Below are 264,344 nucleotides of genomic sequence, written 5' to 3'. Positions count from 1 at the left end.
TGTCAACTGTCAAGACATAAATAACCACCTCCCTAGGAGAGGAGGTCCTTGCTAGGGAACAACGTAAGGTGGGCTCTTACTTGTCTGTGTTAATGAAGCCCTAGGCCAGAAAGTTTGGAGCCAGTGCATTCAGCTAGTGTCTTGGGGATGGTGTAGTTAAATTCATAGCAGAAATAGCCTACAAAAAAAAAGTCATTTTATTGTTCTTAGTGTTTTTTACAACCAGGATTTACCGTAACTTCTCTTGAAAATGATTTAGTGAGAGGAATACAGCTTTAGCATTTGACAGGGCAGTTCTGCTGTGGTGTGTTGTTCCGATGTTTCACTTGTATCTCATGCTGGAGTCTAGAGTTAATAGTATGTGATATGTGAAGTATCAGAGTCCCTCTTACGAGAAGAATATATTACTGATACTGTTCTCTGCCGTGATCTCTTTTATTTAGCGAGATGCACTGGATGCAGATATCCACATTGACACAGAGGACCAAGGAATGTATAAACACATGTCTTCACATCACCTCTTCAAGTTACTAGATTGTTTGCAGGAGTCCCATTCTTTTTCAAAAGCCTTTAATTCAAATTATGAACAAAGAACTGTGTTGTGGAGAGCAGGTGAGGCTTTTGTGTAGTTTGGCTTTAAAAAAAAGGCACTGCAGTCTGTTTAGGACCTCAACCATTGAAATGCAAAAGTATACGATTGTAACAATTTCTGTAGTTCATCTGGCACTGTATACTTTTTCTACTTTTCTCTTTGCCAACGAGTTGAGATATTTCTATTTCCTGTACGTATTTTTCGTTGAAGTAGAGCAGCATACTTAGTACTGCTGCACTCAAATGCATTTGTAAAAATAAGTTAGATGTCAGTCAAAGTCGAGGAGAAGGAAATGCTGTCTGTGAAAGAAATCAGATACCTACTGTTGTTCATTAATGGAGAGGTACTTGGCTGGTTCTTGGCTGGTATCTAAAACTGAGTATTTCCTCTGATTTCCAGGGTTCAAGGGTAAATCAAAACCTAATCTCTTAAAACAAGAGACCAGCAGCCTGGCTTGTTGCTTGAGAATACTTTTTCGAATGTATGTGGATGAAAGCCGCCGAGACGCCTGGGATGCCATACAACAACGTCTGCTCAGGTAAGAGAATGAAGTTGGTTCAGGTGTGTTCTGTGTGCAGAAACATATGGACGACACATCTTTGGATAGAATGTTCCATTTGTAAGTTGCTGAGCAAAACATGCAGAGCATACCAAGACGTAATAGTCTGCTCTTTACTAAAAGCAAATTTAGCAATAAGCAAGCAATCCAAGTGAAATAAATGAAACGCTTTCTTGCTTGACCCACTTTTCTTTGCAAAAGTGGTGGTACAAAATACAAAGATACAATGTGATAAGAAATTTAAACAGAGTGCAGTGCAAGCTACTGTATAGCTGGAACTTAAAGCATTAAAAAAAATAGTAAGTAAATCAAAAAGGCACTTAGCCCCTTTATCTGAGGAGTGAGTCGTTGGTACAGAAAAGTGCTAGGTACTAATCTCTGTCAAACGTGAAGAAATCTCAAACTCACTGTTGGTACTAATTCAGTGCATTTCAGTGGTGTTCCAATTTTTCAGTGTCTGTGGACACGCTCATCTTTTCAGTGCATGAAAGGGGAGGTCCCATTCCCTCTTCAGAAAGTACTAAGAAAATCTGTTGTAATTTGTACAGATTGTCTACGAAATTCAGTTTACAGCAAGGACCAAAAATGTATGTACACAAGTCCTCCTTTGATCTAAGTGCTACAGATCTTTAATATAGCAGTGTAGACTTGAGGAAAGAGAGGAGAATTTTTTTTTCATGGTACCATTGCCTAAATTGTCCCCATGTAAGGATCAGGAAGTAATGTTTGCAGGTTGAAGGTGAAGACACTTCAATTACAGAAAATGCTTTACTTAGAATGCTCACAAGGAAAATAGTTGTTCTCTACTTTTCACTCCATAGTTGTTTATTAACAGCATAAAAACTATTTCAGTTCAATTATCTGTAACAACTGTAACAAAATATAGACAAATGTGTGTACTATAAAATTATTGCATGTGATTGAACACTTTCCCATGGAAATGCATCTTGTGTAACCAGGATACACTGTGAGAGGACTAATAGGGCATGTAACAAAAACTTATTGTGGGTTTTCCTTGTGGTTTGTTTGAGCTTGGCATCTTTTCAGTGTATGCAGTGAAGCCCTGGCGTATTTTATTACCGTGAACTCAGAAAGCCACAGAGAAGCTTGGACCAATCTCCTGTTGCTGCTTTTAACAAAAACACTGAAAATCAGTGATGAAAAGGTAAGAGCAGGCTAGAAGCCATGTCTGTTTGCATTCAGGTGTTTTCATCTCTGCTTTCATTGAATTCATTCTTTGTCATACATACTGCAAGATGGCTCATTTGCTTACTCATATAATGTGTGGTCTCCTTGGAGTGTAGGAATTGTTATGCTTCCTTTCTTTTGGCAAGCACTTCACATTGTAAAAATGGGACTACATCCATGAAATCCAGTTTGTGGAAATATTACTGCAGATCTTTGATATAAAGCACTGTGAGTGTGCAGTAAAGGATGTGCTTTATAGCAGCACAGAATGGTAGAGGTAAATTTCATCATTCTAGAACTGTAATTTTAGCTCCTCAACAGTGATGGCAAAAAAATAACCTTTGGAATCTTAGCTTTTCTGAGGAAAATGTGAGCGTATATATTCCCTAGAATATCTCACACAGAGAAACTTCTAGAGGTTGCTTAGGTTTGTGGGCATTTCTTTGTTGTTCATTAATTGTAAAAAGGATGAATATAGTTTAAAAGTGTGGGTTTTTGTGTTGGTGTTTTTTCTATGTTTCTTGTATTGCAAAATATGTAATTCCACATTGTCTTTTACGTTTTATTGCAACTCATCAGTGTTTGAAGAAGAGAGTGTTAGCAGTGATTTGGTTTCTCCACACAGCAGCAATTCAGAGATGTCCATGTGGTTGTGGTGTGTTAGGAAAATAGTTCTAACTATGTAGATAAAATGGCAAGCCTGCGATTCCTTGGTACCCAAGCTGGATGTAGCTCTGGGCAGCCTGGTCTGATGGTTGGTGATCCTGCACATAGCACATAACTAGATAATCAGTGTAGTCCTTTTCAACCCAGGCCATTCTATGATTCAGTGCTGCAAGATTTTGCAGTAAAAGTGTCCCCTCAGTTTTCTCTGCAGAATCATAGTACGCCTTGGATGGGAATGGACCATAAGGATCATCTGACATGGACTGGTTGCCACCAACAGCTCAGGCTGCCCAGGGCTTCCTCCACCCTAGTCCTGATCAGCTCCAGCGATGGGGCAGCCACGGCTTCTCTTGCAGCAGTGCCAGGGCCTCGCTACCCTCTCAGTAAAAGAACTCCTTCCTAATATCTAATCTATATCTCCCCTCTCTCAGTTTAAAACAATTTTGCCTTGTCCTACTGTGTGCCAAATAGAAACTCAAAAACTAACACTCAGCATTATTAGGAAAGGAAAGGAAGATAAAACAAGCTTTGATTTGTTTGATTTGTTAAGACCTTGCATTCTAACATTTGGTGTAGCCATGTATGTGGAAAAACTCAGCACTTTCCTGTAGGAATAGAGAATAATTTTCTTTTTTCATATCTTTCCTGATAGTTTAAGGCACATGCTTCAACATATTATCCATACTTGTGTGAAATCATGCAATTTGACCTGATTCCTGAGCTTCGAGCTGTGCTACGGAAGTTCTTCCTGCGTATAGGTGTTGTGTTCAAAATCTGCATAACAGAGGAGCAAATACGGACAACTGGGACAAATTTACCCTCATGGTAGCCCTAAGTAGAATTGGTTACTTCTGCTCCTTCATAAAGCTGCTCCAGAGATGGACTGAAGTGGATAGGGGAAGAAATGGGACGCTGGTATAGCAAAAGAACAGCAAGTTACTCTTAACACAATGGTATTTGAGGAGGAATGGGGAGGGAAGGAAAGGGGGGGAGGGGGAATTCCTGACCATCCTATGAGAGTATCACCAATTCTTATTTAAATTATTGCTAACAGAATTAGTGCTGTAGATATAAAGTCTATTTGTTTCCATGCTCATTATCCTTATGATCAAGTTTCTCTCTTCTAGTCTTCTATCAGTTGTTCAGTTTTGCAGCCCAACCAAATCTTATAAATAACTGGATTCCTCAGTGGAAGTTATTCCCCATGGAAGTAATAAATATAGTTGTATAGCCTTGTGATGTCAGCATGTGCTCATAATAAACTATATTGCAGTGGCTGATGACCACCTCAGATCATTCTGGGTTTTTCTTTGTGTGCACATGGCTAGACCAGGCAGTGCGTTATAGGTTTTCATGTAGACAGCCTGTAGGATATTTGGGGAAGGGATTTTCCTTTTGTTCATAGGTGATTTTAGAAGAATTTTTTTGATATCAGTGCTTCATCCTCCAAGATCCCTCGTTTTTACGGAAGAAGTACATAGTATTGTCAACTCCATTGAGCTCCTTAGTCTTGAGTTCAAAACATTAAAAAAGAAAAAGGTAATTTTTAAACTTCCCATTGACTTTGATATATGTCCAAATCATGGACGCAGCATCTACATTAATATTAAAAACAGGGTTCAAAGAAAAAAAAAACAAAACACCCTCTTTATCCTTGAAAACAGTGTATTTAGTGTATCTAGTGGTAGTGATCTGTTTAGGAAGTCTTATTCTTAATACCTCTGAAATTCTCTTTTTTTCTTTTACTGTATACTTTCAACTTCATTTTTTTTTCATGCAAATAACTAATAGTTGAGAATAAATGTCACTACTGTGAAATCTGAATTCCTTGACTGCTTTAGCAAAATTGAACTTAAGATCAGTCGTGCACTATAACAATTACCAGGACATTTATGTGATTTCAAAAACATGTGAAGCAAACATGATTTAACACAATCTTTGTTTGCTTACCCTGGAGATTTTCCTTTCCTCAGCATGCCTAAGTTTTTTCTGACACTGCTTCCATCACATAATACCAGTTTATAACAGAAGTCCAGCACAGTGGAGTTATGTCCTTCGAACTAACCTTAATTTAATTTCAAGACTTTTTTTCAAAAATGGAAAAGCATGGCAGGATGGGAGAAATTCCACTTCCTGAAATGTGTAAACAAAAGTGTTACCCACTGTGCTATCTGTATCAGCAAACCTCAGAAACAACAGTATTCAACAACAGCGACAACAGAACGGTACTGTGCTCAACTTGTTTTGCTTTTGAGTTTCCTAATAAGGCAGTCATAGTTGATGTAGTGTTGAGATATTCTACTCTCAGAGTTATTGGTGTGTGTATATATACTTTTTTTTTCTTGTGAGCTATTTCCAAAGGGCTCATGGGCATTCTTCAGTAAATCAGCTTGTTCTATGTAAGCATTGTTTGGCAATTGTTTGGCAGTCAGTAGTATTGGTAAGGCTTTCAAGTTTTTATTTGTAACCAAAGAAAAGCCACAGCCAGGCTAAGTTTTAAACACCCTATAGATTAAGTCTGTATGCTGATATTTAATATGAGGAAATATATGGCTATATTTTAGCATAAGAAAAAGACTGAAAAATAAGCGTTGCCAATATTGAACTTGCTGCATTTGAAATGTCACTTTATGTTGCATTTAGTATATTTGCTTGTTCCCTGGTAATGTCACTTAATTACAATAAAATGAAGTATTTATTTTAATTCTATTTAAATTTTTAATAAATTTGAAAGAATAAGCCATTATTTTTCTTTCCTGTCCTAGATAGTTCTTAAGCATATGTATATTATTTTCAGGTTTTGAATGTGACACTGCCTCATTGAATGTATACCTATATCTCCTTTCAAAACACAAACTTTAGAAGAAGCATGCAACTTCACAGTTTTGAAAGCCTTACATCTCAAGTCTTGGAAGAGGTCTCCTAATGTTCAGATCTCAAATTTGGAGTTGCATCGTGGGTTTTCATTACTGTAATGTGCAATGTACTATCTCTGCACATTAATTAATCAGTCCCTTCTTTCAGCCTTAGTTCTGGGAGATTCTTCTTTTACTCAAGCTTTTATTGTATTTGTACCATTTATAAACTGCTGAAATTAGGCATGTGACATTAGAAACATTCTAGACTTACTGTAGTGCATGGAGGAGAAGGGGACTGGAATGCAGTGGGATTGTAACAGCCTTAATCCTGTCATGATTTTCTGGAATTGATTGTACATCCTAAAGCAATAAGAGTAGTATGCAGAGCGTATACCGGAATACCTGAAACAGCTGTGTATTCACATCAGCTTTTTGTTCTCCTTCATGCAATCAGAAAGATCCTAACCCACAGGCATCTTAATGGAGCATAAAATGCTGGGCCAAAATGCCTGCAGGCACTGCTGGTTCTGGCCTTGTTCTGGCTCTGCTGCTGTGGGATCTGACCTGCCTGGGTAGTTCTTTAGTGGAAGGATGAATGAAACAGGGTTCTGTGTCAGCATATCCCAGTAGAGATCTCTGCGATACACAGAGTAATAACAAAAAACCAACACGGTTCTTGGACTGCTGAAGTACCGTTCTGCAACCGACGACAGACAGATTTTTACCTATAAGGGTACAAATACGGAGACTGCATGGTATTTACTGCTACTTATTGTAGACCCCTCTAGGCAGCAGGCTGGGGATGCTGTGAGGAGAGCCCTGTGCCCTGCCTGCCATCTCACTCCGGGGCTCCTTCCCCTTTCCTGCCCCGCTCCCCGAGCTGCCAGCAGAGCCGTGCAGAGCAGCTCTGCCTGAGAGGAGCCAACAGCCCCGACTTCAGCTATTGGCAATTAAATGTAGTATCTTTTAGCCTGAAGTAAAATTATGCTTCTCCTGTCCAAAGTGCGGCTCTCTTTAATCTGTAAATTGTTTGTTCAGCACCTTTAATGTTGTTTGTGGAAAATGTAAGTTTTCACGTATTTAAGATGCCTACGTTTCTGAGGACTGCCATATGAAGTGCATTTAATACCGATAAAGAGCAGTCCTTGTCCTCTGGTTGTACACATTTTTGAGAGAATAGCAGAATTATAAAATATGAAAACCTATGTAAAGTTTTCTACATGAAAATACTATGTATAATACTGTTATAATACTCCATGCTTTACTGAAGTGGTAAATCAATAAAGTTTTAAGAAGTGGAGCTTGGCTTTAGCAGTGCTTATTGGAACGTGGGAGGGAGCAGAGAAACCCTCCTTCCCCCCTTCGTTTCCTCAGGGACGATTACGGACGCTAATGAGGAGCCGCCCCGCTGGCCTCGCTCCCGCGCAACGCCGCAGGCGCCGCCTGACGGGCACTGCGGCGCGCGGCGCGCAGCGGAGCCTTCTGGGAAGAGCTCGGTCATTGGCTGCCGTCTCCACGTGAGACGGAAGGCACGGATTGGCTCGAAGCGCGGCGCGTCGAGGCAGAGGGGCCCGCTGATTGGCTCGGCGGCCTGACGGTGTCGCCGCCCTGCGTGATGCGGTCACCGTGCCGCCGCCGCGCCCTCTCACCACAGTTTGAATGTGAAGCGCAGCCGGAGCTCTCTGAGCCGCCGCCGCCGCTTGGAGGAGGCCGACAGGTGAGGTTGAGCCGCGCCGGCCAGCGATGCCGAGGGTGGGGCGGCCCCGCAGTCCGGCCTCCCGCACGGCCCGCGGCCGCCGCCGCACCGTTCCGCTGCGGGCTCGGGCGCTTGGGCCCGCGGCGCAGCGAGAGGCGCAGCGCACCGTGATGGAGCGCCTTGACCCGCCTCCCGCGGATCCGGATTGGCCGGCAGCCTTTCGGGGGCTCTTCTCATTGGCTCCCGCGGCTGCCAGTCGGGAGGCGGCGGGGGGGGAGAGGGCGGCAAGTTAGGCTGCGGCCGGCCGTTGCTGCGCGGGGATCTCGGGCAGCTCCGAGCCGTCTCGCGCAGCGCGGGCGGCCCCCAGCCTGAGGTGAAGCGCTGGGATGGCGCCGCCGGGAGCAGCAGGGCCGCGCAGGGCAGGCCCTATCCGAGGGGCTTTCCCGGAAGGCCCCTGAGCCGAGCGGCCGCCTCCTCGGGACAGCCGCGTGTCTCGGGCGGGCCGTGGGGTGGGCAGCCTGCAGTGACGGGCTGTGGCGCGGCGGGACGAGGAGCCGCCTGCACACCGGCGCCATCAGTAGGTGCTGTACGAGCAGCTGCCGCGCGTTGTGGTGGTAGGAAATAGGAAAAAAGGGGAGGGGGGAGCGGGAGGGAGGCGGTGGCGGAGGAGTGGCTCGTGCTGAGCCGGGCGCTGCGGTGCTGTTTTCTTCATGCTGCCCTCCGTAAGGGTGCTGCTGGCTGGGGACGGCAGGCAGGAACTCCTAGAAGGGAGGCGGGCGGGGCAGGGGAGGCACAATGTTTCAGGTGAACTTTTTTGGATTTTTTGCACTGTGTCTTGGGATCTCAGTTGTTCGTTAACATTGATTTAAACCAAGGGGGTATTGTTGCTGATAGATATAGAAGAAAAACTCACTTGTTAAAACTCACAGCTTTTGCAGAAGTGCTTAAATAGGAACCATACTTACTGCTCTGATGGTCAACAAAGAATAAATCTAAAGTGGGGTGGGAAAATTCCAGCCTGTCTTAATAAGGAGAAACTCCAGGGGATAAAAGAGCATTTGGCTTCTCATTATTTCTGTAGTAAAGGTGTTGTGGTACTGTTGGGAGAACGATGGGCAGCATGCAGTGCTTTGGCTGTCAGGTGATGGTTGGACTTTGAGGCCTTATGGGTCCTTTCCAACCCAAATAATCCCATGGTTCTGGTGATACCCTAAGCCATGTGCCTGCTGAAGCGTGTCTTAATGCTGTTCTGGTGTTACTGTAATTTTAATTATTCCAGTTAAAGCTGTGAAGTTAATGAACCACTGTGGTAAGTATGAGAGTACATGTGGGAAGTAAAATCTGACTTATTTGCACAGTTATTCTGTAATAAGTACTGCAGGTGAAATGATTGCCTGCCCTGATCTGGGTTCGTTTTGCAGGGTGGACAAACTCTTTGGCTTTCTGCAGTCTTTCATCACTTCATTACAAATTATTTTCAGTTGAGAATTTTCTAGAGATAGCATTTATTTGTAAATGGGCCTTGGCTCTTCAGTGCACTTCAGGTCATTCTTTTGTCCATCATTTGGATCAAATATGCCATTTTTTCAACAAGGAATAGATTTCTGTGGGTGGCAATAGTTTTAAAAGGAAGCTCATCCTCTCATGGAAGGGTGAGAGATCACCTTTTGGCTTTACCTGAGTGGTGGTTCATTGGATGTGCGATCTAGTTTTAGGGGTTTGCTTTCAGGAACCTGGACAACAACAGTTACATGAGGCATGTTTTAGAGTTTGTATTTAGCTAGCTGTTTTATTGGATAGATGTATGAGTCCCTGCTTTAAGAAGTGTAGTCTAAAAAAAGCGGATGTGTGTCTTCTGTGGAATCACATTTTGTGTACGTGGAGCTTATAGGGTGGATTTTCTGATCTGCATTAACAAAACTGCTTCTGTGTCGTAGTTTCTGCCAAAATGGAGCTGAGCGATGCCAATTTACAGACCTTAACTGAGTATCTAAAGAAAACACTGGATCCAGATCCTGCAATAAGGCGTCCTGGTAAGTGATTGTCAGGGATTCCTCTCAGCTCTGCGGTCTGTGTGTAACAAACTTTAGTAGAAATATATGCAAAACTTTGCAGAAGTTCTGTACCTCCTTCTAAAAAAAAAAAAAAAAACAACAAAAAATCCCAGAACTTAATGAAGAACACATTTACATATCAATTCATTTTCTATTTGCTTTACATAATTTTCTTCTTGAAGCTTGTACTGTGTTTTTTTTTTTAAACAGGGATGTTGTTTACACCAAAGCTGGACTGGCTTCTCTTAGGTCGTGGCTTTTAAAAGTGTCAAGGAGGCAATATTTCCACAGCCTGCTTTGAATTGAGAGCTTTTGTTAACAGCAGAAGCATTAAAGAGCTTATAGTAGTAAAGAAGTTACAGTACAGTTTGCTACTTGCCCAGTGCTTCTGTTCCTGTGAAACTCTGCAGAGGTGTTTGTGTTATTTTAAATGGACGTTTGAGGAATCGTAGATCTCTAGTTAGGAAAATCAGCTCCGCTTCCTGTTAACCTTACTGCGTTCTCTTGCAGCGGAGAAGTTTCTTGAGACAGTTGAAGGAAGCCAGAATTATCCATTGCTGCTCTTAACGTTGCTGGAGAAATCGCAGGAAAATGTCATCAAAGTCTGCGCGTCGGTAACTTTCAAGAATTACATCAAAAGGAACTGGAGAATTGTAGGTATTCCAGGCAGTATTTCTGCTAAGATTTAATCATCCTTTTAAGGTCCAATAATGTTTAATAACCTTGCAGAATATGTATGTGTCTGTACTTCGGAAGAGAAGATAGATGATACAGAGAATGAACACAATTTACTGATAAGGGACTAAAACCTCCACTCTTGTTATCTGTTCTGTTGGAAAGAAATAAATCTGGGTGATAAAATGGAGAGGTAGAATTCTTCCTACTGTTGTGTGTATCTTTCTGAAGAAGTACAGTATTCACTGCCCATTTAACTAAGTGTAATATTATTCATGTTAAAATGACTGGAGAACGTTCATATATGTGAGCTGACCTACTCGGCTGCTCTCAGTTGACACAGTACTGCAACCATTTCTAGCCAGCTCTGCAGCTGGAGGTGAAGGTACTGATTTATTTTTCACATAGGTGCCTCTTAGACGTAGAACCTTTGTAAGTTCAACACATGTAGGCATAAGATAGAAATATTGTCATTTAATCTCATTTTATCCTTTGTTTTGAAAGTATCAGAGGCATTTTTTATTCAGAGCTTTCAGTGTGCATGAAATGTAACTCATGGTGTCAAGTATTACATGTAAGAGCTCAGCTCCTTTGTGATGAGAGGTTTCAACTGATCTTGTTTAGGCTTTGTGTCCTTGAAAGCACAGTTTGTGTATCTGAAAGTCTCAAATGTATGATCTTGTTATATATCTCAGCTTGTGACTATTCAAGAGTTTGCATGTGATTCCCGCTGTACAAATATTGAAAACCTACAGCAGTCCTTGCTGGTTATGTTTGGTAAAACCAGCACATTCACACTGGTGTGAAATTTCTAGGCCTTGGTGTTGCTAATACTGCCTTTTCAGTCATTTCTCAAAAATTGCATCTCTGTATGTTGTGTGTTTTAAGCAGAAACACCACTCACAGAGAAGTGTGTGTCTTCCTTGCTATAGGTGACTGAAGTGATTCAGGATGTGACATGTTGGAGTAGGTGAAGATGCTATGCAGTGAATGCATCCAGAGGACAGTTTGCATTGCCCCAAGTTTGCTTGAAGCCACACGCACTATTTTGTCCAAGATTGAAGCTTTTAGAAGCAGTTTTATGAATGTAACCTTAAGGCTAGCTTATGTAGATCACATGGTATAATTTAGCAGTGTTGGATTAGGACTGATACAAAGCACAGAGGAAGGAAAATGGTTTTGCCTACTCAGGCAATTTGATTCTTTGTAAGTTTGTGGAAAGATGATCAAAAAGAACGTGAGGAGGAGGAGGGCAATGCTGTCTGGCTCCAGGCATGTTGAGATCATCAGATTACTTTCTGAATTGCTGGGTAACTTCTATGTTTCTAAACATTGCTACTGTCATCACTGTGAATGTGACCATCCCTGCTGCCGGTGGTTGCTGACAAGCATTGGTATTTTGCTTCTTTGATACAGATACCATAATTTACTACCTACCACTCAGCACTGTTCACTTGGCAGGATGATTGGCTGACTCTGAAAGGCAACGTGAGGTTTGTGTGCATCACCTGCACTCACCTTCCTGTCCAGTTGCACAAAATAAATCTTTGAAGTTGGCAGAAACGAGGACAGACGTGGTTTGGAGCATTGAAATAGAGGACTGATGGTTAAACTTGTTTGTAACTGGCATATGTGCCCACCCTTACTGCTCCTGAATTGCTGTTTGAAAAGATCACTGTTAGAGGAGAATATTAGTTAGAAAATTAGCAGAAAGGTGTAATTTCTTTCAGCTTTAATCAGTTACTGCTGTGAAAGAGTCATTGTAGGCATTAACAGATCTTTTAATTTCCTCACTGATGCAGTGGTTTCAGACATTTGTACGTTTGACTTCTGAAACACTGGGATTTGCTCAGTGCCCAGTGTACTAATGTGCCAGTGACTGAATTGTTGGCTTTGTTGTAGGTGGAGGATGAACCGAACAAAATATTTGAGTCGGACAGGATAGCCATTAAAGCCAACATAGTGCCCTTGATGCTTAGCAGCCCGGAACAAATTCAAAAGCAGGTAATGAGGCCATTTCTGGTTGTGTCCATGAGATTTTTAGAATGATGTAATGTGTCTGGTGGCTCTGGTTACTGTCAGAGCTGAGTTAGCCTTCCAGTGATGTCACCCCTATGCAAATAATTTGGAGTAAATTGTTTAAGTTACTTCTGCCCACTTTAAAGTTAATTTTAAAAAAAAACAACAACATATTGTCAAATTTCACCATTAGACAGTTGAATACAGTGAGACTGCATGCACACATTGGTTTTGAAGTGAGCTTTGTTGTGATGAAAAAGAGGAGATAGTTAACCCAATGATTTTTGAATCTGGCAAGAACAACAAGCATTCTTAGATAATTGTAACATTTGTCTTGGCTGCTGTGTTTTTTGTAGTAAGTAGTGTGCTGCTGGATCATGCAGTGCTTACATTTCCTTTCCAGTTAAGTGATGCCATCAGTATTATTGGTCGGGAAGACTTTCCTCAGAAGTGGCCAGACTTGCTGACAGAAATGGTGAACCGCTTTCAGAGTGGAGACTTCCATGTCATCAATGGCGTCCTTCGTACTGCTCACTCCTTGTTTAAGAGGTATTGGAGATCAGGGAATTGCTGCGTGGGTGTTAGGAAAGAAAAAATTGTTTAAATCTGAGTTTATACTCACCTCTGTGGCTTTCGCTTAGGCTTATTGACTTCTTAGTGAGACTTTAAGTGGTTGTCAAATTTTGCACCTTCTATGGCCTTGAACTACACTGTTCAGTCCTTATGTTTATTTGATAGGATTTGTTTCAAGGTTCGTCATTAGAGATCAATTGCATGCAGGGTAATTGGGGAATAAATGCAAAGACTGTATTCCATTGTTTGTGTATTTCTCCCACTCCTCAGGTACCGCCATGAATTTAAGTCAAATGAATTATGGACAGAGATCAAACTTGTCCTTGATGCCTTTGCATTGCCCTTGACAAATCTCTTTAAGGTACTGCTGAACGATTTCTGAAACAACTGTGGTGTTCTGAATTGCTGGTTGTGAATGCCTGTAAAATGAGAACTTAGCAACTCTTGAAACTGTTCATGAAGTTCAAGCTAAAATCAGGAAATGAGACCTGACAGAATCAGTAAGAGGAAGAAAAGGAACTGTATTAACTGGCTGAAAAAATAAATAATACTTCTCAGTGTATCTTGTTGATACAGTTTGTGTGGGTTTCTTGGCTAAATTTTCTCTCTTTTTTTTTTAGGCAACTATTGACCTTTGCAGCACGCATGCAAACGATGCCAGTGCTTTGAAGGTTCTCTTTTCTTCTCTCATTCTAATTGCGAAGCTGTTCTACAGTTTAAATTTTCAGGTGACTCTCTTGTTTTTCTCATATTCTTGCTTTGGTCACGTAAAGCTGTTATGCTGTTGTGTATAGGATCCATTTGAGGCAGCCTTTAGGGCCATGCTTTATGGCCAAACTAAAGTAAAGATGGGGTTGACAGTAAGGATGGGGTTAATTAACACATTGGCTTGACTCTATCTTAACAAAAGCTGGAGAAGAGAATCTTAAGTTCTCCTGATAGCAAGGTGTTGTGTGGGTAACGCTGTTGAGTATGAGCTGTGAGAGACAGGAGTCCTTTGCCTGCATTCATACTCAGTTTGTTGTTTACTACGTGTGTCTGTACTCATACGAGTTCAGTCATGTGGATAAAAGTCAGCTCAGTAACTGTAGTGCTGTGGTAGCAAGCAATCCTGGTATTGTGTAAAGTTTTTTTTTCTTTCTTTCTTTCTTTTTTGAAATGAGATCTTACATTCTAGCAGTAAGTGAGCAGACTGTATGAAAAACAGTAAAACCAGACACTGCTGAGGTGGTGTATATTTAGAGTTTCAGCATGAGCCTGAGTCAGGTGTGATGGTCTCAATTGTTCCAACATCTCGTTCTGTACTGGGCAAAAGAGAAAGCTGGAGCTAAAGGGGAGGCTTGTGCTATCTGATTCTTATCATACTCTGAGAGATGGAGATTAGTCTTTAGGCTGTATAGGGTGTATCAACATGTACATTTGGAAATGTGTTCCCAAGTCTCCATCTGTAGGACTTTTTACTGGTTGGTTGTTCTGGGGGTGTGAAAAGGGGGTAGTTTTTATTTTGAAGGTTTGTTTTCCACTCTTCATTGTACCTCTGTAAATTAGAAGGTGGACACTCACTCAGAGTGTGCAGTCAGATATTAAAATGTAGATTTATGCTTTTCCTTCACAGGATTTGCCTGAGTTTTTTGAAGATAACATGGAAACATGGATGACAAATTTTCATAGTCTCTTAACTTTAGATAATAAACTTCTGCAGACTGATGTAAGTACTGCATAAACCTCCTGCTTTGCCTCTGCAAAGAGGAGCTGACTGACAGGAGAGTTGTGTTCTAGCTCTGAGCAGTGCAATGTTTCCTTTGTTGGGTAAATAAAGAAATAGAATGACTGAAAGGAAATGGGATTTGAGAGAACTGGCTCCATTGTCTAAGAAATGTGGAGCCTGGTTTTTGAGGTCGTGTATTAGTTACAGGTTACAGTTGTGCACAGAGATCAGCTTACAGGTACACATCAATGAAGAGCTTCTTTTGAGGCCATCTGCTGAAGTAACCTGATTGATTATTAGAATCACAGGGCTCAGGTTGTCTGTACCTCTCAGCTGGTTCATGTACTGTATTTTAGAAAACAGTATCTCAAAGAACTTGAAACATTGGAACATATAGGGCATGACTTCTAAGTAGTTTAGCTTACCATCTGCTGGCTAATTATAAGAATTAGTAGTTTCATGTTAATCAAAGCTCTCTCAATCATTCGTTCTGTACCTGCTTTCTGCATTTGAGGTGCAGTACAGAAGTTTACCAGCTGGTGGAACCAAAGAAACTATAAATTCCTTCCTTTACAATGTATGGGGGGCATGATAAGCACATTCTGTGTGATAGTTTCATGGTGGTTTCAAGCTAACGCTGCTGCTAAAAAAGAAAAAGAAGCCTTGCTCATCTTTTCTCCTGCTCTTTTATTTTCCTGTGGGCTGTCACTGAGCACAAACATCCATGCAGTTGCACACTGAGCTGACTCAGAGAAGTGATATGCATTAAAACTGGGGGGTGGGCATTTGGGAAGGGGGGAAAAAAAATGTGTTGATGGATTTTGGTGTTTTCCAATTCACTTCACTTTGTGGCTCTATGAACATCTGTGCTGCTATGGGGAAGGAGAAAAAAGCATACTTCTGCAACTCTCTATCAGTTTTAAGTAGGCTTCTAAGCTACTTTACTTTACTAATACAATGCCTCCTAAGCATATGTTTTCCAAGCCTTGTATTATGTTTTTGCTATTGTATTTGTCAATTCATTCTGTTCTAAACTTCATCAGGTCTAAATCTCTTCAGGGGAGTAGTACTGTTTGAAATGTGGATGTAATAGCATGAATGTATAATCTGTGGTACAGTTCCAGTACACACGGGCAAAATGCAGTAGTTCCAGGCAAGTAGGAGGGGTTTCTGAGACCTGTTTAGAACATCACAAAATAATAGTGTATTTTCTTCAAATAATTTTAATTTTGAAGCAGCCTTGAAGTTTGGGTGTTTAAGTACCTACTTTTGTTTTATGTGAGGATGAAGAAGAAGCTGGGTTGCTGGAGCTCTTGAAATCTCAAATTTGTGATAATGCTGCTTTGTATGCTCAAAAATATGATGAAGAATTCCAGCCCTACTTGCCACGTTTTGTGACAGCAATCTGGAATCTGTTAGTCACAACAGGTCAGGAAGTGAAATATGATTTGGTAAGTCATTATGGACTAATCTTATCAAGGTTAATAATGATTTATAAGTTGGTCAGTCAGCTAAAGCTATATGTGTTTATTGTGTGTTGTTCTAGTTGGTTAGTAATGCAATCCAGTTTCTGGCCTCGGTTTGTGAAAGACCACATTACAAGCATCTGTTTGAAGACCAGAATACATTGACAAGCATCTGTGAAAAAGTTATTGTTCCCAATATGGAATTCAGAGGTAACTTTTTGGGGTTTAAGTTTTCAAAGACACAATAAAATGTATCTAATTATGATGATAGTTTGCTTTACAACGTTGAGAATTTATTTTCTGTGTACTTCAGTACAAGATTCAAAACCAGTTTTCTGCAGCAAATTGTTATCTTGTGGGCTTTGTAGAGTTGTTGTATGAATTTCTGTCTTACTGTGATCTCAAATTGAAAAATACAGAAAGTCTAAGTCATGTGCCATCAGTCATTTTTTTTCATGCTGGAAGTGAGTACCAGGCATGGATATATGGCCTTTGAATTGTAGTGTCTTTTTCTCCAAGCTTTGATAGACTGACTTTGATCTTAGTATCTGAAAAGCACTGAAGTTGTCTTACAGTGTTAAGAGGCTTCTCTCTAGATCTGTGACCGAGGAAGCCTCTTTTAAATACACTCAGTATAGAGTATGGTTTTGGTTTTGTTTTTTAAGTCAGGAATTGCATCAGCTTGTGAGTATGAAAGACTGCAGTTTGTGGGCCTGCAGGCTGAACAGGATAGTCTGTCTGGGTAGTTGTGATGAATTTCTATGAATGCTATGCTTCTATGAAAGATTAGCAACTTGATAAAAAGGGTGTTGTTATCATTTAAAAAAAAGACTTCAGTATTGAAACTCCTCTGTACTGTATATTTTCAGCTGCTGATGAAGAAGCATTTGAAGATAATTCTGAAGAATATATAAGAAGGGATTTGGAAGGATCTGGTAATCCACAGATTTATACTAAGAATACTTTGTCTTTAAATATAGCTCTGAAGAGTATTTTACTGAGGCTTCTAAAACATATTTTAGAACTCTGGAAGGTGATGGGTTTTCCCCTAAGATATTTAATCCAGTTTTTGATCAAGTTTACTGTCATGATGCACCCACTGCAGCATCTTTTTGCTTTTGTAGTTTCTTTTCTGAACTAGATCGATGTCTCCTGCACTGCATGTATTCTTGTTTCAGCAAACATAGCCTCTATATCAACACTGGGTAGTAGCCATGGCTGTGTATTTAGTTCCTACGTGTGTAAATGACGTGAGGACACTGTCTACATTTGGTAGTCTGTTATGTTTAAACTGGAAACTCTGACCAGTTTTGCATACAGCTCCATGATAAAGCCAGCTAGGCAGCAGCCTTTGTGTGCTGGCACTGTTCAGACCAACACAATAACTGTGCTAAAAACACAGTGCTGTGCTAACAGCTTGATTTTCTGATAATCTGTCTTCAGCCAGGTCAGTGCACAATGGACTAAATCTAGTTCTGTGTGACTGTTCTGTGCCACTGAGCTGCTGACGTGGTGCTGACTGACATTTTTAGATGATTGAAGCCTTTTAATAGGTCTGAGAACTTGCTCTGTGTTGGAAGTAGGGGAAAATTATGTTTGAACTTTCTTTTGAGCAGACGTTATGATGCTTATCCAGGATTGGCTGCCTTACTGGTATTTGTGAAGCTTTTCTATGTTTGCTATTTCTGTTTTTAAGAGAATTTAGGCAAGAACTATCTGTGTTCTTCTGCAGCTCTTTTAGAAACATACTCTGTTGCATTCTGTTGTTTTGTGATCTGTGTGTCCCTCTGTTAATGTATTGTGTTTTTTCCAGCCTTCTTTTTTTTTCCCTCTTTGGGAAAGGGGTTTTTTTACAGATGTATTACAGAAATGTACTGTTCTGTTGCAGTGGGCCAGCAGCTAAGCACCACACAACAATTGGCTCAGTTCCCACGCTGCCAAGGTGGGATGGGAGGAGAGTAGGAAGACCATGAGTGAGAAGATGAGACAGTTTAATTAGTGAAAGAAGGTGGAAGAAAAAGGAGGAAAAAGTCAGTCTGCTTGTGGAAAGTGGGATGTGATAGATGCCCAATGTGTCCCCAGGCAATGGCTGCCTCTTCCAGATCCCCCTCCCCAAAGCTTTTGTTGCCAAGCACAGTGTTACGTGGCATGGGGAAAATCCCTTGGCCCTTTAGATCAGCAGTGCAGCTTCTGTCCATTCCCAACTTGTTGCCCACTCAGCCAATTTGCTGGGAAGGCACAACAGGAAGAAAAGGAAACATTGGCACTGCGAGTACTGCTCAGCAATAACCAAACTGCTGCTGGTGCCTTTAGTCACCAGCCCAGAGCACATCACCATACAGACTGCTGTAAAGAAAATAAAACCTGTAACCACCAGACGCAGTGCATTTGGGCACGTAATTACCAAGGCAGGAAAAAGCCTCCCTCCTTGTGCTTACTGAAACCTTCAGAGAGCAGTGGGACCTGTGAATACACACGCAGTACGGGTCAATGTCCGTTCCTCCTTGTGTTGTACCAATGATTTTTACTGTTACAATGAGTGAAAAAACTTACATGTGTTGTTGTGCACTAATGTGAACGTTGCAGTAATTAATATGAGCTGTGGCTGTAACTTGAGAAGCTGTAATTACTGATACATTTTAAAATTATGTTTATTATATGAAAAGCTATGCAATTTGTCATATCTAAAGAACCTTTTGTTCTTATGCAGATATTGACACAAGGCGCAGAGCAGCTTGTGATCTAGTCAGAGGCTTGTGCAAGTTCTTTGAAGGGCCTGTGACTGGAATTTTTTCTGGATATGTTAATTCCATGCTTCAGGAATATGCAAAGAATCCATCTGTTAACTGGAAGCACAAAGATGCAGCTATATACCTTGTTACATCGTTGGCATCCAAGGCTCAGACACAGAAGGTACTTGGACGTTGTGTTCATTTCAATCCACGTGCATTCTAATATTATAGTGCGTGTGAGGACTGGGAAATGTATGCATTTTTAAAAATTCTGCTTTAAAATGAGAATAATTGGATCTGTAATAGTTTGATGTTGATGAGATGGAAAATTGTCCATAATATATGGGCACGATGTATGGAAGTCTGATGGTCTCTGATCTTCAGATAGGTTGGATGAAGTCAACAACCACGTGTGATCATTTGACAAGTCTTAATAGTATGTATGAAACAGTAATTGAAAAACTGGCCTAGAATCTCTGGGCTTTCACATGGTATTGAGGCAGAGTGTGCCTCAGTAATTGGTAAGGCCAAATTACAGAAGGTGACTGGTGGTGTTGAGCAGACAGGAAGGAATCCAAGTGATGCTTAACAATTCTTGCCATTATATTACATGATATTTCTTGTTGGTTGAATGTTCGTTGCCTTGAAAATAGCACGTGAACACAGCTACTTGGCTGGAAATGGTTCTCAGGACTTGTCTGGGAGAAGGTAACTAAAAGGCCAAATGTGTGGGAAAGCACACCTCAGCTAGGCTGCATTTATTGTGAAGCAGCAGCATTGTACCAACAGCACATCATCCTGTACAGCAGGTTTAATTACTGATAGGTACTACTTGTGTTACAGGGCAGGCCTCAGTGGCTTTGCAAAACAGGTCTGAAGCAAACAGTGTAAAACATGTTTTATAATCTTTATGAAGTTCTGATAAAAGTTCTCAGTCCTTTTGTAATGCTGCAGTTGTGTATTGCACAGCAATGGCTGATGATTGTGGTGGATAAAGTGAGCCAATCTTCTAGCCATTAGAATGCTGCTACGTCGTACCTCTTATTGCTGTTCTATTTAGTGCCAAATTGGGATAGCATCATTTAGAACACTTGATTGGTACACATACATCCATCTGGAAAGTCTCTTTTACATTTTTGCCTTTTTTGTGTGATAAAATGGAAGCATTTCTTTTAATTTTGTTGTTCTAATTCAGAATCAGAGTTTGAGTCCTAAACTCTTCCTTCTGAAAATGCAATCATGTGGTGGTGGGAGAAGGATCAACTGAATGAGTTGCTGGTATTTTCTGCCTAAAACTTTGGTTCATTATTACTGTTACACACTATTAGCAATTAACTCAGGGCTTTGAATGTGAAGCTCAGTAGTGTTATTGCTAAAACCTGATGTGGGAAATGTATCTGAATGACAACATCTATAAAAAAGAGTGTGTGTGTTTTCTCTTGTTTTTGTTTGCTTTGTTTTTTCTAGCATGGAATAACACAAGCCAATGAACTTGTTAATCTGACAGAATTCTTTGTGAATCACATTCAGCCTGACTTAAAGTCAGCCAGTGGTAAGTTTACTGTTAATTTCATACGTTATTTTGGGGATGTTTAGAGAAGCTTGGCAGTGACTCCTGTTTCTTGAGGCTCAAGCACAAATTAGAACATGGTCCTGTATCAGCACCGTCTCTGAGACACAGGGCTTGTTTTCACCTGGCACACGGGAGGTGATTCACGTTGGTTTGGTCAACAGGGAGTGAACTTTTAAACAAAGGTGGATTACCACGTGCTGTTGGCAGGGTCAGGGCATGTATGTGCATGGCTGCTATCAGCTGGTGTGTTGTAACTTGATGAATCAAAGTAACTTCATTTCTGTATTTGAGACTGTGTGCAAACTTCTTTGCTGTACAAAACTCTTTAGAAGTTAAAATACTGAAGTCTAGATTGTGGCTTGCATCAGCATGTGTCAGTGTGACTACAGATCTCCAGGGTTAGGCAACATGATTCTATACTTGAGCGATTATCTTACGGTGTTTGGAGGGTTTTGGGATATGCAGTTGGAGTCTGTTATCATCAGAACAAAAAAGGGAAATGTTATGTGAAAGGGTTGGACTCTATGTTTAGTGTAACAGGGCTGTGCCCACACAGAGATGGATAAGCAAACAAACATACAACTTTGTCTTACCCTGGGGGTGGGGAATTCATGACTTAATATCACCTTTATATGTAGAATGTGCTCAGAAATTGTACATATATGAAAAATTACATATTTTCTCTATTGCAGTGAATGAATTCCCAGTGCTAAAAGCTGATGGTATCAAATATATCATGATTTTTAGAAATCAAGTAAGTTTTTCTTCTGTGGTAAAAAATAGGAAAATAAAAATACATAGAGTGGCTAGTTACTTTATTTATACTTGCCAAGCCTCATGTATCTTACTTGGCTGTGTGGTAACTCAACAGGTGTTTGGAATTTTTAGTTTTGAAAGTAGCTCTGCAGCTATAAATATCAGAGGGGCATGTAGTCTGTATGCTGTCCATATGCTACCAGGGCACCAGATACTCAGAACTGTGACCTACTCAGATGTTCTTGTATCTAGAGTATTAGTTTCCATGCACTGGATTGTAGTAGTTGCTAGACTTTGTCTTTTACTTTTTTGGATTTGTGGGTGACTGTAAGAAAACACATTCAGTATTATTTATAAATGCTGTATTTATGCATCTATCATTTTGCTTTTTAATCTTGATGGTTATCCATTAAGACAAAGTAAAGTGCAATATAAGCTTTTACAAATCTAACACTGATGTTCTGGGGGAAAATATACAGATCTGGTGTGATTTAGCAACCAGAGCCTTCTAAGATTTCTTCCTCTGCCAGGTTTTCAGTTTGTAATTGATGAGTTCAGTGATTATACTCTGGTATTGAATGATCTGCATTTCTATGTGAAGTATGTAATTTATTGCTGTAATTTTTTAGGTACCTAAAGAGCAACTGTTGTTATCTATTCCTCTTTTAATCAATCATCTTCAAGCAGAAAGCATTGTGGTCCATACTTACGCAGCACACGCTCTTGAAAGGCTGTTTACCATGAGAGGAACAAACAATACCACGCTGTAAGTTTTCAAACAGAAGTAAATTCATTCCTATGTAGTTTTTAAGCATTGCAGATGAAATGCTGGTAGAGGATCTTTCATTTTGTGGTATTATGATCTTGTGAAGAGCTTGAATTTTGTGAATGTACTTCATAATTAAAGCCCTGTGTTCTTCTTACAGCATTACAGCTGCAGAAATGGCACCGTTTGTAGAAGTGCTGTTAACAAACCTTTTCAAAGCATTAACGCTTCCTGGCTCATCAGAAAATGAATACATAATGAAAGGTAAATGCTGAATGAGTCTCACGCTGTAAGAGTTACTTTGATACTTGAGGTAAAGGCTTATAGCCATGGGCTACTGAAACTTCAGCAGTGTCATTTACTCAAACTTGCTGAAACAGTATGAACAGCCTGCAGTTGTGTACCAGGCAGTGTTAAGTTATCTTTGAATAAATGCATGAAACAAAGGAGAAACACAAAACGTAGTGGCATTGTGTCAAATGGCAGTAGTGTGCTCAGGATGGCCACCTGAGTGGTGTCAGCATGAGGTTTGGGTGCTGTGTGGCTAACAGCCACAGTGTGAGAATTTGCAGACTTATCTTTTTACCTTGGACAAGTTGCTCAGTCTTCTGTGCCCAGTCTGTAGAATGGGAATAGTGAGACTCTGTTGAGATTATGGATTGATTGCCCTTGTATACGTTTAGCTCCAAAAGATTCTAACTTTCTTTTTATTTCCAGCAATCATGAGGAGTTTTTCTCTGCTACAGGAATCCATAATTCCATACATCCCTTCTGTCATCACACAGCTTACACAGAAGCTACTGGCTGTCAGTAAGGTAAAGAATGGGCCATGTGAGCAAAATGTTCACGTTTTTTCCTTCTTAAAACAATCTTTATAAAGTTTCATATAAACTTTGTTTCTGTGCTGTTAAAATACTGCATGTGGTTCAATGCTTTGACCAAAATATATAAAAGTAGCCTTCCAGTGAAATTCATGTTCTTGAAGATAGACCTAAGGAATACTTTAGAATACCTTCATCAGCTATCCCAAAAACTTCTTCTACATACAGTGTAAACTTGGCTGCTAAGTATAAAAATTTTGCTTTGAACAACTGGCTGTTACACAAACAAGGTATTTCTTATTTCCAGTTTTTGTTACATCACAGAACTGTTGGTTCATGTAGAGCTTCAGAAAGAACTTGTTTGCTTTGAGATATTTAGGAAAATTCGTGTAGGCTTTTAAATTTTGATGTTTGCTTTTATCTGCGGAATCAACTTCATCAGCATATTAATAAGGCATAGAGTCCTTTTGTTCAGTTGCTCCTTTAGGCTTCGGTTGAAGCCATAAATACATTTTGCAAAGTGATTCACTTGGCATCGAGTTCAGGTTGTTCATAACTTGTTTTATAGAATCCAAGCAAACCTCACTTCAACCATTACATGTTCGAGTCGATATGCTTGTCGATAAGGATAACGTGCAAAGCAAACCCTGATGCTGTTGGAAGCTTTGAGGAGGCTTTGTTCATGGTGTTCACTGAGATACTACAGAATGATGTGCAAGGTAAGTAAAAACCAGTAATTCTTGTGCTCTCTGCTGTAATTGGTTGCCATTGTTTACATCCTGGCAGTTTTCTTCTATAGCACTGGAAACTCAGGTGAGAAGGCAAGGTTTGCACAGTCCTCACCAGCGCTTCTAGGAAACATCTGTGTTGTTTCATAGGGCACATAAACTGTATCATCACTGATCATTTTGTTTAAAAAAACAAATGGTGTTTTGAAAGTATCTTAATTGCTACCTCCAAATCTTATTTTTGCCTTGTTTCTAATGGTTTATATTCCATGTTCTGAAAAAAACAATAGAGAAGATAAAATGCATAGATACATACATATAGTGGTTGCAAATGTTTGCAGTCATGAAATTTATTTATTCCAAGTTTTATTTATCAGAATCTTTGCATTAATATCCTGCAGTTGTAGGCTCAGCCATTAGATACATGGTTCTTATGAATGAGCAAGTGACCGTTATTGCTGAATTTCTAAGTGTCGTGACTTCTTTTGCAGAGTTCATTCCATATGTGTTTCAAGTGATGTCCCTGCTTCTGGAAATGCACAAAAATGAAATCCCATCATCCTATATGGCATTGTTCCCTCATCTACTTCAGCCAGTGTTATGGGAAAGGACAGGAAATATTCCTCCTCTGGTCCGACTCCTGCAGGCTTATTTAGAGCGAGGTGCCAACACAATAGCAAGTGCTGCTGCTGACAAAATTGTGAGTTGGGTTGATGGAGCAGCTCTGTATGCCTCCAGACGTGCTGATTTAAGATGGGACGTTAGAAACAGTTTTTTCCTCAAGTGGAAAGCTGAATTTGTGCAGCATATGTTTGTATTTAAAATTAAAAACAAAGCAACAACAACAACAAACCTTTTGGGATGGATTTGGGAGCAGGGTCCACAGTAATATGCTTTTATACTTTAGGATGAACTGCACTTAGTTTGTTCAGGCAGGTAAACTTCTCTGTTTTTCTTGTCTTGCCTTGCATCATATGGAACACAGTGGATCAGGAAAGCTCAGGGATTCTGTTTGGAAGGGTCACCAGAAGTGTGACTGAGGAGAAGTCAAAATGTTGGGAGATCTGAGGATCAGTGAATTCTGCTGCGTGATCTGCTGTAGTCAAACCTGATTACACACTACCAATGATAAAGCAAACGTGCATTTTCAAATTAGCTTTTTTGTTCATTTGATTAAGACTATTTGTAATACTTAATGGAATATCATTTGGTCCCAAGAGAAATCGGTCTTCCTGCAGAAAGAGAATACTGGTTTAGGTTGTGAAGGCTTTTGCCACAGTGTATGTTTTAGGTAAGATCCCACCTTCTGGTAGGTCATATATGAAGAACTGTTATGTAGAGTTTTATGTTTGCTTTACTTGCAGCCTGGGCTATTAGGTGTGTTCCAGAAGTTGATTGCCTCTAAAGCTAACGACCATCAAGGATTCTATCTTCTAAACAGTATTATAGAGCACATGCCCCCGTGAGTATGAGTTGACATTATTATATTCAAAACTAATCTCTATAGACTTTAATACTTGGTACACTTCAAAGTTAATTATTAACAATGAAAAATGTTGCATTTGCCAGTAAAATAAATTTGAGTAATTTTGTGCGTGTTTTTGTAGTCTGACTTCTGGTAAATGCTGCTGTGGCTTGAATAACCAATGTTTTAAATTTCTAGTGAATCAGTTGACCAATACAGGAAACAGATCTTCATTCTACTGTTCCAAAGACTTCAAAATTCCAAAACAACAAAATTTATTAAAAGTAAGTTTATTGCTTTATGAAGAGCTTCAGTGATACCAACAGTTTAGAACGTGTAGCAGTACCAAATAAATATCCGGTCATGTCCTTTGATTATGCAGACAGAGAACAGTGAGCTCATAACATCAGTGGCTTGCTTTGAGTTATTTGTGCAATTGGGGTGGCATATGGGGCAGTTCCCCCTCAGGGCACATCCATTTTATTAAAAGCAAAAGACTGAAATTAAAAATGAGGGGAAAGACTTCCATATTCCCATCCACTTCTGTGTGGTGTGTATAGTTGTGTTGTTACTGTTAAATATTCCATGCAGTTGTGTCATCGATGTGATGTAAGTTTGAAAACAGCTTTTCTAACACTTCATAGTTGCTGTAAGGGGCAAAGGGGCTGAACCTTGTCCTAGCTGTCTTACCACTAAGTTTTAGTGTATTAGGGAACAAGAAAAAAGGTCAGCAGCTTTCGACAAGCTTCACAGTAGCTAGTTAATGTGCTTCACTAAAAGTGAACGTTTACCAAGATTACCATTTTTGTCTCCTTGAAAAACTTGTTACGTGTCTTTCTGCTAACTCTAACCTTCTTCTCCTTTCAGGTTTCCTAGTCTTCATTAACTTGTACTGTGTAAAATACGGAGCATTAGCTCTTCAAGAAATATTTGACAGCATACAGCCAAAGTTAGTATGATTTTTATTTCAAACTGCTGTGTAGCTTTTATCTTTCAAAGCAGAAATGGCTGTCTCCATTAGCTAAAGATGCAAACCATGTTTGTCACTAAACTGACTAGCCAGACTTTTCTTCTGCTGTAGTTCACTTCTTTCTTGAGCCATTTTTCTTTTTCTGATCTGCTGCTCACAGTTCCTCCCTCATAGTTCCAGATCAATAATCTCCTGAGCAGGTCATAAAAAGGGAAGAGTGATGTTTTTATTCTTCTCTCTTTGAGAAAAATTTGTGCTATCAAATTTCTACCAGGCATCCACTATGACAGGGCAATATCATAACAGATTCTGTTTTTCTTTTTCCTAGTGACTCTTATTGTGTCTTTTTTTATTGTCACTGTGAAGCTGACAAGGCTTTCTAACACTTCTTTTTATGTCATGATAGGATGTTTGGAATGGTTCTGGAGAAAATTATAATTCCTGAAATACAGAAAGTGTCTGGACAAGTTGAAAAGAAAATCTGTGCAGTTGGCATTACAAAAATATTAACAGAATGTCCTCCTATGATGGACACTGAGTACACCAAGCTGTGGTATGTAGAACACTTCTTCAAGTGAAGCTGCTTGGTTTTGAAAATGTGAGCTACTCAGTTCTGTTGTGATTTCTTCAGGCCTGCTGCCATCTCAGGCTTTTCTCATCACTTCTTCTCAACAAATCATGGTCAAAGCAGATGCCAGAACTGGTTTGAGATTTTTATGATAGCACTGACTGGGCTAGCTAGAATTGCTTTTAAGAGAATAGACTACTTGTTTTTAGCTTGTATTGCTTCTGAAAAGCTAGGAACAGTTTTAGTTTGTAGCTGTTCTGTTAGTCAGGAGAACCAAGCATATAACTTGAGATAGATGCTGTAAGATCTTTGTGCGACATGGAATTCTGTGGAAAACTGTCTGGGAAGACTGTCCAGCAGTCTAGGTTGTCAGGTAGGCTGAATTCTGAATTTAGAAGGGGGGGAAAAATGTTGTTAGAGAAAAGGTGTGATCTACAAAACAATTGCTTTTTCTTGGGTATGCTATGTGAGAATTTGACCTGATAAAAAATAAAGACATTGTTTGTGCTTTTAATATGAGCATCTACATTATGCTTCTAAGCTACATACATCCATGGCTCTTCAAGTTCAGCACATATTAGGCTTGTACTCTCAATAGCTGATTGCAATAGTAGCTTCTTCTCTTCTTCAAAGAGAAGATTGTTGAAAAAGTTTTAAATAACTTGAACTTTCCTTTAAATTCTGTCCTTCCTGGCATGTTTTCTGCATTCTGATTTTCTCCTTGCGTCTTTCCATGTAGGACTCCTTTGCTGCAGGCACTCATTGGCCTCTTTGAGCTGCCTGAGGATGACACTATTCCTGATGAAGAACACTTCATTGACATAGAAGATACTCCAGGATATCAGACTGCGTTCTCTCAGCTAGCCTTTGCAGGAAAGAAGGAACATGATCCTGTAGGTCAGATGGTGAACAATCCTAGAATTCATCTGGCACAGTCTCTTCACAAACTGTCTACTGCGTGTCCAGGCAGGGTAAGTGGCTTTCATACATGGCATGCTGATTCCAAATTGCACAGAGAAGAAATGCTTATTTGACAGTGACTCTTTTCTGCCAGTGTATGATAACAAGCAGACTGGAGTATGTCCTAATCAGAATGCTAAGTATTGTTTTATCTTATTCTGTCATTGAATATAGCTTTAGTGTGATTTTTCCTAGCAGCCTAAGAAAGGCTAATATTTTCACACTACTGACTTCAATGATAATCTTAGTATGTCATTTCTCAAACAAAAATTTCTCCACACGGAGGTATATAGCTTAACACTTGCCAGCAATTCAATTGTTTGTATTCAGGAAACTTCAGGCAACTTATGTGAAGTTAAAGTTGATTATTTTCAATCAACTATTTCAAAGTGTATTTGTTTTCAATATTTTTGATAAGTAACTGCCTGGGAGATTTGGAGTTCACTGCATCCAAATCTCTGCTTTCATGACAGATGGTTTGCTAACCTTCTTTCATATTTAATTCAGGTAAGCAGTATATAAAACTAAATGCTGTCAGCATCAAGAATTTTAATTCCAGCAACTGTCTTCAGAAAAAAACTTGCTGACAAGATGTCGCTTGACTTCGCACTGCATGTTGGCACAGCAATTAACAGGGTGTAGCAGCACTGTAAGTTATACACAGATTGATGCTTCTGCTCTGTCATATTTCAAGGTTCCATCCATGCTGAGCACTAGTCTGAATGCAGAAGCGTTGCAGTATCTCCAGGGATACCTCCAAGCTGCAAGCGTGACGCTGCTCTGAGCTGCGTGTCTTTCACAAGCAAGATCAAAAGCTGTTTTGTTACACAGAAAGTTGACACTGACTTTTTCTTATAGCAGCGCTCAGACAAAATGAAAAATGCTACTTGAAAATGTATAGCAGAATCCATCTTGTAAAAGATAAATGTGGCTTTAAGCAGGAAGAATTTGGTGGTGTGCGTAATCGTAGGTAAAAGGTGGTTGACTTCCATTTGCAGTTTAATTTCCAAGGGAGGAGGCACAGCGGTTTGTTTATTTGAAATCTGCAGCGTTTGGATAAGTGTGACATGAATGGAGAGCACTGGCTGTAGAAACTCACTTCGGTCTCTAAAATTCCTTTTTATTTTGATGTTGTCCTTTGTAATTCTTTTGTCTTTCCTTAAACTTTATCTAAATTGTGAATAAATAAGAAGTACTTGTTTAAAATGCCTGTCACTGTGCACTTACTGTTTTAGAAGAGTGTAGCTGGCTTAAAAAAAAAAAAATAGTGTTTTAGACATAGAATAGATTATAAAATAGTGAAAATGTGAGGATTTTTCTTTACCCTACGTAATAGCTTAAATATATTGTATGTTCACACAGAGCAAATGTGAAACTTTGGCAGAAGATCCAAAGCTGCTATTACTCTTGATATTCATCAACAGGTGCACCCTTTCTCCTCAGATGTGGCACTGTAAAGCAGCAGAAGCAAGTAATGTACCCTGCCACAGTGGATGTTGGTCTCCCAAGTGGATTTTTAGTAATGTATCAAAACAGAAGCATTGATCTTGTTTAGCTAGGGTGTTCTCCATGTCTCCTCCTGAATACACTGATCAGATGTGGTAGCCCTGAGTTCTAAGTGCATTCATATAGCCTTGTAGTTCTGGTTGATGAAAGGAGACAAGTTCAATGCCTGATCCTTACTGTGTTCTCAGATGGTCTGGGCACCAAACTGCTATGCTGTAGGCTGTTAGAGCACCAATACTGCAGGGATGTACGTACATTTAATTACAGAGACTGCAAGACTCCTGAAGAAGCGTGAAGTCAAACAGATACATATATATATATATATATATATATTTTTTTTTTTTTTTTAAAGTTACCTGACCGTGTAGATCTGCAGTTGACTTGAATCAGTACTGGGGTTTTAAAGTTACAATGCCAGATAAAGCTGGGCATTGTATCAGGGAAATTACTGAATTTACAGAAGGTAAAACATAAGTCACAATCATATATTTTTTTTTTCATTTCTTCTTTAATATCTGTGGCTGCCATGTGGGAATGCATGTTGGCCATCTCTCTTAATGCGTAAAGAGTTGCTTGTCAGACAATTAATTTAAACTGCTTAAGTGCCTAAAAATGCATTAAATGAATCGACGTCAACAAGTTTTCTTTAATCTAGTCTGTAATTCAGTGTCAGACTGTCTTTGTTTATAGGTATGAAGTGAAAGCAAATCTCTAGAATGAAATAATGAGACCATGAGAAGCATTTGCCTTAATGCTGGTGAGACTGTGATGAGCACTGCAAGTTTGCAGAAGTTCTATGCAGAATAAAAATTTCAATAGGTTGAAACCATCTGGGAGAGGTGTGTGATGTTTGCAAGGAACTGAATGCCTACCTCGACTGTCAGTGTTAATTGAGCTGGGGATGTTCATAACCTGCAAGCTGAGAAGGATTCTCAGGTTGCTGCCTGCTCCACAGTTTGGCCTTTCCTTTGGATGACAGGGAGAACAATTCTTCATGTCAACCTCAAAGAATCAAAACTCAGTCAGTACTGGTTGTCATGTATCCATAATTTGACATGCCACCTTGGCACCTAGTCTAGGCAGCCTCTGTGTGTATGCTAGAATGGGATTCTTGAGTGCAGTGCAGTATTAAGGGGCTGATTGTGTTAGATCTCCTCGTTCTGCAGTTAAAGTGTGATTTCTTTGAGGGACACGCTGCTGAGTATTTAGAGTGAATGCATTTTTCTTACTTTACTGGTAAGGAAGGGATCTGGTCAAGATGTACTGCAGCAAGCCAGAACCCTTCTGCGAGGCAGCCAGGGAAAAACTCTATCTTCACATTCATGGTATTGCATTTCCAGCAAGGTGTGGCTTTTTCATGTTGGACAGACATCTTGTGTGATTAAGTGACTTCAGATCAACAAACACTAGTGGCATAACTGTCCTTCAGAAGATTCAGAGTTGACTATCTTAGACTATGTGGCCATGGCACTGTTAATGTTCTGTTATTTAGTCCTGATGTATTCTGCAGATTGCAGAAGGCGTATGAGTGTTTATTTACAACGCTTAGCCTTTCAGGGAAATGACATTTTCTAGTGTAGTGCAGGCACAAAGATCATCTCTTCTTCAGCATACAAGGAAATGTTGATAGCAGCACCCTCACCTTTATTCAGGTGGAAGCCTTATTGCTACTTCTGACATCTCCTATCCTTAAGATTTAGGAGGCAACACAATGTTCCACACAGATTTATCTGTTGATTTTAATGGAAACTGACAAGCAAGGCAATAACAGTTTTCAGAAGACTGATGAACTTCTCTCAGCCGCCCTTCAGTGTGTTCTTTATTACACTGCTGGACAAATATCAGTTCCTTCAGAAAGCTCAGACTGGGAACACCTGCTGTCAGTGGATCTTCTGAGGACCTGTAAGCATCTGCTTTGATTTCAGACAAAACTGCACATCCTGGAACTGTGTCACCAGTTCTCCCTTGTAACTGATAGTGGTAGTATATGTATTCAAGGGAAAGATGATTACTTCTTTTTGAATACAAAATTGATAAAAGGACATCTGTTTTGCATCCCTTGACACCATGGAACTAATCTACTGTCCTAGATTATTTGGTTCCTACTGATTTGCAGTTCTCAGCTTCTAAATACTGTGTCTTCTGCTACAGAAGAAAACAACTGAACACCTTATTCTTCAAAACAACAAAAACCCCACAACCCTCAAGACCACTAGATGTTCTTTTTCATTGGTTCTGAATGGACCAAAATGATTCCAGCATTCCTGCAGTGGCAGCAGCACCTACTGCTACAAAGTTATGTTTCTTTTTTTCTTCATTTAAATGTGTGCTGAAGTAAAAGTCATCCAGTGAGCCAGAGCATTCACTCTAAGAATTACCTGATGAGGCCAGAGCACGTTCTTTCTCACACTCAGCTGACTCTTTCTCAGCTGACTTCTGCTTTCAGAAAAGTCTGTTTTCTTTAGGCTTTCAGCAGCTTATTTGAAGGTACCTTCCACCCAGCTGTACTTTGATTGCTGAATGTACTTCTGCACTTGTTCGTGGCCTTTCAATGAGAACAGCCTTCCTCTACTGCTGTCAAGGATAGGTCAGACTCGAGCTGTCAGAGCAGTATTTCACACGAACAAAATAACCAGAGGGCACTTGGTGAGATTTCAGAGCTGCTCACAGCAATCTGTTCACATTCTTTGCCTTCCCCCCAGGTTCACTCGTTCCCATAGAAGACAAGCGATTTTCCCTTTGTCCTGAGACTGCACGCCTCATGCAGTCACAAGTGCAGCTGAGATGCTGGTAAAGGCACCTAAAAGCAGTTCGACAAAACTTTGGAAGAATCAAAGGTGTGTTCCCTGCAGTACAGCAGAAACCTGCAGCTTGGTAACGAAGTCTGGCTGTAGCAGTGTGGAGGTTTGGGCACCGTGCTGTAAGCAGTGGAGGTGGTTCACCCCATGCCCAGTGCTGTCTTCCCCTTGGGATATGGCTACACACTGCTCCAAAGTAGATTGTTGGTTTTCATGTCCCAAAGCTCCCGACGTCATACATGATTACTGCCTTAAAATAGTTATTAAAAAAATATCATGATGTGTTTTGCTGATCCATCAACCAAAAAAAAAAAAAAAGCTGAGAGGAAAAAAGTGAAACAATAAATGCTTTATTTTCCCTTGCATTCCTACCCCTACTTATTTAAGTGAACAAATTACTGCCTTACTGTAACTTAGAGGAGACATGATGTGGTTATAAGGATAGGCAATAGCAGATACAATTGGTTCAACCCAGTTTCAAATCACCCACGAAAGGTAAAGGTCACAGTCAGGTAATGAAGGAATTGCTCACCCAGCACTGAGGAGCGGGGCTCATCAAACACTCTAAAGGAGGCGATTTCTGAGTAGGGATGTTTCCCTTGCTGCCAGCCCTGAAATGAGGTTAGGGATGCCCAGGTCATGGAGGTGAGTTGCTTCCACCTGGGCTCTCAGGGCTGGCCACTGCCCTTCTCCAGGTGCTCGTATGCTGGCTCAGGCCATGACCTAATGCTTCCCGTGCTGAGGTGTTCCCAGGAGCTACCAGCCAGTATGTGACAAACTCAGTGATGCTGGTAGATAGTTCAAAGTGCCTAGAGATGGGCCTAAAACTTTTCTCTCCGAGTAATGATCTTTGAATTCACACGAGGTCAAAGCTTATATTGGACTAAATGTTTTGTATTCAAGATGCGGTTAGAAGTAAACACATTATTACTGTGAAGTAATTACCAGGAACTGAAGAAAAATATTTGGTTACAAATGAGTCAGAAAAGCAGAATGAAAGGGGTTTAGCACAGCTCGTTGGTGTATTCAGCTTTCCTGAGTTTTAATTTCCAAAAGCTGTGAAGAGAAATTCATGCTCCTTTTTTTGTGCCTGATATAAGGGATATTGTGAAATAAGTAACAAAATACATTAATATCAGATTTCATCTGAAAACACTGAAATCATAGCATTGCGTCTTTCATAGAAGAAATGAAAGTTTCAACTATCTCACACTTGTTAGCTGGAAATGGGCCTCTGTCCTGTTTTGTTCCAGCTGTTGCAGTAAGAGTGGACATTAAGAGTAACATTTTTCAGTAAGTAATAATAATAATGCAGTATTAGAGGGGTAAATACCCTTCAAATAGAAGGACAAACAGTGGATATTGGAGGTGCTGTGCCAAGCAGTCCTCAGACTACACGTGCATTTGATTAAAACTGTATTCAACTTTATAACGTGGCTGCAGATGCTTTCTGTCTCAACCAAGTGCAGACCTTACACTCACACAGAACCTCCACCATTTGCCAGGAGGAAAAAAGAAAAATAAAACTGAACTTGTAGCAAAACCCAATGCAGCAGAGAAGATACCTTCGTATTTCTCTCTCTTCCCCTAACTTGCTCCAAAAATCTGCACAAAAAGCTGTTTCTGTTATAGATAACATTCAGCCTTTACAGTAACAATTACACAACACTGGAATTTCACTTCCTTCTTGAAGTTTAACTGTTGCTGGAATAGGATCTAACAGCACAGACTGTGGTGCAACAGACCACAAGAACATACAAAGAGGTGTTTCAACGTGATATGGGATATACGTCTATATGCTTGTATACCACAGAATGTTTTTTCAATGCTACGTTGTCGATGGATTTGATATGTCTCACGTATCTCCTTTATGGTATCTTTGGAATCCATACCAGTATTAAATACAGCCGTGGACATGGAGCTTTAGATATGTTTTTTATTTCTCCTTTGTTTCTGCTGGAATGGTGTGGCTGTGATTCTCGTCACTGGACATGAAGGCTTTTGCACTTACAGTAGAATTAAGTTCCATGTATTAGGTCAGTGAATGCTGTGGGCTGAATGGCACTCTTATTTTTGTGAAAATGGCATAAATTACTGGCATGCAATTTAATGATGCCACGGGGTATAACTGCAACCCTGTAAGTTAAAATGTATTTTTCATTATTAAGAAAGATAAAATGTTTCTAAAGCAACAAGTTCTCACATCTTTTCCTCACAAATAGGCCTGACGTCACACGAGTGAGACTGCTTCGCTCTGCGAGTTTGCTCGTGTGGATTGGTTATGAAAAGCGATTGTATCGCTTAGGAAATCACGCAGGCAAGGAAAGCGTTGCCTTTAGAATATTTACGCCCAAGAACAGCACGCACCAGAACCTGAGCAGCACTTGGGGTGCCGCAGTGAGGAGGAAGAGCCTCCACCGCCTCGCAGCCCGAGCGCTCAGACAGCGGCAGGCGCTGCTGTTCTCACTCTGCTTTGGAGAGCTCTGCGATCCGCAGTGACGTTATCGGGACTTCAAAGCGCCATGATACATCTGAAAGCGCAGATCTCAGTGGCAGCAAGTTGGAATTTTTGCTTTCTTAGCGTAGAATCGGTACATTCACAGCTCGGTTCCGCCTCGGCTGCCGTGCGGGGCCTCGCTCCGGGCTGCGATGCCGGGAGCGGCGAGTAACCGAGCCCGTTAGCTCGGGGCTGCAGGGCTGAAGGCACGGCTGCCAGCGGCTCAGCGAGGAGGGGGGCGGGCAGGCAGAGCGAGCTCGCAGCGCTCGCAGCTCCGTCGGCTGACGTTTCCTATTAACTCCCGGCTTACAGCGGCGCCGCTCGGCCGGCACTCAGCCGCGCCTCTCCTCACCCAACGGAACGGAACGGAGCGCGCCGCGCCTCGCACCGTTCGCGCCCGCAAAGCACCGCTTTAAGCGGCTCTGCGCTGCCGCAGCCCAGACAGCGCAACGGCGAGCGGAGCTCCCGCAGCTCTCTCGATGCCTCGGCCGCCGCCCCCCCGGATGTGGCCGCTCGCAGCCGAGCCGCGGGCCGGACCCCGGGGACGCATTTTACCGCGGTCGGGGCTCCCGGCCCTCGAAACACAAGGACGCGGGCACGGAAAGCACCGAGCCCCAGGAAAAGCGGGAGAGGCGGCGCCCAGCCCGCAGCTTCCCCCGGGCGCCTGCATCCCGGCCGGGCACAGAGAGCGTGGCGCGCGCGGCGCACGCCGGGAGCTGTAGTCCGAGCCGTACTCAGACTGCGCGGAGCCGGCCCGCAGCGGCGGTGCGAGGCACGCCGGGACTTGTAGTCGCCGCGAAGGAGGCGGTGCTCCCGCCGGCCCTCGCTCCCGTTGGCCGAAAGCGCGGAGCGGGGCGTTTCCCGAGGAGGCTCGAGCGCTTCCGATTGGCTGCCCGCCTCCCCCGCCTCCCGCCGCGGTGGCGTCACTTCCTCCCCGGCCGGAGCTGGCCCCGCTCATTCTCTTTAGTGTTTGCCCTGTGCCCGCCGCCTCCCTCCGCCGCCGCGGTCGCCCCCCGGCCCCCTCGGGACCCGGCCCATGGACTGAGCCGCCCGCTGGCCCGCCCCCGCAGCCGGCCCGGGAGCCGCAGCCCAGGCAGCCAGGTGAGGGGGAGGCGGCCCGGGCTCCCCCGGTAGCGGGGCGGGGGGTGGCGGTGGGGCCTAGCGAGGCCCCGGGGAGGGGCCCGGCTCCGCTCCCCCCGCCCCGCTCTCGGCCCTGCCCGGCCGCTCGGAGGGGCGGCCCTGCCGCGGGGGGAGCGGGCGGGTGGCGGGGGCGCGCCGCGGGGCCGCCCCTCCGAGCCTAGCCGGGTCCCTGCCGGGAGCGGCTCCGGCCCCCGGCCGCCCCTAACGCCGGGATGGAGCCGGCGGCGCCCACCGGGAGGTGACGGCGGACGGAACGGAGGCTGACCTCGGCGCGCCCCCGTCCCGCTTCGGCGCGGTGGGAGCGATGGCGGCCGCCCTTGGAGCGGGGCCGTGTGAGCCGGGGGCTCTCGGCGCGCCCGCTGCCCGGAGCTGGACGGCGGCTGCGGCTGTCGGGTTGCCGCCCGGCCCCTCCGCTGACTGTAAGGACGGCGCGGCGGCCCGCGGTTTTCTCCCCGCGCACGTCGCGGCGCGCAACCCGAGGCTGCGGCGGGCAGCGCTGCTTCCCGGCCCCGTGCCGTCCTCTCGCCGCAGCAGAGCTCTTTCCCCGTTTCTCGCTCGCATCACGGAGTTTCTCAGGGGCTGTGGCAGCAACAAGTTCCTGTCGCATCCTTGCTGCTGTCTGCTCCCAGCTACACGGCTCGGGTCCGTTTGTGTTCTCTGCGGGGTGGTGCTGTGCTGGGAGCGGTGACAGTCGTTCCTATTGATCCGTGGGTTGGGGATTTTCTGTCCTTTTTCTACCAGGTTAGAGGGAAACCTGGGAGGAACGTCATAGGGAATTGATAGGCAGCGAGGTGTATCAATAGCAGTGAAATGAGACACCTGCATAGAAGGCCCTTGCCTGCTTTTAGAATGGCATATTTAAGGAAGTTCTGAAATTCTACCAATGATGTACAACTGTGCTGCACGGTTTCTCTGTCCGTGCTGACAGATCATTGTTTTTTATAAATCTTTTCAAAGTGAGTTTTAATAATACAGCCGTGGCTGTGATGAAGCAAAGCATTCCCTGATTTGTCCATTTATCATCTTATGATGAGATATCCTGATATTAAGCAACAAATCTGTGTGTTCAGACTGCTCTGGAGGTGATAGCTGTCGTAACTTAGCCAGGCGAGCATCGCATCCTGAGGAAAGTTTTGGGAGTAAGTGGGTCCAGTTTTTTCTGCACGTATCATTTTCTGATATTGGCTCAGAATTTCATTTCAGAACTGCTCTGAAGTGTATATCCTAGAATCATAGAATGGCCTGGGTTGAAAAGGACCACGATGTTCAGTTAGTTTCAACCCCCTGCTATTTGCAGGGGTTGCCAACCACCAGACCAAGCGAGATAACAATTCTTTGTGATTACTTTAAGTAATTCTTTGCAATTTTTCCTAACATGTATCATCAGTCATGATTTTGCTGTCAGGCAACATCTGAGGTAGTTGGTGGCAAAATTAAAAGTATTCATAGGTTGAAATTAATTTGGGGTGTGATAACCATAACTGTGCAGAGTCAGAGCAAAATAGAAATCTGTGCTTTGTATTCCATGGCTCACCAAAAAGCAGTGATTTGTTCTGAGGGCATGCAAAGCTTTTAAAAAATTTTTAACACTATGTTGTCCAGAATCCATGTTGGGGTTCCTTATTCTTGAGAGTTCTTGGAGATGTGGCTGGAACCATAGAGCAGATCTGTATGTTGGTTACCGTGTGAGCTGAAATTGGTATCTGTGGCTTTATGGCCTGTTGTACTTCTGGGTGCAGCAACCAAGTTCTGTGCAGCACCTCTTGACAGCAGCACGCAGCTGGAAGCAGCCATCCGAGTGAGCGTTCATCTTCGTTGGTGATCGCCTCGTCACTTTCTGGTTTATTCTCTTGCATTGTATTTGGAGCTGTAAGGTTTATGTGCACATCTGTTAGCTCCCTCTATTCCTTCAGATTTTACTTTCAAATGTTAGTCTTTCATCAACTTTCTCTAATTAATGACCCGTGCCATTGCTTCCGAGGTGTTCTGTCTAACACAGTTTTCTCTCCTTGGAGATTTCTCTTACCTGTTTTTAGAAATAACAGCACCTTTTCCTTTGCTGAGAGCTGGTTTTGAGATGCATCTTGTCCTGCCCAGATGCTATAGAAGAAGATTTGTTGAAGAAGAAGGCACTGCTCAGCTGTGCTTTACATGCTGTGTAAATAGCCTCAGGTCTATAAAGTTTGAAGTGTTGTTTATCTTTATTGGTGGAGTGTATTTATTTACAGTTCAGTTGTGAATAGTCAGGTATTGTTGTTAGTGCTGTTGCAGAAGCCAAGTGCTTTAGGATTTTGTGCTATATATACACAGAGCTACTGATGTGCATTTTTCAAATCTGTGTTAGGAAATGAACCGTCTCAGTAAACCTGATGGAATTTGTGGAGACGTGTTTTTGGTGCTCCCAAATGAATATGCAATAAAAGAAGGAGGCTCTGCCACCACATCCGAGTTATTTAGAGTTCCTTTAGAAAAGGATGGAGCTTTTCTGAAGGGTGTTTTGCCCGGCTGCGATGGGTGCACAGCTCTCTTCCTCAGCAGCAACAGGAGGGAGCGTGGCTGCACCGGCGGCTGCTCTGCCCTGCCTGCATGCTGTAGGTGACTGTAGGTGTGCGCTGGGCTGGCTGCCCCAGTGAGAGAGCAGTGACAGAGAGGACAGTCAGTGAGTGCTGTGTGTCCCACGGGTTGTTCTGGTTCTGTTTGGTCCCACCTTGGGTACTTGCATCCTTTGGTAGAGGTTGGGCTTGGGCTTTTTTTGGTCCCTGTCGAATGCATGCAAATGTTGCAATGCAGGCAACCGTCCTGCTTTGTGAACAATTTGTCACTAATGGGGAAAATTAGTCACCTTTGCTATGCAACTGAAGGGGCAGCAGCTGTTGAGGTGCCTTGTGTTGTGAAGAATCCTGTTTCAGAAAGAATTTTTTAGTTTAGATTCTTGTTTTCTGTAGTAAAACTCCTAGAATATTGTCTATGACACAATCTTTAGCTGCTCATCTCAACCTGTAGTTTGTATCCTGTTGGCTTTGTCTGGTGTCTGTTTCTCATTCTCCTCTGCTCTTGTATCTAAAAAGCCCTTTTCTGCTGCTGGCAGTTCATGAATGGGTGCACAAAAGGGTTTAATGAGACATGCCTGCAAGCTGTGATAGGCAGCTAAATGGCATGTGGTTATGTGGCTCTCTAGATGTGCATGTCCTAGAGAACAGAGCACCTTCCCATATTCTGCTACTGACAATGAATAAAATGTATTTCTTTGAGAACTTGGTCTCTGTTGTGTTTTCAGCGGGCCACTCAGTGCTTGGAGGACATCTGTGCTAGATGTCTGCGAGATCCCCTTTTTCCAAACCTGATCTTTGAGCTCCAGGTGCTGCCCTTCAGTGATGGGAAGGACTGGTTTTGGTAGAGCTGGGCTGTGTGGTCCCTGGGACACAGGGCAACAGCAAGGTGTTGCATTTGTCTGCAGCTGCAGCTCTGAGGCCTCATTCCAACTGTGTGATTATCAATTACTTAAATTTTGCCAACAGGTCGTCTCCATCACCCACAGTGGTGTGGTGCATTGCAGTCCTTACTATTAGAAAGCTCTATTCCATGCATTTTGAAGCCTGCCACATCTTGTTCTGTCACTTTACGTGTGGAGAAAGATTATTCTTTTCCACTCCAAGAACTGTGCTGTGCTCGTGGACTGCTGTTGTCAGCTCCAGCTTGTCAGCCCCTCTTCTTCAGCATACATGAGCCCAAATCCATCCGTGTTTCTTAGAGGATATACTTTTCTGAAGCAAAATGTTAACTCTCTCTTTTTCCTTCTAGGGATTCTCCATCATAAGTACCCTATTCACAACTAAATCCAAATCTCCACTGTCTGGATCTCCTAAAGGTACAGGAAACTTACTTAAAACGTTCAAGTTTCTTACCTTTTACTTGCATTATATTGAAGAAAGCACATGTTGTGGTGAAGTCTGATTAACCCCAGGAGGTGTCTGTTTTGTGGCCCTCTGTGCAACACTTTGGCAATTGTGATAAAGGAAAAAAAAACCATGAAAATTTGAGGATTATCATGAGGATAATATTGAGACAGCACTGTCTCAATAAAATTTAAAATACTGATGTCTGATTTAGCACAAATAAATACACAAAGGTGGGAAAGGAGCAAGTTATGTGATTTACTGCTGCCTGTGATGGTATGTGCAACATGTGAGTGTTCATCTGTCTGTCAGTCGTAGTCAGCTTGTAAGTCCTAGCAGTGTCACAAGTGTTGTGCAGGGCTTGGGTGATTTGTTGTAATAGTTGTCTTGAAACGTTTGAAATAGTTGTTAACTTCTGATTACATGGAGAAATCACCTGAGATAGCAGCATCTGCATTTCTCCATTCAGTGAGCCGGCTTATATAAGTTGTTTTTTCTTGAATGTGTTGGGGTTTGTAGAGCCATTGCAGAGTAGAGAGCGTGTTATGCTGGGAAAGCATTGTAAACTCTTTTGTTATCCACAAAAAACCTGTAATTGAACATTCAATTAAGTGCAGTAAGTTCTTTTATCCTAGTGAAGTATTTCACACAAACCAACATCAGTTCCATAAGCTACATGAGTAACTGAGAAATTAGACACAGAGTCCTAATTTATCAGAGTGTGCTTTGACATTGCTTGTAGGAAGGAGCTAAATGTTTTTTAAAAGCAAACAATATAGGATCATAGAATGGCCTGGGTTGAAAAGGACCACACTGATCATCCAGTTTCAACCCCCCTGCACATAGTGCAGGGTCGCCAGCCACCAGACCAGGCTGCCCAGAGCCACATCCATCCTGGCCTTATATATTGGTATATGCCAACTTGTAGCATGTGATCCTGTAAATTACTGCACAGGGTCTGAAATTGTGAGAAATCCGTAAAGTGAAGCTTTACAAATCACCAGATGTGTTAACAGCCAAGCAGCAAAGGTGAATTTATGAAACGCTGCCTAAATTCAATCTAATCAACTCTGAAATAGTTGTGAATGGCTGATAACGTGCTGGAAGTTGATTGAATTTTTTGGTTAGAATATAAAAGCTTGAGATTGGTGAGTGAAGGGGAAATCAGAGGATCACAGTGTGACGACGATGTACCAGTTGATCTAGGAAGAAGCATTAAGTGTACTTAATGCTGACAGGTTAAAATATGCATCAATTGGAAGAGTTTCATTGTGGTAGCATTTTAGCTGTCTCCCTGGTAATAAATTTCTGTTCAGCTGTGGAAAACGCCCGGCATGCCCAGCTCTCCAGCTACTTGAATGTCGTGGGGATAAACCCTGAACTGTGGGGTGTTCTGCAGGTTTAAGATGTCTGCTCCAAGTAAAGATTCAGTTATTGATTCCTTAAAATTTCGGTTCTGTTAGATATTGCTGCTGCTACTTCCTCCACCTTTAGAAGGAGTCATGGAAAGGAACACTCACGTGATCTTGTTGAGCACCTTTTTTTCTTTCTTGTTATATTAATAGTTCCAGAGGCCAAATATTTGTACAGTAGTTTTGGTCATCAAACCCTGGTTACACGTGTAATTGCAGAGTATTTTGCAAAGAGTGGGTGGGTCTACTGGAGTGTTAGAGATGCTTAAAGCAAGCTGTGCTGAAACTTGCGATAGCTGACTCCTCTGGAAGTCTTTGGATTCCCAGAAGGAGGGCAGAACTCATCCTGTTTTTGACTTGTCAGGCTGGAGGAGGTTGTGTGGTGAGTTCTGGGAGGTGTGCTTCAAAGCCGTGTTTAAACATGGCTGGGCAGCTGGGCTGTCAGAGCAGCTGGGCAATGGTTCCCACGCTGAGAACAAGCGTGCTGTGAGCGATGGATGTGTCTGCAGTGACTTTTTTTTGTCTGGTTGTGGAATGTGAACAGCTGAAGCCTATTCTCAGTTGGGTTGGTTTCCAAAACTTTGTTGTTTTAAGCACTAGGATGTGAGCTTAAGTCTCCAAAGATTTTGTGAATAATGCCTGAATTGTTTATCCTGAATGTTATTCTAATTAGAGGTGTTCAGAAAGAAGCTTTTTTGGACTGCATGCAGATGACTTTCTCTCTTGACAGAGTGAGATCTGGATAGAAAATAGTCCAGACTGTCCTGGTGTGAGGTTCTTGAGTATTCTGCAGTAAATACAGCAAGTGAACTAATAATATCCTTGTTGGGGACTTACTTTCTTGGAATAAAAAATATGAGGGACCAGCATTAAGGTTTGCTTAATATCCTGAGAGTGAAACAGCATGAAGGGAAGAATAAGTTGTAGAAGTTAGTAACGTTTTTACAGCTGAGCTACTGAATGCAGTGTTCTCTCTTTACATAGAATGATGTTGGATTTTGCTCTAAAGCACATACTGACATCCTTGAAACAGTTGCTGTGAGTAGATGTCTGTGGTTGTGGAATATCTGTGCTGTTCTGTGGATATGCTGATAGATTTCAGTTTGTGTCCTGCAGTAGTAGCAGGTTGTTTTTGCTTCCAGGAGCCTGAGACATCCAGTAGAACAGTGATTTAGAGTATCCTCTGCTAAGCTGTTTCTGGAATGAGGAGTGATGCTTTTATACCATTTTTAATGGCCATCCACAGTTTATACAATTGCTTTATGAGCTTACGAGGTGAGTTTTGAGAAAAAGAAATGTAAGAGGTGGACTTCAGTACACCACAAAAATGATGGAAAAATCGAATACAATATACAACAGAACTCATCAGTGGAAGCTGAAATGTCTTTATGTGCCAATTTTACATAAGAAAATGCAGAATTGCTATAGAATTAAAATATCCACTGTTAGATTGTACTTCTTACAAGAGACTTTTGCAGATTTCTAGCCAGATATGTATTTGATGAGATGCTTATTTAGCAGAGCTTTGCTACTGAAAGTATATGATTCTTCTCTGCATTGTGTGATAGTTGACTAGAAAACTATTTCAGTATACATATTTTTGGTGTTGAAATTCCACATTCCCAATAAACATATGATTGCAAGTAAGTGAAGAATAATGTCTTGCTTTGGAAATGAAGCACTTCTAGGCAGAGCTCTGAGAAAAATGTTTCAGGCTTCCTTTCCAGCATGATCTGAAAAGATCCTGGTGTTACTGATTTCTAAACCAAAAACTTTGGTGTTCTCAAAATGTGGGGATCACAAATTTCTGAGCTTTGGTTAATTGGAGGGATGGTGCACTTCAGCAGTAAATGATCATTCACTTCTTATAGGACTACAAGATCACTTATTCGTTTGTGGCAGTTGTTGTATTATATTTGAATATGTTCAGGGTTTCTGGTAATGCTTCTGGGAATGAAGCTATTATAAAATGATTACCCCAGAGTCTTAGTCTACATACTTTTGATCTTTGTCTTTCAATTTCTCTGAGCTCCTTCAGATAGGACTCCCCAGTGCCCTTCCACAGTTAGATGCACCTTGTGCACTCTTTGATAGTCAAATACAGCATTTACTTCGAGTATAGGGAGCACGTATAGATGTTGTGGACTAACAAGTTCTTTGAATTAATTTCCCAGTCTAGTGAAAAACAAAGCTATGCAGCCAGCAGTGCGGTAAGCCTGATGTGTGTATGGTAGCTCTTCAAAGCTAAAATGTTCCAGATGGCAGATTGGTTTGTATGTGTTGTTTTCTGTAGCTTTTTTTCTTACCAGATAAAATCTTTGTATGACTGTATTACCCTGAGTTCTCGCCTCAAAATTGTCTTCCAGTACCAAACTAAAAGCTTCACTCTGATTCACTGCTGCTCCTCTTACACTGGAAGCCCATTCACAGGTTCAGAATTGGAGGCTTACTGAGCACTGGTGGAGTTGTGTTGCTACTAATAGCTCCCCAGTGGTGTCTGGAGCAGTGATTTCACTTGTACCCTTCATCTGTAATTATGTCAGGGGGAAAAAAAAACACCAAAAACCTTTGTTTGATGCCCTAATAAAGTCTGTGGCAGATGAGTGTGTGCATCCATGTGTGTGCATTTGTGTGTAAAGTGTATTTACTTGGCTGTGAAATTTATTTTGAACAAATTGATATGTGGATAGTAAGTGGATATGGACAGCTGAGCTCTGGCAGCAATGATAGCCTCAAACTGGCAACCTCCTAGTGTATATTTAGGTTTAACTGTCTGAGCATGAAGATAATGTTGCATCCATGTGTAACAGAAATCTAACAGTAATTTGTCAGTGGAGGAAGGACCTATCACAGTATTTCACTATGCCTGCTGCAAGTGCATTGCTTGGAGGTGTCTTTTTCTTACATGAACATTGCCTATGAACACACTCAACCCTTATTTACAGGATTGTAAGGCTGAGTAACTCTAAACTGATAGCTTGGAACTGTGACTGACACTTCATGACACGAGTAGAAGTATCCTTCAAAATGTATGCCACTTACAATGTTTATAAGCTCTTACATCATCTTTTTTGCACTAGTAGCTACTTCAGCATTTTTCTGCTGGACATCAGTAGTGTTCCCTTGTGAATGATCAGGTTCTCAATGATCCTGGAAAAAAAGCAAAAATACATGTTTTTTTTTTTTTTTAAAAAAAGGACGTGTTCTGAAGAATTTCTCCATAAAGAATACATTTGTTGCCTGCCCTTCCAAGCTAAAAAATAAAAAATAACAATTGAAATAGTAAGAAGTGTAATCTGCTCATGCGAGTTGCTCTATGCTTACGGTATAAGCAGTGGTTATCAGTTTAAGTAACAGGATTTGTTTTGTAAGGTGACTCAGTGTTGTAGCAGTCAGGAAGTTAAATAAGCAAACATAAATAAGACTTTTATACTCCTTTTAGAGTTTAGAGATTGAAATGTGCTATTAAAACTGATGTCTGAGAGACTTACTGCATACCAAATGGAAACAATGACTGCCTGATTTAATGCTTTTTTTCCCCTTTTCCCTTTTTGCTAATTGAGAAATAATTTCAGCAGCTCATTATTTAGAGAATGCTAAACATTCAGTATTAACTTTTCTCCTTCCATCTTTATGTTTTAGGTCAGCAATTTGGTTCCATTGCTGAATTTGCCTGCATTCAAAGCTCTTTGCCTACAGTAACTTGCTCTGGTTGGAAGTGAACATGTCTCAAGTTCAAATTCAGAATCCTTCTACTGCCCTTGCAGGGAGCCAAATATTGAATAAGAACCCATCTCTTTCACAGCCACTGAGTATTCCTTCTACTACTAGTTCTTTGCCCTCTGAAAATGCAGGTAGACCTATCCAAAATTCTGCTTTACCTTCTGCATCTGTTACATCTACCAATGCAGCTGCAGGTGAGATTGAGTATCTATTAGCAGATGTATGTATTTTTGATGTCTTGGACCTCTGAATGTTGTGGAAGTAATACTTACCCAATCACAGCAGCTTGTAATGCTTTCTCCACACTGAACGGAGTCTGTCTGAGACAGACAGAGGCACTCTTTTGCACAGAGGCCTGTTTGTAGTACTGAAAAGTACTTAACATTTTCGTACACTGCTTGGAGGTCTCAAGGTTCTTCAGGGAACATGCTGTTGCTGTTTTGGCTAATGACCAGAACTATCTAATCCAGTGAACGTATTTCTGGGGGGTATTGATGCTAAGAAAATGTAGGATTTTTATTTAAAATGTTTGTAGATTTTTTTGCTACCTGCTCATTTATCTGTTTTTATGTAATCTCTCAGCTCCTTCTAACATGGCAAACCCCAAAGAGAAAACCCCAATGTGTCTTGTGAATGAGTTAGCCCGTTTCAACAAGATTCAGCCTGAATATAAGCTTCTGAGTGAGCAAGGTCCAGCTCATTCAAAGGTACCTATTCATATAAGTTTCTTGTTTCTCTTCTTCATGCTCTTGTACTTTTTTAGTGGAAAGGCAAAGCACATGCCTTTATGAACCTGACTGTCCTAATTGTCAGGTATTTGCAAAACAAGGATCTTAGTATGTGTTTTTTGATGCCTGAAGTACAATGCAGTTAAACAGTGCCGAACGTTCATCTGGTCCAAAACAGTTAGATTAGCAAAAGAATCTTTGGTCTGTAATGGTGGGGATCTGAAAATGCTTAGGACAAGCCAGCACGTGGCGTTCATCCGACGTCACTGCAATCTTGTACAGTATGTTAAAAGCCCAGTGATATGCAGTTTGTTTGGTGTTCTGTTTACCCATAGAGAGAGAATTTCTAAGGAATGCAGTAAGTATAGAAGCAATTGGTGTTACTTCAAAGAACAGTGAGGATGTGAGTTTTAACATTATTAAGCTTTTTAATTCTCGTTGGAGGTCTCTATTGAAAGGTCTGCTGAGGTCAAGGCATACAAGGAAAATCAGCCTGGGCTACATCTATTTAATCTGACACCATCTCCTTAAGGTGTTGTCTAGAACAGTGCTAGTGCTGTACGCAGGAGGAATTGCCTTTGATGTGGGTAATGCTGAGAATTAAAGTCTTTCAACCCAAACATGCATAATGTCAGCTTCAATGTGCAAAGCAGGCAGGGCTTGCCTTTGCAAAAAGTAATGGAGTAACATTCAGAGCATCTGTTCACTTGTTTTCATTCTGACTGAAATTAAATTTCATTTAATTACCAGAGAGACTTTGGCTTTCTGTTGTCTGAATAATTTGTGAAACTTTAGGGCAATATGTATCCTTCCTTATCTCATATAAAAAGAAGTATCACAGTGTTGCTCTATGATCAGACAGCTTTGTAATCCCTTGGGGACATGCAGGAGGCTTTTTGGTGCAACGTGAACTTACTGTTCCTCAGACTACTGGTAAATACAGTTTATTTAAAAAAAAACCAAGGTGTTAAAACAGCAAGTTGTTGGGGGATAAAGTGATTTCCAAGGCAGCTGTTCTGATGGGTGTTGACATACCATCTATCCCTGTTGTGGTCACCTCTGTATGCATTGCCTCTTCTGTTTTACAGCCTGTATCATCTCATGCAGTATGCAGGATAGTGCTAGCTGCAGTTCTGTGAAATTCATAGTTAAGTAATCAGGGATATCCTGTAGATGTCCCAGAAGTTTAAAATGTGGAGTTGGCATTAGTAAAGGAAAGCATTGCATGCTGTCTTCTCGACTTCTGCATCAGTAGAAGACTCACAGTTCCATGGAAGGCAGTCTAATAAATGTTGTAAATGAACCCACTCATAACATGTTTTCTGTTTCTCAGGTGTTCACTGTGCAGCTGACTCTCGGGGACCAGCACTGGGAAGCTGAAGGAACTAGTATTAAAAAAGCGCAACATGCAGCAGCTGCCAAAGCCTTGGAAGGGACGAAGTTCCCTAAGCCTACAGCTCGTCCATCTCGTAGCGAAGGCAAGAATCCAGGTATGTACCTCACCAAACAAAACCAGTGTGGAATTTAGCTTCCTGGTTTTAACGTGTGTGTGAAGTTGCATAAGGATAAAAAAAAAAAGAAAAGGGTGATACTGACATTATGTTCTGTGTGTTTAATGATAGCAATAGTTGGGCTTTTTGAGAAAGTCATTTTGATATTTAACCTTTGATCGTGGCAGGCAGCATAAAAATTCAACAAAAATTAACAAGTTAAAAATACAGATTTTTTTTTTTTTTTTTTTTTTGGTCGTGTCACTCAGGCTTTTGAAGAACCTACTGCTTAACTTGCTGCTTTCTGTTGTATTGCTTGGTGGAATCTTTGAAAATTTTTATCATAATCTTAAAAAAAAAAAAAAAAAAAAAACAAAAAAACCCCCAAAGCTATCAAGAATTCAATCACAGCAAAGAATAATATTTTTCATAGGTGGGTGAATTTGGCATTTTTTACAGGATAGTTCAGGAGCTTGATGATGAAGATTTCCTTAAAAGTTTAAGTGAACTATGAAATTTGTGTCCAGCAGTTGATTCAGAACTTTGGAAGGTGCTTCATTTGCATTTCCTTAAAGAGAAGTAGAAGTGGAGTTGTAGAAGAGCATTTAATTTGTTGCTGTGTTAAATCAACTTCTTATTTTCTAAGATTGCTTTGAGGATGTGTCTAGAAGGGGAAGTAGCTTCTCATCTCAGCTGCACGTGTGATAACTTTGCATGTCACTTGAGTTGAAAGCTCTCTAAGGATGCCATTATTCCATTCAGCAAAGGGTAAAAGTCTAATCTTTAACACCAGCTGTATTCTGATACCACCTACATTCTTTCTTTAGAAACACTTGGTAGAGCAAACAGGAAAAATACTTTTTTCCTGTTATCCTGTAAATAATCAATTACTTTTTTTTCCTATGAATCTGTTCTGTAATTTTTTTTTTTTGCAATTGCTTTAAAGTTTTCCTTTACATTTATGTCACTGTTCTTTATCAGATGAGAATAGTCAGTCCATTACTCATCCACATGAAAAAATTTCAGAGCCACCAGCAGCAATATACCTTCCTTGTCAAAAGGCAAATTGCAATTTGAAAGGGAAGAGTCATAAAAACCTTTGTTAGTTGTTGAGTACAAGAAGAAATACTCAGTTGTTCTCAGTAAACAACAGAAGCCAAAGATATATGCAGCATGTCTGTTAATTTCAAAGGTCAAAAGATATTTTAGAAAAAGAAATTGCTGCTCTGCACAACATATTAGCTGTGCTGTAGAAATCAATCTGTAGCTTAACAAAGCTTCACCAAATCAAAGAAAAAAGTGTATAGGAGAATTGGCACAGTTGATCTAGGCTTGTAATTTAATGTGCATCACACATGTATTTCTTTGAGTTCTGAATATGAAATGGCAAAGTCCAGTCATCTTTTTCTCTGTTTGGAGGCAGGGCAGAGTTTGTATTGCTGCAGTCTCTGGTGACAGCTGGACAACTCTTTATTCCTTTTTATTTAGACAGTGTAACCCCCACAGTGGAGTTGAATGCGCTTTGCATGAAGCTGGGAAAGAAACCCATGTATAAACCTATTGATCCTTACACGGGGATGAGATCCACTTACAACTATACAATGAGAGGTGGTACTTACCCTCCACGGTATGTATTGTATGATTTTGGGGTTTTGCAGGCTATTGTTTTAACTTCTGCTCTCTTCATCTGATGTCACCTGAGAACTACTGAAAAATGCAAGTCTGAGGCAAAAAGGTCTTGATCAATACACTCCATGTGGAACTGCAATTTGTCTTAACTGTGTGGCTCCTGGGGGAAGGGGAATGTGAAGGAACTGAACTAGATGATGAAGTGTTTTGAAGGACACTTGGATATATTTGGCTTCATGAAGGGAATACCTTGTATTTCTTGCATTTCCTTTCTGTGTATAAACAATTAGATGCTTTTTCTTTTTTTTTTTTTTAATTAACTATTTAAGTTGCAGATTCAGTTTAAAGAATGTTCTGAGCATTGAAATGAAGAATTCAAAGCTTGCAGGACTAATAACTTTGTCAAAGCGTAGTTATATTGTCCTTTGCTATTTTAGTTTGTTATAGAATATTGTAAAATAAGAAATATCAATAGTCTCCTTTACATATATCTCCCTAAAATCTTTTAGACTGAAAATTTGGCTTTTTAGTACTTGTGCTTATGTGCTGAGAAGTGGTTACTGATACCCAAGGGATTCTTCCACATACATTTTATGTTTCTGTAGGTTTGCTTTGTAGGCCAAACTGTTTACTTATGTATGTTTATCTCTTTATAGGTACTTTTACCCATTTCCTGTTGGGCCTTTACTTTATCAAGTTGAGCTTTCAATTGGGGGGCAACAGTTTCATGGGAAAGGAAGAACAAGACAAGCTGCTAAACATGATGCAGCTGCTAAAGCACTGAAAGTTCTACAGAATGAGCCCTTGCCTGAGAAACCAGAGGTGGGAATGGATCAAGTGTTTTAAGTATAAATTGTTAAGATCATTGGAGTTATTGTAGATGTTTTCTCCAAACTGAGAGGAAGACTGTAGTTATGAAATTTAATTCCATTAGGAATGTTTCTGTACTTGTATCACTAGAAACAATTTGATTGGAATAGTAATAATTTTCTATAGAACTAGAAGTTTCCAAAATTAAATCATTTTATTAATTCTTCTGCTGCAGTATATTTCCACAGCAATGCTATAGGCCTCTGTCAGATGTAATAAGCACTAGAGCTTTTATATAGGAAGCAATGTCTTACCAGTTACAGATCATATGCAAACTTCTGAAGCCATCTAAGCAGGGCACTTAGGTTCCAGTACAGGCAACACAGAGGTCAGACACAGGTTTCCTTCCTGGGCAAAATTTCTGTGTGATTGTGGAATGAACAACAGAACATGAAGAAGAACTTAAAGGAAGTTCATGGACATAGTAAAGTTGTGCACAATTTTTGATAGAAATAGTAAGAAGCAACATCGTATCCCTTCGGATGTTTACGGTGGCTTGGCACTTCTCATTCCAAGATCCTGCTTTTTGTTTTAATTTATTTAACGTTCTTAGGTGGGAAGTCTCATTGTGTGCACGTGAGTTTCTGGAGCTGAGGTGACTGTGTGCAACCTCTCCATGTGTGCTGAGTATGTCTGGTATCTCTACCAAAGCTCTCAGTGTAGGAAGCATGTTGGTTACAGTCTGAGTGTGCTGGGAAAAAAAAAAAAGTAAAATAGGCAATTAGGCAAGAATGTAATTGGGGAGCTTCAGACTGAGATTGGAAAAAAAGTGCGAATGACAGAAATTAGTGAGGGAACTCAGAGAATCTGTTGTGAAGGCAACAGATATTGAGTTAAAAATGTTAAGTGTTTATGGGAGAGACCACTGCCCAGATAAAGGAAAAATTGTCAGATCTGATGTTTTTAGAAGAGCCCTAGGAGGCACTGCAGTATGGAACAGGTTGGAGTGTAGGTGGTCAGGGACAAGCTGGGGGTCTTCAGCAGGTGGGATCAAGCCTGAGGGAGATATTTTCCTTCAGTGCAGGAGGACCCCAAATTTCAAACTGTTGTCATTCTGTGTCACTGATCCACAATGATCAGTATTTGCACTTGTTGTCTTAAAAGATGACCTACTGTCCTTGGCAGTTTGTGTACTGGGCCCAAGGAGTCCTACTGCAGAAAATCGTGGGATCACAACTGAATTCACTTCTGTTCACTTCTTTAGAAAATCTTACGTGCAAGTGATTTCTTGACTATTTGTGAAGTTGTTTAAAGCTGAGTAACATGGGCTTCAGAACACACGCTGTACTTCCATGTGATCACATATTCTTTATTATAGGTTGTCTCTTCCAGTGTAAATGGTGTGAATTGAGAGATGAGGGAAGTAAACCTAGAGAGTTTCTTTTGTTTGCTCATTTTAGAGACACGACTGGGACATTGCTATTGTGAATTATACCTGGCAAGATCAGAGAATTATTTTATGAATGGAACAGTTGCAGGCTCCCTGAATTCTGTTTTGACTCTGTTCTACATGCTGGGCAGGTCACTTTAAGTACACTTTCACAAGAAACATGTCCTTTTATTTTCATTTATTTATGCTTGGCTTCTACTGAGTGAACATTAAGAAATAGAGCTGTGCTCTTTGAACAGAATACTGTTTTATAAAAAGCACTCAAACCAGATCTTAAATTTGGTACTTCAGTAACAAGTTCAATAATATTTGTGATTCTGGAATGGCTTTGGGTACGTCTGAGGGAGTTACTATCTTTGTAACAGCTTTTTTGCACTAGACAAGATGAAGAGAAAATAAGCAATGTTTTACCACTAAGCGAACGCTGTTCAGCGAGGCAAGATCACTGAAGGATGCAACAGTGTAAGATCCAAAGAGATTCCATTACATGTGCATTCAGTGAAGGCAAATTAAGATTTTTTACAAGCAGACATAGTCCTGATACTTCTACTTGTCACTTGATGTTGCCAGTAATTATCCTTTTAAACATACTTATTTTCATGGATCCCATTAGTGTGTGTCTGTATATAAAATGTGTAACCTTGAGCTCCCCTAATTTTAGCCAGAAAATATTCAGGGCTGAAGAATGAATCATTGAGTAAAACGAGTAGACTTAAAGCATAAGAATAACCATTTACCATGCCTTCTTAGAGCACAAATTTGGAAGCTATGGCAGGAGAAAGATTTTAATAAAATTTGCTCTCAGTTGGGCAGAGCACTGCCTGAGCAGCTGATCTAATTTTAAGTTGTCTGTGCTTTGAGCAGGAGTCTGTAGTAGGAAACCTCCAAAGGATCGTTCCAACCTAAATTAGTCTGACTGGAGTTCAGGCATGCTGACAAGGAGGCAGAGCAGAGTTAGTTGCATATTCAGAGACAGAAGTAATAAAGCCCAGATTTAAAGCTTGGAAAGCAGTGTTTTGCAGCACAGTGCTCCGACAGAAATTCTAACGTTGGCCTGAAAACACTAAACCCAGAATTGCTTCTATGTATTTTTTTCCATTTATCTGTTAAATATCAGCTGTTCTTTATAATTTTAACATGGAAGAAAATACTGATAGCTCTGTTGAAATCAATGTAGTTCGCATCAGCAATTTTCATAATTTGCTTATAAGCAGTCCTTGAGGAAGTACGTGTTGAAAGACTTCCTAGAAAAGGGGGGAATCCCTTTTGAAGGAGTATATTGCTTTTGCAGTTTGTTTAGGAGCTTTGTAATCTATAATTTTTTTTTGCTTCACTGCATGACTTTTTCAATTGATAGAGGGGGCATCTAAAAACTTGTTAAAAGCGAAGTGGAGGTTTGTTTGTGGTCTCATTCTGATTTAGAGGCGTAATAGATTGCTTGGAGGGGAGTGCGCGTGTGCAAGCTACTTTAAAAGCAGATTCTGTAGGCTATGTGCCTCCACGCTGCTGGGAAGGAGGAAGAAGGTGGGGGTGTGATTATCTTTGATTTATTAAATAAACTGCTCCAGAACAGAAGTGGAGGCAAAATAATTGGTGAAAGAGCCATAGTCTGTCAATGTTTTGACATTAATTTACTCTATTAAAATAAGGACACTGAGAAAAATACCTCTTTTAAAGCATTTGAACAGACTTGAAATATGTAAAGAATATACAAACGTAATATAGCAGATAATTTTATGCTATATCTTTGTTTTGTTTTGGAAGTATTTTAAATGGAAAAATAATCCAATGAAGAGAGGCTCTGGTCATCTTGGCAAGGAAAAATGTGGGAATTTCATAAGAATGAATATATCTGGGATTGCAAGGAAGGGAAGAATATTTGTAATGAAAGTGATTGTGCAAATGTTTTTATAGTAAAGTCAGTGACAGGTCATTCTTATCGATGCTGGCAATAATGTGCTGTAACACACCCTGATAAAATAAGGCCTTAAGAGTTCAAATACTTTTTCTGGGATTATGATGCTATTCATTTTTAACCTGCCACTTGCATTTGAAATGGATTTTAGAATACGATGATGGAGATTTTTGGCACCAACAGTCAATCTTTTACCTGCACTGTGCCTCCTGCTGAGATGTCGTGTGTGATTCTTGGAACTTAGGTACTGCCTGCATATTTCTTGTGTGCTGCAGTGTGCTTTACTCCTATGGGAGTGGTGCCATCATGTGGTCTTGGTTTTCACAGACCTGAAGGTTGCTCCATGTATTAGAAGATCAGAAATATTAGATGTTATCATAGGAACAACCTAAAGTCTGCTGGGATGCCAGGAAGGAGTGTATGTATTTTATTTAGTTTGGAAAAGGCTTCCTTAAATGATGGGAATTGAACATAAATGTCTTCGCGTCCTGATCTAACTTGTTAGTAACAGATATTGAGGATGCTTGCTACCATCAAAACTAGATTTAATCACTCAAGCTCTCTAGCATATTTCTGCTGCTTCAATAAAATATTTAAATCATTTTTGTTAGCTGGTTGCACAACCAGTATTGCAGTATAATATAATTGGTGTAATTGTTGCTATTCATCTTTATCGTTATCTTTCCTATATCACTGCTGAACACTTAGTGTTGACATTTCTCTGTTGCTGTTACCATGCCTATTAGTTCACGTTGATACCAACATCAGTGAAGACATTTATGGAATCACAATCAAAATTTTATTGGGAGATGCATAGAAGTGCCTGTAGGTGAAATCCACCTGGCACTGCTCTCCTTACAGCAAGCAGTATCTAGCTGCATCTAAGCTGTATTCTAGCTGCGTCTAGAGAGGAATAATTGCATGCACTGGTACAGGTTGGGGGATGAGCTGCTGGAGAGGAGCTCTGCGGAGAGGACCTGGGTGTCCTGGTGGATGACAGGTCGGCCATGAGCCAGCAGTGTGCCCTCGTGGCCAAAATGGCCAATGGCTTACTGGGGTGCATTAAAAAGAGCGTGTCCAGCAGGTCGAGGGAGGTGATCCTCCCCCTCTACTCTGCCCTGGTAAGGCCTCATCTGGAGTGCTGTGTCCAGTTCTGGACTCCCCAGTACAAAAAAGACAGGGATCACTTGGAAAGAGTCCAGCGGAGGGCCACAAAGATGGTGAGGGGCCTGGAGCATCTCTCCTACGAGGAAAGGCTGAGTGAACTGGGTCTGTTCAGCCTTGAGAAAAGGAGACTGAGAGGGGACCTGATCCAGGTCTATAAATATCTAAGGTGTGGGGGGCAGAATGGTGAGGCCAGATTCTTCTCCAGCAGTGTGTGGAGACAGGACAAGGGGAAACAGCCAGAAACTGCAGCATAGGAAGTTCCACACAAATCTGCACAAGAACTTCTTTAGGTGAGGTGACGGAGCACTGGAACAGGCTGCCCAGGGAGGTGGTGGAGTCTCCTTCTCTGGAGATGTTCAAGACCCGTCTGGACACCTACCTGTGCGACCTGCTGTAGGGAACCTGCTTTGGCAGGGAGGTTGGACTCGATCTCTAGAGGTCTCTTCCAACCCCTATGATTCTGTGATTCCGTAAGATATCAGAAATGTATTTGATTTAAGGCAAGTTTCTGATGGCATGCTCCTCAGATGATTAGAAAAATTCATAGATGAAGAACTGGCAAGAGAACATGTTGAATGACAGGTCTGTGCCGGGGTCTGATAAGTCATCCTTTATTCACATTGGTCCCATTCTCAGAATCTTCATTTTTTTTCTTCTGGCCTTTCTCTTATCTGATACTGTCTTAGTACTTTTGGTACAAATGTCCAATCAGCATTTGAAAACTGTATTTCATAAAGGTACTTCCATTTGGAAAGCAGTTCATTTAACACTTCAATTTCTTGTTCTGTAGATAGATTTTAAATCTATTGGCCCATATTCCATTTATAGTTTTTCTCCTATCGTGAGCACATGAAAATAAGGAGGTATGCTAGCTTTTACCCATCACCTTAAAAGAGCTTCCTAAATTTCAGGTCTGTAGTACGTGTGCTGCATTTTTGCACATTCATGTAAAATGGCAGTAAAAGTTAAACAATTTGAGAGTTCAATAAACTGGTTGGATTAATCAAATTCAATTTAATAGGATCTTTATTTTAAATAGAGTATGCTTCTTTTAGGTTAACGGAAAAGAACCAGATGATGAAAATCTCAATAAATCTGAAATAAGCCAAGTTTTTGAGATTGCACTTAAAAGGAACTTGCCTGTGAATTTTGAGGTATGTTTATTTTACAAGCTCTAGATCTGTTTTCATTAGAAAATTAAGGCTACACATTAAGTAGAGTCTTTTCTAGGTAACCCAAACAACTGACTTTAACGTGCCTTGTTAGTTGTGAGTACTTGTTCATTTTTTGACAGTCACCCCAGTTGTCTCAGAGTTCGTAAGGTTAAGTGACCAAAGAAATCCAGCTGTTCACCACGTCATGCACTAAAATCATAGCGTGAGTGAACAGCTATGCTGTGGTTGTCTGTGCAATCTTTTCCAAGTTTTTTTTTTTAAAAAAAACAACAGTATTATAGTGTAAAAACAAAACAACAACAACAAAAAAAGAAAAACAACCCCATACTAAAGATTAGAACACTGAAGCACAAAGTCAAGGCAGAAGAGTTGTAACTTGCTCTGAAGGAGCTTATTTATGGAAGTATTTTCTTAACTGAGCACTGATGTGGACTACCCGCAAGTTGCAGAATCTCAGATAGGTTTCTTTTCTTGCCATGAGGTACCTCATGTGCATCTTACTTTCCTTTCCCTTTGGCCTGGCTGCTTGCTGCCTCTTTGCCCCTCCTTGATCATTTAATTACCTTAAATCAGTAGCTTTGATAGGAGCGTCTTAATTGCACCAAAATATTAATTTATTGTGTTGCCTTCCTGAGCTGGCAGAATAACGTTTCAATCAATTATATGAATGCTTACTGTAAGAAAATGTAATTGTGTGTAACTAAATTGCTTTTTAAACTGTACTATGAAATTTCATATGAGTCTTCCAGTTATTACAGATTGGCATGAACATCACCAGTAAAAATATACTGTCACAAAAAGCCAGTTGTGGGTGGAAGCTCTCAATTCGTTTTTATTTTTTGACTCTGAGTGTCTTGAAGTATGATTTGTTGGGAATGGAGTTAAGACTAACTCTGTAGTAAGCAACTAGCACTTAAATGTTTCCAGAATTACTGATTTCTAAGTCAAATTACTGGATCCCAAATAATGGCTTTCTCAGTGATGTTCTGTTACTGTAACCTAATGTATGAGGTGTTGTTATCTGCATGGAAGTTGACAATGAAATAGAACAGTCATTCTGAAGGAGTAAATAAGTAAGATGGGTTAATGACTGGAATATGTAAATAATGTTCATGGGTTACTGCATCTGGTCTTTTAAAACATGTATTTATTTGGGTGGGATTATGTTATTAGAGGATGATTTACATAGGCACTTCATGAATTTTATCAAAATTTGAAATCTCTTTATCCATAGTGCTTGAGAGAATTTTGCTATAAACAATGTGCTGTACCATTTTTAATAAGTGTTTATCACGCTTTCACTCAGTTTTTCCCTCTGAAACAGGTGACCAAGGAAAGTGGTCCTCCCCATATGAAGAGCTTTGTAACCAAGGTGTCGGTTGGAGAATTCATGGGTGAAGGTGAAGGAAAGAGCAAGAAGATCTCAAAGAAAAATGCTGCAATAGCAGTCCTAGAAGAACTGAAAAAATTGCCACCCCTTCCTACGGTTGAGAAAATGAAGCCACGAATCAAAAAGAAAACAAAATCAATAGTGAAGGTAAGAGACAATGTAACTGCTGTAAATCATCATGTGAGAGACGTTTCCTAGTCAGTTACAAACACACTTAGATTGCGTAACATTCATCATCATTTTGGTGCTGGAAAAGAATATTTTGCTCTCACTGGGAGCAAATGGAGTTCCATCAATATTTTTACAACAGATTGTAATAAATTCAGAATGAAGGAGAATCCATGTGAAAGCATGAATGATACCAGAAAAACAAGCTCGGACTTTCAGTCATTAGTGTGGGGTTTTGCATGATTTTTACCTTCTACAAATTCTCCTGCAAGCCTGTCCTTTCCACCATATGATTTGAATCTCTGAAAGTATTTCCAGTGGTAGGTTCTATACGGTCAGCTATGACAGCAGAGCCAAATAAATTGGGTGTTTCTCCATGGCTGCAATGGTATTTCATTAAGAAATTTTGGTTTTAGTTTGTTTCTATTTCAGGAAATGAATTCAGTGGCTCAGTTTTCTTGACTCAAATGTTCTCTAATTTTGGCTTATTTCCTGAACGTTTTTTTTTTGTATAGCTGCAAACAAGTCCAGAATATGGTCAAGGCATGAATCCCATTAGCAGACTTGCCCAGATACAGCAGGCCAAGAAAGAGAAGGAACCAGAGTACATGCTCATCACAGAACGCGGTCTTCCGAGACGCAGGGAATTCGTCATGCAGGTTTGTTTGCTGAATTGAGAAATTTAATTGTTTGGCTGTGATGTTTCTTTTTTTTTTTTTTCTTTTTTTTGTTGTTGGCTTATTGTATTCAGAGCGTGATGATGGGTAGGATTACAGCCAAATTTGCACTGAATTTATTACAGAAATATTAGTAGATTCCACCCAAGGGAGGCAGTGGTTCAAGAAAAGTGATCTGAATCATGTTTAAAAAAAAAAAAAAAAAAGCATAGGACAGCAGAAGTCTGCCTGTGCCTTCCTACTGTATTTAAAGCTTTTTATAGTTTTACAGCGTAGGATTCATTACACATGAACTAAATAATTCTTCATTTCTTCCTTCCCAAGATTTCTTGTGTGTTGCCTTGGAGTACAATGATTTCTGCATTCTTTATTGCAAATTCCAATAGTGCAGTAGTGTTTTGATGTTGACTGTCTGCTAGGCTCTAATAATTATGTCTTCCAGCCCTCTCTTATATTCTGGAAAAAGCAGAAAAATCAGTTCCTTTCCAGTATGTCAGGAAAAATTGCTGAACGGTTAACTTCAGCTTGAAAAATTGTATCCACTGTGATGCCAGTTTTGAGCATTTAGGCTGGTGCCAACATGTGATGATGAAATACGACTGATTATGCTATTTCTGTTTGTTATTTTTTGCTTGGAGGGCAGTGATTGAAGATGATAAATAACAGATTAATTGTTGCTTAGAATAATAATTTGAACTATCTTGTGACTCTTGCTGTATTGAAGATACAAGTGAACAGTGAGTGAACCCTAAGATTCAATCCTAAGCTTAGGATTTTACTTCTCTTTCTTCCTCTTCTGTCCAGGTGAAAGTTGGTGTACACACAGCTGAAGGAATGGGCACAAACAAAAAGGTTGCTAAACGCAATGCAGCCGAAAATATGTTGGAAATTTTAGGTTTCAAAATCCCTCAACCTCAGCCTCCAAAACCAGCATTAAAGACAGAAGAGAAGGTAATATTCTTTGAATACTGAACGCAGAGTGTAAACAGTAGCAGCTTTGCAAGACAGTAGAGATATAGTAAAGCCATGCCTTCTCCAGTGGTCAGGAAGCCATTCTATTGAGGTGACTTCTCTAAATAATTGTGTTTTGGATACATCAAGGATTCAATTTTGCAAACAAATCAAAGTCTCGTTAGAAGACTGAATGAATGTATTTTCCAGGGAGTGGTTCAGTATGCGAATATTTGATTGATGCATTTGGTCTTAGAAACTGGCAAACATGTAGGGTACATTGTATATTGGGAGCTGTGAGTAGCTTTATCAGTAATTTCAGTCACAAGTTAGCAATAGTTTTTTATTCTCTTTAGTCTCCTGGCATGGAAAGAGCCTTGCATTCTTGCCTATTGATTCAGCAGATGTGAAGTTAAAATAGCAAGTCTTGTTTTCTCTTTTTCATGTATGTGTCCACTTGTTTCCAATGCATTCATATTGTTACCAGCAATATGAATGTCGTTTTAAATGACTGATTATGGGATCTAGTTCTCAATAGCTGTGTTCCTAATAGCACTTCAGTAACCTGCAGATGGCTTTATTCATTCAATAAGAATCACTGAACTTGTCTTTTCTTTATAAGTATATGAGAGTAGAGTTATTTGAATAATAATTCTTCAGTAACATTTTGACAAGTCAGACTCTATACATTTTGAAAACTTTAACACTGGAGGGGAAAAAAGCTTTTACCTTTAAAATTGTTTGAGCTCGTTTCTTTATTTTTAAGACACCAGTGAAGAAACCAGGTGATGGAAGAAAAGTAACTTTCTTTGAGCCGGGCTCTGAAGAGACTTCAACTAGTAAGTAACATTACTGAAAGAAGCACGGCCTCCATGCACTTCTCAGTCCCTTCAAAAGCATTATTTAACATGCTATAATAAATAGAAGTGTTGGGACAATTTCTGTGTGAGGAAAAGGTAGGGAGAGGAGAGATCAGTCTCCTTGACTTAGGAGAAAGTTTCTCTGGTATAGAGCCCTCACTTGATGGGAGCAGATTCCCTGGGAAAGTAATGCGATTTCTGTCAGCCGGGGTTAATGTTCCAGGTTTGGAGGAAGAGTTGCAATAAGCAAGCTCTGCATTGGTGGTACCTTTCTTCTCCTCAGGTAATAAAGAAGACGAGTTTAGGATGCCTTATCTCAGTCATCAGCAGCTTCCCGCTGGAATTCTTCCCATGGTCCCTGAGGTTGCACAGGCTGTAGGAGCCAGTCAAGGACACCACACCAAAGAATTCAATAGGGCAGCCCCAAATCCTGCCAAGGCTACTGTAACAGCAATGATTGCTAGAGAGCTATTGTATGGTGGTACTTCTCCTACTGCTGAGACCATATTAAAAAATAACAACTCATCAGGCCATGTGCCCCACGGACCACTTACCAGGCCCTCTGAACAGCTGGACTATCTTTCCAATGTTCAAGGAATCCAGGTAAATGTTCAGTTTCCAAGAGTTCTTCCAGGGCTATCAAAACTGACCTAAGTTGTTTTAAAGCATTTTAGTTCTGCTGTTGACTGATGTTCATGTAAACACTTCATCTACAAAATATACTGAGTTTTACTTTTTTTTTTTTAATTTTGTGGTTAAATATGCATTATATACTAATTCTGAGGCTCAATTCGGTGCTGGTGTGTAGGCCTCTGAGAAGAACAAAAATGAAAGTAGTGTTTTCTGAAAACTGTCATGATGTGGGAACATAATGTGGATTAGTACTTGGCTGGTCTGAAATCAGTTTTTCTGAAAAATTGATGCTGCCATAAACTGTGCATTTACTTAGGGTTAGTCCCTTTCATTAGAATCGCATTTAATTTCCTACATTGATGCTTTATTGATATTTTTCTTAATAATAAGAGCTCCATCGAAAAGTGTAACAGGAAAAAATTCAGGTCGCAGTGAGCAGAATAAAAATCCTAGAAATAATCATTATGTAGTAATTGTAATTCAGAAGGCTTGCAGAGTTCTTGTGACTACTCAAAATTGTTATTACAACGGAAGTAAAACTCAGAAGTAAATGGTTCTGCTGGCTGGCAGATAATGAGTAGAGTTTGGCTTCATATGTTTAGGCATATAATCTTTAGCAGTTGTAATGTATTATTGCTCATACTCGGTTAACTGAGAAGAACTAAATAATTCTCTTTTCTTTAGGTTGAATATAAAGACTTTCCAAAAAATAACAAGAATGAGTTTGTGTCTCTTATAAACTGTTCCTCTCAGCCACCACTGATCAGCCATGGAATTGGGAAGGATGTAGAATCTTGTCACGATATGGTATGATGAATCTTACTGAAACGCTTTCTTTTTTGTCTTCAATGAGCTGTGGGATGCAGCAGATAGAACAGGATTTTGTTGCTTCTGGATAATAATTAAATGCTGTACAATTCCTGGACTATTTTTGTCAAATACATCACAAGTTGCTAAAATAACTGATGAATAATATCAGCATCTAATTTAAGTAACCTTTGACATGCTTAATATATGCTAATAATTTTGTTTTACAGGAAGTACATTTTTTATCTCGGTATTATGGGCCCTGAACACATTTTGAAGAAAATGTATAAAAAGGAACTTCTAAAACACAAAAGCACATAACTTTTTTTTAAATTTTTCTTAATGGAATGGGCTGATATCTTATTTGAAATGATAATTCTTAGATTTATATTATTACCAAATTTTCTGCTGGAGTGGAACCCAAAAGGGAACGAAATGCAGTAAGCCATTAAATAGCAGAAGACACTCTAAATCTGCTAAAATCCATTTATAAATAAGGTTGTCTTATTCACAGTAGCTGAAATACGTTTTGTGAAAGAATAAGTCTTCTAGAGATTGAATTTTAAGTGATCTGCTATAAAAGACATTACATATTGTTAGCCATATGTACACAGACTACTGTAACTTGGAAGATTATTATTTCCTTTGGTGTCTAGTGGTGACAGACTAAGGTAAGAGTTTGTAATATGTAAATACATGTAAGAAAACTGATTTGACTGATTTTTTTTAGACTCAATGTTTTTTCCAGTAATTTTATAATAGCTGTATTTTGTTAGAGATCTCTTTGAGCTTTGTCACTGAGATTTGATGCCTGTCTCTATATCCTGCTGTAAAAGAGCTCCTGGAAGACTAAGCATGCAAGTCAGTGTAGTAGGTGAAGGCAAAAGGACAGCAGCATTCAGGCTTAACCACTGTGATCTGGTAGATGTCAGAGCATTCCCATGTTCAGATGTTCAGCTTTCGCTAAAGCATGGGCCATAACTAATAGGGTGTTTTGAAGAGGTGTACCTGAAATTGAACAACACTGAAAAATCTTTTCAATTCTTAAAGGAAGTAACTTCTGCATAAGCTGTGCCACATTAACAAAATGTACTTCTGTTGTGTGCCCTGTTTGTCTGTCTTTGATATTTTTGTCTTCTTTTTCTTATTCTGTGGAGGACTTTTTGATTCTGTGTATTTTAAGGTCCTTACCCAAGTCCTGTACAGTTGGAGCCATTATTAATTTTGTCTTTTGCCATGATATTAATAGTACTGCTGAACTGATGTTTCCCTGTTGCTAAAACAAATGCTATGGGAATCCTCTAGCCACTGTACCATTCTCTTGTTTATTGTAGTAAGATGAAATTCTACACCATTTAATATTTTCTGCTGTAATTCTGATCCTTAAAAAATATACTGCCAAAATTAGAATGCTTACTTTGAATCCCAGTCCCCACTTCACTAACAAATGAAATGAACTCGAGTTGTTGAATGTTACTTACTTTCTTTAGGCTGCATTGAACATTTTGAAGTTGCTGTCTGAGCTGGACCAACAAACTACAGAGATGCCAAGAACAGGAAATGGACCAATGTCTGTGTGAGTGTGACCCATTGACTTTCCCTTGTATTATTGGAAACATGTAACCCTAAGATAAACAAATAAAACATGAGGGTTTTTTTCTTTGCCAGAGAAGTTAAAATACCAAGGGCTGTTACCTTGCTGAGAAGGACGAGAGGGTAGGTTTTATGATCCAGCTTGTAATTTTCACGTGTCAAATGCAAGTTATTAAGCTTCATGTTACAGCAAGTGGATAAAATGTGATGGCTGTGATACACAGGAATTTTGACTGTGATATCTCTGCTTGTTACATAGTTACATGTATTTGTAAATAGTGTGATGTTTTTCTGTGGATTTAAGTATTAGAGCAGCCTCTAGAAATTTCCTGTGTGTAAATTGTAATCTCTGTTTAGATTTCACAGCTTGCTCACAGAAGAAATGGTGGGTGAGGGGAAGAGGGAGGGTGATTTGTAAATTTGTCTTTTAGCAGAAAAAAAGTGGCTTTTTGTTCTGTAATTTAGATAATAAGCTACCAAAATAGTTGAATCAGCAAAGTACTGATTGATTAAAAATTGAGGCCAGTTGCACGTAAGCAGATTGTCATCTGCACCTCAAATCCTTTGTATCAGATTTAGAAGTGTTTTGTTAGTGGAAGTGGTGTTTTATCTCATAAGTAACAGATGTTTCCTCATTCGTAGATGTGTGAAACAAGAAATGGAAAGTGATCCTCTTCTCAAACCGGCTAACTCAAACACTTTGGGACAAACACTGGACAGCACTGCCTAAAAAGGCTTTTGACTGGACCCAAACATGAAAGCACCAGAGAAAATCAAATGCTTCCTATTAATGTAACCTGTTTTAGAGTGCTACAGTCTTTACAACCTACTGTAGTGTCTAAATCATAACTGTTGCTTTTTCTTCAAACAGTGATAAATTTTTAGTTTCATTATGTTGTTTTGATTGAAATGACACTATAAATTTTTCATTTAAAAGTTTCTTAATTGTATCTAGAACAATAGCACAGTTTAGAAACTTTGTCTTCTGAGACTGACATGTTATCTGTGAACTAACTTGGGAAGATCATATCCATGTATGTGGTTATTTTGTTTTTATTGAAATAGCAAGTTTCTCTGCAAACCAATTGTGTGCCCACCATTTTTAAGAAGTCCAGAATTTTCTCAAACCTGGTGTAATTATCCAACGGTTGAATGAATTATTACACTTCAGGAATTTTAAACTTCGATCATATTTGGTTAATTTCTAGTTTTGTTGAGTAGGGGTATGGGAGCTTGAATGCAACGTGACTTCAAGTGATCTCTGATCTGTGTTTTAAGGACTGTGTGTGTAGATGGCACACAGCTCACTGCATTACAGGATATGATCTCAATGTATAAAAACCGCAGATTGATTTTCCTTGAGTGCTTTATACTGTTTAATTACATCTCCATGTAGGGCTGAAAAAAATTACCTATGTTTATATATAAACTGTGTTGCTTTTGATGTTGTGTTATTGCGCACTGAACTGTGTGCAATAAAGTATTTGCATATGGTCCAGGTAAAGCACGATAGCCTTGCAAGTTAAGTACTGCTTCAGTTCATTGTTTACGCTGGAATTTTTTCTCCCCATGGAATGTAAGTAAAACGTAGTGTTTGTCACCAATAAATGGTAATACTAAATTTTTTGGGGGTTAATTTATTCTTGTATGCCACTACAGGGGCTGCTTTTCTATAGGATTTGTAATGCTTGTGATATAGTCCGGGCGGTATTGTAAAGCTATGGCGTAACTGTACAATGATTATCAACAACATATAAATAACTACTATTTAGTGATGTGGAGAATGTGAAAAATGGGCAAGGTCGAGGAGATTCAAAAGTAACGTAGGTACATCTTGTAATTTGTGCCACAGTGTATTAGTGCAACTGTATTCATGGGAGCTTAAACTAACCTTGTGATTATGACAGGAAGCCTGGTGCAACAGGTTGGAATGATTTTTCTCTAGTTTCAAGTTTCCTTGTTTGCTTGTAATTTGAGTCATAACTTTGCCTTGCACTTAGTAATTCTGGGGAAGTAGTGCTTTAAAAAATGAAACGAAACTTTCCCTCTAGCAACAGAAATTGGCACTGTGGGCTGACCCATGGCAGTGTGTCATTTGGATGTGAACTATGTTCATGTGTACTTAACTGGTAATCTGTAGCAACACTTCTTATATGCAGTGTGTATAGTAACTCGTCGTAGAAAGCAGTTACTGCACATGTAACTCTGAGCTAAATGTCTCAGCCTTTTTTATTTGCATTATCAGAAGCAATTGGGCTACATTAACTGCATACCAAATTTGATGGAATCAAGTTGGTTTTGATCATTATAAGCGCAAAAACATTGTAAAGGTTTTGTTTTTTTTAACATTTGTAGAACTAAATGATGTACATTGAAAAATTAAAAGAAACTTGCTAGGCTGAGGCTTTGTATTGCAAATTCTTACAACTTATAAGCTATTTATCAAACAAAACTGGGAAACAAATATCACATCGATAGCAATGTAGATGGTCTCCCTGCACCCATCTGCTGCAACTTAGTTTTCTCTTTGAATGGATCTTCTGGCTTTTTGTAAGTCATTTGTTGATAATGCTGTTTCCTGTGAATTTTAAGGTACTTTGCCACAGGTGTCTCTATTTCAGTGCTCGTAAATGCATCAATGATCATAGAGGTGCTGTCTAAGAGAAGGTTCTTTTTGTGAAAGACCTTATAGTAAGAGCCACGTGATGGAAGAATTCATGGCCATGTGTGGATTCTAGGTAACACAAGTGAGTTCTAAATCAGTGTGGGGTTTTTTCTAGAGCACTATGGTCACTTTTTTTTTCTGTTGACTCCTCTGTGCTCCAAGCAGCAAGTGCTGATAAGAATGATTGCTTACCATACGTAATGGAAAGGCTTTATATTACACTTTAGTTCAGCTGACACTATAGAATGTTCCACAAAGGAGAGAAATATAAAAAATAAGAACAGAAACTGAGGTAAATAAGAAATACCCTGACTGCAGTAATTTAACAGGCTAGTGTTGGTATAAACTATACATTTCTGAGTACTAGCAAAGTGCTGTTTGAAAAGACACATCTTTGGATTCTTTCTTTAAAATAATAATCTTTGAAATAATAAATCTTACTACGTTCACTTTCCAGTCTTTATAAAATTTTTTGACTGCAACAGAGTGAGCTGGAGCTTCAGAATGTGATCATCAGTCTACATTAGCTTGGGCTCAGTGCCACACTTGCAGTCTTACCTTTCATTAATGATCCCATTACAAAACAAAAAATGTACAAGGTCTGTTCTAAAACAACCTTGTCATATTCAGATCTTAATTGGCTAATATTGTTTTCCCTCCATCCGATTTCCTCCCTGGTATCTTATTTGACTCTACTTAAATTACGACCAACTTTTTTCGTAAATGAATGCATGTTTCCCCGTGTTTCTCCCAAAATATTTGGCAGTATCACACTACTGTTCTTGCTGTCCCAGAATCTGCTGTATATTTAGTAAACTGTGAAATTCTGCACTCCTTTAGTTGTATAGAGAACTTCCCTTTAAAATTACCATTTCTAAAGGGGAATAAAGAAAACAAAGTACGTAGTATGGTACATCACTCTTGTAACTATGATGCTAACAATTGATACAGTGACCTTGTTTCTTTTCAGAATTTATGACATTATTATTCCAGCCTTTCATAGAGCTGGTGTTCTGCAAGTAGAGCTGCTTTGAAGCTGCTGCTTTGAGGTGGAAGAAGGTGTTTCAAGCCTGATTCCCAAAGGGACAGGTCATTGAATGATAGGAGTATGATGTGGCAGAAAAAGCCACTGAATTTCAGTCCACTTAAGTCTTTTTAGATCTTTTTAATGCCTATCCATCCTACTTTCAAAAGGAAATACAGAGCACACAAACTGTAAAGTAGCAGCTTGGGATTTTCAAAAAGATTCTGCAAGTATTTTTATGTTAATTTTCTAGTTGTTCAGGTTATAAATAATAGCAGCAGAGACTAGAGAGAGGTAGGCAGTACATTTTCTTTCACCAAAGGAAATATCCTATCTGCCAGTACTCCTTGGCTTGGATGGACTCTAGTCTTCAAGTTGTTATTTTCTGGTATTGGAAGGAAAGCACTTATTGCTGCTTTCAAAAATGTCAAATCCTTAAGTCAGTTCTAATGTCTAGCAGCTTTTACGTTGCTTTTCTTAAAGTGCTTCTCTGCTTTTGTCAAGTGCTGCACTTATTAGTGGATCTTGTCAAGAGTGATACCATGCCACTGTTTGTTGGAGAAATGCAGTCAAATGTCCCATTCAATGCCCTGTATAAGAACCTGAGAATTGGCTCTGTAAATGTGCTGCCTATGAAACTTAACAAAGTGAAGCCTTTTCCATTGCTGTGTTACTGGGCTTAATGATTGCTGTCTAAGTTTCCTATTTTAATAACAACTTGGACTCTAAACATGGTGTATAAGGTGGGTAATTGGATAGCCAAAGTTCATTCAGGAAGTATTATTTGCTTTCTTCAATGGGTCAGTTTGTTATTCATGAGCTGAAAAAGTGCAACGCGTAAAGGAGAATAACTAAATTCATTTCAGGGAATTATTTTAAAGCAAATTATTTTATCTGTTATTAGGAAACCCTCACTTCCCAAAGGAAGAGAAACAATTTTTCATGACTTCCACCCTGAAACTGATGGTGATGGATCTTGCAAAAAAGAAGAATCTGCAAAATTTATTTTGGAGAATGCTGACCTGTAGGTAGCCACAGTGTGCCTACATAATGAGCAGCAGTGTGGATTTACTGGGATACATGTTTTTTTCCATGATATTAAAATGCATTCCCATATTTCAAATAGTGTTTAGAATGGCATTTTGTTTCACACTTAGTTCTAGTTGCAGTGACAGCGCGATCACTGAAGCTCTTATACTGGTTCACCTTGTCTCAATTGGACTTCAATTGGAAGGCTGGTGTTTTCTTAGGATAAATCCTGCCTGAATGGACTCAGCCAGGAGATCTGCCACTAGTAGGGCAGTTATTTGCCCAGAGGATTGAGAGCATTCATTTTATTAATGTACATTGGAGTTAAATTTAGATGTACTTGGGATTCTGTTGCAATTACTGTATTATTTAAGGATCAAACCAAAATTCTGTTCTAACTTGTTTGTCAAAGTTTAAAGTAGGATTTTTGTTCTCATGTAATAATGTATAAAGACAAATGGTGAAGGCTGCAGAAGTGCCTAACTTCAGGAAGGGGCAGGATGTTTGCGTACCATTTGATGCAATCTTGTTTTGTGAAGCAGCCACATAATTGTTTGGTGCTTTTATTTTGAATCTGCAGGTAAACAGAACAAGTGTGTATCAGTGTAAAAGCTTCCTTAAGGGCTTCTAATATACGTTTCAAAGTTCAGATTAAGAAGTATGGTCCAGAGGTAGTTACCAGTCTGAAAATACTCAGCTTAATCTCTTGACTGCAACATGCTGTATTGCTTTCCATTACCTCCTGCTTGGATTTATACACTTATTTTAATACTCAAGAACTTCTGAACAAGAACCTAAACGTCCTGTGAAAGGAGGTTAGGGAACAGAAGTTGTTAAAGCAAAATCTCTAGGATGTTCATTTGATCTCTCTGGATTAGAACTGAATTAAGAGCATACAAATGGTGAATTTTACTTATCCAAGAGTTTATTTTATTCTCAGACAAAATAAATTATTTTTTGTACTGCTAGCAGCATCCTAATGAAACAAAGCGTATTCAACTAGAAATGAAAACAGCACTTTTAAACTGTATTTCCTCTCCTACTTCTAATTTCACAGTATTTTAGCAATCTGCTAAGAGACAGTGTTTCAGATTTTGAATGTCTTGATTTATTTATGCCAAAAATATCCTTGACAGAATGTGCTATTAATACTGTCATCCTAAACTACCATTGTTTCATTACTTTTTTTATTGTTATTTTTATTTTTTAGAGAAGATATGCTCCTTAAGAAGGCAAACTGGATTCTGTGCTAAAGGGACAAAACCTCTGACATTTTTCATGGCTAAGTCTAAATGCAAAAGCTGTTTGGGTACAACTGAGCATCTCTATAGATGCAATCTCCTATTCCCCATTTTAACATGGGTACAATCTCTTAAGTTGCTGTTCTTGAAGTTTTAAAATTGTTACAAAGTACATCACAGTAAAGATATATCTTGTGGCCTGACTGCTAAGTATTGCTTTCATTGTAGTTTTTACACAGCAGATTGGTTTTTATGGAGAGAAGGCTGTTTAGCTCTTGCCAAGAAAAAACAATTGGGAAATGAAAGTATCACTGAAAAAGTAAATCCATCAGTAGTTTGTTGTAAAAGAGATTCAGTATAACTTCCCTACAAACTGCCACTGTATTTGCATAAAACGTTTGTCTAGTCCCTTTTCAAGATTGCTGAGTGCATACTGAAGTGCTTATATGCTAAAATGTTGAGCCACTGAGTTACTTTGATTCCTAAAGGGGATAGAAACTTGAAGAAAATGTGCTGCATCAAATTCACAGAAGTTAAATACATTTAAATAATTGTCTCTTCTAAGCATTCTTAGCTGGCTGTGTTGTGCTTTCTCTCGTACTGTGTGAGTTGGAAAGTATTGTAACGTATTCCTGCACAGTCTTTCAACATTGCAGTTGAAGTTTGTCCCATGTAAATGGACCAACACTCAGTTACTTTTGCATGATAAAAATGTTCACACCCTTCTCTAAAGTTACTTTCAAGTTGATACTATATTGGTCCATTGCTCCATCTTGTTACTACAGAGCAGTGTCTTATCAATGCCTATGTAAAATTAATTTGCTAATAATAAAAGAGAGTAATCTGTAAGCCATCAAAGCTACCTTTTTCCTCAAAAAATATTTTCTTTAGAATTTAGCCAAAAATTTTGCAAAATGTTACTGGTATCATACATCAATAGAAATTATGTCCTCAGTGCACAGCTGTTATCAAGGCAGTTACTCATCTAACAAGCTGTTTACACTAAATGACTTATCTGAGCTTGGAAAAACTAAAATGTTTTGATCAATTTTAAGGCTGAACCTGAAACAGATGCATTAAATCAGCATTAAACCCAGCCCTGCATGGCTGCAATGATTATATCTTTGGGAAGGCTTGCGGACATAAGAAAATCAACACTGGCATTTCTCTGTATGAGTGTTTTGTTTTGTGTCTGGTGATCAATAGCTACTGACCTCCAAATCTGTTACTGCCAACAGGTCTGAGGTTCCTGCTTCAGTTACAACGTGGCTGTGATCCATTTATGTCATTTTTGGAGGAAAACCCATGGCAGTCTGTAGCAAGGAAAAAAACCCAAAAGCACAAGAACTTTAATGTGCAAAAAGATCTCTTGCTAAAATTCAGCTGGGTCCCATTTACAGTTCTTGTTGAGTTGTACATGTGACATGGGTTTGCAGTGTAACAAGATTAGTTTTCCCTATAATCTTAAAATGTCCTCCACTGGACTGCCTTTTCATCTCTCCATGTTCTGGAACTTGGATTAATGGGATTGAAATTTTTTCCATGAGTCCCATTTGATAAACTGCTTTCTGGAATCAATTGCTTACAAACACATTTTATTTGGAAAGAATATTTTAATGGTAGTTGAATTATATATTGTTATACCAAACACACTGCAAGGCTTAAGTACAAACACCGTATGGATGTCAGTAAATAATAATAGACAAGATGAATAAAGCAAGACAGGCCGATTTGTTTCTGAGTGTTTAAAACATCTTGTAGCTTCCTGAGGCACTTAGGAAGGGCCTTGGCAAACTAGCTGATCCATTCACATTGAGTGTAGGCTGGGGAGAAACACCTTCTGTGTGAATTCAGGGCTGGCACAGGGCACGGCCTCACCAGATACGGGTGCTGGGCTCACAGCTCAGGATCGCCACGTGCAGCAGTGGCTGGGTTACAAAGCACAGTTCTTTGCAACCCTTCGCTCTAAGTGGTAAAACGTTTAATGGGAAGTAATTTGCGTATCGAAGGCCACCTAAGCACAAAACAAGTGCTGCTGTGATCGGTCGTTTCCTTTGGCAAGTCGCTGAACATCCCTGAGCCTTGTTTTTTTCTTTCCAAGAAGAAACGAACGAGAATAATTTATAAGATGGATAGATGCCAGAAGCACGGGGTGCGCGCAGCACGCGCCCAACTGACAATCCTGGGCCTCTCCTGCCTTGTAAAGTATTAAAGGCACGGAAGCAAGGCAGACAGGCAGCCTGCTCTCACCTCTCTTCTCGCCGTGAAGATGAGCGGGCACAGCAGCGACCCCCTGCCGGAGGCGCCGGGCCTCGCTGGGCCCCTCGCGCAGCCTCAGCCGCACCGCGAAATGGCGGCCGCCTCCCATTCAGCACAGCCCGCCACAGGCGGCACCAGCGCGGAGGCGCGCACGGAAACCTCAGAGCTGAAAGCACCGCCCGACATGGCTGCGGCTCCCGCCCTCCGCGCGGGCGGGCCGGGGCGGGCCCAGGCGGCGCATAAAGCGCGGTGCGTGCGGCCCCCCGGCCTCTTGCTGCGTCGCTGGGAGGTGAGTGGAGGTGCTGTGCTGTCTGGGAGGGGGGGGGTTGGCTCGCTTAGTTCGGGTGTTGCGCTCTGTTTCTTCATAGCGCGTCCAGCTCTCGGCTGGATGCCTGCCCTGCCGCCTTTTTTCTCCCCCAGTGAAGAGCACCTGGCTTTGCAGCCCCCCTCCCTCGACCTCCGTCCTGTGTCCCTGCGCATCGCTGTGCTGAGTTGCTGTGGCCGCGCAGCCCTGCCCCTCCCGGGCCCTGCTGGTGTAGGTGATGACTGAACTTTTTTCCCCATCAGAGCGACAGTGCCGATTACTCCTCACTCTAGCCAGGTCTTGTCTGATGCACCAGCAGGGAAGCGCTGCGTTATCCCTCATCCTGCGTGAGCTGTGCTCACTGTTCCTTTGTTTTCTTCCCAGGCCCTGTGTGATGGACGGCTGCAGCTGCCCGCCTCGCTCCGCCACGGTGAGGTTCCTAAGTCCTTTAAATATCCGAGTTGTAAGTAACTATGCCAGTTTTAAGGGACTTCCTGGTTTGTTTTTCATGATGTTTTGCCGCATTATTATCTCCAGAGACTAGATGCGAACATTAGGCTAGGTTTTGTAGAGCTGGAAGCAGTTTTGTCCGTGCAGAAGCATTGTAACGTGGGCCTCGTGTTGCTGCGGTTACACGCAAGGTGTCAGGTCTAGGATGCCGATTAACGAGCACCTCGGGTCGGATCGCGGGTTATCGCTGTGTCCTTGGCAGGACGGCGTGGCGCTGGGGCTCGGCCAGCCCGTGCAGACACGTGGAAGCTGCTGTTCGGAGCTGCTGGCGCAAGGGAGCCCATGGGCGGAGCTGTGCCTTCCGCAGGCAGACCGGGCTGGTCCGGCACTTCTCTACTCTGCCGCTTGCTGGCAGGTATGCGGTAGTGCTCACGGGATGGGGCGTGCGGTGTCCGTGGCCATTTCCTGTGTCCTAGGGTTTGGCGACTGCCCGGCATTCACAGCTGCATGTGCAGCCTTCTGCCCTTGCATTGTTTGGGCAGAAATGTCTCGTGGCCGTAGAGGTTGTACTGCAGAAGTGTAAAAGCTGTTATCTCTGGCTGCCCTTCTGTGTTCACTTTGCGTTAGCTGTCTTGCGCTGTACTGCAGAAGCCTGTTTTATCACTTTTTGGTGCACTCATTGCTTCCCTTGTGCCATGAGCCTGTTGAGCAGGCAAATCAGCTAGCTCTTTCTGGGGAAGGATTCGTGTAAGTCTATGCAGACTCTGTGGATGCACCTAGGATGGGAGTATGGCTGTGTCACTCTTGGGACCTGCTGGTGTAGGTGATGACTGAACTTTTTTCCCCATCAGAGCGACAGTGTTGATTACTCATCACTCTAGCCAGATCTTGTCTGATACACCAGCAGAAAAGAGCTGCTGTATTCCACAGCCTTGTGTGGCTCGATGCTAAATGTTCCTTTGGTTTTACTCCTAGGCCTCTATGAAGGCAGAAAGGCATTGGGCCTGCTGGAGACCTGATGAGATGGCTATAGCCAGCAGTGGATCAGCTGTGTGATGAAGGCAGCTGTCCTGGCTTGCACCACTGCGTATGAACCTTGAACAGGTAAGAATAGCAAGTTTGTAAGGCTTCTGTTGTTGATTTGTTTTACTAATCAAACAAACAAACCTTAGTTAAAAAAAAAAAAAAGGGTCTTCCAAAATGTTTTGTCAAATTATTATCTTTGAAGACTTCCTTTATATAACTTGTAATACATAGCCCAATGCTCAGAGATGAAAGTACATAGGGTTTACTTGTGCAGAAGCATTGCAACAGGAGCCTTTGTGCCTCATGTCACTCACGTTCCATCATGCCAAAAGTGGCAGGTGTGACTAGTGATCAGAAAGCAGTGTAGCAAGGGATTATTAACTTTGTACCAGCAGGCTTAGCTGGAGCAGACTGGTAGGTGTATGGCTGCGTCCCATTTTTTTTTTTTTTTTTTTTTTTTTTTTAGATAAATTGTGCTCATAGAACTCATTGTAAAGTCATTCTGCCTGGAGACATGGAGGTAGTCTGCTCAGAGCAGCTGCTGTAGTATGCCATGGGCACCGTCCTGACATGGGGTCCCTTAGGAAGAGAGGCTGTTGAGTTTGAGGTTTGAGTGCTAGCCAGCTTGAGGAAGTGTCGAGGGGGTTTTAAATTAGTGTTCAGTGGGCTGTATGCATGCATGGCTTTACTGCTTCTGCCATTAGTTCACCATTCTCTGAACCTGTCACAGTAAGTGAGAGCATTGCATGGCTAATGTGGGTGGCTATGTACCTCCTTGGACCTGCTGGTGTAGGTGATGACTGAACTTTTTTCCCCATCAGAGCGACAGTGTTGAGTACTCGTCACTCTAGCCAGATCTTGTCTGATGCACCAGCAGGAAAAAGCTGTCGTGTCCCACAGCTTCATGGGGTTCAATGCTAACAGATCTTTGGTTTTCACTCCTAGGCCTCTGTGAAGGCAGAGAGATGTTGGGCCTGCTGGAGATCTGATGAGATGGCTGTAGCCTGCAGTGGATCAGTTGTGTGACAACTGCAGTTGCCCTTGGCTTTCTCTGCTTTGCATTTCCACTTTTGATAGAGGAGCAAAGGTAAGTTGTTTCCCTGGAGAGTTGATAAATAGGTAGACTTGAGTATTGTAGCATGAACCCTCTGTGCATTACCTTTGTCCCCTTACAGCATGTTTGAGGTAGCAAGTGAGGCAGTGAGCAGGGTACACGCTGCAGGTAGACAGTAAGCTGGAAGCAGTGGTGACGAAAACACTTTTTACTAGTTTACCTGAGAATTTACACCTGTTAAAATATTGTTGATTTCTAGTATCATTTTTGTGCAGGGTGTAGTGCCCTCTTGGTTATTATGGACCTGGAGGCTTTTTTTTAAAATTTGTCTCAACATTAAGCTGAAGAGCATCTGTCATTCTGTGGTATATGATGACTTCAGACTTTTTTCCCCATCAGATCGGCAATGCTGATACAAACTTACATTTAAGCCAGATTTGTCTGATTCCACAGATGGCAAGATTCTTCAGTTTGTCATTTGGTTCTGTATTGAGGCTTCATGCCTATAGGCAGGGAATTTGTGTGTGCTGCATGCTCAAGAGGGCAAACAGAACTGGAGGGTGCTGTCTGTGCATATCTTAGTAATACTGATTGCATTACATTATTTGACATGCATAAAGTCTAAGAGACTGAAAGTGAAAGGATTTTGGCTTTCAGAAGATTGCCAGTAACAGAAATGGCAGAGAGCTTTGACAAGTTTAAATTTAACTTTATTAAGTTATTAATAAGTTATTAATAAGTTATAAAGTTATATATAATAATTATAGTTATATAAGTTATATATAATATATATATATATAATATAAGTTATATATAATAAGTTATAAGTTATTAATAAGTAAGTATTAATAAGTTATTAATAAGTAAGTTTATTAAGGGCATAAACATAGATTTTTTTTTTTCATTTTGTCTCTTTTCAGTAGTGTTAAAATGAAGTGCTGCATATGAAGTTAGAGAACCTTTGTTGTGGATTTATTTTACTTGTGAATGAGATATTCTCCATGCCTTATAAGTGGATAAATGTCAACTTTCAGCAAATTTCTGTTGTGCAGAGAGAGATTGCTTTTGGTGTTTTTTTTTTTTCTTCCTTTGCTTCTGTAAGGGATCATATGTGCATAAGAGAATTTTGCTTCATTGAGTAAACACTTGCTGCTGGCTTCATTCAGCTGCAGCCTGATCTCGCTGTTTGCGTAACCCATGTTCAGCTGTTCCAGCTCTGAGGGAGACTGAAGTCTCCTCAATAGCCTGTAACTGGAGAGCACAAATGTGACCTTTCTGTAAAGCACACTAGAATTCTAAAGGAGTATGAGTGATCTGTGTCAGATGGCAGAGCTGATCAAATTAGTACTCTGGCACCCTCTGCTCAGTTAGTTCCCCAGACTTTTATCAAATACTATGAAATTCCCCCAATTTTTTTTCTAAGAGTGTGTCCTATTTGGAGTGCCTGGCAGTACAGCAGTCACAATGACTGCAGAACAATCCTTACCATCTTAAAGAATTTTAGGGGTGAGATTTTAAAGTTGTATTTTTGCTGTTTGATGTGGGGTGAACTGACATGATGTTGGATATTTTCTTGACAGGTTGAGTAGATCTCTCAGAAGGCTTCAGGATTTGCTGTTATTTCAAAGAACTAGGTGAAGGCTATCTTCTGCTAATGATGTTTCTCTCCATGCTGCTGCCTGTGATCCTTGTACACACTACAACATCCATATCACTGAAACAACTTCTGTGTCTTTTCTCTTGGTCTTGCCAACTCACAGATGGCAGGTGTTGTGTTTTTTGCCTTCATATGATGTATTTAATCATAATGGATTCTGGAATTTGCTGCATGTTCTACGTAACTGGATGATTTTTGTCTGCAAGGGCTGTATTCACCAGCTGACAACTAATGTTGCTTGACATTAAAAGAAGCCTGAAAAAGCTGTTGTCATATATGATGGTCTTGTGTACAAGGAGAGTTTTTTTAATAAATCTGAGTACAGTATGAACTCAACTGTTGAATGAAATTGTCTTCCATATCTTTAACAGCCAATTTCTGTATGCCCTAGTTGTTGGTTTCTGGAGTCAGGTGGTGATAGTGTATCTCTGGGGTGACTCTCCATTGAACTGTTTCTGCCTCAGTTAAGGAGAAAGGGTCATGGTCTCATGGCAAGATAGCTAATCCTCACATACTCTAAAGAAGAAGGTGCTGAACTGAGATTTGTAGCTGCTGACATTCCCTAGGAAACTATAGTGCGCTGGAAGTAGCTGGCCTAAAAAGATGTAGGATATCATGTTCCAGGTAAGTAGGTCACAGTAACTTTGCAAAATCTTCCATATATGATTCTTTCAGAGAGATAACAGCAATTAGGAAGGAAGTGAAACAGGTACCAGCTTCTGTAAAGATTTGGTCATCTCCCTTGGGCAGTGTGATCAGCTACAGAAATGTCTACCGCTGGTTATAGACTATTGGCAGATGTTGATTCAGCTCCTGCAGCCTTCCCCTGGATGCTTTTTGGCAGCCTTCCTGATATGCAGAGGAGGAGAATTAATTATCTATGTGCTGAAGTAGGGGAACACTGAACAAGATGGTTTCCCTAAAACCAGAGAAGTAGTTGGAGCCCTAGAGAATGTTGCTTCTTGTACCTCTGGACGTCTAGTGGCTCTGTGAAATACACACACCTGGTCTCAATGTGAGCAAAACATTTTGTCAGTGAATTTGCACTGTGCAGTGTCCACTTGAGGCTGAATAGTGGTAAGTCTGCCTTCTGCGTGAAGGTGTTCTCCATCTGTTAGGAGCATTAGCCTGGCAATCAAACGGTGTCTCCATAGTGCATAGTCAAACAGACCTTGGCAGATGGCTCATACAGGTCCTGGTCTGGTAGCATTTGTATAGCCCATTAGCAATGCAAATGAAGTAAAACAGCCTCTTGAATTCAAGCTGCTGTGGAAAGCTGGGACTTGTATTAACTGAGTGTCTCGAACAACACAAGTTGAGATTGAAACCCTAGGCCTAGTGATGGAAGTAGTCACTTACTGTTGAGTGGTCAGTGCTGCCGTTGAGAAGCAGCACACTAGTTAGTGCGTTCATTAGGAATGCATTTTCAAACCAACCCTGCAGCCTCATTAGTTTCCTGAGGAGCAGGGCCCCTGTCTGTGTGTTGCTAGTCCTGGGCTAGCTCTCATGGGTCCTGCATGCTGCCTGAAGCAACTGGGTACTTATGCCCTACAGACAGCTAGCTAGCCCAGCAGCCACAATTCTTGAAGCACCTGAAGGACAAAAATGAGAAGTGAGTGGATAACAGGCTAAGGAAATATGCAGCAGGAAATAATTCCTTAAATTTTAAGTAAGTGCTATTTTTACTGCTTGATAGCAATGTCTTTATTAATACTTAATAGCTTGGTAGTTACTTACAGCCCCTAGAATCTCTGCAGGGCGTTTCCATTTCTTATAACTGTAAATAACAGTTTCAGTCATTGTAGGAGGGGATTTGATATTTGAACTGACAGTGCTCTTGAGCATGTATGTCCAATAGGATACAGTGATGATGGAAAATTATTAATCAGCATGTAAAAAGGAGTCTTCCTTTAAGCTGGGTAGAGATTTTTCTCAATAACTATGAACAGCATAATCTCTTGAAGGAATGTACTGATGAGGGGTCAGGGCTGCTAATCAAACTTAATCTAATGATAGTATCTACCAGCAAGCTTTCTATGGACTGTGGAGTAGAGACTGCTAGTCGTCCAACAGGACAGGTGTATCTTGAAAAGTCCTTTGTGTGTTTTTATCTCTTGCCAAGAAATCAGGTTAGGATTGAACTTCTGGTGCTACTCACATATGTGCAGGGATGAATGATAGCACTGAAGATGGCTGATCTGTAAGCAATTTGCGAGCATTCCAGGGTGGGTGCAGGCTGGTGATCTGGAGGAACTGAACTGCATGCAGTGAACTGGGCTCAGGGATCTGACCTGGCAGCTGCAGAGGGTGCTGTGTGTGTACCTCTCCCAAAGCTTAGTTAAGGTCCAAACAGACAGGTTTTACTCATCAACTGCTCATTTGTGTGTGTTTATAGTTGGGATGCTTTCACTTTGTCACTATAGTAGTTTGCTGTAGTAACAGTGGACCAGTGTTTGAGATTTGTCTGTGTGAACAATTAGTTTGGCAGTGGAGAGAAATTCTGAAAGTCATACGCAAGTAAATCTGAAGTTGTCAAAGGCTTTTATATTTGGAAGGGTTAAAGGTGGTCTTCTATACTGACAGGCTTTTGTTTCAAAGCTTTTTTTTTCTGGTGTTGTTTCTAATGTGCCTGCAAACAGCAGGGCACCACAGGTACTGTTTCATTATACATCTGCTGCCATAATCTTTCTGGAACTGATTTGGTTCTAGCAGGCCTTCCCTGGCACTCCTTCCAGACCTGTGCTCCAAATCCCCATCCCTATGAGGAGAGGCTGAGTGTGGTTGTAGCAGCTCTGAGCACTGTGCTGTGCTCTGAGCTCAGGTGATTTCCCCATGTGTAACAGCAAGCTATTCAAAAACTTGAGCTGCAATGGGCTTTGTAGTACTACAGCTTACAACTGTGCTGTGAATTAAGCTTCCCTGGTAATAGAGAAACCTTGAAATAAACTTCATTGGCTCTATCAATGCAGGTAAAATCAGCCCATTTGAAAATCTCTCAATATAGCCCCTTTGTTAAAAGATGGGAGATTTACACTGAATTTAAAAGCAATTTTCACCTGGCATTTGTTGCCCCAGTGTTGCCTGACTTCTGCTGACGCTGGTCACCCCTGACTGCGATAGCTGGGTGTTTTGAACGAAGTAATGAAGGCAAGAAGGAGTGTTTTGGACAAAGGCTGACTGAGAGCCTGTTCTGATTGTATCTCTTCACAGAGAGCTCCCTGCCATCTCTAAGAGACAAGCAAAGGAAAATCACAGTGTGTCCTGGGCTCTTATTCTGCTGCTGTGAAGTGGTTGAAGAGAGCAGTGAGGACAAAGACAGGATTTGTCAGCTCCATCAATTACAACAGAAACAGGCAATTGTTGTATTGAATATACTTGGGTAACTTTCTAAAACTGAAATCTGCAGTCTGACTAGGCTGATATGTTTAAGCAAATGTTTACTTTTCTGAAGCAGCTCTGTTTCTTGGTGCCATGAGCATTTGAGAGGAAAATAGCACAGATTATTGCTCTAGATGTTGCTTTTAATAGCTGTGTTTTCATACACAGTGAGAGGTTTCACATTTGTATTCTCTAAGATTCAGAAATGTTTTTTTGACTGCGTGTGGATTGTTTAACTTTTTTAGACCCATCTGTTAGGTGGGTGCACTAGCTTATGGGATAGCACAGTCCTTTTACTCATTGCTGCTTCTACTGTTTGTATTGTTGTCTCTGCCTTAACCTCTGTTCATCAGTAGATAAAATTACTAAATTATCAGCTGTGTTAACAGGCTAGACACTATTGTGGACAGCAATGAAGTAAAACTTGGTTTTGTAATTGTTCTAGGAACATACAGATTTAGGGACGCTCAAGCTGTCCTACAGACAGGGAAAAAATATTTTTTGTTGAAGCAGGGGGTATCTTTCTATAACAGCTTATCTTTAAATGTTATGCAGTTAGAACCTTTCCTGTTCCACCCTTTTTGCCACTTCCCTTGAAGCAGTGAGGCGAAGTCTGCCATCTCAGTGCAACCCAGGCTTGTTTTGGCACTGTGGGATCTGCTGGCACAACATTGCCAGCTCAATATTGAAGATGATAGATAAAGTACTTTGTGCTAGACATGGTGTAAATTAGGAGCAGTTCCATTACGTTCTCTAGGATCATTTGTAAGTTCATGGAAATATGTTCAGGACTGGTTCTGAGTTGCCTGAGATCTGCTTGATTTCTTTAACATTGTATTTAGAAAGCATCCACTGGAGAGTCTGCACTTCTTTGGTGCCTGTCGCTTGCTGTTTGATTTTGCATGCTGTGGCAGGGTCACCTTGAAGTCTTCCCTCTAGTGCTGAGAATAAGCTTGACTTCTGTAGCCTTTTCTCAAACCAGATATTAAAGCCAAGTGTTGTCCTCATTTCTCTACACACGCTCCTTTGGGTAACCTTCCTCAGCAAGGATGTCCGGGGTAAGAAAGACTAGCAGATGTGATCTCAGCATTGACTATACAAAGAAGTAAGATACGTTGTTCATTTCCAGGTGATAAGCATTCCTCTAGCAGGCTCATCTAGTGCTTGAGTGTGGTAGGTAAGCAGATGCAGTCCCACATGGTTCTGCTTGCCCAGATGAATTCCCTGAAGCTCGTTCCTGAAAGTTGCTCTCCAAAGGTAGTGCAGTGCATCAGCACCCAGGGGTTGGCCTGGGGTAAGTCATGCTTTCTGCTCCACATGTGCTTGTATTTCCCACTGTGGGTGGCCTCAAATGTGTTCAGCAGCTTACTGCTTCTGGTTCAGAGCTGATCTGTAATAGGAAGGGTGAGACTTTTGATCCTCCCACATATGCTGGAATGCTTGCACATCAGTCCAGGATAGAGCCTGGCCCTTAGGAAGCATCGAACCTGGATACCATTTCTCAGAAGAAACACTGTAGTCTACCTCTGTCTTTGTTTAATAACTGTATGTGCACTTCCACTGTGCTGCACATCTGTAATGGTTGTAGACATTGCCCTACTCATGAGCTGCTATCTCATGCTTCTGGTCGCAAATCCTCAGCAGGCTCATGGGAGTGTTGCTCTTGCTGTTACACTGTCTTAGTCTTCATTCATGTTCTTAAGAATTTTGTCTACCAAGAAGAGAGAAAAACATTTTATTCTCCTGAGATAAGATCTGTTTTGAGAGCAAATCCATTTTCTTATACATGTGGGTCTGGCCCTTCACAACAACAGTTCAGAGAAGACTTTTCCTTTGAGCATTCACTGATGGTGTTTTACAGCAGAATATTTGTAGGTACAATTTTCTTGGAAATTTGCAGAGGAGGACTGGAATTGTCCGAGAAGTTCTGTTAATCAGCAATTTATGTTGCTGTGGAAACACCTTAATGGGGCTTGTGAAAACTGCCTGGAAAAATGGTTGTCAAAGGTGCTAACAGCAATTTGCATCTCTTGTTGGTTTGTAGCTTACCTAAACCTATACAATACAATGGGCACATGGTCCACAACAGTTGGTGTTGTATCATGACAGTGACACACATGCAGCTGGTCTCGATTGCACTTGGTCATGGCTTCCCTTTGCAAACCCTGTCACTCTTCTGAACTATGACACATTCTCCCTGGTAGTCTTTCCTCTGATCTAGAGTGCTATGCTAAGTACCAAAGTGATGTCAGAATCCTTCAATGTCAGATTGCTAGAGGTAAAGGCAAGTAGTAACATCAATGGGGATGAGAGAGAAAGTGATGAACTGTGGTGTCTCATTATGCAACCATGTGACCTGGTGGATGTCTTTGTATACAAATATACTGATTTTTTTTTTCCTCTAGTGGAATGGACCAGGTAGACCTACTCTTAGCCTTTTGGCAAGTAGAAGGCATGGTGAGGAGTCATCTTGTTAGTTTTATATAGCAGGTACAAATCTACCCCTTACTCTTCTTTTCCTGGCTCCCTTTTTTCTTTTATTCCTCTGGAGAAAGGTACTTTTAAGAATAAAGCAGAGCAGGGGGGAAGCATAGATGGATTTTCTCAGTGAAGGAATGCAGGCAGTCAGGGCTGGGACTGCCAGACTTGCACTACAAATGCTGGGTGCATGGTCTCTGTGTTACATGAAGTGGACATGATGGGCACAAAAGATGTCATAGCCTGTTGTGTGAGAGACGTGATACAGCCTTTTCTTGCCAAGTGGGTGCCTCTTACTCTGGTGCAGAGTACTTCTGCCTTTCTGAACTGTGACAGGTAATCTGACAAAGGTGCATCCAGGGAAGAGCCTAATGATTTTTCTCTCACAGTGAAAAAGAAAGCTCACTGACACCTGGGTGTTGTCAGACGTTCCCGCTGTCTAATGGAGTCTGTCTATCCATCACAGCACTGTTCCTCCATCTGTGGCTCAGGAGCTATGAGGAGGGAGATGTAAAGCCACATGGGAGGCCAGCAGGGTTTGTGGATGACAGGAGCTTTCAGGTCTTCAGGAGTGCATTGTTGGCTTCAGCCACAGGTGACAGGCTTGTCAGTGAGCTGTGGTTTCCTGTAGGTTTGCCTGATCTGTAAACCTACATAAGATCCCTGAGGGATGGTGGGGTTAGTTCTGTAGAGAGAACTGTGATGAAATTGTTAGGAGCATCCCACAGGCTTTCGTCTTCAGTTCCCTCATACTGGGAGCAAAGGTTGCTTGGGCTTGCAATGCCAATTTCTTAAACTCATTAGGAATATCATTAAAATCCTTTTAAAATGACATTATTTAAAGTCTAGTGACCTCCTCTGTCATCCGGATGTCCCATCCTGAATGTTTTCTGTAAGGCTTTCAGAGTCAGGTGCATTGTTGATGGCAGTGCTATAATATGGTTTAGACAAAAACTCACAATGCTTTATTGATTATTAAAGTGACTTGGTGGAGTCACAAAGGTCTATGGAAATACAGTTTTGAGAAAAGAAACAAAAAACTTCAAACATCTTTTGCTGTAATGTGTTAGGTTAGAATTCTGGTCTAACCACTGAGCAATAGCTTTGTATTCTGTAGACAGCTCTGTAACCTCAAAGAACGCCTCCGGCTTCAAGGATCGTCTTGATCAATTCATGGCTGGGTCGTCCACCAGCCACCCAAATCTTACTATAATACACAGGTCCTCACTAGCTACCAGCACTCCCTCAGTCACTTCATCGTGGTCAGCTTGGCAGGGACAAGGTTTACTCTAAAACTGATGATCCCATGCAACTGCAGTGTTGTTCACTGTCTGTAAGACTCACAGAATTGCAAAACCCTGTGGCGGTTGTTACGTTTAATTTTCTCATTCCAGCCTGTTCATTCAGCAAATTGCATCCCTTTACCATCTGTAGCACGATTGTCCAAAATTGCTACTTGTCTCCACGCTATGGAAAACATGTATGGTCTTATGGCCCGTATCCTCAAGACAGTCAGATACCAGGTGAATACTACTGGAAGACCTGGAGAGGTGAACTTGGTGTTGTGCCTGTGTAAACTTGTTGTGAGGCCCCAGGGCAAAACCAGTTCAGAGGAACCAAAAAGGAAAATGTGCAGTTTCCTTCTTCTTAAATCTTAGCATCCTCTGGTTGTATAACTTCCACAGTGGCTAATTAGGGCGTTCCTAAAAAAAAAAGCAGTAAGAATGCAAAAGAATCTGAAACAATGCACTTTCAGATACGAGAATATCAGGAAACTCCTGTCTTCGTGCAATTATCCTTGCTAATAAATCCAATGAACATGTATACTTGATGGATTAATGCCTTCCAATGCCCATGACAGCTTCTCCTGTCATTGTAGAAAATAAATGTGATCATTTCTGCCATGTAAATTGTATCAATTAAATAAAACCATTAAATAGGTGAGCTAATACTAAAGGTTGTGTTTATCTTCATCCCTGCTGTTACAGTGTGCTCTTCCCCTGTTGCACTCAGAAATGCCAGTCACAAAAAGGACCCTTTATGCTGAGAGTTGACTTTAGGGAGTTTGGATCAATGCTTTGTTTTTTAGCTCTCCTTCACAACATGTTTATTTCCTTCTTATTAATGTGCTGCAAAGTGTTTAGCCATTAGCCATCATCTGCAGAGACTGAATTTGTGCAGATAAGTGTCCTTGAATCTCCTATGGAAATGCATTTCTTGTAGATAAGGCCTCTGGTTTCATCACCTAGGAGCAAATGAGCATCTGCTGCTTTGTAGATTAACTGAAACTTTATTAATTTACAAGGGCCAGCTTACTATTTTGGACTTCTTTTTGTCTGCTAGTACAAGGGGAAATATGGATTTCAAGAGGCAGAATGGCTCCACGGCTGATGAGGGTCTAGAACTTAGGATTCATTTGTTCTAGGTCTAGTTCTACAAATGCTTCTTCAAGGTAGAAGATGCAGTGAAGACGCAAATTGCCTGCACAAGTGAGGCCTATTTGGTAGATGTTTACAACACTGAAATGGTAATTTCCACACCAACTGATTGGCAGATTGCACAGCATGCATCTGACTCATGGTGTGCTCGAGAAGCCCTCAGATTACCTTTGGCAGGCAAACTGGTGTGGGTCAAACAGACATCTTCCCTTGGTAGCTTCTTCCAGGAACTCTGCATGGCAGACATTAAGCTGAGTCCTGCTCTCTGACCTCTTTGGCTTCTTGATAAAAGCAGTGTGTGATGCAGGCAGCACCTGGAGTGCAGAGCCAGATTGTGTACAGATAAGTTTAGTCTTGACAATATAATCAGAATTATTTTGTTTTGTTTTATTAGCATAGTTAACAAATGTCAGCTAAAAACTTGACTAATGTCAACCCTTTGTGAACAGGGCATTTATATTTATGAAACTTCAGTGCTGGACCAATTGTGAAAGCCAAGGTTTTGGATGCACACTCAAAATTAAGACTAGTTGTAGTAAACACATTTGCTTTCTTCTGCAGCTCTTATATCTCATTACTGAGCCTGGTTAATCAGAACTGTTGTCTGTGTGCAGCGTAATATTTTGAACATCATACTTCAGCACATTTTGAATTTAGAAAGGCACCTCCGCATTCTGTTATGCAGCATTTGTATGCATAAATTTAGAATTTGCTTTCCATTTGCTCTGCTTGTCTTCCTAACATCTGGGGAGAGATTTAGGAGAGTGAAATTTGTGGCTGGGGTTGATAACTGCATTGAAGAAATGATGGGAGACTTCCCAAATGACCTTATATTGCACAGGGTCCCATGAGATGAGTGGTGCCTTGTCACACCAGAGCCTGACACTGTAACTTGCATACCTCTTGCTTGCATTTGTGCCTCCTAAGCCAGCTCAACTGACTTGATAATTCAGTAAATTAATAAACATGAGTGTGGGTTGGTTTCAGTGGGTGCTTTTTTGTTTGTTTGTGTTAATCTGCGGATGGATACATTTAGCCTGAGACATACAAGTGTACTGCTATGAGCCTTGGGTGTATCTGCTGCTGTATGGAAGGATAACATCTGCTTTTTATTGTTTCCTTAAGAAAGTGCTGTACAAAAACCAACAAAAAAAAAAAAAGCACACACAGAACATGTTTGTCTTCCTGTTCTGTAACAAGTAAATCTAAGATGTCAGTGTTTTCATCCTAATCTAATGGATAACCACTTACAAAAAGTTAAGGGACCTGTATTCTGACCTATGCCAAGTCGCAGCTGTTTCCCTGCAGTTACAGAAGCAGAAATGGTCGTCTGAGGTCTCAAGCTCTTTTACTGAGAATGCATTAGCCAAGTGAGATGGAACGATGATGACTGGGAAGACTGATGTTGTGGGATGTGAATGGAACTGCTGTTTCTGGAAGGGAGGTGGCACGTATTTCTTGTTTCATCTCTAGAGTGACAGTGACTCATATGCCCTTGGAGATTTCTTGTAGGAAGGGAATAAAATGGTCTGTGCAGAAGAAGAGAAAAGAAAAAAGTCAACTTGCAGTTCAGCCACAGGTTCTTTGGACTAAGGAAAGGTGCTGTGCTGTACAGGACTCTGGTGATCTCTTCTATCCTTAAATATCAGCAACAAAATCCCATGGACCATTCTATAGCACTGACCTGCAGTCTGAGTCAGGGAAGGCTGCTTCTGCCTGCAGGAATCTTCTGGTGTGGTGTGGCTGCTGGAGGAGTATTACTAGAGGGAGAAGTGGTGGCAGTGGTGGCAGCTGGTGAAAGCAGGAGAATGGGAATAGCTTGGGAAGAATCTGAAAAACAAGGCCCTGCTTTTGATTTAATTTGGGAGAGGATTGTGTAGCTTCTGGAATTGATGGAGAATTTTAGGCATTGTGCTTCTTTTCCTAGAGAGTGCCTTGCCATGGGTTTGTCTGGATTTAAGATTCCCAGTAATGCTTTGTGGAGCCAAGAGATACTCTGACCCTTCGTAGGCAGGGTAAAAATACCGGTTTTGACCTGAATGCAAACTTGTTTGAGGCTTTTCTTCTGCTTGGGAGATGGAGTATGGCATGCCTCATTCACAGGGCTCTGTCTCATGGCTCAGACTTTCAGAAATTGTTCTTTCATTTTCTCTAATGAAAAGAGAAAGAGGAACACGAAGTACTGGATTCAGAAAAGCTGGTTGATTTCCTTTTATTTGGGGAAGCAAAAGACCCAGAGAGAAACCACTAAAAGCTTCTTATTAAAGTATTTATCTTCCCTATTTTCTGAATGACACTCTCGACCATTTTGAATCCTTTCTAGCACTCATTAAATGTAATAGCTTTTTAATGACAACGAGTTTGTTCCCTTTATGCCCTACAGTGAGTCACAGCCCTGCTCTCATGGAGGGTTTGTACATGATGGGGTTGTGGAATGGCTCTGGGCAGAGGAGAGGAGGGGAAGGCTACCATCCTTGCTCCCTGTGCATGCCACACATCTGAACTGAATGATGGTGCTTCTCTGCTTCTCCCTCAACTGCCCCCACAGTCCTACCATGCAGCACTGTGAGTGAGAGAAGGCAGAATAAGCAAATGACACTTCCCCTGTGTTGAGCTGAGAGACTGGCTTTGCTGTGTTGAGATGAAGCCTTTATTGAGGGCAAACGCGCTTGAGGTTTAAATCCAAGAAAGTGTTTGTTGCTGTGATAAAGGCACAGCCGTAACTGCTGTGCCATGGTGGGGATTCTCTCAGCAGTACTATGAGGACATGACATTTGTGAGCAGGAAAAAATACACTTTGGACCTAAGGGATAGAGATCTGGGAAACACTGCTTTTGTACGGAAAGCTACTTTGGTTCTCCTCTTTGCAGCCAGGTGAGTGTGGGTTATGCAAGGGTGGCAGAGGCATGGCTGAAGGGATGTGCAGTCTGCTGGGCTCCTGAGCACACAGAAAAGTCCAGGTCTAACAAGAAGGGATTTATTTTCTGACTGAGATGCTTTTAGATCTCTGTGTCAACAGCCCAGTTCAGGCATGCTGACCAAAATCCCCTGCAGTCCCATAATGAGCTCCCATCCCTTTATCAGGGTATAGGACTGCTTGTGGGTGGGCTTTAATTGCAGGTGTTATTTGATTTGATGTTCTTCTCTCCTACAGCAAGAGCTGGCATCTCAGACCATATGGGGTTCTGGTGTAATAGCAAATCTGTCAGGAATATCTCTGAATCTTACTTGGTATGAACTTTCATCCCATGTCTCCATGTGCCAGCCAATGTGTACAGAAAGGGAGTGCCATTCATAGGTCTTTACACTTCTATTCTGAGAACTCAGAGGACGCTGCAAAGAAGAGAATCACAGTGCAGAGTTTGAACCTCTTCCAAGTACAGTGGCATTAGGATCCCTGCAGAAGTGTTCTTTGCATAAAAGAAAATTCCACCAATCTTCTCTCAAATAAGCCCTTTTGAAGCCTCAGTGCTTAGTTCTTCTCCCTTTCCTGACCCCCCCAACATTTCTTCAATTATGGCTTTCAGTACAGGGTGCCTGGGATAAGTAGGCAGACAGGCATCTGAAGAAAGCAGGAGCAGGTATGAAAGGAAATCATCCAGCATCTCTGGTCTTCACAACTATTTTGAGTTTCTGGTAAGAAATAATAATAAAAAAAACATTCTCACATTTAAGATGATTTTTTCCAGCAATAACCCTTGACATCTGCCAATGTGAATTTTTCCTCTTGGCCTTAACAGCATGAATTCACATTGTGATTGGGTCAATGCACTCTGCCTCAGCTCAGCCCACAGCCCTGGCAGCTCTCTTGGGCAGGGTGGGCCTTCCACCAGCAAAAGAGATGATTAAGGGAGAATTCAGTGGAGATCTATAAAATCCCAAGTGGCTTTGAGAAAGTAAATGAGAATTGATTGTTCGCTGTCTAATACAGGAACTAGAAATTCCAATTAAATTAACTGATGGTAGGTTGAAAACAACATAGTGCTCTGTGTGGCATGGCATTCTGCCATGAGAGGCTGTGGGTGCTAAAAGTTTATGCGAGTTTGAAGTGGGATGGAAGAAAATTTGTATACGACTGAGGCATAGGCACAACCTACTAGGGAATTCTTGAGATAAATTTATCAGAAGGTGTGAAAGCACTGTGGGGAAAAACCATTATACAGCTTATACTCCTTCCTGGGCATCTGCTATTAGCTGCTGCTAAACACAGATACTGGGGGAGATAGGTATTTCTCGTAGATTTCCTAACAGCTAAATAAATGTGCAGCTTTTCTTCACAGCAGTCTGAGCTCAATTCCCTTTCTTCCTTCTGCTCTGGAATGGAGAGAGCAGCTCTGAGGCAGAGCAAGAGGTTGCTAACCAGCTGTCAGAGGATGTCTTTGAGCTGTGCTGGGAAGAGCTGTGCACTGAGCTGTGGGAGCTGGGACAGGCAGGAGCAGAAGAGCAGCATCCTCAGGCCTGGGGATGGAGGGCTGAGAAGATTCAGACATTTCCCGTTGCCAGGACACAGGGAAGGCAGTTAAACACAAAAAATATATATTTTTCTCAGGTGAGAAGCTTCAACGGAATACCCAGGTAGGGTAAATCATTAAAGGCAGACAGATTTTTTTTGCTTGTTTGCCCTGCTTTTCCTGTGTTGAGGTTTTTTTTTTTTTTTTTTTTTTTTCCTTTTGTTTTTCTTTTCTAATTGCCACATGGAGAGAAGGATGTGGGATGAGAAAACATCCAGCAAACTACAGAATCAGATAAGTGCTCTGAGCACAAAAACACAGTGGTGGCTTTGGCCTTGGCCTGTGGCCAGCTTGCCCCTATTCTACTTGGGCAGTGAAGCACAGCACAAAGGAAAGGAAGAGTTCATTAAGAACAGCATGGGGCAGTTCGGTCACTTTGGTTTCGCGTTGGTCCTCCTCTCTACTGCCCCACTTTGGTTGCTTGAGAGCAAGTGCTGCTTCTCAGCCACAGCAGCAGCCTGAAAGGAGCAAGAAGAAATTTAGAGTTTGCATCTGAATATAAATACTACTGGAAATGAAACAGCCTATTTCAAAGGCTGCTGAAACATCATTTATTTGGGGGGCTGGGAGGAGTATAGCAGAAATGCTGAGCCACAGCTTCAACCAGTGATGGAGCACCAGGTGGGAAGGCAGGGCCAACCCAGGGGAACTTAGGTGCAAGCATTGCACCTGAGTGACAGGAATGGCTGAAGCCAGGATCCACCCCTTCCCAGACCTCATTTAAGGGTTGGCAGTGGAAGTGAGGGCATCTCACTGGGTTTCCTGTTTCTGGAGTTTTGTTGCTTCTATTAGGTTTGTCAGTGGTAGGACACTGGATTATTTGTCTCAGCTTTTCTTTGAAAACATTAACATTTCTGAGAGTTTATCTGTTTCCTTGATGGTATTCAAAAGCTGAGAACAAAGGTGCTGTTTGCAACTGGAATTCCTCCAATGCTCCTCTCCACCTAGCAGGGCATAGCCTATTTATGTCCACACTGCTAAAAGTCTGATCAGCAAAGCCTGGAAATGTGTGCCCTTGCATGCTGCTCAGCTCTGGGAATGAGTTAGGATACAAAGAAGAGCAGCCATCAACAGGGCACGGACTCTCCTGCTGGAATCAATTTTTGAGTAGGTATCTGCTCACAGCAGCAAAAGTGTAGGTGGGAACACTGAGCTTTGCTTTGTTTTGGGCAACTACTATTGTCATTTCTGTTGATTTGTGTCATATTCTGAAGGCTCATATGAACTGATGGTACTTCTCACTGAAACAGAAAAAAAAAAGCAGAGCATCCCTTGTGAGCCTTCTGAGAAGGGTTTGCACGAGCTGGCAGCCAGTTCTCATGTGGCCCACACAGAGCTGTAGAGATCAGCTCCAAGAAATCAGATCACTTGGTTGGCTACTTTCCTTTTATGCTTTTACAGACTTGGCTGCCACAATGGAGATGAAAATCTGATGCTCTAAACCAGAATTAGCTTTTTTTGTCCCGTGCACCAATACCTTTCTGAGTTTCCTCACTGCTACAGAGCACAAGAATCCAGGTCCTGAACAAAGGATGTAACATGCAAGAGACTGTACAAACAGAGCAAAGGAAATACTGTTCTCCTAATGCATTTGCACTGTGCGTGTAAATCATCGGGTGACACGGATAGATACAGAGATGGATATATAGGAGATAGGGTAAAAGTACCCAGACTTTTTTTTTTTTTTTAGGTGGAGGAAATTAGTGCAAAACAAAGCTTAAGGAGCTGCTGGTATTGGACAGCATTCCCTGTTACACAGATGGGTGGAGCAGCTCATGGTAGGAGCACTAATGGACAGTGATGAGCACTACCCGGTGGAAGGGAGGATAAGCTTCTCTTTGTCACTTCAGAGGGACGTTCCATCTGCTGACATCCTCTGTCCATCCTTGTTAATGAAGGGCACAGGAGGGCCTCTGGGAACTGGGTCAGTGGCAGCTCCAGCACAGTGCAGCCTAATTAAGGTAGGGGAAATGAGCTGGAGGGAAGGAACCCTGCAAGGCTAGCAGGGAAGGCAGCTGTGTTTTGCACAAGCAGATAAAACAGCTTTTCCACCTGCCCTGGTGACCTGCCTCTTGATGTTCCCTGTAGGGTGGAAGACACAATTCCCACTGCCAGGGGCAGCCCTGTAAGCTGTTCTGCTGCTGAATGCTTGCTTGGCCCTAATTTTTCTCAAAGGGCCAACAGTCCTGCTTGCAACAGATTTCTTGCTGGGCTTGGGAGGTCCAGCATGGCCTGAGCCATGTTCTCCCCAGCTTCTTCAACATTATTTTCTTTAGTGCATGAAAGAAGGAGGGGAAAAAAGACCTAAAAAAATCCCCCAGGATAATGCCAAACCAAAACAAGGGAGAACTCTTCTTTTCAGACCAGGAATGAGAGATGAGCAACAAAGTTTGCTCCCAGGAGCTTTAGGTGGGAGTGGATTGAATGCAAACTACATAAATGCCATTGAGAGGTCTGGACCCAGATCCAATTTTCCCAATAGCACAGGGTCAATCAAAACTGCAGTGTTTATGTGGACACATTGTTTTCTAAAACTATTTTCTATTCAGTTGGTTTTCTGTGCCTTGGAATAATGTGGTTGTGTTGGACTTGGAACGCTGGCAGCATCAGCGCCGGAAACAGCAACACCTGGGAAATATTCTCCATCACCGCCCTTCAGTTAACTATGCAAGAGCTGCACAGTCCTCTGGTTTGTGCAGACTAACAGCTGAGTAATGCAATCTCCTTTTGAATGTTGATCTTCCTGTTCTAGATCAAGAATGAGCCATACATCGATTGAATGACCTACCCACAGTCAGGGAGTGACTCACGGGCAGAGGCAGGAATTGACACACCTGGTATCTCTGTGTTCTTGCTTCCTAGACCCGCAGCCTCTTGTTCTAGTGCTCTGCCCTTTCCTCTCCTGCCCACTGTAGGATTTGTTACATGTGTGATTTCCAAAGAGACAATATTGGACCACTGCCATGAAAATGAGCCATCTTTTCTTTGACACAGGTATTTGCAGCTCTACAAAGAAGCTGAAGTTCCTTTTATTTCTTATCTTTTTTGAATATTTTGCCATGCCTGGTTTGTTGTAACGCTCCTATGCCTCCAGCACTGCCCACTGATCACTCTGTGGTAGTTTTTTTTTCTTTTTTTTTTTTTTCTTCTTCTAGAATTGTCTTTGCTGCAGTTTCCTACTGTGGGAATGCTCTGCCCAGACCCACCGTTAATACAAGGGCATAATCAGTCACCAAATTCAGTGGGTAGGTTTTATAAATCCCAGCTCACTATTCAGTGAGGTGTAACAGCTGTTGTGATCAATATTTTACAGCGTCTGTTTGAGAAGAAGTTACAGCCAAGCCTTTAGCATCCCCCTGAACAGCTGCGTAATTCACGGGAGTGGCTCTAATCGCTTTAAGCTCTTTGCATTTGACAGAAAATTCAGAGTAATTCTGCAGAGAGGTGTTGCCACTGAGCCGAGAGGGAACAGAGCTTCAGGAGCTTAATGGCTTCTCAGGTGTGCTGGAGCCCAGTTTGGGGAAAAGCGGTCTCTTTTGTCATTTGGCTTGGCTGGTCTCCTTCACATGATTTCCGAAGTGCTGGCAGTCAGCGTGGAAATCGCACCCCGTACTCTTATAACTTCGCAAACGCGGAACTCTGCACGAGCACCGTGAGATGCCACAAAGGCACAGAAACATTCCGGCGCCGCCAGGAAAACAAAAGCAAAAGAGGAACCGCAACGAGCCCGGAGCTCAGCCGGTGCCCGGCCGCAGCCTCTAGCTCTCAGCCCTGCCCTCCCGGCCCGGGGCAGCGCTCAGACGGGCGGGTCTTCACCGCCGCCCGTTGCCTTTCGCTCTGGGAGGCGGGCCGGCCGCTTCCCTCCCAGCGCCCGAAAGCCGCGGGACGCGGAGCTCCGTCAGCCGGGGCCGAAGCTGCGCTGCGTGCCGCCCCGCCATGCCGCGCTGCCCCGGCCGTGCCGCCGCGCTGCCACCGCCGCCGCCACCACTCCTCCACTTCCTCCTCCTCCTCCTCCTCCCGGCCCCAAGTCCCGCCGCCGCCGGCTGTGCCGCCCTGGGGCTGTGCTGCCCGGGCCGCGCCCCGTCCTGCCGCAGCACCGGCTGGCGGCCCGACGGCTCCTACGGGCCGTGCTACTGCGACCAGGTGTGCGAGCACACCCTCGACTGCTGCCACGATTACTCCCAGGCCTGCCCAGGTGAGCAGAAAGCCGTCGCTGTGCCTCTCGGATAGCGTGCGACTGCGGGTGGGCTGGAGCCGGCTGCATCCTCGTGACGGCACCGAGGGCTGCAGGATGTGCTCTGAGACGGCTCGACTGAGTGCCCGGGAGGGGTGCGAGCTGAGCAGGCGTTATTTTAACTAGCGAAGCCATCCCGCGTTCTTTTCCAACAGACAGCATCCTCACGGAGCTTATGTTTTTTTTTTTTTTTTTTTTTTTTTTTTTTGTCTTTATTTTTTCTGTTGTTCTTTAATTTGAATAGCTGCGCCTTCGCGCAGTTGCTTTAGGCAGCTGTTCTTGTGGTTCAGTTGCCTTTTTAATGAGAAAACTGATAGTTCAGCCCAAAGAATATGACAGCAAGGGCTGGCGGCTCTGCAGACCGCTGCCGAGCGGGTGCAGGGCAGCGGTGCCCGTGGGATCCTAAACACGCGTAGTCCCGAGACAGCGGTGCCGCCTGTGCCCCCTGGTACCGCTCTGACAGCGCGGCCGCAGGAGCCCATGGCGTGCTTCGCCCGTGTCACAGCCGAGCGGTGAAACCCGCTGCTGCACGCACGAGGAAGTGGCGAAGGGCAGCGGGCTCTCTCCCCGCCGCCGCCGCGCTCCGTCTCGGCACTGAGCTCGGTGCTGCCGCCCCGTGGCGATTCCGCGGTACTGCAGCGCCGCGCTCGGGGCTGTGCGCGGGGACGGCGCCGCGTCGCTTCGCCTGAGTCCGCTTGCAGCCTGGCCTTCTTTACGGAGCTCCTTTATCAAACTGGTTTTAAAGCAGAATATTATGGTGTTTACGTTAATGTCTGAAGCCAAGTGGAACTGAAAAGAGCGGAAGATTCCAAATAAATAGGATTACGAAAGGACGATAAGGTTGGGCAGCATGCAGGCCGTGGACATTGCTGCATCTTAGTTAGAGAATTGCTTTCATTCCTAATCTTTGAATGGGTTTAAAAAGCACCCTTGTAGTGCCCTTGGGTGGAGAAAAGCAGTGGCATTTGAAAGATCTCCCTAAAGTTTCTGAAGGCAAGTTGTGGTTTTGAATGAGAGTAAAGCAGTCATTAGGGGTTATCTGTGTGGCGTGGGGGAGCACGTGAAGGTATCGGGGTCGAGCTGCTCAGGAATGCTGCTGTGTGTGGGAGATTGAAGCGGTGATGTCGCAGACCTGCCAGATCCATGCACCAGCCCTGCTGAAGTCAGATGCCCTTAGTGCTGCTGTGATGCATTGCTGCACAGTGGCTCAATGCAGTCATGAGGTACAGGAATGGAAGGAATGGGGCTGCAACTGATGAAGAATGTATAGGAGATATGAGGGAACTTTCCAGAAGAAGCCCGTTTAACTTGAGGAACCCAAAAGACATCTTGGGCAGCTCAGGAATTCCTGTGGCAAAGTGGCACAACACAGCTTTCCAGCCACTGTGTCCAGTGGTGCGTGCTGACAGCTACCCAAGATAAAGTGAATATAGGCCACCCAAACATGAGGAAAACGGGATCATGGTGAGGTCTCAGCTCCTCTGTGCCCATGTGCTCCTGTTTCTGTTCTCAGTCAGGCAAGGAAGATTGAGTTGTGAGACACAGTTAATTACAGAAGGCATGTGAGGCTGCGCTGCTGCTGATGGCAGCCAGGAGCTCCTGTGCTGGCCAAGCACTGCTGCTAGGGCAGCCAGCCAGGGTCCTGCCAGGAGAAGGAGTGATGCCAGCACAGCCAGGGTTGGAATGCTACTCTCCTTTTGCCTTCTGCTCAGTCAGGACAGATGGTGCAGTTCACTGATGAAGAGTGGACAGAGAAGCAGTGAAATGTTTTGGCAATTTTGTCTCAGGTAATCTTTTGCTGTAATAACAAATGTGTGGTTGAGCATCCGCAGAACTGTTTCTCAGTGGTGTTGTCAGGACAGTGAAGGTGGGGGGGGGGGCGGCGGTGTCACCCTATGCTCCTGTGGCCACTGAAGAGCTTGATGCATTCACCCCTGCTCTTGCTCATGATCCTTTGATTCAGTCTAATACAAAACATTCTCAGTTCCCTGGTGCAAGTGCATTTGGATTGGAGCTCACAGCAGCATAGCAGGAGGTGAGTGCCCCATGGAGCCTGGACTGCTTTGGTTCGCTGGAGCTTCTGGGAACAGACCTACCAGCACAGCTGGGAAAACAGAAAAACTCATTTCTGTAACGTTCTGCACTCCTTGTTTCTTACTGCTCCAGTTATCCCCTGTGTTGTATCTCAGTGGAGTGCCTGGAGTGGCTGTGCAGAGCCTTGCAAGACCACATACCGAGTTCGGAGGAGGCACATCATCCAGGAGCCCCAGAATGGAGGAGAGACGTGTCCTGCCCTCGAGGAGAGGGCTGGCTGCGTGGAGTACTGGACTGAGCAAGGAACAGAGTGTAAACAGTCCCTGAGTAAGTCCTCTGAAAATGTAAGTGCCTTGGTAACAGAGAAGGGCTTGTTTGGGCCAGCAGATTTGGTCTTTATTTGAAAAGAGTTGTTTTCAAACACCGTCAGATTTGCTCTGGGTCTGTCTGGTGGGACTGAGAACTGAGCTCTTCACACAGGGGTGTAGAGATATCCTTCCTGGGACAACATTTAAAAATAGTTCCTGCCATTTACTGTGGTCTGGTGCATTTCAAAAGTGAAATATTACAGACCTGTCATGATCTCACAAGGGTAAATGTCTGGTAATTTTGATAGAGTTGGTAGATTAATGGTGGTTTAAAACTTCTGGAAGTGTGTGTTGAATGCTATTTTTCTAATTAATGAGTCATCTGCAAAAAGCCATGAAGGAGCAATACCCATCAAAGGCAAGGTATGGCCTTTTCCCCTGGAGCAGGATACATGCAGGGGAAATCTCCTGCTATTTTCTGGAGGAAAAGTCTGATTTCAGTTTGTTCAGGTTGATTTTTCATGACACACCCTCACTGATTTTTTTTGGAAGAACTGCTTCCGATTTATTTGCTGCTATTTTTGGGTCAAAATCTGTCCAGTCTGGAATTTAGCTACAACTGCTTTTATCAAACCTGTTGCATTGATGCCAATGGTAAATATTGCCTCCTCCTCTGTCTTTGGGTGTGCCTGATAAGAAGGCTCACACTCCTCAAGCAAAAATCTGACCACAGTACAGATTTTCTCTTCAATGAAATGGTTGGTGGGAACCAATAGTACGAAAATACACGGTTGTGTTTGTTTCTCTCTCCTGCCAAAGATAAAACCAAGTGACATTAAAGGCCCATCTCTGCTTTCTTGCAGACATTGATGGCCTCAGTGTGGTGTAACCACTTACACTGTGTACTCTTTCTCTTTGATATATGCAGTCCCTGCGTTAATAACAACAGGAGGGTTTGGAAAAGCAAGGAAAAAAAGAGCTGCAGCTGATGGCAGTGAAAGAGTGGGGTAAGTTGGTCAGCACAGAGGCACGGTCATACTCTACCTTGAATATTTCTCTGCAGCTTTGGGCCTGGCTTCCTGCTGATAAGAACCAGCATCTCTCCCCAGGACAGGGCACTTCACAAGGGCAAGGTGCTGCCTTCTCCTCAGTAGCAGCGATATCCGCAGAGAGGCTGAAAGCTGAGAGTCTGCCTCGCTGTAAGGCTGGTAGACTGATGCCATAGAGAAAGGCTGTGTGATCAGTAAACCAAAGACCAGTCACTTCAGCTCTTGTCAGTGTCCAGTTTGAGTGCTCAGTGGTTGTCTTCTCTATCTTTACACAGTAGGATGCCAGGCAAGGAGCTTTTGAAAGTCGCATGCCTGTGGTTAGTGATACTGCTTGAGAAGATTCCTAACCAAAGATCATAATTAATGTTTATACATGCATCTTTACTGTAAGTGTACGTGATATATGTGCTGAGCAGTTTAAGAAGCAGTAGACTTCGATGGGAAGAATCACCAAACGTGGAGCAGCAGCTCCTCTACAAGAGAGTGCTGTCAGAATGTAGGTACTGGAATGTGATGTGTGTGTTCAGCAGTCCTCACTATGATGAAACTTCTTTGTAACCTCTTTAACCAATGTATGTCCAGCACTTGTCTTTTCTCTTTAGGAGAGTCATTTACCAGCTGGACCTTGTGGGTCCTTACTATGAGAGAGCAGTGTGTATTCCTAATGCAGAGTTTCTGTTCTGTCTAGATATGTTGTTGAGGTTTGATGTGGACAGGTGTGATGGATTAGAAATGTTATGGGACTCTGAGGGTTCACACTGAGCCCCAGTGGGGCTGTGAGGGTTGCTGCCTTGGGGGATTGTGCCTTGGTATCAGAAGTGGAAACGGGGCTGTTTGCATGGATCTGTGTGAAAGGAGTAAGTTCTCAGGATACAGAATCTGCTACTTTATTGCATGGGAAACTCACCCTTCTGCCACTTCAGCTCCTTTGGGCTGCCTGTTTCTGCTGTTTTTTTGTTTCTAATTAATGATGTGGTCTCTGAATTTACTCTGGCTCTTCCAGTGCTGCAGGAGGCTCTAAACTGGTTATGAAGCTAACCCTCGACGGTTATTTTGGCCGCAGGTACTGCGTGGAGTTCCAACTTGTGGCCATCACGCAGGGCTGTCTGCACAGTCACCACTCATACACTCACTGGATGCAGTACCTCAGGGAGGGCCACACTGTCTGCGTGGAGTGTCAGCACCCGGCTTTAGACTCTGAGAGTCTGCATTGCTATGGGGATGGCAGTGGAAGCCAAAGGTAAGAGTTTGGGTTTCTTTTTTCATGCCGAATTTTTCATTCTCCTCCCTCGATCTGCTTGTCCCAGTTTCATAATGTGCTTTGCTCAGCTCTCTGAGCACTGCCCATGTATTAGCTAGTGATCCTTGCTGCATACTGTGAGTTAGGCCAGAAATCTTCTAATCATTTTCTTGCAGAAAAGTCAAGTATTAAACCAGTGGCAGAGCCAGGACTGGAAAGTTCTGCACTTGGTCTGCTAAATCTCACAGACTTTTAAGTGGAACAGTTGTGAGTTGGTGTTCTCTTTAGTGGTGGTGTCTTAAAGATACTTCAGCCATACCTCTAAGGTTAACAGTCCTGTCAGGTCAGTCTAATAAAACAAAATTTGTCAGTGATTTTTTAAGAACTGGGGATTTTGTTTCTACAAGTGACTCTTAGTACTTCTGCCAAGTGGTAGCTGGCTTATGGGCTTGGGCTAAGTGCTGGCACCTGCACTTGGATGTTAGCACTGTTAAATCTCTGCTCTTTCAGCATCCTTTCCCTGGAAAGCTGAGGAAGATTTGGGGTGATTAATGGGGAGCACCCAAGGTATAAAGATTGGGTGGACTTCAGTGAAGGTGAAGGGAATGGTTTGAAGATGTGACACATCTGTGGCAGAGCCAGCAGCTCTTCTGCATCGCTTTTGTCCTGATAGATACAATTCTCTGAGATAAAATGCTCTTCAAATTTAACTCCCTTCTGAGTTTGTTAAAGGCATTCTACGAAACTACAAAACAGCCTGGGCTGGCGCTACTCGTCACCGTGTTGAGGAATTTTTTTTAAAACATATACAGAAGTTGAAATCAGTATGTCCATTTGAATTAGGAGCTCTAAACTGAGTCTGTTAGGGTTTAAGCACAAAAAGTATTGTGCTAGCAGGACTACCAGTAAGGCTCTTTTATCAGGGTGTTTCAGGCTTTTAGTAAGAGGAAGTCATGTTGGACTCTTCTCCCTTGCCTCAGCTTGTTGTGTACAAAGGTTCCAAAAGCTTTTTAGACAAAGAAGAAACAAAGACTTGTTGGTGTGGCTAGGAAAGTTTTTTACTTGCATTCAATCTGAATGTTATTTTAAACGATTGCAGTAATGTTATTTTACTGAGGTTCTGGAGCCAGAAAGGAACATCAGATTAATTGAAATAAAAAATACATTCAGGAATTCATTTCCTCTTAGGGCTGCAAAAAGAGAAAGGCATTTTCATTTGCCAAGCTATCTGGTGAACAGCACTGTACATGGAATAGAAGCACAAAGAAAATGTGATGTGTGGATCACACTGATCTGATCCACGTTAGCAGGCTGAAGGCTGGAGATGGGCAGTGGTAATGGTGATTGGTTTACTGACTTCAGTGAACCAAGACTCAGCCCATGGCTCAGCAGCTGGTTTGAATCCACTCCAACAGAGCAAAGCCTAGAAATTGTTCCTGTAGGCATAGGTTATAGGCATGTGAAAACCAGCAGGAAAAACAGCTTTCAATACAGTAAGCTTTCACCTCTCCAGTGTTACTGCCTATAATATCAAATGAACTAATGTCTGTGGCATTTTCTGGGCAGGTATGAGCTCTCTGTGTGTGCCAAGCTGACGTAATGTGTGCGTTCACTTAAGTTCATTAACGAGGTAGCAGTGTAAGCTTGCAGAACAGGCAGTGCTGCTGTGGGCTGACGTGGGCAGTGGACAAAGCTCAAAGCTCTGCAGAAAACAGTGGAGATGCATTTCATGCCTCCTTGATCCGGCAGTGCTGGGCAGTTTGGTCAGAGGTGAGTGGGCAGCTGGCAAGTAGGATATGAGTGATGTCTCCGCTCTGCAGCTTCCTTCTCCTGTGTGTGCACATGAAGCCTCCCTTCCCTTTCACATGCATCTACTAGATAACCTCCATGACACGGTCTGGTGTTCTTCCACACTATGTGACCTTATTACAATGGTGGATCAAATTGGTTCTTTGTTAGGGCTGGATATCTCGCTTGATTTACTTGCTGTCACATCCTAAGTATTTAATATAGGTGTTCTTTATATGGACAGAACTAACCCATAATTATTTTCTAGAAATAATATGCTTTTTTTACCAGGTTACTTGGTGGAAAAAACTGACCTCCATGGTCTCTTAGAAGAAACTGGACTCTTGATGGGGACAGCCATTGATTGGGATGAGGGAAGTGTCTATGAAAAGGTTTCTGCCTTCGATTAGAGTAAGTGGGCATAGCTGAGCATGCAGTGTTGGCATGGAGTGGTGCTCTGAAGGTCACATGGTGAGAGCATAGGCTGGGACTTGCTGGAGAACAGAAGCACAATGCTTGGAAAGAACAGCAAAAGAAGATGGGAAGGCAACTGCTGCCCTGAGAAAAAAGGTGATGGGAGGTCAGAGCTGATGCCGGCACCTAGGATGCAGTGTGCTGCATGTGCGAGTGTACTTAGATCTGCTCCTGAGTCTCTGGCTGCTTGCTCAGTTCACCCTCATTTGGAATTTTTGCCTGTGCAGCTCTACTGGTAACTTTGCTGGGGAGCCAGGGGCAGCTTGCTGGTGACCTCAGAGCAAGTGTGTGTGGCCGGCCTGTGCCATGGCACTACCCTGGGTCTGTCAGGCTGTGCAGTGATGCACATACAGCTGCTGCTGTCACACCCACGCCGTGCCTGTGCTCCACTCTGCTCACACTGTTGGTTCAGCAGGTTGTGCCAGCATTTAGTTCACTGAGATATTGTTCCAAGAGTGACTCTCAGGAAGGAAAACGTCTGACAAGAGTTTAAAATAAACTCGGCAATGCTGGTATATTTTGATGAGTATTTCCTAATTATCGTCTTGTGTCTAAGTGGAGTCTGGCTTATAAATGTGTCAAAATGAAGAGAGATGGTTGTTGTCTGTGCCTTCCACCTGTCCTGTACTGTGTAGAGGTTAGTTCATCTTAACCCCTGTTGTGAAATGAATGCAAGCTCAGGAGTTTCCCACGTTTCTGATTTGTGGTCAGATCTTTATGGCCACCAGATGAGGATAAGGTGGGATAATTCAATAGCTCCGATTGGCTTCTTCGTTCTGGAAGGTTATGAGATAAACAAGGTGGAGCATTAAACCTGGAAATTGATCTGTTAATTTTGCATCATATTCTGAAAGATCTACAAATAAAGCCCAGAGCAGCAGACTTGACATCTGTGAAATTGTTACTCAGCCTGTGTTGAGGCGGATCAGCTGCTCTTCATCATCTGGAGCAAGCTGTGGTGGTGGTAGCACATAAACATCCATCCGGACTGCAGTAGTTTATGCTCATGCTTGTTGGGCGGGGAGAGAAAGAGAGTAGATGGATGTGATTTATAAAGTCAGTATCTGCCTTCCCCACCAGCTAGACTGGAGTTGGTAAGCTTAGCTGATGTGTTTAAGCAGTGAAGCCTTTTAAAGGTAAAATTGCAGCCCAGAGTTTTGAAAGGTATGGGTCTGCCCTGTGTGCAGCCTGCTTTATCGGGGAGCTTAATCCTCCCTCTGTGGATTCTGGTATTTTGAAATGACCTTAAGCCAGGAGAAAAATACAGTGAGCCTTTTTCCAACCATGTGTGATGCATAAAACTCTGCTCTGGAGCATGACATCTCATTAAACTAAGGGCAGAGTTAGCCGTGTGGAGCTGCAGTAGTAATTCCAGTTTCCAGAACTATAAAACAAGTTAGGGATCTGTTTGGCTGTTCTGCTGGCAGCCCTCTGCACAGGGCATGAGGTGGTATCAAACTGTGGTATCTGTGCATCTCCAAAGGACAGTGTTGAGACACAAGGTGTGAGGAATTCCTTTAAACTACTGCACCATCAATTTGAGGAAGGAACACACCGTGTGTGTTTCTTGTGCTCTAGCTGCTCACGGAGATGAATTTTGCAGGTCTCATGTTCAAATCTATGTCTGTGTGCTCATAAGGGAGTAAGTATCTTAATAAAGCCTGTGCTGCTGCTGCTTGCAGTGAGCCTATGCTACAGCAAAATTTCTGTTTCTGTGGCTCTCCAGCAAATATTTCTTCTGCAGCCACTGATTGTGACAAATAGCCTGTGGATCTGCTTGGTTGTTTTAATAGGATATTTTTCTGTTCGGTTCTGGTTGAGGTATTGATGGACTGCCTGAAGGAAAAGTGTTGTGGTTTGGGTTTTTCAAGTTTTTTTTTCATCTTCTCCTTAGGAGACCTGTCAGTAAGCTTGTTCCAACAAGTGAAGCTTTGATACCTTCAGCTAGCTGCATCAGGAAGTTGTGTTCATGTACAGCTCTTAGGAAGATAGAAAAACTTCAGCAGGTGTTCCACTGACATGGTTACCCAGAGATGCTCATGTCCCTCACACAGACCTATGCTGTGGATTGCATGCTGGGAATACTCCATATCTCGTTGGCTATGGATGGCAATAGAGCTCTGCCTGCTGAGCGGAGGCATGGTGTTAACAAAGAAAAACACTCAATTTGCCCACTCTGCAACCTGGCAACTGTTTCAGGACAGGAGTTACAGGGGTGTGGGATCATTTTGTGAATGGTTGCATGCAATGATTGATGGATGCCTTGCAGAATGCTTCTCTGACTCCTTTTGGGTTTAACACCCATGCTGTGTGCTGCTTTGGCTGATTGTGGTCTGCTTCATGTTGTTGTAACCCTGCGGAGGTCGCTGCATAGTTCTTTACAGCAGCAGAAGTGAAGAATTGGGTCCATGAAGTGAAAATAGGTGTTAGCAACCTAAATGGAACTTAGTAGGTGATTTGCTTTGCTTGAACAAGTGCCTTCCTGCTGTGGGAGTGCAGCAGGCTGACTGTCTTCCTCTTATGCTTCCATTTCAGGAATCAGCTGTTGCACTGGCAGGCGGTGGGGAACCCTCGCTGCAGTGGAACATGGAAGAGAATTCGCCAGCTGGACACTTGCTCCTGTCCTTCTGTTCACAGCTTCTTGTTCATCTAATTCCTGACAGTCCCAGCAAGTGAGCACTGTGATGGCTTGTCTGGCACAAACATGCAGTAATAACCATAACCAAAACAATGACTTCTCCACAGCAGAGGCTGTGCTGCTTACTTTCAAGAGTTTGCTGTCTGTCCTGGGTCACCCTGAATGCTCTACTCCACAGTTTCCAAAGAAATCAGGCTGGCTGTGAAGTGTCAGGCTCTGTATATCCATTCCTATTGCCTCTTCTGCCTGAGAGAAGCTTTTCTGGCCCCAGTGACTTCACCTCCTCCCTCACATAAGAAAACAGAAAAAAAAAAATCCTTATAAATCCAAGTTTAATTATTGTTTCCTTAAGTCCCCCCCAAAAAAAAAAAAAAAAAAAACCAACAACACAACACAGAATGAATTAACTCAAGTGTGTCTTTTTTGTGGCAGTAGCATTTCTTCATAGATCCTTGTGCTCATATATCTTTTTTTTTTTTTTTTTTTTCTCCCTTCACCTCCCTCCCCCAGTCTCATCATTTCATATTGATCTTTGTTTCATATTGATCCTCAGTCTTACATAAGGTTGATCTTGCACTGCTGAGATAATGACAAAACTTAGAAATGAGCCTTTTCCAATCTGTGAGGATTGAAGGTACCAGAGATAAATGGGAGTTGGACTTCACATTTCAAGGAGCATCTTGGAGTTGCCCCCAAATGCAGTGCAGTCCTGGAGCTCTAAATAGCAAGTCATCCCAGATGTACCTGTGGAGGCTATCTGTAATCTTGTGCTTTTTCTTCTAAACTGGAAAATATGTGAATTGTTTTCTTTATATCTTGCTGATTTATATTCATACTTTTCTATAAATGGAAATAAAAATGTTCTCTTGGCGTGAGGTTGCTCACCCTGTGTAGTGCCATCTCCGTAGTGCCTGATCCTGCCTCGTTTGTTCTAAGCAATCTTGCTGTCAACTGCTGTGCTCCAGTAGGTAAGTGCCTAGAATCATTAAGGTTGGAAAGACCACTAAGACCATCCAATCCAACTGCGACTGTTCTAAACCGTGTTACTCAGTAGGACATCTGCTTTTTTTGTTGAAAGCCCCCAGGAACAGTGACTCCACCATGTCTCTGAGCAGCCCATTCCAATACCTCACCACTCTTTCTGGGAAGTAATTTTTCCTAATATCCAACATGAATCTCTCCTGGTGTAGCTTAAGGCCACCACCTCTTGTCCTGTGACCTACCAGCATGCAAAGAGAATATATTTCTTTCAACATACCCCTGGTTCTGGATCTGCTTAAACAAAATTACGACTTGTTTAGATCCTATCTACTGTCTGTGGTGAGGATCTTTCATAAAACATTAAAGGGCTGAGGAGAGGTGCTTGATTAGGATAGGTGTATGTGTAGTGCAGCAAAGTCTAGCAGCACTGTACCCCTCCTGGTCACCGCAGTAGGGACTTTAGAGCAAGGCTCTGCTTTTTATTACATGCTACAAGCTCTCTCTGTGAATTAATGACTCACAGTGCAGTGATCCCAGAATAGCAGGACTGAAAAAAAAAAAGTTTGTTCTTCACTGTCTGGCATAATCTGCCTTTCAGGCCTGCTTGGGAAAACTCTGGCTTATAAACAGAGGGATGTAATCTGCTGAGGAATGGCTTGTGAGTAAGTAGCTAGAGTTCTGGTTTCAGCAGTGAGGAACTTCTGTTAACTAGAAGTCAATTCCTTAGTGGGGGTATGTAATCACAGCAGCATTTAGTCACTGGAAGGTTTTCTTTATGCTGCAGAAGCCCCATACTGGGCCCTAGGAACCTGAAGAGGCAGCTGCTCATGTCAGCAGCAGAATGAACCCACTATTGAAAAATATGTTATGCTTTCAAAATCAACTCAAATATTCAGCCTGGTCTAGTATTAGATATGGAGGTCGGTGGCTCTGCACGCAGCAGGGGGTTGGAGCTTTATGATCCTTGAGGTCCCTTCCAGCCCAAACTGTTCCATTATTTTATGATTAACAATACAAATTCTTCCTTTCTCTTTCCAGATGCTGTAAGAAAAGAGTACTGGATCTATAAAAGATGCAGTCTCTTCTTAGTAAGGCTTAGAAAATTAGTCTTCCAAATGTAGTATTCACCAGACTGCCCTTCTCCTACAGTATTGGAGACAATCAGGTAGCAAAAGACTGTATTGGATAGTTACATGTGATATTGTCAAGTGGTAGAAGCTTTTACTATAATCAATGAAATGATGTAGTACCTTAAAGCACTTAAATTGCAATCTCATTTATTGAGTACATAAGCAATACCCTACTATATTTGTGTATAAGACCTTTGTTAAATTGCTATAGTACTTGTCAGATGTTTAGTCCTGGCATTAATCCATTTTGTTGGTCTTTCAGGAAATGCTGATTGGCACCTGCCATGAGTAAGTGTTGTGAAACACCCTCCCTGACCCCAACATTTGTGGGAAGTCCTCATGCTTCAGGGTTTTGCAAATAGATGCATTTTAAGACCCAAGTCCTTTTTCCTTTCTAGTGATAATTTCAAAGGGAAAGTTCCATCTGAAGGTGGGGTGGTTTGCCCTGACAAAGATGTAATTTTATTTTCCAGTTGTCTAATATGAGCTTTTAAAAGCTCATTTTTACCTTTTAATTCTTCCTCTGAGGAATGATGTGCGTTAATAGTGAGTAGCAGCAGCCATGCCACAGCACTCTTTCCTCAGTTGTCAGACAGTTTTGTCCTAATTAATTCAATAAGTCAGCTATTTTTGAAAGGGATTTAATAATGGGACCACTGTCCCTTATAGGTCACCATTCTTCAATAATCTGAACAGTGTTTAACCATGGAGAACCCAGGAATCCCAGGGTTTGCCCCAGGAGTTTCTCTTTTGGTACATACAGGGTCCAGTGACACCAACACTTTTTTTTTTTTTTTTTTTTTTTTTTTTTTTTTTTTTGAAGGTAATCCATCATAAATGAGTACCTGGCTGACTTGCCAAGTGTAAAACTATAACATGATATAAAGAACCACAATAAGCGGCAAAACCTTTGGCTGCAGCAAATGAGAATGAGCCGAGTTGCAGCAGCCATAGACAGATGGACAGACAAAATTAAGGAAAATAGCTACTTACCTTTAGAAAGCCTACAGGAGGCAGGGATCTCCAGCAACATACTCTTGCTTCCACAGCCAACCCTTAAATGAGGTCTGGAGAGGGGTGGATCCTGGCTCCAGTCCTTCTGGTCACTCAGGTACATTGCATACAGCTGAAGTCTTTTGGGTTGGCCTTCCTTTCTCACCAGGTGCTCCATCACTGGTTGAAGCTGTGACTTAGCATTTCCTCTAGACTCCTCAACCCTCGTTATTTTCAAATTTCTATTTCATGGAAAATACTGGAGGAAAAAAGGTCATTTTGAATTGACAAAAAATATTTCTCCCACTTCCATTCTTAAATCAAAGATCTGCTGTGACAGCTAGGTTCATATATGGTTCAGTCTGATATATCTGAGAGCTGTTCCTGCCCATTAGTAGTGGGTTTCTTATGGGGTCCTGGTTGTGATACAGCTGTGGTACCACATCAGTAAGCATAAGGTAGTCTGTTGCTATGTTCAGTAACTTGTTGGTTGGTGTGTCTTCATGTTATTGCCTCATCCTTGAGCAGGTAACATGAAGACATATCAAGAGCCCGTGGTGGTTGCATGGTAGAAGTTCCAGTTTTCTGCTCCTGTCGCTGTAGCCTAGAGATGCAGGAGCATTGTAGCAGTTGTCTTTCTACACAGGTTACATCACTTGATGAAAGGAGACATGGCAAATGTATCAGCACATCTTAAGAAGGGCAGCACAGTGTGCTGGCTGCAGCTTCTCACCTTGAGTAACTTCAAACTACTGAATTCCAGAGGGAGGTAAAGAAGTGTGTGTGAGAAAGAGCAAAAGTGAGCCTTGTAAGTGAGCCTTTTAAATATGAGAGGATAATGCAGCTTTCAAATCACTTTTCCTGCAAGTGAAAATTAGCTCGTGCTGTAGACAAATACTGGCCCTGCCTGTTTCCCTCTAGGGACTTGATCACTGTCCATCATTACAATCTCTATAGCCTGGGTTTTTTGGGAAAGATAAGATTATTGAAAACCCAAGGCAAAAGACTCTTGAAAAATGGCTTTGTACAATAAACAAGAAAGGCAACCTCACACAGAGGAGAGGCTGTGCACTGAGGATGAGAGCCGTTCCCATGACAACGCCAAAAACCTTTCACTATTGGGTATCAACAGAACATCTCCCACGGCAAGTGCACGAAGCCAGGAGCTTGCTTAGCCCTCATCTCATAAATCATCGTGATGGACAGCTCTGATCAGCACTGCCAGTTGTGCACGTGCAGCTCGCCTCCCAGGCACCACCTGCCTTTGGATGAAAGGAAGACCAAATAAACTTAAAGCTCCAGAGCTGGCTGTGTGTAAAAGGGAAATTAAGCTCTGCTAGTGGTACTAGCTGAGGAATTGCAATTTTTAATGATGTAAAAACAAGCAAAAATCCAGGACATCTTAAAACTGTTCAAGAGGACCACTGAAGAAGTTGTGATTTTGCTCAGCTGCGGAGAAATCTCTCATTGACTCCGGATGGAGAGAGAAGGGCAGCTTGGGAGAATTTTGCTGTATTTCATGCTAATCCTGTAGTGTTCGGGTTCTGATTCAACCACTTTCCTTCTGTGTTTGAGAGATGGTAAAAGAACATTTTTCACCGTGAGATATTCAGTAGACCTGTCAGTTCCCTGATATGTGGGACCAAGCTTCTACAGTTATCTTAATGTATGAGAATCTGAGAATCTGCTTACTTTTTTAAGGAAAAAACCCTTATGCATTTGGGAATAATTAAATAAATAAATAAATCTAATGAAAGCTCTGTGGCCAGAGGTAAAAAAAAAAAGCTACAGAACTCCTTGATTTCCTTAAATATCCTTCTTGCTCTAAAGACAAAGCTGCTTTTTCTTGTCTAGAGGAATTGAGTACATTGTGCTTTATAGGTACGAGTTAGCAATAATCCTCCATAAATAGGGCTGTTCTGTTATCTTTAGCTTTTCAAAGCACGTTTTTGTCCTTCATTCTGAATATTTTGAGGATTTCAATATGAAGATCGCTGACTCTTCTTATTTATTTATTTATTTTTATTATTTTAGAGGAAGTTTTTCTCAAGTCCTCTCCAGCCACAACACTGGTTGCTTGGTGATGGTGTTGATACTGCAAGTGTGGGAGTAGAGGTGAGAAGGGAGAGGGGATTCTGAACCAGCAATTATTCTGTTCTGTAAATGCCTACTGCAGCTTCAAACCACAAGAACAAAAATCAGCAAGAGGATGATTTTTTCTTGTTTGTTTTTTTGTGTTTTGTTTTGTTTCTTTGTCTTTGGTGCTGTTTTCCCTGTTTCTCTATTTGGGTGCAGTGCATTCACTTCTAAAGCTGTTCCACGTTCTGTGAGTCAGCATCTTTTAATATCCACATGGATCTGCGGGGCCCTCAGGCTTCTGCTCATGGTGCCACAGTTCTCACATCCCATGGGGCTTGTCCACAAGTCACCATGATATTATAGGACCTGGACACACATTCAGGGTGGGATGTGCTTTGTGGCATCTTGTAAACATCATGGAGAGATACTGGAAATGGAGAAAGCTGGAACCGTGGTGCAATTTGTGCACATCTGCTTACAAACATCACAATGTTGCCTTTTTTCATGAGTTCAGGCACAGCATTTGACCCCACACTCCCTGAAGTAATAAGTTGCACAATTGGCCCGTGCTCGAAATAAGGCACAATTTCCCATCCAGCATTCCCCCATCCTCAGGATGTGGAGTGATTCCATGCTGAGATCTGTGCAGCAAGGCTCTGTTTCTGCACACTGGTGTTTTGCTTCTACTGTTCTTGTTTTACTTGAGGTTTGCCACTGCTGTTCTGAACCAATAGCTGCATGCTTCTGGGTTACTGGGAGGACTCCGTAGTCAGATTCCAGCTCTAATGGGCTTTAACCTTCCTCTGCTCCCACACCAATCCTCAGACCGATGAACAAGCTCCTGGGTTATTGTGCCATGCTTCTCCCATTAGTCTTTTGCAGATGGGCAGAAGATTTTTAAGAAATGGGAATTGCTCAGCCCATCCTGCCAGATGCTCTGGCTCATGCAACCCTGTGCTTTCCTCATCTGCGGGCTGGGGATCTGATCGTTAAGAGCTCACACTGGAGAGCACAGAGTGCAGCTGAACATCTTCCTGCTGAGCACAGATATGTATGCATCTCTTGTGGGCTCCTCCAAACCAGAGCCTGTGACCATTTCTGCATCCCAGGTGTGGGGACAGGTGCTCTGATGGGGCTGTACTTTCCCAGGAACCAATTTCAGGTTGTGTGGATACTGGCTGGAGAAATTCTGGGTTTCTTTGATGTGACAACAGGATGCTGTTACATTTTGTTATCATTTTCTCTCTCTATTGTAACTCAGTCTAGCAGGTGGATGCAGTGTGAAAGCAGATCTCTGAAATGTTTTAACAAGGAGGGTGGCTTAGGGCCCCATTTCAATTCAGGGGGTACACGAGTAAGTGGTTTCACAAAGGATGCTCAGCCATAATTGAGTGCCCAAGAGCTGACACTCCCTCTTCTCCTTCTCAGCTGCCTTCTGTGGGCATTGACTATGCTCATTTGGGCACAGCAGTATGAGAACAGCTGGCAATCCTGGGTGGGAATTTTCTTCTTCAAGTAGTTTGATACTGTTCCTCATGGGTAATGGCCTTAAAATCACAACTAAACCTTGGATGCAGGCTCACAGGGCATGTGTGGATAATTCTTTAGTGTGTCAGCTGTGTGGCTTAATTTCTGTGTTGTAACACAGACTGATAGCAGATGGGAGCTTTGGGTTTGAGAATTCATTCAGCTCCATTCAGATTTTTTTTGTTTGTTTTCAACAGTCAGAATTGCAACAGTAATGGTGGATCACAGAGGTTTCTGGGAAATGGAATTAACAATTAAAAAACCTCAGTACAATAAAATGTATATGGGTGTGAGTGTCAGGGAAAGGAGCGTTTCCCATAGCTGGAGTCAGTAATTGATGTTCACAGTGTAGAACTGATGGCATGCTGACATATTGTGACGCATTCTGGCTGCCCTGAGCTGGAAAAGCAACACAGTCACAGCAGACCCACATGTCACCTGCATCCTTGGAGGAGAAGGGAGCACATAGGGGGAGAAAAAGGGTTTGGTTCCTCATTACCTGATGACCACATGAATCCTGAGCAGCACTGAGGCACAGTGCCCCCAGCATGAGACGTGCAGTGTTCTGTGCCAGTGGGCAGGAAGGAAGGAGGGCTGGCTGGGAGGATTGCTGCTGAAATGGGCAGGCTGGAAAGGGCAGGAGCAGAGGGAGGCACTGCTCTGCTGATAGGTTCCATGAGAAGTGCAATGTAATCTTGTGTTTCTCTAAATGAACTTCCGTTCGGCATTTCAAACAGCCAGAAATGGCTTCCGAAACAGCAATACAGGAATGGTTGCTACATTTACATACTGGGAATGGTTTATTAAACAGCTGTAATTGTGCAAATGCAATGACAGATACGTCTGCTTTATGGTGGCACATTTCCGTAAGAATGGCTTAATGAATGTATTGAAGTCCTTCTTTGGGAAATGCAGAAGCCATGCAATTAAGCAAATGCATTTTCCAGGATTCTGATCCTGCAGTTTTTCTGTGTACTCTGTATGACTGCAATGGATTTATTAATTCCTGGGTACCTTTGGAAGGAAGTGAATATATGCAGCATAAACACAGAGCTCTCCTTCAACCTCATGGATATGCAAAAGCTGTTTTCTCTGTCTTCCGTTTGGAAAGTAGCCTTACTCACTGCAAGGATGTGCAGTGGGTTTACATTTCTTTACAACCACCCAAATCTTTCAACCCTCCTCACAAAGGCATAGCCTTGGGCCAGACTGAAAGGCAATGCATGCACTCTGCAGCTTCTATGGTGCTGGAAGGCAGAACAGCCATAGCTCACAGCATGATGGAGAGGTTGCTGCAGAAAGGGCCCCTCATCTGTCTGTCCCTTGGGCTGTCTTCTCATTTGCTGTCTTTGGGATTTGATAGATAAGCTGTCACTTCAGGTTTGTCTTGGAAAGCAGTGGGAAAATCACATCAGGGTCTCTGAGAGAAGCCTGAGGGGAGATGGTTAGGAGAAGCAGTTCTTCACTTGAAATCAGAGAGGAAAAAGTCTTACCTGAAATTTGTATGACAAGAACACATTCAAATTCTATGTTAATTGCAAATGTTTCTAGAATGGAGTAGTTTCTAATTTCATGATCCATGTTCTGCTCTGTATTCCTATGTTAGACCAAATCCTGCTATTCTCAGAAGAATTGAAATTGCTTGGAGCAATTGAGCAAGTGTGCATTTTCCAAAGCTGCCCAAAGGCTTTGAGGCAAGTTAAAGCTGAACATTTACGTGTCTTCAGTGTTTTGAACAGCCCCACGCTGAGCAGACGGGGATCCAGTGGAAGTCAATGCTCTCCCAGGGGCTGTAGGCTGGAATTCCAAAGGTTGTCACTCTTAGACACAGAGGTAGCAGCACCTGGGGTGCTGGGGCAGTGCTGTCCACCATGGATTCACAAGGGAAGGACATAAAGTAGCCAGATCACAGAACTTCATGTGCCTGGAGAGAAGTGTCAATTATGGAAGGGTTTTGCCAACATGACTCTGTCACCTGTTGTTCAGACGTGAAGAGGGGTTTGAGATTCCCAAACTACAATTGCAGCTGCTTGCTGGAACTCAAGTCCCAGTCCCTTAGGAGCAAGGGGATGGAAATCCAAAACAGCACTCACATCACCTCATGTTCAGCCTCTGTCTTGCCCTCTGTCACAGAGGAAGAGACGGGGAAAGGTTAATAAGCAAATTACTTTTAACAAATCCTGGGCCTGGAGATAGCTACATTTTAATTGATTGTGTTAATCTGTTTGCCTATCTTGCTCCTTCTTTAATCTTTGCATCTATTAATTATTGCAAAGCAGTTCTTACTGATAACTCCCCGGCAGTTTGCACTGTTCTAAAATTATAAAATGATATAGTTGGCAGAATGGGTATAGACATGCACAGTTAATTGGGTTTTTGCAGAAGAAAATTACATGGTATAACAACATGCCCAGGGTGCCGTGAGAAACACAGTTTCTTGTTACTTCAGTAAATTGGTTTGGGAGAATATGATGTCTGGATTATGAATTGTTTTAGGATCTATCCCAAAGCTGCAAAGTGTTTGAAAGCCCTACCGTTTGGATTTCTACCTCCTGTCCCCATCATCATGAACACACTGGTGGCTCTGCTGCTCCCGTTGGTCTTATCTTCCATTCATTCACTAAGGCAGCGGCTCAGGTGCAGAGTCCTTGGCAGCTGTTTTCATTGGGTGTCCACTGCCCCAAGTCACAGGAGCCATGTGATTGTAAAACAAGACATGGTCCTGGCAAGAGGTGGGCTGGGAAAACCCAAGGGTTTGGGGTGGGGAAACAGTATTTCTACTTCTCACTTCTTTTTTAGGAAGTAGGATTGGTTAGAAGCAGTTGAGGACACTTTCCAAGTGAGAACAGTTGGTGAGAATGAATGTTTTTCATTTCCTGCTAAGTGCAATTCTCAAAACCAAGGCTTTGGTGGTTGGGTTTTTTTTTTTTTTTTTTGGTCTGTTTGTTGGTTCTTGTTTGCTTTCTTCAACCTGAATGCATAAACTTGAGTTGACCTGAAGGTATTATGCAATTTTGGAAGCTTTCGTGTTTGGGAAAAAAACGAACAAACAAACAAAAGATGAATACTTTGAAGGTTAAATGGAGATTTAAAGCTTTTCTTGTCATTTCCATAGAAAAGAACAACTCCTGCCCCCCAGGATTTTGAGTAGCAAATCTTTGTAATTGCTATGTGCTACCTTAGCTCTAAGTATCAATAATTTGTTAGTTACCTTTCCACTTTGATGTCACACAGTGTCCCCAGCTGTGGCAGGGCTGAAATCTGCACTCTGAACCCCAGTTAAGCTCCTGGCTCCTGCACACCTCTGAAGCTGCAGCTTTTCTCCCCTCCTCCGCTTCATCACTTCAATGTAAAAGGTGGATTCCAAACTTCATCTTTATGAAAGGCTCAGATTCCCTCAACAAGCTGCTCTGGATGCAGGCAGCAAAGCTCATTTCATCCTGCCTATGCAATGTGCCATCTCCTCCGGTCATCTCCACTAATCTCATTAAAGCTCTGTTTTTATGAGTTGGAGATCTGTAATTTTTGTGTTGTTGTTGCTGCTAGTGTTGGAGCTCTGCATCAGAGCTTGTTCTTATAATTAATGTGACAGATCTTGAACTAGTACATCAAAACAGCACGGTTGAGGCAGAAAATCACTGGGAAGATCATCTTTAATCAAACAGCACTGATTCACGTTTAACTGGGTAGCTGGGAAGTCCTCTACCTAGCTGGCTTCCCTAAGGACATGGTCTTCTTAGAAGCTTTGCTTAGCTTCCTGGGCTCCACTACTTGAGCTTTTTGAAGGAAACTCTTTAAAATACCATTTCTGTCAGCATGTCAGAGCTGTAGCTGAGAAGTTCTGAACCCTAGCAAATTCTTTTCATACTTATTTTCTAGAAGCTGTACAAAAAAAGTGTAAGGGAGACAATCTTGGTTTGAAGCTCCCAGAGCCAAACTGTGTTGGTTAGGTAGAAATTCTTTGTTTTGGGACTTCCAACTCTTTGATCGCCAGACTCCATCTTTCTGCAAAGAATTTGTGAATACAAATAGAAAACACACACATCCCCACACCTCCAACTGGGCCTGAGTAACTAGGAGCTTTGAGGCAGACTTGTGGGAACTGGGAGTACCTTTGTTGGTCAGTTAAAGTGCCTTCTGACACTGCACAGTTCTATCACTTATGGGCATCCAGTGCTTGGGAAAGCTTTGAAATTTGCCAAGCTAATAACAGCTGCTCTCCACAATTCTGGTATGCAGGTTACCAGAACTTTAGATTAATGGCAATATTTTCATATTGCCATAAATAAACTTTAATTCTCGATCAGAGATCACTGCGTGCTGCAATACATTGGTATGTTAACACAGTATTTATTGGCTGTGTGATGTAGTCTTACCATAACAAGATTTGGCATTGCTTAAGATTCAGGAGCCCAGATTTCAAGAGCTGAAAGCATTTCTAGCTGACAGGAGCCCACCCAGCAGTGCTCAGGTACCGAGAACACCAACCTCAGTTATCAGTACTTTTTTTCAGTAAAATTCCTAGCTCTGAAGCTATTAGCCTCTATGGCACCATAAGGACACATCCTGGTGCAGGAGCAGCATGGCAACATCTGTGTTCCTGCAGTGTTCTGCTTCTGAGACATATTTCCCCTCTCTTGCTCTATATATACCAATGGAATCTTTGAGTTAAAAACCTAATTAGTAAATGTGTCATTTACATGACAAAGGGGAATGAGCAGGTGGGATGCCACTGTTCTTCACATGTGCTGCCCTCTGAAGGTGATGGGAATGGAGTTTGATCCTCAAGTGCAGCAGATACATGAGGAAGCTGTGGGCAACTCAAGTGCTGCTAGGATCTCTGCCAGATAATTGCTCAAGGAAATTAATGAGTGGGAGGGGAAGAAGAAGGGGGAGGTGGAACCATCTTTTCCTACTGCACTCTCCTGCAGTGGAAGGCTGATGACCTTAAGCTATTGAAATGCTTATAATTGTCTCATTATGGATAGAAAATGTAATTAGAAGGGACAGCAATCTTTCTCCAAATTCAAAACACCGCAGTCTATCTTTGAAAGCAATTTTGGCCATTAGTGCAGGTGGTAATGTCCCAGCAATTGAACTCAATCTAATTGCAGTGTCAAATGGCTAAGGAGAAAAAATGAGCTCTCTCCCCAATGCCGCTTGACACAGCTGTGAGTCCACAGGTAGAATTGGGAGCTCAGGGTAGCGTGGAGCTGGGTTGGGAGAGATTAGAGTGGGACACAGGCACCCATGGGTGGGTACTCACCAACTGGAGGGGCTCTTCGCTGGCTCCATTCTCCCAGTACCATTTCCCATTGAGATCAGGAGAGTACACAAAGCAGCGTGTTTTGCATCTGCAGATGGCATCGATTGTGTTATTTTTGCTGGGGATGAGTGGCTCAACCACGTGTTCTCCAATACAATGAGCTAAATTTGCTCATGTCTTTGTCTTGTTTTTCCTAGATTTTAAAGCAGCTCCACTCCATGCCCTGGAATAAAGGATGCTCCCTAGATTTGTCAGCAAAGCTGAAATAGGCATGGGAGAGGAGCTGGGTGAAAGCACACACTCTTTCGTAGTCTCAGCACAGTGTCTCTTCCTTCTCTTGCTAGCAAGGGATGGCTTCAGCCAGCCATGCTCCTTCTGAGCACAGAGAGTGGTTCACTAGGGCTCAGAGCAAACAGGCTGGGCAGCTGCTGGTAGCCCACAGTCATTGCTCTCCGGTGCCCTTTGAGGCTTTCAGAAAGTCCTGTGAGACCTCCGAATCTGTGAGAAATGGAATTTCACATGCCTCAGTATATAATCAATCAGTATACAGAGCTTTAGACTAAATAGGATTGTTGCAATGGAAAAATAATGAGTGAAAAATGCTTACCAATGTTGTAGGCTCACAATACTCCCCAGGAGGAGTGATCTCCAGGAAAAGATCCTTCCTCAGTGGCAGTCAGCACTTAAATGGGATCTAGGAGAGGTGCAGCCAGGCTCCACCCCTCCTGGTAGCACAGGTGAATTGCCTTCACCTGTGCTCCCATGGCTGACTCATTGCTTGCCTCAGGTGGTCAATCAGAGGTTCAGGCTGTGATTCAGCAATTCCCAAACACTGAGGCATTATGAAATTGAACAATCTATTTTTGGTGGAACAACATATTGGTCTTGATTTCAACCTGTGGTGTATTTTCTTTGAAAGAATTTACAGAACTCCTCTCCCTATCTTTTATTTACACGTTTAATCTCATGTTTTCACATGCTCTTTTATCCAGGGGATACTGAGGCGCTGGCACAAGCTGCCTAGAGAGGTTTGTGGGTGCTCTCTCTTGGAGACATTCAAGGCCAGGTTGGCTGGGAGATCCAACCCTATCTGGGAGTGCTACTGGCAGACAGAGGCCACCCTTGCAATGCATCCACTGCTCCTCTGCTAGGGAGGGACTGACATTTCCAGAAATGCTGCTCAGAAAAGCCGGCGCATGAGGAAAGTATTACTATGGGAACTGGTGGAAGGTACCATCTGGTGGTACCTGTCCAGAGCTCATCTGCAATGTGTCTCCATGGGCTCAGCCGTTAAGACATCATGTCATGACTTTGCAGCCTGAAAAAGAGGCGGTGATGGTGTGGTGAAGAAGGCCGAGGCTGAATGGAAGGAACTAACAAGAAAAGTAGAAAAGCTAATTTTTTTTTAATCTCCTGAGACATGAAAGAAGATTTTTGCAGCTAATGAATTATTTCTGAAAACACTAGTAATAGCTACAGGCAACATTAACTTCAAGAATCCCAATGAGCAAGCCTCATTTATGCACAGATTTAAAATTCTGATGTATTTTCATTTGCAGTAGCTCAACTCCAACATGACTGGGGTTCTGGAAGGAGGCCAGAAGCAGCAGTCATGTTGCTGACAGTTTAGCACTAATCTCCTTAGATGCAGCAGTGGAAAGCACTGGTCAGATCCTACTGCAGTCTGGGGCAACCAGTTATTTTAGCAGAGATGCTCTGAAGCCCTTTGTTAGCACTGGAAAAAGGGGGAGTTCATGGTTGCTGCAAGCACAGTGGTGTCTTCAAGATCAGTTGTGTCACATGTTAAACAGCTCTGCTGCTATTAGAAAACCCAGAGTGGGACTCTGGCCCAGCCGAGAATAATGGAAGTATTGCACTCATCTTCATACACAAGAACGTTTCAATGAAACTCCAAACTCCACTGCCAAGTTGGTGTTAAAACCCAGCCAGGACCATGGACTGTAGCACCTCAAGGCATTGGATCCCATCTATAAATGGGAATGTGGTGGCCTGAAATCTCACCTCACAGCTGGAGCCGGGCTTGGAGTTTTCTGGAGCATGGGGAAGGGGCTGCTGGGGCTGGTGCTCATAGGTTTGGTTGGCATCTCAGTGGCAGTGCTTGGTGATGAAGGGATGTGTCATCCAAGAGAAAAAGGGAAACAGATGGTAGAGGGAGTTACAGTGGGAGGAAAACCCAATTAGAAGTCCCGGCATGGTTTGTGGTAGGAATATGGATCTTATACCTTGAGTAACAGCCAGGGAAAGAGTGGCACCCAGTTTTTTCACCCATGGTGGTGAAGATTCTTGTTTAATGCAGAGGTTGATACTGAAAAAAAAGCATTTCTGAGGCTTTTGAGAGATTCTTCTCCGCAGGGAGAGAGAGAATGTGGACAATACAACAGGAAAGATGATAGACTTAAATCTAGAATGCAGGATCATTATTCCAATACAGCTTTTAAATTTTATTTTCCTTTTTTTTTCCTCTGGAAGGATGTTTAATGTTTGAGACAGCAGCCAGGGAGGTGGAAGTCTGTGATTTCACCCCGGGGATACCACCAGCCCCCTCTGCCATAGACATCCTTTGTCTCTGGGGTCACTTGCAACCCTGTTTTAGCCACTCAGCAGTTAATTTCAAGCATCAGTGAGCATTAACATGAGCTGAAGAAGGGCAGCCAGCACCTTTGGGCCTCACTTTCTGCAAAGTACTTCATTTGTGCCAGTTGTAACTCCCTGCAGTGCAGAGGGACCACGCTGTCACAGGGCTGTCATTCCCAGCCCTGATGTGGGTTGTGGCCATTAAGAAGTGTTACCTGAATTGCAAATCCAAGCCTGGAATTCTAGAAAACATCCAACTTATGTTTTCCTGTGCAATATTTGCCTCCCCATCTCCTTGCTCATGTGTTGTGATGGAGCCTGATGGCAGCACCCTGCCTCCAGAGAGAAATCCTGCCCAAGGACTAGGGAATCAAGCCATAAAAATAAGTACTGAAGAGCAAGAGATATAGTGAAAGTTTTGAATTTTTGTTTGTTCTTTATTACTGTGATCCTTTTTTCTCCCCATGGAACTGTTCCTTCCTGCTATTGCACTGAATTAGCTTGCTGAATACATCTAACATTTTTCCTTCTCAGATCAATAACTAATGTTAATAAATAACTCCTCAGAATACTTTTATGAAATAGATATGTGTTTCCTCCCTACTGAAGAGCGCCCTGGAACAAAGGATCATAGTTAAATATAGGACCAGGGCTCAGGCTTCACCACTGTGCTAAGGCCATCAAGTCATCCTTGATGTTCATAATAGCAGTGGTGGAAATAACTGCTCATGTTTAAAGCTTTTTTGCTTTACATAAAGTCCAAGAAATGCTGTTCTGCAAGTTTATTCTGGAACTCTATGAATGCACAGATTACTCATAATGTAGGCATATATTTAAGAAAGTGCAAAACAGTATGGAATACTCGCTGCCTTGGAAAGCCTCTTCATTTACCTCTGTACATCTGGAAAATCTTCTTACAGCTCCGGATCTGGTCTGGTCAGTGCAGCCTCCTGTCTTACCTTCCACTCATCTACCCTGGCACCAGGGTGGGAAACAGACACTCGCAATATCCTTCCTTCATTTTCTCTTAATTTTTGTTATATAAATTCTATATATTCTGGAATAGAGGCTCTGAACTGCTGAACTCAGACTGAAGTCAACTCTACTAATGAGCTCATTTATATTAATAGGATATCAACTGTTCCTTTTTGCTGGATTCCCAGTGGAACAGCTGATGGTCTGCTTTATTCCATGTTGGCTTTATACTTCGACAGAAATGCCTCAAAAACATTTGTTTGCTAGAAAATCTTAGTGGAAGCCAGTACTGCTGATGTGAAAAACAAGAGAATAGGGAAAACCACAGATTCTTCTGGTCAATTAGACCTTTGCAAAGTAGTCTAATCTTTTGCATATGATTAGTCAGCTTGTAATAGCCGCCTTCCAACAAATAGCCTCATGGTTTCTGATGACTAATCCTGAAAAAAAAAAAAGGAGAGAGTTAGAGCTATGGTTACGTTATTTGCCACGAGCTTGAATTTAAGAGTTTGGACGTTGTTGATATAACATATCAGCCTAAGATTCCTTTTTCTTTCCTGGTCTAACTGGTGAGTAACAGCTCTTTGGAGATGACGGATAAGAAAGGCTACATTGGACAACTTATGGGCAAATCTATTAATCATTTTTGACTTACACCACTAGAAAAGTGCTTATATACTTTCTATTTCTTTGTCTTTGCTTTTTACCTGAGATTTTCTTTTCCATTTACTTGCCTCTTCACACTCTTCAGAGCTCCAGGGACATCCAGACCTTTTCATTAGCAGGGAGGGCAGTGCATAGCTGGTATGAGACCGAGAGCAGCGTCACCCCAAACATAGAACAGGCCCCAGGGCTGCCCAGGGCAGTGTGTGGAGCCTAACAGCAAGCAGATTGCACATTTGCATAATGATGCAAATGAGTGATCTGATCACAGCAGGAGTGTCGTGTCTTGGCAAACCCTCATTACCATTGCACAATGCTGGAAATCAGCCAGGAAAGTTTGGGAAGAGGTCATCTTCCCATGATAAGCCTTGAGAGAGATGAACTCTTGTAGGCTTTGCTTCCTATGGAGCTGACTGTGAGGGAAACCCACAGCCTTGGTGCCATCACCTTCCTCCATGGCTCAGCTGAGTGCATGGTGTGATCCACGCCGTGTTGGCTGTGCTGGGGTCCCTGCAATGAGTGACAGCAGTTTCTGTACAGTCACACAAGCACTCAGATTTACCAAAGGTTTGGAAGGTAAGTGCATGTTTGTGTGGCACTGGAGATGTTTGACAAACTCTACCTCAGACTCCTGCACTATGGAGACTTAATTTCTTCAGGCATTTTTGGCTTTGCCAGTCTCCCATGTTTCAGAAAATAATGTCTCCAATTTATTGAATCATCTGGTTATTAAATCTGCCTGTAAAGAGGAGCAAAAACTAGACCATGAACATCTATGGGAATTCATTTTTATTAAATAATTTAAATTTACACTTTCTCATGCCTAGATCAATCTCATCTGAATGTCCCCTAGCGTTCTTCTCTCTACTGTTTGGAAGAATGCTAGAAGCTAAATCACTGTGCAGTTCATTTTTAGACTAATTATCATTAGGGCATGAAAGCAGCATTTTACATTACATGTTTTTTTCAGTTCAGCAGATAGACCGATTCATTTTAGCTTCCATTACTGTTAACCACATATCTGCCAACACTACCAAATGCCACTGGGTACAGCAAAGTGTAAGTCTACCTTTAGATGAGACTTGTGGGTTCTTTGTTTAGTTACATAGGGATTAAATGGCATGATGCAAAGTTGTGCAAATTTGCTCTTCTTTTCCGAACCTAAGGTTGATGCTCAGTGCTTGTGTTCCTAACCAGAAGCCACAAACTTTCATTGCTGTGACACATTAGTCTCAGCTTCTGCTTGGCTGGTTGCAGATGATACTCTGGGGCAAATTTACCTTTAATGCTCTTGCCTGCTGAATAATAATGATGTCGCATTTCTTAGTCGCTCAATTTCTTTCCAGAAAGGGGTAAGGAAGGTAAGTAAGCAGAAGGAGATAGAATGGAAGAACTTCTCCATATTTTATAAGCAAAGATCTTCCTACAAAAATCCTTGTAAATTTTTTAAACTGTTACTGGCTTTTCTGAAATGAACAAAATATTCAAAACCTGAACTTTTCCTCATGTTCATTAATTCTGAAGTGCCTAAATATCCTCTTTGGTCTTGGTGACACAGTGTGATGTTACATGGAAACTGGAATGCCCCCAGAGAAGGCAGTGACATCTCCAGGAGCAAAGTCTGTGCTGCACCATCGCTATTTTCAGCAGCTCAGCTTCCAGCACCACTCGCCAAGTTAAACTCTGGAAGAACTCCACTGGCTTTATTAAGGAAAGAATTAAAAGTAATATAAAAAAGTGCCTGTAGCCAACGCTCAGCGTGCACTTACCAGATCTTTCCATAGTGTATATTTCCATAGTGTACATTTAATATTTGTTTTCTGACTCAGTTGTATGATGTAGAGTGCTACACTGTGCCATGATACATACTGTGTGAGTCTGGGCTGCTCCTTGTCCCCCTCTGCCCTTAAAGGTGTTGAGCAGAGCTGTGTGAGCCCCGCTGGTGTTGAGGGGTTCCTGGGGCTTCTGTGTCCCAACTTGGGGTGTGTGCTCCTTCACCACATGGTTTTGTTTGATTCATATTTGGGATGACTGGCTGACTCGGTGCAGGGAGGACGTAGGCTTGCTCTGGATGTTCAGAGAAACAGTCTTCATTAAACAGATAGGGGCAGATTTTGTAACAGGATGGTATATAGTGTGAAGAGGAACAAAAAACCTGCCAAGTTTAGCATAAATAAAAATCACAGGAAAATCCATCCTGTTTGGAAGAAAGAGGCAGTGAGGTTATTGGTGGTGCTCTGAAGTGGCAAAAAGTGCTGCGAGGAACAGCTGGGAGCAGCATGGGCCAGAGGGCTAGGCAAAGCAGAGAGTAATTCCTGTAGCATACTTTAACTAGGAAAAAAATATTTAATATCTGAAGATTTGGCACACAATAATGAAGCACAACGCCTGAGGAGATAGGCATTATTTTAATTTACTTGATAAAGAAAATCAATTCAGAGAGAAAACCTCCTTGGACAGCATAATTACAGTAATGGATTATAATTCAGGAGCTTGCATGCTCAGGCTGGCAGGCAAAAAACAGAAAATCATTAGCAGAAAGTGGAAGAGGAAGACATATGTTGTAGGAATGTCTCCACTTTCTGGTTCTTCATTTGTAAACTTCCCTTCAAGTTCAGTGTCTTAATCTTATTAGACGTCATTGTCACAGCTTGTAATAGAACACTCGACAAATCATTTAGATTTTTTGAAAAAGATCTAACTGAACTAAGAATGAACACAAGTAAATGAAGAAACATGCTATTAAAAGGCAATGCATGTACCTCACTTGTGCATTTAACCTCTCGCTCTCCATTTGTAGCTCTGGTGGCTGTATAAAAAAAGATTTGCAGTTGTGCATTTCTTAGTCTTTTCCATTGGACTGGTATGTGCAATTTCTCTGCCAGGTTGCACGTACTGCAGAGCCACACAGGGATGTTTTCTAAAAACAAGCTTACATCTTTTTGCATTTTAAAATGGCCATAAATTAAAGTGTTTTAGTTAACTCTGTTTCTGTAAACTGGGGGAGTCAGATTAAAGCTTGGGCGACTCTTGCAGAATATTTCAGCATAAGAAACGTGTTGTAATCAATTCAAAGAGAATATTCTTGAGTAGTTCAAATTTCCTTTGCTCTGATGACTTTCGTTATTGAACCAAGCTGCTGCTTAACCTCAGAAAGAGAAAACTGCAGTGGCTCTATCAAGAGAGTCCAAGCTTTTGCCCCAGGCAGCAGCAAAATAACCTGTTTGCTTTACTTTCACACCCAAAACTCTTTGTCTCCAAACCTTGGCTGTTTTCCCATCTGTATCTGGCTCTGCAGCTGCGTGCTTGGGAGCAAGATGCCACATCAAGGTGTCTGGTGAAGCTGGGAGATGCTAGGTTCCCGAGCCCAGACACAGCCACAGGGGTGATGGTGGGCTGTGACCTGCCAGGCAAGGGCTGGATCATGCAGGTCTGGGCACCGAATCTGTCAGCCTCAAAGCAGAAGTTGTCGAGCTCAGCGCTGCTTTCCTGAATCATGGCTTTATCCGTGAGCAAATAACATATGTCTAAACCTGCTGTCAGCTGCAATGAGCTAAAGCAGATGCTCAGTGCCAGCTGATGGTGGTTATATTTTTGGCCAGCAAATATGACCAGGAAACAGAGCAAATAAAGGCTTTGGTTTATCCATACCTTTTTATTTATTTCTGTAGTCTGTAGTAAGGGACCATTGCTTTAAAATCCTTAGACATTTGGACATATTTTACAAGACAGTACAGTTTCTGAATGTCACACATTGATCACAGTTTCATATTACTACATGCATATAAAGACATTGATTTTTTTTTTTTTTAAATAATTTGTTTATGGAAACAATTGGAGAGGTCAATAAACTTCAACAAAGAATGACTAAATCAAAGTTACAAAAAATGTAAGACTCTAAGTACGCTAGTATATGGCTAATGTTGCTGTTATCACCCCAAAATACCAGGGTGTGGAAAAGTTACTTAAATGGGGAGAAAACATCTGCTGATGCATGCCCCTTGGGTCAGCCCAATGTAACCCAATGAAGGGATTGTGCAAGATGTGTGGGATCTGCTGGGCTGTAGGCAGAGGCATGACACTCTGCCTTTTGTTATATACAAGCTGAGCTGGATTCCCCATTGCTTCCCCACATTGCTCAGGTTAAAACATAACTGAAGTGCAAGGCAATGGAGAAAGCTTTCATATTCTGCTCTTTCTCAAGCTGGGTCACAGTTGTTTTCAATTTCCAGCTGCAAAAGCGACATGGGTGCAGGAAAATCACGGAAAACTTGCATTTTCCAGTTTTTATTTGCTGTTGAATATCACATCTTTCTTTTAAGGGAACCCCACGGCTTTCTTGTCCTTTAGCAATCATGGACACCCATCAAGGTTTCCCTGGGGAGTGCTGGTTGGGTTGGCCATGGGGTCAGTGACTGGCAGAGCAGCACAGCTCAAGCAGTTGTCCTGTGCTTTGTCAGAAGGAAGATCTGGGGCTGTTCCTTGGCATGATGAGATGCCAAGCAACTGGCATGCAGCACAGACAGCCCGGCATGCCACACTGAGCACGGAGTCGTCACCAAGCAGCACGTGCAACAGTGCCTTGGTTAGTGTTTTCTCTCCATTTAAGAACTGCTTCACTGGCCTGATAGAAAGCAGGATTTTTCTGTATTAGTTGGGGCATTATTTTAATGCTAATCTAGCTGGAAAGCAAATTTGGTTGGTAGCTGTGGCTGGCCTTTCTGAGTGCAGTATCATGGCTTCAGAGTTCTAAGTAATACAGAGATGCTGCCCCCACCCCAAACACATCAGTGGGGAGTGCTTCACTGTGGGAGCAATTCTGTACACCCACCACCAGAGAACCAGAAAGAATTGGAGAAAATAGATATGTTGTCTGTCTGTCACAAGACCACAAAATCAATAGAAACAAATCCCAGTGGTTGCATGAGACTAAGAGTGGCTAATGGTACTCAGGAGTAGCTAAAAAACAGAAGGAAGGGGAGATTCTAAATGAAATATGGTGTTTAGAGTAGAACTGTTGCATCCTAAAATGGCCTTAACTGCAGATTTCCAGTAAGACTGGAGGTTGACACAGTCAAAGATAACTGATGGCCCATGAGCCAGTAGTGTCCTCCTGGCAACAACCAGTCCCTGGACTGGGTGCTGCCAGGGTTGAACCATGTGGTCCTGTTGTAGACAGTCATTTGTGAGTTTGGGATGCTGCTTGTGCTATGAAGCCCACAAAGAGTGAGTTGACACAGAAGGCTGCTCAGTCAAGGCTGGCATGATAAGGATGATAATTTTCCTCTTGTGTGAAAGATTTCCTTCTTTCCCAGGCTTTCACTGACCTGTCTCTTCCCTCACCTCACGTTTCCTTGTAGGTGCTGTGGACAGACAACTCCATCCCTGAGGTCATGCAGAGCCTGTAGTTTTCAATTAGCTTTTAACAACAAGGGTCCAAATTCTTTACTGGGCTAAACTGAGAACAGCTTCATTGACCTCAACGGGCTTTACTTGCAGCAGCAAATAATTCAGCATTTCATTCAAATTCAGCTCCCTGGCATCTCACAATGCTCTAGTTTGGGTGGCTCTTTGCACTGAGCCCAAACTGATTATTACTTCTTGAAGGTGGCATCCTTGCAGTCTTCAAAAGACCCCTTTAAAAATGTCAAAAGTTAATCCTTGTTCAATCCTACAGAATATCAATAGTATTATTTCTGGATAAAAAGAAAAATGAAGGTTTCTCTTCTAAGCCTCTAGACTGAAGATTTCTTGTGCGATGAAGCCAGAAGCAAGCAAAGCAAAATTCCGAGTAGTATTTACAGATATGAACACTTGTGGCACCCTACCGTTGGTGTCAAAGGACACTTATTTGTGGCTTAGGTAACACCAGCAACAAAGGGGATACACATCCTGAATGCAAACATTCAGCTTTCCTAAAGTTTCCTTTGTCTGGACAAGACAAAGTTTCAGTGCAAGAGCCTGGATCTGGTCAGCATTGGGTGCAAAACACAGGCTGAAAAATAAACTCTTCCTCATTGATGGGCTGGTTGGTATCTGGGTCATTTCTGTTTTGGTGGGACGGCTACCTGCAGGAGTAAATTTCAGACTGGCAAGACTAGAAGCTTGCTGTAGTGTGTTTAAATACGTTCAGACGAACTTAGTGATATGAAAGCTCCATTTTGAAGAGATTTATGGGATTTTTTATGATGGATATAATGGATTATTGCACTAGTTTTTTTTCAAAAGCAACCAACCAGCCAAAAAACCACACCCAGTTTTAATCACCTTCCGTGTAAATAAGTATTGCTGATACATAATCAGATACCAAACAGTTTCTGATGGTTATACTGCTCATTCGGGTGTTACCAAGACTTTCTGAATACACTATGTTCCCAAATTAATTCAATTATTTCAGATTTACTGGGTATTGTGGTGAGCATATGAAAAAGTCACAGAAAGGAGATTGCTTTGGAGTAAGAACAGAAAAAGAGACCAAAATTCTATCTGTGGAAAAAAATTGTCACTGAACAGACTGTTGGGCTGATTCAAGCCAAAACTTTTCTGTGGAGTTAAAGGACACTCTGAATCTCTTCATCGTGCTAGACTTTGACAGGCCATGAGATGCACATTTATCTCATGGACTTTCTATTAAATTTGTGTGATGGTACAGCTATGAAGGAGCAAGCAAGATCACTAGGTAAGCAGGTGCATGGGTGGTCTTCACCTTAGCCAAATCCTGTCCCTTCCTGAATGTGTACATGCTCTGGTTTTTTTATTATCTTTTTTTTTTTTTTTTTTTTTTTTTCAATTTCTTGATTTTATCTGGGACTGAAAGTAGAAATTCCAAAAACCCAGTGAGAAATAAGTCTTGATCCTTCTGTTTTAACCCAGGGAAATTTCCCCTGGATGTAGAAGCTAGAGAGGGAGTTTTGCCTGAGAACTGCTGGGTCACTGGCCTTGAAATAAGAGTCTGACTTTTCTATTTTGATTAAAACTGGAATGAGATACTTATCCCAATTCTATCATAATAATTAGGACAATCAGATTCAAATCCTGTCTCTTCATGCTCTCATCTTAATTGATGTAAATCTGGAAAAACTCCACTGTACCCAGGCTATGGTTAATGCTGAAGCCAGTGGCATTGGCTGTTATGTACCAGTACTGCCATAACCGAGGACAGTTTGGCCACTTCTTTGTTTCTCAGAAAGTACAACTTAGTTTCCATAGCCAATCCCTGGCTATTTTGACACACCACAAATGGGAAAATACAAAAACATGACAACATCAGACAAACTTCATGACCTTTCGCAGACTCACTTCCAGGAGGGATGTTGCGGGTGTTTTCGGAATGAAGGAAAATGATGACAACAAAAAAGTTAGGGGACCAGCTATGTAAATGAACAAGAAAGCATATTATATATTATTCTGTAATACAAAAAGAAGAGATCTGACTTGATTGCCCTATTATAAATTTGCTAAAAATACATATATATATATTTATATTTTTATATATATATATAATTTTTTTTTTTATCTGAACAGAAAAATAGACTACTCTGGAATGCATGAAAGTCACATGACTTTTCCATACATCAGATACTTATAAAGCCAACACAATGGCAAACAGAAGGTACAGAGGTAACTAAAACATCTGTACTTTATTCAAGAACTATTTAAAGCCATATTCTCCCCAAGTGGCTGATCCTAAAGCAACCTAAGGTAACACTTGTTCTGTTCAGTTACCATAAGCAGAAGTGACTGACCAAACATGAGTGCTTTGATGAAGAAGTTGGAGCCAATTTGGAGCCGCTGGGAAGCCCACCTCCCCATCTTGCTCCTGACTGAGCTGCACGAAGGGCATCAGTGCCATGCAGTCCCCGTCACTCTGCTGCTTTACTCAGTAATTCTACTGCTTGCTTTAAAATGAGGCATAAAGAACTATGGGAGATTGTGTTATGGGGAACTTACCAACAGAGAGAGAACTTGGCTTTAGAGACGTTGTCTTTGTAATGAGTTTTAAATACCCTTGTGGTTTACTATAAACTGTACCAGTCATAATTCTGTCAAGACATAAATATACAATAGGTACAAATATTAACAATACATTACAACTTTACAGAGGAGAATACTGTTTTCCTTAGAAATGTGTATCTTATTAGCTGCAAGGGAAGAAAAGGCTACAGTTTATCACAGCCATAGTTGCCAAAGAACCCAACCGCCTTGGACTTCTTCCTGCGTGCCTTGCACAGACAAATTCCCAGGCATGTGACACTCGGCATGTTGAGAAAGGGAATGTGCGTTCCGTGGGTTTTCTTTTCCTCTTTATTTTTTTCTTCTTTTTCTACCTTTATAGACTCTCAAACCTTTCAGAAAACGTGGATTTCACAGGAGAATGTTTCGTTTTATTTAGTTTTCCGTAAGTGTGCTTAGGTGAAGTTTCTAAGAAAAGGCACTGAGAAATCTACTGCAATAAGTGACTGCTGCTTTCCTTTGTTCAAGGCTAAAACTCAAAGGATCTTCGTTTGCTTCCTAGTTAAGAAAACTGCACCCATTCCTCCCGCAAATATATATATTCTATATATATATATATATTTTTATATATGTATTAAAAATGGTGTTGATGGCATAAGACACAAGCAAGAGCAGACATCACACGTACATAGTCCTTTCAGATACGATGTCTTCTGCAGCAGCAGGTGAAACTGTCGTCTTGCTTGATCCAGGATACACAGTAAGTTCACAGACCTGAATGCCACTTGTCAGTGATTAAACTGCACACTTCAGCTTGATGCAAGAGATATTGCATATTTGCTCCTACTTTGATGAGCTCTGGGAGATATGTACCAAACAAACTATAAAATGAAATTGTCTTTCTAGTATCTATAGCATTTAGTGAGCACTATGTTTTCAAAGCACTGCCTTTCCTTTTGTAATGAGTACAGATTTAGTCTACCATAGCTTTACATCAGAGTAGATTTCCCAGTGCTTACATTATATATATGTGTATTATGCACACACACACATATATAGGTACATACTTCATAATCAGACTTTATTTCATTAAAATAAATTAAACATACTTCCTTTTTAACTGGGCACAAAATGAGAGCTACATCTTCATACACAAATAAGAAAGAAATGCTCTTCAAGCATATTATATGCTCAATTTTAAATTATTTGCTTTCTATAAGAAATCTATAGGACTTTGGCTATTCAGACTTAAAAGGTAGATTTTTAATGATACTTTTGAATTTGGCTTTCAAAAGTGACTCAATAAAATGCTACTTTAAAGGTAGGACTAAATAGATGATATAAGATATGTGTTGTAAGTAAACACACAAGGCAAACAGAGGGCCTTTGGTTACAAGGAGAGTTGCACCAGTTGATTATCAGTTAAAAATGATAGAATCGTTGATCTATACATTTTTGTCAGTGCCATCTATAAACCAAATACATCAATTTGGATGAAAGTGTGGTAAATACTACACTATATGGCTATATTTAAATATGCTCACTTTTGTGATATGTAAAATATGACTTTTTTCCACATGAAAGCATCAGCTCTAAAAATATTTAGCTTGGAAATCACTATTACTTACTTTATCAAAAAAATTGTCCCTGATTTTTTTTTTTTTTTTCTTTTTACATTTGTGCTGATGGCAGACATGAATGATCACTGAAACATAGAGGTTATGTTAAGACTGTTCTCGTTAAAATTTCTCATTGCCAGTCTATGGCCTCGGAAAGCCATAGAATAAATCAGTATTTAAAGCTTATCTGCTGGAAAGTCACTTTACTTCTTCATAACGACTCAATCTTAACTAGCAATACGTCAGTTCCTTTAAGTACACTTGTATTTACTATGGCCAAATCCTAAAGTCCTTCACCAGGCAAAGAGCCCATTTGGAGGAATGGTGGTTTTGACTGAGTGAAGACAGAGCAAAAGCTGAGGAACCTCAGGAATTGGCCCTGTGTAAATACCCTGGAGAGCACAGTTTGCTCGCACCGAGTTCGAGCAACTCACTGAGTTTGAGTACCTCCCATGTAATTCTCTGCATGACTCGAGGCCTCTTCCACTGCCAGCGGGCGAATTCATGAGGTGGTGGCTCAGGTCTCACTTGTGCATTCCCTAGGGCCTGTCCTTGCAGGAGGCAAGGAGGACGTGTGAGCAGTGCCTCGGGCTGCATCCCACCGCCAGGAGCCCAGTGGGACAACCACTCCAGCATGCGTGAGGGTTTGTGCCACGGAGAGACCTGGCAAAGCTATCATCGTAACCCATAACAGTTCCTAAAACAGATATGTGCTTATTGCTTTTGTCCGTACATGCTGCATTCACTATTATGGATTACAGACAGAAGTACTGTACAGCTCAGACGGACAGACAGTTACATTCAGGACCAACCAACGGCTTTTTCACAAGGGGAAGGGACAAAACGCAGTGGGCTCGCATGGTTATAGTCTTCCTCCAGCGTGCGCCTCCGCTCCCAAGTCCCGTGCCTCCGCACGCCCCAAGACCTGTTGCATGCAGATAGCTACACGCCCCGGCAGGTGCTCCGAAATAGGTCAGGAAACACTTATTGACAGAGTTATTTACAACTGAGTTTTACAGTAGAAACGGATAACAACATAAAAGATTACCATCACAGTTATCACAGGACAGGTTGTGACTTGCTACCGGTGTGTAACAAATCACAGTCACGACAGGAGGCACAAATTAAAATAGTGCTTGATTAAAGTGCTTGATTGTTACACTCTGCTATCCTACTCCAGCATTGCAACAACAACAAAAAGTCAACATAAAGTGCTTTTCCCCCCCAGTATTAAAAACCAAAGACAAATTATTTCCTACACAATTTGACAGAACTTTATTGAAACAATAATATTTTAAAAACCTAGGCTGGTGGCTGCTAGTTCTGTTCACTTAAAATGGTCAAATCTTTTTTTTTTTATTATTATTTTTTATAATTTTTTTCTTCTTTCACTTAAAAATGAGTGGATGCTATTAAAACATCAGGCCTGGTCCTGCTGTCTCTGGCAATCTCCCTGCGCTGCTGGATGCACCAACACGACAGGAGATGCTCCCACCCAACCTCCTCACAAGAGAGAGCACAACCAGGCCTGGGGCGGGTAGCTAAAGAATCCCTCTTTTTGCATATTTATGTAACGCTTGCATATCTTTCACCACGCCACGTGGGCGCGAAAAGCTTCAGACCAACTGGTTCCTCTCCTACGCCAAGGGCGAGACTTCAGCTGATGCCTGAAGTCAGGGCGCGGGCGGGAAGGGTAGGACCGAGGAGCCGGCCATGCTCGGACCAAACCTAGGGCCAGCTACTGCACTCGGCCATCCCTGTAGGGCCGGGAGCCGCCATGGTGCAGCCAGGAGCCCAGAGAGGAGCTGAGCTCCCCTTCTAACCCCACGCTCCCCAGCTGCGGGAAGGGGGCTGTGATGCTGCCGGAGATCCCTGCTTCTGCATGGCTCCTTCACACCTTCCCAGCATGGGCTGTGTGTGCCCCGAGGGCCACATGCTGGCCCAAGGGCAGCTTTTAATTTTAGCAGAGGGTAAGTGCGAGTTTCACTACGTCCTAAGGGGTGTTTGGAGTTAGATACAAGTGGTGCAACTCACCCTGCTGATGTTTCAAAAGAAAACGTCAGGTCCTACAGGATATAGTATTGTTAAACACACACAGAGCATTTTAATAACTGGTTTCTCTAGACCGCTATTTGTTTTAAATGGTTTTCACTTGGATTTTTCTAATAATGCAAGTGTTCCCTGTTACCTTTAGACATAATATCCATCAGAGAAAGCTGTAGATGAGGAACAGCTGCCCTGAAGCAGAGAGCATTGTGTTTTAGATAGCTTTATACCAACCCCAGCAAATTATTCCAGAGTTCATATCTGGCTGCCTTGGCATCCTTTATGGAACTAACGCAAATCAGGTGTTAATATTTCCAAAAGGAGCTCTAGCGTTCAAGGGGAATGGATGGATATTTGGTCACATTGGCTTCACTGGACAACATGAAAGGAGATCAATGTGTGATCATGATTTGCAATCCTTATTTTTGACTGATGTGGGCAATGTCTTTAGAGTTGCTTCAGAGAAGGACATTTTCACAAACCCACACTGGACCTCCCCTCAGACTTTTAGAAACAGATGGCTTGTTTCAGCCAAGTTCATGCCATGCAGAAGCTCTTTTTTTGTTGTTTGTTTTTTTTGTTTGTTTGTTTTTTGTTTTTCCTTTTTTGTTTTTGAGTTGACTGTATGGACATTCCCTTAAACTTTCAGTAAGTTATCTTGGAGCCTGTTCAGATGCTTTGATCATGTGTGTTAGCATGTCCTCCACTGCCTGGTAATACGTGGACTTCTGGGGAAATGTGATTTTCTAGTCTGACAGTCTCCTGATTGCCCTGGGTTCTTCCAGTGATACCTTCCATAGAATAAATGCAGTTTTGCCCTATTAGCTTAGGGGAGGTGGGTAAAGCAGCAGCTTCTAGATGGTTCTTCTCTGTTCTATAAACATTGTCCTTTTGCTTTAGATAACCAATGTTTGTAACATTGTACTTAGGACTCACATTTCCAGGAGGACTTGAATCATAAAGCAGCTGACCTTCGTCATCAGTGTCAGCATCTATGTATTTGTGAATGCCGGCATCATGGAAGTTGAAAGCTATGGCTGTCTGTGTCTCTGGTGACTTTGGAGGTGTTCTTGCACTTGCAGTTGTGTAGATGGAGGTTTCTGGGCTCATGAGAGATCTGTCAGAGAGTAAAGAAGTATCTGTGGCGGTGGCAGAAGCAGCTCCCCTGCTCTTGAGAGTGTCTGGATATATTCTCAGGACATTTGACGCTGGTACTAGTGTGCTGGCATCCTCCTCCATGAAGTTGACTTTCAGAGATCTTAGTTTTAAAGGGTTACTGGCCTTTATGGAGCTTTTTGGACTTTCTATGAAAAAAGCAGAACGGTGGCTGCCTTCAGAGCTTATTTCTGCAAATCTGGCACTACTCCCTTCTGCTCTGCTCTGCTCCTGAATCATATTAACGCCACCTTTGCAGGGAAGTGTAGCGAGTGGGCTGTGGGAAAACCTCCCAGAGTCAGGGAACTCTGCAGCACAACTTATGAAGCTGTCAATACTGGACATACTCCTCATGTCAATGATCCCATCGGTGCGAGTTGTCAGCAAGGGCACCATAGGGCCGGGAAGGGTCTCCATTTCTAGCTCTTCCTTTTGCTTTCCAGGTTGACTTGACTCTTTAGTGTTAAGGTTTGGCTGTGACTGAGTCTTTGCCATTTTGTTATACATGTCTTCTAGCTGTTGGACATTCAGGTGCTGGGGGCTTGAAGATGACCTAGCTTTTTCTGGAGATCCTTGTTCTTTAGTTTCAAAAGATTTACTAGAGCTAGTTTCAGAGAGTGTTCTCTTGGTCCATTTCCACTTGTTGGGAGATAAATGATTGTCCTGAACTTTATCCTTTTTGGCTATGCTTTCTCCATTCTTTTCAACCACAATGTCCATAAGTTCTATACTACGGGCAAATGCATCCTTCATGTTCATGGAGACGATACTACCATTCCTTTTGGCCCTTTCAAGAGCTTCTCTGCGCTTAATGGCTTTCTCTTGCCTCTTCTGCTCTTTGTAGAACTCAGAGAAGTTATTGACAATAATTGGGATAGGAAGAGCAATCACCAGCACTCCAGCAATGCAGCACAGTCCTCCTACTATTTTACCTAAAAGTGTTTTGGGGTAGATATCTCCATAGCCTACTGTTGTCATGGTGATTGTTGCCCACCAGAAGGAAGCTGGGATGCTCTTGAATTTTGTATCGTCCTCATCTTTTTCTGCAAAAAACACTAAGCTGGAAAAGATCATAATGCCCATGGCCAAAAACAAGATGAGTAAGCCAAGCTCATTGTAACTTCTCCTCAGTGTAAACCCCAAGGATTGTAAACCCGTTGAGTGCCGGGCAAGCTTTAGAATCCGGAGTATCCTCATAATCCGAAATATTTGGACCACTCGTCGTACATTTTGGAACTGAAGTACACTTTTATTGGATTCTGTGAGAAAGATAGTGACATAGTATGGTAGGATAGCTAGCAAATCAATAGCATTCAGTGGACCTTTGAAAAACTTCCATTTCTTAGGCGAGGATAGGAACCGCAAGAGGTATTCCATTGTAAACCATGCAATGCACACTGCTTCCACATGGGCAAGTTGAGGATTATCTGTCGTCTGCCCAAATTCATCCATGCCTTGTAATTCAGGAAGTGTGTTTAGGGACAAGGCAATTGTAGATAGTACAATAAACATGATGGAAATGATTGCCAAAATCTGGAAAGGAAAGAAAAGACAGTGAGTTTGGCTCAGAATATATTACATGATCTACCTTCGCATTTCACATGTACCATCACATTAATACACATGGCTGTGCTTCCATTTATGAATTTCTAGACTAATTTAGCTTTTAGTACATGGAAATGCATCCTGAAGTGATTCTATTTTGAAAACTGCTTTGAGTTATATCAGATGCATAGAGCAGATAAAACATCTACTTTGACTCCTGTGCATTTATCTCATTCATTTTCAGTGCGTTCCAAGCAGCTAGGATGCCAGAAGGACTGTGAAGCAGTTCACAGCAGGACCTTTTGATTAACTACTAATTAGGTGCCCAACAAAGCCCATCTGGACAACCATCTCTGAAATCTAAGCATGAGGGAATGTAATTGTGAATGCAAGATTCAGTCACAGTGATGTCCTCCATTTAATGCATGGCTATGTCTACTATTTTTGCTTGCCTGTGGCTTATTATAGTGATGTGTGTATATTTTCACTACATGTCAGTGCACAAGTAATATACTCTTTTTGAATGTTTCATCTCTAATTTGAAACTCGACAGTTGTGAAAGACACAAAAAATGTTCTGAAGCTTTCTAAAGTATTTTGAGACGTGAGCTTTTCTGTGTATAAACAAATGGCCATCCCAGCTCCTCACCACAACAAGGGAAGACAGCAAACCCAGCCAGGTGAATGGAACTGCACAACAACGAGACAGCCTAGACAGGGCAAATCCAGCCAGTGGAAAGCTCTGCCCCCGGTAGAAACCAGATCTTGAGAACAAGAGTGTGCAAAGATATGAGAAGGCTTTGCAGTGAGAAACCTTTCTGAAAAAAATCACATACACATGCTCAGCTCCTGGGCCATTGACTTTATGCAGAACTGGAAAGCATGAAATGCTAGATTAGCATGTTTGCAGTGTTGAGATACTGTAGGCAGACTGTCCTTCATATCTGTTTGAATTCTGTTCTTTCCAGTTTCCCTAATTACGTTTTCTTTTAAAGTCATTTGAGGGAGGTTTTAGAGCTGACAGACAATTTGAGGAATGTTTTTTTTCTACTAGTGAGTTCTTTCTCTAGCTTGTTAATTGGGTAGGAATATATCTAGTTTCTTAGGTTACTGCCAAAATACAGAAATGGTTTCAAAACACATGTGTACGTGACTAATGTTTTATGCATTCATGGCAGTGTAAGCTGGTCCCTTATGCTTGCTTTTCTTCCGCTTGAGATAGAAAAGAAGCATAAAATCAATTGCAAAATATGTGTGTGATGACTAAATACACAATACGAAGCAATGAATTATAAGATGTATGACAGGAGTTCTGCATCATGAATTGCAAATCTGACATGCTCTGAGCCCATGTCCTTCCTTGCCCATATAACTGGATAGCAGCTTTCCTCACAGCAATGTCTCTCAGCCAGCTTCACAACACCAGAATGTCCACAGTAACCACACGGGGCTCTGCAGAAAGAAATTCTTGCAGGATGTCTCTTCAGACAAATCCAGCACAGATATTCTAGTGGTCAGGAGCTATCAGACTGTTGAATGCACAGTCCCTACAGCAGTACAAGCCTTGTTACTGTACAAGAAACACGCAGACGCAATATGGATTAGAAACACTTTAGTTGTCTCTGGAAGAGCCTCAAACCTTCTCCGAAGCTGAAAGACAGAAGTGTTCTGCAAAGGTTGGAAGCTTCACTTGAATTAAATTCAACTTGAATTAAATTCAGCTACTGTTTTTGGAGAAAAGTCAGCTCACACACCTTCAAAAAATCCAAATTTAAAGTAAGACTTTCAATTTTGACAGTTTGACTTCTAAAAGTGTTCTAAAATCTCCTTGCAGGTTAAAAAACCCTTCCTAATCAATGTAACAAAAAACATCTACATTTAAATCACTGAAAATGTAACTTTGATTTGACCATGACAGTGCAGACCTAGTAATTTAATCTGAAGAATGAAATCTGACTAGAAACAAACATTAGTTCCATTAAACAGTCTGTTTTCATTGCTTAAATTGGATTAAATGAAAAAAAGTGAATGGTGTAAATGCCTTCCTCTGCAATGCTGGGAATTTTAAAATGTCATCACTTTCAGTTACTTCATATTTACTAGGAGAAATGCAGGGAAGATTTCCTTTCTTTTTAAAACAGATAGTTTATAGGAAAGTTTGGTGTTAGGTGTATAAAAATGTATTCACTGAAGACAATCTACTGATAGGAAACAACTTCAAAATGAATCTCTGCATTTCAGTTAATTGAGTGGTAGGAAGAGGTCAGCAGAAATACAATCTGGCTTATGAGCAATCACAAGAAGCAACCATCTAAGCTTACTCATGGATTCTGCTTCTATTTGGCTGAAAGAAAAGGTGAAAAATGAGGCGAAACTGATGGAGATCTTTTGATAGAGGACTTTATGCTGAAGTGGGGAGAAATTCAGACAGCTATTTCTGCAGATTAATTTGAAAGATCACCTCCTAAAGACCAGAAAATTTTCCCAGAAGCAGGGAGCCACATTTGCTTTCCTAGAAGGCTCTTTCAGTGTTTTGCAGCGATTTTTTTGTTTACAACTTGTGATTTCTGAAGGTGTTTGGGATGTTTTCAATACCAGTTTCCAATTTCTTGCTGGGCTTTATCTCTGCCCACTATGCACAGAGGGGCTTATTTGTAGACTTAGATGTACCTAGTGTGTTTTATCTCCTTCGTTTTCAGTGTAAATATTATCACTCCATCTTTATTCAGTGGATGCCATCCAGAAGCAGTAATTGGTGTCAAACCTTGTTTCTTTTGATATACTTTACTGCTTTGAAGATCAAGGCAATGCCAGATGAACATAAATTTGAAAACTAGGAGATCCGAGGGTAAAATTTGTTTTTAGTCTAGCAGATCTAGCCACGGAGCAAAGCAATAAACAGACAGAGACATTTATCATTTCTCCAGCAAGTTGCAGCGAGATGTTACCTGTATTCCTAAGATAAAGATTTTCTCCTTTGTTGGTCTGCTGCAATCATACATCTTTAGAAGGCTGTCAGGCTAAGAAAAACTTCCAAATGTGAGTTGACTGTCCTCAAGTATTCAGAGCACTTTTCAGTTGAAAAATACCAAAACAACAGAGGATAAATTTATCAAGAAGGCGTTTTAGAGGATCCTTCTCTAAGATATGTCTTGCAGTGTGCACCACCACCCAAAAACCCACCTGACGAGCAGCTGTCTGCAGCAGACAGGATCTAGTTGCTGTTGCTGCCGAGCATTAGCAGTGCGTTCAATGGCACAACTCTCTATACCAAGATATTTACAATCTTGTGTATTAGGTTACAGAAATGACCGTCCGTCTGTCTGATGGAACTTCCTATCACAGGCATACTGATTCTCTGGCACTGCAGCTTTTGCATTTTCCATTGTCAGTAATGAGACACAGAAAGTGGAAGGAAAGATACACTACTACGAGTGCTTATCATAGAATCATACAATCATTACGGCTGGAAAGACCAATAAGATCATCTAGTTCAACCACCAACTCATGACTACTCTAGACCCATAACCACATTGCCCACTAAACAATACATCTCAGTGCAACATCTACCCTTTTCTCAAACACCTTTAGGGGTGGTGACTCCACCACCTTGTTGGGCAGCCTGTTTCAATACCTCACACTCTAGGGGTGCTCAGTGTGATTGCCAGCCCTTCCATGCAATTCCCACCATTCCCTCTTTCCTTTGCTCTTCCAGGTTCACTTTTGAGCCATATGCTTCTGATGCCGTGTTCCCAGGACCATTTCTTCTAGAAGGTTGCATGAAATAAGCTGTGTAAGTTCCTCCCCTTTCTCTATTTCTGCATTTGCTTTTACATTTCACCTGCTGCAGCACACCATAAGTGGTGAATTTCCCCATCAGGTACTTTACTCAGTGGCTCGCAGAGGGTGTTGGACTGGCTCTTAAAGACAGCACTGTCTTGCAGTGCACGACTCAGTATGTACAGGGCAGGGTTCCAGAAAATAGTCAAATAGTCTGTTCTGCAAAGACTTTTACTGAGTGAATCTGTATTGCTGGTATGATTTCTTTGTGGAAGCTGAATAACCCAAGGGCAGGCAGGGCAAGCTTTTGAATGAATTTAAAGCACTTTCCTGGAAGTGATTAGCATGACTGTGCATACAGGCTGGTTATTACAGATGCAAATGAGACGTGCAAGCTGATTATGTGAGTAAGTTGCAGAATTTGGTGGGCAGCAAAACTGCGAGTGCTATCCCACAGGTGGGGTAAGTTTCAGGCAGTGTTAGGTTTGGTAATATGCATCTGGTCTTTGCACTGCAAAGAACCCTAACTAATGTCAAAGTATAAGACTGGAGATTCTCAAAGCCATTGAAATGAATGACAATAGGCTGTCCAAATCCCATAGATGGCTGTAAAATTCCAGTGTAAAAATCCGAGCTCTATCTGCTCATGGCAACATGCCCTATACTTTTTCTGTCTTCATCCTCAGTAATGAAGCTGATATAGAAAGGAGAAGGGGTGGTGTGTGGGAGAGAGTAGGAGGGTGTTTGAATATAGATAGATTCAATATTCTTGGAAATACGATGAGGAAATTGTTATGTAATCAAGAAGTTCAATAATGGTTTAGTCTAATGCACTTTTTTAGCTCCATGAGGACATGCAGAATAAACTTGGCAGCAGGACCAGGTTTCATTCATATGCTCCATTTACTAAGGGATTTTTCCTACAGCCTTCCCATTTCCCCAAGCAAACAATATACTTGGAGTCAGACTGCCCAGCTCCCTCCTGCCGTGCTGATGCCAGCCCATGTCTCCCCAGGCCCTGAGACACAGATCAGAATGTATTTTGAGCCATACCCCACAGAAACAGATGGAGAGTTCCTTAATCTCCTCCCCACTTTGTGGAGCACACAGGGGAATATCACCCACTCACAGCAGGTATTTATTAACAGGGACTTGCTTTGGGAAACACCTCTTCACTAGAAAATGCCTACTTATTCTGAAACTCTGAAGAATATTCTCACTTCTGATGCCATGATTCTGACCATCGGACTTTCAGGATATTTTTATCTAGAAAGCACTGAGGCCATTAAGAATGGTAACGCTTTCTTCTTGGATTGTGACAAGGAAATGAGGATAAAGAGGCAAGGAAGATATACACAACTTTCAGTCCTGTTCTTTTGCGTGTGCATAGAAGGATGCAAATTAAGACCTTGAATCTGCACAGCCCCCACCCAAGTCTCTAGATCCCCCTGATTTCTGGGGAATAGAAGCCTATGCTTACAAGTTGTACCTGATCTGGCACTTTCCATGCCACTTCTCCATCTTGAGACCCATTTCCACCACAAGCTCTGTCCTCTGGAGGTGTAGGACCCTGCACCATCAGCCTACATCCTGCAGTGCTCTCTGTCACTGCGTGCACAGTCTGGGAGAGTTCAAATGCCTCTGCTCTTCTGTAAGCATTACTGCACAGCATAAAATCTATAAAAAAAAAAGTATTTCTATTTCATTTTGTACTGCCTGAGATCTTAATTTTTTCATTGCCTGACAGAGTGCAGACTGAACACTAGTTAATTCCTTGATTTCGGCTATAGCAAGTAGTAATTCTATCTATTGGGAGACTATGTCTTCTTGGCCTAAAAGGGGATACAGTACTTCTGCTGGTTATATGCCAGTGCTTCACTTACACACAGGCATCCAGAGCTGCTGCTGCAACTGCTGCTGACTAAGCTGAAGTGGGCAGAGAAGTAGCCTTCAGGCATGACTGCCTGTAAATTCCTTAATGCTGCTAAGAACATGTTTAGTTGTCAGTGAGCTATCAAGCTGCATTGAGTGATAAATGATGTCAGTCTTCCTTTTGAGCAAAGCCCAGATGCAAATGGTGCACAGGAGAAGAAAATGATAAACGAATGAAAATACTGAAAAGGCAAACTTCAAAGGCATATGCAGCCTTCAGACATCAGTAAAGTAATAGTGCTTGAGAAAGGATGAGAGGGAAGCATCTGTCCTATTTCTGCCACTGGGGAAAGTTAGAAAACAAACACATAGAAGCTCAGATTTCCCCTTTTTTCCCCAGGTTTCAGGTCCCTGAAAGGCAGGCGAAAACCTCATGCACAATGCACAGAACATCCCACCTGCTCTTAAACACTCTACAAGAAACCAGGAAAGTCTGCTGGGAAACCATGCTGGGTTTCCTATAGAGGAAACCCAGTATTTTTCCAGGGCACATTTATTCAGAACAGTCGTTTGTTTCATTCTCTTTTCTCACAACTTGTACTTCATTTTCTAATTCTCTTTTTCTGATTTTATTTACCTTTTCTTCACATATCCAGGTCACTTTCTTTCCTATCTATGCTTTTTTTATTCCCCCTGTCCTAATGCCTTCTGTGATCCTTAATCTGACATAGCAGAGTGCTAGACCTCAAAATACAATTCCATTTCAATAAGAAGCAACACGTCATAGGGTCCTTTGTTGGTGACCAGCACCTGTATCTGTTACAGCAACCTTCTATTTCCATGTGTTTTGCTGGTGTTATGGCAAGGCATTAGCTGTTATCATAGAATCATTAAGGTTGGAAAAGACCACTCGGATCATCTAGTCCAACCACTAACCCATTACGACCATGCCCACTAACCATGACACTCAGTGCATCTATCAGAGCCAGACTCTAGACCTTCTCTCAGATAGAACCATCCCTGAAGCTTTGCGCTCCTCTATCAGGTACTTCTCTCACTCCTGCTTTCTCTCTTGTATCCAGTAACCAATGGTTATAATGCAGAAAAACAAAAGAAAGTCAATTCCTAAGCACTCAGCAGCACTGAATGTCTGGGAACTGCTCCTTAAGGTCCTTTCATGGTTCAGCTCTGCACCAGGAAGAGACAACACTCATGAATAACTCCCAGTGTTCCAAGAATCTGCTCAGCCTCAGTCACTGTCTTCAGGGGCTGCTGAGATGAAAATGTTGGGGTTCACTGCTGTAGATGTGGGAGGTTTTATTTAATAGTTAAATTGAATCAGGAATGTGCCAAGATTTAGCATGAAATCAACTAAATGTAATTTAGCAAAAACTATTAGCTTGATTGCTAAACCAGCCTTTTTCTCATGAATATGCATGAAAATAATTGATATTAATTCTTTTTGAATCTAAGGCACATTAGTCCTGCATATTACAGTGTGGAATCTTTTGGAAGACTAAACCAGTTTCACTGCCACTTCCTCACCAAAAGGTATAATTAGTTTTGCTGCAGGGAGATGCACCTCATCATTGATGCCATACTGGGTTGTCACATAGCAAGGAAATTAGAACAGTACTCCCTGTTTTGTCTGCAAAAAAATGGTGACCTGTTCAACAATTTTTCCAGAAATGCATTAGGAGAATCATAAATCTGTTACAAGCATCAGCTGTGCTAATGATATGAACAGACAGAGAAGCCTTCAGGAGCAATAAATCCCTACAGAGAATGGAAATATCCTCAACCCATTGAGAATGTTTGACACTAACACAGGGTGGAGGTACTGCTGCTTGGGGACTGGCTGCCATCAATCAGCAGGTGGTTTGCTCATCACTTCCTTTTTACATTTTTTTTTCTTGCTATTTTTTCTCTCCTCTCCTCTCCTCTCCTCTCCTCTCCTCTCCTCTCCTCTCCTCTCATCCCTATATCAGCCCATGAGTTCATGCACTTTTCACACTTGTTCAGCTGTCTGTGAGGTTAAACCACAACACTCGGCGCCTCCTACAGTGCATGGGAGATTTCTCCAACATATTTCAGAGTTTTTTCCTATTCAAACTTAAAACAAGGGCCCTCCTTCTGCCTTCCAGTCTGGGAAAGATTTACTTCTTTAGTGAGGCAAATCCTCCTGCATCAGGCTGCAGCCCTTCCCTGGGCTGCACAGCCCCACACAGCTGCCCACACGCTTACAGCCTGATGTAGGAGGAGCTTCACTTGCAGCTATTGCCTTGGTGAGTAAGCTTCGTGCTCACACAAGGGATTACAGATGATAACTGTTTATTCCTGCAAAGAAGTTGAATATGTGTCCCTCTTTTTGCAAGAGAGACATATGAAGGCTGCAGATGATGGGAAATGTCACTGCAGGGTTCTCTCTAAGCCCACAGCACCTCCCTAGTTCTTAGCCCCTTCTATAATGATAAAACTCCTGCTTTCCCTATCAATGTCTCTGCTCTCTCTCCTGTTCACACTCTGCAGACATCAGGGCTGATGTGGGGGACACAGCCACACGTGGATCCCTCTCCCAGCGTTCCCAGGGCTTTTCTCTGCAGCCCTTTAAGACACTCAGTTCACTGTGTTTGCAGTCTCAAGCACAGATGGTTCTTCCCTTTGTAAGCACTAAACACTTGCTTAGATATCACATATTTAATAAATAGCAACAACTATAGACAAACCAAAGCAGCTAAAAATGAATCCTCAGCAATTAATCATTCATATCAATATGAGACCTCAGCAAGTAGTAAACAGAGACGGTAGATACAGAATCTGTTTGAATTCTGCTCAGAAAAGAAAACGCAGCAGCTATATAAGAGTTTGATCTCAGCTCAGCACGACAGTTTTGATGCATTTAAGCTACAAATACAGGAAATGAAGCAGAAGTGTCAAAATATATACTTCTTTTTTTTTCTTCTTCTCTTTTTAAACTCACTTTTGAGCTCAGCAAAAGCTCTTTGAAGTGTCAGCTGGCAGCCTGGGAACTCCCCCTGTTTCCATGTTCACTGACTTCTGGGAGCATGGGCATGACACTGACTGCTGTTCCAAAGCCACAAGAAACAAGCACCTTCCACTCTGGACAGCCCTGGGCTTTCAGATATTTTCAGCATCTCTTATGATGGCCTTTCCTATGCTGCTGCATAACAGCATATCATCAATAAACATTGCACGGGCATCACACATTGCAGTCTCTTCCTTCTTTCTACTCCTCAGCACAGCCCTCCGAGGTCACCCTGCTATTGCCATGCTGCTAACATGGGCCCCAACCTGCAGTGCAGGCACCTGAGCCCCATTCTTGCTGTCATGGCACCCAAGAAGTAACTTCACAACAAAAACAGATTTTTACTTTACTACTCCTTTTCCAATGCTCACAGAACTGGAGAAAAAGTAGAGATGAAAAGAAAGAAAAATAAGAAAAATAAGAACAAAAAGCCACCTTATTCTTTTTGTCAGAGAGCACTGTTTGTTTTCACACTATCCTCTGGGGATCTCTGTTTGTTTGTTTTAATGACCATTTACTTGATATTTTGCCCTTTACACTAACGAAATCACTGAAAACTGAAAAAAGCAGCACTGAAAATGTGCTGCATTTTAGTGAAAGTTTCTTGAGCAGAGAAGAGGGGCAAGAAGGAAAGGCAAGGTTTGCTGTACATGGCAGATGAGCAGTGCCAGGTGGTATACCATATTTTAATCAATGTGCAGAACAGCAAAGACCAGAACTGAAGATGAAGGGGAATGATTCACTTCACAGGGTTTTAGCAAGTTTTCAATTGCCTGTTTTTTGTTCAGGGTTTCTATGTTAATATAGGATGATACCACACTATACACTGGCTGGCAGAAATTAATCTTGTCACGAATGTACTTCTTTGAGAGGCTGAGCCTCCCTGAGCTCTTAATTTGAGCTGATTTGACTGTCTCATTATCATAGCGGCAGATTTTGGAATAGCAAAGTTGAACCTTACTTGAACTTGTTGGCTACCTCAGCACTGTTTTTCCTTCTCCTCCCCACCTCCATCCATGAATAATAATACCAGCATCACCTTTTTTTTTTAATGCTGCTGAGGCCTCCTAGTAACTGTTTGCTCAACAAACACAGCCAACATGGTGCATTAAAGAGCCTGATTTGTGTTTGCCAAAGATAGAACTTGTCATATCGGGGAAATGCTCCATTTTGATGTCCTGGGAAACACAGGGCTTTCGGTCAAGCATGCAGTGCCTTTATCTCGCACATCTAACAGGCTGTGAGCATGAGAGCTTTGGGTTTTGCAAAACACATACGGTGTGGACAGGGGCCAGGTCGCTTTGTTTCCCTGTTCTGAGATGCCATTGCAGTTCAGCTGAGAAGTCCCAGGCTCGGGCTGCTGTTTCCATCTCAGACCATGGCTCTGCTCAGCTCATACTCCCCACTCACTGCTGTGATGAAGATCTAGCGTGTTTCAGATGCTACCACTGAAACTGTACTTGGGAAGCAGAAAACAACTCAGCCCTCTGTGCATATGGCCCGTAGCAGGTCTGACTGGGCTCTGCCTGCAGCAGAGGCATCCATCCCTTCCTTCCCAATAACTCTCCTCAGGAAGAACGCAGGCGGGTGGGAGCAGGACTGCAGTGCCTGAAAAGGAGTCCTGCAATCCAGTGCAAGGTCAGCCATGAGCCACCCTGTGGGCTCACTGAGCCGCTGGATAAAGCTCTGTTTCTGATCAGGTTGCATTATCCCTAACGAGCTCTGGCAGACACTTCAGCACTCTGCTCTTCCACTGAGACAAACTGGTAAGAGCCACCTTCTGAGCGCAGCGCTTAACTCTTTCCATGTGTGCCTGCTTGCCTACAGAGAAGCCCAGGCTCTATTTGGGTCCCGAACAAGGACCCACATTGCTCACACAGATCAGAACAATGCATCAGGGAGATTACACCGTGGACAATGTGAGCTGTGGTCTGTAAGAGACGCTCCTGGGGCTGGCTGGTCCTCAGCACGTCGGCAGAAATGGCAGTATTTCTGTTCTGCTGTTTGGCCTCTTGATGGCTACAGAACAAAATGCCAAGAATCTCCAACAGCGCGAGGTCTGAAAGAGATCCCAGCATGCTTCTAAGAATGCATTTGAAAATGATAAGTGGAGAAAACCCAGCACAGGGACAGACCCACTGCAGGGTGGGAAAAACAAACCTTAGGCTGAGCGCCATCTAAAAAGGACAAAATACCAAAGGAAGAAAAAAAAATCTCAGTATGCCAGGTATACGTTTACAGGAATAACAAAGGGATCTAGGAATAACCTTTAAATGGATGGAATTGAGCACAGAACAGATGTGAGTGGAAGTCCCCTGCAGCTGAGGCTCTCCATGCATGATGTAAAGCTGGCAATCCCCAGGGCAGCCCTGAACAGCTAGGCTCATCAGGGAAGCTAATATTGACTTATTGTTTTCCTTTACTTCTTAGAGAGGAAAAAAAAACTCCTAACAGCAGCTGTGCTGGAGCCATGCGTCCCAATTAACCTTCTGCAAGTAGGGTCAATCTGCTCTCCCCTGCATCCCCTTTAGAGGGCTCAGAGCGTGTCTGTTCCCATGGCCACTGTCCCTTGGGAAGGAAAGGAAGGAAGAAAGGTGCCATTCTATTTATGAGATAGTTCTGCTTTATGGCGCTACCCTTCCCGCAGCCTGGCTGAATGGTCTTTTCTTTTTTTTTCTCCTTCTCTCTCATTTTTCTGTCAATTGATTGCTCACTGCCAGAGGGTATTATTGGCTTCAAAAGCCTCGTTTTCTGGTTCCTGAACTGCTCATGTTCTCCTGGCTCATTGCTGCTGTTGGAGGTCAGATCTGAGTCCCGGAGTCATTAGGCTGTTCTGGGTTTGACCTTGAGAACTTCTAAAGCTCACCCCATCTCATGATGAGCACCTTTGAAAAACTCGTTGGATCATTTCAGACACACACTTTTAAAATAACACTCAGTGACCAGAGACGATCTGATTATTTTAGAGGTAAGTGGAAATAAACTGAAACCACACCACTGCCAGGTTTCGGAATGCAACTGACTGGGAGCATTTCTGAACAGCATTCAGTTTGGCTTGGTGCAGAGCGGGGGGGCTCTGACAGCATCCCTGAGTCCCAGCACACATGGAAAACTTGGTTCAGATCTCTAGAAATGCAGCAGTTCCATTCTGGTCTCAGCTCTTGCTATGGATTAACGCATCTAGAGCAAGATGCAGTTCTGTAATTTGCATAAAAACTGTTCTGGTACAGGTGTTTTGGGAAGGGTTTCCCTCTGGATTGGAAATTCCCAAGCTGTAGCTGTCAGCAGCCATCCAAGCACAGGGGAAAAAAATTAAGTGGTGAATCCTGATCTGTGCCTTGCTGTTCAGTTCCACCCTGCATAGCTGTGTAAACATGGAGAAGGGGTAAAAATGCCAAACGAAACCAATTACTTTCTTAATTTAATACCTTGCTTCTTTCTCCTTGTACTATTCCATGGGGTTATCTTGTTCTCTACAGAATTGTGCTGGCAAAGTCCCATGAGATTCAAAACTTTGAAGTGAGGTGTCAGCACTTTCTGGGCAGGAGCAGTCCAACCAGATCAATGCGTATCAGGTTGTATGTTAGGAACATTTACTTCTCAGAAAGAGTGATCAAGCATTGGAATGGGCTGCTCAGGGAGGTGGGGGAGTCACCATTCTTGGAGGTTTTCATTAAAAAGATAGATGTGGCACTGAGCAGCATAATTCAGTGGGCACTGTGGGTATGGGCTGATGATCTTAGAGGTCTTTTCCAAATGTCATGATCCTATAATTCTATGAATGAGCAGCCCATGGGCTGGGGTGGGGATGGGGACTGAGTATGAGCCCAGCAGGACAGGGAGCAGATGCCCAGTCCATGCAGACTGTTGCAAGGTGGATGGGAGGAGTGCTCCATCCCTTCTTTCTGGAGGGAATAAAATGGACTCAGATTCACTACTGCTGCAGCTATGCTTGGCTGAGGATGTGCTCAGGTTTGTCATTGTTAGCTAATTTCCTCTTATGCTTTGTATCTTTGCAGAAGGAATAAATAATGCTTTGTCTGGATCCTGTGCCACTGCAGAAGTGCCAGGCAGGCTTCTGGCTGGAAGATGCTATAAGGAGACCAGGCAGGTCAGGCTCTGCTCCTACGGAAAACACAGAGGTGCCATACACACTGTGCAGTCAGACTTCACCATCTCCCTTCCCAGAATTATGAGCGTCTGCTCAAAAGACACCAAAGCATCAAAGCAATGAGAGGAGCTGCTCACCTGGGAAGCCACCTCTGTGCCCTCCCATCCTGCTCTTACCACAGAACACTAAAGGGAGGCTCAAAAACTTTCAGTTCAGCCTTGGGGGCAAGTTGGCTGCCAAAGCAGATGGAATTGGAATATTCTGACTGAAAACCTGCTCTTGAAAACACAAAGAGCAACTCAGGCTCCGTTAGACCTGCATGTTATACATGATGCTATTGGAAACCAAATAAAAAATCACAAACACTTGGTAAGCAGCAGCAGCCTGGCTATACTGGGGGCTGTGTGGGAAGGGAAGGCTCCTATTTAAAGATGCCTTAATCAAATTCCATCCCATCTACACTTCTAGGTTTTGCTCCAAAATCCAGTTAAACCACCGAGCTAACACACACCATAGTTAGCAAAGAAGACAATGAAACAGAAAACACACGCTCCTGGGTTATTTCACTGCTCTGTGAGGAAGCACTGAAATGCTGATAGTTTACCTCTGAAACCCCTCAAATAAAACAGGTCTTGAACATTCCTGAATTATTATCAACAAGAACGGTGCCATGCCTGCAGGAGGGCTGCACCAGGAGGGTTTTGCTGGGCACAGAGCTGGGGGCATGGTGCAGTGTCCCCACACAACGGCACTGCACTAAAAAAATCATTTGTGCAGGCTTGGATGCCCTGAGGAATCCAGGTCGGGCCCAGTGTTTCTCCAAAGTCACTGCTCACACAGAGCACCATCAGCCCATTTCCCTGTGTGAAGATGGTGCAAAATGCAGAAGAAATGTGAAATACTCAAAGAGAGATCACAGATTACTGCTAAAAGAGAATCTGTTGAAGAAAAAAATAATCAGAAGTTCGCTGTGTTTGGAGCACATTGTCTGCTGGTTCAAAATCAGGCTCTGGCTGATATTATTTTGGGGGATTTAAACCAGACTCTTGCTGTTATCGTTTCACTCTTCTTGGCTTTGTTGCTGTTTTTCTCTTTTATCATTCTGAAGCAAAGAAGTCAATTAGAGTGTTCTTTTTTTGGCAGTGGAATGGCTGTTTGGGCACCACGTGGACAGTCTCCAGGTGGCACAGTGTCTCAGTACATGGGCTCCTTCCCACTGCTCTGAATCAGGTACAATGTCAAGGGGATCTCCCTCCTGCAGCACAGGAGACCTTATGAACTCTCAAGGTATATCCTCGTGCTAAGCACCTGCATGGAGCTCCAGTCACACAGCCAAGAGGTCACACAGCCTGGAGGTGGCCCCAGGCAGAGGGGACAGGAACCTATGTGCACATCCCAGCCATCCCTTCATGGTTGTCCACCCTTTGTGAAACCTATAACTCTCCCTCCAAAGCAGACTCTGTGTTACTCTGCATGATGTCTCTACATGCACAGTGCTGATGAGCCTTCCCCTTGCCTCCACCTGCACAGGACCACCTGGCTTTGCTTGCTGCAATGTCCCCACAGCAGATGTGACTGTCCAGGCTACGAACCAACCTGGCTCCAACATGCCCACAGCATCACGTGATGAGAGTCTGACATCATGCACATCCTCTCCCTCACAGTCTCTCATTCCAGCACCAATTAGCTGCCTACTGGCACAGCACAGACTGCAGTCTTATGGGCACCTGCCTCTGAGTGCACTTTAATTGCCCCCTGAAGGCCCTGCATCCAACAGGTATCAGATAATTTACAAGCCAACTTTCAATGCCTATATTTAAAAAGGTGACCCTAGTTTGAGAAAAGATTTTTTGGGGCCAACCTGTAATTTGGAAATGTTTAAACATGGATTTAAGTAACCCTGTAAAATAATGTGATGCCGAGCAAGAGCTTTGGGTTAAATTATACCCCCAGGAAAATCATAGTGTGTGAAGGCAGCTGCTGGAAGTTGACAGGGCCTTCATTATGGCAGCCCTGGTAGGTGATATGGCAACAGAGGAATCAGCTGGAAAATCTCTGCTGGGAAGGCAGTGGAGAACCCTGTGTGCTGATGCACGTCCTGCTGTGAGCTGTGCTGCTGGGGCTGTGTGTTTTGGGGCGAAACAGCTTCAGAGAAGCCAACAGCTTCAGAGGCTCCTTCTCCTGGTTCAAGCTCCTCCAGAAAATAAACACAGAAACTGCTCTGCTCAGTGTTTCTTGACATAGAGCCACGCTCTGCTGTGTTGCTTTGTGACAGCAGCACTGCAAAATGCGCACTCCTCATGCTGCTCTGCTCTGACACCCCCAGTTTGTGACTTCAAGGCAGCACATTCCCCTCCTCAGCCCTTTCCCACTCCATCAGAGTATAAAATCACAGAGCTCCGCAGCTAATGGCCTAAACAAATGGTTTAATCGCAGTGATGTAAGAAGGAGTGAGGAGCATGCAGGATGGAAAAAATGCTGGATAGACAGTAAGCTTAATGAGGTAATGTGTAAAGCCAAGTTTTCTAACAGACAGAACGTGGCAGAGCTGGCACGTATATTGAAAGGGACATAAAAACGTAGACAAACAATAGCCGTGGTTGGCCACAGCTCAGTTTACGCAGTGGAAACATTTTTTCCTCTGAAGGCAAAAGGGAGAAGCGCAGAAGACTCATTGAAAGCTCCATTATTGGTAGTGCAGACCCAGCATGGCCACAGGAGATGCAGAATGCCTGTGCATAGGCACCCTGAGTTCTGAGGCTGTGCCAGCACCAGTGTGACAAGCTTGCCAGGGCTCTGCTGGCATGGCCAGCATCCACCCCTGCGAGGAGAGGGGACTGAGAGGACCAGTGCCCAATCGCACCATGGGTTGAGTAAAGGGCAAACTGGGTTTCTACCTGCCTGCTCTTACTGGAGAAATCAGTTGAAAATTCCTGGCGGTGCACTCAAAGAGCCACCTGCTTCAAACTGCCATAGCAGCCAATCTGCAAGAGCCATTCAATTCTCAAGCATTTTCCCCATTTTGGAGTAGCTGTGAAAATTAAAACCAGTAATTCCAGCTGATTGCATATAGCGCACGCTCAAATAGCAATTACTGGTGAAACTTTCCTATGGCTGCTGTAGAATTTGGACTTTATATAATCCAAGTAATAACATCAGCCACAACCAGACAACTTGCTCTGATGGCACTGCTGCTGTGCCCTGAGCAGATTTACACAGTTCAGTGCTTTGCAGTAGCTTAGCCAGCACTAAAAACATAAGAATTTAGTTATTAATGTCATTTTGCACTGAGATAGTGTGCAGGATCAATCTATCGTGCTAAATCTACAAGCTCCAAACTGTATACATAAGGTATACTGGGGGATTTGGAAAGATTAAGAATAGCTGCTAAGTGTTTGCATGTGTGTATAACCACTGATGGCTTTATCTATGAGTTACCTGCTGCTGTGCAAGAAAGGCAAAGATAAGGAAACCCGCTTGGCCTGCCTGGGAGCAGCAGTATGGGACATGCTTATTGCTGAGCTCTGCCTCTCTGGTTTGGGGCAGTGCAGCCCTAAAATATAATCTCAGTCCAGCTGGAGCTCAGGGCATCCCATATTTCTGCCATCTGCTGTGAGTCTTCTGCTTCTATGGGACGCTGCTGATGAATGAGCCATTCCCAGGTGAATGCAGCCCTGCTTGAGGTGTGGTGAATCCCATAATCCCCCCAGGATTCAGTCATCACCTCCCACAGCCCCAGCCAGAGATATTCACCGCGACCCCAGGATCAGCAGAAGGGCAAAAAGGAAAGGATGCTCCACAGGACAGCGAGAACATGATCAACAGTGTTAGTGACAGCAAACCTGGATGCACTCTGTGCTCCAAAGTCTGTGTCACTGTAGAGTACCTGGGCCAGTACTACCTTCCCCAAACACCCATAGCATGTGTAACCACGCCGTTTATAAAAAACATCCTCTGAAAAGATTTTCCTACAAGGTAAAGGCCCATTATGAGGACTTCCTGGCTTACATGTCTGTATATAGCAGCAGTAATCCTATTATGCTTATCCTAAACCGTCCTCCACCGAACAGTGAAATGAACTTTACAGAACACTAGAAGCTTAATTAAGCCTCCAAACCTGCTGCGAGAAGCACAGTTCTGCCTCTGTAACCTCATGGTTATCGCAGCAAACACAGGCAGCACACCTGCACCATACACACACCCAGCGCTGCGTCCCTGCCTCTACTCAGCTTGTTCTTGGGAAATTCAAGGCAAGTCCTTTGTAGGAAGTGTTGTCCCATTAATTCTTTATCACTGTGAGCCCAAATCCCTGCACACATCCGTGTGGCAATAACTCTGCTCTGCTAAATAGCTGTGCTGAGGCTGAAGAGCACTTGCTCACGCACTTCTGTGTTTTCATTGCTCAGATGTGCTTCCCCGCAGCAAGGATAAATAAAAGTGGAAGTGATCAGCCTGGCCGTTGTGGGGGGCCTGCGCAAAGCTTTAAAGAAGCAATATTACAGCAAAAGCGAGTAATAATGAGCTGGGTTGCAGCAGCCCCAGTGCCTCTGTGCTGTGCATCAGCACAAAGCTTCTGAGCTCCCATACAGACCTAAGAACTGAGCAGCAGTGTCCAGCTGTGTGACAGGTGATGGGGCAGATTTGGATGTCCTGGCCACTTCATTTCAGCTGCATGCTCCTAGATGCCCACATTCATGTTTCAGACTTATCACTTTTTCACACAATTCATGCTTGATAGTCCTTGAATCTCTCCGAAGAAAACCAAGCACCTGTGAAGCTCTTGCGCAAAGCCAGAGGAATGCAAGAGCACACACACAGCAGCCAGAAAGGGCTACAGGGATGATTATCCTATGACCAGAAAGGAGTCTTTCTGGTGCTAATGATATCACAAATAGTGGTCTAAACCCCTGGGGACATCACAGTGCCAGTGCAGTGCCAGCCATTGTGCATCCAGCAGGGCTGAACCCATAACCATCACTGAACGCAGATTCCTGGGACCTTTCCCCTTCCTTTTCCCAGTGCAGGGCACCTTGCAGGATTAGCTGTAGAAATTAATATCCTCAGACACTTGCTTTTTGGGGTAACAGACTGAGACAGGCTAAATATTTTGTGTTCTTGTCTTGCCTGGCTGGTAACCCAGATACTATTAGTGAAGCACAACTGGGTCATGAGAATTAATATTAGCATCTGCGTTAGATGCTTTATTTACATCACTGTAGCTGTCAAAAGTTGTAGGTAGCTTAAAAGGAGTCTGGTTGATTTATGTTGACAGCAGCAGGAAAATAGCTGTGTCCACAGGGCTGGGTTTTAGGACAAGGAACAGGAGCATGGGTTTTGCCAGAGTTGTGCCACGGCTGGGGCTGGACTGAAGGCATCAGGTAGAAGAGATTCATTCTTAATTCAAATCATTGTTTCAGCAAAATTAAGGAATTAATTAAATCTTCAGCTCAGTAATTATGGAAACCTCAGCCATGGGGAGGAATGCCTCTTTCCATATGTCTCTGTGTCAGTGTCCAGGGACATCCTGCTTGGAGCAGGTAGTGATGGGCTGTAGTGTTGGGATGAGTGTGGTCCAACTGCTAGAGCTGGGCATCTCTGTATCCAAGATGTTGAGAGGCTGTTGAAGGAGCTGATTGGGAAGTACTGTCCTGGTGTCAGGAGAGGGGACTGTAGAATGGAGTGAGCTTGGGAGTTGCTACTGCAGTGTAACACTGCAGTGAGCACCTTCTGCATCCCTGTAGCCATCATGGGCCTATCATTTCACTGCATACACAGAGAGATCACCCTGCTGAAGAGTTCATTTATCAGGAAACTAACCAAAGCAGAAATGACATCTTCCACAGTGTGCACTAGAAAACATTATTAGGATCCTCTTACATCCTTGTCTCAGTTTTTATATGGACTTAAGCAGTGGTATCACCAACAAAGGCAATGTCGGTTTTCAAAGCATGCAAAAACATATCTCGAGGAATCAGATGGTCCTGGAGCCAGAGGTTCTGCTCTCTGTTGGATTTCAATACCAGCAGCTGTTGAGCTTCACTGCCTTCAGGAAACACAAGTTGTCATCTGAGAGCTTCATCAGCACACAAAGATTGCAACTGTAAAAGTTCATACAAAGCAAAACTAGGACTTGATATCTAGAGGTCCCTTCCAACCACTACAATTCTGCAATTCTGTGAAATTTATCTCAGAAAAAGCGAAACTCTCCTTAGGACTGAGTAGGTAGCTGCTCCTCAGACCTGCAGCAAGTTTATGAACATCTTTCAAGGAGATGTAAGAATTTCTGTGAAATTTCCAATTTTCACTTGAATTAGCATCCCTCCCATAAACCCCAGTGCCAAAGAGTGGCAACTCCTGCTGGTGTTGCTCCAGAGCACAGCACTAATCCCTCCTGCAGCCTCCCCATGATTGCCCGCTGACACAGCCATCCTGTGTCTCCTTTCTGCTTCACACATAGGAAAAAGCAAAGCTTTTTTATCCTTAATCAGCTCCTGGCTCCATAGGTGTTCCCCCATCAGTCATTTCCAGCAGTAATCACAGTGTTAGGTTCTTCTTGCCTTGCACTAAATCTAGACAATTCCCTACCCGCCCTGTGTCAGCATTGCTCTTTGATCTCCAAGGGAAGCCTGAAATAATTATGAAATGGTGCTTTCTTTGCTGGCAGCTTTAACAACCCTCCGACTGGCTCTTTGGACGCCGTCCTGCCAGCTGTCACTCATACATTCTAGAGGCAAATCAGTAAATATTACCTCACCTTGTCTAAAAATCCCACAGAGGACTTTTTAGCAGATGATTTGTTGGTGTTGGCATGGCCCTGAGTTACTGATTTCGTCTCCCCCAGCAGCACCCGGCAGCCATTGCCCACTAATAGAGAGAGAGGTGGTTCTGGGGTGAGCACAATTTTCCTAGCACTCCCAACAGGGCAAAGGAAATGAATCTGCAAGACGTGGGAGGCCTGATTGGAGAATGAATTGGGTCTGCTCTGTTGCTCCCTTCATCACTGTTGAGGGGCTTAGAGTGGCTTTCCTCATCCTGCAATCCTTGAGAAGAAAAGTGTAAGGAGAACAGAAATTGTAGGAAGAACTGGTGGGAAAAAGAGTCAGCCCAAGCTGGTCATTTCTGATTGAAAGCTCTGTTTATCTGCTGGCTTTAGTTTTGCTAACTGTACTTTTTAATTTTGGCAAGGACACACAGAGCCCAGGAGAGGAATGCTCTGTGTATATAATTATAAATCAAAATATAACATAATAAGTAAAATGAGCACTGAAAACCACCACTCACTAACTGCATATGCCATCCACATAATAGTTCCAGCCCATGAGTCACCACTTGAACTGAAGAGGTGCAGCAGAGCAGCCGAGGGCCAGCTCCATAGGGGTAGCAAAGGCTCTAAAACCTGTCATTGCTTGTGCCTTGTGATGAAGCCAACAGCTCTCAAACCTGGCTCCAGAGAGCCCATACTCAGTGGTGTCATACCCGGCTGCCCAGTCGTGCCAGGCTGGGCATTTCAGTTTCCTGAGTTACATGGGCAAAGAGCTAAATAGTTATGAAATGGTATCATGGAACTGACCAGGTATCAGCTGTAATGGACAAAAGATATCCTGGGTTGGGGTAGAACAGAACACCTCTACACTATGCATCTGGGAGCTTTCAGGAGATGGACAGCTACATCAGGGCAGGAAAAAGGAGAGAACGAGGAAGGGTTGACACGTGTCTGGGTTATGGAAATGTCTGCTGAGTGCACTAGCAAATGGAAACACAAAAGTCAAAGGAGCAAGGAGCAGAGGAGAGAGGGTTGCACTGGTAGCCTTAGTGCCCTGGTAATGAGCAGGAGAGTGTAAAAGGGCTTTCCACATGCACATCAGCACAGACCTCTGTGACCTGTATGTCTTCAGTGCTTGTGCATCAGGAACTTACAGAAAGCAGCACTGCAAAATAATTCAGTGTAAGATGTCAGGGTCCTTTAGTCATAACTCATGGTGACTTCATAGCAGCTCTGAGCCAGACAGTTTCCCTGCTGCTGGCAAGGCCATGTGTCTTTGCCTTTGGATTGCTTCACTCCCTGCTGGGATTCAACCACCTCCACACTGGGACACATTGGGATTTCAATAAGTGAGTAAGTGAGAGAACCAGCACTGACCTCAGGGCCTTCCCTGGGAGCTGGGAGCAGCAGCATCCTTTGGCTGAGCTTCCAGACATTCATGTATTCACAGAGAGCTGTTAATTTTTGAGAAACGAGCTGAGCTTCAGCTAGTATTACTTAAATGGAGAGGATGGCAGAAGGTAGGCACCTGAAACCTTAATAAAATCCCTAGCCAAAAGGTGTGAATATTTCACTCCTCTCATAGAGCAGCTGTGCTCAGTAACAAAGGCACCAGTTGCACATGTAGTCATGGATTGGCCAGAAACAGAAAAGAAAGCCATTTTCTGACTTCATTTTTTTTTTTTCCACAGGATTCCAGAAAATCTCTGCATCTTTTGGAAACATTAGCAACAACCTGAGAAGCTTAAAGCATTTCCTTCCCAGTGACTTCTGTTCCTAAAGTGCTTTACATTCATGTTGTGTTTGCTAATGGCAATAATAAGCACTAAACCTCATCAATCTGAGAGTGAGACTCCTTGTCACCTTGCGTGTGGTTTAAGTGAAGCAGATTTGTTTACGGTGTATTAAGGGCATTGGAGGTTGGAGCATTTTTGCCAGCTGCTCCCTGTGATATTTTGGCAGCTCTCAGGATGTCGCTGTCATTCGCAGCATAGCTCGATATGGCTCTCAGAAGGCCAAGGAAAGGCAGCCAGGCACATCTGCACCTCCTCTGGGGTTTTGCACGCCTTACATGCTCCACTGTGTCCACTGCAGGGAAATCCCACATTTGCAGTGCCTTGGAGCACAAAAGGTCTCCATGTCAAGAAGCTCCTCTTATTGAAAGCAAGCTGCAAAGCTGAAGAGCAATGATTTGTTATCTATTTTTTTTTCCTTTTCTTTTTTTTTAAATTAACATTCAGTCATTCTAAACTTTCTTAGTGGAAGCTTTTGAACTTCTAAGAAATTGTATTAACCATGATGCTGGAAATACAGTTCTTTGCCCTTGGGCTGAACCTGTGCATGGACTCTCTGGGGCTGTCTCACAGCACACCTGCTTCATGCTAAACCCCGTGCATATGATCTCTCTTTGTTTTCTTTTGCAGGAAATTAATTTCTAAGCCTGATAGTGGCTCCTTCATCTGGTGGCCCTCTGTGGTTCTCCTAAGATCTCTGTGACATACAGAATGACATTTGGCTTCCTTTCTTGCACAGTAAATTCACTTCTGATTTGCTTCTGCAAAAACAATGCCAAAGTGTTTTTATGGTTTGATAATATGTTATATTTTGTGGGATTTTTTAATCTCAATTGATAGTGCCTCTCAGAAACATTACACATTTCCCTGCAAACTCTGGCAATATACCATGTATTTTATCCTGTGAAAAGCCTCATCCAGTTAATGCACCAAGGAGTTAAAATTGGCTAAGATACTGATTATGATCATTTTGTTGCATTATCTGTTCTTGACACTTCAGCACCTGATTACAGGCAACAGGACCCTTGGCAAGGCCTGTAGAGAACCAGAGCTATCGCCAGCATTGAGCAGGCAGCTGGAATTGCACAAGACTGAAAGACTTGAGTGTGTCAACAGACTGAATTTATCTTGGTGGCAATTTAAGTTGATGAAACAATCAGTTCCACCACTTTAAAGAACAAGCTTTTAAAACCTTGTCATTATTAAAGGTTAAAAAAAGCTGTAGTCTCTCAGGTAGCTCTTACCAAAGCAAAACAGAGTGCAAATTAGTATAAATTGGTGCCTCAACACAACTGTGTAATTTGCATTTAGACTACTAAGAGTCAAATGCAAATCTCACTTTGCCAGATGCGATGCTACATTCAGACTGACTGGTTCAGCGTGTACCAGAATTCTGCTGACTCAGAAAGGCAGAAGTAGGATAGGTAGGAGATGAGAAGGAGATGAGAAGGGGACACATGTGGATGACAGAGCGCCCAGGGGAGAGCAAGTCACGATGGAGAGGAAAAACAGCTTTTGCTGCTAAAGCACAGGAATGAGAATCGGGCAGTCTGGGTCCTCTTCCCAATCATGGCATTTTGGATCTGTTCTGTGACCTTGGGTAAATAATTTATTCTCTTTGTGCACAGTTTCTCCATCAGTAAAACAAGGTTAATAGTCACTGCCATAACGGGACAGCTTTTCTTCACTTGGGAGAAGGAATGAGTCTGGTCAGACTTTGGCATGTTACAGTCTGTGATGTGCTGAGAGATGCTACAGAAGTCAGTAGTGCAGGGAATGACTGCTCCTTTCAGCTGGGAGCAGCAGGGCCTGGAGGACTGCACCCATGGGAGCAGGAGGAGACACTCCAGGTCACACTGCAGTGCAACTGGCATTTTGCATTTTTCTTTACCAGATAAGCAACATAAGGTGAAGCAAAGTGAGCTCTGACAGCTTCAGAAGCACCAAGAGAGGAGTAGATATTTCTTGTGTTGTTCTGCAGCTTCCTCTGTGACTAGCTGTGTTTCCACTCTATCTTGAAATCCATACTGCTCTTTTGGAAGGCAAAAAGCAATACTGTATGGTACTTCTTTGAGTTTATTCAACCAGATGTAGTGCATGGTAGATGTATTCACCTTGGAAACTTACTAGCTGGCAAGGGGCAACGTGAACAACAAATACAGCAGCTTGGTCTGTCCACATTCTCAATGCCTTTTCTACTGAAGTTGCTATTCTCACAGTACAAGACTCCTCGCTAGCCTAAGTAACACACGCCCTTACAGAACTTTGTTGTCTGTGTTTCAGAGCCACACAAGCCAACTGGAGAATAACCATTTGCACTGCATTGCAACCCAGACTATCTATTTGCTCATCTCAGTAACATGGAAATCACACTGCCAGATGTGGAATATTCATATAAATTTCAGTGTCTTGATCAACACTGCAGTTGATGAAGCTCACAGTATGGTTTGACCAACTCACCAAATTTCTGTTGAACAATCAACTTTTGCACTAACACACATGAGAACAGAATTTATCTCCACATTACAAGAAACCCTTTTATGACAAGCTATAAATATGCATAATCTGTGTAAAGTACAGAGTCTCTTTCATGGCAAGTCCCAGCAGAGCACCAACTACAAATTACTTGTACTACTCACCCTACTATTTCTTAGTGGTTTTAAAACATGGTGCCCAAATCATTCATTCTGTATGAGTGCTGGCCTGACTCCCTGTGAAACAGTTTGCTTTAATTTCAGTGCACAATCAAGAAAAAATTCAACAACTCTTAAGTCTGCCATGACCATTAGGTGCCTTGCTCTGCCCTACCTTAGCAACAGGAATCACGGAGCTGAGCTGACGGGACCTGGCTTGGGTGGCACAGCACAGAGGCACTGCCTGCTCTGTTCACCAAGATGATAAAAGAACTGCTCTGTTCCCTGCAGGGTGTAGTTTTATGCACTGCGAAGGTGAACAATAAACCAGCTTGGACAGCAGATCACATCTCCTGGCCATATAACAATGAACGACATCCATATATTTTTAGTGAATTGCTTAGATTTCTCTATCCTTCAGAAAAGAGAAGCTATACACACATATAAGGCAGCTCACATTTTAGGAACTTCCTATTATAGATGTCATTCCCAATGGTTAATAACTCATCCAAGCATGACTTGAGTAGCCCACATCATCAATATTAAACGTGACATTTACTATCAAGAACAAAGTTTTGGGGCTGCTGCCAGCCCCACTCACTGAGCTGTAAATATTTTGATCATCAAAGAAGAGGAAGAAGGAAGGAGCTGATCGGACTGTGCTCACCCTGATAGAAATGGGGACGAATTGGAAGTTTGCACAGAGTCCCAAGGGCTCAGTGACTGCAGGAGCACCCTTGGGTGGGTGAAGTTAAGGCAGGTAGCAGTGCTCCTGAGGCCCTATGGAGACTGGAATTCTGCTGAGTGTGCAAATGGGTGCAGGGGAGCAGTGCAGGAATCTCTCCTGGCCTCAAAGACTCTACATACCAACAGGTCCCTTGCATGGAACCGCATCACCTTCCTTCCTGCAGAACAGCAAGTTTGGCAAGGAATGCATGAAATATTTTGACCTCTTTGACCTTTACAGGTATAATTTGCTCACGGCTGTGTTCAGCCTGGAGCTGCAGCTGTCTGGGATGTCTGAACATTAACTAAATCACACACATTTTTTTATGTCTGTAAACACTTTGGTGTCTCCATGTTTACTATGCAATGCTGTTGCTAGAGCTACTTTACAGTTGGGTCTGTTTGTTGCAGCACTGCTAAATATTACACAAAGGTACAAAACCAAGAAACTGGTTCTTTACAATGTGCTATCACTGCTGTTATACTGACACAGAGCAGTGGAGTGCAGAGCTCAAGAGAAAAAAGGCCTTTGGCATTATCTGGGCTGAATCCAACGCTGCAAATGCACTTATCCTCTACAGAGCAGCAAATGGGCTTGGGAAGCTTTCATACCAAGAGGGGAATTAAATCACAGGTGTACACAAAGCACAAGAGCACTGAATACTGCCTCTTGCTTTTTCACTCTTACTTATATGTATGTGTGTATATGTATACACACACACACACACATATATATATACATACTTTTTTATGTATGTAGGTCGGGGCAGTGCTTGTCTTGTCTGCTGCCTGTCCACTTTCTGAAGTGGAGGTGGAGCAGAGCTTTTGCTCCAGCTGGGAGGCAGGGGTACATCAAGAGGTCAGGGTGCATTGGGAGGTTGGGATGCATTGAGTGGCGCTGCTGAGTAATGAATCATTCAGCTCAGCAGATGAGCTGAGAAACAATATTTTGACTTCACCCAAAATATTTGGTTCTGACCAAAGAAAAAACTTTGCTTTGTGCTAGGTTACCAAAATCAAGAACTATTTCCAAAAAGAGAGGGAATCATTTCATTTAAAAAATATCAGAAGAGACCACTTCCTTTCAAGACTGTCCAAATAAATGTGTAGACATCCCTGAAGGACACATCTCACTGCTGCAACCTGAACAGCTCCCCATTGCTGCCAGGTGTGCAGTGTCCCCTCTCCTCCTGAACCTGGGAAACACATGATTTGCTAAAAAATGTCACTCATTTATAGCACAGAATCAGAGAATCAGAGAATCATTAAGTTTGGAAAGACTACTAAGATCATCTAGTCCTGCCATCACCCCATCTAGTCCACCCATACCCCCAAGCAGTAAGGAAACACCAAAGAGCTGTCAGTGAATTTCTGCTTTGATTTTTCTTTTTTTTGTTGTTGTTGTTGTTGCTTCAAAGTCCATTAAATAGGAGAGGAGGATTTCTGGAGAAGCACCAAGCGTGTTTTCATGACGATGACCTTCTAATTAGACATGACAAATAAGTACAGAAGGTCTCATTGTTATGGAGTGGCAATGTATAATAAAGACTGCAAATACCAAATAGCTTCATTACACCCATTATCATCTTCTATCATTGTTTAATTGCGCGTATCAATTTTTAAGAAAGAAACTTCATATGCCTGTGAATTAGATCACACTGAGAGGGGCTTTTGTTGATTGCAGACACTTCACCAGGGCAGCTGGGTCAGCTGGCTGAAAGCAAGGTGGAGCAGAATGAACCATCTTTGTTATTCGGGGCTGCATGATGAACAGAAACACTGGTTGTACTTTACTCAGTGTCACTTAATGCTATTAGCGTCCTGAACCAGAGTGATTTTACTCCTCCTCCAAACAATGACGAATGATGCAGCTGGACAGAGCTGAGCTATTCGCTCCAGTGGTAATTGCTGCACAATGATATTAAAGAAGCATTCACCAAAATCTTCCCTGGTTAATGATGTTTAGCTCATTATTAAATGCAGCTCATTAGTGTTGGAAAGAAGGCCATTTAGCAGCCATCAGCTTTGTAATACCACTGAGTGTCTTGCAGTGACCAGGCTGCAGGGGGGATGGCATGTTTTAAAAACATATTTTCACATCAGAATAAAAATGGAAATTTGTCTGGCAGTGTTTTGAAAAGAAATAAAGTCAGATACCATTTGAGTCTCACTTCCCTCTACAACTCTGGGAACGGGCATCTCCTTCACATGAGATGAAATTGCACTCCATGAAAACTAAAGGTTCATCTTGTCCCCTCCTGCTCCCTGCTGGGCACACCGCAGTGCCGCTCCTTGCTCATCCCCAGCTTCAGAGCTGACCTGCAGGGTCCCTGCACAGTTCAGAACCCCAGGACCCAGGGCTCCCTCCCTGGGGCTGAGCTGCTTACACAAGGGGTGGCTGTGCAGCTGCAGGAGGCTCAAGTAACCCCAGGCTGAAGGTGAGGCCAGATGGTGCTCCACTTTCGAAGCTCATTAGGAGAAGGTGTTTTGTGACTCATGTCTAATTCCACATTAATGTTCCTCAGGGCTGCAGGTACAACTCCTGGCCCCTCTCTGTGGCTGGAGTTCCCCTTCAGACCCTGCTTTGTTGATGGCAGCAAAGTTGCTTCCGAAGCAGATTATTTCAGGTAAAGAAAGGAGAAGGTGTGAAATTGAAGAGAGTGGAAGTGTGTGTGTATGAGAAGCAGGGAATGAGAGCTGATGGTGATCTCTTGGTGTGGGTGGACCCGCAGCCCTGAGCCAGAGCAATGCTGACTGGACATCTTTACAATCCTGAACCTGGAGCAACAAACAAACAGTTTGAGAAACCCAGCATTACAATGCCCATGTAGTTCTGTTGGCCATCCTGCTGCCACAGATCATCTCCATTTGTTCTGCAGAAGAATGAAGCCAGGGACTGAGGGGGAAGAGACACAAAACTCCTGCAAGGGCTCTCTTGGGCTGGGGAAATCTCACAGTTTTTATGACTTGCTAATGATACCACCTTCCCCCTTCCACAACTCATCTCCAGACAGGTGCAAGCAGCGTGCAGCATGCAGCTGGTGGCTGTTGTGTAGAGCAAAGAGTAGCTGCCCCATCGCTGCAGTGTGGGGCTGCTCGCCATCTGCAGCAGAGCTATCCTGATGTTGCACACACACTGCTTGATTAATCAGCAGGTAATTCTCCAGAAAGAACAGAGTTGTGCTATACTGTTGACAGGTACATCCACAGAGCTGGGGTATAATGGCAGCCCCACACCCATACTGTGCTGTAGGTAAATGCAGCGTCCACCTTGGGGTGGTGGGGACAGAACCCCCCAGTTCGTACAGAGCACCTGTGTGTTCTGCTCCACGTGGAACTCTGTCCTCCTCAACCATGGTTACTGAGAGCAGGGGGAAGTACTAACTCACATCTTTTGAGCTAAAAATGGTATGGTGTAATGTCAGGTGATAAAACAGACCACTCATTTGCCCTGGTTTAATTAAGATAATGAGAAGTGTAGGATGATGAGATATAGTTCTAGACAGTGGGAAAAAAGGGAAAAAAAAGGATGAAGAGCAATTACATTTGGAACAAAGAGAAGTCTGTGGAGTTAGGGGCTGGGGAACAGGCTGTGACTGAGGTGATGTCTACATGAGATTTATGGGTACCCAAAATAGGCATGGGCAGGGCTGGGTGCTTGGATTAGTTCAGTAAAGCAGAAAACTTCAGTACTTCTCTGAGCCTCATTTTTGTCCCAGTCAGGAGCCCACCATGATACGGTTTCAATGAACATATTGTCTGGGTACTGAGCATGCTACCGATGTGCCCTGTAACAATGATAGGAACAGGAACACCAGCACAACAATGCACCAAAAGCAGCATGTCTGCATTTACCATTTTATAGCAAATAGAGTTTGCTTTTCTTATACCTGCCTTTCAAAACATTGCTTTGAAAAAAGAGACCCTGAAACCACACAGAGAATTTCCCTGATGCTGCAGCATCCCTTTGAGCACAGCTGGAAAATGTATTCGAGGAAATCCCAATCACATGCTGCAAAAGGAAAGAGGGGAAACTCCAAATGGGTTTGTATGTGCAGGCTACATAATTTGCCAGCACCATAATTAATTCAGATCACTTAGTTCTACAAGCAGTCCTTCAGCAGTGTAATTAAGCTTGTCAGTGGTCAAACTGGGTCTGACTTCAGCATTAGAAGAGCAACCAGAGAGAGAATAACTAACCATGGGAGCAAAGGGGAGAGTTTAGAGTAGAGGTAGTTGGTCAATATTTGGGTGACATGAGACTCATTATATACCTCCTTAATAAGCATGCATTTTATTTCTGTTCTGCTGTGTCTAATTCACTTCTCTGATGTTGTATTATATTGCATTTCTATGCAGTTTTTATAGGTTGAGTCCCAAGAGCCATAATTTATTGACATTAATTCATAAATCTTTAAAAGGGCAAGGGAGACTGACTTAATCAGAACGAATCGTTTCCCCTTTGTTTGGACTTGTTTAAAATCACTTCTGTTCTACTTGATACAATTTAAGTGACTAATTATGACTTGATTTTCTCTCCTCCCAATCCTTTTGATTCATAATCATTGCTTTCAGTAATGAATTTCCCATTCTTAAAGTGCCATTAAAGACTTGATCTTCTCCATAAATACTCTTGTTTATGCAAGTATCCCATCAACTTCGGAGAGCATCAGTGATTAATTCACAAATAATTTATGTGATAAATGTTGCTTCCCCTCCCCTTGCAAACTGCCTGTGGGTGAATCAGAAATTTCTCAATTAGTCATTATTCAGAACTATTTTTCTGAGTAAATAGTATTTGACCTAAAAATTAACTAGCTATGACCAAGGCGAAATCATTGGTACTCTGTTGGTCAGCATCAGGAGCCACGTGGCCTCATTTCAGCCCACAAAAAGGAGGATTTTGACAGCCAACCACCACTGAGGTGATGGAGAATATAACTTTTTGATATACAAATTGATAGTTATTTCTGGCTTATCTTTAATTATGTATCTGCAAGCCCACTTTGAAGTATTTTAGGCAAGAGTTACATAAGAACAAAGTATTGTTATTCCTTCACGTGCCCTGCTTTTCCCCAGGATGGTGCTCCTTGCTGTGGGGCTCAGCACTGCACTCACAAGCTGTATTTCAATTTCTGCTCACCAGGCTTAGAATAGGGACTTGCACTTCAGGAAAAGCCATAAGTACTGATATGGGAAGAATGAATTGATTTCACAGTGCCAGTGTCACCACCCTCTTCCTTCACCACTTCCTGTGATGCCCAGGGCACTGCACATGTATGGTGTTGGGCACATGGAGATTCCCAGTGACAGTCATCACATGGCAGCATTTGGGGACTTTGAAATCTGGCAAAGTGAAGACTTTATTCAAAGCAGGCTGCTGTGAGCATCTGCAGGGCCAAGTTAAGTGGAGTGCATGATCTGCAGAGAGAAGCTTTTTATTTGTTGGGAGATTGGATCATTATCTGACATTGAATTCCAGACAGCCACTTACTCTCCTCTTTCTGTGGAGGGTTTTGCACTCTTTGGACTCAGTACTGTATGTAAACAGAATTGATTAAGCTCCTGAGAAGATGCTCTTGCAGCAAGGAGAACGCCAAAGCTCTGCAGACTGAGGTTTTCAGGGCACATGAATCTATCCTCAAGAAAAGGCCCTTTTATGGAAAATCCTTCTCAAGTGAAGTGAAGTGCTCTGGTGGCTAATAGAAGCGTACCTGATTTGACTGAAATGATTCTTTACATCTTCTCTCCAACCTGTGGTCCTTGGTGGTTGCTATGGCAAATGAAAAGATGAAACCCAGGAAGAATTTAAAGGAGAACTTCACTAAATTGATATTTTAGCCATAGAACCTGCTCATTCACCTGGCTTTGACAATGGGAGTGTTGACTTCTCCTTGCTGGCCTCACTGTTAAATAATTAAACAGTGGTACTGATAAAGCATCTGTCACAAATTGACTGGAGTCAATTTGTCGCCAGATGGAAGGCTGAGCTGAGGGCACTTTCGGGGACTTGAACTGGCTTAGCCAGGCAGCAGAGAAGAGGGAAGAGGTCTCAAAGGCTCATTAGCATGTATATCGTGCTGAGAGTTTCCCACTGGATTTTATGACCCTGTCTCCACTTAGCCACACTGGGGGGGGCGCCCCCCCCAAAGGAACATATCTATTATGCATAAATAACCTTGTTGCCATGACAGCAACAGTATCTGCAAGCACTAGGAGTACAGTAAGCTTTTAGGTAAATGAGAAGAAACACCATGCTCATAAAATGAATATCCCAGGTTAGCCAGGTGAAGAAGAACTCAACTCATCTGCTGAAGGGCAGAAGGCTGGACAGATATCTTTTCTTTAAAAACAAACAAACAAACAAAAGAACCCAACAACCTCTAAGCACAATGGATAATTTCATCATCATGCCTTTGGAAAGAAACCAATCTCAGAGGCATAAGCTCCACTGGAGAGCACACTAGGCACACACACCATCGGCGGAACAGAAGGAGCACCTCCGTATTCATTGCAGCCCCTCAACTACCAGAGCTTGCTGCAGTATACACTGTGCACCTGTCCTCTCCTCACAGCTGCTGCAAAACTGGTCACTAGTCTAGGACCTCATTTTCCTACAAGATTTGGCAAGTCCCCAGTAGCCGTTTTTGACTTTCATGAATGAGCAAAGAACTGTGACTCACCCATCGTGACGGCAGCCAAACTGTAAATGTGGACACGGGCACCAATGTTACCCATTCCCAGGAGCCAGGTTTGGTCCATGCCAACATGGATCAGTTACACAATGGTTGATCCAAAAGGTCGCATTCATCATCCTCTCCTAGAGCAATCAGGAAAAGATGGGGCCAGAGGAGAGCTCTGAATTTCTGACTCATGTTTGCAGTTAGCTGCCTTTTGCTTTTCAAGATCCCATGGAAGAACAGCAAGAAGTTGAGCGGGTTGCTGACACTATGTGGTGGGACAAGTGTCTGTTTTGCATTCTTATTTATTTATTCATCTCTAAGAGGTAAAGGAATTGCAAAATGAATGCTGACACAAGTTTTATTTTGCACGTGTGCTTTATCAAACCCTACACTTTCAAAAGGTGAATCAGACCAAGAAGGCCCAGAAATTTTGCTCTACCCTGTGCACAGCATTGCTGAATCCTGAGGCCAGGATGCTGTTTTTGCCTTGGTAATCCTGTGCTTTTGAAGTCTAAGGAACAGCAATGTTGGATTTAGTTCTAGAAGTTCTTTTCATTAGGTAGAGGACCTCTGTCAGCTCAGGTGCCCGTTCAGCATCAAACATGGATACCCTTAGGTTGGGTTTCTCTTGCCTTCCCTACACAGCCCCTGTCTCCAGATATATGCTTAATAAGCTTAACGACCCTGATAATTTCAGGGCTGATCTGCTATTCAGCACCTGCAGCAATAGCCCTGGTATCCATCAAAACGAGGGAGAAATCTCTCTCCTATGTAGTATGCAAAACAAGCAAGCAAGAAAACACACCAGAGGCTCCCCTAATCTCTGACGTGTTGTTTTAGGGACTTTTTCTTAAAAATATTTTTGAATAGGAGCTGCAAGTATGCAGAGCAACTAAGATTAATGGCCTTAGTTTTATCCCAAATATGCATTGCTCAATCTCAGTTTTGCGCTTCTGGAAAATTATTTCTGCATTAAGAGATCTCTGTGATGTTCCTTCTCCGCAATGCTGCTCTCCATTCCTGTGACTGTTTCCATGACCATTGTGCCCAGCATCGGTGAACTTGGCTGGTGACTGGTTCCAAATTTATTTTTAAATACCATTTTGCACTGCACAATCACTGGTGCCAACACAAACCTTTGCTGTGCCAGATGGGGGATAGAGGCCAATGGGTTATTCCTGCTCTTAGTCTGGGATGCAGAGGAGCCATAGCCCCTTTGTTTGCTCACTTTCTGGCATTGCTGTGTCTGTGAAATGCCTTTGCTGGCGGGGAGTGTGCATGTGAGCTGAGCCCTGAATGTGACCCCACTTATGCGAACTAATGACTCCGATTTTTCCATGCAGAGTACTGTAAGAGAAAATTTCCCTCGTGGAACATTTCTGCCTTCCAAGAAGCAACTCCAAAAATATGACACAGAACAGAGACCCTCAATAGATCCCACTTTGGGAATTACTGGAGTAATAGGATATATTTTCCCCAGAGAAAAAACAGTTTTTTGCTAAACCATTTTTAGTCCTTATAGACAAATGCTATTGCTACTTATGTTTGAAAAACAAAGTGTAAATCTTTCTTCCATACCATTTTCTGATCCACGGCTCTTTTTTTTTTTTTTTTTCTTTCCAACTGTCTCTTAACAACCCAGACATTGTAGGAAAGTTATTCCTTGCCTAAAAAGCATCTGGGCTCAGAGCTGCTCTCACGGCATATCGCAGAGCCACTTCTGGCTGGGGCTGCAATGCTCAGTCTACCCACACTGCACTGACCTGGGGAAAGCGAGGAGTACTTGGAACTGGAGCACACTAAGACCTCTATGGCCTTTTCAGTCATTTGTGGAAAGGGAAGGGAAGGGAAGGGAAGGGAAGGGAAGGGAAGGGAAGGGAAGGGAAGGCAAGGCAAGGCAAGGCAAGGCAAGGCAAGGCAAGGCAAGGCAAGGCAAGGCAAGTAGATATGGATGCAATCTCAATTGCGTGATTCCTACCTTGTAGCTTTGGGTTTATTTTTACTGACAATCAGTGTTTGCCGTTGCTCCAACACTGAGAAATGCAACATGCTGTGTCGAGCACCATGATCTTTAATGACATGGGGAACAACTGGTTGTACAAGATTTGCTTAAGGAAGACAGAGAGAATAGTATTACCCAGTTGTACAAAGCACTCACACTGGTGTGCCCCATGGGGATCTCCTACTTGCTCCACTGCCTTATTGGAGGGTCGATATTCACTAAAGAAATGTATCTTCACTTATTTGAGATCAAATAATTACACTGACTTAAACATGAAATCCTCAGGATGTGTTTTACAATACTAATATCTCCTTGTATAGTAACCTTATTATAGCCAGAAATAAGTGACCCCACCACAGTGCTGGCCTTGTTCAGGTTTGTCAGTAAGTATAAGAAGATTACCAAACACATCTTATTTCTGTTGCAATAAGCAGCTTAGACAATATGACTAAGGGTCACTTCATACAATAGCGCTATGTAAGTATATATAATTTTCTGGTATGCTGAATGAAGTGAGCTGAAGGTTTCCAGTATGGAAATTCAGGTCTTTGCCATTAACAAAGCATCTCCATAGAGTCAGATTATTTTCGTGTCCCATAGGAAACAAGGACATTTTAAAATTTACTGCCCAACAACATCACTGAAAATATATGTTTCAGATAAATAAAAACGTTCTGTGATATTGAAAACTTTTGTTCCAACCATGACCTTAAGAAGTGTTGCGTTACCTTAGGCGATGGAAAATAAGATGCATCTTGGAAAGAAAAGCCGTTCCAAAATTGAATCAAAGTTACACAATCTCAACTTCACCAAACACAGATCTTCTTTCCTATTTTCCTCCAGAAATATGCTTCTCCACTAGCATCCCTACAGGCACGTGAGACACCTCACCTTAGCCCTGGAGCAGACTCTGGTATGGGCTGGCCTCTCCCACAAACCCTTGTCCCCCAGCAGCACTAACCAAACCTAACTGGGGTAGCACACAGCCAGGACACAGGTAAATTAAGTACTCTAACAAAGCATGAGTTTCCCTAGACAAAGTATTTTACTGGAAAATACCTGGGCAACTGTGAGTTATTAAGCACTGCCACTGAGCTAATAATATCCTGGTAGGTAGCAGTCAGCATGAGAAAACCTACCTTTCCCCATGCCACCCCACTGCAAGCTATTACACCCCAAACACAGAAAGGCAGACAGAGCAAATCCACTGCTCCATGGACCCAGGCTCAGCTCAGCCTTGCTACCTGCTTCTTTGTGACCTGCAGCAGTCCAAACTGATTCCCAAATGGGGAATCACAGTGCTTTGGAAGAGAGACTGTAGACTTCACTTTTAATATGAACGCAACATGACTGAGCAAAAGATTTCAGTGTTGTGACTCCTTCACCCAAAACAGAGGTTGGAGCCAACAACCATTGCTTTTTACCTCCACCCCTGAGGCATGTTATACTGCAGGCTTAAGAGTACTTTGGGGCTATGCTTATATCACCCAGTAATGTTTCTGCTCTGCAGTAAGATGCACTAGCAAACAGGTCAAAATGCCATTTACTGAATACGGCAACAAAAAGGCAGTATGACATTTAGTAGCTAACACGTCTCATGGCTCAAGTGAACATTAACTGACTCGTTTTGTGAAGGCTTGCAAATGTCAAGATATGGGCTGTGAGCAGAGAACCTGGGGTATTATAAATGTGTCAGTAATTCTCCTAATTGAGGGATTCTCCCAGGACTCTTAAATGAGGTAGAAGTACCACAGAATTGGTTTTGGTTATAACGAATATAAGGACTGTGTTCCTCACTACATACCCATCCCGATCTTTGAAATCCAATCCATGTGCATTTGACATGAAGCCTTAAAGATGTGTTGTGATAGCTGAGTACACCATTTCAGACACAACTGGAGCTAACAAGGGGGACTGAGCCCCAAAGAGACCTCAACCAAATGACACCGCTGTGGAACTCAAGCACACGCAGGTTGCACAGGCATCTATTGGTTCACAAATATTTGGCTTTAACCAGTCCCCATGAGCCTGCAGGCTGCAGGAAGGCCAAGGTGGGATGGTTGGAGCTCTTGAGGGAGCTGTTCTGGTCCCACCATGGATAGCTGTGCAGAGCTGCAGGTAGGGCCAATGAACAGTTCTGCTGCTTGAGAGATCCTTGGTACAATTACACACATCGTGGATCATTCCATGCAGACTCGTTTTGAAACTGAGAGCTTATTTGTGACCTATTTTTTTATTATGGGCACATGAAAGATTTTGAAAGGTCTTTCAAATCCAGTGTGCTAAATAGCTCTGTGCAGGAGAAGGAAACATATCTTCTATCTTGTTCCATCCTCCCATGCCATGGGAATTACTTTTACTTTAAGCATTCTGCATGTCAACGACCTCTCCCATAAATCAATTACTTGTTTGCATTTGAGGGTTGGTGAGGCCTAGTATGGCCAGGTACATTGCCACCTCATTGGGATGAGATGGCAACCCCCTCCATGCTGCCCCATGAAGGCTCTGTGAGCTCAGCTCCATGAGATACCCTAAGCCTGGATGTATTCTGGGGGGCCCAAGTGGGCTAGGGGCTGGAGGATAGAAGCAGTATATAGTCAGAGCAGCACCAGGTCCTGTGAAGGATTTAAATTTGCAAGCATTCTCTTTGGGAAGGGGACTGTGTCATTGAGAGGGAGTGAGAAAGGGGAAAGGAGATCATGTTTTCTCAATGCTCTTATCTGAAGCCAAACCTTAATAAGGATTGGGATGAGCCTGGATAGAAGGAGGCTACTGCAATACAATGAGGAGCTGGGGGCTGGTGGAGAGCTGTGATGGGGCACAGAACTCAACTGAAAAGGGAAGCAGTGACACACAGCCCATCCAATCCCGCTACCTCGTATGTGCTGCAGGGCAGGCAGGCTAGTAGCCAGTCAGAAGAGGTAGGTAATCCACTTGGCTAATTGCGACAAATGCTGTCAGGAGTCATTCCTTCCCCTGGTCAAGTGGGGCTGGGGGCAGTGGGAAGGGGTTCCAATGAAACCCAAAGAGAAGGACAAGCAGCAGCAGCACCTGTCAGACACCTCTGTTCTGTCCTTGCCGGGACCCTCAGTTCTCACCCCTGCTAGTCCTCTTCTCTTTGAGTTCTTGTGCCTCTCGGATTTCAGAGAAGAAGACAAAAAAATCAGTGTTTGTTTTTGATCAAAGGTAGATCTCTTTCCAATATCTTTAAAGGAAGCAAAGCCAGAGGACAGTTTGGTGTCCTCTGCTCTGCAAGAGAACCCAGGAAGTACATGGGCTCCATTAGCTAAGTGTTTCTCTTACAGACTGGATGGGAGCAGGGATGGGAGCACCTGCAGGGTAACAGACCCTGAACCAAACCATCCCAGGAAGAGACACTGGAGTAAGGTTTGTGCCAGCACAGCGCAACACATCACAGTCCGATTTTTCCTACCAGCAATATACACAGAGGTTGTTATGAACCTCCATATGAACAGAGCTCATCCTTTTAAAGTCTCCCAGGAAAATCTGTGCTGTGTGACCCAAGGAAGAACGGTTTAACAGCAGTGCTAATGGGGCACAAATAGGAACTTCTATCCATGTCCCTCATCCATTACTGGCTGCTCTCTAAGAAGCATGGAAAGGGGGATTAAAGGACTGAAAACTCACTGAGTATTAGAGCTACAAAAATACTTGTCATGCGTGCTGGTTTGCCATAGGGCAGGTGAGAGTGACTGGCACAGGGCAGTGCGGGGTCTAGTGGGGGTCCCCATTCCCTGGTTAAGGTCTGATGGGATTTCAGCGTCCCCCAGTGCTCCCATCCAGGTGGCTAAACTGGTGGAAGCCCTAATGCACTGGGAGCCATCAGTCACGGCAGAAATTCCTCTCAGAGGGCTTGGAGAGCTCTGCAGTGCCATTATTTCCTTCACTTAAAATGACTGGTAATCAAAAGGCTTGTTTGGAAAGCCCCATTTGTGCCTTACACAATCCCAGGCTCTGATGTATGCTAAAATCTCACTTTAATTATGCATGAAATGTACGTCTTTGGCTTTTAGGGACAGAGGAAACAGTTTTGTCTTGGGAATAACTGAGAATTATTTTGGCATGGAGTCAAGAGCATGGAGACATTTTTTGTTTGTTTCAGTTGGTTTTGGGTTACTTTCTAAGTGCAGGCAGCTGTTTGACGAGGGCTCATTTTATGCAGAAAAGAAAGTTTTTGTGTTTTCAGTAAATTCTCTCAATGTCCTACTTCAAAATCACAGCAATCAGTGTGGTGCCTCTCCCATGCCACATCACCGTTGTCTCATGGCTCTTTGGGGACACCAGAGGACATGCAACTAATCCTGAACCATGCTCCACTGCCCAGCACCTGAAAATCCACCAACCTAGGAATCAAAATAGTTTTTAAATGGCCACTCAGTAAGGCATGGAGATGCTCACAGCCCTTCCTTGGATATGAAGAGTACAGCTTAGCAGGATGTCTCCATTCTCTAGTTATCATCCATTTCTCCCTCACCTCTTGGTGCTCTCCACTCCCACCTGCTGCTGTCTCTCCCCTTTCTCCTCTCCCATCCCCATGCTGCCATGGAGGGCAGCAGGGCCTGGGTCAGCATAGCAAGTCTGGAGCCTGGCCTGCCAACACTGCTCATGGGAATGGAGAGGGCATGCACAACCCCGAGACTGAGTTGCCTTATCTGTTCCTGTCTGGCTAATATACAAAAAGGTATCAGCACTTTTCTCTCTGCCCCAGATTGCTCATGCCAGCTCAGTGTGTGTGTCCCAGCTCTGTGCTTCCCTCCTCATTACTCAGAATGGGACAAAAAAAGGCTTTCAGTCATCCCTTAGTTCATATCTTTTTCTAGAGAAAAAATAGAGTCTTCCAAACCTCTTCCTACACAACCAGGAGCCGCACAAAACCTCAAAGCATAACTGGTGCCTCAGAACAATGCCTGGCTGAGCCCTGGCTATGCTCACTGCTACTTTTTGGAATGCAGTTGGAAGAAGAAAGAAGAGGTCCCTTCCTCTCCCAGCCAGGTGGGCACCAGCAGCCATGTGTGGGAGCAAACATGGTGAGGAGATGGTGGGAGGTTGGGGTACTCAGTTTCTGCCCTGGGAGGAAAAGAGGGAGAAGAAAATTAAACACCATGGCACACTACTGCAGACATCTTTCTCACAGCTTTACTCTCGACTTCAGGAGCATCCCAAGAGCTGCCTATTTCCAGATGATGCTTCCAAGGAAGAGCAAACAATGCCAAGCTGTCACGATATATTTAACGATGAATCATTCTCTTAAAAATTATCAGCTGTGAAAGGCTTTCACCACTCTTGGGATAATGCAGTGATGTGTTTCATGTGAATCAGTGCAGAGTGTATCCATGGCAACCCCAGCCCAGCCGTTTGCCAACAGTTGGGGTAACCTTCCTGGAAGAGTTGCAGAAAATAAACCTGCATATTGTGGGTTTTCAAAGGAAAAATAGGGCCTATTTTGAATCAAAAGTGTCTTGTCTGCATGCTCCATTCTGGCTGATTTGCTGGACACATTGCAAGATCTCCAGGAGTGTCACTGCCCAGGGTGTCCATTTGCTATCTCCATGTAGGACCCATGTCTCAGGGGGCACAGATGCTGCAGAGCTCTGCCCCGTAGCCGGCTGTGATGCTCACAAGTGCCTGCTGGATTTAGAAGCCTGCCTCCCACTCTCAGAATGGACGTGGGCACTGTGGGGCAGATCTTTGTGCAGCTACAGGCAGCCAAGCTGACAAGCCCACCCTAAACTGCAGCACAGATCCCACTAGGGATGCAGTGTCTGCCTGATCATAGAATTATAGAATCACTCAGGTTGGAAAAGACCTTAAAGATCATCGAGTCCAACCAAGACCTAACCATAATGCCATAACTAACAACCCTGTGCTAAATCATGTCCCTGAGCACCACATCCAAATGGTTTCTAAACACATCCAGAGATGGTGACTCAACCACCTCCCTAGGGAGCCTATTCCAGTGCTTAACAACCCCTTCCATAAAGAAGTGTTTCCTGATGGTAATTTGGATGTGGCTGAAATGCTCACTGTGTGCTCAGAGCCCTGTTTCCAACTTCAGAGCCGCTGGTGTTTGTGGAGAGATCAGGAAACCTCACCAAGAAGGCTTGGTCCCCAGGCTGTCATGGAGAACACCCTATGGTGCTCCCCAGGCCAGTGTGAGCTCTGGGAGGACAATTTTGCCAAACCACTGCATCTGCCTCCCAGCAATGCAATGCAGATGAGGTTGCACTAAGCAGCCTTACTCAGCAGTGGAATTTCAAAGACCATAAAGCTTTGTTTGAAATCTCAAAAGAGAACATATATTCCATTTTGCCCTTTGTCTCCAGCACAGGTTTTACACTCTCCCTGATTCGGTAATATGAATATTATGGAAAGGGCAAAAATGGAATTGCTCTTTGTGATAGCAGGATTTTCTTGAAATTGACTATAAAAAGCATACTGCAGAAGAATGCCATGGCTGGTTTAACCCTCATCAGGTCAACCCAGGTTCTGTGTTTGCCTCAAAGAGAAGAAAAAGTAGAGAAGGTCGAATTCCCTTAGGGAATGAAATGGTTTTGACACAGATGGCTGGACATGAGCATTGGAGTGAGCTGAGAGGAGGAATCATCAGCCATGGGAAGGGCAGCAGAGCCTAGCCCAGCTGCTGAGCTGGGGAACATTGGAGATGTGAGCTTCTGCCGAGCTTTGCTCCGGGCGGATACCTAAAGTGCTTTGTTCCTGCTGTCTGGAGCTTGAAAACTCAGCCTCAGGTGGCATAAAATGTGATTTTCCCCTCAGCATTATGTGGTGAGTGAATCCAGTCCATCTTTATTTTCTCTGAAGCATTATGAAAGACTAAACACTCCAAGAAAATGGCATCCATTCACAGCATGCCAAGGGCCGCCGGCAGCGCTAATAAAAATTCTAATTGCAGGAGGATAACTATCAATCTCTCTGAGTCATGCTATGGAAGATGCTGAAATGGCACTCATGTTTTCATCTCTCCAGCACACTGTCATAGTGATAGTGTCTTTATGATAACATCTATAAAGCACATGCAGTTCTTGATATGTTTTTGAATTTCACTGAACAAATCCCTTGTATTTCCACATAAAAAAATAAGGAAGAAACAAAGTCAAAAGGGATGAAAGGATGAAAGATGGAAAAGAGAAGGAAAGAGAGGAAGAAAATTGGATGAGGGAGAGGTAGGAGGAGAAACAGTTTAGCTTCTGACAACCTGAGATTTTTCATTCTTACAAAAATTAAAAGCAAACATTTATCCATTTTTTTGTGTTTCCAAAACCTCAGCATTCAGTGTGTGTAACCAAGTCAGCCTGGCTTCTGCCCAGCCCATTCTGGAGGCCACTTCATCTCCCACCCAGCAGATACCAGGAGGACCAGTCCTGGAAAATTTTCAGCATGCTGGGATATATCCAAAAACACACCCAAACCCAGTTTGGAGAAGTACAATTTAAGGAAGCATCCATTGTCATATTAATCCTTCTGCTAACTTCCAGCCAAGAGAGTTGTGTCTTGGAACAGCCACGGAGTTTGTAAGCCAGCCCATGTTGTCAGCAGTGCCTCTGCCTCAGCCAGGAGCAGACAGTACAGCCTTGAAGAATAAATGTGAACAAAACCTAATTTTCTGCTGGATCAACCTTAATTGTAAATCAATAGTTGAGTTTTGCATTGTTTTGTAAGGTGCTGAAGCACTGGCTAGGGTCCACATTATGTACAAATCCTGGTGCTGAGCCTGGCAAGGGTAGCAGAGCTTGCTGGGCCAGGAGGGCTGGACAGGCTGCAAGCACTCAGAGTTGGAATACTCTGACTACAGGCAGTTTCTAACGCTCATCCTGCAGATGATGATTATCCTGGGGTACCACAGTGAGGCCAACTGTAATCTGTAATACGTGAAATGTCAGGAACTGTTATTCTGAAATTTACCAGGAGGTGCACCCGTTTACAACTGCCTGGGGCAGATAACCCGGGGAATGGCTCCTGGTCAGCTTTCAGCAGTGTCAAGACCAGCACTTTCCCTTTAACACAGCCCTCATGCTTAACCCATCCAAAGGCAGTGATATGAGCCCAGGCAGACATGGCTAGACCTTCCTGCACCAAGTGCTGGCATAGAAACCTGCAGCCTCCAGACATGCTGGAGCACCTCTTCCCTCAGCTGCTGCAGCATTATTGTGCCCATCTGCTCCCCATGCTACTTGAACACTACTTCTTTCTGCTGTTGTTCATGTTCTATTGTGAAAAACCTGGTTGCCGTTTTCTGCAGTTTACTCTGGCTTACAATGAAGTGTTTCACCCTTCCCTAATTCAATGTAGTCTACTTTTGGTCTGTGTTCTCTTTGCTGGAGCCTCAGCTGGACTGTGCCTGTCAGCTGGACTTGGTTGTGCTAATGACCAACAGATACAATGAAATCACTTTAATTAGCAACAGGATCTGCGAGGCACTGACTGTAATTAGCACCCTGCAAACATGCAATGACAGTCATGTCCAAATGGATGCATTTTCTTTACACACATCTGCCAAGAACCATTTAACAGACTTCTTGGAAGCAAAAACAAATCTTTCTCAATAAAGCAGGCCAGGAGACATAAATTCATACAGAACAACAAAACTATGTTGTCTTCCTCCCACATTGGAAATCCTTTTCTGTAGAGGTAGTGTCACACTACTAGCAATACACATGTACACAATAGGAATACGATCAATTAACCTCTGCTACATATGGTAGAATGAACAGAGACTTCTTCCAGGGGGAAAGACAAATATATACTTCCTGAAACCCCAGTCTGCCATAAGGTTGGCTAGTACAGCTAATATCATGAATAAAAGAAGCTCTTACTGGCTTTAAGGAGACCTAGCAAAGTACACTGCGATGCAGGATTGGAACCTGCGAAGCTATTTTCAGTGCTGTGGGTTTTTTTTGTATTTGTGCCACTGTTGAATCTGCGCTGTGCAAGCAGACAAGTCACACAGTGAAAGTGAAAAATATTTTGTCTGAAAGCACAGCCCTAAATAGTGGATACTGAATTTCATCCCATTCATATAAGCAAGCTGAGTATGCCATTCTGTTAACACTGTTTTTAAGAGGTGAGTTTTCCTATGGAAGCTTCCACCCTGTTGATTCCTCATGTCTATGCCCTACCTTTCACCTCTTGCATTTTGCATCACCAAGTGGCCTCTGTGGCTGAGATAAATTGGCCATTGCTCCAGTTCTGTTGATGACACTGTGTTGCCCAGGGGTTAAGTGACTTTATCAATGTCCTATTAATAAAGGAGCCATTACTCTTGATTGCCTGTTTCTTTCTGAGTATTCTGTAACCCGTATTTCCGCTTTGGCTGAGAGCAGACTCCTCACGTTCTCAATGCTCATCTGCCTGGTCAAGCCCAGAGTACCCCTTGGCCTCCCATTAGAATAGCTGTTGCATCATTTAACAGAAAAGATCAGTGATAACAACAATTTTTGCTCTATTGCCTCAGTGGTCTGCATAGATGACTCCAAAACCCAACTGTGTCCACTTAGCAAATGCAGTCTAATTTTTTTTATTCCTTTGGTTTTACATGTTTCTGGACCATGAATGTAATCAACCCGTGCAACTGATTTTTCCTAATGACCTTTTGGGAACAGCTTTAGCTTGACCAGAACCTAAGTTGCTCTGGAAGAAAGCAGTTCAGGAAACTCTTGCCTGGTCCTTGCTGTCACCAAAAGCCAAAGATTCACAAATTTTCTAAAGCCTTCCCACAACTTGAGCCCTGGCAGCCAGAGAATTATTCATTTCCTTGAAAACCACCTCACAAAAAGAATAATTTTGATAGGCGATGGGATAACATTGTCCTGTTTTGTAGGAATTTATGTTCTGAAGCGATATGGGTTGAGTTACAAACAAAATAAGAAGAAAAACAGAAAGATCTGAACGTAAATTTACATGGTTGGTATGACAACAGGGATGTTTTGTTTAGATAAAGCTGAAGGGCCCTGAGGGGAGAATGAAGGAGTACATATACTTTTAAAAAATGTAAAACTGTAATGAATTCCCTGAGATATATAAGAATTTATTAATAATTTTCTTCAGACAGGAGATAAGGTTGGCACTCTGGAGAACTAACCTGAGAATTGTCAGCTAGCAATGAGCTGAAACCAAGCAGTAAACACACACGATGATTACATTACAGCTGCAACTGGGAGGGATTTAATTATTAATTGTTAACCATATGAACGAGTACATTTACTCTGCCTTCTTTAACAATGCTCTGCATGTCTGAGGGAAGGAGATGAACAGCCCCTCAGCACCACTTGCTCTCAGATGCTCCCAGTTGCAGTGTTAAATCTGTAAATTCCAGGAAACTCCTGAAATCCAATTTTCCATTGGCAAAGCCCAGAGAACTCCTGTATCCCACAGAGAGGTAAAAACAGGAGAATACTCTGCAGTCAGAGACCCTGATAGCATAAGATAGAAATTGCCCATTGTTTTTGTTATCTTAGTGATTTTTATTTGAAAGCCCTTACCAGGACCTCTTTTTAAGGCACAGCTGCAGAACTCCGTGTGAGCAGTTGCCATTTTCCTGTATTGCATTTGTGCAGTGGCAGAAAACCTATTCCCTTCCTATGATACACACAAGACTGGCTGCAGGGATGACCAGCCATTGGAGGAAGCTGTGAGAGCAAAATCTGCATGCAACAAGACACAACACATGGAATTGAATACTCCCATTGCCTCCCAAATTGCAGTTGGGAGGAGCAGTTGTGGTATGGCCCTTTGTCCCATAAGCCAGGCTGTCCCCAGGCAGCACAACTGGGAGATGCGAAGCTACACAACAGCAGCAGAGCTACTGGGAGAAGGCAGTAGTTTGGGAAGCTATTACCACCGAATGTGGAGAACGTAACTTGAACCGAGAGCCGGCCAATGGTAGGATTTAAAGTACTTGTGCCTGGGCTGTGGATGCCCCGTCCCAGGAGATGTTCAAAACCAGACTGGATGGGGCCCTGGGAAACCTAGTTTAGTACGAGATCAGGAGATTGGTGGCCCTGCCTGCAGCAGGGGAGTTGGAACTGGATGATCCTTGGTGTCCCTTCCAACCCAAGTGATTCTATGATTCTGTGTCCAAGATCATTCAATGTTTCTATGTATAGTGAAGTAAAACTGCCAGTGTTTGCTGGTGAGCTCCACTAAACCCCCTAAAAGGCACACCTGCTCTTCTGATGGGGAAAATGGAACAAACAGCCATCAGATTTATCCCACTGATACTTCTGAACCTCCGACTTCATGCAGTTCTCCAGACACACCAGTTATGTCAGATCTCTCTCTACTTTAGAAAAGCTAATCAGAAAAACAATGTTCTGTGGAAACTTTTGATGACCTAGAGCCATCATTTTAATGTTTTCTTTGGAGTTTCAGAAAAGTGAATGTTAGATAACATGCTTTGATAATGTGGGATTGTTTCACTTTGATGAATTCTGATCAAACTTCGTTAAAACTGCAAAGTCACAACCCACTATGAAGTACTGAGTAGTGTTTGTACCTTACATCCTTATAAATTCAAGTTTTAAAGTACGTATTTCCATCTAACTCAAAAGCCTAAATGACACAAATTGAAATGATCAAATCAAAGGGAAACATTTTTACCTTAGCAAAATGAAACACCTTTGATGTTAGTGAAACTAAATGAGAAAGTCAAAATGATTTGACATTTCCCAGGAAACACTTCATCGGAACTGACACGGTTCTGTGAAACATTTCTAACATGAGGAGGATTTGGGGAGGCCCCGTGATATTGCATCCCTCTGGCACCAGCACTCTTGTCTCATGCTCCCTCTGCAGCTGCACAAGCTTGCTGGAAAAATGTTATGCCAGGGAAAAGTGGGTTTCCTAGTCAGGACTGATGTAAGGCTGGCTGTCATTCCTCCAAACGTGCCTTAATTCTCTGCAAGGGTCCCACAGATGTGAGGAGTTTGGGAGGCCACTCCATGCTACTGGGCAGCTTGCAAGCTCCTGTAAGAACAGGATGTCTGCATGCACTTCTCAGCTCGTTCTGTTGGTGTGAGCAGTCAGTTAAGGGGAGCATCAGCCCCAGGACTATACGATTTCATGTGAATCCATTCCTGTGACACACTGCTCCATTCCTCCCTACACCAAAGACTCTTAGAAATTCATAGGGACAAAAGAAGAAATAAAAAATAAGAAACAAGAACCTGCACATGTTAATAAGAAGTTTGTGGAGAATTTTATGCAAGAGCTTAGAGGATTAAATGGAGAATTACACTTCATCTGTATGATGTTACATTCTGGTTTAAGAAAGAATATTATCCTTTGTTAAATCCTACATGAGACTGTTAAGAAAAGAAAAAAGAACTCCATATTCTGCTTCATTCAGCACTTAAGAGGTATCTTAATAAAGAAAATTAGAAAACAAGATAATATAATCCAAAGCGGAATATCCTGAACACCTTGATGTACATGGCTTTTCCAGTACAGGTGGAATAAAAAGTGAAAATAATTATAAATGTCACTTAGTAAGTGATTTTACTCCAAAACATTTAGCATTTCTAGGTCTTTGGTCTTTCATATTCTCTGGAGGAGGAAATGTTAAGCCTGACTTTTGTGCTTTGACTTCAGGGAACATGTATTTGCCACCTGTTTATGGAGCAGCGTCTGAACCAGTCAATTATTTAAATATCAAAACAGAGACAACATCTGTGACTCAGTTAAGCTGCTCCTGTACCTTTGCAACCCAAGATAACCTCCCTCTTGCTCTGAGGCTGTTTCTCTCATGATCCTTCTTCCCTCCCACACCCAGGCTTCCTCAACACCTTCCTCCCCACCTGTTGCCCACGGTTTTTCTTTTTCCTTTCCATCCTTCCCTTCCATGGTAGGAGGTGCTCCTGAAGAAAGCACTCTCAGTTCTCTTTGACCCCAACCCATAGCCTCCCAGTTTCCATTCCTGCTGCTTATGAAGTCCTAGCAATGGAGGCCACCAGTCTCTTCCTCACAGATGACAAGGCTGCCCATCTTCATCCTTTCCTTGGACAGAATACAGCATGAAAAATTTATCGTGTTCCATACATAGAAGCAGACAGACCCAGAAATGTCACCTAGCTGAGCACGCAGCCTCTGCGATCCTGGCCAGCATCTTCCATGTTAATCAGAACGCCCGTTCTCACTGACTTTACAGCAATTAAATAGGGTAAAACCACAAGGCCTTAACTGTTGGAGAAACCACATGCAGAGAGCTTGTTTACAAAGCAAGAGTTGGAAATGAGGGACAGCAACTCTAGCAGCACAGGAAATGCAGCAGGGCATGAGAAAGGAAAATTTGTGTGTTTGCTAATGAAGCTGGTTAGGCCTGATGCAAGAAGGCAAGGGAAGGCTGGAGGAACCTCCACCTGCCCGCACAGGGCAAGTATTTGTGCTGAAGTGGGGTTTTACATTCAGGCAGGAATCAGCTTTGAAAAGATGCATACAAAAATGAATTCCTGATGTGAATAGGAAGAAACTCCAATGCCAGGTCCTGACCAGTGCTCTTGTATCATTGGCCTCATGGGTAGATGTAAAGAAAAGGCAGGGAGGAACCTTCCTCTTGTTGCAACAGCTGCAAAGATGTCTGACAAAACCTTGCACAATGCAGAAGCAACAAGGATATTAAAGAAGCATTATTATTAAAGAAGTATTCACAAAAAAAAAAGAGTTTTCATAGTACCGCATTGACTCAGTAATGATACATCAATATTGCAATGCTATTTATTTGATGATAAACAAGAAAATATGATTTCTGTAGCTGGTAGTAGGTACTAACCTGGAGCTATGAAAACATATGACTAAACAATGCCTTAGAATAAAATAGAAGGACTTCATGAAAACAGGCACATTTTGAAAGACTGGATTGTGGTTTCCCATTGATATGCAGTTGCTGGAGGAGTGGAGGACAAACCACTCACATTGAATTTCTTAAGAACAGGTGAAACTTCTGCACTTCACTTGGCCTCTCCCACTCCAATAGCCTGCTGAAAACAACACCTAGTCCAAATCCCCATCTTGAACTGAACTTAACCAGGAGTTATGGTAAGATGTAGAAAGAGACAGACAGGTTCTTATTTGCAGAAATCTGAGTTCGCTAAAAATGTTGAGTGTGAGACAAAAATTCATCAGCAGACTCCTCATAACGTCATCTGATAGATTGCAGTGAAAAGACCTGACCCAGGAGTGCAGAATATTTACAACACATATTTATGACACCAATCTATTCAGAATTCAGACTTCAAGGAACAACCTCCAGCTCAGTACCTCCCGTGTGTTTGTTTTTATTGTGTTTGGTCAGATTGTTGCCTCGCTGCCAAATCCTTGCCAGAAGGTCCCAAATCTTTCTATTCAGCAAGATTAATTTACTCCTCTTTACTCCCACCAAAAACTGATCCTTTATATTAACATCCTTTCTCAACACATATAACAAGATGCATCTTACCCTCAGGTACTCAGGTCTGACTCATTTTACAAACACCACAATGGTTTGCAACTCAGTTTTATCTACCTTTACTGCTTCAAAGAAAGCAGGGCATTTTGTGTCTTGCTTTTACCTCATCTGAGCTTTTACTTCAAACATTTTGCAGGATAAACTCAGAGCTAAGTGCTGAGTTACAAAACTGGAAGGCTCAAAGAAAAAAAGATCCTACAAACCTAAAGCACATCTGGAGCTGGGTATGGTTTTGGGCTCTCAGACATCCATTAGAATGTCCCATCCTTCCCCATGCCCTCTTCTGGGTTCCTCATCAGTTACAGCCTGGGCAATTCTCTCCTTGGCCAAACAACTCAAGGAAACTTGTCACATTTGTGACTGCACTTAGCAGCAGACATCCATAAGGCTGCAGATAAATGCTGCGGGGGGCTGTCGGGGTTTGGTATGCTCAGGGCCTCTGAGATATGGTGATTTTTCCCATCAGAGCCACTCTCCTACCAAGAAAGTTGACTGAATGCTGATATTTCTGACTTCTCCTTTCCACAGAGCATGACTTGCATTGTGAATAAATGTGTGGGTCCAGATTAACTTACCACATGCATATTTTTCAAGCTTATATTTTTTATATGTCTACACATTTCAATAGTTACCCTGCCTGAGAGCCTGATGGGACTCCATGCAGGCTGTATGTGCTGGGCTAACAGCACTGACTGATTCAGCACTTTAGGATCCTCAGTCCTCTCCTCCAAACTTATTTATAAAGTTGGAAGAACAAGCTGTTAAAATGCTCCTAGTTAGACAACAACCAATGACTTATTCAGCACTTTTCATTTCTGATCCCAAAACACTGCAGAAAAAGAATGGACTAGAAAAATCCCAGTTTGACAAGAAAGAAAACTTTATCCTCCCGTAGCGTAGAGTTACAGAGTAATCTAGACATAGGCAAAAAACAACCATAACTTGAGACTTAAGGCCTTTGGCACTGTCCCATACTCCTTGTCCATGGATCAAGTCATAAATGTAGCTATAACTTAGTCTCTCCTAAATAAATCAAAAGCTTGCTGATGTTTGGAAAATGTTCAAGGAGGAAGGGGTTGGGAGACAATGATGACTGTTATATTCTAAATCTCTTTGTCCCTTATATCTAACTGATCTGGGTTGAGTCACTGCATGTAGTAGACATTCTCTCAAAAAGCTTTTCAGAACCATGTTAGAAAAGTAGGAATGCTGGAAGTCTTGTGGGAAAAATCATAGTCCAAATTTGAAGAGATCATTTTGGACAAGTATACAAGAGATACGTAGGAACATCTGGATGCTGGAACCAGCTAAGGGATCAGCCATTCAGCGTAGCTGAAAGCAACTTAATACCAGCTTGGGATAAGATCTGAAGTGAATTTCTGATCATTTCTATGAAACCAATGCAGTAAATATGAAAAGGGTAGAGCAAAATGGGTGTAACAGTGAGATTAGAGTCAGACCTTAAATCATTGTTAGATAACAAGCCATGCTGGCTTCATTATTTCATTTAATGACACAAGAACTATGGAAGTGTGGGAGTAGAAAATGAATACCTGAAAAAGCCAAGACTCAAACGAAAACATTTCACACAGATAAAGGTTCCTTTCCTTTCTCCGAGAAAGCTAAAAAAAGAGGAGGGAAATATCCAGAATAATTAGCCCAGAAAAATGCTATTAATCCTAAGCAGAAAAAGACACTTATTTTGCATGGACTCTCAGAGCAGGATGAGAACATTTTATCCTGTGCAGTATAGTGATTTGCCTTGTTTACTTGTTGCACATTGTATTATTCTCCTCTCCTAACAAGTAGCAGTCAGTGCCAGTGCTTCAGCAGAGCCCTAAGTATTCATATTGTATTAATCACTGTTTCAGAGCCAAATGCTGTAAATAATCTAGCACTTGAATTTATTATTATTTTGAAGGCCAAAGCCAGCTGCTCTTGGTGGTTAGCATCCATTTTCAAAGTAAAGACATTGTTTCTTCCAGCTTTGGGTCTCCTCATACACTGAAGAAAGCAGGAATAACTTGTAAAGATGTAAGCTTGGGGCATCTGCGATGGAATTTATTGCTGTCATATTTCCATAACTCCTCTAGCCCCTCAATCAAATATGAGTTCCAGCTGTGCTTGAAAGCTGAACAACTTGCAGTATTTTCAAAACAAGCTTGTTTTGTTTATTTTTCCTCTTGTTTAGTCCAAATATGTAGGTGCTCCTGTGAAGCCAGGGGCATGAATAGGTTACATGAAGTCATTCCTCAGACCTTGAGGAATGACTTGATCTTGGAAAAGATGATGAAGAGCCACACTGCCTGAAATAGGATGCTTTTGATTATCTTGTTAGCTGCTGGCATGATCAACTCACCCTAAAGACAGAAGGTGAGACAAAGAGATTTTCCTCTTTTTCTCTTCAGAGGAACGTTTGTGTTTTATCCAAAGATCTTCAGTACAGTGTATGTTGTATACAACGCCTGAACATTTCATGTATCTTGCAGGAGATATGGAAATAATATGTGGAGAGTGGAGGATACATGTCTCTACAATAGAAGTTCCTTTCTACAACCTTTTTCCTGGAAGGGAAATCTGTTCTGTGGAATCAGCTTATCTCTTCATGCAGGAAATGAGGCAGTCATGTTCAACTATTTCAGCTCGCCATTGTTCAGACTAGAACAGGTATTGAAAGTTCATAAACCAGCCATAAGCCAGATGCTACCCCCTGAATTGTGTCTGGAAATGAATTAAACCTAAAGGTATTGATGATAGGCAGAAGTGAAGACTGAATTTTCCATTTTGAAAAACACAGATCTAGCATTAAAACCAAGAGCATCTGGAGTGGTCTTTGCTGATTGTGCTCATTCCTTCTCACCTCTATCGAAAGATACTACTGCTCATCTAATGGATTTTCAGCTGTACCAGAGTCCTTTTTCTAAGAGCACAATTTAAGGCATTAAGTAGGATATAGGGGCTTCAGTAGAACTTCTAAGTGACACTTCCTAACTATCTGCCTGTTTTCTTATTTTTTTATTGTGAGCTGGCTAACTAACCATTACTGTCCTAAAACACATAGCCTAAAGCATCTCAGAAGCATCCCAGTGTTATAACAGAGCCTGGAACCTCTTTGTTCAGATAAGCAACCAAAGCAAAACACCAGCAGCCAAAAAACTTCACTCCCCTGTGACCTTTTGTCTTTTCTGTCTATGCATAGCATTCTTCTAATGACCGCCCTTCCATCACTCATTACTGCACTGGCCCAACCCTCAAAACTACGGCTTCATAGCACGCTTCCAGCCATCCCTTTCCACCTCCAGGCTCATCCTTTGCAGAAGTGACAGGAGCAGGGAGGGAAACAACCCCAACACGGTGCACCCGCCCACGGAGACGGGTTTTCATTGGAAGTCTGCTCTGCAGTATCTTCATTGCTTTTATTATCTGCACTAACTATGTCGCGGATAAGCCTAAGCCATGCTGCAGTCCCCATGGAAACAGGTCCAAAGAGCTTTGGTAGATTATTAATCAAGGTATTTGTTTGCCCTTTCTCCTGCAAAGTTCCTGAGGAAGGGAATCCCATTAGGGGCTGCTGGAGCAGAGGGCACACAGCTTGGGGCTGACATGGGATTTTACTTCCTTTTCTCACAGGGGATGGAAATGATGAAATCTGTCCAAGACTTCAGCAAGGCCCTACTCTGCAATCCCACAGTGTGCAGCCAAGAGATCTTTTAGAGACATGAAGTCACACTTTGTCTCCTTGGTGCTTGGAGGGCAGCAGTGGCATTTCCCTGGCTGGCGTTTGGGATGATGAAGTGTTTGCAAGCAGAGGTGAATCATTTCCCTGAGGACACCCTCAGACTTGCTGCAATGTACTCAGGAGGAGAAAATGTTCTGCCTTTGGCCTTGACAGTCTTTTAGTGTCTCTGAAGTCCACGCATCAAACATGCAGACACACACATGCAAGGCTGGTTGTATCTGCAGCCTCAGCTTTTGCAATTCCTGCTAATCCCATTACAAAACAAACACAACTGCCAAACTGCCTAATATCAAGAGTTATGGGGTATGTGTGAGAGATTACAAGTTCAGCGAGGAAAGGGCTTTAGAAGATTTGTTTCAAAGAGGGATGTCCAGAAAACTGACACTTTCCCATAAGAAGCTTCAGCCTAAACAGTCATCTAAAATATTTAGTCAGGAATTTCCCAGACAGCATTCCTAGAGCATCGGATTGTTCCCAAGTTTTAAAATAGAAGACTCAGGGTTATCAATCTTAAAGTTCTTCTTGACCATAAGCTCTTTCTTGTCTTTCAAAAAGACAGACTGAGTTTTCCATGAGAACTTGCAGTCCACCTCTTCTTCCCTTCCATGGTTCCCCAGCCCTGATCCCACTGCTGGCAGAGGCAGTACTCCCTTTCTGGACTCTATTTCATGAAATTGGAATTAAGCAACTTGGAAACATCATTTTCCAGAATCTCTCATGCACCACAGAGGCTCTCAGAGACAGTTGGTAGGAAGCAAACAAACTCACTGGGAAACCCAGCCTCCTGTTGTCTTGCTGGCCAACAGGCATGACCAACAAGCACGTAACATCCACAGGGCTACTGGGAACCCTGCTAGCCATGCTTGTCATCTCATGCCTGCTGTACAGGACGTTATCCAAGATGGGAAATGAAAATGGCAGGGATTGACACCAGCAGAACTAGAACTGGAAACTCCTTGCCATTTCTGCTCATTTCACAATTACATCTGAGTAGAGCAGAGCTTCCTCCCTAGGTCTCTCATTGCCTGTGTCTGAAGCCCCTGGTTCCCTTATGTGAAGGTGCATCATTTGTTCTACACTTCTGTGCCAGGGAACTGTGTTGTCTCTCTAACCTGCTCTTCTGAAAATGAAAGTAATACATTTTCCTTCTCCATAGCCCCATATTTCTTCTCTCTCAAATAAATCATGCCCTGAGGAGTGATAAGATAAATTCCTTCTTCCCTCTGCCACTTTTGGGATGAGCTACAATCAGTTTTGCCCATGAGCTGCCACAAACCACATATACAAGCTGCCATAGAAATATGCAACTAGAGCAGATCTATACCATACATGGTTTAGAGTTTTAGGACAGGAAAACTCTTGCACTCAGACTCCGGACTTCAGTGAAGGAACACAGGTTGGCCAGTGACCGAAACACCCACTTGTACCCAGTGCTGTGGTTGCGTGCTCTCTACCATGGCAGCAGAAGGGGGCATTGTATCCCTTAGAAATTCGTGGGATCTCATTATTAGCCTGTGGTTCATTTCTTTTGTGGCTGTTGGGACAGTCAAAATTTTACAAGATGACAAAGTCACTGACCACATTCCTCTCTTGGGAGTTTAGCAAGCTTTAAATGTCTAAAGCAAACAATACAAATAGAACATCAATTATGTACTAGGAGTTTCCTTTTCTGACTTGCATTAAACAAAGCCTTGTTTCCTTCTACTTTGGAAGATTCAGGATCTTGGAGCTGCACTGGAGAGAGCAGAATCCCTACGCACACAGCCACAAAGGGATGCGTCCAGGGTGGAACAGGGACCTGCTCATCAAGGCCAGTAATATTGCACAAAGAACAGGATCAGAATTTTGTCCCTATTACTTCTCTTCCAAAGTCTTCCTGGCTGCCAAAATGTTTTCTCTGAACCATTACGTATTCTGTAAGCAGTGACTCTGAAAATAATACTGTGACAGCAGACTCAAAGGGAAAATGTCAGTTAGTTCCAAGGAGTTGCATGTTCTCGCACTCGAGTTCAGAATTGCCTGCTCAGAAGACATGCACGATTCCTGGATCTGTATCCTCCAACTGAGCTCAAAGAGAAACTTCCTGACCTCCGAACAGTGACTTTGTTTTGAACAGTTTCTAGACAAACTCGGCATTACAGGCCTTTTTACAAAGATCATCATCTTCTGGACTAGAAATGAAAACCTGGATGGTTTTGTGTGCATGCTAAGACCAGGGTCAGAACAGATCTTTGTGAGTTTTCTATTTCTAGTCTAAAGCTTCACAAAACAACTCTGTGCCAGTAACTCCCATAACCTTCTTTGCATAGAGAGGGCAACGACCTCTTGACCTGCTAAAAACTGAAAACATCCTGGGTTCTTCTGACCTTGTTCTTCCTTGCAGAAGAAAAAAGGCTGGGGAAAAGGAGAGGAGATGGAAATCACAGTGCCTGAGGGGCTCTCAGGATGCCCTGCTGCAGCAGCAGGTCCTTTCTGCGAATGACTCCTGACTCCAGCCAGGCTCCAGCTTTTCACAGCAGCTTCAGCACAAACTGAAATACAGGGGCTAGTCCTCAGAGACAGCAGCTGAAATAACTGGAGGTCAGACAGCCAGGTCCTGCCTCTGACGTTTTAGTCTTTCTGAGGATTATGAAGTTTTCCATAGAGTGAAAATGCTACACACGAGTTCCTGTGTCTGCTAGAATTTAGGTGCCTTGGCTCCTCCTTGCCATCCTCTGCTCTAGCCTACAGGCAGCCAACATCCAATAGGTAGGCCAAGACACAACAACATACTGAGTATAGTAATTCCCATTTGGACTAATAAATATGGACTGTTAGGCATTTGCATACGACTTAGGAGCATTACAGCTTTTTTTGAAACCAGACTTAAATGAATTTAATTTTATCACTAATGAACCAGGAAGCCTGTGGTATCATCATGAGAACAAACCACATGGGAGCTGACTATTTTCCACATCACCACCTCATCCCTTGGGCATTAGCAGCTTTGAAAATTCATGGGAAAACACACACACAAAACCACTTAGGGCAAAAGACTCCTGCCTTAAAGAAAATACAGCGGTAAGTGATGGTCTCATCCTGAAATTAATGACTTGAGAATGTTCCTGACTTTGCTTGTCACAATGATGAATTTGTAGATGAACCAATAAAGGCAGCAGACAAATGGTTAATGTTCCCCCAGTGATGGTCACAGTTTATTGCTATTATTACTATATTATTAGAATGATTCACTGAGTGCCAGAAAGAACCTGACTAGCAGCCTGAAATCTGTTGGAGGTGAATCTCACTTTTCTGTTCCTACAGAATCATTGCTTCTTTAGAATGTTTCATATCAGCCGTTTCCCAAGCTTGACTCCTTGTCCCCTTGAACACAGCCCAGCCTGCCACATGCACATCAGGAGACATGAAGCACATTAAGCAAAGGCTTTTTGACACTGCAGCCTTAAGTTCTCTTGGTCCATTACCCTCCCATCAAACCCAAATTGTGCCTGATACATCTGTCTGCTAGAGATGGGCAGCTTATGTCCACAAACAGCTGGCCAACCTGCCTTATGTGAGCAAGCAGATGGACCATTTGTGTGTACTGCATAGCTTGTTCAATGACAGTGGATGTATTTGCTATATTGTCCCTGGGACTCTGCTTGCTATACTGAGAATAAATAGGAAATAACATGCAAAACAATAAATAAAGCAAAGCTGACTGGTAGGACTGTTTATAACAACTGACCATAAAATGTACATTAAAACCAGATATTACAAGATGGTACATTACAGGATAAAATCAAGAGATAAAAACCCAGCTGTAATTTTAGCAATCTTATTCGTAACATTAAAGCATACAATAGTACTCCTCAGACTCTGGATGAGCACAATGCATATTTTACAGCCATGTTTTTATTCACCATAATTTATACCCTGAAGCATTATTGCCTGTGTATGAAAAGAGCAATTCTGTTTTCCAGCAAGTGACTGGTTATCCAGAAGGCACTCAGGACCTCCAGAGAGAGGCACATGCAACAAAATGTTAAAGGCAGATTATAGAATTTACTGCTAGATCAACAAAGCCTAAGACCTGCTATTGCCCATGATCTTTGCTAAACAATGTAAACAAGGCATAAATACTTAATGAGTGCCTGACAATCTGCTGCTTGAATATAAGGTGTCTAAGGGGACAAAAGACTCACTTTCCATGGAAAGTGGGATGCATCTTCTGCAAACGCCAGTTCTTTGGCTGCCACATACAATGGCAGACCTGCAATCATTGGCAGCCAGTTCTTACCAGAGAAAGCCCCTGGTACCCATGCAATACTGTTGCTCTCCTCCTGCCCTCCCCTTTCCTTCCTTCAGCTCCACTAAGAGGACTCCACACCTTTTTGGGAGCCTCATGTTGTGGCAATAGCTCTCATGGCATATGGAATGGCCCTGGGGTGACAGTAGAGCAGCCACAAGGGGATCCTCACTGAGTTCCCAAATTAAAATGTTGACCCGCAGCACTGAAAGATAACAGAAATGTGCAGAACCAAAAGCAACCACATTTTTCCCCCTAAGGCCCACAATAAAAATAATGTCTCAGATTAATTGCTCAGCCCTAATAAGACATCTGAGCTTTTATTAATGAAGAGTTGGAAAATTTTCATTTTGAACAAACCTGTTTCACGAAAATGTACCTAATTTATGCACATTTAATTACTGCAATTGCAGAACAAAATAGCCTTTGCCTGTGCAGTCAGGGTAATTGCATATGAACATTAGCATAGCTAATAGCATCTTAATATTTAGTGATAAAAATAGTGTCGGATCTGTAGATGGTATAAATGAATGACTATAGAGCTATCATGGTTTACTTCCAATAAGGATTGGTCTGTAATTTTTATCCAATCAGAGTCTTTTCAGTTGACAAATGTTAGCTGATATGTATCATGTTGCCTTGTGAGGCTGAAAATAGATTTTGCAGATATGTTTCTGGGTGCGGAGGTGGTTCATACAAGTGAAGCAAAAGATGAGGAGAGAAAAAATGGATACATTTTGGTTCCCGGAGCTGGATTTGAGGCTGTCTCATCTGCCTGTGTTCATTAATCACTGTAGAAATGAAGCTCTGACCCTATTCACAGGGAATACGACTTGTACGCAGAACAGAGAACGGAGCCTGTGAGTGACAGTGATTCAAATTCATACAAAGGAATACAGCAGAAACATCACCTAACCTGTCCTACCATGTCATGCCACCAGAGAATAGAGCAGGCGCTTGCACACAGATTCTTAGAGGCACACTGCAAATGAAGCCTCTAGGGTTCTCCGAATTCCATCTACCGGTGTTTGAAATCTAGAAGCTAACAGAAGAAAATTTAGAAACAAGGCCTTATGTTTGCACTTACAATTGGTTCATAAGATCAAGATGGAGCAGAGCTCTGCTGGGTTTTCCGTTGTACTCATCAATGAGACCAAGTCAGACCTCTTGCTGTCTGGGTGACCAGCACCCTTTACCCTTTCCTCTGGCTTTGGACACTGGGTGCTGGGGCAGAATGTTGCAGGTTTGATTGTTTTTTAGGTAGAAGACAGTTTTAGGATGTAAACCACCATTAGCACTTAATATTTTTGTCATACTCAATCTTTTCTGTTCTGAAGAAAGAGCCACTTTACTCACTGACTTACTTCAGAAGGAACAATATTTGAGATCTCTGAAATCTATTCAGGAGCAACTAATCCGAAGAGCTGAAACAGCTCTTGGAGATGAACCATTACTTGTCCAAAACCAGAATTTGCTATGACTGTATGATTTTTGTCTGGCAAAATATAGTAAAATCATTGCATAATAAATTACTTACAACTGACCTATTTTTATTTAGAACAAGAGGAGAAAAAGTGTCTGCTGATGAGCAGGAGGAGGAGGGGCTTGGAGTTACGGGGAGTTCAGACTTTCACAGAAGATATGCAAGGAAAAAAATTGGCCAGACTGTCTCAAGGATGCAGATGGCCTTCCTCCTCAGGAGAATGGGCACTTGAGGATTCAATTGCACAAACATGGGTATGGAAATATTTACTCACCAAAGTGAGTAAAATTGGCAAGGAATACTTCAATTGCCTTCCCACCCGTGGTCTTGATTTGCAAAACTTTCAGTGAGTAGTTTGCAGCTCCCTGGTCCACGGGCCCATGAGGAAAAGAGAGGTCTCATGGATCTGCCTGCAAGTCCTACAGCATGCATGGAAGTATTCCAAGATGATTTGTCCTCTAGCCCTTGGTAGAAAACATGATGTAAACCATTCTTGTCAACAAAGCTGAGACCTCTATACACTCACAGTTCTGGAAGGGGAGACTTTAACAAAAGCACAACCAAACCACCAGACAACATGCACCGCAATCCTCAGTTCATCTATACATGGTCACTATAGCATAACCTGTTTGTTCAGCTACGGCTTGATAGATTGCTCCTTAGCTGTAAGATATCCACCTTCTGCTGATATGCAGAGAGAAGAGAGCTGAAATAGATTCTGGAGTTATCTGCCAGGGATATCCATGCATGTTTCTAAGTTTTATGATCTGAAACAACCATATACTGTTCTGTCCCTGGAGGACATCTATGCAATGAATCACCATACATGCTCTCAAAGAAAGCAGCAATTTTCTCCCTACTCCTGTTGCTCAGACTAACATAGAATCTAAATGAACATTTGTAAAATATCTTGAACTTTCTGTATTATTCACCAGCAAACAATGCTTCCTTATAGCTTAGCTTTTCTCAAGATCAAAGCCAGTCTTAATCCCATTAAAGACAAGACAAAATTCCCATTTCAGAGAGTTGCATTACCTCATTTTTTACTTTGCCAGTGTGAAAAGAGTGGATGCAGCACAAGAGAAGGGAAGATGTTTTACACCAAGAAATATTGCAATGGGAAATACTCCTTTTCCAATATTGGAAATTTCCAAGTTAAAATTTTGTCCATCAAAAAAAATGTTACCCAAACAATGTCCCAATTCTATTTGCTTTTTTTTTTTTTCATAATGGAAGTTTTCTGTAAAACCCTGTCTCCACCAACACTTCTGAATTCTTCTGTTTCTTGGCAGAATTGCTTACAGGGGGAGGGAGGGAGGAAGGAAATGGAAATGCATTTCCATTTCCAACAAACTGAAGATTTCCCTTTCAATTGGGCTGCTGCGTGGAGTCATGCCATTTTACACCAAGTGATAAACTCACACAACGAGAAGCAGTAACACAAAGCGAGCTGTTATATCTGACATAAGATGACACAGGTTGTCACTAGAGTGCTATATCAAAAAGCTGGCAAAAGGAAATAACAAGAGACACTTTGCAGATGTCTGCACTGAGGTTTAGAGGCATAGCTGTTTATGCATTGCAGGGGCAAAAACTCTTAATCAGGCCTTGTAAAGAGAGCACATCCTTTCTATTAACAGCAATAATGCACCAGAATTAGCTCTGTGGCTTCTTTCTCCTCCTGTGTATTTATAGCTCCTTTCAATGCAGATAAGGTGGCTGACAAAGCAGAATTGATTTGATTAGCATGTAAATAAAGCCTCACTGCTGCTGCTGGCTTGTCTGTCATGGTTATGTTTTGATGGGATTTCTGTCTTTCTTATTTACATCTGCTGTGTTCTTTCTGAGTTCTTCAGTCCATGTGCTCAGATGGTATCAAAGTCCCCATCAAAGAATAAAAGACCCCATCCTGTGGCACTTGCTCCTGACATGGCTGCAGGAGCAGGACCACATTTGAAGTCATTCTGCATCTTCCTCCTCATCGCGGAGAAGCAAATATTGGTGCAGTATGGTCATATCTCATTTTTCAAGCAGAACAGAGCTGAACAGCTAATGGGAGAAAGAAGGAACTCGAGCATGTTCAACTGAATGCTGGTTACATATTGCATGCATCTCCAGGAGCAGAGTGAGAGACACAAATGGAGAGAATCCAGACTGAACTGTTCAAGCAATGGTTAAACGTGTTCCACAGAATCAAATGAAAACATCCCAGCTCCAAATGAATTCCACCACTTCTTTGTCACCTAATGAGTTGGGGCTGTTTTCAGTCATTTTAGCAAGAAGAGATGATTCTCCAAAATTTTGTGCTAAAGGTAACAACTTACAGGATTGAGTTCTGACAATGAAAGATGTGTTGTAATACCACTTTAACAGGAGACATAATCCCAATAAATGAAAGTGGCAGTAATTCACAATACAAGTAACAGACTGCAAGCTAAAATTGATCACCAGATAAATCACTTCCATCACAATGGACTTAAATAAACACAGAAATCCCCTTGCAAAGCTAACCGAAGCATTGCCAAGTGAAGGATTGGGTGCATGTACATAGGCATATACATACATGCTGACTTGCACAAAACTGGGTGCATAGATGTTCATGGATTAGAGACCTTCTGCTTTCCTCAGAGCAGCAACACCCCAGGGGTACACCCACCTCAAGCACCAAAGAGCCTCTGGGGGAGGGAGCACTGATCTGATGGCATCCCTTCATGTCCCCAGCACAAGGGACAGTGGTGCCCTCTGCTAGGAGGAGCCCTGCTTTCCCCAGCAATCAGATGAGGACTATTCTTCCTTCTCCTGATCAGACTAGAATTTTGCCATGACATGAGGCCGCTCATAGGCTGTTCCCTTTGCTTCTCAAGACAAAAATCGATCTGCTCCACACATACGAAGTACAAAGAACACAGACGTCTGAGAAGAGACCAAAACCACCACTCAAATCTCAGATGCGGAATGCTCAGCCCAAACAAACAGTCCTCTAACAGTCCTGCAGCACTGCAACTACATTTGGTTATTCACATCAGAAAGGACAACAACAAAAGCTACACACTGTTGCCTAAGACAGATATGTCCCAGGTGTGGACACCACACTGCTGGGCCTCTGACACTAGGTGTGCAGATAGCCACTAGCAAGGTGAAGCTGGGCAGCAAGCTCTGATCCAAACTGAGGAGAGCAAACCATGTTTTTGGAGTTTATTAGAGACCAGGAATAAAGAAAAGTTTTGTTATAGCAATGCCAAATCAGCTGTGCTGAGGCAGCCAAAGGGTGTCAGCACACAGCACCATCATGCTGTTAGCATCTGGAAACAAAGAACCCCACCTTCCGGAAATGTTTAATCATTTTGTGAAAAGGAGAAGCACGAGAAAAGAATTTAATTGATGCATCACCAGATGAATTCAACAAAGCTGTGCTTTCAGATGGAGGGCTATTCTGAGAATGTCTCTGATTTAAATACCATCAGTGAGGAGGCAGAGGGGAAACCTGTGGCTCCTGCTTTCTGTTATAGGTGCATTCAGGCACAGGGTGCACATAACTGCCCCGAGTTGGAATAGCAGCACTCCTACAGACACATCAGTTGAGTCATGGATGGCATGGAGCTCTCCTCCTTCCCCTGAGCTGGAGGAGCAATGCCTATTATTGTTATCAACACACTTATGGTGGCACTTCAGAAGTGCTCACTTTTGTCTATCATCTGGGGCTGTGGAAATGAATGGGATTTTTTAATTTTTGAGTGAAGAGAAGCAGAATAGGGCCAGCAAGCATCCCCAGCAGTGCTGCTGGCTGCCAGGTGCAAGATCAATGCTGCGGCAGGTTTCAGCTCTGCAATATGAGCCCTTAGAAACTCTGGATGTTGACACATTTTATTATGAGATAAATGCCAATCTATCAGAGGAATCTCTCCATTTGTGGCAGAGGGGTCAGGCTGCAGGTCGACAGGTTGCACGGTTGGATTATATTATCCCAAGGAAGCGCCAGCCAAACACTTACTAATGTCATTTTCCCTCTTCAGAAGGTTTTTAATACTTTCACTTGTAGGACTGTGCTGTACACAACATCCTGATTCGGTAGTATTTCAGGGAAATTGTGTGAAAAGATAATGTTTATGATCACAGATCCAGCCTGTGGTTTTGGCAGGGAAGTGTTCCTCCATTCATTTTTCACGTGGTCCTTGAATCTAGGTTTCATGGGCATCCAATGGCAAAACTCTGTCAACAGGTATGCCCCTGGGATGTGATAGGAATGAAACATGCATGTACCCATGTCTAGCAATTAACAAATACAGATATTATATTTAACTATAATTTCTCCATTGAAATATTGAGCCATGTGGGCAGGAACCAGAATTTCCATCTGCAGGAAATCCTGGTTATTATAGGTTTATGCAACACAAACCTTCTGCCTTGGAAGAAAAAAGCCTCCAAGCTTGATATTTCCTACGGAACAAAATTCAAGAGAAAGTTGACTCACTGAAATGCTGTGCTCCAACAAGATCAATATGCATGACATGAATATTAAGTATAATAGAGGAATTATAGTTAAATATAATATCTATATTTAATATAAAGTTAAACAAAACAAAACCATGGGTTCATTTGGGCTGTTCCAGTGGGGAATTCAGACAAAATTAACACAGCCCACAAAGCATTTTAATTCGAACATGACTGAAGTGTTGTGGCTTTGCTGGGAGGTTTATGAACAAAACCAAAGTTTTCAAATTTGTGAAGTGGTTTTGATGGTAAAACCCTTATTCATGGAGCACAGTCCTGCCCTAACAAAACCTCAGCAAGATCATTCCCATTGCCCAGGGCTGGTCCTGACCAGGAGCATGGCCCATGCTGCTGCTCTGCTTCCTGCATGCTCATTGAGCTTGCAAAAACTCGACAAACCATCACCTTTAAGCCAGTATTCTCCAGTTTTCATACAGATTTCCTCCTGCTCTCTTTCAACACTACTAATCGCTTCCACATTTTCAATCCCTCCTTTAAAAAAGCCAAACCCCCCTCTCTCAGCAGCCATCTGACAGTCACTGCAGTCAGACGGTGCAGGATACAAACCAGGACACCCAATCTTTGGGCATGGCTCTGTCTCTCTTATAACATATTAGCTATTTTTATCCATTACAGAGATCTAAAAAAAGATGATTTTTTTTCCTTTTTTCCCAAGAACTACTTCAGGGAAACAGCAAACCTGCCCTGAATCTTGCAGTAATTCCCAGCAGCTCAGCCCCCCGCTGCCCCCAGCCCCTTCCCATGCCCAGCAGGGCTGCCAGCAGCTGCCCAGGGCTGCTCATGAGCCCAAAGCCGACTGCCGCTTCTCCACCGACCTCGCTATCAGTGTGCCCTGATGCCGCTTGCCATTTTTGGCAGTCGAGCCCAGAAATATGCACGAGACATAAATAATTCCTTTTTAGAAGCTGATCCAGAGGACACAGTGCTGAGCCCTGCCAGCAGCACGCCATAGGACGGGACACGCAGGCGAGAGGCTGGCACACCTCCCCACTGCAGAACACCTGCAGCACCCTGTTTCTCCCCCACAAATACAGGGTTCTCCCCCTTTGCAAGGAAGAAGGGAAGGAGAAGAAAACAGCTCTGATGCAGCCCTCAGGCTGTAAGGCAGGACATGTTTTTAACACTGAGTATTGCAGTGAGTGCTGGTGCAGCACAGCAGAACACTGATCCAAATGCCATGCAAGCACCAAATTGCTTCTAGCTCAGGTTTTGCGATAAATGTGCCTTCCTCCCCACTGCCAGGCAGTTTTCTATGGAGGATAACAGAGCACAGGGCAGACCACTGTGCTCCACGCATCCTGGCCCACCATACCCCCTGTGCCATTGCTGAGCACCAAAGAGACCAGCACTTGGCAGCAAGGCCGTACTCCTGCACAGCATGCTCCTGAGAGCCTAGATCTGTGTAAAACACACGGCTTGACCTGTTAATTCTGCATGGCAAACCCTGATGGGGACATGGCTGGGATGGCCCCGAGTAGAGCAACACTGTGCAGGGCAGAACGAGGGAGCTCCTGGGCTGCAGGTTTGTTTCCAGGCTTCAAGGGTTCACAGCTCACCTTGGCTGTACAGAGGGGCTCTGAGCCAGAAAAGTGCCCTCAGGCAGCCAATTCCCTTTACAGCATATGATGTGTACCTGGGTGCTAGCCTCCACTGGGTCCTTGGCTTCTCCACTGCTGCTGCCTGCCAACAGGCCACAGCTCACAGGTGGAAATGCACTTATTAGGGAAATAACTGTTTCTCACATGCATTACAGCAGGGCTGAGTCTCACAGTGATATTCAGGAGTGCTGCCAGGCTCTGAGCTGATGGGAGACATACTGCAATTGTAGAATCATAGAATCAGAAAGGTTGGAAAACAAACACTATAGTCATCTGGTTCAGCAGTTGACCTGTCACCACCTTGCCTATTAAATCACACTGCTCAGTGCCACATCTAACTTTTTCCTGAACATCTCCAGGGATGGTGATTCCACCACTTCCCTGGGCATTCTTTCATTCCAAGATGGCTGATGCACAGCACCCCCAGACCTCTGAGCTCCTTTTGGAGCCCGCTAAGAGATGCCAGAACCCAAAGACCCAGTCTCCTGGGCTCTCCATCCAGAGCACCCTAACCCAACACAGCATGCCTACGAGGTGCTGCTACTGGATTTCAGAACAGAGCTCTGCTGTGGCAACAGCACACTGTGGTAGGTCTCAAGAATTACACAGCCTCACTGACCTCAGGTAAACAACTCATGGTCTGAAAACTTCCCATCATGTGCCTGTACCAAAATCCATGGTGAAACCTCGTCTCTTGTGCAAACGGAGTCTGTAGGCCCAGACTGCCTCACAGTGAGAAATGCCCCTGAAGTGCCTCGGGGTTTCATCAGCTGACATCAAGCCTGTCTACAGAGTCCTCAGCACCCTGACAGCTGCTTCACGCCAACGTTTACTTCAGCGCTCCAAGTGCAAAACCAAAACAAAGCAACCTGACATATTCTCCCAGTGCACTGAAAACAAAACACACTGCATTTTTGGCACCAGGGCTGACCCTCAGTAGGTGGAGATCTGCACCGCCTCCAGCTGAGCTCTGCTCCTTGACATCAGCGCAAGATCTCGCCTGTGTCTGCAAATACCACACTTATGCAATGCTGCTAAATCCATCCCTGTGCTGCTACTCACAGAGCGTGTAAACACAGCCGCTGCAGTGGCAGGGCCTCCACAAGCACACTGCGCTGTGTGTACTGAAAAGTGTCCCAAAGACCACCCCTGTCATAAAAACGTGGTCCAGCCCCTGCAAAAAGCCCTTAAAGGGCTTTTCCCAAATCCTGCCTGCTGCTGAGCTTCCCCCCAACCAGGCACTGAGGTCTCATGCAGCTGCAAAGGGGAAAAAAATCTGAACTTCAATCAGTGGAGATGGAAAAATATTTGCTGGAGTGTCGGGCTTAGTGAGTGCATAAGAGGGTTCCAGCAGCCCCAGTAAATCTGCTTCATGTTTAGCTCTTCCTTTCCTCATCGCCATCTCTTCTCTCACCAGACGCCAATGGCACTGACAAACTGCTTTGCTTTCTGTGCAGCACACACATGACATGTGCAATGGGTGGTGGATAACTCAGGGAGGGATGCTCGTGACTCCTTCCCACTCCATATGCACACACAGATGCCCACACACAAAGCCCCTCCTGCTCCGCTGCTGCCCACAGCTCCTGGGTGAAGCTGGCACAAAGCAGGGGGGCTCATTGCCCTGCAGGCTGCAAATGTGAGCACTTTCTGGGTTTTCCTTGTGCTTTTGCAGTGTCCCCAGTCGCAGCTTGCAGCTCCAGCAGCGGGATTCAGCTGCCATGGAAACCTCGCGAATGCCCTTTGCTAACAGCAACTGCCTGAAGCACAGATGAGGAGCATTCCCTCGCCAAGACACAGTGCTGGAATCACCCCTTATCCTCTGAGAGAACCTCTGTGCACATACAGTGTTGAGATAAACAATCTGGGAACCTGTTTTAGGGCAAAGGTGCTGCAAATGAGGTTTGGCACAAATGCATCACCAGCCAGAATTCAATGGAACACAGAAAATCACCCTAGGTTTCAGTCTTGTCCTGTGCTAATGAGATTCTTTCAATGGCATTTGCTGCCACAAAGGGTATTTCCTGGCACTGTCAGACTTGAAAGGAAAAATAAAAATCCATCTCTGGCAGGTAGACCGCTATTCAGACAGTTCCATCCACGTTCCCCTTCCGTTATGGCACTGCACTGCCAATGGAGCACAAGGGGCCAGCAGAGGCTTGGGCTGTGCTTAGAATGCAGTGCGGGGTGAGAGGCAGCAGTTTCTTGGTGCAGGGGCAGCATGGGCTGGAAGAAGGCAGGGAGCATCTAGGAACATGGGTGGAATGGAAATCCCATACACTGCCCCAGCTCAATAAAAATGTGGGTTTTAGTGATGGAGCTTAAAATCTATTGGCCTGCAAATGTTATTTTAAAAAAAATAAAAAAATTAATTTAACCCCATGTGTGAAGCAAAGGCATCATCAAACACATCTTTTGGTACTCAAAAGCCACTGTGATTCCGGCCAGGAGATCAGGGCTTGGGGTGACAGGGGGCTGCTAGTGGCAGAGTGGCCATGCTGGCTCCTCACTTCCTGCTTGAGGCACAAAAATATTCTCAAAAGGTGGGAGTGAGAAACCCAGGAAATCCAGAAATACAAACACCCAAACCTCCTCTTATCTTAGAATCATCCCAACTCTCTGCTGCCAGAGCGCTCTCTTACATCAGCCATGCTGACTCCCAAGTTGAGTTTCCCATCCTTATATTTGTTGTTTTAAAAAGTTTCACAGGGGCATGAAGGAAGAACAGCAGATAAGATCTGTGCAAGTTAACTGAAACAGCCATCAAGGGAAATTCTCACAAACCGATAAACAACTAAATGCAATTCTTCCAATGAGAGTTATCAGATGGATTAAAGATTAAGCAAATAACACCAATCCCTGGGAAAAAAAGCCTGCAGAGCAGCAGGACTCTCCCACATGCCAGCATGCCATGCATGGGACATGCACAGACAGAAAACCAGAGACAGGGTTGGGGAAGGAGTAGTGACTGCAAGACCCTGCATGGAGCTATGGGGCCAAGAGCCCCCAGATTTCTCCATCTCTTTCCTCCCATCACCTCAGGAGGGCTCCAGACTGGTGTCAAACACTGCCTCACCTTGTCCTGCAGCAGGAGCACACCAGCCCTGGTACACCCTTGCCATCCAGTGCTTTGTTCACTTGCTGTGCTTGGCTAATCTGTCTTTAATCACTTCCCCCTATCTAGCATTCCAGTGAAATGCTATTTTTAGGCTTCAATTGCCAAGCTCCTACCAGTTTTTGTTGCTGCAAAGCCCTGGTATTGCCAGTCAGAGATGTTCCTTGTTGGAAGATAACAACACTTAATTTCACTCTAATAGAGAGACCTAGTGTAAGACTTGCATCTAATTACTAGAAAAAAAAAGAAGAAAAAAAAAAGTCCAATACATTGCTAATATCTCTATCAAAATAGAGCCTGACAGACAGAATAACCGAGGTTTTATGCCCAGATTTGTTCCAGTGATCCTTGGCATTTCACAAATTACCGTATTGTGGCCCAAGGTGCATGTCTTGGAAATCTGCTTGGCTGCAAGGAGATTTTTCCCATCCTGTACCTGAGAAAAGCAATCAACAGTACCATCCCTCCCACCCACTGCAGCCTGGATGCTTTCTCAGGGCAGAGCACATTACTGCCCTTCCTTAGCTCTATCCCTGATCTGTGCAGATTTTCCTACTGAGAGCTGCAGCAAAGGGACATGCAGGCAGCAACATCTTCACTTGGCCCTCAATTTGAAACCCAAACCCAGCAAGCATCCTCCAGGCTGAAAACTGTGTTACCTGGGAAAGACCCTGTGGATACCTGAAGAAATCAGGAATTCGGGTGGGTTTTCTTTTCACCCCTTTCTAAATTCAGACCCTGATGTTAAATCCCATGTCTGTTTTCCAGTCCCTGCAACCCTATGACTGCTCAAAAGGAGATAGCCTGACCTTGCCCCCAAGGCTTCTGTGCCTTTGCAGGAAGAATACCACAACAAATTCACAGCCTGGAGCCCTTCCAGGCTCAGTGTCACCAGGGACTGATCTCTCTTTGCCAACTTTGTGGCACTTTTTGTGCACCCCTCCCAGCACAGGTTTCACCCTTTGCCCATAGGACATCTTCCAACCTCTTTAGGAAACTTCCAGATTTCCTCTAACTCCTTTTTTTTTTGTTTGTTTTTGTTTTGAAGCCTATGGTCCTTCATTAGAATTTGTTCTAATCTCGTTTTAATTCCTTTTCAAAGTCTCCAGCTGCCTTGGATGTGCTTTAATTCCTTTTTTGATATCTCCACCTCTTGTTTTACGTCTTAATTTTGGCCTAAACTTCTGGGCTGGGTGCACACCTGGGTTACATATTCCATTGGACTCAGCAGCAATGCCATCCCATGGCTTGTTCCTCTGACACAGGTTCTGTTCTGATATCCTGACTCTCCCCTGATTGATCCGGATCAAAGTGTGGGGCACCACTACATGACCCAGTTAATGGGAAAAATTGACAAAGGACTTAGGCATTTCTCTGATAAAATTCTACTTAGCTATGCATAACGAGTAGCCCTGGTTCCCTGGAAAGAAACAGGCAAGAAATTTCCTTCATCATCTTCGAAGAGCAGTAGCCAGGATTTAACCCCTAGCTGCCCCTTTTACACTGCTTTGCATCACAGCTCCATCATGGACCCAGGCCCTGCCCCACCGGCCTCATTTCTCAGCCTTTACTTTCCTCACACACATGGAAACTCATCACATGGTGGTCTGGGAGTCCTTTCCCCAGATCACAACAAATGAAAAAGCAATATGAGAGAAAAAGAGCACATTTCAGAAACAGAAAACAGAGGGGTTGACCCTTGCTGATCTCATGGCTCACACTGGCACCCTGGGGGAGGTTCTTTTTGAATTGCATTGCCCCGTCTCTGAAATGAGGGCATGGCAAAGCCTTCAAGAAAATTTTACCCCAGCTTGGATGGAAATCACCAAATTTGCAAAGAAATAATTTGTTTCAGGGCCGGCTAATGCAGGTCTGCTCAGAGTGAAAGCTTTTTCTGCCTGTCAACATTTGGAAGAAAAACTAGTGGGAATAAGAATTGCATTGGCAGAGAGAAAGACAAGTTCTCACTGTTGGTAAAACCCTAAAAGCCAATTGTTTATTTAAACTAAGTTGAGGTCACAGAGATGTCCAGATTGAAAAAGCCTTTTTTTTTTTCCCCTTCAAAAATCTGCAGCTGAAGTTTCAGGAAGATGAGGCAGGACACATGTGCAAAGGGGCAAAGGAGGAGGAGTGGGGAAGATGCAGGCATGTGAAGAAAAGCAGAAACCCTCTGTGAAGGAACACAGAGCTGGGCAGCACTAAAAGTCAGTGCTCCCTCCCAGCAAGAGCAAACCTTGCAAACAGCTGGAGGATTTCAGTCCTTGTTTCAGAAAAAAAAACCTTAAACTCCGTCTTCTGATTAGGGAGGAAATTAAAAATGCATTTTCCTAAGTACCAAAGAGTATGCTCCAGGTTCCCCCAGTGACAGAGTGACTGACACTGCCATTGCTGTAAGGGCTGTGGCATGGCCAGGACGCAGTGCATCGCCCAGAGGGGCTCCTGAACAGCCAAGCATCCCAGCCTGGGATATGTTGGTGTGAGCCCACAGTTCACCTGATCCTGGGGAACCCACAGCATCCTGGCATGCTGTATCCTCCCCCCGTGTTCATACAGGGACGTGGGGTCCCTGGTAGCAGCACCACTGGCAGACTCATGGTGCGAGCACAGTGCTGGCACCCGACTGCTGGGCAAAAAACCCCGTGCCTGACCCACTTCTCCTCTGCGGGCAACTGCAAACTGGGGCTCTGATCCCGTTTGATGCAAGAGGCTTTTGAAAATCTGCAAAAGCATCGCATCTACAAAGCTGGCATCTCCACGACAGGAGGGAGAGAAGTTGGGGAAGTCACATGGCAGAAAGTTTGAGCCGCTTTGTTTGAAGAGACTCCACCTGGAACAGCAGAGCGAGGAGCTGCCTGGAGAGGGCTTTGCAATTCACATCTTGATTGTAAGCTCAACCAAAGCAAAGCCTTACAGTGTAACTGAGAACACAAAACCATCAAAGATCCTGAGATTTATGGCCACTTGAAACTACCTCCCACCTATTATCTAAATTGCTTCTCTCTGAAGCCAAAAGAAAGCTTCATCTGCAGAGACTTTGCTGCAGAGTGAAAGCCTGGCACTTGGGATTTCATTTTGCTTTTGTTTTCTCCGGGATTGTGTGATATTTTTCACACGGTCCCATATAACAGAAATTGATTGAAGCCAGTACCACAGGTAAAAAAAAAAAAAAAGCCTGGTTTGTAAGAACTTGCATTTTTTTCTTAAGCTCTTTCCTTCGTGTATTCATATGCTTGTGATCGTGTATTCAACTGACTCTAGTTTAGTTTCTTCTCAGAGCCTGCTCTGTGCACAAAACACCTTTTCCATCCTGCCTTTCCATGATGCAGAAATAAAAGCTCAGGTTCCCAGCCATTAGAGGATGGGAGAACGACACTGATAATTAAAAGTTTTGGAGCAGTAAAGTCTCTCAGAGGTGCTGCATATGTTTTCAGAAGAAAGTAAAATGATTCCAAACTGGAAATAACACTGCATTCCCTTGCCAAAAACATTTGCAATGTTGGACTCAGCTTTCACCTACGTCTGGTCAAATATTCACATCCATATAAATCTGCACTTGCTGCTCAAAGTGGCAGCATGCATGCACTGTAGAACAGCTTCTAACTGCTGTGTAAATCTAGGGAGTGAGGAGAGCCCACATGCTATGACTGGTGAGCAGGCACTTGGTGCCATGAATAAGGGTATTACATACACATGCACCATATGAATCTTTTGTTTCTACATTAAGAACCACTTCAAAACAAGCCTCTTGGTAAGAACCTTAGAAGATGACCAAGACACTCAAATTCAAAGGAATAGAAATTTAAGTGTGGTTCAAAGTGCACAAAGGGGAACATGTAAGCATTTCTTCCTGCATTCATGATGCTCCATGGACTGGAATCCTAGCGTGGCAGGACCTGGTGGAGAACGGTTTGCTGTCATACACGTGACCAAGAAGAAATGAATCATTAAGGGCATGGAAAAGTGAAGCCCATCTCTGCCGACCAGAGCATCCCACTTATCCCAATGCACAGCATGCTCCCCCACTTGCATGTTCTGCATCCTAACTGGAAATAACAGCTGCTGCTTTATTCAGCTCTTATGGTACTGACCTCTCCCAGCCTTTTCTGCCCTCCTGAGAGCCATACTTCCATCAGATCGCAGTGCATTTGTGCTTTTCATCCTCCTGTGATTAATAAATTATGTGCTATGGATATTTAAGCAGCTCACATTTATTTTTTTCCATCAATGGAAAGAGAATGTTTATTTGATCTGAGAATCCCATTTTCCATTGTCTGAATTTAAAGTTCAAGACAAATATGTCACTTATTGGTGATTTATGTGCTTCAGGACTGACCCTGCTGAAAATAGCTCAGCCTACCCTTGCCAGCAAGTCCCCCCTTCTGCTTGTCAGTATTCCCAGGAAAGCAATGGATGAAAGAGGACAGAGAAATTGAAGTCCATGATGAGCACAGTGTAACCCAGCGGTACTGTAAGCAATTATCCTTGTAAACACATTGGCACTTCCATACCACATCCAGCTCAGCCACAGTAAGACACTGGCTACTGTAGGACTCTGTCAGACTGGAACAAAAAATTGTTCCAATTGCAGTCATTGATAGTTTTAGCTCTAGGAGCATTATTGGCTCAAGCTGTCCTATCTAACCCCAGTTACTGCCAGCTTTGCCACAGATACCTCCTGCTGTAATCCCCATTTCTGGATCAAAGTTTCTCAAGCAACTGCATGGTTTCATCTCATGATAAAACCACATGAGCTTTATCATGTGGGTACTTTCTGTCCTGAGAGCCCAGAAAAGAATTAAGCAGGATATGAGGTGCTGGACTATAGCTCCCATGGATCTGTGCAAAAGCATTTCCAAATCATTTCATAACAAAATAATCTAAATGGTCTAAGGGAAAAAAAGAAACAAAACAAAACAAAATACTGACAGTAAAAAAAAACCAAACCCTTCATTTTGCTGAAACACTGTTTTTGGTTAGAAAACAACTTCGCTGGAAATGTTTCCAGCAGCTCTCACTGCAGCTGCATGGGGCCCCAGGAAGGAAAGTGCAGAGACTGCTCTGCTGCCAGCAGCCCCCACGCTCCCAGGGCACATCTGCAGCGAGATGCCTGCACCAGGAACCTGCTCCTTTTTGGAGATCCTGGGAGGGCCCCCCACAACCCTGAGCTGCCCGCTCACTCTCTGGTAAAACCTGACCTTTTTGTTATCCTCATTTTGGGAGTGAAGAACCCTTGGCTCCTGTCAAGGTGATGGGAGAACATGTGTGAGGCATCCCCTCCGCTCAGAGTGGCACAGCACATGCTTCTCACCTATATATAAAGGCTCTATCCTGCTATGCTGAGCATGTGGGTGTTGGTGAATGGGTTTTGCTGTCAGGGATGACGGTGCCAGGGGAGCTTCCACACAGCATCACAGCCATGTACCGGCTGTGCACAGAACTTCTGCCCATGTCACATTCCCAATACTCACTTTCCTTGGGAGAAGATTTGCTATCCACCATCCTTTTGCTGCTCTAATCCCTGCTTTTCATCTGGAGAGGCTGCCACACCAGCCGTATCCGCTTCCCTCCAAAAAGGATGCTCACTCATAAGTTATGCAGGGCTAAGTTTTCACACTGCAACCTCCAAAACTGCCCCTGTTACCACTGGTTGTGTTTGCCTTTGGGCACCCGTGCTGTGGTGGCAGGCCTTCCTTCCCATGCGACAGGGCAAGATCCACTCTCTTCACCTGTGCTCTGGGATAGGTCAGAGCCAGTGCTGCCCCTGCCACTCTCCCAGCAGCACTCTGAGCTCATTTCTGGAACACGTTGCAGAGGTATAGTTAAGGAGCCCTTCATTTCTGATGGAAGTCTGCTTGTGTCAACAGAGAGACGGGATTATTTAGCAGACTTCTTTTTCCACCCTGCTAATTTTAGCCCCTTATATAACATTTCTTTTCAATACAACCCAGTTTCCTTAGCCCACTGAAGGAACGGCGCTTCTCGTTTGTCTTACACCAATGCCTAAAATACTCCAAGGAGCCCGAGGGCTCCCTGTCTTCTCCCCACATTCAGTGCAGCCCAACACACACCCAAGGATGGGCAACACCTCTGCAGCCTCCACACACCACTCCTGAAGCTTGGGGCCAGTTCTGAGCAGCCCTGTTCTCTGCTGCATCCCTCCTGCGCTGCCTCAGGCTGTCAGCCCCAGCACAGCACTTCCTACCTTCCTAAGTGAGCCTCAGCCTTGCATTGTGAAGCTCCAGAGCACATCAAAAATACATCAAAATAACTCAAACCAGCCTTTGACAGACCACGTGAAGTTTGTGATTAGCATTTCAAAGCCACGCTCAGGCTTGGAAAGGAAAGGCAAACAAGGAGGCAGCAGACATTCCAAACCCAGCATTTCCCCCCCGACACTGCAAAGGCTGGGCCAGCCCAGGAACCAGTGCCTTGGGCTGAACCCATGCCAGCCATGACACCTGAACCATACTGCACAGCATCCATCTGTCCCGTGTCTGACCCTCCCTCCACACTGGGAAGCTGCTTCCTTCCCTTCCCCTGGAGCTCCTCACTGGTGCAGAGGTAAAGCACTGTTATTTACAGGCTGCTGGCTTTGTCCTTTCCTCTATCCAGTCAGGCCTCTGAGTTCAGTATCCACCAAGGATTCCTAGTGAAGCTTTGAATAAATAATGAGCACCTTATTTCACTTTACAGTAATTAATCTAGGGGATAATGCACTAATTTGCCAATGCTGAGAGCATTTATCTTTTCCTCACAAAGAGTTTTTGCTATTAAAGATTCACTCTGTGCCAACAGGAACAGAATGCGGTTCCCATCTCATGCTAACAGCTGGGTTAGCACTGCCTACAGCCCTCTTCAGCCCACTCCACAATGCAGGAAATGCAGAACATTTCTCTCCTTTCCAGCACCTTTTAAGAATACTTGGTGAAACTTGTGTTCTTCAGATACTCATTATGGGATGGACTGTGTCTTTGTCCCCCTTCCTTCCCATTCCCTCCAAAGGGATAGAAAATCCCTTGACATTGGGTGTCTGTGCAGCACCCAGCTCCTGAAGCAGGGCAAGACCTCCCAAGCACCACCACCGTGTAACTAACCATGATTCATGAGCTCTAACTTCAAGCTTGGCCTGAACGAATCTAGTGAGTAAAGCCTTACAGTGTGCAGCAGCCTCAGTCCGCATGGCCGTATTACTCAGCACGAAGGAAATCATTCCACTTGCTCTGGCACATGAATTCAGTATCGCTGATCTAAGCATTAGCAGAAAATTATTTTCATCATAGTCTTGAACTATTTGACCTTCTCATTGAAAATCATACCAAAGAACATTTGCTTTCAGCTATCCAAGTGTTCACGCCAATCCTGGCACCGATCAGCACAAACCCACTCAGTGCAACACCTCCTGGGAAGCTGCATGGAGGTGAATGGCAACAGGCACAGCCAAACACGGGGATCTCCAAAGCCTCAAGGCCAGGCAGAGTGATAAAGCAGCCTCTGTCTTTGGAGGTAGCCTGCAGGTTTTGGTTAAAATTATGGATAGCACTTCATATGTTGCTGATAATAGTTATAAATATAAGCACCTGAACACTATGATCCCCAGAGCTTTGCTAAGGATGGAGAAGTTGAGTTGCAGAGAACATGCAGAGAAGCATCATCTGCCGTGCATCTCCCCAGGAGGGCAGACACAGATCCTGTCAGTTCTGCCTCCTGCCCTGTTCAGGGTGGATATTAGGAAAGATTTATTTTCAGAAAGTGTGGTGATGCGTTGGCACAGGCTGCCAAGGGAGGTGATGGGGTCATCATCCCTGGAGGTGTTCCAAAGCCACAGAGATGTGGCACTGAGGAATGTGGGCAGTGGGCATGGTGTTAGGGGGCATGGGGTTGGATTTGGTGATCTTAGAGATCTCTTCCATTCTTTATGATTCTGTGACCAGATAGGGCTTGGGTTGCCACATACATCCATGGGGCAGCTTTCCTCAAGATATCCACACTTAGCCAATATCAGAAATATCCCTGGGTCTCCCCTGGTACCACACTCCTATATACATTCCTTAAAATCCATGTCCTCCGTCAAAATACAGAAATCTCCCTAGATTCCTCACTCCTGTAAAACCAGAGGGAGATGCATTGCTGCAGCATGCCCTCCACAGAGAAACCCTCCCCAGTGCTGGGGAGGCATGCTGGGGCTTGTGGCTGCTGGAGGAGCCAGGTGATGGGCATCTGGAGGACAGAGAAGCAAAAGAGGGAAGAAACTAAAACCAGGACAGAAAGCTCAACTGACAGTACGAAAAAGGAACAACTCTCATCTTGCATACTGTATGGTGCAAAGTGCTTTGTTCAGGGCTCTCTCACCTTACATTGATCCACCTCAACCTTGAACACAATCCAGCTGCATTTCTGTCCTTAAAAGAGCTGCAAGAATACCCCTCCAAAACCCAGTCAGCTCAGCACAAGTCCTTCCCTTACACAGCTCACAAGTAGGAGAGGGGAGGGAATGTCTGTGCAAACTTGCATTGCCTACATCTTATGCAGCAAGAAGGAAAGCATATATACATTCTTCCCTGATATATATATCAATAAGAAAGGAAGAGGGTCGTTCTAAGAGCATGTAATTACAGAAAACACAACACAGATTTAGCAACACCATTTTGAACAGCCCCATGAGGGTGGCATTGAGTGGAGGTGGGACCAGGCAGGGGTTATGGAGTGTGTGCCTGTGTGTCAGGGGGAACCCCCTCACCAGGGGGAAGTGACAGGGGCCTGGGGTTGGCCATGCTCAGATAAAGGAGGTGGCAGCATGGGGCATGGAGAGAAGAGCTGAGGAAAAATAAATGTGAGAGAGCATGGATGGAGGAGCTGTCCATGGAAATACAAGGGAGCTGTCATCACACAACATCGCGTGCTTGGACGCCTTGAAACCCCCTGAATTCTGAGTAACTGGCACTTAGATCTTGTGCTTGTGTCCAGACAAAGCTGCTGCTGGGCAGACAGCACTTTTCCTTCAAGTGAAATCACTCTGCACACTCCTATCAGCAGCCCTGGAGCAGGCCAGGTGGCAGAGAAGGTACAAAACAGCACTAGTATCTCCCTGATCATTGGGAATTTTGAACACAACAAGGTATAAAGCAGTGACCCAAAGTGGATCACCTCCACAGCATCCCAGAAATTCCTGCTGGGACACTCGCTGAGGCCATGCCTGCACCAGCAGTGCGGAGTACCGGGGGAAGCCACTGCTGGTTGTTCCTCTGTTGAGGTTCTCCTTGTGACAAGTGAGTCATCAGGAACGAAGCTAACAAGGATGGTGTCACAAACTTAACAGAAAAATTATACCCCTCTGGATATGTGTTATATTTGGAGAATAAACTGAAGAACGAGACATTCCGTAACTGCGATGCTGCGAAAATCTGTGTACAGTCCTCCTGAGACCAAAACTCCACTGCAAGGACATTGCTGAATGATGGTGTCCTTCTGTCTGTAGTTATGTTTGTTCCTACCTAAAGCATCAAAAAAAGCATTTACATCAGCAGTTTTCTAACATTCATCCTGGGTTTGTTGGTCTCTTCTGGCCAAGGCACACAGGGCACCAGACATGCTCCCCTGCGAGGATCCAGAACTCAGTAATTAGCAGGAAAGCAAGCACTGGGTGAGCATCCCCACCCCATTGAAAAGCAGCTGCAATCTGATGGTTCAGCATGCCAGGATCCCACAGGCTCCCCATGGGAACACAGTTTGTTCACTCACAAAGACCAAAGAATAGGATGACGAGAGCGGAGCAGAATGAGATCAACCTCCTGGGGTTCACTGCTGATTTCCTGATGGCTGCAGGCGCGTTGTTCAGCACACACATGTGCTGTGTGTCAGGCACCCCTAAGCTTCCCCACACACAGCCACAGGATCAATGCTGCTGTGCTCTGGGATCTTCATGAGAGTTGATCGAGCCTCTCAGCTCCTTTAGTGGCCCCTCTAATACCTGTACAGTTGAATACTTGCACACAGTACTGTGCAGGGCAGGACAGTGAAGCTCCAGGCCCAGAAGAGCAGTGGGGCTGCCCCATAAACACCCGAGCCAGGAGCACTGGGGGCAAAGCTCCCATTCAGTCCCCATATACAAGTGGCATACACAGAGAGCAGGCAGGAGAAATCTGTCAAAACAGAGTTAAACACTGCTAAGCTATTAATGCTGAAATATTGGAAATCGAGCCAAGAAACTGGACTTTAGGGAAAGATCAGAGGACAAGTACATCTCACCGACTTGTTTCTTTTTCATCTTTTCCCAAACCCTGATCAGATTTGTGCAGGCAAACACAGAAATGTGTTTCATAGCCGAGAGAATGCGCTGCCCCTCCAGAGGACTCTGCCCTGCTCCAGAGCAGCATTAGCTGCGTCTAAAAGAAGGAGCCATAGCATGACTCATACTTTCCAGTCCCCATAATCCCTCTCAGCAGGTTTCAGACTTAAGAGTTTTCCTCTCTCTGACTTCACTTTTGCTATAATTTATGCACCTGCTTTGAAGAAGCCTTTGAAAAATCTGACAGTGGAGGAAAAAAGAGCTGCTTTATCCACATGATGGACAGGCTGAAAGGAAAAAGAGCCACAGCTGAATTCTGTGTTACCAGGAAAATAACATCTGCGTGCGTAACTTTCTACCAGGCTGTTAGTAATCAAAAATAAACTACTAGAAACCCTTTGTTAGAACAAGGGCAGGGCTTAAGAGAAAGAATAAGCAGTTCAACAGTCAGAGGCGTGTGGCTGACATAAGACAGAGCAAATGTCTTTTAAAAAACACACTAATGAATTATGTACGAGTACATGCTCGAGGGCCAGGATTTCATATTGGGCTCTCAGTGGAAGCAGCAGTGGTCGTGCTGTCCCCAAACTGCCCGACCCCCTTGAGCCCAGGGCAAGGCTTGGCTCTCCTGAAAAGGAGTTTTTATGGAGTTTCAGAAAGGGTCAATACATAGAGTCTAAAATAATAGGCAAGTCAAAACATAGATAATGTGTTTTTTTCCTCCCCTCCCCCCATTTTCCCTGGGTCTGAAACGGTGAATAACTCTGATTTAAAGGTGCTTCAGTGTTTCAGCTTCATACGTAATGACAGACTGTGGCTGGTGGCATCTAAACCAGACCAGCCACGGACAGCCCACAGCCCTTCCCAGCTCCCAGCCTGTCCCATGTACTTGATGCTTCCTGATCCACCCGCCTGCCCCATCCTGGCAGCCAGCCCCAGCTTTCAAAACTGAAAAAGCTCATCCTGCGCTCAGATGTCTCTCCTGCTCATTTCCTGCTCTTACCACCTCTCTTTTCTGCACTGCGCATTACTGCAGAAGGGAAAATACAACCTGAATCATCTTGCTGCTTCCCACAAAAGCTGAACTCCTCTTGTAGGACAAATTTTAATGCACCCATCCTGCAACAAAGCCACAGGGCTGGGCAGAGGAGCTCAGGACCTGCAAAGAACAAGGGGTGACACCTGAGTGCTGCATTAGGAGCCAGGGCTGTGCTCAAGAGAGATGATGGAAACACCTGGCTGTTCTCAGAAAGAGCAGTGATGCAGTGGCAGAGGCTGCCCAGGGAGGTGGTGGGGTCACCATCACCTGGGGTGCCCAAGAACTGCAGAGATGTGGCACTGATGGACATGATTAGCGGGCATGGTGGGGTGGTTTGGGGTTGGATTTGGTGATCTTAGTGTTCTTTTCCAATCTTCCTGATTCTGTGATACTCAGAACGAGCAGCTAGATCTGTGGTGCACCTATCCCTTTAGGTCTTGAACTAAAGATCAGCAAATAAAAGCAGCAAAATGAGGGAAAAAGCATCAGACTTCCTCCAGAAGCTGCCTGAGTGTGCTTCCACCTGATTTGCGTGCTGCAAAGAGAGAGATTCATATTTTGTGCAACATGGCCCAATACATGATCCTTCCCTATGACCTCTTCTGACTTACATGTCATACAGCCATAAGAAAGCAGGAAGATTTCCTTGGTTTACTGCTTTTTTAACATTGTTTTATAGCCCGTTCATCTATGTTATGTATTTTTAACATCTTCTGGGTTACTCCCTCCAACTAAAGAGGTGAGTGCATGGCATATGTTGGAAAAACAAACACTTTTACTGCTGGCTTTGAGGAAGCTTTTGGTAAATAGCTGCATCTGTTTCTAAGTTTACTTTGTTCTAAAGTGGTGATAATATCTACCTGCCTGATGCGGTGCTCCTGAAGCTGTTAATTCAGAACACTTTGAGTTTTATTGGTGTTTGCATTTATGGCTGTGTTTTGGGTATATAAATGAACGGTGCCCCTGGGGAAAATGAGTATTTCTGCTGGAATGCGAAGCTTAAGAATAGGAATAATAGAGACAGACCTTCTTGAAACATTCAGTTTATCTGATCCTTTTCTAAAAAGTCGTATTTCTGAGCTGAGAGTGTAAATGATGCAAAATATCCATGGTGTTGAGCTATTTCAGGGTATTCCAAACTCAGGTGATAATATCTCTGTACTGCTGTGATAGATTTATCTAGCGGTAATCCTCCTGCATCCCTTCTTCTTTTGCAGTCAATGACTAGCTCAGAAGCCATTATCATCCATCATCTTGATTATTGCAAATATCTCTTCAGTGGTAAGAGAACCAGGAATGATCTGCACCTATATGAACACGAAATTTTAAGAACGCTCCTCTTCCTGGATCTTTCTTGAGAGTAAATAATGGGAACGGGACACTGCTGTTCTACATTTAGGGTGGATCTCACAGGTAAGAACTCCAGCTTCACCACTCATAGACATGCTAGATGCAAACATGTTACTCCACACAAGTCTTCTTGTGTCATTAAATCAAATTAAAAAGGAGCAAATGGATATGTCTGCACTTTTATACACTTTCCTCAGCAGTGGAGGGGAAGCGTTCACTTGGAAATCCCAATTATAATTTGGCTGTCAGCTCTATAATTAGACCAGTTAGGTCATTTTGAGTGCAGAGTGCGCTATTCACCTCACATAAGAAATAACCTGTTGCTACACCAACACTTCGTGCACCATTCCAAAGACTTAGGAATACCCACACAGCCCCCCAAATCCTTCTTGGAGATATCAATCCCACCACAACCAGCCTTTCCAACTGACTGTTGTTTGACTGATACAGATGAAGGCATTAATCAGAAAACCAGGTCCTGTTACCTCATCTATTTCTTTAAAAAGAAGTAACTAGGACCATACATATACTGTGAGGTTGCCACACAACCAGGTTATTTTGGGAGGTTGTGCCACAGAGTGCCTGTGACGGAATCCTTTTATTCAGCCATCAGTGACTAACTCTAATCACAAACACAAGGTAGCCTTCACCATCCACAGTCTCCATGGCTTCAAACACGCAACTGAGGACTAAACTTGCTTACACACAGTACCCACAGAAACCCCACTGTGAGGAGTTGGTGCAAATCTGGTGTGTGTTCAACTCAAGACCTGGCTTCCTGCAACCCAATGTCCACATCCAGGTAATCCTCACCGAGCTCACAGCTAAGCTGTTCTCCATGCCCACGCTAATACAGCTGCTTGCTGTTGAGAAAATAACATAATTGCACACCAAGCACTAAGCCTAATGAAACTATATTGATTTTGTTGTTAAGAACTATGTTTCTAGGATTGCTGTGCTACCAAAATGTGTTTTCTAAATGATACAGAGACAGTAAAGCGCAGAGAAATCCCATTAATGATGTAACAAATAACCCAGCTCAGTAACAATACTCGTTTCACATTCAAATCCTGAAAGTGATATTTTCATATGCTCCGTGCCTTGCCACCTCCTTGGTGACAGATAGTTTCAAATGGCATTAAGTCACTGGTCATTACTTAGATAAATCTTTTATACCACAACCTTTACCTACAGCAGAGGGACGGGGCACGCAATGCCTGAGCTCCTCTGTATGTAAGTGCTGTGCCTGAATGCCTACACAAAAGCCCACGATGGGGCTGGGAGTTGGAGAGCACTTTCCAGCGTCAACAGACAACACGTGGTTTCTCCAGCAGCCTCTTAATCTCATCTCAGGCAGAACCTGTGGCAGACATTGACTGCCCTTGTGGAAGCCACTGCGCAAAGATTCATTGCCAGTCACCTGGAGGCTTTAAGTGTGCTAGAAAAATGCTGTGTTCCCAAATTTGGCTGTTCGTTATCACTTCCATGCAATCTACAGGGCAAAAGCTTTCCAGGACAACCTTCCCAAGACAGCAGACTTTCATGCTTACAGCCTAAAACACAAGCGTGCAAGAGTACACTGTCCAGAAGGAAAACAGAGCCTGGGATGCATATTAATTACTGGTGGCAGAAAGCCCAGGCAAGGTTGCTGCTCCATAGTCAAGTCATAAATCTGTCCAAATAGGATTCTGACTACATCTGCTGTGTTTATATTACAGAATTTTATGGCCATGTGATTCTTCACCTGGAGAGGAACAGTATCACTGTGCAGCCAGCTAATGACAGAGATTTATTATCTGGTTAAAAAGACCTCAATGTTCTCTGTGGGCCTTGCTCAGGCTGGAAGAACCCAAGTGTCCCCACTGCCTTCAGTGCTGGGGTTGCAGGAGAGATGGGCAGGGGATGGAGACGTGGACACCAGCAGGGCTGGGTCTGGGCACTGACTGCATGGTGTGGGACACAGCTGTCCTTGCTTCACATCCAACCTGAGGGTTAAGGAAGCTACTTGTATGTCAGTGCATGTCTCAGTTTCCCTGTTTGTAAGATAGGCTTCGGGAGAACCTTGCTTGGTATTGCCATCAGGAGGAACACAGCACAGCCAAATTGATATCCTGATTACAGTCTTTCTCCTACGTCTAAAGGATCCAATTCCTGCAAGCAGAAGCAAGAAAATGTCCAAACTGACAGCAAACTAAAATGCAGATTGTTGAACAGCTGTTCCACAGAAACGATTTCTCCAGGCCTCTTAGCTGCTGCAGATGACACATTAACCTTAAACACTGAAGAATTCTAACCGAAGGAGGAAAATGTCCTTATTTTCATAGAAACTTAGCTAGCAGGTGCTCCTGATCTCACAGTGAAATGGGGCCTTTAATTGCACCATAACTTGCTCCCTCTTTGCTATAAGCTTAATGCTAAGCAGATGCTTGAGTCTTGTTGACTTCAGAGGGACGACTCATGTGCTGGAAGTTGGCATGTGCTGAAGTTTCTTACTCTTAGCAAGATTTTCACTTTGCCTCTAGGCAGATCCAGTGGAGGGTCTGGCTGGGTGTGAGCATCACGTAGCCCCAGGCAGCAAGGCAGGATCAGCTCTCTGCTCTGATACTCACTCTTAAAAGAAATGTCTTAAAATGCAAGAGAAGGCATCTCAACATTCCTTGTTAATGTACCAATATATAGCTCCAAAAATCTCCATTCTCTATTTGATTCCCAGAAGAAAATGGTTGAAATAATCCATATTCATTAGAGTTTTTAATCCCTCACATGCCAGAATTCAGCAGGCTGCTAATGAAGAAGACAATTATACAGCACTTCAGAGAAGGGAAAAAAAGCCCATCAGAACAGGTGCAAAGGCTGGAGCTCTGCCATATTTGCTCTCTGTGCTTTAGCACAGCACATCATTATTTTACTTAAAATGTATTGAAACATCCCAACAGTTTAAAGCATCAGTATGAAAGGGAAAGAGGTGACATTTAAGATTAATCATTAGCTGTTGACCACCTAAGACACTAAATCAAAAAGACAACAGCTGGCCAAACTAAGCTTTATCTGTATTCCTTCTGAAGAACACAAGCACAAATGATGCTGTATCAGCAGAATGGCAGAAAGGCAGATTGTGTTTGTTTTGCCCCTTGAATTAGGGCTGAAAGTACAGAGTGAAGAAGTGATGCCCAAGGGATTTATGTTCTACCAAGCCCAGCTTGGGAAAAGCGAAGATTTTTTGTCAATGCAGATTTGTTTCAGAGGCACAAGAGAGAAAATGCCCTTCAGGAGTTTGTGCAGGAATGCTCTGATGTACCAATACCATCCAGCCCCTGCCCAACAGACCACCACCTCTCATCCTGACACTTTCTGCTCATCCTACCTACCTGGATGAAAGCATACACACCAGAGAGGGACAGTGCTATAGGGCTGAATTTGAGAGCACTGAGCTTCATCCAACTCACTAGAACCACTTTGAGAAAGACTGCAGCATGGAGATCAATGATGAAGGATGCTTATTGGATGAAACAGGCTTTTAAGAGGGGTTCGCAATGTCCTTTTGATGCAAAAGATCATTTTATGGGTAGGAAGAGAGAGCATATGTACCAGGGTTATGGCTCATTCCCCTGAAAAAAACACAAAGGAAAGGAAATATTCCAGATAATAACAAGGGATTAAATGACAGCACAGGTTTAAGTGGTGCAAAACTGTTTAAGGACTTGATAGAAAAGCAAAAAGAGAATAAAATTAGGAGGAAGCTCAGTACTTCATTTCCCCTAGGATATAAGTTAATGTATTACTGATAGAAAGGATCTAATCTGCTGACCATTTAGACACACAACTGCACGTTGTGCAATGATACATCTAATTTGCACACAATTATCCTGTTTTTCCACATGCAGATTGGGTAATTGCTTGCATAAACTGCAAGGTACATTTGCATATTCCAACCGCCTGATTTGCATGCTAAATCACAGCAAATCTGTGTACAAACTAACTGTTCATCTTGCTTTGTGCACGCACACATTTGCCTGGGTCTACGCAAATCACAGATTACACCCTTGTGGAAAATATCAGCAACAAATTCACCTCCAAAACCAACTCAGACCTCATAGGTGGTCACTTCTGAGTTGCTTTAGGATTAGTTTATAGCAACAAAACCTCTGATGCAACAGGCTTAAGCAAATCAAGCAGGGACAGACAAAGCAGTAACTTTCTCTCTCTGTCTGCACTGCTCACTGTTACAAAGATCACCACCTGTGATGAGCAGGTAGGTTGAGTCCCCACCAACCTTCCCAGCCTGGAACCCAACCAGTGGCTGGGATCCCAATTTAAGTGTACCAACAGTGGTGATGGATGCCCTGCATGGTGCCCTCCATAGTGACATCTGCCTGACCCACACACTGCGAGCACTCAAAGCAAAATCAATGGGACCAACAAGGGCTGGTGCACTCATTTAGCTCTGCTTTACTGAGCAACACAGCTTACGCCCAGACCAAGCCCAGAGTGCAGATCCTGTTGGCCAAAGCAATAAAGATGTTTCACTGCCAAAGGAAGAGAAATGTGTGTTCTGCTCCTCACTCTTTCTCTAAGCATCCATTGCTGCCTACTTCTTGAAATGGGACACTAAGTTTGGGGGGACCTTTGGTCCTACTGATATGCACTGACCTGTCAAGAAAAGGGCCAATCTGATTATGTGATTAACAGTTACAGAAAGTAAACTCCATACCATTCAAGAACAGTTTTTGTTTTCTCTGTAAAACATATTTATGGCTTGTTTTGGGGTAGCATGCATGAGCTGTGAGTCAGGACAGTATTGCACTTAGTGGCATATAAACACAGAACAAAAGATGGAACTTCCTACAAAGAGTTTATGAATTCAGTAAATTACCTCTATAACTCCTGGAAGTGGTATTCTCCATGCCCAAGTTATCTGGACCACAAAGCAAGTTTCTCAGAAGTTAGTGCAAACTAAGAAGTATTTCATAGCCACTTTACAAGAAGCTCTTAAGAGCATCTTTAAAAATAACTACTAAGTCAAGAGGGTTTCATTCATCGTCATTCATAACCAGAAACCTGAGCAAATTGTTCTTTAGCTTTATGAACATGCAAAAATAATGGAATTATACCTGTCCCAGTATTCAGCAGAGACAAACAAGAGGCCAGGCATCACTTTAGTGAGACCTCATGCATTTGTCTAACATGATGGATGTCTCATTTCAGCAGGCAGAATTTACATGTTGAACTTGGCTTTGGCCACGGCTGCAGGTATTGAATGAGATCATCCCCTGGGGTTGCTGGAAGTCTAAAGTTACTCCTATAGGATAACACTGTATGTAAACACAGACAGAACACAAACGTGTCAGTTAGCAGAGCGAGCTCTGATAACCAACACAATCCAGAATGCAGCAAAGCTTGTGTCTGGTGGAGGTATCTCTTATCACCACAAAGTGCCCTGTTGTGTTCCCCTGAACCTCACACAGAAACTTGGCGTCAGTTGGCATACAGACAGTGCTGGGTCTGCTGGCACCTTGGGCAGTAGGAAGGTCTTGCTCCTAAAACACTCCTATTTGACAAGAACAGCTTCAGTCAAGGCAGGGCTTGGAAATGAGCAAAGGAAATTAATCATACACTCTATACCTCATCTCTTTAAATTTAGCTTGAAGAGTCAAAGTAGTAATAAATAGGAACCAGCATCCCTGGAATCAAACACCAAGCCCACAACTTTGCCAAACTAAACCAAAAGTGCATGCCAGTCATAACATTTGGCATCTCCTCCAAAAGGCAAACCCAGAGCTGAGCCCTCTGAGGTCTCTCATGGTACCAAAGGGTCTTCAGCATTCCTGGGAACAGAGTCCACATCACCTACTATACAGATACTCTCTTAATGCATCATAGAAAAGAGCAGGAGCTCTGAAAAACAGAACTGCTGTTATGTGTGCCTTCCTTACTCACAGTAACTGGTAACAAACCTAAAAGCCTTGGCTCTCCTCAGCTAAATGCTGCAAAACCTGCTGAGATCCACCAGACTTCTACCTGACAAGGTAGAATAGAGGCTAAGAATAACCACGGGTTGACTAACCGAGTTTAATTCTGCTCACTGGCAGCAAGCGAGAGGTACGTCCATAAAGGGAGGGAGAACTGCTGCCACAACACTGGCATTTATTTATTTTTAATCTCTACTTTAGCCTAACAAAAACTATTCTTCCTGAAAACAAACCCATTTCTTATGATGCCAGTCAAGTCGGCCGCAGGCAGTGGTTCCCACAGCTCCAGATGCTGTACCTTTCCAGGCCAGGTTTGCTCTTTCCTCTATCTGAGAGATTTGTTTATTTACTGTTATTTCTGCATTGTTATATTTAAATGTTGATTGATAATAAGAGCTACTGCACCAGACAGTCATAAGGATTACCTAATTAATGTTTGTGAAGCACTAAGATCCTCAGATGAAAGGAGCTAAGAAATGCAAAGTATAATTATTATGCATTATTAATAAACTTCTGGCACACTGACAGGAGGAGAGAACACTTTTTTTCCCTATTCTTTTCTAAAAAGACTTTCACGCTACAGAAGACAGATTTGCCAAAAATCTACAAATTAGCAAACGAGGAGTAAAAGCTCCCCATCCCCCTATGAAGAATTTAAGCAGTGAGGCTGAGACATCCCCCTTTGCTCACGATTTCAGATTTCTGATCCTATTATGGGGATGCCTGATGGATGTCGTGTTTTGTCAGTGTGAGATCCAGGCACAGACAGGTGCACGGCTTTGTGTTCTGTGCTGCTGATCTCCCTTGTTGAGTTGACACCCGGGTTTGAGAGCAGGCAGGCTGTGGGGTGGTGATCTGAGGCCACCCTCCATCACTGCCAGCGCCTCGGGGCCATGTCACAGAGCGGTCACAGCTGGGACATGGTTGGACCAGAATAGCTGCAAACTTCAGCAAATAGCAAAACCACACATAGATTATGTTGTGCCAGGGAGAGACTAGTGAATGGGATAAAGGGGAATGCTCACAACTGTGAGTGTCACGGCCTTGAGGCCATGCAGAGGTTGAATGTCAACCTGGAGGTGGCATGGGGCAGGAAGGGGACACTGAACTGCTCCCAGAGAGCAGACCAAAGGATTTCTCCTCTGTAAAAATCCACTGAAAGCCGTAGGGGATGGAGAAGTGCTGCAGCCCTCATTTGGGAAGAGAGAACCAGGGACAGCCTGGGAGATTCGATGGGGAAAAATACTGTCAATGCCTGAAGACCTCAGTCCTTGCAAGTTACACCAGATCCGTCTTGGCTGCTGCCTAAAATGTGATGGAGGAACTCCCAAAGCAAGGAAAAGTTCAAGTTCTGGCCAGCTGCTGTCCTGCACATCCTGCTGCTAAAACGACTGCACTCTCTTTGTCTTAGGAGACATGACTGCTGCAGAGAGATGTTTGACTTGTTTGTTATATTTGCTGTGTTTGTCAAAGAGGCCTTGTTGGTTCTTAGAGGTAACTGAAAACTAGCATTTTCCTTGTCCGGGGTACAAAGGAACTTCCATATGGAAGGGCAATTTCAAATATATATATATATAAACATATATACTGTATTGGATTTGACAATACCATTTCACAATACAATTATATACACAGCCTAATATTTGCACTGTCTTATTGCATAGTATAGTTTAACAGAATCCCCTTCCCACAGTCAGAATGGCATCAGAAAATGCCCTTATATAGACTTTGTGGTTTTGGATCTTACGGAGAAAACCCATTTTTTTCGGTAACCACTCAACCCTTAAAGATATCAAAGTTTTTCAGGACCTTCCTATGCAGAAGGGCTCCTTTAGGAAACAGTAGGACACCTGGACACTCCCCTCTGCCATGGGAGCACACGGTGTCTAAGGGTGCTGGGAAGTCAGGGTCCCCCCCAGCTCTGCCCCCACCTTTCCTCTGACCTTGGGCACTTGTCACCTCTTCACTTTAAGATGGGGATAATGCATATATCACAGGTTTGTCCTGGCCTTAAGTAATCCATCTTTTCAAAGCACTTTGAGAGCTTTGCTTGATGAGCACAGACATTATAATACTCATCTGCTCCCATTACATTCAATGGAAGTTTCACCTCATAGAGAAGCACCTAGCATCGCAGGACCTAGACATAACTGTTCCTGTGATATCTGAATGCTAGCATTTTGATGGGCACAACACAGAGTGAATACAAAGGCACAGCACTTGTGTAGAGATGCTTGAAAGTCTTATAGACTTACTGTAGAATGAGTATAATTTTTTCATTAAAAATTAGAACAAGACCTCACCAACTCCTGCTGGTAAACAATACTTGGCTTGGGCCAGGCTGCAAAGGGGACAGAAGAGACCTCAGGCAGCAGACAGAAGTCAGAAAGCAGTCACACTTGGGGGAAGCTTACTGCAAGATTTGCTTCTGCTGTACTCAGAGTAACTGAGCAACAGGAGGTGGGAGTGCAGATATTGCCCTGGGGACTGAACCCAGGGCAAGGTGATCCTAAGGATAAAGGGAGCCAAAGCTAAAGCAGCTCAGGCAGGAAAGATGCTAAGTAATAGGGGACAGGGATCTCTGAGCTCTTGCCAGTCCATAGGTGTGTGACATGGAGCTACGAGGTACTGATTCACCCAGCCAGCCCTTGAAGCAGTTCTGCTCCCTCAGGCAGCAGCAGGACTCCATGCCTCTCATTCAAACAAGCCCTTGCTGGAGTCAGACCACGAGACTCAGGAAACAAATGGGGCAGCTCATGGTAACATCATCTCCAATCTCCTTCTGCCTCAGTGCAGGAAAGGTGACAGTGTGTAGATTCTTTGGCCAAAACTAATATTAGTGTCTTGCTTCACATTCACTGCCACACTGAGTCTTTTCTGTTGCTGCCAGATATCTCCATGGAGTAAATCATATTGACTGTGTTTATTGTAAGAACTAAGTGATCAGCTGTGAACTTTCTTTGACATAAATATTTTGCCATTAGTAGTGACAAATAGCAACGCTGCTGTTGTAAAAGTACCATTGGGTCGGTCCTCTCTGTGGGGGCTTCACATTGAGAGAAATCAGAAGGAAAGTGTGGTCTGCAGGATCAAGAGGAACAAAGAGCTAAAAGCACCCCTTTCCCTCCCTCAAGCCGATGGCAAGGACACTTATCCCATAAGACTGTTAAACAAAGAAAATGCTTTATAAAATGAAATAACTGATTTTTCACACAGCTGTAGAGCACCACTGCACAGCCAGCTCCAACACTTGGCCACAGCTTTGCTAGCAATGCAGCAACTGAAACTGCACTCACAGTCTGTGAGCATTACCCACACTGCATTTCCTGCAGCCTAGGCCCAGCACTTTTCTTCAGAATTTTTATTCCTAAGACTCCCCAGTTACAGATGAACAAAACACGGATTTGCCATTCTTGCAAGATTTCCTGCATTTTGACTGATGTTGGCACCTTCAATCATATCTGCACACAGGCTGAACAACTGAGAGGATGGGAGAATGCTGAGCAGCAAGGCGAATGAATCTCAGACAGATTTTTTGAAAGGTACAAATGAGAGCTGGTGCTTTAAAAATAGCATCGACTGTACTTCTACAGCACATATCCTCTGAGGAATTCATTCTGAGCACAGCAGCTTGTCACTCCCCCCCCTGAGGCAGGCTTTCTCATACAGATGTGGATACCCAGGCTCAAAGAACCACAACGTGGTCCAGGCTCTCCTAGCAGAAAGTCAGAGATGAGTTAAAAATCCAAGGATGTGCCTACATATCTGTTTACTCACACTATACTTCATGGTACGTGCACCAAAAGGACTACCAGGCGAAACAACTTCAACTATCCTTTTTTAAAACACTTCAGTGACTGCAAACCTACAGGTCTGTATTGTAAGCTGCTGAACCCAAGGCAACAAGGCAACAAGTGCCAGGCAGCTGTCTGCCTACATCCAATGGTGCTCCAGTAATAAGTCTGGAGAAAGAATCACACTTGATAGGTGAGGGCCCAACCTGAAGAGCTTAGAATATGCTTGTTGTTGGCAGATGTATGCCAGAAAATAGCATGAGGTGTTGCATTAGGGATGTGGGAGACTGAGAAGCCAGTGTTGTGGCACTTCCTTGCTTGCAAGCCCTGTAGCAGAGATTCTTTAAAGCCAACAAGAATGGAAGGACACAATTACTGAGCTGGCAAGAGTAACATTTTTCCCCTGAATTGAGGGCTTAGGGAGGCTGTAGTGGAGTTCTGGGACCTGGTGGCACAGCAATACCTTGTGGAAAGGTCATTGGTGAGACACTGCAGGGAGCCGACTGCAGGAATTAGGGCTCCCCAGGCAAAAGACTTAAGAAGCTCACTGAAAGGACAAGTGCCCAGAAAGGAGCCGCAGGATGAAATGAAACTGATACAGAGCAGCAATTGTTTGTACATCCACAGGACAGTGCTGTGCTAGAAACCCGGCAATAAGCTATAGACCAAAGAGGCAAATCCCTGAGCCCATGGGGAAGGCTTTGGACGGAGGCTTTGCTTTTGAAGAGCTCCAAAAGCAGAAGTTTACTTTGGATGAAGGGGAATATTCTCCTATATATAGCAGAACAGCCAAGGCAGTAGCTGTAGCAGAAAAATAGGTTCAGAGCTGCAAGCAAAATATGGGCAATCCAGGTTTAACTGCCAAAGTCAACACCTGCCCTGTGGTGAGAGCCCTGGAGGCAGGAGGCATCGCTAAGGCGTGACCCCTACAACGAGGGAGAGGGGTTTCCTCTGCTGAATGCTTAATTCAGGCGGGTTTCTAGAGATGAATGAAAATTGCATGCCATAAGGGAGGGCCAGGAATAGAAAGCCCGTGTGGGGGAAGAATGCTCTAGATGTAGAGAATACATCTCCAAGAGTTTTTATCATTCTTATTTTGTACCTACTATCAACAATAATAAGGAAGGAGCTTACTGAACAGCCTTTTCAATCCCTAAGCAATGCATCCAGAGATTAGGAGCAGAGAGCAGTGGGCAGCTCGAGAAAAGCTGTTCAACAAATGTAGAGGCATGCATAATAAGATTACTGAATTGAAGTTGCATGTTTTCAAGGATAAACGTGATATTATTGCACTGGCAAAGATATAGTAGGAACAAGGTGAAAGATGAGAAATAGCCTGCCAGAGCTGTGGGACTGCTGCAGCTGAGCTCCCAACAGGACAGGAGCAAGGGAGAAGTGGAGACAATGAAGAGAAGCAGCTCCCCATGAGCAGAGAGGAAGAGCATATCCTACTTGACATGCAGATATGCAGAGCAGCTTTTTGCAAAGTGGGTGATGTCATCATGTTTTTCTCAGCCTTCAGGACAGCAAGAGAAAAATAGATTGCATAGGAGTCTACAAGACAAGCAGGCTTTTCCCCCTGCCCCCCTCTCTGCAAAACTAATTGCTCAAATATTGATCAGGAAAATAATTTGAAAGGGCTAAAAGAAGGAAGGACTTCTTTTGCCTCAGAGGCAAAAAGGGTAATGTCCTTGCAAGCTGCTGGAAAGATCCAAGTGTTCAGAGGATTTCCAATACTATATGAGCTAATTAAGGTGTTGGGTTGGTCTGGTTTTGTTTTTTTTTTTTGCTCATACAGGAAAGCAAACAATTGAAGTTTGAGATTTTTCAGAATGCCCTGAAGTCTGACTGGATTTACAACTGTGCTGCCTGTCCCAGGGGGCAAGAGTGCCCACCAGGCATACAAAATCACAGGCCCTAACTAGTGCAATTAGTGAGAACAGCAGCTATGGCAGGGACTTTCACTCTGGAAATCTGGATTTTGGCTGGTAGAAACCAGCAGCCTAGGTTTAGTCTTAGTGAGGGAAAGCACAGTGAAGATAAATCCCCAAACCAGAGTGCTGGAGGACTGCTAGTCACTGCTGCCCTAACACAGACACTGAGTCCTGAGAAAAAGCAGCAGTTGTTTGGCTTCTGGAGAGGTGTTTTTCTTTCTTGTGAAAGATACAAAGGAAAAAAATCCATCTAACAAAATGTAGTAACTATCTCAAAAAATATCTGTGCCTCATCTTCATCTGGAAGAAATCTAGACAGAAGTGAGCACCAGGAAGTCCTTCATTGTTACAGATGTGTTTTGTGAGTAAACCAAAGCAGAGAAGGTATGCTATCGAGGGCAAAACAAACAAAAACCTTGAAGCAGATTGGGAAAAAAAAAATAATGGTAGAAATAAAAATAATAAAGCAAGAACATGCAAAGATAACAATCATAGGAAGAGGAGGGAGCACTCACAAAGATTTCAGTGAATATTTCTCAGGGATATATGGGAAGCAGGAGAAACTGATCCTTGAAAGTATCTTGCAAGGTTAGAAAGAGAGAAAAAAACAAACAAATGTCAATTAAATGAAATATCTTCAAATATATGTTTATTTTTTGCTTTGATATGGAGTCTCTATGCTGAGTTTTGTGCATGAATTTTCCCCACTGGGTGAAGTGAGCCCAGCAGTGCCTCAAAGTAAAGCTGACTGCAGGGTGAGATGATTCGTGTGCCTGTTGCAAGGGTGCAGGGTGGGTCACAAGGTGGCAATCCTAGGGCTTCAGCAGCTGCCTGGTTCTTCATCGCAAGGCTCTCAAGGAATGTGCATTATGAAGTCTATCAAAGCATTCTCTTTGGTTATATATGAGGTGTAACATTGGATCTAAGTCATCACTTGCCAGGAGATGGTTAGTTTAAAACTCAGATTGATTAGTCAAAAGATATGGCTAAATCCCCTCTAGACAATGGAGCAGTATATACATATAACGTATTAAGGGCTGAGGGATTCTTCTTTCCTTATTTTAACATCCTTTTCCACCCTGAGGTACATCATGTACGATTCCTTTTTAAAACAAACAAGCAAAGAAGTCCCACACTCTCAGAATTCTAACGGTCCCAGTATGACCATGAGAAGTTGTGCAGTATGCTGTTATGGAGGAGTCTGGTTAGATACTAGCAAGAAAATCTGCCTAGGAGTTGGACTACATTGCATGGCTTCCTAGAACTCTGCTTGGTTTAGAGATAAATAAGCATTTGTAGTCATTTTATAGATTCCTTACAGAGAACATGAAGGGTGCCTGTACCTGCTACATTTAAATGGAGAAAACAAACAAACAAACAAACAAACAAAAAAAAAAACAAAACCCAGAACCAAAAAACTTCTGCACTGAGTGGCACAAGTCTGAAGAAAAAGAATAAGCAAAAAGAAAGTAATCTGGGGGAACACCTATGGTAGGTTATTCAGTGCCAGTCATTAAACCTCAGAAGAGTTTACTTCATTCCTTTCCTACAGAAAGGGTTTTAGCTCCCAGACCTGGCAAAGCAAATCAAATCTGACTTTAGGAGATAGAAGCTCCTGGAGACCCATAGCCTCAGCAATAGTTCTCCACTGAACAGACAGCTTCTGGCCAGATTCTCCCAGCTACCAGGCAGAGGATCAGATTTAGAAAATGCAGCCTGGGCACAGCTGGTCAGGTCAGATAGTGGGTCAGGCTGCCAAGTCTCTCTCTGCTCTCTTCCATCAGAAGATGAAGATTGTGTTCAGCCTATTCAATATGTGGAATGAATTCTCATGAAGGTGATCAAAGCAAAGGGCGTACTCTGTCAGGAGAGAAAAGCTTTCCACCAGCAGGGAGAAAAATAGGCAAAGAATAGGCTTACCAGCTCTTCTGTCCCTGCCTGGTTAGCTGATTGTTCATCATGCTTATTTGCTTTGCTACAGTTGAAATGGGTAGAAATCTGTGTTTGAGAACTGCTGAAGTATTTGAGGTCTGATAACAGAGAGCAACCATTTTCATTACAGTAACCAAGTCACAGAATGGTAGCTTTAAATGGGAAGGATAATAATGCATTACAGATTCACTTTCAATTAATCCAATGCCTGCAATGCTGAATGCACTTAGTCTGTGAATTTTCTCAGAAAATGAAGCAAGAGTGTATTTCACTTACAAATCACAAAAGACACTTATTTGGCAAGAACGACCCCCTGCTCATATACTATAAATCATGAACATCAACAGTCTCTAATGGATTTTGAGTCAGTGCCACATACAGCAAAGCCCGGGGCCTGTGTTTCAGGATTCCAGGACTGTGCCAAAGAAGCCTTATAAATGATTAATGTATTCAGCACAGTGTCATCTGTGCCATTGGAGAGAAAAAGACATTCAGGGGCTCCGTTTGTCATTAAAAAAGTGATAATCAGTTCAGCAGCAGACCATGGCTCTCCTTTCCCCTGCCAGAATAAACCATTAAGCTCCAGACTTAATAAAATCCCTCCCCAAAACTTCACACATGTTCTTCATTCATGGTGTGCAACACTGCAGTAAGAGAAAAGACGTGAAAACAGACTTTTTCTTTCCCTAAGCAAACCTCCAAATCCAGACTTCCAAGGGGACAGAATTGGGGTTTGCACTTGGAAATGTATGTTCAATATGAGGTTACATTGCATAGGTGGCTGGGGCCTCTTTCTACTTGGTTGTCAGTACACAGACAATACAAGTTTTGGTCCCTTCTGCTCAGTCACTCGTGCTTCCCAGTTATCCATCCTGCAGTTTTCAATCTCTTCCCCTTTACTTTTATCCCCATGGTTACTGAATCAGTGTGTTCACAGAGATTTTCCTCACTAAAGAATGTGACTAACATGAGACAGCTAAATTATCAGAGCCAATTCCAACACTGGTTTTTCCTAGCAAGGATCTTATCTTCCAAACGCTTTCAAATAGATCTGTTGCACTGGCACCAACTTCAGAGTAAGCAGTGCTGAAACTATTGATAGGGACAGAGCCACAGAAGCACTGTACATGGAGACCTAAAATAGTCTGGAATCTGGTAAATGATGAAATTTAAATGCTAGGTTTAGCAGACAAAAAAAAAAAAAAAAAAAAAAAAAAAAGTAACCCCTAGAAGGGAACCCATTATTTCCTGATAAGACCTGGCTCTAGGAGTTCAAGTAGATTTCCTCTTTTAAGAAATAGTTTGGCTGAGCAGTAGGATACAGATGTTTTAGGGCCCCTAGAAATCTCTGTTACACAATGCTTCAAGACAGACCAACAAAAAACAAGTCTACTAATCTCCAGCCACAGCAACCAGCATATGCTGACCCAGGGGTCACTGGAGCTGTTCTCACACTGTCCAGTCTAGGCTGCCCTCAGGGCAGAGCAAACTGAATCTCTTCCAAACCACCAAAAATATATACATTAAGCCTCATTCACACTTGGGAGGTCTCTCTCCCCTGTACTCATAGCATCTATATAGCCACAATTGCTGAAACCCTAAAGCCAGGGTAGCAAGTTGACATCTCAGGTAAGCATCATCACAGTCATGAGCCAGCATACACAAGACTTAAGAAGAAATGTGGAAGTCTTACCTTGGCCGCTACGGAGGAGTTGGGCTTCTCCAGGAGGTCCCAGAGCTTTTTCCTTTTGTCAGCGCAGCAAGTGTTATCAAATTCCTCCCCTTCCCTTTCCCTCAATGTCTCAGCTTCTCTTTTCAGCTCCTCATTCATCTGCTCCTTCTTCTGATGGTAGCGGGCCTGGCAGCAGGACTCCAGGTAGATCTCATCCACCCCCCAGTAGTCCAGCTCTTGGCTGAAGGACAAGGCGCACATCTCCTCCATCATGTGCAGCTTGCCAGTACGGTAGAAGTTCAAGATTGAGGTGAATGCCCCCGGGTGCCTGTCAAAGAAGTACTCATTCTCCTCCAGGTTGTAGTCATCACAGATCTCCATGAGGGAGTCGTGTGTGTTGCAGTCTCTAAGCTTACCCAGCCTGGTCCGTGGCAACCTGTCCAAGGTCCGCCAGAGAACCTCGTGGGCCAGCCCCCCCCACATTGAGCTTGACCCTGCGGGAGCAGGCCTTGCTCCTGACGATCTCCGTGGGGTCCGGAGGCAAAGAGGTAGTAGAGCGAGATCCATGCTTATTCATCCCCAGAGGCATCGCTGGTCCCCCTCAGGCTGGATGCTCCAAGGTGCGGTGTGGGGCAGGGCGTGCGGGGGCCGGCTCTCCTCACCTCTCCTTCCCCTCCATGCCCCAGAGCTGCAAGAGAAGCCAACCATGGGTCCCTGCCCGCTGACCTCGGCTCCCGCGGGCCGCCTGCCCGCCGGCCTTATCCCCGCCCGGGGCAGCCCGGCCCCGCTAATCTGCTCAGGGGGAGGCGGCGGCGCTGTCCGCCCTCGCGGTGCTGAACCCCTCTCCGCGCCCCGCTCGGGCAGGCGGCCTCGGGCAGGCGCTGTCCGCGACCGCGGTGCTGAAGGCCGCCCGCTCCCACGTGGCGGAGCGGCGGCTACCGCCGAGCTCCCCCGGGCGGCGGCCGGGTGCTGCCCTCTCTCCCGGTGGATCCCAGGCTCTGCCCGGGAGGGTTGTCTGTACACCTCGTCCAGAGAGCTAAGGAGGCTGGGCACGGCTTCAGCAGCCTCTTCTGAGAAAGGGCTGTCTGGGAGCTGCTGAGTTAAAGTGAGCTCCCCCGAGCACCGCTCAGCGCTGCTCCCCAAAAGGCGCCCGGCCGTTAGCCACGGCTGCGCTGGTACGTTGTTTCCCATCCCGAAGAGACAGGACAGGAGCGCGCCGGCCCAACCACCGACAGTCTCCGAGTGCTCGGACCCGCCGTTCCCTCGCGCAATGAGGCCCTACTGGACAGCAGGCACAATACCCCGCGTGCCCCCACGACCCACCCGGGCAACTTTTCCCGCTCTGCCAGGCCGTGGAGGCGGCAGGTGGGAGCAGAGGCTTTTATAACTGCAGCCTTGCAAATTTCCCCGAGGAAAGCTCTGTGAACGAGAAAGAGCGAGTATTTCCAGTCACTCTAACGACGCACTCTACCTCCCTGGGCTACCCAGGGACGCCTCCCCATACCCCACGCAGCCCTCTGCATAACAGGAAAATCAACGAAAATGGGAATAAGAACCACCCCCGAGCCTTCATTGCAAAGCCAGTGCCTTATAACAGCCCCAAGCACTGTTGCTTACACAAGATGGCACGAAGAGAAATCTCGGCGCAGAAAGGAACGGCTTTCTCCCTGCTCGTCCAGCACGGCGCCGGGGCTCTGCCCCTCTCCCCATCGATGTGGGTGCCCCCACGCCGATAGCGAAACCCCGACGCTGCCCTCAGCCCTTCCGCGGGGCCGCTCCCGGCCGCAGCCCCACGCGGGAGAGGGCTCCGCTCTCCCGGCCCAAACCTACCTCCTCCTGCGGGCTCCCAGCGAGGCGGCGTGGGGCTGTGCGGGACCGAGGGCGGCTACATCGTGCGTCGGGGCGGGCAGCCGGGATGGCCCCGCTCGCATCCCCCCGCGGGCAGCCTCGAGGCGGAGGGATGGCGGCCGCGCTCCCGTCTGGCCACGGAGTCCGGGGGGCGGGGGGAAGGGAAGAGAGGTAAATCGGATCCCTCGGCAGGAAGCTTTCCAAGGCCTTCCTTCGGCTGCGGCTCCTCGCTCCTGCCTGCCTTCAACTCCGAAGCCGCATCTGCCCCCTTCCCCCACCCTTCTCTTGGTGAAGACACAAAGGAAAGCTTCGGTACTTCCTTCTGCTGCCTCGAAACGGAGATCAACAAGTCTAGTCTGAACCTCCAGCTTTTCCCTGCAATTCTGTCCCGGAGTTGTTTGGAGTGAATTGGAAGTTGGGGGTGGAAGAGAGGAAGGCAGCTCCACCGTGAGCTGGGATGCAGCATTGCAGGGAAGGTTAACGCTTTCCTGACCTGGCCCCGCCGCCCCGGGGCTGATTTACAGCAAGTGAAGCGCCTGGACCAGATCTAATACCGAGAGGAGAGCTGTAGCATCCTTCCGTAGCAGTAGGACTCTTCCCACCATCCTCCAGCTCCCGGTGGTATCATCCGTGAAAGCGGGAGCAGGGATTGGTGCCAGGAGAAAAACGACAAGCAGAGTGTGCTGATAAGCCCAGCAGGGCTGTTATTGCTTTCTAGGCCCTGCTTGCTGAGCTAGGAGCAGCTGAGCTCTGTGAAGCTGCACATCTTCATGCAAGGAGTGAGCTGGGCCATCAACCTCGCACTAGCAACCTCTCATCAAAGGGAAAGCCTGCACTTAGAATTGTTACATGTTTTTGCAGATAGAGATGGGAGGAATAATAACAGATTTCTGATCTGATCTCTATGAAATAGAGCATCTGCTAACCAGAAAATACAGCATTCAAAGTATCCTTTTAGCACTGTTCTCTTTCCCCTCCAACAGGGGAAAATGGGTCTCAGCAGGAGCCAGTACCTTCATTAGCATTACTTAATGGGTACATTAGCACTACTTAATGCAGCTCACCTGCTTACGCAGGTGTAGCAGAGGTACACAGCTCTGTTCGTTAGCCTTTTCTCCCCTTTGCATTGATTGGTCGTGCCTCTTGGGTGCTGTAGTGACAATTCCTACTATGAGGTTTTTAAACCATGAACCTGGTGTATATGTGATTAACCTGAGAAAGACTTCTCCCTATTTCATATGCTTCTCCCATTGCCTCGTGTATGCAATATCACTGTTATGCTACTATTTTTGGTGTTTGAATGTCCATACCTGTTTTAGAGATGACCTTCTAAAATCTCAATGAGTTTTTTTTTGTTTTGTTTTTATTGGTATTTATTTTTTTCTCCAGACTTTCTTATAAGGAGAAGTGAATCACTTTTGCAGTTGGGGAAATAAAGGCACAGAAAATCATTTAGTATGGAGATGTGAGAAAAGTTTGGGAATGAATCCTATTGACAAACCCAATCCCACCTCTTCTGAAGTAGCTCCTTCAGTCCAAGAAAACCTGCAATCAGTATCCAGAGCACTTTGGTTCTCTTCTTACGTTCCCTTCATTTCACCCCTACATCCTACTTTACTTCCCTTACAATAGAGATGAAAATTCCTGGTTAGGGCTGTGAAGTTAAATCTGTAAATGGTTATGAAGGGTCTTGAAACTTCCAGCTGGCAGTGCTATATGAGAGCAGGTTATTTGTTTGTTAGCACTGGCATCCAGGGCACATTATCTCCTGTTGTGACAAATGGACACCACTCTTCTGCAGGAAGAGAATGGTTGGAGGGAAAATGACAAGTAGCCTAATACAGGGACATGCATCAGATTCAATACAGCTAAATCACAGGGAGAGAAGCAATTCATTTTTATTTGCAAGGCATTTGTATCTTTCCACATCACTCTTGCTACACTGCCCATGTCACTCACATGGTCTGGCAAGGGGCTGGGGAACCAGCCACATAAAGGGGACACAAAAGGGCAGCATGGAGGCACTGCTGCTGCACTGTTCACCCTTCCACACTCTCCTTGCCAGTATGAAGGATTATGCTTGAGCCTCAGGTAGAACTGCAGGAGGGCACCCTGCAGATGGCTGTGCCTGGAGTGATCCAGGAGCCTGGATGAGAGGAGGGAATGTTCCCAGCCCCAGGATGTCCATTCTCTGCAGCACAGCACTTCTTGTTCCATGGCTGGTGAGCTTGTCAGCAAGGGGCAGTGCAGGCCTGAGGATGCAGAAATGTGCTGTCTGCTCTCTCTTCTCCAAGGTTATCTAACCCACTCTTGCTTTAGATATTCCTTTTGATTGATATTTTTGTACCCTGAGCTTTTCCAAACTTTATTTATGGCTTGTTATTTCCACAGCCTATGGAGCCAGCCAAATGCTTGAATGCAGACCATGGCAAACCATCTTCCTGCCTGCGTATTATAGCTGTTATTGACAAGGAAATACTTTAAACCTCAAGTACTTAAGGGAAAATGCACAGAGTATGACACAAATGTGCTCCCCTGGGCTCATAAGCAGTGGTATATACAGACGAATTTAACCTGCCAAGCAGAAGAGTTTGGAAGGCACTGTTTCTCAGACCACAACATGGCCACAACAAGCACACAGTAGTGGTAATGGGATGATGTCTGGACTAGATGATTTTAGTGGTCTTTTCCAACCTTGATGATTCTGTGATTTTATGACAGCAAAGCAGACTGAGCCTAGATGTGACAGTATCCCTCTGCAGTGCCTCCTCTGCCTGCATAAAGAGAAGCATCACATCTTCACAAACACCCACACTGCACAGCAGTCCAGCATCTGCTGTCCATCCTCTGAAGCAGGAGAGGAGACTGATTTGCATCACTGAACTGGTCACGGGTGAACTAGTGGCTGTGAGAAAGAAAGGCTCCTTGCACATAAACAAGCCTGCAGCTGTCACAGCAAAGGCATTTGGAACAATGGGCTTCCAGCAGAGAGCGGCACTGCAGCTTTGGTGGCTCATGAGTTTTGGCTGGTTCCCGATGCTGAGGGATGCTGGTTTTCATATCCTAAATTGAGTTAGAAGTTGTAACAATAACCCATATTGTTTTCACAGCCCAGGGCCCTGTGCTTGTTCTTATGAGTGGGAAAGGCTGTCATGCAATAGCTGTCTCAGTTCCAGTGCTTCCTATTATGCCCCTTTAAGGATTCCCTTGGTTTCCAGGGATTTTCTTTCCAGCGAAGAAACACTTAAGATATAATGGAGATTTCTTTTATAGTCCAAAATCCTTTCCCTTAAATGGGAAAGAAAATTATCAGGTTTCTTGGCAGAGGTCTCTAATAAGCGTTGAAAAGTGCAGAAGGAACTGAGACGAATGGGGCAGAGTGACTGAACTACTGAGAGCCCAAGAGCATGAAAATAGTGGAATACTAGGGAAAAATGCTGGAAGCAACCAGCAAAATACAATCCAAAAGTGAAACATAAGTGCTGTGCCCTCCTTAGAAAAGCCAAGCAGAGCCTGGATGTCAATGTCAGCAACAGCTGGGCTCCATCATCGTTACATTCTCTGTTGTGAAATCTGCTCTGGAAGGGTTTCAGCTGAAGCTCATGGTGCTGTGGGGGGAACAGGCTCTGCTACGTGGGGCAGGTTTGGCTGCTATTCTCTGGCCCTAGGCTTCTCCCCCAGCATGCCCTCTACTATCCCAGCTCTTTCTCACACCATGGGACAGGAGAGCCATTCCCGAATTGTTCATTTACATTTTTAAGTTCGTACCAGTTGTAGCAAATAACAGAGCCTCTGCCAGCATTCTGAGGTCCTCAGAGAGGTACTGAAGGATGTGGGAGAGCTGCTGGGCTGCCTGCAAGAGGTGAAGGGAAGAAGGGCAGAGAGGTCTCAGCAGGGACCAGGAGTAGAGAGCAAACGATCCTTGACAGAGGGCAGAGTCTCTGCAGACTCAGATTTGGATGAGAAAGAAACAGGTGAGGGCAGACCTCTTGTATCTAGGGCAGAGTAGCCGCATGGGCACTGAGTCCTGAAAGGACCTGAAGATTTCAGCTCACCCAAACTTGGGTAGGAAACATGCCAATACAAATACAGGGAACTGTATGGTTCTGATTCCCCCAAAGAACACTTAGAGCTATCCCTTTGGCTCCGGTATTCTGCCCTTCCCAGGAGGTGCATTTCCACCCCTGCAGCCATTAAGCAGCCTCTCTGTGCTCGCTAACCACAAGTGCACGCATCAATGCTCTTCTTCCTGGGGATGGCTCTGCCAGACCCACTCTGTTCTCCCTTCCTGTATGGCCAGCCTATTCCTCAAGGTAGGTGGGTGTGCAAAACACCACCACCTTCCACATCTACCTCATTCGCATCAGGTCTAAAGCTAAAGGCTGTTTCATGGAGGAAGAAAACACAGACTTTTCTGCTAGCTGACAAACAAATGTCCCCAAAAGGGTGATTTGTCCCATCGCCCCTCTTCTAGGAAATCTCCAAAATGATTTGAGAAATGGACTTTTTTTCCCTACCTGTCAATACCATAGATCAAATCTTTGGGATCCTGTCTCAAAGCAGTGCTTGGTCCCCTAGGGATGCTGTTTCCCTACACACATGCCCCTGTTCATTGCACAGGGATTGGACCAGAAGATTTTTAAAGGTCCCTTCCAACTCCTATGATTCTATGATTCTGTGTAGGGATTGTGGAAATGCTTTGTCTTCCCTTCTTGTGCTGCTTGCGCAAGGCTGGCACAGAGGCACAAGCAGCTTCCTGTAATATGTTATCTAACATTTAGCTTTAAGCACTGGATTCTGTAAAGCAATTTGCCTTGCTGTATTATTCAGCAGCCAGGAATTTATTAGGTCCCCAAGGGCTGGTGGCTCCTATTCATCACCCAGCATCCATCAGGACGGAGCCACATCTATCGGCTGTGAGGTGGTGCAGTGACCTCTCACAGGGGTGACCAAGCACTTATCTGTGCCATCCACCTTGCAGCCAGGCTCCTAGGAGTGAGAACTGCTCTGCTCCCACATACACAGAGCCTGAAAGGATGCTCCAGCTGGGGAGCAATTTCAGATGTTTCCTGGGAGGCAACACCACAACATCCTCTTTCACACTGAAGGAAATTGAGACAGAAGGATTAAAGCAACCTGCCAAAAGCTGTGTGGGATGGAGGATGAATGAGCAGCAAAATGCATTCTAAATCTTAACAGATATCCCTTGGTGATTCTGCCAGGACTCTGCCTCACCACCATTGCATGTGGTGGAACGCTCTGCTCAGAGGCTCCCCCCAGCAACAGCTGTCTCCAGGCTCACACACCTCGGGGAGGGCAATGCTGGTGGTGCTACAAAGACGTTGAACTTCTCATTTCTTTTTTTTTCTCCCTGAAGAACTGGCAGTAAGAGCTGAAAACTCTGCATGAAGCCAGCCCTTCTTGGCCGCTTCCTGCTCCTATTTGCCCTCAGCTTTGAGGAAATGCCCTCCTCATTCATTCTTCCTTTTTGGCCATTCAACAGTAATTAATGCTGGAGCTGCAAAGGAGTCAGAAAGCCTCATGCAGAGTAAGACAAGGACGGCCCTCAGATCTACTTCCAAGCAGACATTTAATGCCATGGCCAGGACTGGGGGCTGGCCTCCCCTGGGAGCAGGGGGATTTTGGTGATGCTTGGATACAGCTGCAGGAATCCCATGAATTGCCCATGGGAAGGGTTCCTTCCTGCCTTACTTGGGTTACTTTGCATCTGTAACATGTATTTAATAAAGTACATTTTAATTCTCAGGATTACGAAGATCACTTTAAAGCAGCTTATCGCTTTAAAGTAACTTTTCTCCTTTCCTGGTCTTCTCCCCAAAGTGTTCGTGGGCGATGCAGAAGGCTGCATTAAGCCATTCTTGAAGGCTTTCTCAGATTAAACTTCTTCACATGGGACAGAACTGCTCTCCACGCATTTCAATGAGCTCTCCCCAGCCTGCCCTTTCCCTGCTAACTCCCAGCACTCACTAACCAAAATGAGCAAACTGAATGTAATTCTACAACACTGCAATTACCCATCCCAAATGAGCTCTGGGGGAGGAGAATGCTGAGAGCAGAGCAGTACCCACAGGGAGCACAGAGCAGGACTATAACCCTGGCTGAAGGCCTTCACCATAGCTGAATCTACTCCCCACCACCAACTGCTTCAGATTTGGGCACTCAGGTTTCCAAAAGCCTTACAGCAAAACCCTTAATGCAACACCTGCCCCAACCACTCCTGCTCTCTTGAGACTGCCAATTCCTGGTGTGATTAAATATCCAAAAAATGCAACTATTCAGAAGTGAAGGTTTACTCTCATCTTGGAACTCCTAGCAATGAAGTACTCTATAAAGCATTTTACTGTCCAAACTCCTCACATAAAACATAATTAAGAGTTTTGGTAAATGCTTAATCTGTGACAAGCAACCACAATGCAGCCTTCCCATACAACCCATTGGCCCTCCTCTGTGAGAAGGGCAGCAGATCTGTCTGGGAGCCGCCACCTGCACCCCCACCAGGCCTGAAGGGACACTCAGCAGGACCCAGCTGCACCTGTGGCAGCCAGAAATCATCATCACCTGTTTCTAACAAGATGCCTTATTTGACACAGGTCACAGCTGTCACCAGCTAGGTGATGGTTACTATGCTCAGAGGCAAATCTGCTCTGGTGCCACCGCTGTCCTCATCACTCCATTATCCTCCTCCATCTCTCAAACTGCGATCTTTGTACAGATTCCTACAGTACATAACAAATGAAGCTGCACTTCCTATTCCTAGCATTTAGGCTATACCATCCCAACAACCGAAGCAATAACAATAACAGGGATTCTTCAGGATTACCATCATAGAGGTTCTTATTTCAAGGGAGGTATCAGCTACCTGCCTTTATACATTAAACAAAAAAATTTAAAAGGGCCAGTTATTTACACCCCAGCAAGTCAGGATTTCCCAGGTGTATAATCAATGGATATCAAGATGTTACAACCACAATATAATCAAGAGAGTTAGGCAAAGTGGACAATGATAACAAAAGAGAATAAAATGGAAGACTTACCCTTTGGCTGGGCTCAGCATGAAACACCAATAGAGACAATCTCCAAAAAAGATCCTTCCCCACTGGTAGCCAGCTCTTCAATAGGTCTAGGAGGAGTGCAGCCTGGCTCCACCCCTTCCAGCAGCACAGCTGAATTGCCTTCACCTGTGCTCCTCTGGCTGACTCATGGCTCGCCTCAGGTAATCAATCAGAGGTTCAGGCCGTGACTCAGCAGTTCCCATACACCAGGACACTCCCAAACTTCTCTGCCATCATATCTGAAGAACAAGCAGCTGTTGTCCTTGTTCACCTGTTGGAAGATTCTTCACATCTTGCACGCATTCAGTACCATGCTGCATGCTGGGGCACAAGGAATGTGGAGATGTGCCCTCCGTGGCTGTGCCACCTCTGGGGAGCGATGCTGGCACTGCCAGCAGTCCCTCTTTCACTTGGAGCAGCTGAGGAACACAGCAGACAGGTGATTCAAATAGAGACGCACTGTTAAAAGCACAATTATCAAACTTATACATTTCCTTCTGAGTAATAAACACAAGTGTGGTACCCTGTAATAAAGGCTGAATTGGCTTTAAGCTTTCATAATGATGGCTTTTGGATGGCTCAGCTTTTCTGCTGCCATCAAAGAGTCCCCAGGGAGCCATGGGATGGCACAGCCAGAGCACACATCCCGGTGCAGCCAAACTGGGAGTGAAGTGAGACACTGAGCACAAACAACCCTGCTGTCAGCATTCATCTCCTAAATTCTTTCAGGTCCAGATGGGCTGTGTGCCGGCGGGCTGGAATGCCAAGGCTCAGCTGCTTACAGCTGTGATGGGAATTAGTGTCACTGAATGTAGTGTGAGAGGTTGGTCGAGCTGTAGTGTTTCTTGTTGGAATAAAACCCAGGGAGGTTTGCTTAGTCTAAAGTGTGTGTAGGGTGGCCCTCACGTTACGCATCTTGCAAGTGTTGTAGCAACAGCAGAGATCAGATTTACGCAAGGGAAGGCAACTTTTCTTACTTTCTGGAGGCAGAAATTGAGGGGAGGTGTTTGGAAATGCTGCTACACATGGATGATTCAAAAGAGGTTGCAGTAACATCATGTCCAAGCTTTTTCTTGGTTGTCCAAGGAAACCAGGTGCCAGGCCTCGTGCTCGCTGTGTTGGATTCAATGCCTATCGTGTACATCCAGGTGGTGGCTTACAGTAGCACCTCAGGCTGTTTTCTGGGAGGAACACAAGCCATGTCAGCACTCTCCTGACTGACACAACTGTCTTGCTTGCAAGGGGCTGCTGTCTGTGTGCTGCGGGCACACCTCACCTGCTCTGACTTCAGTATGGCGCTCCATGGTGCCATTTAAGCCCTCTGTCCCCCTGGTGCATGCTGCCACGCAGTCACAGAGCTCGGGCTCTCAGGGTTCTGGAAGTCAATGGCTGGTTTCTACAGCCAACCCCTTCCTCATTCCCCGTCCCTGTTTTGCACAGGGATTGCAGGCTTACGGTTTAGCTTCCCGAAAGAACTAGACACAACAACTGCTCATTTGAGGGTGTGTGAATGTTTATTGGAATGTTTATGCCCAGATCCCCCCACGCCCTCTCTGTGGCCTCCAGGAGGGCCATCCCAGCGCCGTCCTCGTAGCGGAGATGTTGTGTTCTTCCACCACTCGGCCGCCGTTTGCTGGGCTCCGTGCAGTGCCTGGGTGGCTGGTAGCAGCAGCCCCAACCTGGGCACTGTGGGCTGACCGAGGCCGATCAGCGGAGTATGGAAGGATGAGCTGGAGCTGCAGGTGGTCTGCTCCAGCAGGGCAGGGAACTGATGGTCCGTCCCCGTGCTGTTCCCGGCTGACGTTGGGTTGCGTGCTCACAAGGGAGGCCCGTCGGGATGTCGTGAGGGCTCTCCGGCGCCCATCCGCCGCTCCCGTGCCACCCGCCTCAGCCACTCGCGGTCCTCCTCCTGCCGCGGCAGTTCTTCATAGCGGCTGCGCTGGCGGACATCCCCGTGCCACGAGGAGCTGCGCACCAGCCGGCGGGGGGACCTGGAGCGGCTGCGCGGTGGGCTGCGCGGTGGGGCGCTGCGGGAGCGCCGGGCAGATCTTGCCTCCCGGCGCTCCCTGGTGCGCTGCAGCTTCCCCTGGGGCGAGCAGGTCGGGGGCCGAGCCGAGGGGCGCCAGTCCAGGCGCTGCTTGGCGAATATTCTCTGCCGGCACAGGGGGCAGCGAGGGCTGTTGGTCGCCCATTCCTCAAGGCACTCCCTGCAGAAGAGGTGCCTGCAGGGCAGAGCACGGACGGTGTCCCTGACCCGGTCCAGGCAAATCGGGCAGCGGTCCTCGCGGGCCTCCACCGGCCAGGCCCACCCCTTCCGCCTGCGGTTGGCAGCCGCCTCCCGGCTCATGGCTGCGGCTGCCCTGGCGCTGTGGGGCTCCAAGGATGGATTCGGAGCCCCAAGGATGGATTTGCGCCTCCACTCAAGGTCCACTCGAAGACTCCTGTCACGCACTGGCAAATTCTCAGTGTCGCGATCCCGCTTACACCTCGAGAGTCGCCAGCAAGACTCAAGGAGTGCTGGGCCCGCTGGCTATTTATAGGCACCCGGCCCATTGTGAGCTCATGGGCTGACTGTGACTCTGCGATGCCGGCCCGTTGTGAGCTCATGGGCTGACTGTGACTCTGCGATGCCGTTGCCAAGGGCGCGCATAGGGGGAGCTCTGCTGTGCGCTTGTTGTGGCGTTGCTAGTGTTGGCATTTGCCTGCCCGAGTCCAGCCAAGGACTTTCTGTGGGACATTTTCACAAGCGGTGACAAATAAACGATTGGTTGAAGCAACCAATGGAATGGATTTGGTGTTGCCATTGATCAGTGCCGTAGCTGTGACCGTGCTGATGTTTGATAGCCGTGCTAGCAAAGCAAATGCTATCCTGGGTATTTTTCACCACGAAGGGAAGGGAAAGGGCAGAGTTTAGCAAGAAGGGCTCCCTGTCTTGGTGGGGAAAGAGCAGCACAGCTTCTCTGTTTCTCTTGTCTCCTTAGAATCATAGAATCCTAGAAATACTCAGGTTGGAAGGGACCTCAAGGATCATCAAGTCCAACCGCAGCCTAACCACAGTACCCTAACTCTAGTAACCCTCTGCTAAATCGTATCTCCGAGCACCACATTGAAACGGCTCCTAAACACATCCAGGGATGGTGACTCAACCACCTCCCTGGGGAGCCCATCCCAATGTTTAGCCACCCTTTCTGTAAAGAAGTGTTTCCTAACGTCCAACCTAAACTTACCTTGGCGCAACTTGAGGCCATTTCCCCTTGTCTTGTCACCTGTCAGCAGTGAGAAGAGACCTACCCCGCTCTCACTGTAAGCGCCTTTCAGGCACTTCATCTCTCTTCCTGCTATTCCTCTGCACCCTCCAGGACTTTCCCTCACATCCCAGCCTAATCTGTTCCCTTTTGGGGTGACTTTTAACTTGTCTTTGGAGGAGGGTCCTGAACATCATCATTGTATATTCTTCTTGGAGTGCGTAATCCTCCTTAGGGCTATGAATTTTAACATTAACTTCGGCCTCCTCCACGTCAGTTGTTAGTCATTAGCTCTTCCTGTCTTATTTATTAGTTGGTTGGGGCCATACGTTGCCTTTCCCTTTTCTGGCCAATGCACTTGCGGAAGGAAGCCTTTGTTAGTCTTCATGTCCCTTGCCAAAGCCGCCTCCAAGCGTGCTTTGCAGAGCGTTGGCGGCCAAGGGGCTTTTCTGCAGGGCCGCAGGGCAGATAGCCCTCTGGAAGGCATTGATTGGAGAAAAATAAATCTACAACCAGCAAACTGTTGGTTCAGAAGTTGGTTCAGAACTGCTGGCTCTTGTTAAGGTCTTTTGTATTCAGATTTGCCAACATTAAAATTGCTCAGATTGGAATTTTCTGGGCGGTTGTTGACTTCTAATAGGAATCAAAGACAATTTCAAGAAAATCAGCCATTTTTAGTGATTATGTCAAGAGAAAAGTATCCAATATTGAGAGAGATGGAGCTGTTATATAGGGGGAAAAGAAGAAAAAGGTGTAATCCGACATTTACAGATTGCACGTCTCCACAGACAAACTAGGGAGAGAAATCAGGATTCTATGGGAAAGCCTTACTTTTAGCAATTCAGATCAATAAATTGCTTCGTTTTGCAACCCAAATATCCCTCTAATGCAGTAAGCCAGCAGAACAAAATTACACCAATTTAACGAAGAGAGTGAAAGCAATGCTACCATGAAATCAGGAACCTGGGAGCTTTTCCACTATGTTGCACCAGTAAATAATTCCTGTAGTTTGGGACTCTTCCTAATCTATTTTGTAAAAAAACCCAACCCAGTATTTAATTAAAAAGTTAATTTCTAAAAGAATCTGGATAGGTCACTGAGGAATAAACAAATCTAACAGATGGCTTTGATGTGTAACCATGTGCAAATACCAAAGGCATCTCATGAGTTGCATATACAGTGCTTTATCCAACCTGAGGGATTTCAGTGCTGGAAGGGGGCCCTTTGCCACAGCAATAGAGCAGGAATTAATGTGTTTGCCATCCTTGCTAATGGTTCTTTGTGTCAATCCAACTCATACTTTCAGTGAGCAGCATTTGGAGCCCCAATGCTGAAGCTCTGAATGGAGCAGAACCAAACCCATTATTAATGGTTACTGACCTCTCACATTGCACTTGCTGGGAGTTTATGCTGCAGCAAAGCTGGCACCATTCCTGGCCCTTGGGACTCACACATAAAGGGAAGCACACTCCATTTATTACTTTGCTACAGGGGAAAGGATGGAGGGGATACAGGGCAGAACTCCATCCATATTTAAAGACTGCGTCCAGTTACTATGGCAACAGAGACTCCAGTCCCACAGGATGTTGCCCCTGAGCACCTCTGCCAACTCCTGCACAGAGCCCAGCTTTGTGCAAGCTGCCAGCCTTTGGCTTCACACTTGTGCTGAAGAACAGATGAGAAAACATCACTCACCCATTTCACTCATGCGTTCACCTGTGTACTCATAAGGCCACACCATCCTGATAGCCTAAAGGACACTGTATTTGCCAAAATTCATAAACAGAAAAGTTGTACGTGAGACACACAAAACAAACCTCACCCTCCCCACTAGTAAAGCTTCAGCTGGAGTCCTGCATTTGGCTTTGGGTTCATCAAGAAAGATGGGATCCAGCTGGCAAGAACCCAGAGGGCAGCAATAGGAGTGACCACAGGTGTAAAAAAGAACCTCTATGGAGAGATGGAAGGAAATGGGCCAGTTAACTCATGAAAACAGAAAACAGAGGTGAGAGTAGCAGTTTTCATACAAGGGTCCTGCAGAGGAACAAGGACTTACTTTCTATGTTTGCTGGGAATCAGACAAAAATAGCAGGGAGGGAGACTAGGATGGCTGTTAGGAGAAACTTGCAAAGCATAAGAGAGATGAAACACAGGAACAGACTGTCTAATGAGGCTGAAGGATGGAGACATTAACGCTATCAAGAAGGTGTGTAAGCACCTGTCAGCAATGGTCTAGACATATTGATCTTGGCTTGGTACAGGAGGGTGGATGAGGGCTCACCTCCATGTTCTTTCCTGCCACACACAGGATTTCTCTATGAGAACCTCACACGTGCTCTGCAGTTACATGGTTACCTGTAGGAGCACACCCCGTATTTTGGGAGCCATGTACAGCTGTTTTCCTGATGCAGCGGGGCTTCAGGAATCCACTGATTTAAAACAAAACAAACAAACAAAACAAAAACAAAAACAAAAAAAACCAGCATTCCAGTTGTTGACTTCAGTCACGAGAAACAAATATTTCAGCAGATTGTTTCCTTCAACACTTCCAGCAATCTTTTGTCATAAATTTTCACTGGTTTGTATCAACTAAAAATCTCTCTCACTCAAGATCCAGCTTGAAAAATGTTGGCTTAGGATTAATTTGACGTAGATTTATGTCCACAGACTGTGTTAGGGCGCAAGTTCCTCAAAACATTGACCTAAGTTTACCAAATAAGAACACGAAAAACCCAAAGAACTGATTCAAATCTAACTGGCGGAAGATGGATACACAAAGTCAGCAGGAGTCTGACAATGTAAACCACTGTCAGGTTCTGTGATATTGGTGTATGCTTGAGAAAAACAAGAACTGCAACAGCTCAAGGGACAATATTTGAGAGGCTTCCAGCACCAATGCATCTTGAGCTTCACCTGGGCTGCCACAGCGCTCCTCAGCCTTTCCCACAGCTTTGAGAAAATTTATATATATATAGATATTTAAAGCAAGGCTTTGACTTTGTTTAAATGAAGAAAAATGTTATGTGGATAAATATTAATGGAGAAAAGGATTAAGCAGAAGGGTGAAATAGCACCACGTGTAGCACCATGTCTGAGGCTTAGAACATGTGTTTCTCTCCAGCTCAGAAATTTCCCTGGTTTGGGGCACAGGACAAGAAAACTCACAACAGCTCAGTGAGGGGGAACCAGAGGGAGATCCATGCTGGGCATTGCCATTGCTGAGTGCCATGCATACAAATGCAATGAAGCAAGTGATACACAGCCACACTGAGCTTTTCTTGGTAGGAAGCAACAGCTGCAAGAGCAGGAATGCCTCAGGGAAAAGGACAAAGCACAAAGGGGCCTGGGGGCACCTCCAAGGCCAGGCTTCGTCTCATGCCAAGGAAGAAAAGCCAATGGTTGTTTACCCACCAGTTGCTCAGCATCCTCAGGCGCTATGGGATGTACACTTGGCTTCACTCTGTTTTTTTCAGTCTCTCTGCAACACTGAGATTTCCCATCCCATTTGCAAAAAGTGCATGTATTTTTCCCTAGGCCAACCTCCTCCAAGCTCCTTGTCATTTTAATTTTATTTCTTCTACTTTGCATCCCTTCCCCGCCCAGCAGACATCACAGGTACCAGGCTGAGGCTGGCTTTGCTGTGGTGAAGGACAAAACCCCACCCCACGGTGCCTTCCTCCCTCACATTCCTTCTTCCTGAGGACTCCTGCGCAGCCCAGCACACCGCTCACCCCAGGGCTCTCACTGCTGCTCCTCATCCAGCAGGGACACTTGGACATGCTCCACGTGGGGATATGGGTAGGGAGTCTGCTGTGTTGTACTGCCAGGGAGCTGGGCAGGAACCTGGAGTGGCTGCAGCGCAACGCCCAGCTATGGGACACAGACACACGCCCAAAGAATGGAACAGCACAGGCTATGCCAGGAGAAGCCAGGAAAGGCCAAGCATCCATACGTATAGCACAGTGCACTGCAAAGAGATGGAGAAAAATGCTCGGGAAGATTGCAGCTCTACAGGAGCAAGGTCCTGATAGGAGACTGCCGTTCCCTTCACCCATTGGGCTTATCTGAAAGGCAGGCAGCTGCAAGCCTGCAGAACCCACAGCCAGAAGCTATTCCAACTGCCCGGCACTCCAACATCTCCGGCGCGCCCCAAGTGCTCCACCGTGGGAGAGACAAATTTCCTTAAGACCGTCCCAGCCCTGCGCATGCGCACCAGTGCCAAGGTGCTCGCTACTGCCGCCTGTTGGATGAAATGCAGTACTGCAGGTGCCGCTCTGCTCACGCATGTACGGGATGGCGGGGCGCGAGTCTCTGCGCTGCAGTTCATGCGTGGATCAGCATCTACATCGCCTCTTCCCCAGCAGGCGGCAGCAGTGAGCCCTCTGTTGTACACAGCTCCTGTAGTACCACGATTCTTCCAGCAGGTGGCAGCAGCTCTCAGTGAGGACCACCCCCGCCCCCGCCCCCCCCCCCTCCAACTAGAAGGCGTTTGGTCGCGTTCCAAGACAACTCAAAGGGCCGGATGGACGAGTTGTGCTGTTTACTGAAGCAACAGACTGCAGATTCTTTTGGATTGCCGGTGGTAAATACGCTGTCTGCAGAGCACGTGCGAGTTCCAAAAATGTGAATAACACAGCTGCAATGTGTTAAATGAAGGACTAACTCTATAGTGATTTTGAGTTTCCTGGGGAAGTGCTTCACTATAATCAGAAGTGCAAATCTCACCCAGTAGGAGTTCCTATGGGGGGGCAAGAGAGGCACATCAAGCTCCCCTGCTGCTGCCAGCATCCAAGGTTGTAGGGCACGATGCTTAGGGAGCCATCATGGAACAGATTCTTTGCATATTCACTGTATTCCACTCTGGAGGTTTCCTCAATGCTGTACCTTCTTTTAGCAAGGGACATCTCAAGTCACCTCCAACACTAATCCCACATGAAGGTAGGTGTGGTTGCTGGGGGGCAACAGGTGAGGTGAAGGCAGCTGTAAACTGCAGGGAGAGACAGAAAGATCAGCCTCCAGGAGATGGAGGATGGAAGGACAGCTGCTGTCTGGTAGGCCAATTCCCACTCCTGTAATCTTCATCGCTTTCCCCATTTCTAAAAGTGTATTGCAGCCAAACACCGCAGACCTGAAGGGTACAAAAGGGACATCCGATGTGACCACATGGTTACTTGGCCAGAAGAACCCACAAAATATGATGGTGACTTTAGATCTGGAGGCCTTTACCCCATTTCACCACAAGTCATGCTGGTTGGACCAGCCAGACATACACATCCTCATCCTCGTTAGCATGTTGGCATGGAAAACAAATATGACTGGATAATGAAATCAATAGGAAAACAAGCAGGGGCAACTGAAATCAGCTTTGTTTAAAACATAATCAGGTTCTCCTCTTATACAACCTTCTAATTAGCTTTACCATATTCAAAATTTAAAATGAAAGTGAACATCATGTGGTTACAGAACCATGTCAAAAAAGGGAGGGAGCTTCTTGGGACAGCAAGGACACAGCAAGCTTGCAATAGCTTCTCTTTTTGAGGCAATATATATATATATATATATATATATTTAACCAAAGGAGATTTGGCACATTTACAATTTCTGTTATTGCACCAAGAAGTTCTTATTTTACAGTTCAAAGGGAAGAAATAACTGTTAAGACAAGCTGGTTTCTCAAGTATGAAATTACAGGAAATGTCCTAAACATTTCTGTACAGTAATATCTCAAGAGTTGTAATGCAAGCAGCCTGGACAGAAGGAGGGCAATAAAATGAGTGATTCAGTTTACCTTCAGATATGTGAGGTTTGGAAAACAGACTTCAGGTATGAAATGCAGTTTGCAGGTTAAAAAGCACTTCAGATTTTATGGTTTCTCAAAATCATAGCATCTTAGGGTTGGAAGGGACCTCTGAGGGCCATGTATTCCAACTCTATGCACTGAACAGGGACATCACAGCTAGATCAGGTTGCCCAGGGCCTTATCCAGCCTCACCTTGAAAGCCTCCAGCAATGGGGCATAAATCACTTCTCTGGGCAATCTGTTCAGTGCCTCACCATTGTCACTGTAAAAGATTTTTTCCTTATATCTAACTAAATCTACCCTCTTTGTGCTTGAAACCATTTCCCCTTGTTCTATCACCACAGATCCTACTAAAGAGGATCTCCTTCTTTCCTCCTTCTTTCCTGTTGTTTCCCTTTGGATACTGAGAGAATATTACTGAGTATTTTAAATTGAATGGAAAGAGAAAAGGTAAAATCATTTGCAATAGTCAATATATCATTATTGTTAATACCAACAGCTGCTGTTTAAAACTGAGGGACATTTGGTACCTGTGACTTGTTCTTTCCCCGTGTCATCAAGTCACGCCAATGTTTATTTTGCAAAACACAAGGAAGAGGACAAGAGGGAATGGCCTCAAGCTGTGAAATTCTTATGCTTCCAGAGACTCAAGATGAATACTAAAAAAGATAAAATACCTGCAAATAAGAACATATTCCATATCCACATCCATCCCCATCTTTTGCAATTAAAAGTGCCTTTAGACTTTCAAAAGCAAATCCTGTCCAAATAGTAAGTTTTTGCTGATGAATCTAGCAGTTATCTTAACATAGAAGGCATTTACTTTGTTGTTCAACTAAAGATGTTTCATTTTCCTTTTCCAGAAAGAAAAAGAAAACCAGTAGGATTGGTCATACGATGCACCATCTTCAATGGTTTAACAATTCTTTAAATCTGCAAAGAGAATTATGTGACTCTAAGATGCAAATACAGGCTGATCTGTTACCTCCAGAAAGCAGTATTCTCTCTCAAACAACTGATTTCACTTGTCTTCCCATCTATTATGGAGTTTTCATTGCAATTATCAGCTCCTGAACAATTACAAGCTCCTTGCAAATTAATTTAACTCACTCCAATCTTTACATTTCGTATTATGGATTACAGCCACCAGATTGAATTAGAAATCCTTTAAAGATTTCTAATATGCACCTTTTTATCCATCTACACGTCTCAACAACTTGTCCAGGATCTTGTCATTTTATATCCCCATACATCATATTTCTTTGTACATTCAAAAATGCAGTCTTGTGGGCTGAGCTGAGCATTGCATAAAACATACAAACCAACCAACCAACCAATCAAAACTACAAAAAAAAAAAAAAAAAAAAAAAAAAGGATCAATAAAAAATAGATCAGGAAATAACTAATAGTCATTGTCACAATGCTTACTGGTGGTGTGTTCTTCATATCAGAAAGTATACAGAAGAAATTAAATGAGTCCCAGAAATACATTGCATATTCAAACTAAGATATCAGCATGACAAGAACCTGAAAAATCTGAAATTCCATAATTGGGGTGATAAAAAATGACAGGAATGCAAAACACTGAGCAATAAGTGAAGGAAAGCCGTGGGCACCTTTCAACACTGACACTGTTAAGAACTCGTGGATCTTAAATGCGAAAGGAAATGTTTGGAAAATTATTTACACAACTCATAATTAGCATGTGAAATTCATTGCTCTAAGGGACAGAAAGCCAGTGAACTTTAATGGATTCTATAAAGGAGGCAGCTTTTCTCTGAACAAGAGGATAACATGATTATTTTAGGGTCATATAAATTCCTTCTTTCAGGGAGCAAGTTCTGAAGGGACTGAAAGTGGGGTAGATTTCCCCTTCACAAGGAGAGCAGCAAAGTGCCATGGGGCTTCCCAGCCAGCCTTGGGAACTCATTTGTATTGGCAGAAACAAGAACCTCCAATTCTACACTGGTAAATGCTGTGCTTACGTTCCTCTGTTTCTGTTCAAAACATTCAGTTCCTTCCTTGAAATGAGCAGTTAAGATGTGATATGTAAGACACCTATGCTAAGGCCCTCCCTATGTGACACAGCTCAGCTTCAAGTACCAAGAATACACAACAGGGGGAAAATGTCACTGTGACAGATCTGACATCAAAATAAGTTCCCTGGGGTAAGGTTGACTGCACGTCTATATTACCCTCACCCAACGCTCATTCAGTCCATTCTTAATCTCCAGTGAAAAACAATTACATATGCTTTTACAACCTCCATAGAGGGTCTAGTTCAGTACTTATCCTCACTGCCAACACTTTAACTTATACTTAACCTTAGCATTTCTATGACAGACTAAGGATTTTTAGGCTCCTCTTTTTGTAACCACCTCACGTTTGAAAAGTTGTCATCACATCTCCATAGCTGCCTCTGTTTTAGACTGATTCAACTCTGTGCTCAGGGTTGGACACAATATTTCGTCTGAAGTCCTAATAACAACAGACAGGGCATATTTAGCAGACATGAAAGCTCCAAGACAGCTTTTCTTGGCTCTGCTGTTGCTACGCCCTTCCAGTTGGACAGTGAAACATTGGGACAACATGCCATTTGCTTTATTCCTGCAAATTATGCCATTAGCTCACTGAAATTTTGTGTAAATAATGTCTTCGTATGGTTATGAAAATACCATGTAGGATGTTGCTACAAATTAAAGTTTATACGAAAGAGGAGAAAAAAATGGGTGGGCTTGGCTGACTTCTTAAAAAGTCCATGGTAGATTTTAATCATGTTGGTGAAGCTAACAAGTTTCTCTATTCCATTATTTTCCAGGAACTGTCAATGGCAAAGGGGTTTGGAACCAGATAATCTCTAAGGTCCGACCTAGCCATTCTATGATTCTATGACTAAATTAGTTGATGTAAACTGCAATTTCTAGGCTCCTTCCCATGGCTCTTACCCCATTGTATTATACACAGGTATTACGCTTTCCCATTCCTCATCTTATGAAAATTTCACTCTTCAAGTTCTTCAAGGTGAGCACTAACATTCCTGAGATTGCTTCAGGCTCTGCTCCTCATTGTAGATAAGTGAGATTAAGCAATAGCAAAATGAGACAAAATACCTTAATCAAATTGGAGTAAGCATAAAAAATGGAAGTTCCCATATAAAAAGATAGAAAGATCCACAGTCAAATAGCCAGAAGACTAATACAACAAAAAAAAAAAAAAGAAAAAAGAAAAAGAAAAACAAACAAAAAGAGAAAAATTAGCCAGAAAAAAAAGAGAAATATCATGAAGTCATGCCAATGAATTCATTTTCTTTGTATCTATAAAACACCCTCCTTGTACATGCAGATCAAAGTATTTTAGCTTTTAATGTTGTGCCTTTATAGTCAGAAACTAGTTGAGTAATCACCACAGAAGCACAAATTACAGTCTTAATTTGTACCTGCTACAAAATGAGTGTTTTCTTTAATTTTATGAGGATGAAGTTTCCCTTTGTGCAGGGAGAATTACTGCTTGAGATCCACTCCTCAGAGCTATTCACCATTCAGTGGTTCATCAATTTAATAGCAGCTTACTTGACATGTACAGCATTAATGCTGTTGCTATTTGTTCACAGAGACTCTAAGGGGAGATTGACACAAAAGCATCACTGAGCCCAAAAAGACTCAGTGATCCCAAATCAAGGACTACTGAGGTGAATGGAAAGTTCTGTTGTTTCACTGTAAGACTTATGAGAGTATGCACAGGGAACTATATTAATTTTATTAGGAATATATACTTTTATTTTGTGAACACTCATCTGTGGATCATGCTAGGAAAAGATATTCACTCATTCTGACTCAAAAAATCTTCTCTCCTCTTCCCAAGTGACGCATCATTGGATGTGAAAATCTGGATTCCAGGTATGCAATTAAATGTTCTACTTTTCTGAGCATCTCAGTCAACCCTCGGGATAAATAGCCTGAATTGCATAAGTGTGGTGTGTTAAAACCCATGAGCTAATATATGGTCACTAGGAAGTTTACATGCCCACTGGAATGACTTACCTGCCTCACCCACCTAATGTGAATTACAATTGGTTTGAGCTGAAGGAGAGGCCTAAAGTTTTCTCTATAAATGCTGCCACGCAGCCAAAGCTTGAAGTCTTATCATAAACCTCTCCAGTTGCTCACAGAAATACAAAGCCCAAGACACAGAGGAGCAAGGAAGCATGGCTGGTAAGTGCAAATAAATAAGTAAATAAATAAATAAACAAACAAATAAATCTCTTCCTGAGTAGGGGATGGGTAAGTGAATAATTTACCGTATGTTTTTTATTCTGTAGGGTTATTATCTGTAAAAGGCTCTGAACTGTTGAAGTGTTCTACATACTGAGATTTTGAATAGGTTATTTCAGCATTTTCTTTCCTGAATTTTTCAAAAGACACCAACAAGGAAAAAAGATCATCTGTCCATTACTGTGCTAGAACCAGGTGTTATAAAACCGCAAATAGAGCAGAAGAAATTATGGCAAACTGCAAACTATCTTGTAGTGTGAAACTTAATGAATCGAGGGCTTGTTCAAGTATGAATTAATCTTGTGTTAATGAGAATATTTGTGCCATGAGCACAAATACGGACTACATTCCTTCCTGGAGATTCAGAGTCAGCAAAATGCAATATCATTTTAACTATACGTTGAAATTACTGTGAAAGGGACTTTATGATACAGACAAATCAGTATAGGTGTCCAGGAGTAAGGTCATAGCAAGAAAGATATTAAATCAAGACACTGTAGCAAGATTGGCTTTGTTCTTGCTTAGGTCCAACTTGTTGAGAACTCAGTAAAAATGCAGTTACTTCCAGGCATGTAGTTCACGCTCTGCTGGATTTATGTGACATTAACTAGAAAAGTTTAGGAAATTAATCAAAAAGCAACCATCCATAGAGCAGAGGATGAAGTACAGAAATGAGAGGTGTTTTTTCCCCTCATGGAGATTAAAACAGGCAGAGTTACACCATGGTCAAAAAGCTTGATGAGACTCAATTGCAGAAACTCTTAGGATACAGGTATTCATCCATTACAATCACTGAAATAATTCACGTTATTGACTGATCTACTTGTGCTGGTGTTCATCAGCAGCATCTGTTGTTTGCCCGGCCTGACGGTGCTTACTTAATGACTGCATCTGCTAAGTGTGAGATATCTAGATGTCCACTTGTTCAGGGGCTGGGAGGGAATCGGGTGGACCCAGTGGGCATAAGGCTGTTGATTCCCTCATCCATCTCCTCCTCTCAGCAGACCAAATAAATGGCCAAACACAATTTGATAGGCAATCTGAAAGACTGGAGTGATTAGGAAAATCTTTCCCTTTAAGAGAAGAACTGTATGGACAGTAAAATAGACAGTAAAAACTTTCCTCTGTAGCAATGGGGAAACAACCACAAAGTAATTGTTTCTGCATTGTAACACTTCCTTTTAAGCAATGATATGCCAATGACTTAGACAATAACTTTGCCATTTTGGCAAGGCAGTCCCTAAAAACTTCCTTTTTTGTGTGATACATCATTGTGTCCTTCTTAACCACAATTTTCTCATTACAGTAAATGCAAGAAGCAATAGCAGCATTTAACGAACAAACTGTTATTTGCTGATCACAGCTAGCTCTTGCTTGTGAAATACCCAGGTCATATTGCAAGCCCAAGTTCAGTTAGAGAAGTCAAAAGTACCCAGGGTTTCTCCTCAAAGTGCCAAGCACAATTTTAATGTAAAAAGCTGTGTGTGTGTGCACAGGTATGTGTGCACAGGTGTGTGTGCCCATGACTGCTTTCACATATGCACACAAACATGTTCCAAAATCACACATCCTGCAAATACAAACACTCTTCCAGAAAGCATCTGTGGGCCAGCCTGTACTGGACTTGGTTTAACAGAATCCAGAAAGAGAAAAGAAGATGATGCCTAAAGAATGGGAAAAGCATTGTAAATGGTCCTGTAAATTTGATAATACTTTTTTCCCTAAGAGTTTTGACAGTCTTCAGCACATTACTGCTACTAAGCACTCAGTAATTTGTTCCACAGCCTCAAACTCAATTATCTCTGCTTGTGTCTTCAGTTTTGTGTCATTACCACTAAGGTGTGAGTCACACCTGCAAGCATCTTGTTTATGTACCAGAATTAGGAGTGCTTGGCCATAGGATGGGTCATGCTGGATTGAAGTTCTTAGAAGAAATAAGCAGAGTCTAACAGTGAACGGAGCTTGCAAAGAGATAGTTCTGATGAGTGTGCAACTCTAACTGTAAATTACAACATCCAAATAACATCTTTACTCCAGTTCAGTGGAAGGGATGTGTGTATAAGTGGGAGAGGTAGGGGATTACCTTTAAATGTAATAGGCTATAAGCACCAGGTCATGTCTGGCTATGTGGGAGCTGTCTGGGAAGTCTGATTCATTTCTAGGTGCTGGTCCCTTGGTAGTTTTTGAAGTTGCCGTGCTAGTGTATGTCACTATCAACATCCCATCTGAAAAAATCCATAGCATTCCTGCCAAGATCCTAAGGGAAAATCTGAGTTTCCAGGAATTTCCTGGCACGCTGTAACATGTGCCCTGCTAAGTGAGGTATTCTCATAGAATCATAGAACCATTTGTGTTAGAAGGGATCTTTAAAAGCCACCTGACCCAATTCCCCTGCAGTGAGCAGGGACACCCACAGTTCCATCAGCGTTCAGAGCTCCTCCAGCCTGACCCTGACTGTCTGCAGGGACGGGGCCACCACCTTATCTTTGGGTGCTCTGTGTCAGTGCCTCACTGCCCTTATTGTTAAAACCTTCCTCCTTATATTGAATCTAAATCTCTTTCCATTTCAGACCATCTGCCTTTGTCCTATCACACAGATCCTGCTAAAGAGTCTGTCCTTTTTCTCACAGCCCCTTTAGATACTGACAGGCCACCCTCAGGTCTCCCTGCAGCCTTCTCTCCTCCAGGCTGCACAGCCTCAGCTCTCTCAGCTGTGCTCATAGGGAGGTGTTCCATCACTCAGAACATTTTTGTGGCCCTCCTCTGCATGCACTCCAACAGGTCTACTTCTCTCCTGTACTGAGGACTCCACATTTCAGGAGCACCTCCTTTGGAATGGAGGATGAAGAGTGAAAAAAAAAAAGGAAGTGTTTCTTGGGCAATATATAGGACCTAGAAGAGATCTCAGCCAAGTGCTTTTCCTTATAGACTTGACCAATCTACATCAGCAGGTTCTGGTCCTGGAGAGTGTTGACACAGGTCAGTCCACATTGCTATTCCACGGCCTCAGGGCCCTCCCTAGAGGTTTACAAATATAGTATAACTGTAGAAAAATACTTGACTTCCTGCAGGAGTGATTTTGGTGATGAAATTCCTTGCTTAATTATCCAACAAAGGAATGAGAGGAGAGACAGGACAGTCCAATTTCCCAAGGGAATGAGGCAGTCCCCAATAAGTCATGTCCAGATGTTTGTAACATGGTGCTTCAGGGATATGTATGGAAGAATATAGAAGAAAGACACCTTGTTGGTGTCTTCATCTTAAAGATGAAGATAAGAACTGCTTTCCAACCCTGAAACAAATGCACAATCAATTATATGTGAATTAAGGTTGTTTATTTTTAAAATTACAGTTGGACTTTTCATGTGATAAAACTACTGTCCCATCTTTCCCAAAAATTCTGCTGATCCTGAGTGTTGAGAAGCATTCACGGAAGTAGCTCGAGGAAAAAAATGGATTCACTGAATTAATTTTAGAAGAATGTCACTGTAAATATTGCTCACGAGGAATTTCAAATTAAAAACAATGTGGCGCAAGAAGCAGTATGCCTTTACTAGAATGTTGTTATTATAACAGAAAGAAAAACAACTGAACACTGAAATACTTATAAATTCAAACACAGTAAGAAACTTTTAATAGCTATCCAGATTTCTAAGCATAAATACAGCCAGGTTGGATGGGCCCTGGGCAGCCTGATCTGGTAGGTGGCAACCAGCCTATGGCAGAGGCTTGGAAGCAGATGATCTATAATGTCCCCTCCACCCTAAGCCATTCTATGATACTGGCCAAGCTTCCTAAGTTAGGTTGCAGGGAAGTGTGATCAGAATGTTGAGCCTAAGAAGGAAAAAAAGAAGAAAAAAAAAAAAGAATCTTCAACCCCTTTGTTCATATTAAAGGCTGGAAAGCAAAGAGAGCAATTGAAGCTCCACCCTCCCACAGGAAAAGCTTTACAAGTAGACTTTAAATAAGTGAAAGACACCAATCACTCCTTGAGTCAACAGAAGTAGAGGAGGCCATTGAGAGGAAAACTCCAGAGCTGCTCTTACAGAACATATCGATCAGATATGGGCCAAGGTGAGCAAGGGGCAAGCCCTTCTGTGGTTCTCTGTTATTCTCTTACATCAGTAAGATGTGTATTCAGCTCTGAAAGCGAAGGGAAAGTTTGCAGGTATTTTAAGTTGTCAGCCCAGTGTAAATGGGAGACCGACAAATCTGACACAACAGGAGAAGCACAATTCGGAGAAGGTATCATTGAAAAGGCAGAGGGAGGTTAGAGTGCACAGAAAAGGTTGAAACCTGAAGTTAAAATTGAGAGCATACAAAAATGTAAGGATTTTGTTTGTCTGTTTTTGATTTGCTGCTAAAATTTATGTTTATGCAAATTGCCTACTTTGCTGCATTTCCCTTGGCAGCTGATCTCTGTCTTTCTAAAGACAAGTTTTCCTCACCCCTGAGCCTGTTCTATAACAGATGTGCTTTATTGCTGAGTTTCTAAAAATTATTATTTTTTAAATAGGTACATTCCTAAAAAATCAAAGTACATGCTGCTTGCCTAGACGAAAAAAAAAAGCAAAACGTATTCCCCCCATTTGAAATGTGACTGTATTTCTAAGGCTACAAATGTAGTTATTTCAAGGCTTGCCTGACTTGATAAGCTGAAGATTATGCTGCAAAGAACACCTCCCCATGGATGAATCAAGGTGAACACAGGATGCTGATTTTTTACTCAGTAACAACCCAGTCCCACTACTAAGGACTTTCCTATTCTTCCTCTCTATGAAGTAGAAGGGGAGGAGGGAGAAAGAGAGTAAAAACTATTTTAAAAATAAAATATTTTTAACTTATTTAAAAAATTATTTTTAAAGAACACACACACTGATATCTTTTCCTTCTGTACTTCTGCACTTCATTTCAATCATCAAGTTAATCTTCTGCTAATGAACCCTCCATAGGCTCTGTCCATGTCAGAGCCAAACCAACCTCAGATGCTTATTCTTTGGCCTCTGATAAAGCTACAGCTTGCACACAAGAGCATTCCACGCCATATTATTTCACACACATGATTTTAATTGTGTTTTCTCTCCAATTCTGTCATCTCTCCCACTGTCAAATGACCCATTGAGCTGAAGATGTCCCTGCTCATTGCAGGGGGGTTGGTTTGATTCTTTAATAATCTCTTCCAACTCAAATAATTCTGATTTTATGTTCTTGTTAGGTGCTTTCAACAGATAAGAACTGGTGTTTATATCAGAGATACATGTAACATAAATGTGGCTAGGGAACTCATCATGATTTAAAATGCAGAAACATCCTTCTGGTCATTCTAGTTTCTTCATTTCTTATTAAGCCATCATGTCATAGAATGAATGAAACCATGACAGAATTAGCTGAGTTCAGTTGGATTCTGTATTCAGTAACTCACAGGTGTTCCATTCTCTCATAGTTCTTTCCTCTTAGATTCTTTTCTGATTTTCCTTTAGTACTGGATATACTACTTTTTTAATAATTACGCAGATAGTTCTTAATAATCTTGTAAAGGTGTAAGCTCTCTCTCTCTCTCTCTCTCTCAAAACAGAATAAAATGCTCAGAAATAACTTATTTCCGTTTGTGGTGGAAACTTCACATTTTTATTAGCTACTTACAGAAAGTAACATGAAATTCTTGCAATTGTTTACGCGCTTCTTCCTCCTTCTAATGTACTTCTCACTTTTTCTTAGCTCTGACGCAGCCAAGTACCGACTGGCATGTGAAAGAAAATGGGAGAGATCACCACACAAGTAAATTCTCTAGCAAAGAGTTGGTTGTGAGGAGAGGTCAGGCCTTTGTAATCACCTTCAATGGAACAGAACACCCTGAGCAAACCTTTACATTCATCGCAGAAACAGGTATGGCTCCCAACGTCGTTCCCAGAAATTGCAATGCCTAAGCCACATTCTTTTGGCCTGGTATGTGCTATATGGTAAGCAGTTAATACCTCAGAACCAACATGTTGCTTTAAATAGTGTCTGAAGTGTTTGCTGTACTACTTCCACCTCAGCTAGCAGAGGTAATTTCTTTCATTTTCAAACATATGCCATATTAATCTAATAGAAGGGTTAAAAATCAGACGGGTTTTTTGACAAGTTACAGCAAGCTGGAAAGAAAAAAGTTGTTTATTTTCCTTAAAAGGTCCAAAACCCTCCAAGCAGGCCAAGACCCAAGCCACATTTGGTATCTCCAGCACAGCAAGCAAGGAGGGCTGGAGCGCAGTTCTTCAGTCCACCAGTTCCCACTCCGTGAGCATCTCCATTTCCAGCCCAGCTAATGCTGTCATTGGACGTTACAAACTGAGTGTTCAAAGTACTTCAGCTGGCAACTCGTCTCCAGTAGTCCTTGGCACTTTTGTTTTGCTCTTCAACCCTTGGTCTTCAGGTAGGAATATATCAGCATTCCCCTGAAAGAACTGATTTACTTGTAGTTTGATTAGTATTTCCAGTTTCTCCACTTGACCTACACTTCTGCAGTTGGGGATAGAACATTCACCACATAACCTAGCAGTGAGAAAAGAAAAGCATACAATGGTTTCTTAGGACCTTCTGCTACATAAAACCAACTCTGTATCACGTATTGAATGGAGATCCCCTGGCTCCCCCCCAAAAATGCAGATTAAGTTCTGCCAAAACCCTGCAGGTTTTTTATTTATTTTGCCCGCTGTGATTGTATATACCTCTCCTTTGGCTTTTCAGGTGATGATGTGTTCATGCCTAACAAGGCAGAGTGTGAGGAATATGTGCTAGAAGAGTTTGGTATCATTTTTGCTGGCAACAATAATCATATCAACAGCTTTGGATGGAACTTTGGCCAGGTAAACACAGCACTGAACCAGCAGCCAGTGCTTTGTGCTCTTTTTCACATAAGCTGGATGATCAGCATGTTTATTTTTTAATGTTTATCACAGCCATACACCTCAGAAGATCAGGAATCTGGTAATGCAGTTAGAACTCACATCAACTTCTATTATATTGATTAATGAGAAAATTTGCAGTTGACTACTTGGTGATATGAGCTAGGACACAGAGTCCTAAGAGTCTGCTGCGAAGTTAAGTGGAGCATCACAGAATGGCACAGGCCTGGCTGCCAGTCCACACATTCTGAGTTTTGAAAACCTCTTAAGAGTTTTAATCTCCATGGTTTGTTGATGGCTCATTTTTACGTGGAATTCTTGGCTGAGCTGCAAAGTTTCATCTTATGGTTAAAGAAATATTAAATGCTCACGTAATTCTACTTATCTGTATATTTTAGCACAGTATGATCTGTGTTTCTAATACACTAACATATTTCTATAACATAGTTTCAAGCAGATATCCTCAGTATTTGCCTTTCCATGCTGGATCGAAGCTTGAACTACCGTAAGGATCCTGCCACAGATGTATCTCGCCGATATGATCCCAAATATCTGGGCCGTGTTCTCAGTGCAATGGTAAACAACATGTTCAGAAAGTCCAAACTACTGACTGTTCACTTTTCAGAAAATTTTAGGCCACTGTTTGTATGCACCACAAAGCAGAAATGCGGGCCAGGGAAATCCCTAAGTTGTTGTCTGGTCTCAGCCTTCCAGACTTGTTTCATTTATGTATGTCTCACACTTAATGCTTTGATATCCAGTAGGCAAACTCAAAGCTATGTTGTGGGTTGTTATGCTGAGCACTTTGGAGGTCTTTAATCCAACTTCCCATTTGAAGGGGGTCTACTGGGGCACTAGATCAGGTCATCCATGGATTTGTCAAGTTGTTTTGAAAATCTCCAAGGACGGAAGTTTCACTGCCCCTCTGGGTGACCAATCCAGAGCTGCACTGTCTTCTTAGTGACTAATTTTTCTCTTATGTCCAATATGGTCTTCCCAAGCTACAACTTTCTGTCGTTGCCTCTTGGCATGTAATATACCAGTGCAGAGAAAAGTTGGACTCCTGACTTTGTATGCCCCATACGAATAGTTGTAAGCTCTTACTATAGACTCCTTTATCTTCATCTTTGCTAGACTGAACTAGCCTGGCACTCTCAGCTTCTTGTAAGTGCTGTGCTCTAGGGCCCATGATCATCTTGGTAGGCTCGTCTCCTGGACCCTGCTCAGTGCCACAACATTCCCCTGAACTGAGAAGTCTGAAAGAGGAGCTGGACAGTAATCCTGGCACAGTGATAATTAAAGAGCTGTAACAGCTTCCTTCAGTATTCTGATAATTTCTGGCACTTACTGTAACTCCCGGGGTCATTTCAGCTGAGTTGCCATGCAGCAAGCTACTTCCCAGCCTGTACTAATGCATGGGGTTTTCTTGCCCTGAATCCTGAATTCTGCATATTTTCATACTGGATTTCATGAGATTTCTGTTGACCCAGTATTCAAGATGCTTAAAGTGACTCTGCAGTTCTTATATCTGCCCCTTCCCCTAATTTAACATTGTCTATACATTTGCTAAGAGTTCATCCTGTTATCAAGCAGGCACATTTTGACAGATTCACTGCCTTATATGCATTTATGTCATTCTATCACACAGTGGTAAAGTTGCCACCTCACAACAGAAACCTTCACCATAAACTTGTGTGTGTCATCTTGCTGGGTACTACTGTACTTGGGTGGGAGAAACAGTGGTTAATTTCTTTTCATTACTTATGAGGACACTTCTATAATTTCTCTGAAACAATGAGATTTCCTCCTGAAGGCCAACTGTAAGAAGCAATGACTTTTGTCCATCAAAGTGTCATTCAAAGCTTTTCTCCTGTCCCCTCCTCCACCACTACTTCATCTATTGTAAGCTCTTGATTTATGTTATCATAAATTTTGTGAATATTTTTACAGGTCAATGCCAATGATGACCAAGGGGTGGTACAAGGAAACTGGAGTGGAAATTATGATGGTGGGAAAAGTCCAAGCAGCTGGACTGGAAGTGGTGAAATCCTGCAAAACTGGAAGAAATCAGGATTCAAGCCTGTTAGATATGGACAGTGTTGGGTTTTTGCAGCAGTATTAACTACAGGTATGATTTATGTAATGCATACAATGATACTGCACAGTGTCTGTGCACTAATAACACTTTCTACATGAAAATATTTCAGAATATTCATCTATTATATCAAACATCGTATTGTGGAAATAGTGCTTTCTGACTGTGGTTTTCCATTCTCCCTTTAGTGCTTAGATGTCTGGGGATTCCCACTCGTCCAATTACAAACTTCAGCTCTGCCCACGATGCAGATGGAAATCTGCGTGTGGATGAGTTTTATGATGCTTCTGGAAATCATTTGAATGAGGGAGCTGACAGTGTCTGGTAAGGTTCTGCAGTATTTAATAATAGGACCTGTCACTATTATAGTCTTCAGGTGCAGAGTATAGATTCTGATGACAAATACTCTATTAACTACTAAAAAAAATTGTCTTTAAAACAACTACATGCACAGGATCAACAAATATTATGCTGCCACAAAATTTGGTATTTTCACTTTTTCTTAATAAAGCAGAGAATTAACATCAGTTACTGCAGCAAACTGAAGCCAAGATAGACAAAGTTATAGCTGCCACACATTACTGAAAAAATGGGATGTTATACTGGAAATATCAAATATTGGAACCTAACTTTGTTTGAAGTTATTCTTCAAAACCAAAACCACGTTAAACTGTAAAAGTTCAATAGAACAAGCTCCCCTCTCCTTCTCCTAAAAAGGAGAAAGGAGAAATATTTCTTGCAGTGAAATAATTTGCAGTGAAAATAATTATCAATACTAAGTAACAAATGCAATGGAAATAAGCTTTCATTCAGCAAAGAAGAGTGCAGCTCCTCACTGTTTACCTTGTTTGCTTCCCTGCTTGTTCTGTACATGTCCTAAATCAAAGAGAAGCTTACAAGAATACTATAGTTTTGTACAATAAGAAGCACAGCTAAAAGTAAGGAAGTCCACAGGCTCAGAACTTTTTTTTTGGGGGGGGAGGGTGAAAAAGAGGCTCAAGACATTTTGGATAATTTCAAAAATTCACTATCTTTCCTTGAAAATGAGTTCCTTGAAAATAGTTCCACAATGCAGTTTTCAACTCTTGCATAAGTAAGATTGCCAGAATCAGAATGACAGTCATCTGTCACAGATAAGAACCTTCTGAAGGTAAAGCATTTGAGACTTCTAACTAAGAATACTAATTAATGAACGTGAATAGAAATGCAGAAACACGTACCATGGGCTTGCTTTATTTATTCTTGAATGTAGGAATTTCCATGTCTGGAATGAAAGCTGGTTTTCCCGCAGCGACCTGGGCCCTTCATACAGCGGATGGCAAATTCTGGATGCAACTCCCCAAGAAGAAAGTGGAGGTACACAGATTTCATTCCAGGAGTAATGCTGAAAAATCATAAAGTCAGTCATTTTCAGAGAGAAAAATGAACTGTAAAACTGCTGTGAAAGAAATTTCTTCTCCTGCTCAGAAGCGGAATGACAGTTTCTGCCTAATTAATAAAGCATCAGTTCCTCTATGGATCCCAAGAAACAAATTAGGTTTCTAGGGCCAGTCTTCTGCAGCTCTTTCTATATTTCCAATGTAGGTGCCTAGAGCTATTGAAGATTAATGAATGCTATAAAATAGATCAAGTGCACACTGAGAATAAATGCAAGACACACTGATTATTGGGTAAATACGATCTATGAGGGTCTGTGTGGATGAAACGGCCAGAATGGGCCACCAGCAATTGGTAATTCAAGAGTCACTGATAAATATCTGCCCAGTAATCTGCTTACTTTAAAACCATCGATTAGTTCTAAGGTCTATTTTCTTGATGCCATAGGAATTTATCAGTGTGGTCCTGCCTCAAGGAATGCCGTCAAAGAAGGAGACGTAGATCTGGACTACGACTGTCCGTTTGTATTTGCAGAAGTGAACGCAGACTGTATGTACTGGAATTATGATCCTGCAACTAGAAAGAAAACATTATTATTCAACAAGTCGACAGTAATCGGCCAACTCATCAGCACAAAGGCAGTTGGTAGAAATGATCGTATAGATATCACCAGTGATTATAAATATGAAGAAGGTAAAAAACTTCATAGTTCTATATTTGGTTCATTCCAGAAAAGTCACCTAAACTTTATGATAGGAGCCTCTTGATTGGCAATTTTGGACATCTTTATGGTAAGGGGAAAATTTATACTACATTTATTCAGTTCTAGCAGAAAAGAAAAAAGAATGTAAAGAGTAAAAAATAATGCCCTCCACTTTCTGATACGTAGTTGCTTTGTGGGACCTAAATAGGGCAAGTCCAAATAACTTTGATCCATAGTTCTCACCTTTCTTCTATTTTCTACCTATCCTGCAGGTATGGGGAGTGAATGTGATGTTGGGTGTGTTTGGCTGTTTGTCAGAGTCAACAGACCACATTATACCATTGCCCTTCCCTTACTTAAGGAGCATCTTCTGTATTAGCAAACAAAACCATTCCTTTTTACAACCATAAAAAACCATAGAAATGGAAAGGGTGACAAATTTTGGACTTAAGATTTTGTTTTACAAGAAGATGCTACTAAAGGGACAGTGACATTGCTGAGGGCAAAGCCAGAAAATTAAGTGTGGTAGTTGCTCTCTAAGTACAGAATTATGTTTTGCTGAATAGTCTCTAGCTGTTAACTGTTGAGGGTAATTTTCATTGCTGTTTCTAACAGGCTCTAAAAAAGAAAGAGATATTTTTAAAAAAGCCCGCAAGAAGCTGGGACTTGAGGATAAGTTTGATCCTACAGCACCAACACCAAAGGAAACTGAACAAAAGCCTGATATCTCAGGAAAGTTTAAGATGGCTGGTCCTTTAGAAGTTGGCAAAGACCTCAATTTAATTCTGGTTCTTGCAAATTTACAATCTGAAGTTAAATCTGTTCAAGTAAATATGACTGCTTGGAGCACTGTGTATACAAGAAGACCAGTCCGTGAGATCTGGAAGGACTCCCTGTCTGTCTCTCTGTCTCCTGAGGAAGGTAATTTTTCAAATCAAATAATCACACAATTCTTATTAAAAGTTATCAATAAGCAGGTGTTAGAAGATGGTCAACTTAGGTTGGGGCAATCAGAGACATTTACAAACTTGGAGAAGAACTCCTTGAGAACAGCCCTGCAGAGAAGGGCATGGGGGTCCTGATGGATAAAAAGCTGAAAGTGAGCCAGCAATTTGTACTTGCAGCCCAGAAGGACAACAGCGCCCTGGGCTTCATTAGCAGAGGGTGGCAGTGGACAGGGAGGGAATTGTCCCCATTTACTCTGCCCTCATGAGCCCCTATGTGCAGTACTGCATCCAGACCTGTGGTCCCCAGGGTAAGAAGGATGTTGAGGTGTTGGAGTGGGTCTGGAGGAGGGCCATGAAGATGCTCAGAGGGCTGCAGCGCCTCTCCTGTGAAGACAGGCTGAGGGAGTTGGGCTTGTTCAGCTTGGAGAAGAGATGGCCGTAGGGAAACTTTCCTGTGGCCCTTCAGTACATAAAGAATATAAAAAAGATGAAAACTGACTTTTTACGTGAACAGATAATGATAGGACACAGGGGAAAGGCTTTAAACTGAAAGAGGGGAGATTTATGTCAGATGTGAAGAGGAAATCCTTTACTGAGAGGGCAGTGAGGCCCTGGCACTGCTGCCCAGAAAAGTGAGCATGCCCATCCCTGGATTAATACTGGGTAGAAAGTCTGTTCCCTTACAAAAGTGTTTATCAGTTCCTTTTTTATTTTTTTTTTCCCTCCACAGAGAAACATTTTCCCATTAAGATATCTTATGCTGAATATCAACAGCAGTTAACTACAGATAACGCAATTGAGGTAACAGCTTTATGTCACGTAGAAGGTGGGATTCAAGTACTGGTGCAAAGACACATTGCCCTGGACAACCCTGCCATTGATATACAGGTGAATTATTCTCCCTTTACTCTAAATGCAGTGGCAGAGTAAGGGGAAAATGAGCCCTTTAGGCACTTTCTTTCTCAGGAAGAGATGTTCTGCTTATATTCTGCCTTGGTTCATCACAGTTCCTCATAGTAATCCCTCTTCTGACATGACTGACAATGCTGACAATCTGACCTTTTAAGTATTTTCTTTGCTCAGGTACTCGGTGAGGCAAAAGTGAATAAAGAAGTGGAAGTGGAAGTGGTATTTACCAATCCTATTGATATCGAAGTGAAGGACTGTGTGCTGCAGGTAGAAGGCAGTGACCTGCTGAGAGGAATCCTTATGATAGAGTAAGTACAAAAAGTGCCTCTTCCTGCTACTAAAGATAACTAATCCAGAACACAGCCATGGATGTCTTTGAACCAAACACAAGAATGAGACAGAATTTTCCTTTTGCACACAACTTTAAATCACCTTTCCATCTCCCGTAGGCTTTGACTCCATACTTTGGGAGGGCAAATAATTACTTTACAATTTGATAGAACTTTCTTCCCTACCCAACAGGCCATGACAGTTCCAGCAAAAGCTTTATGTATTCCCATGCAATAAATGTTATTGAAGCAATGCATGCTGCTATAGACCAGATGGGTTGAACCTTCTTGTTCTGACTGTAGGATTAGCAATAGGATATGAGTGTTTCTGTCCACACTATGCCCAAAATATTCTGTATTTTAACCAGGATTTTTTGTTTTGTTTATAAAATGGACTACGAGTGCCAGTCTGAGTGGTCAACCTTCTAAACAATTTGCATCTACATTAGACAGGTAACTGTGTAATGTAAAAAGCAGATGCACCAGTGTCCCAGCTTTGTAAACACAAATGAACACAGATTGTTTAGGGACAGGCTGTGATCTCAAAAAGTGGCACTTCTGAAAAAACAGCCCAAAGTATGCTCTATGTGTAGCTATTTCAGGCACAATAAATCATGACTAAAGAGGATGAACATTAGAGAACAGACTAAGCCAGGACCAGCAGTCTACACCTTAGAGGACTGGATTTACTTTACTATGGTCTGGAACTTGAGCATAACTTAAATACCTAAGGCAGGCAGGAAGAGGATAGGGAAAATAGTGAATATTATGATAAATAAAGATTTTCCAAAACAGGAACTATGAGTACATTGATTTTCAAGCTCTGCTTTTAGAACTCCACAAAATAATGATGTTGGGAGATTAATAAACTGAGTCAGAAAGGTTCTAGATGATGTTGAGATAGGGAATGAGAAGACTGGGAAAAAAATGGGTTCCTTTTACTCTAGATCCCAGCTACCTGTGATATGGAAATGTGCTGATTAAGTGAACACGAGTGAACATGTAATCCCTGGAGGTGTTAAAGAAACATGTACATGTGGTCCTAAGGAACGTATTTTAGTGGGTAATATTGGTGGTAGGTGGATGGCTGGACTGGATGATAGAGGTCTTTTCCAATCTTTATGATTCTGTGATAAACACATACATGCACACTGACAAAAAACAAAACAAAAAACCATTCACAGCAACTTAAGATGGTCACTCTTGCTTGAACAATTATGTCTATCTCATATATTCCCTATTCCCTTGAGGGAATTCAGTAACCTTGTGTTACATATTGTATACAACTTTATACTCAGGCAAGACAAAATATCACAGGCTAAGACTCTTCGGTGAAATCATAAACATGGATTTCCTAGAATTATAAAATATACTAGTATAAAACATTGTAAGGTCGATTTAGAATTTCCTGGTGTGCAAACACTTTTCTCACGTTGCTACAATCTACTGTAATTCAGGAGTTTGCATCAGTACTCCTTGTGGTTCCAGCTCATTCAACACAATGACGTATTTTATGCTTCCTGTTCTGCATGAAGCTTTCTCTTATATGAGATGAGTATGTTTTCACCCTGATCCCAAGTAAGCTTATCTGGATTACTACATGTTTTTTGAGTCCTTAATGCATGGTCTTGAGTATTTAAATATACACCATAGAAACAGGTTGAAAAAGACCTTCAAGATCAACAAGCTCAACCTCAACTCATCCCACCATGGCCACTGACCATGTCCCTCAGAGCCACAGTTCTGGAACATGAAAGAAGAAATTATTCTTAATATTCAATCTGAAGTTGATTCCATTGACTGGCTCTCCACTGTTGAAAACGGGAGTCAAGCCACCCAGTCCAGCATGGTGCTGTCAAATAGCTAAGTGTTGCACACTATTTTCACGACCATCTTAGACTGAGCTGATAGGAGTTCTTACATAAGGATGGAAATGGCTAAAGAGTAAACTCACATGTGATGCATAAGCCTATTTTCAGCTTATATTTTTTTCTTTTGTTTTCTATTTCTAGCGTACCACCATTGAAAGCTAAAGAGATATCCAGTACAAAATTTAAACTTACCCCTTTTGAGACGGGCTCCAAGCATCTGCTTGTTAATTTCTCCTGTGATAAATTTGCAGATATCAAGGCCTTTAAAACTGTAAAGGTGATTGACTAACAGGAAGATACACAATAAACGATCTTTGTCCCTACCAAATGCAGGGACATTGTACAAAATGGTGTAAGAAATGTACAAGAAAACTAGGAGAAAAGTAACAGAACAAAGTCCTTGCTTCCTGTGATACGGGTTTATCAACTTTATATCATTAAAATTTTACATTGTAATTTTTAATAAACTGTGGAATGGTTCACTTACTACTGTGCACATCCATGTTAATTAAACAGAATATCTTACCTTCTACTCAGAGACTGTTTGCTTGACTTGTGTCTGCTTTTGTTTGGAAATCATTACTTCTGACTCTGGCTGTTTCTACACAAATATAAACATATTTTTACACATTCAAAGCCTTATACAGTGCAATTGCAAAGTGGTGTTTCCTTTCATTGCAATCATGATACTAGAAAGTAGCCAGGATTAAGTGCATGCTTTACACAATTTTGGCCAGTCTTTTTAGCAATAATGAGTAAGTATCATGACATTTTTCTTTTCTGC

At 43.2% G+C, this 264,344-nt stretch overlaps 6 protein-coding genes, 2 long non-coding RNA genes and 4 other non-coding genes across 25 annotated transcripts in view; 10 read left to right on the top strand and 2 right to left on the bottom strand.

The window, feature by feature from the left end:
- The window catches only part of ARFGEF2 (ADP ribosylation factor guanine nucleotide exchange factor 2), a 34,389-nt gene extending 27,226 nt beyond the window's left edge, over positions 1-7,163 (top strand). Inside the window, 4 exon segments of the mRNA XM_042832321.1 lie at positions 444-612; positions 992-1,130; positions 2,199-2,316; positions 3,658-7,163. Coding sequence (XP_042688255.1) covers positions 444-612; positions 992-1,130; positions 2,199-2,316; positions 3,658-3,834 — 603 coding nt within the window. The 3' untranslated portion in view covers positions 3,835-7,163.
- A 319-nt stretch (positions 7,164-7,482) lies between these two features.
- CSE1L (chromosome segregation 1 like) lies at positions 7,483-29,607 on the top strand. 4 transcript variants are annotated; one of them, XM_042832369.1, is made up of 25 exons: positions 7,483-7,580; positions 9,497-9,592; positions 10,124-10,266; positions 12,191-12,292; positions 12,711-12,856; positions 13,151-13,241; positions 13,501-13,608; positions 14,496-14,588; positions 15,872-16,039; positions 16,135-16,264; positions 16,924-16,989; positions 18,765-18,967; positions 20,254-20,338; positions 21,052-21,113; positions 21,745-21,881; positions 22,042-22,145; positions 22,599-22,696; positions 23,271-23,421; positions 23,922-24,130; positions 24,795-24,892; positions 25,094-25,179; positions 25,763-25,844; positions 26,272-26,418; positions 27,173-27,404; positions 28,088-29,607. In XM_042832369.1, the coding sequence occupies exons 2-25, from the start codon at positions 9,508-9,510 to the stop codon at positions 28,175-28,177; spliced, it is 2,916 nt and encodes a 971-aa protein (XP_042688303.1). In that variant the 5' UTR covers positions 7,483-7,580; positions 9,497-9,507; the 3' UTR covers positions 28,178-29,607. The 4 variants fall into 4 exon arrangements, with proteins under 4 accessions (XP_042688303.1, XP_042688305.1, XP_042688306.1 ...); XM_042832371.1 differs by lacking the exon at positions 7,483-7,580 and adding an exon at positions 8,085-8,140; XM_042832372.1 differs by lacking the exon at positions 7,483-7,580 and adding an exon at positions 8,090-8,136.
- A 5,635-nt stretch (positions 29,608-35,242) lies between these two features.
- STAU1 (staufen double-stranded RNA binding protein 1) lies at positions 35,243-68,629 on the top strand. Of its 8 annotated transcripts, XR_006171056.1 has the most exons (18): positions 35,243-35,295; positions 39,136-39,202; positions 44,285-44,559; positions 44,948-45,072; positions 46,427-46,583; positions 48,072-48,210; positions 48,869-49,034; positions 54,610-54,708; positions 56,036-56,266; positions 56,803-56,946; positions 57,769-57,915; positions 58,682-58,754; positions 59,059-59,378; positions 60,093-60,215; positions 61,706-61,791; positions 61,884-61,931; positions 62,451-64,555; positions 66,402-68,629. XR_006171056.1 is itself a non-coding variant. In XM_042832302.1 (17 exons), exons 3-17 carry the CDS (start codon positions 44,367-44,369, stop codon positions 62,536-62,538), a joined length of 2,121 nt encoding a protein of 706 aa, XP_042688236.1. In that variant the 5' UTR covers positions 35,243-35,295; positions 39,136-39,202; positions 44,285-44,366; the 3' UTR covers positions 62,539-68,629. The 8 variants fall into 8 exon arrangements, 7 of the variants coding, with proteins under 7 accessions (XP_042688236.1, XP_042688234.1, XP_042688241.1 ...); XM_042832302.1 differs by having other exon boundaries at positions 56,054-56,266; positions 62,451-68,629; XM_042832300.1 differs by having other exon boundaries at positions 62,451-68,629.
- Positions 39,577-70,099, bottom strand: LOC122167608. 2 transcript variants are annotated; one of them, XR_006171058.1, is made up of 5 exons: positions 70,018-70,099; positions 68,982-69,080; positions 49,337-49,443; positions 43,685-43,792; positions 39,577-39,819 (listed from the first exon to the last, which is right to left on the bottom strand). It is a non-coding gene; the product is annotated as an uncharacterized LOC122167608 (long non-coding RNA). The 2 variants fall into 2 exon arrangements; XR_006171057.1 differs by lacking the exon at positions 39,577-39,819 and having other exon boundaries at positions 42,076-43,792.
- Positions 70,100-70,279: 180 nt separating this feature from the next.
- On the top strand, positions 70,280-74,853 carry LOC122167642. 3 transcript variants are annotated; one of them, XR_006171064.1, is made up of 5 exons: positions 70,280-70,315; positions 70,715-70,760; positions 71,756-71,884; positions 72,752-72,893; positions 74,441-74,853. It is a non-coding gene; the product is annotated as an uncharacterized LOC122167642 (long non-coding RNA). The 3 variants fall into 3 exon arrangements; XR_006171066.1 differs by lacking the exon at positions 70,280-70,315 and having other exon boundaries at positions 70,713-70,793; XR_006171065.1 differs by lacking the exons at positions 70,280-70,315; positions 70,715-70,760 and adding an exon at positions 70,767-71,195.
- On the top strand, positions 70,556-70,647 carry LOC122167752. The gene has a single exon (XR_006171087.1). It is a non-coding gene; the product is annotated as a small nucleolar SNORD12/SNORD106 (small nucleolar RNA).
- Positions 71,594-71,685, top strand: LOC122167750. Its single transcript, XR_006171085.1, has one exon. It is a non-coding gene; the product is annotated as a small nucleolar SNORD12/SNORD106 (small nucleolar RNA).
- Positions 72,590-72,681, top strand: LOC122167751. Its single transcript, XR_006171086.1, has one exon. It is a non-coding gene; the product is annotated as a small nucleolar SNORD12/SNORD106 (small nucleolar RNA).
- LOC122167753 lies at positions 73,220-73,314 on the top strand. Its single transcript, XR_006171088.1, has one exon. It is a non-coding gene; the product is annotated as a small nucleolar SNORD12/SNORD106 (small nucleolar RNA).
- A 16,405-nt stretch (positions 74,854-91,258) lies between the features above and the next one.
- Positions 91,259-101,994, top strand: LOC122167695 (somatomedin-B and thrombospondin type-1 domain-containing protein-like). The gene is made up of 5 exons (XM_042832454.1): positions 91,259-91,517; positions 93,723-93,917; positions 94,827-94,905; positions 96,011-96,187; positions 100,985-101,994. Exons 1-5 carry the CDS (start codon positions 91,259-91,261, stop codon positions 101,100-101,102), a joined length of 828 nt encoding a protein of 275 aa, XP_042688388.1. The 3' UTR covers positions 101,103-101,994.
- A 23,523-nt stretch (positions 101,995-125,517) lies between these two features.
- KCNB1 (potassium voltage-gated channel subfamily B member 1) lies at positions 125,518-235,195 on the bottom strand. The gene is given in 4 exon segments (XM_042832527.1): positions 125,518-131,602; positions 226,230-226,685; positions 226,687-226,896; positions 235,112-235,195. Coding segments are annotated over 3 exon segments (2,586 nt in total). The 5' UTR covers positions 226,798-226,896; positions 235,112-235,195; the 3' UTR covers positions 125,518-129,583.
- Positions 235,196-252,509: 17,314 nt separating this feature from the next.
- Positions 252,510-264,048, top strand: LOC122167589 (protein-glutamine gamma-glutamyltransferase E-like). Its single transcript, XM_042832270.1, has 13 exons — positions 252,510-252,519; positions 254,164-254,331; positions 254,615-254,857; positions 255,172-255,290; positions 255,777-255,905; positions 257,280-257,457; positions 257,613-257,748; positions 258,677-258,780; positions 259,249-259,494; positions 260,120-260,425; positions 261,182-261,339; positions 261,535-261,668; positions 263,702-264,048. The coding sequence occupies exons 1-13, from the start codon at positions 252,510-252,512 to the stop codon at positions 263,847-263,849; spliced, it is 2,079 nt and encodes a 692-aa protein (XP_042688204.1). The 3' UTR covers positions 263,850-264,048.
- Positions 264,049-264,344: the final 296 nt, after the last annotated feature.

The sequence above is a fragment of the Centrocercus urophasianus genome, unplaced genomic scaffold, assembly GCF_019232065.1.
Source record: "Centrocercus urophasianus isolate 14NV4802_14NV808 unplaced genomic scaffold, USGS_Curo_1.0 seq_38, whole genome shotgun sequence".
Lineage (NCBI taxonomy): Eukaryota > Metazoa > Chordata > Aves > Galliformes > Phasianidae > Centrocercus > Centrocercus urophasianus.
Note: the sequence above shows the minus strand (reverse complement) of the source record. Positions and strands in the feature narration are given on the sequence as shown.

What these genes read in the sequence shown, in the direction of transcription:
- CSE1L (XM_042832369.1), top strand. Translation starts at nt 9,508, where the DNA reads ATGGAGCTGAGCGATGCCAATTTACAGACCTTAACTGAGTATCTAAAG. An exon ending in CCTTGACAAATCTCTTTAAG is followed by an intron (nt 13,242 to 13,500) that starts GTACTGCTGAAC and finishes TTTTTTTTTTAG; the next exon opens with GCAACTATTGACCTTTGCAG. An exon ending in ACTACAGAATGATGTGCAAG is followed by an intron (nt 23,422 to 23,921) that starts GTAAGTAAAAAC and finishes CTTCTTTTGCAG; the next exon opens with AGTTCATTCCATATGTGTTT.
- STAU1 (XM_042832300.1), top strand. Translation starts at nt 44,367, where the DNA reads ATGTCTCAAGTTCAAATTCAGAATCCTTCTACTGCCCTTGCAGGGAGC. An exon ending in TAGCGAAGGCAAGAATCCAG is followed by an intron (nt 46,584 to 48,071) that starts GTATGTACCTCA and finishes CTTTTTATTTAG; the next exon opens with ACAGTGTAACCCCCACAGTG. An exon ending in GGAAATGGACCAATGTCTGT is followed by an intron (nt 61,792 to 61,883) that starts GTGAGTGTGACC and finishes TTTCTTTGCCAG; the next exon opens with AGAAGTTAAAATACCAAGGG.
- LOC122167695 (XM_042832454.1), top strand. Translation starts at nt 91,259, where the DNA reads ATGCCGCGCTGCCCCGGCCGTGCCGCCGCGCTGCCACCGCCGCCGCCA. An exon ending in AGAGTGTAAACAGTCCCTGA is followed by an intron (nt 93,918 to 94,826) that starts GTAAGTCCTCTG and finishes TGATATATGCAG; the next exon opens with TCCCTGCGTTAATAACAACA. An exon ending in GATGGCAGTGAAAGAGTGGG is followed by an intron (nt 94,906 to 96,010) that starts GTAAGTTGGTCA and finishes TTTTGGCCGCAG; the next exon opens with GTACTGCGTGGAGTTCCAAC.
- LOC122167589 (XM_042832270.1), top strand. An exon ending in TTGGATGGAACTTTGGCCAG is followed by an intron (nt 255,291 to 255,776) that starts GTAAACACAGCA and finishes TCTATAACATAG; the next exon opens with TTTCAAGCAGATATCCTCAG. An exon ending in TCCCCAAGAAGAAAGTGGAG is followed by an intron (nt 258,781 to 259,248) that starts GTACACAGATTT and finishes TTGATGCCATAG; the next exon opens with GAATTTATCAGTGTGGTCCT.